This window comes from Patiria miniata, unplaced genomic scaffold (genome assembly GCF_015706575.1).
Source record: "Patiria miniata isolate m_02_andy unplaced genomic scaffold, ASM1570657v1 HiC_scaffold_25, whole genome shotgun sequence".
Taxonomy (NCBI): Eukaryota; Metazoa; Echinodermata; class Asteroidea; order Valvatida; family Asterinidae; genus Patiria; species Patiria miniata.
Window position 1 is genome coordinate 9,213,777 of NW_024037064.1, and position 220,837 is coordinate 9,434,613.

General features: G+C 40.1%; 11 protein-coding genes and 1 pseudogene across 12 annotated transcripts; 3 read left to right on the top strand and 9 right to left on the bottom strand.

The window, feature by feature from the left end:
• Nucleotides 1-1,562: 1,562 nt before the first annotated feature.
• On the bottom strand, nt 1,563-4,255 carry LOC119733250. The gene is made up of 2 exons (XM_038206837.1): nt 3,308-4,255; nt 1,563-2,497 (listed from the first exon to the last, which is right to left on the bottom strand). The coding sequence occupies exons 1-2, from the start codon at nt 4,088-4,090 to the stop codon at nt 1,952-1,954; spliced, it is 1,329 nt and encodes a 442-aa protein (XP_038062765.1). The 5' UTR covers nt 4,091-4,255; the 3' UTR covers nt 1,563-1,951.
• A 3,391-nt stretch (nt 4,256-7,646) lies between these two features.
• LOC119733251 lies at nt 7,647-28,183 on the bottom strand. 2 transcript variants are annotated; one of them, XM_038206839.1, is made up of 3 exons: nt 28,104-28,183; nt 8,611-9,297; nt 7,647-8,321 (listed from the first exon to the last, which is right to left on the bottom strand). In XM_038206839.1, exons 2-3 carry the CDS (start codon nt 9,142-9,144, stop codon nt 7,776-7,778), a joined length of 1,080 nt encoding a protein of 359 aa, XP_038062767.1. In that variant the 5' UTR covers nt 9,145-9,297; nt 28,104-28,183; the 3' UTR covers nt 7,647-7,775. The 2 variants fall into 2 exon arrangements, with proteins under 2 accessions (XP_038062767.1, XP_038062766.1); XM_038206838.1 differs by lacking the exon at nt 28,104-28,183 and having other exon boundaries at nt 8,611-9,451.
• Nucleotides 13,311-15,424, bottom strand: LOC119733003 (annotated as a pseudogene).
• On the top strand, nt 23,908-29,843 carry LOC119733253 (neurocan core protein-like). Its single transcript, XM_038206840.1, has 7 exons — nt 23,908-24,063; nt 25,047-25,210; nt 26,399-26,535; nt 26,848-26,975; nt 27,310-27,621; nt 28,134-28,241; nt 29,152-29,843. The coding sequence occupies exons 1-6, from the start codon at nt 24,018-24,020 to the stop codon at nt 28,238-28,240; spliced, it is 894 nt and encodes a 297-aa protein (XP_038062768.1). The 5' UTR covers nt 23,908-24,017; the 3' UTR covers nt 28,241; nt 29,152-29,843.
• A 12,365-nt stretch (nt 29,844-42,208) lies between these two features.
• LOC119732877 lies at nt 42,209-44,513 on the top strand. The gene is made up of 3 exons (XM_038206473.1): nt 42,209-42,750; nt 43,383-43,570; nt 43,729-44,513. The coding sequence occupies exons 1-3, from the start codon at nt 42,516-42,518 to the stop codon at nt 44,008-44,010; spliced, it is 705 nt and encodes a 234-aa protein (XP_038062401.1). The 5' UTR covers nt 42,209-42,515; the 3' UTR covers nt 44,011-44,513.
• A 6,411-nt stretch (nt 44,514-50,924) lies between these two features.
• Nucleotides 50,925-54,912, bottom strand: LOC119733004. Its single transcript, XM_038206585.1, has 2 exons — nt 54,885-54,912; nt 50,925-51,852 (listed from the first exon to the last, which is right to left on the bottom strand). The coding sequence occupies exons 1-2, from the start codon at nt 54,910-54,912 to the stop codon at nt 50,951-50,953; spliced, it is 930 nt and encodes a 309-aa protein (XP_038062513.1). The 3' UTR covers nt 50,925-50,950.
• Nucleotides 54,913-56,147: 1,235 nt separating this feature from the next.
• LOC119733379 (microfibril-associated glycoprotein 4-like) lies at nt 56,148-57,678 on the top strand. The gene has a single exon (XM_038206962.1). The coding sequence runs from the start codon at nt 56,419-56,421 to the stop codon at nt 57,421-57,423; it is 1,005 nt and encodes a 334-aa protein (XP_038062890.1). The 5' UTR covers nt 56,148-56,418; the 3' UTR covers nt 57,424-57,678.
• Nucleotides 57,679-60,436: 2,758 nt separating this feature from the next.
• On the bottom strand, nt 60,437-65,362 carry LOC119733332. Its single transcript, XM_038206921.1, has 4 exons — nt 65,263-65,362; nt 63,729-63,819; nt 62,890-62,976; nt 60,437-61,498 (listed from the first exon to the last, which is right to left on the bottom strand). The coding sequence occupies exons 1-4, from the start codon at nt 65,356-65,358 to the stop codon at nt 61,287-61,289; spliced, it is 486 nt and encodes a 161-aa protein (XP_038062849.1). The 5' UTR covers nt 65,359-65,362; the 3' UTR covers nt 60,437-61,286.
• Nucleotides 65,363-67,227: 1,865 nt separating this feature from the next.
• On the bottom strand, nt 67,228-114,917 carry LOC119733005 (hemicentin-1-like). The gene is made up of 33 exons (XM_038206586.1): nt 114,905-114,917; nt 114,449-114,772; nt 113,517-113,846; nt 112,808-113,137; nt 111,821-112,150; nt 110,690-111,019; nt 110,144-110,473; nt 109,485-109,805; nt 108,936-109,265; nt 108,151-108,456; nt 107,319-107,630; nt 106,782-107,066; nt 106,006-106,335; nt 105,544-105,840; nt 104,860-105,144; nt 104,143-104,472; nt 103,518-103,814; nt 103,059-103,370; nt 82,054-82,338; nt 81,487-81,816; nt 81,222-81,302; nt 80,741-80,821; nt 79,637-79,717; nt 79,476-79,556; nt 78,356-78,436; nt 74,578-74,652; nt 72,420-72,506; nt 72,214-72,288; nt 71,379-71,411; nt 70,785-70,910; nt 70,100-70,124; nt 69,897-69,961; nt 67,228-69,597 (listed from the first exon to the last, which is right to left on the bottom strand). Exons 1-33 carry the CDS (start codon nt 114,915-114,917, stop codon nt 69,527-69,529), a joined length of 6,969 nt encoding a protein of 2,322 aa, XP_038062514.1. The 3' UTR covers nt 67,228-69,526.
• A 74-nt stretch (nt 114,918-114,991) lies between these two features.
• On the bottom strand, nt 114,992-152,524 carry LOC119733006 (hemicentin-1-like). The gene is made up of 31 exons (XM_038206587.1): nt 152,457-152,524; nt 147,959-148,485; nt 147,273-147,596; nt 146,341-146,670; nt 145,631-145,960; nt 144,644-144,973; nt 143,513-143,842; nt 142,966-143,295; nt 142,302-142,622; nt 141,753-142,082; nt 140,968-141,273; nt 140,136-140,447; nt 139,599-139,883; nt 138,823-139,152; nt 138,361-138,657; nt 137,677-137,961; nt 136,960-137,289; nt 136,337-136,633; nt 135,878-136,189; nt 135,238-135,522; nt 134,671-135,000; nt 129,604-129,903; nt 129,060-129,146; nt 128,676-128,756; nt 127,803-127,889; nt 127,597-127,671; nt 126,767-126,799; nt 126,173-126,298; nt 125,488-125,512; nt 125,290-125,354; nt 114,992-115,611 (listed from the first exon to the last, which is right to left on the bottom strand). Exons 1-31 carry the CDS (start codon nt 152,522-152,524, stop codon nt 114,992-114,994), a joined length of 8,088 nt encoding a protein of 2,695 aa, XP_038062515.1.
• A 3,190-nt stretch (nt 152,525-155,714) lies between these two features.
• LOC119733007 (hemicentin-1-like) lies at nt 155,715-183,503 on the bottom strand. The gene is made up of 30 exons (XM_038206588.1): nt 183,491-183,503; nt 183,035-183,358; nt 182,028-182,357; nt 180,682-181,011; nt 179,648-179,977; nt 178,516-178,845; nt 177,969-178,298; nt 177,329-177,649; nt 176,780-177,109; nt 175,480-175,785; nt 174,648-174,959; nt 174,111-174,395; nt 173,335-173,664; nt 172,873-173,169; nt 172,189-172,473; nt 171,472-171,801; nt 170,847-171,143; nt 170,388-170,699; nt 169,748-170,032; nt 169,192-169,521; nt 163,630-163,929; nt 163,069-163,155; nt 162,844-162,936; nt 161,006-161,092; nt 160,800-160,874; nt 159,969-160,001; nt 159,384-159,509; nt 158,832-158,856; nt 158,617-158,681; nt 155,715-158,048 (listed from the first exon to the last, which is right to left on the bottom strand). The coding sequence occupies exons 1-30, from the start codon at nt 183,501-183,503 to the stop codon at nt 157,978-157,980; spliced, it is 6,969 nt and encodes a 2,322-aa protein (XP_038062516.1). The 3' UTR covers nt 155,715-157,977.
• A 7,473-nt stretch (nt 183,504-190,976) lies between these two features.
• On the bottom strand, nt 190,977-213,676 carry LOC119733008. Its single transcript, XM_038206589.1, has 25 exons — nt 213,616-213,676; nt 212,982-213,122; nt 209,559-209,882; nt 208,973-209,113; nt 207,288-207,494; nt 206,592-206,915; nt 206,394-206,498; nt 205,905-206,045; nt 205,630-205,785; nt 205,076-205,288; nt 203,851-204,180; nt 203,227-203,556; nt 200,126-200,431; nt 199,493-199,777; nt 197,513-197,662; nt 197,015-197,036; nt 196,424-196,488; nt 195,490-195,702; nt 194,802-194,912; nt 194,144-194,328; nt 193,645-193,767; nt 193,265-193,376; nt 192,214-192,310; nt 191,499-191,598; nt 190,977-191,057 (listed from the first exon to the last, which is right to left on the bottom strand). The coding sequence occupies exons 1-25, from the start codon at nt 213,674-213,676 to the stop codon at nt 190,977-190,979; spliced, it is 4,323 nt and encodes a 1,440-aa protein (XP_038062517.1).
• Nucleotides 213,677-220,837: the final 7,161 nt, after the last annotated feature.

Consider the following 220,837-nt stretch of genomic DNA (forward strand, 5'->3'; position numbering starts at 1 on the left):
CAAGAGAAAAAATGCTCTTGTTCGTGTAGCTGCGACTCAATATTGGGTGGAAAACTCTGTTGACTTAAACACGAATCATGGTTGTTTAAGTCCCGCATGGGTTTTCATTTTTATTATTCACTTCCAAATGTTCAACGGGACCTACTTTAAAAATGAATTGTTTTGATGCATGCGTTGTCGTTTACGCCCTCAGCGGTTCAACTGCGGAACAAAGTCGTCGATATAGGTCCATTTTAAAAAAAAACATTTAGGCCTATCAGCGGTTCAACTGCGGAACAAAGTCGTTGATATAGGTCCATTAAAAAACACACATTTAGGCCTATTTGGGTATTATTAAACAAGAAAAAGGTAATCTAAACTCCAGACTGGGGCCCGCTTCTCCTATCAGTCAAACATATAACGAAGGGACTGGAACCGGACCCAATTTAGTCAGCATCTTTTTTTTCCCCGGCAAACTTTCGATTTCAAAGTTTCCTTACTTTATAGATTAGGCCTATATACGTACTTAGCCTGTGGAGCCATCTGGAGTGCCTAAACCCTTTTGTACATTTTACTTGAACTTACCCATCTCAAATAGGGTCCTCTTTTTTTCTGTTTAAAAAGCACTTCGTCCTAGTAAGCGCTCATTTGAGCGTCAACACACGTTTTGCACGAAATCATTTTTGGTTGGAAAGCGCATTTAAAGGTAGAATATTTACATCCATACCATACTTTAAAAGTGGCCGTTTTTGTGTTATTTTTTGCGATAACGAATTTCGGAAGTTATTATAAAAAAATCCAGCTGTTTGGGTACTAATTGTAATTCCAGACTCGCTTTGATCGTACCCCCTGCCCTGCAAACAGGGCGCTGGGAAGGGCAGATGAGCTTCACAGAATATCGTAAAGGAAGTGGGGATGGCATTCTGGGTCATTTATCATGACCTATGTATAAAGCATCTGGGTGCAGCTTTTTACGGCCGCGGTTATAGCCAATGCGCGCAGATACTCTGCGTACGCGTCAGCGACTTTCATGCAATTGTGACGTCTACAGGACACTGTGGACCTTCACAATTTTCATGAATGATGAAAGCATACTCTCTGTATTCTGCAACTGGCGAAAAAAGTGTCATCATTTTGTACGGATATTAGAACCAAAAGTACTACTACATGTACTGTATGCATCACCTTGAATTCGTGTAAACCCTACATGTGTGTGGCAGTTCGTACACAAAAAAGAGACCCTATTGTTGACAACCATTCGTCCATGAAAACAATCCAACAATAAGAAGCATTTGCTACCTGTTGTCTAGTAAATGCTGAACAGTGAAGGACAACTTTTATTCATACGGAATCAAGCGTTTGCTTTTACTTAATGCTTATACCCCAAAGTAAATGCTTTTACTTTTTGCTTAATTTTCCTAGCATTTGCTAGTTTTTATACATACGATCCATTGTCTAGGCCTGCAATTGGATAGTGATTGATGTTTTTCCATTGTCAACCGCCACTAGTGGTTTTGTTCAATGTGAAACGCTTACGCCTAATATAGGCACGGACATGCAAAAATTCACCTTTACACAAGATATAGACTTCAAATTTTAAAACTGCCAGTTTTGTATTAATATAATTTTTGTCAAACAAAGACAATCAACATTCTTAAGAAATACCCTTCCAATAAAAAGTTACAAAAATTAAGGTAAAAAGTTCCAGTACAATACCTCTCACACTGCTACACGGCATGAACAAAACTGATATCATCGATTGAGTAAACAGAACATTTTCGCAAACTTATTAAAAGAAGAATGTATGTATAAAACAATGCCCGTATTGTTTTGCTGACTGTTTTATTGTTGATCTTACACGGTCAAATAGTTCTATTGTTATTCCAACAAGCCAGCCACGTATCCAGTTACTATTGATTTTGTACTGATTGATTTGAGATAGGAGAGTTTAAACTATGAAACTTTCATGCATCTAGTCCAATTGGAATATTTTTGGACATGTCATATTCTCCCGTCTTGCTACTTCCTCAACGGCAGTTATTCGTCTCAAATCCAGGTCATACCATCCCAGATTATAGTATTTCTTGACGTTCTGGTAATGCGCTTCGATGTATCGGATACACCTTTGGCGCCTTTTGCCCGAGCACCAGGTCCCGCGAATAAGATGTCCCTTTTGATCGTCAAACTCAAAAAGCTGAAAGTTGGTGACATTCTGAAATTGTAAGCAGCTTGTAGGAAGGGTACCAACATAGCGCTTGGCCACGCAATATCCCTGCAGTAATGGGTCGGGGGGCTTATTGTAGTAACGCTTATGAATGGCGACATGTACATCTGGTTTAGTCTCACTCCTCTGAATGTTTACACCTGGAGGTAGTTTTGCATTGTAGCCCTTCAAAGTCTGCTTGAAATCCAAGTGCCAGTCGTAACGGTCCTGCTCGAAGAAGTAGGCGTAATTCAGTATAATGTCGACGGGGCTTACATGGCGCAGCTGGCGAAAGGCGTCGTCAAAGTGGGTGACCTGCAATAAAACATTTAGCTCAATCTGTATAATGTTTACTAGCCTATTACATTTTTATTTAAACCTGCTAAATTGTAAAGCATTAGATTTGTATGAACTTTTTGAATGACGATCGAGGCATCATCACACAAAAAGAAGATATAAATATATATATATATATATATGCACTAAATTCAGAATATGAGTTAAACAAACTTTGGCATATCTCTCTTCTGGACAGACTGTTTCGTACCATAAGGCACTCATCAGCAGCCTTATGGTACGAAACAGTCTTTCCAGAAGAGAGATATGCCAAAGTTTGTTTAACTCATATTCTGAATTTATTGCATGTTTATAGCTCTACAGAGATGTATCGAGCACTGTGAATTGTGATAGAAGACGATTTTATTTGATATATATATATATGCCTATATATGTTTATATAAATAGACCTGCTGTTATCATTCATTACTCGCCAAGCAGCGAAATCTGGGCAATGAAAATTGTTGCCAATGGTTCCAAACTACATGTATTCCTCAATTTTAAGGGGACAACATTGTAAGGTTTGTGGACTGATTTGTCAGAATCAAGATTGTTCCTGATAAATACCCTAGCATATAGACTCCAACTGGGCTGCAATATGCGCCGCAGCACCTAGCAAAAAGGGTTTCATATGTTCATATACTTCATTTTACCCGTCTTTGGTTTCATTCTCCCCTAGCGCTTTGTATCATTTGGAAAATGCGCTATATAAATACGGATATTATTATTATTAAACAGAATGTTTAGAACCGGTCCAGCACACATTTATTCCCTTAATATTTGGCTTACGTTCATGTGCTTCATTATGTGGTTCCTGCAGTTGGTGATAGTGTCCCTCCAGTAGTAGGATGGAAAATACGCCTTGAAGTCAGAGGCCATAACCTTTCCGAGTGCCTGCAGTGTTGACTCCTGAAATTCTTCTCTGTGCCGCATTCGCCGTGTATCAGTGTAAGTTAACACTCGCAATCGACGCCCGTTGAAGATGTTTTCAGGGGTCACCGGTGTCGTGAACACCGCGTCCGTGTCAGTCAAACCAATGACCGAAGCATTGATGAAGAGATCCATGAAGAAACTGCTCCACAATTGACGTTGGTAGCCTTGGGGTTTCCAGCCCGAGGCAGTATCGGGGAGTGGCTCGTACACGAAATCAAACTTGAGGCCTACATCTTTCTCCTGTTGTTTCAGTTGACGTGCAAATCGATGATCTGTTTCTGATTCCTTGTCAAGAATCAGGCTGATTGGGCCCAGCTTGGGAGACCAGAATACGGTAGACGAACGGATGAATATGCAGTACAGACGCTGAACCAGTTTCGGTACGGCTGCCATGCGGATTGTTAGCGCCAGGGAAAAGCCGTGTGTTGCATCAAGGTCGGTTTCGGCTCCCACATCGGTGGTATTCGAAGAACTCAACAAACCCACTCGTTTGAAGGGTGACGGAATTTTGGTGGGTGACGGAATTCTGTGCCGATGCGCATAATTTTGAAAGTATCCAGGAAGCCAGGCCATGTTAACCAATAACGAAATGGTGAAACAGCAACACAATAATTTGAACCGACGCGAGTATTGTGCCATCGTTGAATCTGCAAAGTTCGTTCCATCACCTTTGAGTTGTATGGTCAGTACTTGTTGATTGCGAAGCACAACACAACGATAATGCCAATTCTACAGGTACGTTCCAGGCGGTGATTCTGATCTGACCTTTACAGAAGAGGACTGCATCGGCATACAACATTCTGCCTTTTTTCCCATGTACTCAGACACCTGTGCTCATGCATGTCGATATATTTTAATATGAATGAACATTGCCCTTGGCCTCTCTTTTGTTGGCCATTGTGTTCCCGGAATTATTTAGGGATATCTGGCACTAGTTCCGAGTGTGTGTAGGTTGAAGGAACTTTGGGGGCTACCCCTCTCTAAAATCGTGCACGGTATATGAATTAAGAATCCAAACAACGGTGAAAAACTGCATGATAGAACTAAGCGAATACAGGTTGTTTTCTAGATTTGTTCTTTCAACACATGACTAATATTCAAGTTTATACTGAGAACATTAGCTTGAATAACGTCTGTAAAAATTAGAAAGCTTTAAATTTACTTTAACTGAAAGGCATATTTCTATCATCACAATTTTGCACACCCCTTTTTTTGCGATGGAAGAGGCACACAGACCACCGTAGTACGCACTTGGCTCTCGCAATACCCCCATCTGTGCCCCCTACATTGTATTGTAGCAAAGGTATGGCATTTAGTGAGGACGCCCTCTTAAAGCTATAGTCCATCATTTGTAATTTGTGCATTTTGTTCGTTTGAAGCAACAAAAGGGTTCAAAATCTAATGAAGGATACTGAACAACTAACCTGATGAAGTTTCAGCTAAGCTTCAGCTGTACATTCCGAGAAAAACAGCATTCTAAGATCTCAATTTCAAATCAAAAGTTACTGAATCATGTTTTGAATTGTTTTGAATAGCAGCTATACGCGACGTAGCGCACTGATCCGACGAATTATAACAACCGCGCGCGCGTGTGCGTCGTTCCAATACTTGTGCGCGTTGCGCTGAATAACAAAACGAACTACTAATTTAAATTTTCCTACGGTGCTTCTTAAGAATCACCGTTGGAAATGCCTTCTTTCGTTGATTACTTCAAAATGACAGCTTCCCAGAAGGAATAATTTCACAGGGAGTTTAGTTCCCTTACTATCTTTCAACCAAGTTTGTTTTTCAACAATAATTACGCCAGTTACTTTTCGGATGGCTGCAAATGATGGACTATAGCTTTAAGTTGATCCAGTTACTAACGCTGTCTGTGTGGCTATCGGACGTCTTCAACTGTTGAAGACTCGGGGATGTTGCACGTCTCCCGTCTTCATCCAAAGGTTCAGTCCTAGTCCTTAAGCTTAAGTCGCAAGCTATTTCTCATCACGCTCTGTGCTTAGTGTTTAAACAGTTTTATGTACCTTAAATATATACATGTAGTTTTAATCTGTGTTTGTTTAAACAGGTGTTATAATAGTGATAAATATGTTTTGACTATGATGGTACTGACAGCTAGGCTTTCGTCATTTGCGTCAACATGCCACAGACATCCACAAATCTGAAGATGTAGATTCATACGTGGAAAGCTGGGTACAGTTAGGTGTTTCTTTACAGTGTAGTCGCTATTCTAATTCGGGTCGTATTAGTAGCTCAGTTCAGTTCGCCGTGTCCGTCCAGTCGTTTGACCAGTTCGCCTCTTCAGTCAGCAAAACCACACGGGCATGCGATGTGCACGTAGGCCGACATCGCATTCATATCGATTGAAAAAAATACCTTCATTCTCATCCTGTATCGTGTGAGGTTGATCCATTGATGGCATTCTATGAATGTAAACCTGCATGGTAGTCCGGTAAATTTAGAACAAAGCAATAGAACATATTGCAATAAAATTTATTTTAATGCTATCACGCCAAGGTAATATCACTATTGAAGAGGAAAAGTGTGTTATTTACTTTTTCGCGACTAACTTTTCATCATACGTAAGCAGCCGTATGGAGAGCGTCATGTTTTCTTTTCGCCCGTTACTAATCACCTTAGATGTTCAAAACCCGTTAACCTTAGACGTTCCATCAACTTAATAAAATCACTGAAGAGTTTCATCTGAGTGGAAATTTCATTGGCGAAAATGTTCTTTCACACAATAGGAAAGCTTTGCTTGCTGGTTCTACAATCTTCCTCAGAACGATGCCGGAAGTGTTGATGAATTTCTTGTCGTAGATGGGGCTATTATAGTAAGACGCTCATCAACAAGCACTCCATCAACTGGGAGAAAGCACCATCTTATCTCGTGACTCCACTAAATTTACCAGATGGATGAGGCAGGCAATTCATATACGCACCGATCAAGACAGAACTATTAATCGAAGCTCGGGTCAATACACTCTCTCTTCAACATACGATCCCATTCGCTCGTCCCCCCCCCCCCCCGCTCTGATACGCTGATGAGCTTCACAGAATCTTGTGAAGGAAGTGGCCTATGACCTGTGTATAAAGCATCTGGCTGCAGCTGTTCAAGACCGCAGTTAGACAATGTGCGCAAATGCTATCCGAAAACTTCCTATACAAATGCACACGTTCCATACCGGATGTGATTTCTGTTTCATTGCGGACCATGTGGACACAATTTTGAGCGTCGCATAATGCAATCTGACAGTTCGTGATTCGAAACGGAGCCTGAGCAAGTGACGGGAATTGCAAATTTCCAACACAGATAAATTGTACAGAATTTTCTACATTCTGACGATTTTCAACGAAAAAATCTCTAAACTGGAATAAAAGAGTAATGAATCAGTCTTAACGGCCATTTCAAACCTTGCAGAGTCATGATCGTGATAACGCGTAGGTCACAGGTCACGCAAAATCTAAGCAATCAGAGCGTGAATTCATCAGTGTTTAGCGTCATGTTTGCCGGGCGGGGATACGAGCGAAACGATCACATTCTCTCAGACCGTCGTACTATAATAGCGCCATTTACGAGGACAAATTCATTGACACTTCCGGCATCGGTCTGAGGAAGCTTGCCGAACCATCAAGGGAAAGCGTACCTACGACAGCTAAATATCACTTATTGTTTAAAAAGAACATTTTCGCACACGTGATAAAAGAAGAACGTATGTATAAAACAATGTACAAAGTAAATAATAATGAGAGCGGTAAAGTAGAAACAAACAAAGTAAACAAAATCAATTTCCTTGCAAATAGTTACTACACAATGATTTGAAAACAGTTAAAGACTTTGCTTGAAAAATTATGGTGGCAACTCGTTCCAGGGTTTGCAGCCTTGACAGCGAATGCTGTGTTAGAGAGCTTCTGTTGTCTTTACTTCAGCACATTTTAATCGTCCAATCGATATGAATACCATGTTGGCTTACGTGCAGATCGCATGCTTGTGTTGATGTTTTATTGTTTATCTTACGTGGTCAATACTTCTGTTGTTATTCCAACAAGCCAGCCAGGTGTCCAGTTACTATTGATTTTGTTCTGGTTGATTTGAGATAATAATAATATAATTACACATTTATACCGCGCAACATATCCAGAAACAGGACACCCAAGGCGCACATCAGGAAAAAAGAAATTGGAGGAATAAAGGTTCGAATCAATGAATGAAGTATTAATCAAATCACGAGAAGGATTTGGTGTATAAGAAAGTCTTTAAATTTGACTTAAAACACTGTAGGGATGAAGATAGGAGAGTTTGAACTATGAAACCATCATGCATCTAGTCCAATTGGAATATTTTTGGACATGTCATATTCTCCCGTCTTGCTACTTCCTCAACGGCAGTTATTCGTTTCAAATCCAGGTCATACCATCCCAGATTGTAGTATTTCTTGACGTTCTGGTAATGCGCTTCGATGTATCGGATACACCTTTGGCGCCCTTTGCCCGAGCACCAGGTCCCGGGAATAAGATGTCCATCGTTATTGTCAAACTCAAAAAGCTGAAAGTTGGTGACATTCTGAAATTGTAAGCAGCTTGTAGGAAGGGTACCAACATAGCGCTTGGCCACGCAATATCCCTGCAGTAATGGGTCGGGGGGCTTATTGTAGTAACGCTTATGAATGGTGACATGTACATCTGGTTTAGTCTCACTCCTCTTAATGTTTACACCTGGAGGTAGTTTTGCATTGTAGCCCTTCAAAGTCTGCTTGAAATCCAAGTGCCAGTCGTAACGATCATGTTCGAAGTGGTAGGCGTAATTCATGATGACGTTGACGGGGCTTATGGAGGAAAGTTTGCGAAAGGCGCTCTCAAAGTTGGAGACCTGGAAAAAGACATTTTGCTAAATTTATTTTAATTATACAGGGTGAGTAAAAGAGAATCATTCAAATCACTAACCTGATACTGAAGTTTAAAAACAAACCGGTACCACGTACTGTTTAAAAAAAATAATGACGTTTTCTTGCAGAAGCATGTCAAAATGGTTAAGTACAATGTTCTGAAGCAAAATAGTGAACAAAATCGAAATTCAAAAAAAAAAAATGGTAATTTTTTACTTATGTGGCTCTTCGTGAAAACGGTGACGAATTTTTCAGTTTGATTATTTAGCTTACGTTCATGTGCTTTAATATGTGATTCCTGCAGTTGGTGATAGTGTCCCTCCAGACGTAGGCAGGGAAGTAAGCCATGAAGTTAGAAACCATACCCTTGCCGATTAGCTCTAGTGTGGACCTGTTCCAGCCTATGCGATGCATCGTTCTCATGCCAGTGAAAGCTAACACTCGCAATCGACGCCCGTTGAAGATGTTTTCAGGGGTCACCGGTGTCGTGAACACCCCGTCCGTGTCAGTCACACCGATAACCGAAGCATTGATGAAGAGATCCATGAAGAAACTGCTCCACAATTGACGTTGGTAGCCTTGGGGTTTCCAGCCCGAGGCAGTATCGGGGAGTGGCTCGTACACGAAATCAAACTTGAGGCCCAAAACTTTCTCCTGTTGTTTCAGCTGACGTGCAAACCGATGATCTGTTTCTGATTCCTTGTCAAGAATCAGACTGATTGGGCCCAGCTTGGGAGACCAGAATACGGTAGACGAGCGGATGAATATGCAGTACAGACGCTGAACCAGTTTCGGTACGGCTGCCATGCGGATTGTTAGTGCCACGGAAAAGCCGTGTGTTGCATCAAGGTCGGTTTCAGCTCCTACATCGGTGGTAGTCGAAGAACTCGACAAACCCACTCGTTTGATAGGCGACGGAATTTCGATGGGTGACGGAATAGTCTGCCGAGGCGCATAATTCTGAAAGTATCCAGGAAGCCAAGCCATGTTAACCAATAATGAAATGGTGAAACAGCAAAACAATAATTTGAACCGAAGCTGGTATTGTGCCATCGTTGAATCTGCACAGTTCGTTCAATCGCCTTTGAGTTGTATGATCGGTACTTAGATTGCGAAGCACAATACAACAATAATGTCAAATGTCTACACGTACGTTCAATATGACTGAACACTGACCCTGACCTGCTTTTGTTGGCCATTGTGTTCCCGGAAAACTTCAGAACCGTGCAGCCAGACTCTTTCTCTGTGTAAGCCGCTATACTGAGGCCTCACGGCTCCTGCATCAATTACATTGGCTGCCGATTGGATCACGATCAAATGGCTCCATTTATATTATTGTATATAATTCTTTTGGAATATCTTGCAACAATGCTCCAGAGTGTGTATAGGGTGTAAGGACATCGGGGGCTACCCCTCTATCTGAAATCGTGCACGGTATATGAATTAAGAATCCAAGCAACGGTTAAAATTACTAAGCCATTGTTTTCGGGGGAGGGGGGGGGGGCCGGGGAATATAAGGTACGTTAAGGCAGTGAGGCCTGTTTGATTTCTGTTATGTACGACAAGTTATGCACGACGGCCGATTATGTCCGACCCATTGTGTCTGACTTCTGATTACGTCCGACCCATTATGTCCGACGGCCGATTATGTCCGACGCATTATGTCCGACGGCCGATTATGTCCGACGCATTATGTCCGACGGCCGATAATGTCCGACCCATAGTGTCCGACAGCCGATAAATGTTTAATCAATGTTGAAATATATAATAACTGTGGTTTTATGTATGAACCACATTCTTTCAGTTAATTTTTATCATTTTCAGTATTGAAAAGTACTGCACAAGACTTGCCTTACAGTGCCCAAACATTTTTGTGGAGACGGTTACAAATTAAACAATGGATGTTTGATAAATTTACCTCTTAATATTGTTTACAACGATTAAAATGCTGACTTTCTTCCCGAGAATTCCCGTTACGCCTACTACGTATACCCCTCCCCCCCTTAGATGTTCCATCAACCTAATAAAATCACTGAACAGTTTCATCTGAGTGGAAATTTCACTTGCCAAAATGTTCTTTTCACACAATCGGAAAGCTTCGCTTGCTAGTTCTACAATGAGAACGATGCCGGAAGAGTCGATGTACCTCTTGTCGTAGATGGCGCTATATTATTAGTTCGACGGTAATCAACAATCACTCCATCAACTGGGAGAAAGCACCATCTGATCTCGTGACTCCACTAAATTTACCAGATGGATAAGGGAGGCAATTCATATACGCACCGATCAAGACAGAACTATTCATCGAAGCTCGGGTCAATACACTCTCTCTTCAACATACGATCCCATTCGCTCGTCACCCCCCCCCCCCCCGCCCTGCAAACAGGACGCAGGGATACGCTGATGAGCTTCACAGAATCTTGTGAAGGAAGTGGCCTATGACCTGTGTATAAAGCATCCGGCTGCAGCTGTTCAAGACCGCAGTTAGACAATGTGCGCAAATGCTATCCGAAAACTTCCTATACAAATGCACACGTTCCATACTGGATGTGATTTATCAGTGTTTCATTGTGGACCATGTGGACACAATTTTGAGAGTCGCATAATGCAATCTGACAGTTCGTGCTTAGAAACGGAGCCTGAGCAAGTGACGGGAATTGTAAATTTACAACACAGAAAAGTTGTACAGAATTTCTTACATTCTGACGATTTTCAACGAAAAAAACCTCTGAACTGGAATAAAAGAGTAATGAATCAGTCTTAACGGCCATTTCAAACCTTGCAGAGTCATGGCCGTGATGACGCGTAGGTCACAGGTCACGCAAAATCTAAGCAATCAGAGCGTGAATTCATCAGTGTTTAGCGTCAAGCGCCATTTACGAGGACAAATTCATTGACACTTCCGGCATCGGTCTGAGGAAGCTTGCCGAACCATCAAGGGAAAGCGTACCTATGACAGCTAAATATCACTTATTGTTTAAAAAGAACATTTTCGCACACGTGATGAAAGAAGAATCTATATATATAAGAGAGTTTAACTCGGCCTCCGAGACGATGTTTGCTTATGAAAGGATCCGAGACCGCGGGCTCCCGCGGCGCCAAAATCGCTCCACGTCCGTGGAAAAATGCGGAAGGTGTCTTCCGCCGGGTCGGACACTTCGGGTCGTCCTGATTTTCCCGTACGGACCGGCGATCCGTTTCGTCGATTTTTCGTGACTGCGTTTTGCGCAGGAATTTGCCGTCGTGTGCGCTTTCACGTTGACTGCCTGTCCGCCCCCTGTGCTGGCTTTTCTGCGTGTCTAGACTGTGCGAGGTCAGCGGCTTCGACGTAAGGGTTCCGTATACGTGTTCTACTTGGCTGTTCTGCAAAAAAGTTCACCAAACGGTTTATGGGGTGACCTTGGTAAAATATTTTTTGTCCATGGTGCGTGGCCACCAAGTGTCCCTATTCTTTCATATGCTTTGCTTGCCGCCCCTGCGCTGAGTGCAACGAATACTCAGATTGACTACACATTAGTATGCCTTGCGCGGTCTGACCAATCGAAAGTCTACACTGTGTACTTCCGGGGTCTGCGTAAAACCGTCGATGGCAACGCGTACTGCAGCCTGCTCGACACCCTGGAAACGAGGTTGGGTCTACGGTGCTCGCTATGTTAAGTACAAGCGTGTGACGTGCGATAGAGTGCTGCTGCTTCCACCATGCATGGCTGAGTGTTGTGAGTTCGCTGCCCGCCACGTACATGTACATGTACATGTACATGTACATGTATAATTCAGTGTCGCGTTATAAATTCGGGGGCATGTTTTGGGATCAACAAAGGATCGATGCATTGCTTCAAATATCGCAATCTTTGAACTACGTTGGGTTGAAATAACGAAGGGTGCATAAATAATAATATCCATTGGCGGTTGTTGGCTGTTTGGCCTTGCTTTATTAATTAGTGTTGAACCAACTTGAGTTTAATCGACTTTTTCCTCGCAGGTCTTGCAAATTGTATATAAGAAGATCAAGTTTACGTCCAATAGTGACCTTCCTCCATGATTCAGACATTGTAATTGTATGGAAAACACTCAACATTTTCATTGCAAATGACACCTTCACGTTCTCATTGTTATGATTTAATGTCAAAACTGTATAATCAGCCTTCGCCTGTGTACTTTGGTAAGCCTTTCAAGTACGTTTTCTCACAAATGCCACTGCCTCACAAAATACCAATTTAACAGACCAACGGGAACATTTACAGACTGTTGCCATGGTACATAATTATCATGGGCGTCAATCGGCGGGGGACAAAGACCCCCCCCCCCCACATTTTAAAGCGGAGGACATTGTTTGGTCCCCCCACTTTTTCTTCCCCGAATAAAAATTGTAGCCTACTATAATGATTCTATTGCTAAGAATACATGTAGCTGATTCAATTACTCCAAACTCAAAACTTTACAAGATGATCTTTTGCTCAAATTGGTTTTAGTGGTCAGAAATTGCCTCAGATCACACCACAGAAATTGCTTTTCTATAACTGCATGTCTCCCCAACTATATCCCCCATTTACATTTAGCTCCCCACATTTTTATCCCCAACACTACGCCCTACCCGATCTATGATCGGGTAAATCAGCTTGTGTATGTATAAAACAATGTACAATGTAAATAATAATGAGAGCGGTAAAGTACTGAGAAACAAACAAAGTAAACAAAATTAATTTCCTTGAAAATAGTTACTACACAATGATTTGAAAACAGTTAAAGACATTGCTTGAAATATTATGGTGGCAACTCGTTCCAGGGTTTACAGCCTTGACAGCGAATGCTGTGTTAGAGAGCTTCTGTTGTCTTTACTTCAGCACATTTTAATCGCCCAATCGATATGAATACCATGTTGGCTTACCTGCAGATCGCATGCTTGTGTTAATGTTTTATTGTTTATCTTACGTGGTCAATACTTCTGTTGTCATTCCAACAAGTCAGCCAGGTGTCCAGTTACTATTGATTTTGTTCTGGTTGATTTGAGATATTAATAATATAATTACACATTTATACCGCGCAACATATCTGTCTAGAAACAGGACACCCAATGCGCACATCAGGAAAAAAGAAATTGGAGGAAAAAAGGTTGGAATCAATGAATGAAGTATTAATCAAATCACGAGAAGGTTTTAGTGTATAAGAAAGTCTTCAAATTTGACTTAAAACACTGCAGGGCTGAAGATAGGAGAGTTTGAACTATGAAACCATCATGCATCTAGTCCAGTTGGAATATTTTTTGGACATGTCATATTCTCCAATCTTGCTACTTCCTCAACGGCAGTTATTCGTCTCAAATCCAGGTCATACCATCCCAGATTGTAGTATTTCTTGACGTTCTGGTAATGCGCTTCGATGTGTCGGATACACCTTTGGCGCCTTTTGGGCGAGCACCAGGTCCCGGGAATAAGATGTCCATCGTTATTGTCAAACTCAAAAAGCTGAAAGTTGGTGACATTTTGAAATTGTAAGCAGCTTGTAGGAAGGGTACCAACATAGCGCTTGGCCACGCAATATCCCTGCAGTAATGGGTCGGGGGGCTTATTGTAGTAACGCTTATGAATGGCGACATGTACATCTGGTTTAGTCTCATTCTTCTTAATGTCTACACCTAGAGGTAGTTTCGCATTGTAGTCCTTCAAAGTCTGCTTGAAATCCAAGTGCCAGTCGTACCGGTCCTGCTCGAAGAAGTAGGCGTAATTCAGGATAATGTCAACGGGGCTTACATGGCGCAGCCGGCGAAAGGCGTCGTCAAAGTGGGTGACCTGCCAAAACAATTGTACAAATCTTCACTAGTTAGAAACCAAGAAAAGAATATACGTTTTGGTGGACTTAATAGAATGCAGCGTGTGGTAAGTGCCACTTTTTTGTATATATAAATAGACCTGCAGTTATTATTCATGATTCGCCAGGCAGCGAAATCTGGGCAATGAGAAATGTTGCCTACAGTTCCAAACCGTTCCTCAATTTTACGGGGACAACATTGTAATGTTTGTGGACTGATTTAAGTCAGAATCAAGATTGTTCCTGATAAATACCCTAGCATATAGACTCCAACTGGGCTGCAATATGCGCCGCAGCACCTAGCAAAAAAGTTCCAAATATTGGGTTTCATATATCTTCATATACTTCATTTACCTGTCTTTGGTTTCATTCCCTCCTAGCGCTTTGAATCATTTGAAAAAAGCGCTTTATAAATACGGCTGTTTTTATTATTAAACAGATTGTTTAAAACCGGCCAAGCACACATTTATTCCCGTAAGATTTGGCTTACGTTCATGTGCTTCATTATGTGGTTCCTGCATTTGGTGATAGTGTCCCTCCAGTAGTAGGATGGAAAATACGCCTTGAAGTCAGAAGCCATAACCTTTCCGAGTGCCTGCAGTGTTAACCACTGAAATTTTTCTTTGTGCCGCATTCGCCGTGTATCAGTGTAAGTTAACACTCGCAATCGACGCCCGTTGAAGATGTTTTCAGGGGTCACCGGTGTCGTGAACACTGCGTCCGTGTCAGTCAAACCAATGACCGAAGCATTGATGAAGAGATCCATGACGAAACTGCTCCACAATTGACGTTGGTAGCCTTGGGGTTTCCAGCCCGAGGCAGTATCGGGGAGTGGCTCGTACACGAAATCAAACTTGAGGCCTAAATCTTTCTCCTGTTGTTTCAGATGACGTGCAAACCGATGATCTGTTTCTGATTCCTTGTCAAGAATCAGGCTGATTGGGCCTAGCTTGGGAGACCAGAATAAGGTAGACGAGCGGATGAATATGCAGTACAGACGCTGAACCAGTTTCGGTACAGCTGCCATGCGGATTGTTAGCGCCAGAGAAAAGCCGTGTCTTGCATCAAGGTTGGTTTCGGCTCCTACATCGGTGGTAATCGAAGAACTCGACAATTGCAAACCCACTCGTTTGATGGGTGACGGAATTTCGGTGGATGCTAGAATTCTGTGCCGATGCGCATAATTTTGAAAGTATCCAGAAAGCCAGGCCACGTTAACCAATAACGAAATAGTGAAACAGCAACACAATAATTTGAACCGAAGTGGGTATTTTGCCATCTTTGAATCTGCAAAATCCGTTCAGTCACCTTTGAGTTGTATGGTCGGTACTTGTTGATTGCGAAGCATAACACAACGATAATGTCAAATTTCTACAGGTACGTTCCAGGCGGTGATTCTGACCTGACTTTTAGAGGACTACATTGGCATACAACATTTTGTCTTTTTCCCCTGTACTCCGGACACCTGTGCTCATCCACGTCGATATATTTTAATATGAATGAACATTGCACTTGGACTCTCTTTTGTCGGCCATTGTGTTCCCAGAATTATTTAGGGAAATCTGGCAACAAAGCTCCGAGTGTGTGTAGGTTGAAGGATTTATAAATTTTATAGAACGAAGCGAATACAGGTTGTTTTCTAGAATTGTTTTTTCAACACAGGACTAGTATTCAAGTTTGGTATAGAACAATAGCTTGAATAACGTCTGTGAAAATCAGAAAGCGTTAAATTTACTTTAACTGAAAGGCATATTTCTATCATCACAATTTTGCACACCCCTTTTTTCGAATGGAGGTGGCACACAGACTACCGTACGCACTTGACTCTCGTAACACCCCCATCCCTCCCCCTACATTGTAAAACCTTTCTGCGCTTGGTTGGCAAAATGTACATATTTGCCAACTGTACATATTTGCCAACCACGGCCTGCAAATCTATGGAAGGTCCAACACTGTAAAATAAAATGGCGAAACGAAATGGTGAGACAGCAACACAATAATTTGAACCGAAGCGGGTGATTTTGCCATCTTTGAATCCACAAAATCCGTTCAGTCACCTTTGAGTTGTATGGTCGGTACTTGTTGATTGCAAAGCATAACACAACGTTATTATGTCAAATTTCTACACGTACGTTCCAGGTGGTGATTCTGATCTGACCTTTATAGAAGAGGACTGTATTGGCATACAATATTTTGCATTTTCCCCTGTACTCGGGACACCTGTGCTCATGCACGTCGATATATTTTAATATGAATGAACATTGCCGTTGGCCTCTCTTTTGTTGGCCATTGTTTTCCCCTAATTATTTAGGGATATCTGTCAACAAAGCTCCGAGTGTGTGTAGCCTGAAGGAACTTTGGGGCTACCCCTCTAAGCAATCCAAGCAATGGTTTAAAACTGCATGATAGAACGAAGCAGAAAACAGGATGTTTTTCTACAACTGTTCTTTCGACTCAGGACTCATATTCAAGTTTGGTATTGAACAATAGCTAGAATAAAGTCCGTAAAAATCAGAAAGCGTTGAATTTACTTTAACTGAAAGGCATATTTCTATCATTGCAATTTTGCACATCCCTTTTTTCGAATGGAGGAGGCACAAAGACCACCGTACGCACTTGGCTCTTGCAACCACTGATCTCTATAATCTGGATAGCGGTTATACATACACCAGTCACACAGTAGACTTTGCATATTGACCAATTCGCCCCCGGTCCCACGAAGATGGCCGCGTATATTACAAACGTTCTTCGCGTATTATCGCGCGCGCCGTATGAAGAGTTGACGCGCATTTTGGTCACGCACACGTATTATGATGTTCTAAAAAGGACACATTTCTGCAGTGATTATTATTTCCAAAACGGTCAAAATATAAATCAAGTGAATCGCGATGTTACAAAAGTATTCATGATGTCTATAAAGACGGCAACTTGTCCTTTGTAGATCACCAGCCGCGGTCTCACCGGTCTCACCAATACAGTGTCAAATTCATTCATTGTGCAGCTCTCTATCCGCAACCTCGTGCCCCGTGGGTACGATCTTGTAGCGCCATGTTGTTTCCCATCATGCCTTGCGCGATCGTAACCCCTGGAATTGTGTTATTTAAATATACCAAAATACGGTATATCATAATTAGGGCTGCAGTTTATCTGTTTTACGTGCCGACGCCATCTTTAAAATGTTAAAAGTTGTGATTTTGAAGAATCAATCCTTTCAAACACAACGTTTGGACGTAGTGTTAATTAGCAAAGATTTGTATTAAATGTACGTACCCCTTTCGTGCCCTTACAATTACAGATACATGGTTTTTTTAGCGAAAAACGCGGCTGACATAATCCATATCGTACAGGCATCGCGACTTTTGAATCATAATTTTTTTTTCGTACGTGACGTTACGTTCAAAGCTAAGCACGCGAACGCGAGCGCATCATGGGCGCGCCCGGCGTGCAATCTTCGAAATGCCCGCGCAGTACGCTGTGAATAGCCATTCAGCGTCATTTACGTCATCATCACAGCCAGGGGTTAGTGTAAGGAACGAGCACGCGCCACTGGAGTCGAGGCTGCTCTATCCGCTATCCAGTCTCTATCCGGTTCGCTAGTAAAAACGTCATACACGCGCGCCCACCATTGGTGACTAGCGTACATTGGCTACAAACGCTCGAGTTGCGTTAACTTCCGGTTCCACTCATGCAGAAAGTGCTGGAGGTGACGTCACTCTAACGAACCGGATAGAGATCAGTGCTCGCAACACCCCCGTCCGTCCCGCTACATTGTATTGTAAAAAGTGAGGACGCCCTCTTGTAAGTTGATCAAGTTACTAACGCTGTCTGTGTGGCTATCGGTCGTCAACTGTTGAAGGCTCGGGGATGTTGCACGTCTCCCGTCTTCATGGCAGGGTTCAGTCCTAGTCCTTAAGCTAAAGTCGTAAGCTATTTCTCAGCACGCTTTGTGCTTAGCGTTTAAACACTTTTATGTGCCCTAAAGATATAGTTTAAAGCTGTGTTTGTAAATACAAAAAATACCAAAGTTTTAAGCATTCTTTCAGCCAATGAGAACGAGTCACATAATATTAGGGATGGGAGTGATATGCTTTCGTTTTGCTGAAAGAACGCACACCCTTTTTGTGATTTGCGGGCAAAACTGTTATTTTTAAAATTCCGTAACTTCAAAAAGTACATGAGTGATTTGAATGATTCTTGCACTAAAAGAAAGCTTATGAATTTAAGCCTTCATGTCGTAGGTTTGAAAGTGTCACATGCAGAAGTTTATTAAAACAATATTCACGACCCATGGGTTTCGGGTTTTTTTTTACTCACGCTGTATAAAGGGGACCTCACCATCCCAGACAACTACCGGGGAATCAGCCTCTCTCAAACTGCTGCCAAGGTATACAATCGTTTACTTCTGCATCGCATTCGTCCGGAAGTTGAGAAGATACCCCGTCCCAATCAAAGTGGCTTTCGGCCTCTACGTTCAACCTCATCTCAAATCCTTGCCCTCAGGCGCCTTATTGAGGAAATTCGTAACCACCAGAAGGAAGCTGCCATCATTTTCATCGATTTCCGTAAAGCATTTGACTCTGTTGACAGACCAACAATGTTTAAGATCCTGCATGCTTACGGTATCCCGGAGGAGACCATTAATGCCATCAAAATTATGTATGAAGTTACAAGTGCTGTTGTTCTCACTCCCGAAGGTGAATCAGATTCGTTCTCCGTCAACACTGGAGTTCTTCAAGGTGATCCTCTCGCCCCCTACCTATTCATCATAGTTCTGGATTTTGCCCTGCGGACAGCATTAAATGTAACCGATGGTCTCACCCTCTCACGCCGTAGGAGTAGTAGACACCCTGCCCAATACCTATCCGACCTAGATTATGCAGATGACATTAGTCTGCTTGCTGACACCCTCCTTGATGCCGAATCTCTCCTCCATAAAGTAGAAGCTTGATGCAAGTCCGTTGGTCTCTCTCTTAACGCAAAGAAGACTAAGTACATGGTTATCAACCCATCTACCTCTGATGACGTCACTGCACTAGATGGCAGTAAGCTCGATAAAGTTGATGACTTCAAGTATCTGGGCTCCTACACCAACACAGCTCATGACATCGAGTGTAGAAAAGCTCAAGCTTGGTCTGCTCTGTTCTCACTGACCAAAGTATGGAAATCCTCGATCTCCAAGACCACCAAACTTAAGATCTTCAAGACCTCAGTAGAATCCATCCTCTTCTACGGTTGCGAGTCCTGGACCCTGACCAAACAGATCTCTGCATCCATTGATGGCACCTATACACGGATGTTGCGGGCTGTACAGGACGTTTCTTGGCAACAACATCTCCCTAACTCTGTTTTGTATGGTGCCCTTCCCCCTATCTCCACCACCATCAGACAGCGTCGCCTTCGGCTAGCCGGTCACGTTTATCGACATAATGAGCCAGCTAGTCAAGTTCTCCTCTGGAATCCTGAAGCCCCTCGACGAAAAGGTCGTCCCAACATGACCCTGAAAACATCCATCGAGCTAGAAACTGGTCTGAGTGGTCCATCTCTTTCCAACACTATGCTCGACAGGGACAGTTGGGCCCAACTCATCAAGTCATCATGAAAATGAATGAAAGAAGAAGAAGAAGTATAATTATACTACCTAACTTAGCAAAATGTCTTCTTTCAGGTGTCCAACTTTGAGAGCGCCTGTCGCAATCTTTCCGCCATAAGCCCCGTCAACGACATCATGAATTACACCTACTACTTCGAGCATGATCGTTACGTTTGGCACTTGTATTTCAAGCAGACTTTGAAGGGCTACAATGCAAAACTACCTCTAGGTGTAAACATTAAGAGCGTTACTACAATAAGGGCCCCGACCCATTACTGCAGGGATATTGCGTAGCCAAGCACTATGTTGGTACCGGTACTCTTCTTAAAAGCTGCCAACAATTTGAAAATGTCACCAACTTTCAGCTGTTTGAGTTTGAGTATGTGTCTAAACGTAACACTAGGGTACATCTTACTTCCGGGTTCTGGTGCTCGCTCCAAAGGCGCCAAAGTTCTATCCGACACATCAAAGCGCACTTTAAAATACCAGAACGTCAAGAAATACTATAATCTGGGATGGTATGACCTGAATTTGAGACGAATAATTGCCGTTGAGAAAGTAGCAGAACAGGAGAATAACACGTCCAAAAATATTCCAACTGGACTAGATGCACGAAAGTTTCATAGTTTAAACTCTCCTATCTCAAATCAATCAGTACAAAATTAATAGTAACTGGATACCTGGCTGGCTTGTTGGAATGACAACAGAACTATTAACAAAAAAAGTCACAAAAACAAAGGGGCATACGATGTACAAGTAGGCCAACCGTTCATATCGATTGGGCGAATACAATGTACTGAAGTAAACACAGAAGAAGTAAGCTCTCCAACACACCATTCGCTATCAAGGCTGCAAACCCTGAAACGGGTTGCCATCTTTCATTTCGCAAGCAAAGTGATTATTTGCAAGGGGATTGATTTTGTGTTTTTTTGTTTATTACTACTTTACCATTCTAACCTTATTTGCATTGTACATTGTTTTATACATACATTCTTCTTTTGATTACGTTTGCAAAAATGTTCTTTTTAAGCAATAAGTGATTCTTAAGCTGTTTTATAGGTCGGCAAGCTTCCTCAGACCGATGCCGGAAGTGTCGATGAACTTCTCGTCGTAGATGGCGCTATTATAGTACGTTCCGGTCTGAGAGAAGGGTATCGTTTCGCTTGCCTACACTCCATTGCAATATAGAGCGCTTTAAGAGCCCCAATTTTATCCAAATTGAACGGAACTACATACCGACAGTTCTGTGCACGGCTTCAACCCATATTTTTTTTAAACAAACCCTCAAGTTTATGGCCCACAGCATGCTCAAATACTAAATATTTTTATGGCCTGCAAATCGTGATTTGGCCGGCGTAGGCAATTTCGGACCGATTTACTAGTCTGCAGCCATATGGTGGACTGTACTTCACCGGAACAGAGGGAGAGAGAGAGGGTCAGGTACATTGGTGGGCTACCCCTCCATCTCAAATCGTGCACGGTATAAGAAATAAGAATCCAAGCAACGGTCAGCATTACTACACCATCGTTTCGGGGGGGGGGGGGGGCGGAGGATGGGGTACGTTGCGCCTCTGTCACATATCGTGTTGGGCATATATACCTCCTTCTCCGTCCCTCCCTACATTGTATTGTAAAAAAAACCCCGATATTTGGTGAGGACGTTCTCTTGTGAGTTGATTTAGTTTATGGGCAATGGCATTATGTATGTGTGGCTATCATACGTCTTCCAGTGTTGAAGACTCTCGGTAATCGTGCACGTCTCCTGCCTTAGGCCCAGTGTTCAGTCCTAGTCCTTTAACCCTAAAGGGGCCGGGTTATTTTGACCAGCGGATTCCGCCCCCCCCCCCCCCAAGATCTCGGCCATCGAGTGACGAAAAATTTTGAAACTCGGCACATGCATAGAGCAACTTTTCCTAAACATACCCAAGAAATTTCATTTCGCGTAGCGCCGGCAAATTTTTCGCTACGTGGCAACCCGTGGTCCGATTGTTATGTTTTTGGTATCAAAAGATGCGCAAAGCTCGAGGCTAAAAAGTCATAACAGCTCCGGTCGCGAAAATTTTTTTTTTTAGAGGCAATCACGGAAAATGTTGAGGGGGGGGGGGCGGATACCCCCGGCCCCTTTAGGGTTAAGTGGGTAAGTTGTTTCTCATCACGCTCTAAAAATTTAGTTTAGAGTTTAACCATTTTGTATGTACCCCTTTTAGTATGTTTTATCTAAGAAATGTTTAGATTTTTTTTTGCACAGTATGAAACCCTGTTAATATCTGAAAAATAATTTAATTTGTAGTTTAAAGCCTATTTTTTTTTTTTTACTGAGACAGGGGATGAGTGATAAACTGCGTTGATACCAGCAGGCATTCGTCGTACAAGTTTCATTTTGATGTTGTTTGTTTAAGGATGTCAATAGAACAGAAAGCCGGAGTAAACAGTGTGCTCAAATTGACGCAATGAAGATGGCAGTTGCACCTGTCGCGATTATGAGCTATACTTTCATTTTTTAATCACGCTATAAACAACTTCATATGAATGAACATTTGACCTCACAAACATGTGGACTTTCAAATTCTATAGCCGACGGTCCGTGAACAATACATGTACCACAATTTGTCACAAAACTGTGCTAACACACAATATCAAGCGAAAACCTATAGTTAAGGCGACCATACACTGAAAAATTGCCTGGGTTATGTTTTACCCAAGCAAGGATGAAAACTGCAACTACCATACAAGACCAAATTTAATTTGGTCTTGTATGACCACAAGTTTTGGTTGAATTTAACATAAATTATAACCAAAACAATTGGGTAAAGCATAACCCAATTTTGGGTAGTTGCAGTTTTCAGCCTTGCTTGGGTAATATCAACCCAGACAATTTGTCAGTGTATGTTTCGCCTGATTATCTCGGTTTTTTTTGCTACGAAAAAATATTCTTTGTTGTGTGCATTTTGCAGCTCAAGTGAGATATTACGTCTGGATAAAGTGTCTACATTTCCATTATCTACACGTTTTTTTTTTTTTAACTTACGCTAGATTGAATTGAAGGGGCGTTTTATTATAGACTGGCCGAGGAGGCACATGATTTTTAGTGGGGGGGGGGGGGGGGTTGGGTAAATATGAATCGTAAATCGCCGTCTGGAATCAAGTCTAGCTTTCTTTTTGGCGATACGCGCTGACAGGTTGTTGGACATGTGCCAAGCTCCTCAGTCTGTGGAAGGCTCTTGCACAGCAAGGGTCTATGATATGCGACCAGATTCGGCGATTAATTATGCAAAACAAGTCCGCGTCTTGACCTTGAGATTCCGACCATTCAGCTGGCGTTCTATCGGGTCTTCCGTAACCCGTTGTTGTACAGTGTATAACAAAAACATGGCATCTAAATCGACCAATCCACAGCTTAGTCCACATTTCCGACCGATATGACGTCACAGCCTCTAAATACCACTTCGATTGGATAGTATACGCTCCTCTTCATTGTGTTCTGGCTCCCTTTTGTCTTCTCTGGAATTTCCATAGTTGGATTTCTTTTATGTTTGCGCCTGCATAACGTGCCATGGAATTAATATACTACTTGATTGGAAAAACCTATTTTAGATACGTGATAATAGTTCTAGCTGTGGAAGAATCCGAACAGTTGAGTAGTATGCCGCAGTTGTTATCAATACCTTGCCTGAGTGTTACGTGCTAATACATTGGAGAAACAAGGGTAGTATAATGTGTATCTTTTATAGATCAGTTGCCAATCTTATTGTCTATAGGCATATATCAATTATTCATTAATAAAAGTGAAAGGAAGAAAGCAGTGATGAAAAATGAGCAAATTAATTACAATTGAAACTCTCGGCACGACGAATAAATACACTTCGGTAATACATGTATATCAAACCCAATTAAGACGACAGGTGTACGACAGGTATAAGGGTACGGAAGTCTGGACCAGCTTTGCTTAGATTTTTAAGCTACGAATACTTGAGAAAAATTAAGACGCTTATACCGATACAAATAAAATGATAGCAGGTGACTTAACATTGATAGATATGGTGTTGCAAAGTGACGCAATCCACTTGATCTGGAAAGTGAAACCGAAACTTAATATTCGTCAATATTTCAACCGACAAAAATTTACTTTTGAGAAAATCTACAAAGTGAACGTTTTACCGGTATTTGCCTCAAATGTTTACCTTATGAAACATCTGGTATTTTGCTCAGTTTTCGACACGTATACTTTATTATTCCCGAGGCGATTTCACTTCATTTCAGTTTTCAACATACGATAGTAAGCATGGCTCTCTCATCTGCTCTGCTGTGTGCGATTACGTTCTATGCTGGTAAGATTAAAATCGTACTTCACCCCATACATTTAGCCAAGATAATAGACTTTTCGTCAGGATAGGCATAGCGCGCATGGCCACATAAATATGAAACGTATGGAAAATGTACTCATTAATTTTGCTTTGAAGAAAAGTAATTTTTTCAACTGTACTTTGGGTATGAAAGCATACTTGGTTATGCACACATGAAAATAACGTTTCTCCAAGACATTATTCCTCTAGAGGAAATCTTAAGATTCCTAAAATTCTCGAATATTTCCTCCCCCCCCCCAGGCTTAGCAGTGGAGCACATTAAAACGGGACTATAGTACCCGGTCCCCATTTAATGGGTTTTAATATGGGCTTAAGATTATTTATTGCGATGAAACTAAAGATAATAACTAATAATTCAGGGAATATCTGGTCACTTAGATAGTTTAGATTAAAAATGGAATTGTGTGCATATTGTCTTCGGGTGCACGTACATTGTATTTGTGTGCAATCCATAGTTTAGCTCAGGAGACGGAAATCGAACGAAAATAATTAAGTGCCCAAGCTGAGACCAAATCAGGTAGTATCCGTGAATTGGTCAGCATACTCAATTGGCCAAGTTCCCATTTTCTCAGGTGCTTTATTTTATATTTGTTTCAACATTCATTGCTCACTGGAAAATGACGAAATTATACGGATGCTCGGTAACATGGATGTCTTATGTAGGTTTCCTGGACACAAATTATCTTTTGAAATGTTTTTTTTTCTCATTTATTTTTTTGAAATGTCTTCGAAATGTGCTTTAGATGGGGCATCTGCTTCCTAATTTTGTTTCGTTTCTTCAGAATCTTCCCGAGGACGTTAGCATTTCCTGAAATTTCCTCCACATGAACAAATTTCCTCAAAAGTGAAAGCAGTGCCATATTCAGATGTACTGTATCACAGTGCTTGGAAAAAAAATGAGTTGGTGATAGCATTTGTTAAAAATGTCCTTCCATTCCCTTATATAGCTGCAGTGCAGTGTACAAAGGGCGAGGGTTGCGACGAAGGGTGGATACCATTTCGAGAGTTTTGTTTCTTCCCGGGTGCGGCGTCACTGTCTTGGTCCGACGCTCGACAGGACTGTCGACAGAGGGGCGGCGATCTAGCTGTCATTACCGACAAACCAACTAATGTAGGTGTAACAAGTATTTCATTTCTAACCAAGGCGCGCCCAAATTTCTCGGCTAAGACTGGCAGCAATATATCGTCAATTGCACCACGAACCGACGTATTGCATTTTTTTGTGTTTCGAGGAAAACCGATTTAAAGTTGGTCATTATTTTGTAGGTTTAAGAATTCAAGCTGTTTCGTTTTTGCTAGTAAATTATAGATTAAACTTTATTGTATGCAATCCGTGTGCATCTGAGGTGCTTAGTTTTTGAGAAATTCTGCTCCAAAGTTATTCGTCACTTCGTGAAACAGATTTTTATCATGTTTTTCCTATGTTATACAACGCGCGTAATAGTGGCCGTGTGCAGATACAGAGATACGGTCGGTTCGTGAAACGCTTAATTGTAATTGTTCATGTCGACGATGCTTTGTGACGTCATAGCACTATGGGAATTAGCGTGTAAAGCGGCGTATCGGGATACGCCACTTCGTGGTGCATTTTTTTTCATTTTTTTGAGATACGCCGCACAATCTAATTAGCGTTCTTAGTTAATTAGAACTCCGATCGGAATAAAACTTTCTGAGAATGAGCACTTCGATGAAATAATAACGTTAATGACAAAAACTCAATTTGGCAAAAAATCGAGATACGCCGGTTCGTGGTGCGACCGACGATATGTTTTTAAAGGAAGCGCATTCAACCATGTTTTTCATTGCTTATAATGTTTATTGTCGGCAAGCCAACTTGTTTTTTTTTCGGAAGTGGCGCTTCTGTTTTACCCTTAAGCGATTTCCACAAATATCAGTAGCGCTGCGGTGGTGGGAAAAGTAGACAACGAGGGAAGGTGTACGGAGGTATAACATACTTTTTTGTGTGTGGTGCTGTGGTGATTGTGGTAGTGGTTTGCTGCCCATAAGTGGTGGTGGTGGTTGTGTGGTGGTGATTGTGTGACGGATGTGGTCCCGTAGGTGGTTGTAGTGGTTGAGGTGGTTGTGGCGGTTGAGGTGGTTGAGGTGCTGTGGTGGTGGTGTTATATTGTGGAAGGGTTGTAGTGGTGGTTGCGGTGGTGTGGTAATGATGATTGTGGTGGTGGTTGTGATGGTAGTGGTGTTTGTTATTGTTGTTGTTGCTGCTATTGTGGCTGTAGCTGTCTGTTTAATAATGTCGGCTTTGTTTTAATTAAAATAATCTACTTTTGAAATAAACAAGGACTTTGTCAAGCAAAACCGAGCGAGTTCTGCCCACAACTGGATTGGCCTACACGACCCACGCCCGGATCTTGCTCCCACCGACGAGCGCCAATTTGTTTGGACTGACGGAAAATCGCCAGATTACTACGGTTTCAGGTAGATAATCAGGATTTGTTGTGGTGGAAGAGTTCAGAATGGCGTGGCAGTGATAATCAGAGCCGATCTTAATCTTTGTACTGAAATGAAAGGGAACATAATATAGACAATATTTTTGTGTGTGGCTTTATCGCTATTTAAATTATTGTAAGATTCTTGCATTCTTGCATACTAGAAACAACGACGGCTGCAATAACAAAGACGGCTACGCTTACCAACTGCGAGAGGTACCTTTGCTAAAGACGAGTATGAATAGTCATTATTTAATAGTCTTAGAGTTAATCCTTGCTTCCCTCGCTTTTTGTTGCGCAGCAAGTGGAAAACTGGCCAACCGAACAACGCTGATGGCAATGAAGACTGTGTGGTGTTCGTCCGAACTGGAGACTGGGTTGACAAGCCCTGCCACTTGCTAAAACTATACGTTTGTCAGCGTCTAGTTGGTGGGTATATATGTGGCTTGGACTTTGTCTGAACTGACCTATCGCGATAGAATTGCGTATATAATCGCGTCAACGCAGCTTGTGAAATGTTGTCCAATCACATGATTTACAAATAGACGCAGAACGCGCAAAATCTGAGACAAACAAAACTAAGAGTACACAAATTCCATAGGGTTATAAGGGGCGTGGCTTACTCGCAAACGGCGATAGGTCCATTACCACAGGCTTTTTGTTTGAAATTACGGCGCCTATGGAAGCGGCTGAAGGATTTCCACATAAACAGGTGTGCCTGAGGGCGTTTTCTAAAATTGATAACCATTTCTGTTTGCTGCAGACATGACAAGCACAGTCTCAACGGAGGAAACTTATGAGCGGACTGACGAACCAGGTACCACCTCCTCAGGCTACAACACCTACGTAACAGATGGTGATTACCGTGGTACCCAGCAAGCGACAAGAGCACCGGGCTATCACACCCACCCCCCTCCTCGGGGTACTGATGCCAATCGGTATACTACTTTCGCGCAGGCAGGATGCCGGTTGCCGCAAGTAGATTGCTATCACACAGGTGACTGCATCTCTGAGCTGCTATGGTGCAATGGCAGACGCGACTGTCCCAACGGGGAGGACGAGGCTAACTGTGCCGGTAAGTGCATTAGGAAGTACGATTCCCGTTAAGAGACAAGTGGAAAATAAAATATCATTTCATAAAAGATCAATCTGTTTAAATTATTATTTTTCACACTTATGCCTTGGGAAGGTAGCACCTGCCGAATGTTTACATATTTTTTTTCTTGACAGCTTAGGTCGCCAGTCTCCATTCAATGATACTAGTTGCACATGTCCACATACCACGAAATGACTCAGATAATAATTAACAATCCGCAGTCGCTTCTATTTTTAAACATGCCAGGCTAGCTAGCATGCCTACCATTGGTGTGGTCGTGTAACAGAGGAGGAAAACGTGCATAACAATAATTGATGGCTTGGATTCATTTCATCAATGATTTCTTTTCTTCAGAGGAATGAAAAAACATGCTCTTTATATACTTCAGTGTTGAATCATTTTGATTTCTGTTTAAGGAAAACAAATCATTAATCCAGGTGTTAACATACTTTTTGACTCACCCTGTATTCTTCCACTGATGTTCGTTACAGGCGATGAGACTTTCCAGTGTGCTGATGGCACCACTCATCCTCGTCGTAAGCTCTGTGATCGCTTCACGGACTGTCGCCATGCGGAAGACGAGTTGTACTGCGTCTAAGGTATTAAGATTCGAATTTTGTGAAAATGCATCTCGAAAACCTACCATTTTATTGATAACGACCACCAACAATGTCCTGGTGGGTGGTTTGCGGCTATGAAGGGAGATTGCTGTGTCAAGTTACAGGTGTTTGTATATGTTTCAATGGGACATGGCAGGAGCCCAGGTCGAAAGTTTGTTGACACGGCTTGGGTGTAGCCCTGGCTGCAAAGTTCACTGAACCAGCTGATTTGGCAAGGGTTGAATGAGGATTAGATGGGAGGTGACCGTCATTGGCCCTCAATTTGTTTTGTATTCAATAAATTGGGTCACCGCATGCTCAAACAGCATCAGGTCAAACCCTGTCACACCCATGTAGACATCATTGTAATAAATTAATAAATTCAGAAATAATCTGCAGAAATTTCACCGATGAGAATATTGTTGGTAAACAACCCCCCCCCCCCCCCCCCCCAAAAAAAAAAAATGACCATAATGTCGATTACCTCATGACTTTCCTGCGTGATGTAAAATTCAACAAGACAAATCGAAACCTCTTGGGAACTTTGCAATTTTTTTTGCAGGACTATGTCTAGACACCTCCTTAGAAAGAACAGGTGTAATTATGATCGAATTTCCCCTCGCCGTAGCATCATCGTTATTTGATTGCAGTAGTATTACATAATATTTTATAACCTCAAAATGTGTTGGTAAAAAAAAAAAAAAGGAAAAAGGGGGAAAAGAAATAAAAAGAGGCGCGAAGTTAGATTGCTGTCGATTTAAAGGGTTGGGGTCGAAAAATGATAAATCGAGAATATGTGGGAAAAGTACAGTGATTTCGGCAGGAAAGTGTGCTTTTCCCCCTCTAGAAAAAAATCCTGGCGATTCCCATGTTTAATTCACAATTTTTGTTTTATTCCAAACTTTTGCAGGAATCCAATTGGAGTTGCATCCTCGCAGTACAGCGATTTTGTCATCGGAATTAAGCGTAGCTGTAGATAAAGATATTTACATTTCTCCTAATTTTCCTCAATAATTACGTCCAAAACGATTAAGCACCAATTTTTATGAATTATGTTTGAAGTAATTACAATAATATACATTTTGATTATTCCCGTTTCAGAGCTTAAAGCCACTACATTTTCTGATTTACACAAAAGTTGTTATTGCTTTGTCAGTGAGGCGTTTGGCCCATGGGCATTAAATGCTCCACTATCAACCTCAATATATAAGGTCGATGCATTTGAGAGAAATCCTTGGAATTGAAAGAAACTTGTTTATTTTCCATTGTGAAACACTTTTCTGTAACATTGTGTAAAGAAAAGTCAAACTTAAAGCTTTGCATTTAGGTCACATGTAATCAACCAGAAAGAAATGTGGACATGCATACGGTGTACTCTTTTGATGAATATAATGCCACTTCGTTCACCCTACTTCCAGGCTTACTAAAATAGGCCTATCTGTAATTGAGTTTTGGAGAAAACAACAATTTAGAAAACTGTTCCTCGGCAGGTGATTTCAGGATCACACAGGGCCCAGAGAACTATGAATGTGTTGCCCAAATTCACATCATTATTTTGTTCTCTATAAACCTACTTGGTGAAAGATGCCTTTACGGTAAAAAGAAAAAAACCACAGAAATTCCTGATTTAAAAGAGATTCTTAAAAAAAAAAAAAAAATCCAGAAAAATCCTGACAGAACAAAAAAAAAATTAGGAAATCCTGACAATAAATTCTTGAAATTATTAAAGATTATAGTAAAAACAAAAAACTGACAAATCTCGTCTTGGAATATACACTGTTCAGGTGACAAGTTCTTTAGGTTAAGTAAATTGCTTAGAAATGATGACTAATTATAGGATCCGACATTTTCATTGTGATATTTCACAATGTACCATCGTACAAAACAACCCGAATAACCTAAAATAAGGATTACAAAATGCATTAACCAAGTTTTGCATCTCTCTCAATCCTCCCTGTAAAATCCAAATAACATAATGCATTATGATTAATTACATAAAATGGCAAACAAGGTTCAGTCGGTAATTGGTTACTAATAATGTACCGTTATAATAAACCGATATAATGGAAATAGGGAGAAAAATATTGTCCATTGTGTTTCATTATGTATTTCTTTAAAAAAACACCGCATATGAACGAGAACCCAGTAGAAAAGCCTATTTTGAAGTAAATAAAATGTAGTCAAGACCAAGACACGACAACAGAATACCCCGAGTATAAACGGTAAACTACAGAGCTCTCTTTTATAATAAAACATGCACGTTAGGATGCATTGGAGATTGTGCATGTTCTCCGTTTTGAACCCATAGTATTTCGAAATGGCTATCGTTACGGCAGCCGTTGTTTGTCGCCCTCTACGATACTTTTTTGATACGCACGCAGGTATATAATTATTTGTTTCCCCACGTCTTAGCGAGCAGTGCGACAGCTCAGTCGATAGAGGGTAGGATCAAAATCCGCGAGGTTGCGGGTTTCGCATCTCAGTTTTGCACTCGAACTTTTTTCCTTTTCTAACCTGAGGCTCTGGAGGATTCTTTTAAAAAGGGAAATAAAGTCCAAATTTCATAACGTTCAAATTCACTTTTTTTTCCTTCTAATTTTATAATTTCTTCTCATGTTTTTATAAAAGTTGCAGTACTACCGTAACGATAGAAAATGGGAAATGCGTTACGGCTGCCGTAACGATAGCCACTGCGTTAATATGTTCGATTCGAGCATAATATTATCATTCGAGCTTAATAAAACCTCACCATAAAATGTGGGGATGTTCATGTTTATCTAATTAGGTATGGTCAGATGACTGCAACGCAGTTTCCACAGTGGAGTCTCCGAAATGCTGTAAATCAGCGGTCAAAAACCTTCACGCGAGTCCCGAACACTGGTCCCGAGTTTCATGAGTTTAGACGATTGTCGGACACTTCGCCCCATTTCCACGTCGCCCCATGTCACTTCGCCCCTAACCACTTCGCCCCATCCCCACTTCGCCCCATTCCCACATCGCCCCATCCCCACTTCGCCCCATCCCCACATCGCCCCATTCCCACATCGCCCCATTCCCACTTCGCCCCATCACCACTTCGCCCCACCCCCACTTCGCCCCAGCCATTACATGTAAAAAAAATTCTCATCTAGTTTTTTGGCTTAAAAAAACAATTTCAACAGATTCACTAATTGCTAACCAACGGAAAGAATTAGCCCATCACCAAATGAACAATTCATAACCAACCTCTCAAGCTAGGCTCTCCCCTACCGAGAAAAAAGCTTGACTTTGAAAAGATCCAACTTTGTTCCCAACCTGGCTATACCAACCCGTCTCCCACTTATCTGAGAACGACAATACCTTTGACATCCTAATTTCATTCTTGGAGGAACCAATCTCATCTAAATGAAGTTGTAAGTGTCACATATCAGACAAATTTTGACGGAACATTTTCCTCAAGGCAGTGAGTTCCTTTTAACTCACTGACCCTTACGGATTCTGTTGAATCCAGCGGCTGATGATTTTATTCACAAGTCAATAGGAGAGGCGTCTCTGAATGGGATAGAGCCATCGTTTCTCTCATCTGTATCTCGAGCACCTCATCAGAGAGTTTGTATTTTTCCTAAGTTTCTAGAATTGGGAGCATTTATTATCTGGGGTCTTTTGGTAGTTTATTTGGTCTGCACCCCTAGCCTTCACCTTTTTCATACTACGTGGGGCGAAGCAGGGATGGGGCGAAGTGGGGATGGGGCGAAGCGGGGATGGGGCAAAGCGGGAATGGGGCGAAGTGGAGATGGGGCGATGTGGGGATGGGGCGAAGTGGGGATGGGGCGAAGTAGTTAGGGGCGAAGTGACATGGGGCGACGTGGAAATGGGGCGAAGCGTCCGACACCCGTTTAGACACGCAAACCGCGATGTTGTCGAAAAGGCCTCGTTGTCCACAAGTAGTCCCTTCCAGAACATTCTCGAAAAAAACTAGTAATACATATCGTTACGCCATGAGATTCGCTGCGGAAACCACTTTCCTATACCCGATATAATCTCCTTCACAATCATAACCCCTCCCAAATGTTGTACTGGTTATACATAAATAACGTTTTCGGTCTAAATATCTTGAAATTGTAAGTGTGTCATGTTTGTTTACATGGGGACTATACAGAGGTCGCGGACGTGGATCGCTGTTATTCGATCAGGTCACATGCAAATTAGTAAGGAATTTTATCACGGGATCCCCCTAGGACGTGACGCTACGTGCCGACGCGACCATAACACACATGAACACCGTAGCGGTGTTGTAGAAAACCGAACCTAGTACAAGGAGTACAAAAGCGATCTTATAGGAAAACGATTGTTGAAACCATCAAGTTTATCCACAAGAAAAGGAATGTTTGTCATACTCTCAATGTTCAAAGAATGATACTAAAGGGACTAGATGATGAAGATAGAACTATTTTAAGAAAGGAAAGAAAAAGAAAACCAATCAATTTAGTGGAAACTCCAGTGAATACTGAATCTATTCCATTGACTGAATTTCACTGAAGGTCTTGTCTCAAGAAGTGAAACTTGACCCCAATAGATAGAATTTCATTTTGGAAATAAGAGAGTTGGATTTTGTGATTCGAAGGAGATAAGTATTTCAATGTTTTGGTGTGATCCTTTTATTAGAATCGGAATAATATCGACAAAAACTCTCAAAAAAACCAAAAGAATTTAAACAAAAATATTAACTATTGATTTATGTTATTCTTATTTAGGCCTATACAAAAAAAATGCACAGTAGGAACCTCAAGGGATGAACTGGGCACTTTCTACAGGCGCCGCTACGAACAGAGCCATCCTTCTTATTTTCGGATATATTTTGTCAATGTCTTTGTTGAAAGGCAAGTAGTCTGAAGCATCATTTGTGTTCAATGACCATCTTTTGCATGGCAGCCACTTTGAAGAGATTGCTTCATGTTGCAAAGAGACCCACACACAAATAGACCCTTTGTGAATTCTTTCATGAGTTCAATTATCTGAAACACCTCAACGGCAGCTGCTAAATGCAACGTAGATAATCTGTTAATTTGTGAGAATATCACATTATTACCTTGTTTTCATAGTCTTTCACTCTTTGCTGAAACTTCAGCAGATGAGTTGAGGCTGCTCGTGATGGTTCGCACCGCGCACCAGTTTCTCTGCTGGACCAGCCGGGCACATCGAGGCAGAGCTCGGTGGGTTTCTCGGTATAGTATAGTCGACCGCTCACGTACGTGCCGGACGGTAAACCGTGATGATTAGCACCGCGCACCGGTTTCTCTGCTGGATCAACGGGGGACCCATCGGGGCAGAGATCGGTAAGTTTCTCGGTAGTCGACCGCTCATCTGTTACCGGGCGGTAACAGATGATCGCACCGCGCACTTGTTTCTCTGCTAGATCAGCGGGGGCACACCGCAAGCTGCGAGGCAGAGCTCGGTGGGTTTCTCGGTAGTCGACTGCTCACGCACGTACCGGACGGTAAGCCGTGATGATGATTCGCACCGCTCACTAGGTTTCTCTGCTTGATCGGCGAGGGCATACTGCGAGTCAGAGCTGGGTTGGTTTCTCAGTAGTCGACCGCTTACGTCGTATCCCGGACGGTAACCCGTGGATCGGGTTGCCCGCTGAAAACCTGACCGGTATCTGGAGCGAGTTGAAGGCTAGCAACCATCAAGTTTATCCAAAAGAAAATTACCAAAGAAGTGTTACTAGAGTTACTGGCCATGAATGTTGTGCTTTCTTCTCTTGTGATTTGTGAACGTAAGCCCACTTAGAATAACTCGTATTTTCATCTCGTGATAATCTGTTTAAAAGTGTTCCAGCTATTGCCAAACTCACAGTGCTCATTTCACAGCTGTAAACATGTTAAGGCTTATAGGTACTGAAATAATTAATGGTTTTCATACTCTCAATTTTTAATGCCACTAGGGACTTCGGGGACAATTTAGATTGAACTATTTTGAAAAAAAGAAAGAAAAGAAAAACAAATAAATTATCAATCAATCATTGGAAACTCCGGTGGATACTCAATTTATTCCTTTGACTGAATTTCACTCAAGGTCTTGATTCAAGAAGTGAAAGTTTAGTCCAAAAGATGGAATTTCACTGTGGACATTGGATTTTGTGATTCGAAGGAGATAGGTACATGTGTATTCTAATGTTTTGGTGTGATCATTTTACAAGAATCGGGATCATTGACCAAAAAACGCTCTTCAAAAAAAAGCGGGGTTTCTACTAACAAATTTAAACAAACGAACTATTGCTTATTTTTTCATTTAGGTCGTTACAAAAAATAAAACGCGGTAGAAATCCCTAGGGGTGAACTGGGCCCTTTTACAGGCGCTCTCTACGGTCAGAGCAATCCACGCTTATTTTCGGATATATTTGTCAATGTCTTTGTTAAAAGGCAAATAGTCTGAAGCATATTTGTGTTCAATTTTTTTTTTATTTAGGCCTGTACCAAAAAATAAAACGCGGTAGAAACCTCTAGGGGTGAACTTGGCACTTTCTACAGGCGCTCTACGGTCAGAGCCATCCACCCTTACTTTGGAATGTTTGTCAATGTCCTTGTTAAAAAAGGCAATAGTCTGAAGCATATTTGGGTTCAATGGCCGAATTACATCTTTTGCAATTTAGCCTGAAAGAGATTGCTTGATTTGCACGGAGAAACGCACGAATAGAGCCCTTTGTGAATTCAAGAGTTCAATAATCCAAAGCATCGTAGATAGTCTGTTAATTTGTGCGGATATCACAATATTGCTTTCGTTTTCATGGTTTTCCACTCTCAGCTGCCCTCGTTCTTTTTGCCTAAAAAAAGCATTCACCGCGTCCCGCTTGAAATTTCAGCAGATGGATTGAAGCTGCTCGACCGTGACAAATAGTGCCCGTGATGATTCGCATCGCGCACCGGTTTCTCTGCTCTATCAGCGGGGAACACATACGAGGCAGAGCTCGGTTGGTTTCTCAGTAGAGTCGACCGCTCACGCAGGTCTACCAGCAAGTTCATCCAAAAGAAAATTACCAAAGAAGTGTTACTAGTGTTACTGGCCATGAATGCCATGAATACTGGCAAATAGTCTGAAGCATATTTGTGTTCAATGGCCGGATTACATCTTTTGCAATTTAGCCTAAAAGAGATTGCTTAATTTGCACGGAGAAACGCACGAATAGACTCCTTTGTGCATTCAAGAGTTCAATAATCCAAAGCATCGTAGATAGTCTGTTAATTTGTGAGGATATCACAATATTGCTTTCGTTTTCATGGTCTTTCACTCTCAGCTGCCCTCGTTCTTTTTGCCTAAAAAAAGCATTCACCGCGTCCCGCTTGAAATTTCAGCAGATGGATTGAAGCTGCTCGACCGTGACAAATAGTGCCCGTGATGATTCGCATCGCGCACCGGTTTCTCTGCTGGATCAACGGGGGACGCGCCTGGGCAGAGCTCGGTTGGTTTCTCGGTAGCCGACCGTTCACGTAGGTCTTCATACCGGACGGTAACCCGCAAAGATTCGCATCGCGCACTGGTGTCTCTGCTCTATTAGCGGGGAACACATACGAGGCAGAGCTTGGTTGGTTTCTCAGTAGAGTCGACCGCTCACACAGGTCTACCAGCAAGTTCATCCAAAAGAAAAATACCAAAGAAGTGTTACTAGTGTTACTGGCCATGAATGCTGTGCTTTCTTCTATTGTGATTTGTGCACTTAAGTCCACTTAGAATAACTCGTATTTTCATCTTGTGATAATCTGTATTAAAAATGTTCCAGCTATTGCCGAACTCACAGTGCTCATTTCACAGCTGTAAACATGTTAAGGCTTATAGGCACTGAAATAATTAATGGTTGTCATACTCTCAATTTTTAATGACACTAGGGACTTCGGGGACAATTAAGATTGAACTATTTTGAAAAAAGAAAGAAAAGAAAAACAAATAAATTATCAATCAATCATTGGAAACTCCGGTGGATACTCAATTTATTCCTTTGACTGAATTTCACTCAAGGTCTTGATTCAAGAAGTGAAAGTTTAGTCCAAAAGATGGAATTTCACTGTGGACATTGGATTTTGTGATTCGAAGGAGATAGGTACATGTGTATTCTAATGTTTTGGTGTGATCATTTTACAAGAATCGGGATCATTGACCAAAAAACGCTCTTCAAAAAAAAGCGGGGTTTCTACTAACAAATTTAAACAAACGAACTATTGCTTATTTTTTCATTTAGGTCGTTACAAAAAATAAAACGCGGTAGAAATCCTTAGGGGTGAACTGGGCCCTTTTACAGGCGCTCTCTACGGTCAGAGCAATCCACGCTTATTTTCGGATATATTTGTCAATGTCTTTGTTAAAAGGCAAATAGTCTGAAGCATATTTGTGTTCAATGGCCGGATTACATCTTTTGCAATTTAGCCTCAAAAGAGATTGCTTAATTTGCACGGAGAAACGCACAAATAGACTCCTTTGTGCATTCAAGAGTTTAATAATCCAAAGCGTCGCAATTGCGACAGCTGAATGCAAGGTAGATAATCTGTTAATTTGTGACGATATCACATTATTGCTTTCGTTTTTATGGTCTTTCACTCTCCCCTGCCCTCGTTCTTTCACCTAAAAACGTTCACCGCGTCCCACTGAAATTTCAGCAGATGAGTTGAAACTGATCAACAGTGACGAAATAGTGCCCGAGATGATTCGCATCGCGCACCGGTTTCTCTGCTGGATCAACGGGGGGCACACCGAGGCAGATCCCGGTGGGTTTCTCAGTAGACGCCCGCTCACGTAACGTACCTGATCGGTAACCTGCTGAGATGATTCGCACCGCACTTTGGTTTCTCAGCTGGATCAGCGGGGGAAACGTACGGGGCAGCGCTCAGTTGGTTTCTCGGTAGAGTCAACCGCTCACGTAGGTCTACGTATCGGACGGTAACCTGCGATGATTCCCACCGCGCACGGGTTTCTCTGCTGGATCAGCGGGGGACACAACGGGCAGAGCTCGGTGGGTTTCTCGGTAGTCGACCGCTCACGTCGTACGGAACTGTAACCCCTGGATCGAGTTGCCGGCTGTAAACCTGACCGGGATCTGAAGCGTGTTGTAGGCTAGCTTCGCCTGGACGGGCAACGGCCTACAAAAGTACCGTTATACGGTGCACCGCTTCGGGGGAAGGCGGGGTTGGGAGCGACTCTTATGGCCATGGAAAACCAACGCGATTATAAGTGTAATCGGTAAGTTTGCTGTTACTGGTAACGAATGGAATAACGTTCATCTAACAATTCAGTTGAATGGAAAGCCATATCTGGCCCGAAGTTTTCCCTTCATTGACCTATCAGCTATCAGAAAACGATAATATTATGTCCTTAAAAGTCAAATTTAGCAGAAAAATATTGGAGTCTTATGCGGTTTGTGCACAGGGTGAAAAGTGATAGTCAGATATTGGAATCTTTCCGTTAGAATTATTCTGGAAAGGGCTGCAGGGTTTACCGAATTTTACCAACCAAAATCAGAACTTAAAAGTAAAATGTCACGCGGGGAGCTTCCTGAACCATCATGCGGCCCTAGTATGGGCATTTTACAGTGAGTTACCTTTTCTCTTGCTATCATTTTTGGAGGAAAAATTTCTAATTGTAACCACCAAAGAAACATTCGTGTTTGAATTTCATACTGGTATTCTTCAAGAAAAGATGGGAAAAGAAAAATCACTTGCAGATGGGAAAAGAAAAATCACTTGCAGATGGGAAAAAACCCGAATTGATCAGTTTCCATAGATTGATATACAGGTTACATTTTCTAAGAAACAGTAGTGGGGTGATATTTGGGATGAAAATCAAAATTTTGGAAAATGATTGCGCCCACTTCAGATTTGATGTATTGGGTCATTTGGGGGATATTTTGTATAGGAAGTGGGTATCTAGCATAAAAACCCCACCCCACCCAAAAACCTAAATCTGCACTGCACGCAGGGTGGACAGTGAGTATTATTGAGAAATAAATGTTTTTTCCCCCCATTTTAATCGCTTTGACATAGTTTATATTGAGCACACCACTGAAGACTTTCATAGATGAGCACATAACTGACAATTTAATATATTAAAGGGAAAATACAACATTTGCAAGCATCGAAAAATAAAACTACCTAGTTTTTACAAAATACCTTACTAGGATGCTGGTAAATGACAGTGTAAAGCATCCTGCAAAATTAGGGCACCTGGTGTGAAGTCATTTTCAAGAAAGTTGTATTTTTGTATACATTTCCAACGGTGGTCGGCCGACCACCGTTGGAAAAACCTAACTATTTTTCAACTACTGCTCCAAATTTACGATTTTTTTTATTCCAAATTTTGTTTGCTATTGGTTACATGTTTCAGAACGGGTGCAGGCCAGCTAGACTGGTTCCCTTACCTTACAATTTTCCGGCATCTATAAATTGATCCACTCCATCTTCAGTGGAGTCAGGGAACCAGACTACTTGAACATTTGTCTTTTTTCTTGGTTTTCCAGCATTTTCAAACACAAAACTTCACACACATGTCAGTGTAACAACATTTGATCTATTATACTAACCCCTCAAATAGTTCATTTCTGAAAATTACAGCAAAAGCCAATGATATACACTCCCTTTAAGAACATTATTTATGCACTAATATCACTAAATATCACAGTCAGTCGGGCATACATGTAGATAAGACATGGAGTCTTTCCACACAAACGGTAACAAAAGTGTGACATTTAGAGGGAACCAGACAGAAGTCGATTCATGAAGTACTCTGTCATGTTTTTTTTCCCTCTTTTTACATCTCATGTCCTTGTAAGAACATTGTCCACCAACATGTTTGATAGATTTCTCAGGATTCCAGAAATCACGAGGACTATCTCCAAGAGGTAGCGTTCCTAACATGGACAGACATTTCATTTTGAAGTGTTGGAAAGCAGTAAATGAAGTACATGAACGATCCCAGATTTGTTCCTAAAGTAAAGCTATCCATTGAGGGATTGCCACTGGCCTATCTTACATTAAACCTCTACCGGTAGGTATTTTTTATTCTACAGGGATATGTACATCTTCAAGACTTCATACATTTTCATAACGGGGACAGAAATTTATCACAAATTTGTGTCTTTGTTATGAACATGTAGTAAGTCGCATCTCAACTCCAATAGCCCTAACAGTCCTGAATCCTCCAATTTCAATATGACTTTGCACACCCATAGGGAGTTAGGGTTGTTTTAGTGTTGAATGATACCAATTCTACATTGAATTAGTAATGCGAAGCAAGAGCTGGATTAATCATAAGAATGAAAGCACTTATGATTCAAGAATGTCCATCCATGTCTGTCTTTTCATCTTAAAGATGGCATAGTAATTCCATACATATCCATTGAACCAGCCTACTTATTTATCAGGGCAATCACGAAGAAATACAGGAATGTTTATTAAAAAAAATCAAAAATAGCAAAAGACCTGCTTTGAAATCCACCTCCCATGTCTCACCAAGGGGGTCAATCGCTTCTCAAAATCGGTGGGACATACCTTGATCAGAATGTGATCGAAAAGCGCGAAGCCCTAACTGTGTGGGGTCCGTTAAACTTTTTGAATTCTAGACAAATTTTGACATTTAAACAATTTTTTTTGTGAGCAAAAGATCACCTTTTAAACATTATTTGTTCGAGTTTGATGTCATTGAATCAGCCTTTCTGAGCTTAATTTGGCTAAAATTTTTATACGAAGACGAACAAGTACAATGTGGGGGGGGGGGGGGAAACACATGATATGATATCCCCCAACCACTTTAAAAATTGTTAGGGGAGCTCTCTCCCCCCCCCCCCTTATCAGTTGTAAAATCCTTATCACTTTAAAGTCATGCCATTGTGACATCGGCTGTATGGGGGCACCTTCGAAAGAGTTTTAAGCATGTATCGCCCTGAAAAGCACTATACATCCGTTATACTAATGCGCATAATTTTCGGTCAGAACAGCACCCCCATCGACAGATGGTACCAGCCCCCCCCCCCCCCCCGCCTCAATTTGATTTTACGGAGGCCAAGTGTACTGAGAAATAAATGTGTCTGTATATACATTTCAGCCTGGATGTGCAAGTGCCCTTTTCAAGACATTGTTATCCCCCCTAATATGTAAATGCCCTTAATATGGTCCTGTTGCCTCTTTCAGGGGTTGAACTTTCAAGGCAGCACCTCAAGCTAAGCATCTTTCTGAGTTCTTTCCATATGCTATTGTGCCTGAATGTTTCCAATTTGAAATAAGTCTTTATTCATCATTACTACAACATGATTAATCAGGGTATGAACAGCAGAATACCCAAATAGCCAGAAAAAGGCCATTTAGGGGTTAATTTTGGATTGCAAGGGGGGTATTTAAGAGATACAGCATTAGTTTTGGTGTCTAAAGTTTTGTATTGATGGTGTTAACCATTTTTGTAGATGGGCGTCTTCAAATTTTGACATTGGACTTTACCACCCCCTACTAGAAAAAGGCCAAAAATAATTGTAGATTCTAGAATTTTTGCACAATAGATTTTCCTATGGCAAAGGTTCGGGAAGGGCGCAACCAGGCCAGGCGGGAATCTTCAGACTCTATGCAAATGAACTGTGATAAAAGCATTCCTTAACTTGTTACCTTTACCGAATGGAAATGTAAATTACTAATTGTGACTGGCTTCTTAATCATTGGTGTTGGCAGGATTGGACAAGGGGGCACTTGCCCCCTCCCCCCTCCGCCCAAAAAAGAAAAACAAAAGAGATGTGAAGTCATATTTGCTATTATTTTAACCCTAAAAGGGCCGGGGCGGAATCCGCCCCCCTCAACTCTTTCCGCGATAGCCTTTAAAAAAACTTTTCGCGACCAGAGCTTTTATGACTTTTTAGCCTCGAGCTTTGCGCATCTTTTGACACCAAAAAACATAAAAATCGGACGAGGGGTTGTCGCACAGTGAAATTTTTTCCGGCGCTAGGCGCCGTGAAAACTGAATTTTCATATATACGTCGTGTACACGGACAGAATTGCCATTCATACATCTTAGGGGAGGGGGCGGAATCCCCCCCCCCCCCGGGCTGAGAGATGGTCAAAATAACCCAGCCCTTTAAGGGTTAATACACATTCAACAAAACGGGGGTCTGCAGGTGTGTCAATGGGGTGGAGTGAGTAAGTGTCCCCGCCCACATTTTCCCCCAAACGACATATTAAGTAAATGGGGCGTTTGCTGGAGGTTTTGGACTTAAGTGCCCTAAAACATGATAAAAAATATATATATAAAAAAAATGAATTTGAACTTAAGTGTGCGTTTATGAGAAGACCATGCAAAATCTTGAAAAATCGACAAGGTGGGGGGTCGGCGAATTAAGTTCAAATCTTGGCCATTTGATCCCCACCTGAGACGATACCACTCGGTGGAGTAGCTCGATAAATAATCACACGGTGGCCGAGTACGGGGCACCGACAATTTTGAGCAAAAAAAGGTGACTTCCGGGGAGTAAATTTGTGTTGTTTCTGGTATAAAGTTATAGCCTCGTGTATTCCCTTAAACTAAATCGTTTACTGTCGACCTACATATCAAAAGAAAGGATTTAATCTCCTCTAAACGATGAAATATAAATCTTTGATATGCAATCATTCACTGCGGAGATATAGGCGTAAGAAAAACACGTATCAGCTCTATTACGAAATGAAGTCATTTACGTGGTAAACCATAACTTAATTAATGCAGGGCTGAGAGTCAACAAACTTGGAGGAAATATAGTTCAGATATCCGACTACAATAATAAAAAATAAAAAAACTGTCAGCTCTTCCGGTTTTTGTTTGCTCACGGTCAACAAAGTTGAAAAATTCCTATTTTTCAAGACCAAACCTACATAGCCCCCTAGACAGTTCCGAGTGCATTTGGTTCCCCTGAATTGACATTTTGCTGGAATTGTTGTAAGAGCGTAACAAAATCTACATTTTGCAGACTTCACCTATTGGTTGGGTGGGTGAGTGGGCTACCTTTGGTGGTGCGCACTGATCCGGTAGGAGGGGAACGTCCTGTTGCCGCCCACCCAGTTAGCGCACGGTATCGAAAGAGGGCGCCCTCGCATAACATCACCGTCAAAATGGCTGTCATGGACATGCTGTCTGTGCGGCAGCAATGTGATTTTAGTAATTTTGAGTATTGCAAAGCCATCAAATGTGGTGTAAATCCGTCTTATCCGCGCGAACTAAATACAGTGCAACTTAATCGATGCACAAAAAACATACGGAGCCATTTGCAGAAGTGGAAAGTCGCTGCATATGATGTGAATGTCGAGTGCATGGAAACTGATCCTCCTGCGATGTGGTTTGTTCGACGTCGATGCATACACTGATAAGACAATATGTCCAGCGCATAGATACAAGTTAGGGTTGAGTTGGACATCATCAAGGAAATGTTGTCATCTACTCCATAAAGTGAAAGGCAAACCATTCCGTGTTGGGAATAAAGCAACTAGCCGTGAGATGTTTGATCGATGGGGTATCCTGATCACAGTTGGAACAGGTAAGAAGACAGAAATAAAACAAACACACATTTCTGAAATGAATCAATCATGGTCATGGTCCATTTCTGATCAACTGATTTTGTTTCTGGGAAGGTTATATCAATTAAATCCCTTATCATGCAGTTGACTTGGGACCAGTGACATGTATTATTGTGTGAAAAATTAATACTGGTTGTCACAGCTCTGGACCACACACATGGTTTTCGGCAGTGGACACACATGGTGGATATTTTGATTTTTTTTTATATAAAGAAAGTTGGAGCTGCACTGAACATGCGCAGTTTGGGGAATAAAACAAATATTTATTTTGCACTTACATTCTTGTTTTGACCATTTACAAGAACAATTTCAGATTTGTTTTCCCTTTTATACAAATCCTCCAGCGCCAGCCACATCAGAAAATGAAAAAGTAATAATTGTAAATAAATACAGTCAATCTAAAATAATAAAAGAAGATTTTTTTTTTTTTTTTTTTGGGGGGGGGGAATTTATGACATTGGTTTTGTTCAAGGGATCTATTGCTCAATATTGTTGGCTACATACGCCCCGCTTTATATCTTTTAAGTTTAAAAATATTAAGCCTGCTGCGGCCTTTACACTTGGTAATTCTCACTGTTCATATGACTTTCAGGTATCTGTAGAGGTTGTATATCTAAGCACAAACAAGCAGTTACGCACCAGACAGCGGAACAATTACCACCTAGCGATGTGCTCTCTAAGGAACAAGAAGAGCAGCAGTGTACAATTAGTGATTTCACATCGCCGGCTGGTGTACCATCTCTCCAACCCACCGACACAGAATGCACTTCAGTTCATGAGGTAATGGGAGTGAACTAAGAATGGACCTTGACATATTGCATCTCATTTATCACAGATGAATTGTAAGTACTCTTCTTTGAGTACATACATTTGTATTTCAACCCTGCTATATGTAGCACGCATCTCACTGTTTTTATTTTCCTCATGATTATTTCTAGCATACATCTGAGTCATCATCAACTGATGGAGATATTACAAAGGATGTGCACTTGACTCTTCTTGGGCTCCAACCCCCCCGACCAAAGAATGTGGAGCTGCAATCCCTGAACACTTTCCTTACTCAGGGTGGAATGTCTGCTGTTGATGGGCAGCTTCGTCTGTCATTAGAAGAAGCATCTGATAGCACCATCCGTTATTATAGAAGGAAGGCAAAGGAAGCCTTTGGTTTAGTTCTTCATTGTTTAGCACCAGGTCAAGAAGATGGGCTCATGAAGAATTGAAGATTACCATCGGTGAAACAACTGCTGAATCATCACAAAGTAGTCAAGATTTTGATAGTAGTACCCGTTTTCATTTTTTTTATTGCATCCTTTTTTACCAACATTTTTGCATTAGTGGTTCCATGTTCTCTGCCTTTACGTATTTTGTGTTTAAACAAAGGGTTATCATGGCTTGTTATTGGAAGACAGTGACTGTTCTTGTTTTTTAATGTTAATTTAAGAAGGAAAACGATTTTCTTGATTTATATTCAATTGTTTTTTCGAGTTTGATCGTTAGGTTGTTCCATGTGTCATTCTATTTTGATACTGTGTTAGTTCAGTTTTCTTCTTTCAACTTCCATTTAAGTTTAAAGTTCAATTTAGTTTTGTACAGTTGACTCTCGTTACAGCAAGGTCGGTGAGACCGCCCAAACTACCTCTTTAAACAGAAATGTTGCTTTAAAAGGACAGCGAAACAAAGAAACACAAAGAGAACTAGAGATTTGAGACCTCAGAATTTGCTCTTTATAAGCAGAAGTAGGACGTCTTTATAAAAGTGCTCTTTATAACAAAAGTCGACTGTAGTACTACCATTTTACTTATTTGGTTGTGTGGATAACAGGTTTAAGGTTTGGGAAAAAGTTAATTTGGATCCTTTTTGATTATTGGTTTTTTTGAATGGTTTTCTTCAAATTTTGGTTGGTAAAATAAATCATCCTTTTTTTGTTGTCATTCTAAAAATGTGTTTGTCATTGTTTCTATTTATTCAAATTCCTCTCTATTTGTTCCTACCCCATCTAGGTCTATCTCATTTTTGACCGCGAGTACCCCAACATTTAGCGTTGTTCTCATTCAATTTATTATTTTCCAAGTTTATTAATTTTCCGGGTTACATAACAAGCCAAAAGATAACAGAATTGTCATCCAAGCCCCATCATTCCCACATTTGGTGCACGATATGTGGCAGGGTGTACCCCCCCCCCCACCCCACCCCCATTGTGTCTTCATTGTGTTCTGGTAATCTCAGGATTTTTTTAGATGATTATTGGGGGATACTTCTGTTAACAAAAAGACAAGTGTGTGTCGAGTATAGGAACATATGTGGGGACTCCCTCTGCCACAAATCGGGCAGGGTATACATTCCATCCTGGACTCTGAAAGGTGGCGGCCATATTGATTTAAGATGACCCCCCCCCCTAAAAATGGGATTAATTAAGGGATTATAGCGCCCCCAATGGCGTCTCCAGTATTAAAATAGGTTTTAATTTTATTGATCATGAAAAAATATACACGTTTGCCAATTTTCATAACATTCAAGCAAAAAAGTCAAAAATTATGTGAAAAATACATTTTTTTGACCAAAAAGGTGCCCAAAAAAACGCCCTCTATGAAAGATTTTTAAAAACATTTTTGACGTCATTATTTACAAATTGGAAAAATAATACTTGGTGGCAAATTTCATGAAAATTGGTTGTCGACTTTTGAAAATACAGAAAAGGGAGGGGGCACTGTATGCCCCTCCCCCGTCCCTTTACTACCGAAAATTGAGGTAATACAGGCTCCTGCCATTTCATACTAAAAACTGCTGACAATTTTTTTATTCTTGATACTTAAAGACCATGATAAGAACTCTCTTTCACCTGAGTGTCATTGTTCAAAGACCTGCACTAATGACGCTACGGCGACTTAAAGATCGCTATTTCTATGACTCAACTTTGGGGGTACCCTTAGTGCCGTTGCCTCCTAAGAGCAATTTTTTTCCTAAATTTTGAGTTCCTGGTTTAGGTCAGGATACAACCTCAAGACCATGCAAATTTCATTTCTCTGCTGCTTTCCCCTGTTGAGCAGCAAGCGTTTAAACTTTTGTACCCCAAAATCATAAAAATCACCATTTTTCACTAATAAAAACACATTTTTGGCTCTTTTTTTTGCTACGAAGGTCAGATTGGCCAAATATTTTGTACAACCTCAAGGCTACCTATGACCCACCTACCCCCCAAATTTTAACCAAATCCGCCGACCCCCACCTTGTCACGGTCTGCATGGTCCTCTCGTGGACACACTCTTAAATATAATGAAATTTCTCTTTTAAACACAATCCTCCTTAGCCGCGAATTGGAGCATAAAAACGGGAAAATGTGGTCTGGAAATCACACCCTCCAATTTTAAAACCATGTCATTACGCAGCTGAGCTCGACAGCAAACAGTGGTTCCAAACAGTGCGACCCTCATGTCGCAACTCTTTCTATAATTATACGGCTCTGATTCACACGCTGTTGTTTGGAAAAAAAATAATTTACTACCCGCAAACCCTCGACAAAATGATAAATTGGGAATATGCTAGAGAAAATACAAGGATTTGGGGGAAAATGTGCTATGTCACCCCCTAAAAAAATCTTGGCGATGCCCATGTTCTTAATACATAATTGTCTTGCCGTTTACGGTTTAATAATTTAAATGCTTCCATCCAACGTGCAGTTGTGTATGGGGTTTAATGACCAGTCTGCTTTTGGTATTCCACAAAACAGCTTTTATTTCCAACAAATGTTTTCAAAAAATAATTTGGTGAAACCTGATAGCACATTAAATGTGTGCGGGATAGAACTGAGATATGTAGGCTGGAACCAAGTCTAGCTGCTCTGGCCTCATCACAGCAGTATTCGGTCGCGCACATGATAGTTCCCAACTTGAGTACCTCGAACATGTAGTTTGGGTTGAAAAAAAGTTAATTAATCTGATTAGTTATTTAATTGTTAGCATTTAGTAGTTAATTACGGGTAATAATTTTGGGTAGGGTCTGCCATATGATCGTCAGTTGATATTGCAAGTGCATGCACTAATACTTCAGAGCAACAGCTTGTGATAAGGCTAGGCACGCGCTCAGAGTTTGCGTTTCACGTACGCTCGCGCTTACAAGTTGGCTGGCCGAAGCTCCAACTGAAAACCTTCAATTGACAGGGAACCGTGGGGATTTCCCAAAACATTGCAGGGCAAGGGCTTCCGTACTAGTCATAGACTGGTGAGTGTTGTCGCTCTTTCTTGTGTTGGCCATTATTCACATTGACAGCAACGTTTTTGTCTGTTTACAAATCTGGCCTTGCGACATTGTTTGATACAAACTCCGTGTACAGTATAGTACTAGTACTAGTAGTAGCATATAGCTTTACGTGTATTGTGTGCACGCGCCGCATGTACATGTATGTAGTGCGTGCGCTGTCTCATCTGTTATGCCTCGTGGGGCGACCTTTGACCTGTTCTGTTTGCTCACCAAATTAGTTTAGTCTCCACCGCAGTCGCCATGTGCGTTTTGAGCATAACTCATTTTAAATCATATTTTCTGAACTTCGTTAATTACTGAATATTTTCATTTCATTTCAGAAACATTTATTTCCACATGAATAAGCACTCTAGAAAACAAAACAATTGTTACATGAAAACTACTAAGTGGAGGCATTACACAAGAAGCCGAAGCTTATAAACGGAATGCCTTAAACACAACAAAAAATATATATATAAACAATACTGAAAAAGGAAGACTAAATTCCAAAGACAAAACACAACAAAACAAAACAATGAAACAGACACAGACAAACAAACGGAGTGGACATAAACTTAATAAACTTTACGACGGACATACGAAACATACTAGTGATACAACGACACAGTTTATAAAATGGATGATGCAAGCAAAAGAAAGCACAATTAAAGCGAACGGTATGAATGTAGAAAAACCAAAAAAAGACAAAGCAAACTATGCTATATACTGGGAGATAAGATGGTTCTTGAAAGTGGTTTTAAATCGGCCAACAGAGGACTGCGATTTCATAGACTGACTGAGTCCATTCCATAGACGAGGTCCATGAAAACGAAGGGTGTTCATTACGTATGATGTGCGTGCAAGAGGGATGTAGTAGTTATTATGTGATCTAGTATGGTATTGATGAATATCGTTAATTGAGGTGAAATATGAGGAGAAAGTGCGAGGAAGAAGGTTATTAGTATATTTGTACATTATTATACCAGTTTGAAGTTTATTAATGTCGGTGATTGTTAGTGTGTGTAATCTGGCAAACAAGGGTGCTGTGTGATCACGAGGACGGGACAGTGTGCAAATACGAATAGCCCTTTTCTGTACGGTAATAAGAGATTTAAGTTTGTTAGTGCTTGTGCGTGCCCACACAATATTGCAGTAGTTCAGATAGGGGAGAATGAGAGTATTGTAAAGAGAAAATAAAGTGGTAGATGGGAGAAAGGAGCGGAGCTTAGAAAGTACACCAGTGTTTCGGCTGATGACTTTGGAGACAGTAGTAATGTGGTTAGACCAGGAAAGTTTGTCGTCGATGGTAACACCCAAGAATTTTGTGGAATGGACTTTACTAATGGCAGTATCATTGATTTTAACTGTTCCATTACCACAAAAATTCTGAGACCTGGAGAAGACCATGTATTTAGTTTTGCTAGAGTTGAGAGAGAGTTTGTTGGCTTGAAACCAGGAAGAAACTTTAGTAAGCTCGGTATTGAGGTTACTGACCAAGGAATCAAAGTCTGTATGAGACGAAAGAATAGTAGTGTCATCAGCGAAAAGAATAAACGACAAAGTGTTAGAGGAGCAGTGAAGATCATTAACATATATAAGGAAAAGAAGAGGACCAAGAATAGAACCTTGAGGCACGCCATGATCAATTATTTTAAGAGAAGAAGAAGATTGTTTGATAGTGGTGAACTGTTTGCGGTTGTTAAGATAATCAGAAAACCACTGATGACAGATGCCTCTAATGCCGTAATGTTCAAGTTTAGAGAGAAGAATAGAGTGGTTGATAGTATCAAAGGCTTTAGAAAGATCGATAAAAACACCAATAGAAGATAGCTTATCAGAAAGAGAGTTGGACAGAGAATCAACAAGTTGGATCAGAGCCATATCAGTAGAGTAACTGGTTCGAAAACCGAACTGCCGGTCATAAAGAAGATGAAATTGGGAAAGGAATTTGAAAAGTCGCTTATAGATAAGCTTTTCTAAGATTTTTGAAAAACAGGGAAGAACAGAAATAGGACGATAGTTACATAAATCATGGCGATCGCCAGCTTTGAAAACAGGGGTTACCTGAGCAATCTTAAGATTAGAAGGTACAGATCCAGTTAGAAAAGAGAGATTAAAGATGTGAGCCAGTTGATAAGAGATAAAAGGAATAGAAGACTTGACAACAGAAGGGTGGATAGCATCAAACCCACAGCACGTATCACCTTTAAGATCTTGAACAATCTGAAAGATTTCATCAGAGTCGGTTGGTGTAAGGAAAAGAGAAGAATTGTTAGAGGTGTGCAAATAGTCTGTGAAGTGTACATTTGAAGGAGGGATTTTGTTAGCCAGTCTGGAACCAATATTAGAGAAGTAGTCATTAAAAGAGTCGGCAATATCTGGTAGGTTGGAAATAATCTGCTGGCCATTGATGAAGTTGTCTGGCAGATCATCCTTCTTGTTCTTGCCAAGGATATTGTTGATCTCACGCCAAGTGCTTTTGATGTTGTTTCTTTTAGCGGAGAAACTGCTGGCATAGTGATTCTGTTTGGCCATACGAATGACTTTGGTGAGACGATTACGAAAGGCTTTGTACCTTTGTTCATTGGCCTTTGTTGGGTTTTGCAGAAATCGTCGGAAAAGCCTTTGTTTGTAATTGCACGATTTCAATATGCCCCTAGACATCCATGGCTGGTTGTTCCTTGTTCTGCCTCTTTTCTTTGTAACAAGTGGAAAGTGGTGATTGTAAAGATCGGTGAAGTTAGTAAGGAAGGTGTTATAAGCGCTTTCAGCATCAGTACATTCATAGACTTGACTCCAGTCGTTGTACTGAACATCTGCATTGAAGGCTTGAAGTGTGGTGCTGTTGATGTCTCTGGTAGTATATGTGCTGGGAGGGGGGTTATAACGAGTGAAACAGTCAGGGGTGATCTGAAAGAGAGGAAGATGATCAGAAATATCAGCGTAAAGTATTCCAGCAGTGCAAGTGTTGGTATCGTTGTTAGTAAGAATGTTGTCTATGAGAGTAGCACTATGTGGAGAAATACGAGTGGGTTTGTCTATCAATGGACGCAGACCATATGAATAACAAGTATTCGCAAAATCCTCTGTTGGTCGATGAGTAGAACACTTGTTCAAGTCAAGGTTGAAGTCTCCCATTATATAGCACAGTTTTTTCTCAGAAGTGATTTTGTTTAGGCAGAAATCAAAGGAACTATTGAAATTATCAGTTGATGTACCAGGAGCTCTGTAAATATTACCAACAATAAGATTACAACCACTGTCACGTTTGATCTCAATAAAGACACATTCAAAGTCGACACACGAAATCATGAGATCATCTCTGGTGTTGAAATTAAGATGATCACTGATAAACATGGCAACTCCTCCTCCTGTTTTGTTACTACGTGAAGAGTGAACAAGATGGTAATTGTTCATGTGAACATAGGGAGGAGGAGTTTCATTAAACCAAGTTTCAGTGAAGCCGTATACAGAGAACGAATGATTCAGTGAGCAGAGGTAATCTTGGACGCCAAAGAAATTTTTACAGAGACTCCTGGCGTTTAAGTAGTAAATTGAAAAATCACGTAACGAAGAATTACTGTTCAAATTATTGAAGCTGTTGGTGTCAAAATAGGAGCAATTACAATCACCAAAAGAAAATAAGCCGTCATTGTCATTAGATGAACCGTTATCAATAAACATCACAGCATATAACGCACACAAGTTGAGAGAATTAAATTAGGAAATAACAAAACGTATAAATGAAATTATGAGGCAAAACTGGAAGTTTAGACAAAAAACAAACAAAAAACAGTCTCAAACAGATAATAGTATACATACTGAAACTTAAGGATATATTAGCAAAACAATTACTTGAACGTAATCAACAAGAAAATCAAGGAGAACAATAGGTCGTTATGTTTGATATTACAAACCATTTGTCTATGGACAAAGTTTGTTCAGTTCTTTGAGGGTGGTGATTGATGTCTTTGTCTTGTTCTTCAAGAGCAAGATGATCTTACCATCTCTGGTCCAGACGGCTTCAAATCCATCACATCGTCTGGCCTCTTGATAAGGCTCATGCCGCCTTTTTGTCAAGTTCTCGGTGATGTGCACAGAAGACCCTTTCAGATGGCGTTTGTTGGCAAATACCAGCGAGCGTGATCTATAGCTCGTGAACTTCACGATGACGGGGCGTGGCCGTTGGGGGGCACCAGAGGGGGTAGTCGATTTCCGGGGCTTGCCAAGGCGATGAGATCTATCTAGATCGTGCAAGTGGAGATCTAGCTTGAGTTTGTTGTTGAGTACCTCAAGGGAGATCTTGTCGGTATTTTCGTTGGGGGTCTCTGGAATACCGTGTATCAGTAGACAGTTCCGACGGCTGTATTGCTCAAGATCACCAATCTCCTGTTTCAATTGGTCGTTTTGATCGGATATTTTCCGATTTTGATTGTGCATCTTTTCCAGTTGATCTGAATGTTTGTTGATATCCGTTGAAGTGGCCTCGTAGACATTTTGTGCGATGGTTTCCTGCACAGCCGATGCTATGGAGTCTACAAAAAGCTTACTTGCAACTAGACTATCAGCAAGCTTACCCATCATGAGACCAGAGTCGATGATCTTGTCTGCGAGGAGTGTAGCGATGGGATCAACGATGGCTTTCAGGGTAGCTGGATCGTCGATGATAGATTTAGCAATCTGTTCCCGAAGTTCAGCATTTTGTTTGGGGTTGCTGTTGGCGTCAACTGGTACAGTCTTAGTTGTTGGTGTAGAAGAGATACCTTGTTGGGTCGTCCCTTTGTGTTGTGTTATGTCATCGTGTGAAGATGACAATTGTGCCTTTTCTAGGCATTAATTTTAATATTGAATTATACTATTGCTGTGCCACTGCAAGGTTTATATTATTTTGACATTATATTATTGTACTGAGTCAAGAATACAAAGTAGCCTATAATCTACACTACCGACCCAGGTGGTTGTTGGCTAAGCGAATCTTTGACTGTTACTCCTTGTAATTGTATTAATTACAATTGACTGCAATTATGTCTGATTGTAAAGCACTTTCAACGGCAATGACAACCAATATAGCTGAAAATGTTTTCGTTTTCTTTTCCTCTGCCTATTTTGAGCCAGACAAATAATGTTCGGGAAAGCAGATGTTTGTGTCTCTGGATTCAGGGTTTGCCTCCCTCCCCTCAGTTCCTTTTCTTTATATGCGCTGAGCAACCTCAGTGCACACCCATCATATTACTACATATGATAACCGTAGGAGTTTATGCAAGACTTTATTATTTTGTTTTGGCATTTTGTGTGTATTTATAAACGAAAATTTTGGTCAACCTCTCTGCCTTAGCCAACTAAGGCACATCCAAAGAACGAATCGAGTCAGCCGAGTGAGACGATCAACACATTTCCGTCAACTGATATCCACACAGTCCACAACATCTCCGCTGATTACCTCGAAAAATTAAGAAAGAACCAAAACCCATTCCACATACACTGTAATTACGTACTGTGACGCACTCTACAGATGAAGAAGGTGCTGTCAGTTAAAACGTTTGGCTGACTACCATCAGAAAAAAAGTACCGAAAGAGAGTCAGTTAATTAGGACCACTAACATTCATAATTAAACTTTGGAAAGCGCATGCTTAGCCAACTCATCCACAATTTGCCCGCTTACAATTTTTTTAATGGATTTAATCCAAGTAGGCCTAATCTTTTTTTTTTCGTACTAATTTTTTCCATTTTGAATTAATTATCTTCAGTTGTGCCTAATCCATTTCTATTTTTTAAAAGAAATATATTTCACATTCAGATTAATGGCTCCCCGGCCGGAATTCCATGAACGATGATTATATCAGGCAACAGACACCAATTAATTACTACCTAACCAGTGATGTGAACACAATTAATGACACTAGACGTTTTCCCAGACAAATCCAGACATATCTCTCAAGCTGAAACTTTTAATCAATAAACACAGCTGCCTCAAACTTTTTCTTTGTTATATGCCGACGACACATTCCGGTCTTGAAGCCCCAGAAAGCCTGTGACAGTTCCATTGTTGCAGTGACATTCCTCTGTGTTTACCAAGTCAAAACATAGACACTTGCACTTGCTCTCGGTTCTTTGGCAGAAGACTCATGTAGTCGGTGTTCCAGTAAAGTTCTGTACGCGACTTGAACAAACAAATGACAAGTTACTTTCCAAAACGCGATATATCCATTTGTAAAAAAGACATGACAAGTTTCCACAATTATAAAACTTCAATTAAAGTATAAAAACAGTATGACATTGACAGCTGTTTCTCAACTGTTTCGCTTTCTTAATTTATTAAATTACTATGTGTCCAATCGCTTAAAGTCAGTGTTTAATTGCCCAACACTATCCATTAATACTCTAAACAAGTTTAGTATCTTATAATTATTAAATTATGTTTACATAAAACTGTGAGCAGACAGGAAAGGTGGAATTCTAACGTTGATCGCATTTTGGACATAAACTCTTCAAACATTTATTCTGGTTCGAATTGATAAGATGATATGCTCTAACAATGTTTTTTTTTAATTGACTCTTTTTAAAGCGACCACGGACGGGCTACCTCTGCCTGTTCTGTCTGGCATCCTCATCAGGAAACTTACGAAAGGATCCAGAAATGCAGGTAAGTCCTTTTGGATAAATCTTTCCATATTAAGGTTTGGGTACACATAACCTTGCTATCACTTTGTAAACAACTTCCACTCGGGAGGTAACGCACTGTTTAAACGTCGGTGTAGGGCAACACCTAATATTGAACTTTGAAAACATGTTTAGAAGCTGAACATTATGCGTCCAGTTTCTTAACGTCAGTGTTCAAGCGTTAAACACTATATCCATCAATACTCTAAACATGTTTAGTACGTACAAATGTTTACAAACTGACAGCTAGAAAGTGTTTAGAATAGTGTTTAATCGTTAAACACAGAGTTTTGCAGTATACTAACCGGGTGTTTGCTCTGATTGCTATGTAAACAAAATCTCAATATTAAATTGTACGATGTAAATGTAAAATTGTCTGGCGATCGCACTGCGCGCTGGTGGGTACCCTTGTTGAATGTAAGGCAGGAAACAGTATTACTTCAAATTAATCGTTTTGAAGCGATAATTTTAGTATATATATTGTATTTAATATTATATTAGAAAGATTAACAACGAATTTGACTGGAGCAATGTTCAACCTATAACCTCCGGAATTCCGTACTGGTGCTCTAACCCCCTGAAGGCTCTTTGGGGGTCAAGAACCAAATACCACAGAATATTACATAATGTTGTGCACTCTTCCAAGTTCTTGTATGGACAGAAATGTATACAACAGGTTACTATACTCAGTAGTGTTTTGTAGCTTTAGGTGAGGTTAGGGTTAACTGATATAAATTTCCATACGTATCTTGGCGTTTCAGCATTTTGTCTTTCCATCTTTTTGTGGTAGCAAGTCAGAGGCCATTAATAACGCGCCATTAATATCCCTTAGTGATTATTTGAATAAATATGCAATATATGAAATATCATTTGCAGAGAAGAGAAAGATGAGTTTTGTACACACTTAAAGCCAACGAAATGTTTTTTTTACAATTCTTTATGTGACTGGGTATATGTAGTAAGTAATGTGGCGGACGGCGCCTTCACGTAAAACAGCCAATAGTATCTTCATGAAACAACCAATCATATGGTATCTCTGGTAAAATATTTGTCGCAATCTCTGCCTTTCTTGTTGCTCTTTGTATCTCATTGGTTGAGGAGTGTCAAACCTCCCCCACTCATAGCATTATTGCGAGGCTTCCTCAGGGTTCAGTATTGGTTCCTGTACTATGTTTCTATTGTACATCAATGACCCACCTGATTGCACCCTATCAAAGTTAGCCATCTATATTGACGATTCAACACATGGAATCACCCTAGACCCTTTCACTCTTTCTCTTAGACGTTCTGTTGCTTCTCTTAGCCTTTTCTATAGATACTATCATGGTATATGTGCTCAGAAGGTCTCTCCCTTCTTGTCCCCATATTAGCACCTTTACTCGCAGCCCACATTTTACAATCTCCTCTCACCCCTTCACTGTATCTGTTCCAAAGGCCAGTACTGTGTAATATTATTCTAGCTTTTTTTCTTGTACTGTTGCACTTTGGAACTCCTTAGCTGTATCCTGTTTTCCACTAACGTATATTCTATCACTGATCAAAATAAAGTGAATATCTTCTCACTGTAACTTTTTTCTCTATACTTTCCATTGTAGCCCCACTTTGAGTGGGCTTCTGGTCTTGTGATGGGCGATTCCCATTTAAAAAAAAATAATGGCTAATGGCTTTTCCACCTCTATTTTTACACTGATATCTTGGTGCTATTTACTGGGTTTCTACTCCCCAAAACAGACTGCCCTGAAATGACCTGAGTAGGATTAGAAAATTAACAATAGACATTGCAAACCACTACTTTCTGCCAATGGATTTCGAAGTAATATGAATAAAATGAATTGACATTGCCATAGTGTTTTTTTGTATTATACCAGTCTAGACAGCGGCAGCTATTTCATCAGGGATGCCTCATTCTCTAGGAGGCGCTGTTCCAACATGTCATTTTACCGTGGTAAATCTACATGCATACTGCACCGTGTTAAGTCGCACGAGTTAAGACTATTCAGAGTGTAGATTTGGGCCATTATTTTATACACATGAGACAAACACACAAGTTAATCATTTTAACAATTAGAGTAGATGTGTCAACCCCCTACACCCTACTCTCCCCCTTGACCCTCCCCCGGGTCAAACTCACCCCCTCCCCCTAAAAAAATTCGAAATTTACAGTTTGGATTGTTATTGTGTTTTTTTGTATCCCCATTACCAGGTAATCCTTTTAACAAACTGTTGTCTTGCCAATCTAGAAATATAGTTATATTTTGTTTCATAATTTATTTACCACTGCTCAGATATTCTGTGGCATCGATTCCATTGTAACCTTCCGCGATCTTTCAGACCAATGCGTTATCTTTTAAATTAAATATCTTCTTTGACCACGTTACCATTGCTACCAGCACCAAAGCCGTTATTACTTAAACATCACTATGACAACACATGGTTTACGGTATTAATAACTGATAATTTAAAGGGCATTTTATACCGAGGCTCATCTAGCTCTAAGCGTGCGGTTAATAGAAGCTCGCTCTTAGGAGACACTGGTAGATTGAATATTACAGCGAACCAGAGCGTTTAGTACCGACCTTCATCTGTGGAAAACTAGGGTTTACTCGGGTTTTCAGGTTTGCTGTAAACAACTGAAGAACATTAAGGCAGCCTCTTGCGAAGTTCTACTGTAATCGGAACCCATATCACCTGTTTATCGATTTGCGTGCAACATTAGAGCAATATTTCTTTCATGATGCGTTTAATCGAAGGCGCTGCACTTTTGATTTGTACGGTAACGTTGATTCAAGACAGTCGGAGCGAATGTCTGTCACGATATGAACGAAAATTTTACCCAGCCAATAATCGTGCACTACAGAATCACGTGTACCAGCGAAAGACAGGAGTTTCCCCCGTAGTCTGTGGTCGAGACTGCTCCATGGACGTAAAGTGTGCGTCATTCAACTACAACACCAGCAGCCAAACCTGCCAGCTGAACAAAGAATCCCAGTCGACAACATCACAAGATTTTATAACACGACCTCAAAGCCTTTATTTCGACGGTCATGAGAGCACTCTGACATTCTCGGCACATCAGGGCAGCTGCCAGGAGTTGTACGAAGATGGCTCCCTGGGCAATGGCATCTACACCATCTATCCTCCCGGTATGACTGACGGCGTGCAGGTCTACTGCGACATGGTCACCGAGGGAGGCGGATGGACTGTGATTCAGAGGCGTCAAGACGGCTCGGTCGACTTCTACCGCAACTGGACCGAATACCAGTCTGGCTTCGGTCAACTCAGCGGCGAGTTCTGGCTTGGGAATAATGCCCTTCGCGCCCTCACTGCGTCGTCAGCGAAGTGGCAACTGCGCGTGGATCTTGAAGACTGGGATGGTGACATGAGGTGGGCTGAATACGGTGAGTTTAGTGTTCAAGGGAAGAAGTACTCACTCCGGATCGGATATTACGATGATAATAGTACCCTTCCTGACTCATTGATTCGTCACAACGGCTATAATTTCTCCACGAAGGATCAAGACAACGACATACTAGCTAGTACTAGCTGTGCTGTGGATTTTGAAGGCGCCTGGTGGTACAGAAGTTGCCATACTTCAAATCTCAATGGGAAATATTACCACCAAGGTAATGTCCCATTTGGACAAGGAATACAATGGAAATTATGGAAAGGTTTTTACTACTCATTTAAGAAGTGTAGCATGAAAATAAGGGAAGTTCCCAAAGACGCAATGAACTGATTTAAAAAACGTGAGGTAGGTACAGACTTTTATTTCCCTTTGACATGTTAAGTCGGCGCGTTACGGTAACAATACAGAAAACAAAGAAATCTATAAAGATAACATCGATGATAATTATTAGTTGGAAGGAATGAGTGAAATGGGAAGAGTAGACAAACATGCTTCGCTGTCTTATCATCTAAAACGATAGTTCCCATTTTTAAAAATATCTTGATCGTGCCAACAAATGAAATTTCCACTTGTATTAAGAATCGATTTTCCGAAGGAAAGAAGAATTTTAAAGACCCGAAGTTATTCGGAATGGAAGAATATTGACAAGTGTTACGTATTATCATGGATTCAAAGAACACATTTTTGCAATCGAACATATATTTTTTTCTCAGTATTTTCATCCACGTTTAAAAAAAAACATTAAAAGTAGTTTGAAATTTATTTTGGGTTACTTCATTATGGTATAGAAATGGTTATAATCGATACTGTGTGGTTTGATAAGACTGTCCTGAAAAGAAATGTGTATTGCATGTATAACATAAATCGGTTGACAGATATGATGGATACATGTGTGTAAGATACTGTACAGTGGAACGCCGCTATAACGATCATCCTAGGATCCACAGAAAGTGTTCGTAATAACGATCGTTCGGTATAGCGATTTTGAACCGCCGGTTATGTCTTTTGACCAATAGTGATCACGAAGATCCACCGCACGAGGAGTTGTTACAAAACTTTAGCAACGGGTGGTTTTCCCTTTTATTCCTTGGGAAATTACAGCCATCTATCGTTCTTCAACATTCAAACACGATGTAACCATGGGTGGTTTGATGTTGGGGAATTTAAAGTGGCCCAAACAGTGTTCATGTTCAACCGGAAGGTGTTTTTATTTGATTATCTGTTGACTTTTTTCAACAACGATGTGCGGTACGTTTTATACATTAAAACCGGGAGCCAAGGATGATGTTTGGTATAGCCGGTTGTTCGATATAGCGGTGTTCGGTATAGCGGTGTTCCACTGTAATATTAATTAAATAATGGTACAGTACATGTACATATCTCTGTTGTGTTTAACTCGTTGATATTTCAAGCGTTCTCCCTGTGCAATTTTCAAATTACTATTTTAAAATTATTTTGTAAACTCCAGTTAAAAAAAACACGAATTGCACCTTTTTTGCATTTGGAGCGCCAAACAAATCTTAAATAGAAGAGAGTTGCTTTAAATGGAAGAGACGAGGGGTTTGTGTTCCTATACGATAAAACTTCTTTAACAGAATTGTTAAAGAGATAAGGAGAGCAAATTAAAAATGTCGTGAACATGATGACTCCACGATGATTACACGCCCCTCAAACAGTTCAATTGTAATGAGACTTGCTTTAAATTTTTATGCATATTAAAATTTACAACACGAATTGCACATTTGTTTTCAACCCACCATTAAAGTGTTCTTGGTATAATTTTGAACTCATTAATTTTATGGGCTTTTTACAGTGAAAGTATTATGTATAACGTAGTTATATGTAGTTTGAATACAGTTTTGTTATATGTTTCAATTTAGTTATGTTATGATTCGATTAGAGGTTTACACTTCACTGTGATTGAATGGTTCAAAGATATATTTGTTTGTGCAGTGCTGTGAAAAAAATTGTAATATTTTCAAATGAGACTATGTAATTCCTACTGCTAATGATTATTTAATTAGATAGATCACATACATTTGATTAACTGTGTGCCAGCTTGAATCCTCAATGTCGAATGGGCAATCAAACCCGTAAAGATGGATTTCATGCTTAGAGCATGCAATCAATCACCTCAGTACTTTTGAGGGAAGCACATTATCAACCACAATCTTAAAACGGTAACGAGCAAGTGAATGTCCAGTAATACTTGGACAACATGGCGACCAACCAGTAGGGGACCAATTCGTTTTTTTTCTGCATATAATTCGTTTTTTCTGCATATCCGGCTTCTGCTGCGGATCTTATTATCATCACTCCCATGTACAGAAAACTGTTCACTCAACGAAATTCGACATAGTTAACCTTACATATAATACTAATCAAACGAAATGTTTTCTTGCTAATCCGAGCGTAATTACTTCAGTAATAGATATGTTGGTGACTTGGTGCGTAGATAATCCTAGAAAATATCCATGTATTGTAGTTTGTAGGATTAACTGTATTCCAGATTGTCAGTGGAATGAATGACCCGGCTCGAGTTACTTGCAAAAGAGGGCATATGTATGCAAATACTTTTGTTAGACGGAAAATCCCTCACGAAGGGAATACTAAGTGTCCTTTTTAGATTTAGGGTTATATTCCTAAAAGTACCATAAGGGAGACACGTTATCGTAATTTCTTCGATAATAGGGAGACACCCGTCATTAGGGAGACATTTTCATGTCTCCCTGATGTCACAGCCCCCCCCCCTTAGAGGCACAACTTAATGTCGCAGTTAGGTTATATTTGTTGCTTGTGTTCTAATTAGTAAACTTACCGAAATTCGTGGAAAAAGGACAAGGGAATATTGGGTTAGGACACATTTAAGTTTGAAAAATTTTGTGCACAAGTCTATGGGAAAGTCTCCCTGATGACCCATTCCCGTAATTATTATTACCAATGGTATATTATACATCTGAATGAGAAGGTTGACAAATACCTTAAAATTAACAAACACCAATTCAACCTTAATATCAGAAACCTCATAAGAAATATTTGCAAGTACATGTACCCTTTTTCCAAACACGCCGAGGGCTTTATGTTGGTTGGTGCTCAAATTTGTATCCTTGTGGAGACACGCACACAATAGGGAACAAAACATTGTAAAGGTCTCCACAAGGCAATTTCTATAGATGAATAGGTCTCCACAAGGTTTTCACGAAATAGATATATGGATTTTACTCAAAAACAAGGAATTTCCAAGGTGGGTTGATCGGTTGCAAATGGAAGAGTTAGAGAAAAGGGATATTAAGTCCGAATTTCAGCCAAGGAAATTAATTCTGGTTAAAATAAAGGCATTTTCAAACTTCACTTTCAAAATTGAAAACTTTACTACACGAGAACAAAGAAATGTCTCCACAAGGATACCAATTTGAGAGTGGGTGTGGGTGGTTCGGTTGTTTTGTGGACCGTTCTATCCCGGTGTATTATACTGTTTCCATGCCACGCGTGTGTCACAACTTTGTCAGTGAGTTTCCATGAAATACCTGCAGTTTTGATGACACTGATGCGCATGCGTCTCATTTGCACATTAGATCACGCCCCATTGCATTGCAAAATTGGCGGTTGTACGGTTCGTGGAATCGCCGTGGTTTGTATCACTTGGTACTTGTTCTCTGATGACGTCTCTCATTACTCTGCGAAAGATACCTTTTTGGTCTTATCACTTTACAGCCCACGGTTCGATTAATAAAAATGCATTTTTTTACGACCGGCCTTTGCAATGAATAATGTATAGTTTTAATTATCATTGTACATGCAGAAGATATTACAAAAGCTTTTGTCTTGTACTACTGTTTTAGCCCTGTACTACTGTTGAATACGAAAAGTCCTAATGTTTTTCAAACATAATAATAAAAGAAAAAAATGTAACTAGAAACTCATCGTCTTATCTCCAATTGATCGGATTACGAGCAACACTGTCGTGGCTTCTTTTGAAGAGTTCTTTGTTTCATCTAAACAAATGAATAAATAACAAATCTGCCCTTTTATTTGTAACAAAAATACGGTTTTGCTGAGGCTGACTTTAAAGTTAGTGCCCAGTTTACAAGTGATGGAGTCAGCCAGTTCCATGTTAGGCCCTCTTGGATTAGCAAAACCCCTTTAATCGACCAGCTACCGAAGGGTTAACATTTAATTGAAGAGAACACATTTTAAGCCGCGCAGAGCAGGAGTTCGTGACCCCGAAGTCGATCGGGATTTCTTTCTGCCCGCAGTGACACCAGGGCGATCGGGCGAACGCAGTTGTTCGGTATGGTCGCTCCCCGTAAGGCGTTGTCCATGCAAATGTTGAGCTTCCAAACGGACATGTTGCTCCCTCCTACCACCATTTCTGTACAAACGCGGTAAGCATCACCTGGTTCCTCTGACAATATAAGAAAATAAAGATACGAACTACGACTTGAAGTTCGCCATGTGCAGGTGTTTATACATACAGGGTGAGTCAACAAAAGCGGAATCTAAACCCTTAAAATTATATTTCAGATTTAAAAATATGTAGCAACAAACATAATAATGACTGGAAAGCCAATTTCATAAGCCATTTTGAGATGAAAAAATACTGAAATTACTCAATTCGTTCAAAGTATATATCGCCATTAAAACGCAAAGCCTCTGTTAAGATTAAACCTCAGTTAAAATGTAAAAAAAAAAAATAAACAACGTCTTTTTGAAGGCCGGTCTTTTAAAAAAGTTGATTTTATAAATCATATTGTTTGACCTACCACGGTTGTCAATAAAGATATTCATTTAATTCATTTAACTTTTTATTGTAAATCACTGTGCAATTCAGCTGTTAAGCTGCTAAATGGTGATAATAAATCCAAATAATAATAATAATAAAAAAATAATATTATGTACAAAAGTTGTTGACAGTTGTTGAAACAAGTATTCTGGGTCATTTTCTTTGTTGTTTCAAACAGTCAGAACACACAGTATTTATTTTTCTGACGACACAGGTTTTAAGGTCATCGAGTTTAAATTGTAATATTCTTTAAACGGATTGTGCAATTTCAGTATTTCTGTTCATCTAGAAGTAGTTTATGAAATTGGCTTTCCAGTCATGATTATTATTGGTGCTACATATTTCTTTAATATGAAATATTTTTTTAGCGAAACCATAAAATGACAAAAGGCATTCCCAAAAAGTTTAAACCTTTCAGAAGATTAAACAAATACATGTATAAATCACTGATATGAAAACTAAGACGTTAGATTAATACCTTGCTGTGAACAATATTGATGAGTCTTATGCGATAAGGAAACCGGTTAAATTATTAAATTTACTGGATAAACAGGACTTTCCTTAAGTGTGCGACTGAGCTTCCTATGTGTGTTACAACACTCATATTGCTACTCTGAAGTGATCAGTCAACATGGCGTCGGTGCTTACATTTAAATCCTTTAAACAGGTTTATATATATTTCCCTTGGTTTTTGGATCCTGGAAAAGGACTGCAGCAACTGAATTGTTGTCACTTGAAGAAATTTGATACTTATGTTCTAACATCAAACCCACATAAAGTATTACGCATTTTTTATGTACTGTAATTTTCATATTCCTGTACCCAAATAGCATCAGATGTAAGATGCATTGCACGTATGGTGTCTAAACTGATGACAAGTTGTTAGCGCACATGCGTGAAGTAAACACAAAGCAAAGCTCACGCGCAATGACGTCACTCACAAATTCAAAAGCAAAGCGCATGCGTGATGACCTCACTCGCACATCAACATTGCTCAACATGTCCCCACTAACCTTGAAAAATGATGAATTTGTCGTCGAAATCTCCTAATTGAGTTGTGTACTCAAGCTTGTACGGTTCCATGGTGTATTCAATGACATCTGTAAACGACCCAAAAAAAAAAGGTTCTGGTAGGCGCCTTTGGTGTACATTTTAAATTAAAAAAGTAAAACAAAAATGAAAACATGAAATGAAACATGAAAGGAGAAGTTTGACAATTAAACCAAGTCAATCTTATTTACTACAAGTGTCCTGGCCTGTTTTCCGAACTTTAAAGGGTGAAATTTTGATTCGTTTAAAGACTGTAAAACTCACTCACTCTACCTGGAACTATACGGAGAAAGACGTTCGAGCAAAATTCATTCTTTTGAATGAATAATGTATTTGGTTATATATCCCTGGCTATTTTATGCTGGTGGTAAAGTGAAATTTCATGTTCGAGCAAAATTCATTTATTTGAATGAATAATGTATTTGAAAATAAAACATTCCCTAGCTATTTTATGCTGGTGGTACAGTGAAATTTCACTAGTTGGAAATTAAAGTGAACTGTATGGCAGACCTGTAGGATTTAAAAAGCAAATTTAGCAAGCAAAGGATTTACATATTTTTTTTTTATAACAATGAGCTTTTTGTTTTCAAGCTTCTTGTTCTTTAAAGTAGGGATTTTTGTGGATACTTATTACCTTTTCATATACTGAAGTATGTAATTTTGTACGTGTCTAAATATATGTGTATTGTTTTTATGTGCACATTTGGAAGAAGAATTTCACTTTTAAAGTCTTTTTGAATTGTGAACAAATAAAATATTGTATTGTATTGTATTTTGTTTTGATTTTGTGTATATTACTTACGCAAATGCGCTTCACCGTGTGAACGTGAGGTGAAGCAGGCCTGGCATACCGACCCAGCGTCGTCACACGTCATGTACATTGTGTGCAATCCCTGATCGTATCAAAAACAAATAAATAACTGTGTGTTTTTTGTGTTACTTTTTTAAGTAACAATGAATGCAAACAAGGTTTACACACACATATACCACTACATGTTTACGTTACATATCTAGTTTGGACATTCCTTTGTTTTCGTGTTGTGAAAAACCTGTGAAAAAAAATCATTTTACTCATACTTTGAAAACTCTTTCAACCCATTTGTTTTACTATGATTCCCTTGTCTGTTTCACTTTATTTTGCGACGGATAAACCTAAACCCAAAAGGCCAATAATCCTGTTTTCCAGAGGGGGAAAACTTGTGTGGACGTGGACAAGTCCACACAACGTATCTGAAACCTGGTTTATGCGGACATCTTTTTTTCAGAAGTCCACACAGTGAATGTAATGCTTGTACGTCTTTGTAAACGCCATCAATCGTGGACCCCATATATTGTCCCTAATTCCCTTGTTTATACTCATGGACTATCGGTCAATCGTGGACGTATTGTTTGTGCCCTAACCCTTTTGTCCTTTGGTCCACGATTGCCGGTATTTACACAAGCATACGTACCCATATCCAATAGAAATAAAACCAATGCCGTCTGAGTCCGCCTGAATGCATAAGGTCAAACCGGTTTTTGTTTGTCCCGAAAATGATTCAATAAAACTATTTTGTTCCCTCGATCGGATTTTTGAATACCCATCGTTTATAACCCTGTACAACGTACGACTTTTTGTATTGTTTTTTATAACATTAATAAGCATCCTTCTCTGCTAGCAAGAAAGGGATAATGTACCAAACGTTTGGCAAAAAAAGTTATTTATATAAAAATAAACAAGTTGTTATCAAAGGTCAATCTTTATTTCGCTTGTTTGTCTAGCTCCATTTTTCCCCTCCAAATTGTGGAATTGGATACGTATGGCAATATTCGAGTTTTGAAAGCGGGGTGAATAACTGTTGCTGGTTTTGGCCACGTGGAGTTATTATATGTTCCAAATTACGTCGATTACTTTAGATTTTTCTGTTTAAGCCTCTGAAGAAGAACTTGCTAAGTTCGTAACGTCAGGCCACATTAATTTTTAGATTTACTTTAGTAGTATATTAGGTTGATACACTGTAAAAAGTGACTCCACGTCATGCTCGTGAATCGCAGACTTTGATCCACGTGAAGTTTCAACATTGGGTTAAACACTTACACCCGAGCTTAAGCCGACGGTCACCCCGTGTGCTTCAAGTACACCATGTGATACATGACTGGCAACTTCCTAACACCTCATACACTTGAGCTTCACTTCTGGGTTGTTGAAAATATCACTTCACAACTGCCTCAGTTTCCTTTCAAAAGCCTCAAGTGTTCATGATTTAGGGACAAAAATGTGCTTGTGAACAGATGCATGAGGTGCAGTAAGTTTGTACAGTGTATCAATATAATATTTTCTAAAAACGTTTCCTTACCAGGTTCGAAAAACTTGAATCCTCAGATCCGTCAACCCAGATTGCCGATGTTTTGCCGATGAGCACAAGAAGCAGTAGCGTTACTAACAAACTCATGATGGCGAATTTTTTTAAACGATAAAAGGCCAAAAAAGAAAAAGGCCCCCGGTTTCTGGTATGCGCGCGCATCGCCGTAGCCATGCGCGTCGGCAAAATGAAATTTTATTTTTTTCAATGAAAGATGATGTCTCAAAACCGTCAAACTCACTGGTTTGACTGGAATCCTGCTGCTGCACAATTCTAACGTGTTTTTAGATTGGGTTATGGTCGAGAATAAGCTTTATATGGCCTCTCTGGACTCCCATATATTTGCACTAAGTTTAGTCGGGCACCATTTGCAAAAAAATCGTGTTAAAAAAAAAAAAGCCGCGGCGCCGCACCACTTTTTTGGCAAGCTCCATATCAGAAACCGGAGACTTTTTTTTGGCCTAATATTTGTTGTTTTTATACAAAACGTCCTATATAATATGAGGAATAAAAACTCTGTTGCTGGTTGATGCGCATGTGCTTACTGCAGTACCAATAGCCGGCTGACTGTCTCGTTTATGCCGACCGGATATAAGCTTTTATTGGCAATAATATGGAGTCGATGCATTATGCATGATAAAATTAATTTGATCTTAGTTTAACTGCATGTGTTTTTTCTTCCACATGACAGGGAAGGTCACGTATGAACAAGTTGTTTATAAAATGAAACCAGCCCCCCCCCCAAAAAAAAAGAAAACCAATATTCTATGTATGGTTCTGACATGGTTGTCAACGACAAGCACTTAAGCTGAAGGGCTTATCATATGGGCTATAAATATTCATATGTGTAAATTTGCATAAAGTTTGCAAGTCAATGATGTTCCAGTTTGCATTTGTGGTTAATTGCCAAGCATCATCGTTATCAACCTTCTGTTAAAATTTCAGTACACTTAAAGGGAATGCCTTGGAATTGGCCAGATGATCAGCCTAATTGCCTGTCTTTTTTGGCTCCGGATTTTGAAATTGGTGCTTAACTTGACGCTTGTATACCAGATAGGTGGCGTACGCCACCACATTTTATTGAGATTGAAAACCATTACCGGGTTATTGGCCGCTACCTGGCTTGATCTGCATCATCGTTTTATCGACGTGCACAGCATGAAGTGTTACCAAAAATATCAAGCCCAGGTTATATCTGCATCCAGTTGTCAGATCTTTCAGACTGCTGCAACTATGACATGTCAGTCATATAAATTACTATCCACTCTACCAAAAGTGACCTTGTGCACACGTTTACAGTTTTGTTGGAACCTGCATGACCTCCCTAAAAAGCCCTCTCATGTAGGTAATCGGCTCTTTTGCTTGTTAACGATGAAGTATAGATTTAAGAAGAGAGTAAACATTGCCACTTACTCAAGAATTCTTTTTAATTGAATTTTTGACCTTGAGTTTCTTCAATATTATACTACATGTACTTCATGTGTACGGATAACACCAACCCACAAATGCCTCTAACACTGTTTTTTTCCAGAAAGTGAAAATGTGTTCTCTTGTATGGCTTTGCAATCGAGGCGATACAAAGAGAGAACAAATGTCCTTTCAGTCCTCGAGCGTTTGGTCTTTTGTTGAAAACCGTCCTCGATCGTACCGTAAGGTGCTCACTGCTTAGTCTATGGGAAACCAAAGGGAAACACAAAGGATTGTCCTCGAGCGTATACAAATTCACGAATGTGAGTTTGTTTCTGCATTGAATAAGGGACGTTGAACAAAAGAGGACAATACGGGTCCCCAATTCCCGAAGGTCCCCAATTTGGCGATCATGTACCATAATGAAAAGTTGATATATGAAAACGGACATAAGCTCGAGTACGCAGGCCGCTGCAGGTGGTAATACTTTTCCTCATGTTAAAAAAAAAAACCGGGAAAAACACAGCACACATTCAAAGGCATTCAAAAATCTACACTTTGCAGCACACAAAAAGATTCTATTGATGCGCTATGTTTATTAATCTACAATGATTGATTCATAATCGCTAGATGAAAATTCGTTAACATGATTTTTGGCTAATTGGGTCATGCAAGATACACAAACATATCATTATATGATAATAGGGGGACATTCAAATAGACCTTTTCATATGCAAAACCTTCCAATAACCTCATCTGTAAATATCTCCTCGCCAAACTCTTTACTAACATTACTCTTTACATAAGGAATCGTTTTAAGCCACCTAAGACACTAGACAATTCTGGAAATAGTACGTAAGAATTAGTGAGAAATGTCTTAATAACCACCAGTATCTCCCTCATGTAAAATAATGTACTCAAAATGTATCATTTGTTTTATAATTCTGGACTCTGAAAAATAATGGGACGCTGACACAAGAGTCATATTCTTTGAAAGACAACTATTAACACAACAGGTGTCAGCAAGCTATTTTAAAGTCAGGAAGCCCGATCAGGGTTAGGATGTAGTTTTTGAAAGCATGAAACATCTACTATAGGCTCAGAGTGCATATATTAAGTAATTTTAGCATACATTCCGAGTGTAGTTTGATATTGCTATTCGGTGGTCAATTTCCATTATTGAAAATACTTCGAGAATCATTATGATAATTCAATACTAATCCCTACGCATTGTCCACACTAGCTTGAAAATCAGCCTCATAGTGATTAAGGGAATCTACAACATTTGCTTTTGCTGTAATTTCCAGAAGTGGATAGAATTTGGGGTTTAGCAAATGTTGATACACACGGACATGTTTACAGAAAACCAAGAAAAAAAAAGTGTTGTTCTTGTCGTCGGCCTTCTTGACCCTACTTCAGACGAAACAGAGCAGTTTATAGGTTGTCATGTCAGGGAACCAGACTAGAAGGCTAGCACCTATTCACGTATGTGTAACCGATTTCAAGCAAAATGCGAACTAACACAATTAAATTGGGAGACGGTATTAATCAAAAAGTCAGTGTTTCCCAACGATGATCAGCCGACCATCGTTGGAAATTGATACAAAACATTCACTTTTCTTGAAAATGACAGCGTACCAGGTGCCATGATTTCGCAGGATGCTTAAGACTATTATGAACTTACAGTGTAGTAAGGTATTTAATAATAATGTGTTACTTTTTTTTTTATGTTAGCAAATGTTGTATATTGCCTTTAAATGTTGCCAATACACTTATCTCTATATTAAACATTCAGAGTAATTACTCATTAATTCTTTTAACATGCATTCCGAGTACATACATTTTACTTAAATTATCAAAATAGTGTCTTGACTATCTATTTCTATGACTAAAGTACTTGTAGAATTAAAATAATAGTTCAATACTAAGCACTATAGATTAGGAAAAAGGGATTACAAGTTGATATAGAATATTCACGTTGCTTCGTTCTACCGGCTAAACCTCCCAATTTAATGAGTTCATATCTGCTCATAATGTCTCCAGTAGCTTGAAAATTCATCAATCTCTGTAAAACATACATAGTGTTATATGTTGCCATTTTTGGGCGAATAGACCCTGCAGTGAAATTAATACTAAAAAGATATTTCTTATTAGCGAACATTAATAATTCTAGATTTTGTAATGTATCGTTATAGTGATTACTGAGTAATTCCTTCATGCAGTCTGTGTAGATACTTTTACTTAAGATCTTATCAGATAAAATACAATTCATTTAATATTTCTACGATTAATACTAAATGTTAAATCAATTTAAATCACAACAGGTGAGGAAAAATATTGAAAGTTTTAAGTAAAAATCTATTGTCAAGTACTTTCTGCTGAAATTTTGTTTCAAATTATTATTATGTGCTCATTATATCTCCAGTAGCTTGAAATTTCATCAACTTCTATAAAGCATACATAGTATTATATGATACTACTTTTGTTTTGACAAAAGAGGCCATATGCAGCGATTTCATACAAAAAGATATTCTTAGACACTGTAGCCTATACGAACATTAATAACTCTAAATGTTACATATGCATAGAGTAATTTCAGCATGCATTCCGAATAAAATTATGCTTTTTAATTAAATCATCAAATCGGTGTCTGAACTATCATTTTCCTTTATCACAATTTTTGTTTTTGTGTAACGTGTAGGATATCTATTGTGACGTTCTGTCGGCTCAACCCATTTTCCAATGAATTTGTTCTTAGTTTGTTTGCTCATTAGTTCTCCAGTTGTTTAATTACCCTGGCCCTTTTGTCTATTTGTAAGTCGGTGCTCACGCAGCCAATTAGTGTATTGTTTCAGTTACTGGTAGATCCGTGTTCACGAGTTGCCTCTCCGGGGTCAGAAGTCAGAACCTGTAGCGGAATGTCTGCAACAAAAGTGGAATATGCGCGTGATCTTGCACATAAAAACTGAGGTCAAAGGCCACTGATGAGTGAAATAATAGCAAATCTAAAGCTACAAAAGAAGTTGTACTCTTCGTGCAATTCGTTTAGTTTGAAGCAAGAGCATTGCTCAAATTTTTAGAGTTTATAGAGTGCATAACAACTAAACCGAAGAAGCTCGTCTCGAAGGCATTAATTCTCTAATTTTGATCGGCAATTTCCAACAATATACATTTTTTTCATTCATCGACAGAGCGTGCAATAATATTCACTTACAGCTTACCTAGGTTTTCTGCCTTTTCCATCACGACGTCACTTTCCTCATCGTACTTGATGGAAGCGCGTGTGCTGTTAAAAAAATAAGTATTTCATTACATATTAAAAGTATACAAGTCTTTGAACTTAATTTTAATCGTAAAATTATCAATTAGCCTGTAGTTATTTCTTGACAGTGATTCGTATTATTTCAGTGAATGCATTACTTACAGCTTCGTCTTGTGGCCGGCAATTTCTGAAATAAAAAACCCAAATATTGATTAAAACTGTGTCTGTCTTACAACTGCAGGTTTTGGGGTTGATGTCATAATTACTCGTGATCAAATGATATCGAGAGATAATAAGAGCCTGATTTTAATGACGTTTGCAACGAAAGAATTTAAGAAATAATTCTGCTGAACTTATTGCACTGAATATACCACAGTGCAAATTTAACACCAATGGTATCTTTAAAGTACAAGTGGTGTAGTGGTTTCAAAGAATAATTAAACCAGCGGTCCTACATATTTCCCCAGTGTAATATTTACACTGTAGTTTTTGTAGTGTGATGACGAATGTTTGGTAGTACCTGATCTGGAGATTCGGTACGATCGTTCAAACTGTTTTCAGCTCTAACATTTTAAAGTCAATTGTAATCTCAAGAAAATCTCAGTACACAGTTGTTCCCCATTAGAACTTCTTGACTGAATGACAGCCACTTGTGATGATTAGATTGTAGACTGGTTAAGAGGGCCGGGCAGTGTTATCGTATATGATTACCCCGTAACGTTGATGAATCCGACCCTATTTGCAGACTAGGTGCATGCACGAGTTCAATCTGCTATGGACTAGCTAAGAAAAATCTTTGCCTTGTTTCGAGTTTTCTGAATTGAAACTATTTGTCCTGTAGGCTTACCTAGGCTGTTGGCGGTAGATCGTCGGTGATACACAAATCCAGCTACGATAACCACAATGCAGATAAATGCAACAATCGACACGACAATTATGCCTGCAACTAGCAGAGAATATCCTTTTTCAACAACTAGGGGAAACAAATATTGAAATTTGTTTGTTTAATTAACATCAGTTTACCTCTGAAGTAAATCAGGCGGAATATGTGTCAAAACGATTCACAATTTCGGTCCAATTAATAAGGTATATTGTAAGACCCGATATTATTTTAATGTCCATGCAAAGGGACACACGGACGTGTAACATAAACAAATAAATTAATTAATGTCAGTAAATAAAAATAAACGAATGCAAGAATGCAAGTAGACCCCAATACGGCTTCTGTTGCGTTAGCGTAATTGTCATTTATTGAGATAACTTTAAAATGATTATACCTTGTAAAAAAGAAACCTCTGTTTAGATAATAATTCACAAATCAGTGTCATGTTAAGGAGAAAACGTACATGCTTCCCTTATCAGAAACAATGAATTGTCTTTCTTATCCAACTTTCAATATAATAATCGTTTAAAATTTAAAATAGTATTCAAACGTACATACCCACATAAGCCCGCCTCTCAGCTTCGTGCTGGCCTTTCCATAAAAGAGAGAAACAAAGTAAACTAAGTAGGGCCTTTTTCATCCCTTATTTTATTTGTAAACCGGATAACCGAAAATGAACTACAGCTTTGTCTATATTTAAGCGAACACACGGTACAATAATAAGATTTCTTTGGTACTAATGATAGTTATACAAATTGTTGCTATTGATTTAAAAATACCTATGTAACAATGCCTCGTTCATTGCGTAATGAATACTGATCCACTTCTAGAACCTTCGCGAAGTGGATTACGTGACTAAACGAAGGCTTCTTTACAAGCACATGGCGGGTTGCTTTGCTGGCTGGCCTCTTAACTCTCGACAAAATAATTGTTGACCGCCATATTTGGGGCGACTGCTTATTCACAAACTTAGATTTATATTTTTTGCTTGCGTTCACTGAATTGTTTGTGATTCTTATGTGCAAAGGGACTTTCTGTGTGCATGTGTTCCTTCTCATGGAATGTTGTATTTTCACAGTACACGTGTCTTACAGCGGGCCAGAGGGGCCTTTCTTGTGACGACTGAGCGATTCTTCGAACGTTGGACTGATACTGAGGTGAGACTTTAGTTAGATAAATACTCAGATCAACTCGTTGATATGCTAAGGATCCAATTGTAAAAGGAATATTGGCTCCTTTTTTAAATTTTGTTACATCATGTACATGATGCGGTCTCGCCAAAATCCCCACAGGACAACAGTTACATAAAATCGGAATTGGAAATGTTCGCGAGGTTTACCTAGTGAAATCGGAAGTGACGGAATCTGTGCTCTCGTGTATACTAAGTACTTACCTTGAGACTTGCTCATGACGTCATAGTCGGCTGGGGTTTCATCGTTCGGCTCCGGCGTTGTGTTGTCAACTTCAGCTGAAGATAAACAAAAATCTTTAAAATCCTCAATTTTTTATTAAGAGTAAGTAGACGCATAATTTGGGAAACTTGTGGGTGTTCCTCTTAAAAAATCAGTGTGAAGTTAGATGCTGATTAAAGAAACTTACGTAGTGTCGTACTAGTTTCCTTGATGACGTCGCTAGTGGCACTTGTGATTTCAATCAAGGGTTGTGGAGTTGCGTTACCGAGCACAGCTTAAAAAATGGAACAATAATCTATTTTTATTCAAAAGTAACTGAGTGATGTTTAGTGTCAAAAAGTACTGACTGGATTGTGAAATACCTGTAAAACAAAACAATTAGAAAAAAAAAACATAACCAGTTTTTTTGTTTTCAGCTTAGTACTGTTGTAGATTTAGGTGCAGAAACTTTTCAGAAAGGAAAAAAAATAACCAATAAGCAATGTCGATACAACTATAATAAAAAATCACACAAATACATAAGGTAAATATGAGAATAAGATTAATTTTAGGGACAAAACGAAATAACAGATGCAAAACAGACTGTTTGGATTGTTTTACCATAATTAGTGAGTTCCTCTATCTTTAATTAAACAGGTAAAATAGGTTTTTCTATTTCAGTGTTTTTTTGTATTACATCATGTACATGATGCGGTCCAGCCGGGCTTATTGTAACTACAATCATCATGAGTTAAGGATCAGGAGAATCAAACTGCACTCTTTGACTTCCAGCCTCCCCCTTTAACTAGGGACGGACCCCCGCTCCGAGAATTCATGGGGTAGACCACCACATTATATGAAGACAGTCGTTTCGAGGGTGCTTACGGAAACGAAGTTTCAGTGTCTCTTATCAAAGATAGATAATGTTGAATTTAGCAAAACGTTTTTAATTTTGTGCAAAACTTTGCACCAGACAACAGTAACATTAAGACTCGAGTGCAAATGTTCGTGATTTGTACCTACTCAAATCGGAACGCACGGATTCCTCTGCCTCTGCTGTTTTGAATTATTGGTACGTGAACTTACCTTGAGACTTGCTCGTTCTCATGACGTCATAAGCGGCTGAGGTTTCAGCGTTCAGCTCCGGCGTTGTGTTGTCAACTTCAGCTGAAGAGAAATAAAATAATCAAAACCCCGAAGAGTTCCAATTAAGAGTAGGTTTTGAGTTATTGGAACGTGAACTTACCTTGAGACTTGCTCGTTATCATGACGTCATAGGCGACTGAGGTTTCAGCGTTCAGCTCCGGCGTTGTGTTGTCAACTTCGGCTGAAGAGAAATAAAATAATCAAAACCCCGAAGAGTTCCAATTCAGAGTAGTTTTTGAGTTATTGGAACGTGAACTTACCTTGAGACTTGCTCGTTCTCATGACGTCATAAGCGGCTGAGGTTTCAGCGTTCAGCTCCGGCGTTGTGTTGTCAACTTCAGCTGAAGAGAAATAAAATAATCAAAACCCCGAAGAGTTCCAATTCAGAGTAGTTTTTAAGTTATTGGAACGTGAACTTACCTTGAGCATTGCTCGTTCTCATGACGTCATAAGCGGCTGAGGTTTCAGCGTTCAGCTCCGGCGTTGTGTTGTCAACTTCAGCTGAAGAGAAATAAAATAATCAAAACCCCGAAGAGTTCCAATTCAGAGTAGGTTTTGAGTTATTAGAACGTGAACTTACCTTGAGACTTGCTCGTTATCATGACGTCATAGGCGACTGAGGTTTCAGCGTTCAGCTCCGGCGTTGTGTTGTCAACTTCAGCTGAAGAGAAATAAAATAATCAAAACCCCGAAGAGTTCCAATTCAGAGTAGTTTTTGAGTTATTGGAACGTGAACTTACCTTGAGACTTGCTCGTTATCATGACGTCATAAGCGGCTGAGGTTTCAGCGTTCAGCTCCGGCGTTGTGTTGTCAACTTCAGCTGAAGAGAAATAAAATAATCAAAACCCCGAAGAGTTTCAATTCAGAGTAGTTTTTAAGTTATTGGAACGTGAACTTACCTTGAGCATTGCTCGTTCTCATGACGTCATAAGCGGCTGAGGTTTCAGCGTTCAGCTCCGGCGTTGTGTTGTCAACTTCAGCTGAAGAGAAATAAAATAATCAAAACCCCGAAGAGTTCCAATTCAGAGTAGGTTTTGAGTTATTGGAACGTGAACTTACCTTGAGACTTGCTCGTTATCATGACGTCATAGGCGACTGAGGTTTCAGCGTTCAGCTCCGGCGTTGTGTTGTCAACTTCAGCTGAAGAGAAATAAAATAATCAAAACCCCGAAGAGTTCCAATTCAGAGTAGTTTTTGAGTTATTGGAACGTGAACTTACCTTGAGACTTGCTCGTTCTCATGACGTCATAAGCGGCTGAGGTTTCAGCGTTCAGCTCCGGCGTTGTGTTGTCAACTTCAGCAGAAGATAATTCAAATAATCAAAACCCCAAAGTTTCAAGTAAGAGTAGGTAGACTAATAATTTGGCAACCTTGTATGTGTTCCTACACGAAAAATATATGACATCAGTGTGAAGTAAGAGGCTAATTATTTTAGGAAACTTACCCAGTGCCGTACTTGTTTCCTTTGTGGCGTCACCAGTGCCACGTGTGATTCCATTCAAGGGTTCAGGAGTTGCATTATCGAGCTCAGCTTAAAAAAAAAAAAAACATTTAACAAGAATTTATTTCTACTCAAATGAACTTCACTGAGTGATGTTTAGTGTCAAAAAGGACTGAGTCGATTGTGAAATACATTTCAAAATTGATTTCAAATTAGTAGAGTAATTGTTGTAGAATTAGGGCAGAACACTTTATTTTGTTTTGAATTAAAATAAACATCAGCAATGTTGTCACCTCCAAAACAAATCTTACACAAACTCATTAGGTAAATCTAAGGATAAAACTAATTGTTGGGAAAAACTGCAATAAAATATGCAACACAGACTGATTTGATTTTCTACCACATAATTATGATATGCACATTCCTTTACACATACATGTATACGGATTATAACCTTTTCATTTGATGTTTTGTTACCGTTTTGAAGCCATTTTTATTTTGGGGGGGGGACGTTGAAAAAGAAATGAAAAGCAGCCGGATGAAAGACAATTCAAAATTACTTACGCAGAGTCTTTCCGATTATTGTCACGACATCACTCGCACCATTGGCGTTCTCAGCGTAAACCTCGACCTCGTACTCCGTGTCGGCCCGCAGACCGACCACTGTGTACTCGCTGACATCGTAGAGTCTGCCACTGCGCGTGCTGGGGCTGAAGCTCGTGGTGGTTACCAGCTCTCGGTAATTCACGAGAATCCATTGTTCTGGACCTACAACCTTCGTCCCAGGGATCCAGTTTACTGTTAGCGAGTAAGCAGTGATTCGACCCTGGTCGATTGAGATATTTGTAGGGAGGACAGGTTCAACTTTCAACAAAAGAGAAACAAAAGAAAACAAAACATCGTAAGATGATGTAACACGTTATATTGTTGTGTCTGAAGCAATAAGCAACTCAGTGTTTAGATATATGTGTTTGCATAATGTTGAGTAATCTAGGAGAGGACCACATTGCTACTTTGTGTAAACTTGACCTCATCATTTAAGTACACTCATCGATTTCAATTGAACGACACAAGTTGTAAGTAACTCAGTGTTTAGAAATATATGTTTGCATAATGCTGAATACCGCAAATCAGGCAGAATATGTGTCAAAACGATTCACAATTTCGGTCCAATTAAGGCCTATTGTAAGACCCGATATTATTTTAATGTCCACGCAAAGGGACACACGGACATGTAACATAAACAACTTTTTTAATTAATTAATGTAAATAAATAAATAAAAATAAACGAATGCAAGAATGCAAGTAGACCCCGATACGGCTTCTGTTGCATTAACGTAATTGTCATTTATTGAGATAATTTTAAAATGATTATACCTTGTAAAAAAGAAACGTCTGTTTAGATAATAATTCACAAATCAGTGTCATGTTAAGGAGAAAACCTACATGCTTCCCTTTTCAGAAAATAGTATTCAAACGTACATACCCACATAAGCCCCTCTCTCAGCATCGTGCTCGCCTTTCCATAAAAGAGAGAAACAAAGTAAACTAAGTAGGGCCTATTTCATCCCTTATTTTATTTGTAAACCAGATAACTGAAAATGACTTACAGCTTTGTCTATATTTAAGCGAACACGCGGTACAATAATAAGATTTCTTTGGTACTAATGATAGTTATACAAATTGTTTGCTATTGATTTAAAAATACCTTTAAAAAGTTTTAAACAATGCCTGGTTTATTGCGTAATGAATACTGATCCACTTCTAAAACCTTCGCGAAGTGGATTAAATCACTAAACGAAGGCTTCTTAACAAACACATGGCGGGTTGCTTTGCTGACTGGCCTCTTAACTCTCGACAAAATAATTGTTGACCGCCATATTTGGGGAGACTGCTTATTATTCACAAACTTAGATTTATATTTCTTGCTTGCGTTCACTGAATTTTTCGTGATTCTTATGTGCAAAGGGACTTTCTGCGTGCATGTGTTCCTTCTCATAGAATGTTGTATTTTCACAGTACACGTGTCCTACCAAGGGGCCAGAGGGAAGCCTTTCATTTGACGACAGAGCGATTCTTTGGAAGTTGGACTGATACTGAGGTGAGAGTTTAGTTGGATAAATACTCAGATCAACTCGTGGATATGCTAAGGATCCAATTATAAAGGGAATATTGGCTTCTTCTTTTTAAATTTTGTTACATCATGTACATGATGCGGTCTCGCCAAAATCCCCACAAGACAACAGTTCCATGAAATCGGAATTGGAAATGTTCGCGAGGTTTACCTACTAAAATCGGAAGTGACGGAATCTGTGCTCTCGTGAATTCAAAGTACTTACTTTGAGACTTGCTCATGACGTCATTGTCGGCGGGGGTTTCAGCGTTCGGCTCCGGCGTTGTGTTGTCAACTTCAGCTGAAGATAAACAAACATCTTTAAAATCCTGAAGTTTTAATTAAGAGTAGGTAGACGCATAATTTGGGAAACGTGTGGGTGTTCCTCTTGAAAAAAATCAGTGTGAAGTTAGATGCTGATTAGAGAAACTTACGTAGTGTCGTACTAGTTTCATTGGTGACGTCGCTAGTGGCACTTGTGATTTTAATCAATGGTTGTGGAGTTGCGTTACCGAGCACAGCTTAAAAAAATGGAACAATAATCTATTTTTATTTAAAAGTAACTGACTGGATTGTGAAATACCTGTAAAACAAAACAATTAGAAAAAAAACATAACCAGGTTTTCTTGTTTTCAGCTTAGTACTGTTGTAGATTTAGGTGCAGAAACTTTTCAGAAAGGAAAAAAAATAACCAATAAGCAATGTCGATACAACTAAATAAAAAATCACACAAATACATAAGGTAAATATGAGGATAAGATTAATTTTAGGGACAAAACGAAATAACAGATGCAAAACAGACTGTTTGGATTGTTTTACCATAATTAGTGAGTTCCTCTATCTTTAATTAAACAGGTAAAATAGGTTGTTATATTTCAGTGTTTTATTGTATTACATCATGTACATGATGCGGTCTAGCCGGGCTTATTGTAACTACAAACATCAAGAGTAAAGGATCAGGAGAATCAAACTGCACTCTTTGACTTCCAGCCTCCCCTTTAACTAGGGACGGACCCCCGCTCAGAGAATTCACGGGGTAGACCACCACATTATATGAAGACAGTCGTTTCGAGGGTGCTTACGGAAACGAAGTTTCAGTGTCTCTTATCAAAGATAGATAATGTTGAATTTAGCAAAACGTTTTTAATTTTGTGCAAAACTTTGCACCAGACAACAGTAACATTAAGACTCGAGTGCAAATGTTCGTGATTTGTACCTACTCAAATCGGAACGCACGGATTCCTCTGCCTCTGCTCTTTTGAATTATTGGTACGTGAACTTACCTTGAGACTTGCTCGTTCTCATGACGTCATAAGCGGCTGAGGTTTCAGCGTTCAGCTCCGGCGTTGTGTTGTCAACTTCAGCTGAAGAGAAATAAAATAATCAAAACCCCGAAGAGTTCCAATTAAGAGTAGGTTTTGAGTTATTGGAACGTGAACTTACCTTGAGACTTGCTCGTTATCATGACGACATAGGCGACTGAGGTTTCAGCGTTCAGCTCCGGCGTTGTGTTGTCAACTTCAGCTGAAGAGAAATAAAATAATCAAAACCCCGAAGAGTTCTAATTCAGAATAGTTTTTGAGTTATTGGAACGTGAACTTACCTTGAGACTTGCTCGTTCTCATGACGTCATAAGCGGCTGAGGTTTCAGCGTTCAGCTCCGGCGTTGTGTTGTCAACTTCAGCTGAAGAGAAATAAAATAATCAAAACCCCGAAGAGTTCCAATTAAGAGTAGGTTTTGAGTTATTGGAACGTGAACTTACCTTGAGACTTGCTCGTTCTCATGACGTCATAGGCGACTGAGGTTTCAGCGTTCAACTCCGGCGTTGTGTTGTCAACTTCAGCTGAAGAGAAATAAAATAATCAAAACCCCGAAGAGTTCCAATTAAGAGTAGGTTTTGAGTTATTGGAACGTGAACTTACCTTGAGACTTGCTCGTTCTCATGACGTCATAGGCGACTGAGGTTTCAGCGTTCAGCTCCGTCGTTGTGTTGTCAACTTCAGCTGAAGAGAAATAAAATAATCAAAACCCCGAAGAGTTCCAATTCAGAGTAGGTTTTGAGTTATTAGAACGTGAACTTACCTTGAGACTTGCTCGTTATCATGACGTCATAGGCGACTGAGGTTTCAGCGTTCAGCTCCGGCGTTGTGTTGTCAACTTCAGCTGAAGAGAAATAAAATAATCAAAACCCCGAAGAGTTCCAATTAAGAGTAGGTTTTGAGTTATTGGAACGTGAACTTACCTTGAGACTTGCTCGTTCTCATGACGTCATAGGCGACTGAGGTTTCAGCGTTCAGCTCCGGCGTTGTGTTGTCAACTTCAGCTGAAGAGAAATAAAATAATCAAAACCCCGAAGAGTTCCAATTCAGAGTAGTTTTTGAGTTATTGGAACGTGAACTTACCTTGAGACTTGCTCGTTCTCATGACGTCATAAGCGGCTGAGGTTTCAGCGTTCAGCTCCGGCGTTGTGTTGTCAACTTCAGCTGAAGAGAAATAAAATAATCAAAACCCCGAAGAGTTCCAATTCAGAGTAGTTTTTGAGTTATTGGAACGTGAACTTACCTTGAGACTTGCTCGTTCTCATGACGTCATAGGCGACTGAGGTTTCAGCGTTCAGCTCCGGCGTTGTGTTGTCAACTTCAGCTGAAGAGAAATAACAATAATCAAAACCCCGAAGAGTTCCAATTAAGAGTAGGTTTTGAGTTATTGGAACGTGAACTTACCTTGAGACTTGCTCGTTATCATGACGCCATAGGCGACTGAGGTTTCAGCGTTCAGCTCCGGCGTTGTGTTGTCAACTTCAGCTGAAGAGAAATAAAATAATCAGAACCCCGAAGAGTTCCAATTCAGAGTAGTTTTTGAGTTATTGGAACGTGAACTTACCTTGAGACTTGCTCGTTATCATGACGTCATAGGCGACTGAGGTTTCAGCGTTCAGCTCCGGCGTTGTGTTGTCAACTTCTGCTGAAGAGAAATAAAATAACTAAAACCCCGAAGAGTTCCAATTCAGAGTAGTTTTTGAGTTACCTTGAGACTTGCTCGTTATCATGACGTCATAGGCGACTGAGGTTTCAGCGTTCAGCTCCGGCGTTGTGTTGTCAACTTCAGCTGAAGAGAAATAAAATAATCAAAACCCCAAAGAGTTTTAATTCAGAGTAGTTTTTGAGTTATTGGAACGTGAACTTACCTTGAGACTTGCTCGTTCTCATGACGTCATAAGCGGCTGAGGTTTCAGCGTTCAGCTCCGGCGTTGTGTTGTCAACTTCAGCTGAAGAGAAATAAAATAATCAAAACCCCGAAGAGTTCCAATTAAGAGTAGGTTTTGAGTTATTGGAACGTGAACTTACCTTGAGACTTGCTCGTTCTCATGACGTCATAGGCGACTGAGGTTTCAGCGTTCAACTCCGGCGTTGTGTTGTCAACTTCAGCTGAAGAGAAATAAAATAATCAAAACCCCGAAGAGTTCCAATTAAGAGTAGGTTTTGAGTTATTGGAACGTGAACTTACCTTGAGACTTGCTCGTTATCATGACGTCATAGGCGACTGAGGTTTCAGCGTTCAGCTCCGGCGTTGTGTTGTCAACTTCAGCTGAAGAGAAATAAAATAATCAAAACCCCGAAGAGTTCTAATTCAGAGTAGTTTTTGAGTTATTGGAACGTGAACTTACCTTGAGACTTGCTCGTTCTCATGACGTCATAAGCGGCTGAGGTTTCAGCGTTCAGCTCCGGCGTTGTGTTGTCAACTTCAGCTGAAGAGAAATAAAATAATCAAAACCCCGAAGAGTTCCAATTAAGAGTAGGTTTTGAGTTATTGGAACGTGAACTTACCTTGAGACTTGCTCGTTCTCATGACGTAATAGGCGACTGAGGTTTCAGCGTTCAGCTCCGGCGTTGTGTTGTCAACTTCAGCTGAAGAGAAATAAAATAATCAAAACCCCGAAGAGTTCCAATTAAGAGTAGGTTTTGAGTTATTGGAACGTGAACTTACCTTGAGACTTGCTCGTTATCATGACGTCATAGGCGACTGAGGTTTCAGCGTTCAACTCCGGCGTTGTGTTGTCAACTTCAGCTGAAGAGAAATAAAATAATCAAAACCCCGAAGAGTTCCAATTCAGAGTAGTTTTTGAGTTATTGGAACGTGAACTTACCTTGAGACTTGCTCGTTCTCATGACGTCATAGGCGACTGAGGTTTCAGCGTTCAGCTCCGGCGTTGTGTTGTCAATTTCAGCTGAAGAGAAATAACAATAATCAAAACCCCGAAGAGTTCCAATTAAGAGTAGGTTTTGAGTTATTGGAACGTGAACTTACCTTGAGACTTGCTCGTTATCATGACGCCATAGGCGACTGAGGTTTCAGCGTTCAGCTCCGGCGTTGTGTTGTCAACTTCAGCTGAAGAGAAATAAAATAATCAAAACCCCGAAGAGTTCCAATTCAGAGTAGTTTTTGAGTTATTGGAACGTGAACTTATGTCACAAGTTGTAAGTAACTCAGTGTTTAGAAATATATGTTTGCATAATGCTGAATACCTAAGGTTGCCACCAAAATGTAATCGGTTTAAGAGTTTAAGGTTCACCTCTGCTATTCAGCAAAATTGTCAGGGTGTCCACCATTCCGATGCCGTTACCACAGTCACACACGTAATAGCCGTAGTCTTCTGCTCCAGACACTGTATTGATTTGCAAGGTGTTCGTCACTGTGTACCCCTCTACGCCACCTCTGCCGTGAATGGTCTCCACCAGTGTGATCCTTCCAGGATGGCTCTGGTTGGTTATTCTGGTGCCAGTCGGACCCAACCATGTCGTCATTGGGTAGGGGTTGCCTTCGGCCGTGCATACTAGAGTGGCTCTCTCCCCAACGTTGGCTTCGGCGTAGTTGTTTTCTGGGTTTGTTATGGTAACTCCAACTTTGAGAGATACACAAGTGGGAAACGGAAGACTTGAATTCATTAACAGTGTTCTAAACATTACGGGAACGCTTTGCATTGTCAATTGATGTTAAGGAGATGGCTTTACGAATATTCGGCAATGTTAGTTACAGACATGTTTAAAATAAAACTATCCGGTTAAAAACAGGTCAATGCTGTACTTTGAAATCCTTTAAATAAATGTTAACACAATCAATCGAAGGGCATGAAACTTACAATGCACGATGATGTCGACTGGCGTTGAAAATACAACGGGTGGTATACCGTTGTTTCCACGACACCTGTATGACCCAGTCTGCTCCTTTGTGATGCTCCTTAGTGTCAGAGTGCTCGTACCATCGCTGTAAACAGAGGCAAGGGAGTCAGGAGATCCGACCTTCTCCCACGTGATGAAATCAGCGGGCATGGGATTGGCGTCTGCGCTGCAGGACAGGATGACGTCATCTCCCTCCTCGACTGGACCGGGTGTGAGAACCATCGGCTCCGAAAAGAAGGGACGATCTTGAGGTTTGAAAAGTAAATTGGGGAAAGGAAACGATCTGCATGTTACATCTACGCACATTATTAGCGACGGTAAAGTGATTTCAGTTGTAGCTTTGTCTTCTTAAACAGTTCAACCTTTCAGGGAAAGAAGTGACGTGAACTTTAACGGAAGGTGCAGTAATTACAGCTGTGTGCTACATTATCTGAAAGCTTCAACAAGGAACTCACAACAGATCGCGTTCCATGAAGAACCACTTGAGTTTAAGGAGGGTTTGTCAATACATTTGTTATTTTCCCCTTAATATATTTTTTTCGTATTGCTACAAACATAAGGTCTATAGCTGTCCCTAGGCGTACCTCACGATACGTCAGACGATCAGACGATCCTCGTGGAGAAAGGGGGTTTAAACCGTTCGGAAAGTGCCTTTAAATGAGCTTGACGACCAGTTATAAAGATCCAATCATTGCCAAGCTCGGCACGAGGGGATACAAATGTTTACAGACACAAAGATGGCAACAAGTAAAACGAAGAACGAACGAAAATCTTTTTTGCCTGGAATTGAATTCTTTATTTTAGTTGAAGGTATTATATGATTATCAGAGCTATAAGTATAACTTCCATTAGAAGGATTTTTTTTATTTATTTATTTTTTTTTTTTTTTTTTTATATTATTATTTTGTTTTAATTTTTTAAAAGGAAATTGGGGAAGACTAATCAGCATGGCTAGGAGGATATTTTTTATAAGGAACATTGGGGAAAACTAACCAGCATGGCTAGGAGGATATTTTTTAAAAAGAAAAATGGGGAAGACTAACCAGCATGGCTAGGAGGATATTTTTTTTAGAAGGAAAATTGGGGAAGACTAACCAGCATGGCTAGGAGGATATTTTTTAGAAGGAAAATTGGGGAAGACTAACCAGCATGGTTAGGAGGATATTTTTTAGAAGGAAAAATGGGAAAGACTAACCAGCATGGCTAGGAGGATATTTTTTAGAAGGAAAATTGGGGAAGACTAACCAGCATGGCTAGGAGGATATTTTTTTAGAAGGAAAATTGGGGAAAACTAACCAGTATGGCTAGGAGAATATTTGTTAAAAAACAAAGTTGGGAAGACTAACCAGCATGGCTCGGAGGGTACTTTTTAGAAGGAAAATTGGCACAGCTAGTAGCCTAGCATGAATACTAAAGGAAGTTTACGTTAGGCCGTACAAACGCAGCGTGGAAATTTCAAGGATTGTAAGGAACGGATCATTAAAACATACACCGGAAAGTGAAGTAGTTTATAGGTTAGTATAAGTAGTAAGGAATGCCGGCATGTAAAAGCTCTTACCAGTCTGTTTTGGTAAATTTGACAAGAAACCAGAAATTTGTCTAAAAAGCGAGACTCATCAGGTACAGTTCGCTAGACCTTGGGTAGGTTTCGTCTCGAGACTGTACGACCTACCCCGTAAGAACTTTTACGTGTTGATGTTATATCATAATTTAAATTTCAAGGAAGGGGGTATTTAATTGGGTTGTAAGAGTATAATTTTCATTAGAGATCAACTCACCTAAAACGATAAGACGTCCGCTCATTAAAGCCGAGGATATGGTGTTAAGAGGTCACGTTCAAAGGTACAAGTACATGTAGTAAAGGAATTGCGTTGCAACGTCAGAAGAATACGTGTTGTTCTTATGGTAGCTGGGAGCAAAGTGTGACGTGACGCCGGCGCGACGCACGGTTTTTTGAAAACGTATAAGATACACGCGTATCATACGCGCGCGTAATAATGAATCGTTGTGCGTATCAATGAAATGAGTGGCACAATATCAGTGCGGGGTCGACGTAAGTAAAAAACGCAGCTCAGAGATTGTTATAGGTTAAATACAAATTTTTTAGTTAAGCATCTCGTTCATAAAATTTATTTGATAATTTAATAATTTTTAAAATCTTATTTACGTGTAAGAAATAAGATGTTCACAAAATAAGATAACGTTCGTGAAAAGAAAGAAGAAAGAGTTAAATAAGAATGGAAAATGCAGGGAGAAGAGAAAAAGGATTACAGGGAACGGCCCCGCAGACTCTCGAGAATTACGTAAGAACGCCAGTGCAAATCTGTCGACTTGTCTTTCAATTGTTTTCGTATTGCTACAAACATAAGGTCTATAGCTGTCCCTAGGCGTACCTCACGATACGTCAGACGATCAGACGATCCTCGTGGAGAAAGGGGGTTTAAACCGTTCGGAAAGTGCCTTTAAATGAGCTTGACGACCAGTTATAAAGATCCAATCATTGCCAAGCTCGGCACGAGGGGATACAAATGTTTACAGACACAAAGATGGCAACAAGTAAAACGAAGAACGAACGAAAATCTTTTTTGCCTGGAATTGAATTCTTTATTTTAGTTGAAGGTATTATATGATTATCAGAGCTATAAGTATAACTTCCATTAGAAGGATTTTTTTTATTTATTTATTTTTTTTTTTTTTTATATTATTATTTTGTTTTAATTTTTTAAAAGGAAATTGGGGAAGACTAATCAGCATGGCTAGGAGGATATTTTTTATAAGGAACATTGGGGAAAACTAACCAGCATGGCTAGGAGGATATTTTTTAAAAAGAAAAATGGGGAAGACTAACCAGCATGGCTAGGAGGATATTTTTTTTAGAAGGAAAATTGGGGAAGACTAACCAGCATGGCTAGGAGGATATTTTTTAGAAGGAAAATTGGGGAAGACTAACCAGCATGGTTAGGAGGATATTTTTTAGAAGGAAAAATGGGAAAGACTAACCAGCATGGCTAGGAGGATATTTTTTAGAAGGAAAATTGGGGAAGACTAACCAGCATGGCTAGGAGGATATTTTTTTAGAAGGAAAATTGGGGAAAACTAACCAGTATGGCTAGGAGAATATTTGTTAAAAAACAAAGTTGGGAAGACTAACCAGCATGGCTCGGAGGGTACTTTTTAGAAGGAAAATTGGCACAGCTAGTAGCCTAGCATGAATACTAAAGGAAGTTTACGTTAGGCCGTACAAACGCAGCGTGGAAATTTCAAGGATTGTAAGGAACGGATCATTAAAACATACACCGGAAAGTGAAGTAGTTTATAGGTTAGTATAAGTAGTAAGGAATGCCGGCATGTAAAAGCTCTTACCAGTCTGTTTTGGTAAATTTGACAAGAAACCAGAAATTTGTCTAAAAAGCGAGACTCATCAGGTACAGTTCGCTAGACCTTGGGTAGGTTTCGTCTCGAGACTGTACGACCTACCCCGTAAGAACTTTTACGTGTTGATGTTATATCATAATTTAAATTTCAAGGAAGGGGGTATTTAATTGGGTTGTAAGAGTATAATTTTCATTAGAGATCAACTCACCTAAAACGATAAGACGTCCGCTCATTAAAGCCGAGGATATGGTGTTAAGAGGTCACGTTCAAAGGTACAAGTACATGTAGTAAAGGAATTGCGTTGCAACGTCAGAAGAATACGTGTTGTTCTTATGGTAGCTGGGAGCAAAGTGTGACGTGACGCCGGCGCGACGCACGGTTTTTTGAAAACGTATAAGATACACGCGTATCATACGCGCGCGTAATAATGAATCGTTGTGCGTATCAATGAAATGAGTGGCACAATATCAGTGCGGGGTCGACGTAAGTAAAAAACGCAGCTCAGAGATTGTTATAGGTTAAATACAAATTTTTTAGTTAAGCATCTCGTTCATAAAATTTATTTGATAATTTAATAATTTTTAAAATCTTATTTACGTGTAAGAAATAAGATGTTCACAAAATAAGATAACGTTCGTGAAAAGAAAGAAGAAAGAGTTAAATAAGAATGGAAAATGCAGGGAGAAGAGAAAAAGGATTACAGGGAACGGCCCCGCAGACTCTCGAGAATTACGTAAGAACGCCAGTGCAAATCTGTCGACTTGTCTTTCAATTGTTTTCGTATTGCTACAAACATAAGGTCTATAGCTGTCCCTAGGCGTACCTCACGATACGTCAGACGATCAGACGATCCTCGTGGAGAAAGGGGGTTTAAACCGTTCGGAAAGTGCCTTTAAATGAGCTTGACGACCAGTTATAAAGATCCAATCATTGCCAAGCTCGGCACGAGGGGATACAAATGTTTACAGACACAAAGATGGCAACAAGTAAAACGAAGAACGAACGAAAATCTTTTTTGCCTGGAATTGAATTCTTTATTTTAGTTGAAGGTATTATATGATTATCAGAGCTATAAGTATAACTTCCATTAGAAGGATTTTTTTTATTTATTTATTTATTTTTTTTTTTTATATTATTATTTTGTTTTAATTTTTTAAAAGGAAATTGGGGAAGACTAATCAGCATGGCTAGGAGGATATTTTTTATAAGGAACATTGGGGAAAACTAACCAGCATGGCTAGGAGGATATTTTTTAAAAAGAAAAATGGGGAAGACTAACCAGCATGGCTAGGAGGATATTTTTTTTAGAAGGAAAATTGGGGAAGACTAACCAGCATGGCTAGGAGGATATTTTTTAGAAGGAAAATTGGGGAAGACTAACCAGCATGGTTAGGAGGATATTTTTTAGAAGGAAAAATGGGAAAGACTAACCAGCATGGCTAGGAGGATATTTTTTAGAAGGAAAATTGGGGAAGACTAACCAGCATGGCTAGGAGGATATTTTTTTAGAAGGAAAATTGGGGAAAACTAACCAGTATGGCTAGGAGAATATTTGTTAAAAAACAAAGTTGGGAAGACTAACCAGCATGGCTCGGAGGGTACTTTTTAGAAGGAAAATTGGCACAGCTAGTAGCCTAGCATGAATACTAAAGGAAGTTTACGTTAGGCCGTACAAACGCAGCGTGGAAATTTCAAGGATTGTAAGGAACGGATCATTAAAACATACACCGGAAAGTGAAGTAGTTTATAGGTTAGTATAAGTAGTAAGGAATGCCGGCATGTAAAAGCTCTTACCAGTCTGTTTTGGTAAATTTGACAAGAAACCAGAAATTTGTCTAAAAAGCGAGACTCATCAGGTACAGTTCGCTAGACCTTGGGTAGGTTTCGTCTCGAGACTGTACGACCTACCCCGTAAGAACTTTTACGTGTTGATGTTATATCATAATTTAAATTTCAAGGAAGGGGGTATTTAATTGGGTTGTAAGAGTATAATTTTCATTAGAGATCAACTCACCTAAAACGATAAGACGTCCGCTCATTAAAGCCGAGGATATGGTGTTAAGAGGTCACGTTCAAAGGTACAAGTACATGTAGTAAAGGAATTGCGTTGCAACGTCAGAAGAATACGTGTTGTTCTTATGGTAGCTGGGAGCAAAGTGTGACGTGACGCCGGCGCGACGCACGGTTTTTTGAAAACGTATAAGATACACGCGTATCATACGCGCGCGTAATAATAAATCGTTGTGCGTATCAATGAAATGAGTGGCACAATATCAGTGCGGGGTCGACGTAAGTAAAAAACGCAGCTCAGAGATTGTTATAGGTTAAATACAATTTTTTTAGTTAAGCATCTCGTTCATAAAATTTATTTGATAATTTAATAATTTTTAAAATCTTATTTACGTGTAAGAAATAAGATGTTCACAAAATAAGATAACGTTCGTGAAAAGAAAGAAGAAAGAGTTAAATAAGAATGGAAAATGCAGGGAGAAGAGAAAAAGGATTACAGGGAACGGCCCCGCAGACTCTCGAGAATTACGTAAGAACGCCAGTGCAAATCTGTCGACTTGTCTTTCAATTGTTTTCGTATTGCTACAAACATAAGGTCTATAGCTGTCCCTAGGCGTACCTCACGATACGTCAGACGATCAGACGATCCTCGTGGAGAAAGGGGGTTTAAACCGTTCGGAAAGTGCCTTTAAATGAGCTTGACGACCAGTTATAAAGATCCAATCATTGCCAAGCTCGGCACGAGGGGATACAAATGTTTACAGACACAAAGATGGCAACAAGTAAAACGAAGAACGAACGAAAATCTTTTTTGCCTGGAATTGAATTCTTTATTTTAGTTGAAGGTATTATATGATTATCAGAGCTATAAGTATAACTTCCATTAGAAGGATTTTTTTTATTTATTTATTTATTTTTTTTTTTTTTTTTTTTTTTTTTTTTTTATTTATTATTTTGTTTTAATTTTTTAAAAGGAAATTGGGGAAGACTAATCAGCATGGCTAGGAGGATATTTTTTATAAGGAACATTGGGGAAAACTAACCAGCATGGCTAGGAGGATATTTTTTAAAAAGAAAAATGGGGAAGACTAACCAGCATGGCTAGGAGGATATTTTTTTTAGAAGGAAAATTGGGGAAGACTAACCAGCATGGCTAGGAGGATATTTTTTAGAAGGAAAATTGGGGAAGACTAACCAGCATGGTTAGGAGGATATTTTTTAGAAGGAAAAATGGGAAAGACTAACCAGCATGGCTAGGAGGATATTTTTTAGAAGGAAAATTGGGGAAGACTAACCAGCATGGCTAGGAGGATATTTTTTTAGAAGGAAAATTGGGGAAAACTAACCAGTATGGCTAGGAGAATATTTGTTAAAAAACAAAGTTGGGAAGACTAACCAGCATGGCTCGGAGGGTACTTTTTAGAAGGAAAATTGGCACAGCTAGTAGCCTAGCATGAATACTAAAGGAAGTTTACGTTAGGCCGTACAAACGCAGCGTGGAAATTTCAAGGATTGTAAGGAACGGATCATTAAAACATACACCGGAAAGTGAAGTAGTTTATAGGTTAGTATAAGTAGTAAGGAATGCCGGCATGTAAAAGCTCTTACCAGTCTGTTTTGGTAAATTTGACAAGAAACCAGAAATTTGTCTAAAAAGCGAGACTCATCAGGTACAGTTCGCTAGACCTTGGGTAGGTTTCGTCTCGAGACTGTACGACCTACCCCGTAAGAACTTTTACGTGTTGATGTTATATCATAATTTAAATTTCAAGGAAGGGGGTATTTAATTGGGTTGTAAGAGTATAATTTTCATTAGAGATCAACTCACCTAAAACGATAAGACGTCCGCTCATTAAAGCCGAGGATATGGTGTTAAGAGGTCACGTTCAAAGGTACAAGTACATGTAGTAAAGGAATTGCGTTGCAACGTCAGAAGAATACGTGTTGTTCTTATGGTAGCTGGGAGCAAAGTGTGACGTGACGCCGGCGCGACGCACGGTTTTTTGAAAACGTATAAGATACACGCGTATCATACGCGCGCGTAATAATGAATCGTTGTGCGTATCAATGAAATGAGTGGCACAATATCAGTGCGGGGTCGACGTAAGTAAAAAACGCAGCTCAGAGATTGTTATAGGTTAAATACAAATTTTTTAGTTAAGCATCTCGTTCATAAAATTTATTTGATAATTTAATAATTTTTAAAATCTTATTTACGTGTAAGAAATAAGATGTTCACAAAATAAGATAACGTTCGTGAAAAGAAAGAAGAAAGAGTTAAATAAGAATGGAAAATGCAGGGAGAAGAGAAAAAGGATTACAGGGAACGGCCCCGCAGACTCTCGAGAATTACGTAAGAACGCCAGTGCAAATCTGTCGACTTGTCTTTCAATTGTTTTCGTATTGCTACAAACATAAGGTCTATAGCTGTCCCTAGGCGTACCTCACGATACGTCAGACGATCAGACGATCCTCGTGGAGAAAGGGGGTTTAAACCGTTCGGAAAGTGCCTTTAAATGAGCTTGACGACCAGTTATAAAGATCCAATCATTGCCAAGCTCGGCACGAGGGGATACAAATGTTTACAGACACAAAGATGGCAACAAGTAAAACGAAGAACGAACGAAAATCTTTTTTGCCTGGAATTGAATTCTTTATTTTAGTTGAAGGTATTATATGATTATCAGAGCTATAAGTATAACTTCCATTAGAAGGATTTTTTTTATTTATTTATTTTTTTTTTTTTTTATATTATTATTTTGTTTTAATTTTTTAAAAGGAAATTGGGGAAGACTAATCAGCATGGCTAGGAGGATATTTTTTATAAGGAACATTGGGGAAAACTAACCAGCATGGCTAGGAGGATATTTTTTAAAAAGAAAAATGGGGAAGACTAACCAGCATGGCTAGGAGGATATTTTTTTTAGAAGGAAAATTGGGGAAGACTAACCAGCATGGCTAGGAGGATATTTTTTAGAAGGAAAATTGGGGAAGACTAACCAGCATGGTTAGGAGGATATTTTTTAGAAGGAAAAATGGGAAAGACTAACCAGCATGGCTAGGAGGATATTTTTTAGAAGGAAAATTGGGGAAGACTAACCAGCATGGCTAGGAGGATATTTTTTTAGAAGGAAAATTGGGGAAAACTAACCAGTATGGCTAGGAGAATATTTGTTAAAAAACAAAGTTGGGAAGACTAACCAGCATGGCTCGGAGGGTACTTTTTAGAAGGAAAATTGGCACAGCTAGTAGCCTAGCATGAATACTAAAGGAAGTTTACGTTAGGCCGTACAAACGCAGCGTGGAAATTTCAAGGATTGTAAGGAACGGATCATTAAAACATACACCGGAAAGTGAAGTAGTTTATAGGTTAGTATAAGTAGTAAGGAATGCCGGCATGTAAAAGCTCTTACCAGTCTGTTTTGGTAAATTTGACAAGAAACCAGAAATTTGTCTAAAAAGCGAGACTCATCAGGTACAGTTCGCTAGACCTTGGGTAGGTTTCGTCTCGAGACTGTACGACCTACCCCGTAAGAACTTTTACGTGTTGATGTTATATCATAATTTAAATTTCAAGGAAGGGGGTATTTAATTGGGTTGTAAGAGTATAATTTTCATTAGAGATCAACTCACCTAAAACGATAAGACGTCCGCTCATTAAAGCCGAGGATATGGTGTTAAGAGGTCACGTTCAAAGGTACAAGTACATGTAGTAAAGGAATTGCGTTGCAACGTCAGAAGAATACGTGTTGTTCTTATGGTAGCTGGGAGCAAAGTGTGACGTGACGCCGGCGCGACGCACGGTTTTTTGAAAACGTATAAGATACACGCGTATCATACGCGCGCGTAATAATGAATCGTTGTGCGTATCAATGAAATGAGTGGCACAATATCAGTGCGGGGTCGACGTAAGTAAAAAACGCAGCTCAGAGATTGTTATAGGTTAAATACAAATTTTTTAGTTAAGCATCTCGTTCATAAAATTTATTTGATAATTTAATAATTTTTAAAATCTTATTTACGTGTAAGAAATAAGATGTTCACAAAATAAGATAACGTTCGTGAAAAGAAAGAAGAAAGAGTTAAATAAGAATGGAAAATGCAGGGAGAAGAGAAAAAGGATTACAGGGAACGGCCCCGCAGACTCTCGAGAATTACGTAAGAACGCCAGTGCAAATCTGTCGACTTGTCTTTCAATTGTTTTCGTATTGCTACAAACATAAGGTCTATAGCTGTCCCTAGGCGTACCTCACGATACGTCAGACGATCAGACGATCCTCGTGGAGAAAGGGGGTTTAAACCGTTCGGAAAGTGCCTTTAAATGAGCTTGACGACCAGTTATAAAGATCCAATCATTGCCAAGCTCGGCACGAGGGGATACAAATGTTTACAGACACAAAGATGGCAACAAGTAAAACGAAGAACGAACGAAAATCTTTTTTGCCTGGAATTGAATTCTTTATTTTAGTTGAAGGTATTATATGATTATCAGAGCTATAAGTATAACTTCCATTAGAAGGATTTTTTTTATTTATTTATTTTTTTTTTTTTTTTATATTATTATTTTGTTTTAATTTTTTAAAAGGAAATTGGGGAAGACTAATCAGCATGGCTAGGAGGATATTTTTTATAAGGAACATTGGGGAAAACTAACCAGCATGGCTAGGAGGATATTTTTTAAAAAGAAAAATGGGGAAGACTAACCAGCATGGCTAGGAGGATATTTTTTTTTAGAAGGAAAATTGGGGAAGACTAACCAGCATGGCTAGGAGGATATTTTTTAGAAGGAAAATTGGGGAAGACTAACCAGCATGGTTAGGAGGATATTTTTTAGAAGGAAAAATGGGAAAGACTAACCAGCATGGCTAGGAGGATATTTTTTAGAAGGAAAATTGGGGAAGACTAACCAGCATGGCTAGGAGGATATTTTTTTTAGAAGGAAAATTGGGGAAAACTAACCAGTATGGCTAGGAGAATATTTGTTAAAAAACAAAGTTGGGAAGACTAACCAGCATGGCTCGGAGGGTACTTTTTAGAAGGAAAATTGGCACAGCTAGTAGCCTAGCATGAATACTAAAGGAAGTTTACGTTAGGCCGTACAAACGCAGCGTGGAAATTTCAAGGATTGTAAGGAACGGATCATTAAAACATACACCGGAAAGTGAAGTAGTTTATAGGTTAGTATAAGTAGTAAGGAATGCCGGCATGTAAAAGCTCTTACCAGTCTGTTTTGGTAAATTTGACAAGAAACCAGAAATTTGTCTAAAAAGCGAGACTCATCAGGTACAGTTCGCTAGACCTTGGGTAGGTTTCGTCTCGAGACTGTACGACCTACCCCGTAAGAACTTTTACGTGTTGATGTTATATCATAATTTAAATTTCAAGGAAGGGGGTATTTAATTGGGTTGTAAGAGTATAATTTTCATTAGAGATCAACTCACCTAAAACGATAAGACGTCCGCTCATTAAAGCCGAGGATATGGTGTTAAGAGGTCACGTTCAAAGGTACAAGTACATGTAGTAAAGGAATTGCGTTGCAACGTCAGAAGAATACGTGTTGTTCTTATGGTAGCTGGGAGCAAAGTGTGACGTGACGCCGGCGCGACGCACGGTTTTTTGAAAACGTATAAGATACACGCGTATCATACGCGCGCGTAATAATGAATCGTTGTGCGTATCAATGAAATGAGTGGCACAATATCAGTGCGGGGTCGACGTAAGTAAAAAACGCAGCTCAGAGATTGTTATAGGTTAAATACAAATTTTTTAGTTAAGCATCTCGTTCATAAAATTTATTTGATAATTTAATAATTTTTAAAATCTTATTTACGTGTAAGAAATAAGATGTTCACAAAATAAGATAACGTTCGTGAAAAGAAAGAAGAAAGAGTTAAATAAGAATGGAAAATGCAGGGAGAAGAGAAAAAGGATTACAGGGAACGGCCCCGCAGACTCTCGAGAATTACGTAAGAACGCCAGTGCAAATCTGTCGACTTGTCTTTCAATTGTTTTCGTATTGCTACAAACATAAGGTCTATAGCTGTCCCTAGGCGTACCTCACGATACGTCAGACGATCAGACGATCCTCGTGGAGAAAGGGGGTTTAAACCGTTCGGAAAGTGCCTTTAAATGAGCTTGACGACCAGTTATAAAGATCCAATCATTGCCAAGCTCGGCACGAGGGGATACAAATGTTTACAGACACAAAGATGGCAACAAGTAAAACGAAGAACGAACGAAAATCTTTTTTGCCTGGAATTGAATTCTTTATTTTAGTTGAAGGTATTATATGATTATCAGAGCTATAAGTATAACTTCCATTAGAAGGATTTTTTTTATTTATTTATTTTTTTTTTTTTTTATATTATTATTTTGTTTTAATTTTTTAAAAGGAAATTGGGGAAGACTAATCAGCATGGCTAGGAGGATATTTTTTATAAGGAACATTGGGGAAAACTAACCAGCATGGCTAGGAGGATATTTTTTAAAAAGAAAAATGGGGAAGACTAACCAGCATGGCTAGGAGGATATTTTTTTTAGAAGGAAAATTGGGGAAGACTAACCAGCATGGCTAGGAGGATATTTTTTAGAAGGAAAATTGGGGAAGACTAACCAGCATGGTTAGGAGGATATTTTTTAGAAGGAAAAATGGGAAAGACTAACCAGCATGGCTAGGAGGATATTTTTTAGAAGGAAAATTGGGGAAGACTAACCAGCATGGCTAGGAGGATATTTTTTTAGAAGGAAAATTGGGGAAAACTAACCAGTATGGCTAGGAGAATATTTGTTAAAAAACAAAGTTGGGAAGACTAACCAGCATGGCTCGGAGGGTACTTTTTAGAAGGAAAATTGGCACAGCTAGTAGCCTAGCATGAATACTAAAGGAAGTTTACGTTAGGCCGTACAAACGCAGCGTGGAAATTTCAAGGATTGTAAGGAACGGATCATTAAAACATACACCGGAAAGTGAAGTAGTTTATAGGTTAGTATAAGTAGTAAGGAATGCCGGCATGTAAAAGCTCTTACCAGTCTGTTTTGGTAAATTTGACAAGAAACCAGAAATTTGTCTAAAAAGCGAGACTCATCAGGTACAGTTCGCTAGACCTTGGGTAGGTTTCGTCTCGAGACTGTACGACCTACCCCGTAAGAACTTTTACGTGTTGATGTTATATCATAATTTAAATTTCAAGGAAGGGGGTATTTAATTGGGTTGTAAGAGTATAATTTTCATTAGAGATCAACTCACCTAAAACGATAAGACGTCCGCTCATTAAAGCCGAGGATATGGTGTTAAGAGGTCACGTTCAAAGGTACAAGTACATGTAGTAAAGGAATTGCGTTGCAACGTCAGAAGAATACGTGTTGTTCTTATGGTAGCTGGGAGCAAAGTGTGACGTGACGCCGGCGCGACGCACGGTTTTTTGAAAACGTATAAGATACACGCGTATCATACGCGCGCGTAATAATGAATCGTTGTGCGTATCAATGAAATGAGTGGCACAATATCAGTGCGGGGTCGACGTAAGTAAAAAACGCAGCTCAGAGATTGTTATAGGTTAAATACAAATTTTTTAGTTAAGCATCTCGTTCATAAAATTTATTTGATAATTTAATAATTTTTAAAATCTTATTTACGTGTAAGAAATAAGATGTTCACAAAATAAGATAACGTTCGTGAAAAGAAAGAAGAAAGAGTTAAATAAGAATGGAAAATGCAGGGAGAAGAGAAAAAGGATTACAGGGAACGGCCCCGCAGACTCTCGAGAATTACGTAAGAACGCCAGTGCAAATCTGTCGACTTGTCTTTCAATTGTTTTCGTATTGCTACAAACATAAGGTCTATAGCTGTCCCTAGGCGTACCTCACGATACGTCAGACGATCAGACGATCCTCGTGGAGAAAGGGGGTTTAAACCGTTCGGAAAGTGCCTTTAAATGAGCTTGACGACCAGTTATAAAGATCCAATCATTGCCAAGCTCGGCACGAGGGGATACAAATGTTTACAGACACAAAGATGGCAACAAGTAAAACGAAGAACGAACGAAAATCTTTTTTGCCTGGAATTGAATTCTTTATTTTAGTTGAAGGTATTATATGATTATCAGAGCTATAAGTATAACTTCCATTAGAAGGATTTTTTTTATTTATTTATTTTTTTTTTTTTTATATTATTATTTTGTTTTAATTTTTTAAAAGGAAATTGGGGAAGACTAATCAGCATGGCTAGGAGGATATTTTTTATAAGGAACATTGGGGAAAACTAACCAGCATGGCTAGGAGGATATTTTTTAAAAAGAAAAATGGGGAAGACTAACCAGCATGGCTAGGAGGATATTTTTTTTAGAAGGAAAATTGGGGAAGACTAACCAGCATGGCTAGGAGGATATTTTTTAGAAGGAAAATTGGGGAAGACTAACCAGCATGGTTAGGAGGATATTTTTTAGAAGGAAAAATGGGAAAGACTAACCAGCATGGCTAGGAGGATATTTTTTAGAAGGAAAATTGGGGAAGACTAACCAGCATGGCTAGGAGGATATTTTTTTAGAAGGAAAATTGGGGAAAACTAACCAGTATGGCTAGGAGAATATTTGTTAAAAAACAAAGTTGGGAAGACTAACCAGCATGGCTCGGAGGGTACTTTTTAGAAGGAAAATTGGCACAGCTAGTAGCCTAGCATGAATACTAAAGGAAGTTTACGTTAGGCCGTACAAACGCAGCGTGGAAATTTCAAGGATTGTAAGGAACGGATCATTAAAACATACACCGGAAAGTGAAGTAGTTTATAGGTTAGTATAAGTAGTAAGGAATGCCGGCATGTAAAAGCTCTTACCAGTCTGTTTTGGTAAATTTGACAAGAAACCAGAAATTTGTCTAAAAAGCGAGACTCATCAGGTACAGTTCGCTAGACCTTGGGTAGGTTTCGTCTCGAGACTGTACGACCTACCCCGTAAGAACTTTTACGTGTTGATGTTATATCATAATTTAAATTTCAAGGAAGGGGGTATTTAATTGGGTTGTAAGAGTATAATTTTCATTAGAGATCAACTCACCTAAAACGATAAGACGTCCGCTCATTAAAGCCGAGGATATGGTGTTAAGAGGTCACGTTCAAAGGTACAAGTACATGTAGTAAAGGAATTGCGTTGCAACGTCAGAAGAATACGTGTTGTTCTTATGGTAGCTGGGAGCAAAGTGTGACGTGACGCCGGCGCGACGCACGGTTTTTTGAAAACGTATAAGATACACGCGTATCATACGCGCGCGTAACAATGAATCGTTGTGCGTATCAATGAAATGAGTGGCACAATATCAGTGCGGGGTCGACGTAAGTAAAAAACGCAGCTCAGAGATTGTTATAGGTTAAATACAAATTTTTTAGTTAAGCATCTCGTTCATAAAATTTATTTGATAATTTAATAATTTTTAAAATCTTATTTACGTGTAAGAAATAAGATGTTCACAAAATAAGATAACGTTCGTGAAAAGAAAGAAGAAAGAGTTAAATAAGAATGGAAAATGCAGGGAGAAGAGAAAAAGGATTACAGGGAACGGCCCCGCAGACTCTCGAGAATTACGTAAGAACGCCAGTGCAAATCTGTCGACTTGTCTTTCAATTGTTTTCGTATTGCTACAAACATAAGGTCTATAGCTGTCCCTAGGCGTACCTCACGATACGTCAGACGATCAGACGATCCTCGTGGAGAAAGGGGGTTTAAACCGTTCGGAAAGTGCCTTTAAATGAGCTTGACGACCAGTTATAAAGATCCAATCATTGCCAAGCTCGGCACGAGGGGATACAAATGTTTACAGACACAAAGATGGCAACAAGTAAAACGAAGAACGAACGAAAATCTTTTTTGCCTGGAATTGAATTCTTTATTTTAGTTGAAGGTATTATATGATTATCAGAGCTATAAGTATAACTTCCATTAGAAGGATTTTTTTTATTTATTTATTTTTTTTTTTTTATATTATTATTTTGTTTTAATTTTTTAAAAGGAAATTGGGGAAGACTAATCAGCATGGCTAGGAGGATATTTTTTATAAGGAACATTGGGGAAAACTAACCAGCATGGCTAGGAGGATATTTTTTAAAAAGAAAAATGGGGAAGACTAACCAGCATGGCTAGGAGGATATTTTTTTTAGAAGGAAAATTGGGGAAGACTAACCAGCATGGCTAGGAGGATATTTTTTAGAAGGAAAATTGGGGAAGACTAACCAGCATGGTTAGGAGGATATTTTTTAGAAGGAAAAATGGGAAAGACTAACCAGCATGGCTAGGAGGATATTTTTTAGAAGGAAAATTGGGGAAGACTAACCAGCATGGCTAGGAGGATATTTTTTTAGAAGGAAAATTGGGGAAAACTAACCAGTATGGCTAGGAGAATATTTGTTAAAAAACAAAGTTGGGAAGACTAACCAGCATGGCTCGGAGGGTACTTTTTAGAAGGAAAATTGGCACAGCTAGTAGCCTAGCATGAATACTAAAGGAAGTTTACGTTAGGCCGTACAAACGCAGCGTGGAAATTTCAAGGATTGTAAGGAACGGATCATTAAAACATACACCGGAAAGTGAAGTAGTTTATAGGTTAGTATAAGTAGTAAGGAATGCCGGCATGTAAAAGCTCTTACCAGTCTGTTTTGGTAAATTTGACAAGAAACCAGAAATTTGTCTAAAAAGCGAGACTCATCAGGTACAGTTCGCTAGACCTTGGGTAGGTTTCGTCTCGAGACTGTACGACCTACCCCGTAAGAACTTTTACGTGTTGATGTTATATCATAATTTAAATTTCAAGGAAGGGGGTATTTAATTGGGTTGTAAGAGTATAATTTTCATTAGAGATCAACTCACCTAAAACGATAAGACGTCCGCTCATTAAAGCCGAGGATATGGTGTTAAGAGGTCACGTTCAAAGGTACAAGTACATGTAGTAAAGGAATTGCGTTGCAACGTCAGAAGAATACGTGTTGTTCTTATGGTAGCTGGGAGCAAAGTGTGACGTGACGCCGGCGCGACGCACGGTTTTTTGAAAACGTATAAGATACACGCGTATCATACGCGCGCGTAATAATGAATCGTTGTGCGTATCAATGAAATGAGTGGCACAATATCAGTGCGGGGTCGACGTAAGTAAAAAACGCAGCTCAGAGATTGTTATAGGTTAAATACAAATTTTTTAGTTAAGCATCTCGTTCATAAAATTTATTTGATAATTTAATAATTTTTAAAATCTTATTTACGTGTAAGAAATAAGATGTTCACAAAATAAGATAACGTTCGTGAAAAGAAAGAAGAAAGAGTTAAATAAGAATGGAAAATGCAGGGAGAAGAGAAAAAGGATTACAGGGAACGGCCCCGCAGACTCTCGAGAATTACGTAAGAACGCCAGTGCAAATCTGTCGACTTGTCTTTCAATTGTTTTCGTATTGCTACAAACATAAGGTCTATAGCTGTCCCTAGGCGTACCTCACGATACGTCAGACGATCAGACGATCCTCGTGGAGAAAGGGGGTTTAAACCGTTCGGAAAGTGCCTTTAAATGAGCTTGACGACCAGTTATAAAGATCCAATCATTGCCAAGCTCGGCACGAGGGGATACAAATGTTTACAGACACAAAGATGGCAACAAGTAAAACGAAGAACGAACGAAAATCTTTTTTGCCTGGAATTGAATTCTTTATTTTAGTTGAAGGTATTATATGATTATCAGAGCTATAAGTATAACTTCCATTAGAAGGATTTTTTTTATTTATTTATTTTTTTTTTTTTTTTTTTATATTATTATTTTGTTTTAATTTTTTAAAAGGAAATTGGGGAAGACTAATCAGCATGGCTAGGAGGATATTTTTTATAAGGAACATTGGGGAAAACTAACCAGCATGGCTAGGAGGATATTTTTTAAAAAGAAAAATGGGGAAGACTAACCAGCATGGCTAGGAGGATATTTTTTTTAGAAGGAAAATTGGGGAAGACTAACCAGCATGGCTAGGAGGATATTTTTTAGAAGGAAAATTGGGGAAGACTAACCAGCATGGTTAGGAGGATATTTTTTAGAAGGAAAAATGGGAAAGACTAACCAGCATGGCTAGGAGGATATTTTTTAGAAGGAAAATTGGGGAAGACTAACCAGCATGGCTAGGAGGATATTTTTTTAGAAGGAAAATTGGGGAAAACTAACCAGTATGGCTAGGAGAATATTTGTTAAAAAACAAAGTTGGGAAGACTAACCAGCATGGCTCGGAGGGTACTTTTTAGAAGGAAAATTGGCACAGCTAGTAGCCTAGCATGAATACTAAAGGAAGTTTACGTTAGGCCGTACAAACGCAGCGTGGAAATTTCAAGGATTGTAAGGAACGGATCATTAAAACATACACCGGAAAGTGAAGTAGTTTATAGGTTAGTATAAGTAGTAAGGAATGCCGGCATGTAAAAGCTCTTACCAGTCTGTTTTGGTAAATTTGACAAGAAACCAGAAATTTGTCTAAAAAGCGAGACTCATCAGGTACAGTTCGCTAGACCTTGGGTAGGTTTCGTCTCGAGACTGTACGACCTACCCCGTAAGAACTTTTACGTGTTGATGTTATATCATAATTTAAATTTCAAGGAAGGGGGTATTTAATTGGGTTGTAAGAGTATAATTTTCATTAGAGATCAACTCACCTAAAACGATAAGACGTCCGCTCATTAAAGCCGAGGATATGGTGTTAAGAGGTCACGTTCAAAGGTACAAGTACATGTAGTAAAGGAATTGCGTTGCAACGTCAGAAGAATACGTGTTGTTCTTATGGTAGCTGGGAGCAAAGTGTGACGTGACGCCGGCGCGACGCACGGTTTTTTGAAAACGTATAAGATACACGCGTATCATACGCGCGCGTAATAATGAATCGTTGTGCGTATCAATGAAATGAGTGGCACAATATCAGTGCGGGGTCGACGTAAGTAAAAAACGCAGCTCAGAGATTGTTATAGGTTAAATACAAATTTTTTAGTTAAGCATCTCGTTCATAAAATTTATTTGATAATTTAATAATTTTTAAAATCTTATTTACGTGTAAGAAATAAGATGTTCACAAAATAAGATAACGTTCGTGAAAAGAAAGAAGAAAGAGTTAAATAAGAATGGAAAATGCAGGGAGAAGAGAAAAAGGATTACAGGGAACGGCCCCGCAGACTCTCGAGAATTACGTAAGAACGCCAGTGCAAATCTGTCGACTTGTCTTTCAATTGTTTTCGTATTGCTACAAACATAAGGTCTATAGCTGTCCCTAGGCGTACCTCACGATACGTCAGACGATCAGACGATCCTCGTGGAGAAAGGGGGTTTAAACCGTTCGGAAAGTGCCTTTAAATGAGCTTGACGACCAGTTATAAAGATCCAATCATTGCCAAGCTCGGCACGAGGGGATACAAATGTTTACAGACACAAAGATGGCAACAAGTAAAACGAAGAACGAACGAAAATCTTTTTTGCCTGGAATTGAATTCTTTATTTTAGTTGAAGGTATTATATGATTATCAGAGCTATAAGTATAACTTCCATTAGAAGGATTTTTTTTATTTATTTATTTTTTTTTTTTTTTTTTTTTTTTTTTTTATATTATTATTTTGTTTTAATTTTTTAAAAGGAAATTGGGGAAGACTAATCAGCATGGCTAGGAGGATATTTTTTATAAGGAACATTGGGGAAAACTAACCAGCATGGCTAGGAGGATATTTTTTAAAAAGAAAAATGGGGAAGACTAACCAGCATGGCTAGGAGGATATTTTTTTTAGAAGGAAAATTGGGGAAGACTAACCAGCATGGCTAGGAGGATATTTTTTAGAAGGAAAATTGGGGAAGACTAACCAGCATGGTTAGGAGGATATTTTTTAGAAGGAAAAATGGGAAAGACTAACCAGCATGGCTAGGAGGATATTTTTTAGAAGGAAAATTGGGGAAGACTAACCAGCATGGCTAGGAGGATATTTTTTTAGAAGGAAAATTGGGGAAAACTAACCAGTATGGCTAGGAGAATATTTGTTAAAAAACAAAGTTGGGAAGACTAACCAGCATGGCTCGGAGGGTACTTTTTAGAAGGAAAATTGGCACAGCTAGTAGCCTAGCATGAATACTAAAGGAAGTTTACGTTAGGCCGTACAAACGCAGCGTGGAAATTTCAAGGATTGTAAGGAACGGATCATTAAAACATACACCGGAAAGTGAAGTAGTTTATAGGTTAGTATAAGTAGTAAGGAATGCCGGCATGTAAAAGCTCTTACCAGTCTGTTTTGGTAAATTTGACAAGAAACCAGAAATTTGTCTAAAAAGCGAGACTCATCAGGTACAGTTCGCTAGACCTTGGGTAGGTTTCGTCTCGAGACTGTACGACCTACCCCGTAAGAACTTTTACGTGTTGATGTTATATCATAATTTAAATTTCAAGGAAGGGGGTATTTAATTGGGTTGTAAGAGTATAATTTTCATTAGAGATCAACTCACCTAAAACGATAAGACGTCCGCTCATTAAAGCCGAGGATATGGTGTTAAGAGGTCACGTTCAAAGGTACAAGTACATGTAGTAAAGGAATTGCGTTGCAACGTCAGAAGAATACGTGTTGTTCTTATGGTAGCTGGGAGCAAAGTGTGACGTGACGCCGGCGCGACGCACGGTTTTTTGAAAACGTATAAGATACACGCGTATCATACGCGCGCGTAATAATGAATCGTTGTGCGTATCAATGAAATGAGTGGCACAATATCAGTGCGGGGTCGACGTAAGTAAAAAACGCAGCTCAGAGATTGTTATAGGTTAAATACAAATTTTTTAGTTAAGCATCTCGTTCATAAAATTTATTTGATAATTTAATAATTTTTAAAATCTTATTTACGTGTAAGAAATAAGATGTTCACAAAATAAGATAACGTTCGTGAAAAGAAAGAAGAAAGAGTTAAATAAGAATGGAAAATGCAGGGAGAAGAGAAAAAGGATTACAGGGAACGGCCCCGCAGACTCTCGAGAATTACGTAAGAACGCCAGTGCAAATCTGTCGACTTGTCTTTCAATTGTTTTCGTATTGCTACAAACATAAGGTCTATAGCTGTCCCTAGGCGTACCTCACGATACGTCAGACGATCAGACGATCCTCGTGGAGAAAGGGGGTTTAAACCGTTCGGAAAGTGCCTTTAAATGAGCTTGACGACCAGTTATAAAGATCCAATCATTGCCAAGCTCGGCACGAGGGGATACAAATGTTTACAGACACAAAGATGGCAACAAGTAAAACGAAGAACGAACGAAAATCTTTTTTGCCTGGAATTGAATTCTTTATTTTAGTTGAAGGTATTATATGATTATCAGAGCTATAAGTATAACTTCCATTAGAAGGATTTTTTTTATTTATTTATTTATTTTTTTTTTTTTTTTTTTTTTTTTTTTTATATTATTATTTTGTTTTAGACCTTATGTTTGTAGCAATACGAAAACAACAGATCGCGTTCCATGAAGAACCACTTAAGTTTATTATTGTTGTACGCTTTCTATACTCTGTATAATAATGGTTATTTGTTCAGATGACAACGTGTTTCGAATTCAACTTACACTCAACATTCAGTGAACACGTGTCACACACATCTGCGGTGCAGACCGATGGTCTAACGGCACAGCACTTGTATTCACCCCCGTTGTCTGTTCTGGTGAGTGCGCCTGTCGTGAAGCCCAGTGTCGTCATTCGGCCACCGTAGTCGCCATCAGTAATCATTAGCCCTGGATGACCAGTTTGCTCAACATTGTCTCTCAGCCAAGTCAGATTGGTGGCCGGGTTCGTGCTCTCGGATACACAGCTCAAGGACACACTACCGCCTGATACGATTCTGTACGGGCAACCGGTGATGCTCACCATCCTTGTACATACTGAGAGAAAAGTAGTCGACTTATGATTATTAATGTGCCAAACGTGCGACTGTCATTGGCTAATTCCATAATACCAACGACACTTCTATTAGGTTGCAGCCAGCCATTTTGACATCACGTTCCTTCCGTACATATTTGTATACTTACGCGCAGTCGTGCCGATGATCGTCACAGCTTCACTCACGCCATTGCCATTTGCTGCATAAACCTCAACCTCGTACACGGAGTAAGGACGCAGTCCCATCAGAGTGAATGAAGTGACGCCATGGAGTCTGTCGCTGCGCGTGTTGGGATCGAAGTCGTCAGTCGTTGCAAGCTCTCTGTAATTGACATGGAACCAGATGTTTGGTGCAGCCTCGTTCCGAGGTGTCCATGACACTGTGATGGTCGTGGCCGTGTTCATAGCTTCTTCGATGGAGACGTTCATCGGTGCAGCTGGTAAAACTAATCCACCCAAAGGAGAATAATGTGAATTATGAACCTTGCCTTGTAAACAAACAGGATAAGGGAATTATAGTAGAACAGGTTACAGAGCAGAAAATTCTTATAGTCAAGCGATTCACAAATTCGCTGGGTTGCTCTTAATGCATATGGTGTTCCCAAATAGCCGTATTTAGCTCTAACAAAAAGCCCATACGGTGGCACTTCCAGACTCTCCTCTGCAGTCAGTCAGCAGTTCATCAGCCAGTGAGATACAAGGAGGACTGGCTCTCCCAAGGAACTGCAGTAATGTTAGATTAAACATGGTTTTATAAGGGCATACAATACTCACCTCTCGAAGTCAGCTGAATGGACAACGCGTCCACCCTCCCAACGCCATTTCCACAGGTACAGACGTAAAAGCCGTAGTCTCCAATACCGGTCACGTTTTTGATGTGCAAAGTGCTTGTCACCGTGTATCCATAGACAACATCCCCGCCGCTAATGGTATCGACCTGGGTTATCCTACCTGGCTCAGTATGATTAGTCATCCTAGTGCGGGTTGGACTCAACCATCTGATTAAAGGATGGGGGTTACCTTTGACCGTACAGGTCAGAATAGCGGCCTCACCGTCATCGGCTTCGACGCAGTTATCAGCTTGGCTTGTTATGGCGGCTTCATCTTCAAAAATAAATTTCAAGCACCAAACACGATAATTACAAAGATACATTTTGTGTGAAATTCCACTTCAAAGAAGCAAACTGTTAATGACGGAGTCTTTACACTTGAGATGTTTTTACAATATACGCAAACTTAGAATGTACAGTGAATTAAGAGGTGATCTACATGATGGAAATGGATGATTTTGCGTTAATAGTAAAGCTGTAACAACCCTATGCTATACGATATGACACTTTATTACATGGAGGTATTTACATATTAAAGTTTATGCAACCACTGATGACCATACAGCATTTGATAAAATGCTTAAAGTTAATTAGATACCAACCGGCTGGAAGTGATTTTCAATAAATGTTTGTGATTTGGAAAGACGAAATTAAGACTTACAGAGAACGATGACATCAATGGATCTTGAAAAGATAACAGGTGGTACACCATTATTTCCCCGGCACCTGTACGGCCCAGCCTGCTTCCTGTTGACGCTGCTTAGTGTCAGGTTGCTGGTTCCATCGCTGTAGACGGAGGGGAGGGAGTCAGGCGACCCGACCTTCTCCCACGTGATGAAGTCAGTGGGCATGGGATTGGCGTCGGCGCTGCAGGACAGTGTGATGTCATCTCCTTCATCCACGGGATTCGTCGTAAGTGACGTTGGGTCGGTAAATACAGGACAATCTGAAAATAAGAGTACATTACAGTTTATTAAAGAGATATGTGTCAACTTGTTAAAGTGTTCGAGAGCGGAGTTTAGATTTCTTTAATTCTTTCTTTCATAAATCTGATAAGAGTAAACATCAAACTCCTGGATGAAATTGTACCTTGCTAGTGCTTTACGTCTGGGGAAAAGCCTTTCCTGGCTTTCTTTTGCAAGGAAGAAGAGGAGTTTTACACCAAAAGGAAGACGTTCGTGCAATCAGGCATATACAAGTGCACCCTCATGATGCACCTCATTGACGAGGCTCGTATTTATTTGATTGCGTAGTAGTTTAGGTGTTTGCCTAATAGTATCACAAATTCGGTTTCACTGTCGACAAGTTTCTGAGTCCTTGTCAATAAACGTCATTGAAAACTCACGCAATGTCTTGACAACTGTCTTAACGGCCTCGCTTCTTCCATGGGCATTCTCAGCGTATACCTCAACCTCGTACATTGCGTAAGGACGCAAGCCCTCCACCGTGTACTCGTTGGATCCCTGTAGTCTCTGGCTTCTTGTGCTGGGGTCGAAGTCCGTTGCTTTTCCAAGCTCCCGGTAGTTGACGTAGAACCATTGAGGCGTCCCAACCTCGGCCCCAGGGCGCCACGTAATAGTGACCGAATCGGCGGTGATTCGTTCCTCGTCTATCGACACATCGTAGGGCGACGATGGCACCACTTGACAAATAAAAGAACCCACTTTTTAATTATAAACACTCGCAAAATGACACGAAATTTCTGTCTATCTTTCACTCTGATAGGGACACTGTCCTTGGATATTGTGTATGTCTTGACGTTGCATTTGAGACATATTTCACTTCTTTTAGACTTTGAAAACCATACCTTTAATGTTCAAATGGATATGCAACATGTCTACGCGTCCTACACCGTTTCCGCTGTAGCATGTGTAGTAACCATAGTCTCCTTCCGCAGTCACTCTTTTGATTTCCAGGATGCTCGTAACAGAGTAGCCATATATGTCATCTCCTCCATTGCTTGTGACGGCTTGAATGATTCTTCCTGCGTCTGTGTCATTGTTGATCTCTTCGTTAGTTGGGTCTAACCAGACGGTTAAAGGCAGTGGATTGCCCTTTGCTGTGCAAAGAAGAACGGCCCCCTCACCGTCCGCAGCCCCAACATAGGTGTCTGCCTTATTTGTGATGTTTACCTCATCTTTTGGAGGAAAAAGGCAAATAGTGAAGTTTTTAATAACAAAATGGTATCATTGTTTGTTCACGCTTCCATGAATAGTAGTGACTATCATTCATAATGTTAGCATCCATTGATTTATTACGTATTCAATTCGTGGCAGTCTGCTTTGGAGGTAACATGAAGATTACTGGGACACAAAAGGGTCTAGAAACGTTGTTCAAGGCCCTTTTCACATCAAGACATAATTTATATCATAGATCAAAACAAAACCACGATGATAATGAGAACAGATTAGTAATGGAAAGTTTGTAGTGTAGTGCCTCTTATATTAAACGAGAAGGCCGATTTCAAAAGAATTTACTCATTGACTCGGTCAGCTTAAGAACAAATTCGTTGAATATTGTCACCTTTTCGAAAGGGTTACTCAAATCGAAAATCGAAGAATTAAATTACAAATGGTGATTTACAGTAAACGGCAATGTCGATTGGATTCGAGAACACTACGGGTGGTACACCATTGTCTCCGCGGCATCTGTACGGCCCAGCCTGCTCCCTGCTGATGCTGCTTAGTGTCAGGTTGCTGGTACCATCGCTGTAGACGGAGGGGAGGGAGTCGGGAGACCCGACCTTCTCCCACGTGATGAAGCCAGGGGGCATGGGATTCGCGTCTGCGCCGCAGGACAGGATGACGTCACCGCCCTCTCTCACAGGACTGGGCGTGGTTGCCTTCGGCTCGGAAAAGTATGGTCGATCTGCAAAATATTACATTAATGTGAAGCAGACAAATACTTACTGTGCCGCCCTTTACCGGGCCAGGACAGTAATGCTTCATTGGAAAACTATACAATATAGAAAAATATAGTTGGGGTGCTTATGAGTTAAAGTTTCAGCCTAGGTGTATGTTACAGGACGGCAGAAGTTGGACAGAATGCATAATATATGTAGTGGAAATTAGAAAAAGGCATTATTATTGAGCGGTCAGATAAATATGACTTATTACTTACATTCAACATTGAGTGAACAGCTGTCGCACACGTCGGCGGGGCAGGCTGTCGTTTTAGCCGTGCAGCAAGTGAACAATGCCCCATTGTCCTCTTTGGTCAGCACAGCTGTTGTAAAGTCCTCCGTGGTCACGTGACCGCCATAGTCTCCTTTCGGGAGTGCTGGCGGAGCAGGGTTTGTTTTGCGCCGGCCGTTTCTCAACCAGGTCAGGTTTGTTATTGGGTTGCTGCTCTCGGACACGCACCTGAATGATACCATGCTGTCTGGTATGGCTTTGAGTGGACAGTTGGTGATGCTTACCCATCGCGGACAAACTAAATGGTAAAATTATTTCAACGATTTCAGATATTTGCTTTTCTTTCAAATATAAAAGAACAGCTGATTTAAAACATAAAACGTGTTTAGTATAACACTTCAACAGTTTTAATAATTGATTATCTAGTTTTGGTTGCAGAATTAAGATCCATGTTCAAGGACGGATTATTTCAATTGAACACATTCCATGTCGGAACACATTTCAACCTGTGGTTTGACTTTGGATAAGTTTCTAACTGACCGCCATGTTATCCAGGCGTGGAACAAGAAGGGGGCTTGGGGTTAGAACCCCCCTCCCCGCTCTGACACCAAACACCGACAATAAGTGCATCAGTAAGAATGTGCCGCATTACCTAATGCCTGCCTGTCCACAACAATCAGGCAAAACTGGAACAAATCTTACGGGCCTGAACCCTCTCCCCTGCGAAAATTCTGGTTCCGCCCATGTTATTCTTTAAGTGTTTTACTCCCTATATATTCCGCTATGTAAAATATTGAATTCTCCATCATGATACCTACAGTGTACATTGATAGGACCATACGTTGTGGTAGGATGAACTGTCCAAGAATCCTTCCGTGCAGTGCAGGTGATTGTCTTCCCGTTGTCATCTCTCGTTGGTGTGACGTTGAGGGCGCTAGTGAACATAAAGCGATCATCCGAAGCTGACGGTACAGTTGTGAGGTTGGCTATGTCGTACACGTCGCCGAATGACCAGTACAACAGCCAGTCGTCAGGAAAACCCATGTCGGCATAACACGTCAGAGTAGTTGTAACGCCTTCTGTCATTGTCGTGTTACCAATGATCCAAGGAAGATCGGGTGGACCTACAAAAACACAAACAACGTGGGTTTACTATTCATTCACTGCGAAGGACCATTACATTTTTTCCTATGTGATCATCTTTCATTGTCGTATTAGCAGCTATCCATAAACATTCTGTTTGACCTAGAAAAATACAGACAAGTGTGGTTTTACTATACATGTACTACCGCTAACCTATAGATTCCCTTCTTGACCTGTCGTCGTCGTGTTGCCAATGATCCAAGGAAAATACGGTAAACCTACAAAAACACAGTCGTTACGGTTTAAATATACATTTACCAACGAGCACCTGTGCATTTCCTTTCTTGACCTTTTGTCATTGTCGTATTACCGACGATCCAAAGGTCGATCTGATTGACCAAGAAAAACATGACACAAAACAACCGAGGACGTGTTCGGATCATTGGGATTATTTTCACATGTTTAAGTGATAACCTTAGGTCATTCATCGGCATCATTACTGCACGACGTCAATACTCACCATTGACCTCTAGGTTAAGTGCCTTGGATGGCAACGGTTCCTGTGACTCGGCGGTGCTAGCCACGCACCTCACCTCCTGGCCGTGATTGGCTCTGCTGGGCGTGAATGACCACGTGTCTGAGGTATTGACCAATCCAATGTCCTTCCCGAAATGTGGATCAGCTGTTCTTTGCAGGTTGCCATTCAAGAACCACCCAATGGCAACAGCTGGTCTGGTACCCTGTACTTCACATCGAAGACTGCTAGGCGATCCCTGGTCAACAACAAAAGTATTCACCAGACTGGTCCCACTGGCATCGTATAACGAGATAGAAGAAGATCGAGGTGGTACTGTGGAAAAGAAATAAAACATAGATAAAGGTTCTGAAGTCATTAAAGAAAAACAATTGAGTCAGTGTACTGATTTATACATGATTCATTATAAAGCTTCACCTCTCCTTTTTCCTGTTTAAATAAAGTTTGCAATTGAGGCCGTTTGTTTGGAATGCGACTTTGATAGGAGAGAGTGTAACATGATCAGGTAAGGTTTTCAATAGGCCTTTTTCATACCCTTTATGTCCAGCACCACGCCAGTGCTGATGCCCACATGACCTTCCCTGTTAGTGGCACGGCAAAGCAATTCCTGTCCATGGTCAGCCCATGAGGGCGCCATTCTGACGTGGCTGGCACTGGTGAGGAAACCGCTGTTGCTCGTGACTTCACTGCTGTTACTAAACTCTTGATTGGCCACAGTCCATGTGAACGATGCTCTTGGGTTGATGTCAGGCACCACGCAAGTGAACCGATGATCCACTCCTTCGATCAAGTACGCAGTGTCATTAGACGAGTAGGTTCCTCTTGAGTCAAACAAGAAAATCTCTTTTGGGAGAACTGAATTTAAAAAAGGAGAAGAAAATATCTCACTGACCTTCACTTTCAATTATAAGCTGTAACCCGACTAAAATAATCCATGTTAGTATCGAGGGCTTTCTTTAACTGCGCATGTGCATTGATCCATGGAATACGCTAGTTTCGGGGTCAAAAAGAATAATACAAGCACTATTATACCGAAAATATCTTTCAACCGTATCACAGATATTCAAACATCTTCTCATATCGCAAAGAACTGTTAACAGATACGAGGTATTTTTACCCGACGACAAAGAGGGAGAATGCTTGAACTAGCGAATGTTTAGTTCATGTCGACAACTATGCTGTTCCTGTCTTACCTTTAACATTGAGGGAAACGGTCACAAACGGGAATGGGCGAGATGCCTCTGCTGTACTAGCCGCACACATCACAACTTGCCGGTGGTGCTTTGTTTCCGGAGTCAACGTCCAGGTCCCAGTAGTGTTGACAAGGCCGTTGCTTCGGCCTTCTGCAGGGCTGACTGTACTCTCGAGGACCCCGTTCAGGAACCACTCAATAGTCGCTGCTGGTCTAGTGTCCTGTACCACGCACGTGAAAGTTTCTGGGCTGCCTTCATCGACATCCACTGAGGTTCCTAGTAGGAATCCATCAAGGTCCAGGAGAAAAACAGACGATTCTTGTGGAGGCACTATAAGAAGTAACACGATACGGAAAGTGATTAAAAAGGACAAAGGTGCAGTTTTTGGCAAATAAATAAGAGCCGGAACCAAACTGAAGCAAAAACAAATGGTTCTTGAAACATCTTCTAATAATAAACGAAGGTGAGGATTAAGCCTGAACTCCGATGCCAGATGAAGACACGGCGTAATAAACATCTGTGGGTGTAATGCGTTCTATGACCAACCTTTGACATCAAGGGTCACGCTGACGTTCAAACCAGGGTAGCCAGGCTTGTTGAAAGCATGACATTGCAGTATCTCTCCCTGGTTGTTCCAAGTAGGAGACACCGTGACGGTGCTGCTGCTGTTGGTCAGTCCGTCAGATCCCACGATGTCTTTGGTGACATTTGATGTGATGCCCTGACTCCCCAAGGTCCATGTCATAGATGCTGCTGGGTCGATGCCCGGAACCTCACATGTGAATTCATGCTCCACTCCAGCGATCAGATACGAGGTCCCGTTGACGAAGGAGGTGTTCCCAGCCCAGTCGTACAGAGATATAACCGTTGGTAGAACTAAGTATTCGATAACGAAAAGCTTTGGTAATCAACAATACTGTATGATTAACCGAGAATGCATTCAGTGAAAGAAGTTTCCCAGATCACGGTTTTTGACTAAGAGGATGGAGGACTAGGGTGATCGGACGAGTCCGTCTCAGCCTTGGCCGAGCCACTGAAATTGTGCAAACTGTCAACTTTAGTTCCTCGAAAAAGAGAGTGGATAGCAACAAATAAAGCAAGATGACCAGCTAGTTTGATTTCTTGTCATGTGACTGGTATCGAATGCTTTTATTGAAGTGTAATTTACTACCTGTTATTACGGACACTTGAGTGAATGTGAACCCCGTTCTCCCATGTTACTCTCTGTCAAAAAAATACCAAAGTCGATCGAGACATTTGAAACAAGATATACGCCTGAGGGGAACCCCAAACTCTCAGGGATTCTTTGCACGTTTCTCGGGAAATGAGTGAGGTGCAAATAGTCTAGAGTGTGTGTAGCGTGTAGGGACGCTAGGTTTTTCATCAAGTAACTGTTGACAGCAAGTTCTGGCTCAGGAAGCTTTGACTGGAGAGTTTCATGTACCGTATGCGTTAAGGCAGAGTTAGAGGGCAATCGCCAACTATCTCAACGCTTAGGAAGACTTAAGTAACTTACTCTGCATTCATTGGCGCTTAAATAAAATAACAAAACCCAGAATATGCAATACCTCCAACACAAACTTTTTTCCCCGAGATTCAAGAAGGACCGAGGTTCTCACATCTCTTTTAAGGCCAGGCCAAACCGGCCTTTTTTCCCCCATCCCTTAAATTACATACCGTTGACATTGAGTGCAGTGGTCACAAATGGCAGTGGCTCCTGCGACTCGGGTGTCCCTGCCATGCACCTCAACTGCTGACCGTGTATTGATCTGTTAGGAGCGAATGTCCAACTGTCTGAAGTATCCACTAAATCATCGCCTATACCGGAGGGAGGAATGAAGGTCCTTTGCAAAGCGTCACCAATGAACCACATGGTGGTTGCGGCCGGTCTGGTTCCCTGCACCTCGCAGGTGAAGTTATATGGTTTGCCTTGGTCAACAGCTGCGGTTTGGCCGAGTCTGGTTCCCTCGGGATCGTAGATTGACAGGGACGATTGCGTTGGCAGGACTTCAAAAAACATGATCATTAAAAATATATTTAAATGACACTCGCTTTTCTCTCATCAGCACAACACATATAAACCCTCATGTTTTTCTAACGTTTTTAAGGCATAACAGGGAATAATGTATATATTCTTTCGACAAGCATTGCACAGTTTGAGCAAGGCCGATTTCTGAAGAGTATTATAGTAGCATTAAGTTTCCAGAGAATTAAAGCCACATCTACAGAAGTCCATAACAAAGTCAATAACAAGTCAACCACAAGTCAATCATAAGTCAGCCACAGTTAGTCCAGACCAAGTCCAATTAAATTCCATTTCAGTGATCGATCATTCCTTTGTTATTTGTTACATCCTTTTACTTGCTGCCTGCTTGTGATATAATTATATTACGTTTTTGTTCAATCGTCTACATCGTCTTGTGTTTGGCTTCGCATCAGCGTCCAGAATCACAGAGAAGCCTATCCAACATAACATGGCAACATACAGCAACATTTGGCCACATCTTATACATTTTAAAGTGCATTGGAGGAGAGCATGTACCGTTAAGGGCAAGCAAAATGGGCATGAGTCCCTAAGGGCATGAATATCTCATAAGGTGGAGACTAAAGCGAAGTTTCTAAAACCTCCGTAATTTGTTTTGCATAGAAGCTGCTTCTACGTACCTTTTACATCTATGGTCGAGCTAACGCTAACACCGGGGAAACTTTCGTAGTTTGAGGCCAAGCACCGCAGGTTTTTCCCCTGGTAGGCCCAAGAAGGGGTAAGGGTAATAACACTGATGCTTGTAATGAGCCCGTCACCATCGGAAGTATCGTTGCTGCTGTCCTCTGTGAGATCCATGCCGCCAAGGGTCCAGTTGAAGTCTGCGCCTGGCTTGATGCCGGGAACCACGCAAGTGAACTGATGCTCTACTCCGGCCACCAAGTAATATGTTGTATTGTTGGTAGTTGAGTTCTCATTCGCATCCCACAGCTCAATGGTGCTTGGTAGTACTTGGTAAAACAAAAAAGAAGAAAATAAATAATTTTTACAGTTAACATTTGCAACTATGATTAAGCAGAGACCTCAACCCACATCCGTCGAGTTCATCCCCGAAAATTAATTGCAAAATTTGTTTTTTGAAACTTCCAATTGAAAGTCATTCCATTGATTCCATAAAGTTCTCCAATTTGAAATTTTCGCAAGAGATACTTATCATTACACCGTGAAGGCACGTGCCAATGCGATTTGGTTGTACAAAAGACGCAATGTGTTCTCTATGCGCACAAGCCAATGCATTTCTAAAATCTCTTTTTCTCCTCCCTAATGGGGCATTTTGTACACAGTCAATACCTTGCACAGAAAATGCATTTAGTTGAGAAAATGACGTACCATCGACGTCAAGCGTGGTCCTCACGTATGGATATGGTTCCTGTGACACCGTGTTGCTGGCAACGCACTTCACCTCTTGACCCTGATTGGCTCGGCTGGGTGTGAGTGTCCAAGTGTCACTGGTGTCCACCAAGCTGTACTCCCCTCTGCTGGGTGCGTAAGCAGTTTCACTCAGGGCGCCATCAAGGTACCAGCGGATTTTTGCCGCAGGACTGGTGTCCTGGACGTCACACGTGAACGTGAAGGGCGCCCCCTCCAGTACGGTGACCACACCCAACAGTCTGGTTCCACTTGAATCTCGCAGGGAAAGAGACGACGTCACTGGGGGTGCTAGACAACAATAGTTTTAAGATCATACAAGATATATGGAAATAATTGAAATCTATATCAAGGCAGCCACGGCAGTTCATACTCCCTCAATACTTAAAACAGTCATTTCTAATTACGAAAGACATCAAAACCAATGTTAAGCAAAACCTGGAATAAATGATTAACTTTTTAATATATTTGGTATCGCCTTCACTAACGATTGTGCGCTAATGAATTTTGACAGTCGATACAACTAGGTATCATTATTAACTCAAGGCAACTCAGCTGGGTGTGTTTTGAAAAGGAATGATTAAATGCAGAAAAAAACATATTTATATTTAATTTTTGTGTAAGAGAAAATTGTAACAGGTGACCAAGTGAAAAAACAAAGTCTCAAACGCTTACATTGTTTTAAAATCCACGAGAAACCCTGTAATTTGGTTCGTTTGAAAAATGGACGATGAAACAAATTGGTTGATTTCGTTTCTGTTTTCATCAGGTTGGAGTTGAGCACCGAGTGTACGTTCACTGATTCATGGCGTTAAGAATCCTCTTGTGCATTTTCCACAATGATCCGTCCATTGATCTGAGTGTAAGTAGAGTGAGACATGTGATTTTCATACTTGGTTTTGGGATGCTGCTAGCCCAGAGACTAAACCCTCTCTCTGTCACGCTGCCATCTGAGCTGAAGGATAGTTGAAGGTTGCTTCCTGTAGACACCACATCGCCTGGACGAGAAGACCCGCTGAAACTCCACTCTTGACTAGTTGAGGTGTCGACAATCCGCAGATGGTCGCAGCACGACTCGGTGTCGAAACTTGAGAAGCTGATGCGAATCCGCCGGCTGCTGGCCGTTGTAACAGTCCAGGTGCGGTACTCATTGTCCCCGTAGTGCCACAAGTAAACGTGTGTTCTCCCACCAGCGCCGATGTATGTACCGGTAGACACTGCATGGACATGGGAAACTTGAGTTACTCAGAACACAGCATCACTATTTCAGACTTGACCATTAAACATATCCGACTATTTGGGCCGATTTTATTCCTGCCTAACTTTATTAAGCATTTGGCTGTTCAGACTGACATAAAACATTTTAAATTCTGGATTCGTGTTTGGCTTTGGCAGGCTTTAGAAGTGCTAGAAGGAGTATAGTTAGGGTTAGGAGTTTAGAAAAAGTAGGAGGAGGAGTAGAAGCAGGAGATAGAAGTAGCAGCAGGAGATAGGAGGAGTAGCAGTAGGAGATAAGAGGAGTAGCAGCAGGAAATAGGAGGAGTAGCAGCAGGAGACAAGAGGAGTAGCAGCAGGAGACAGGAGTAGCAGCAGGAGATAGGAGTAGCAGCAGGAGACAGGATGAGTAGCAGCAGGAGATAGGAGTAGCAGTAGGAGATAGGAAGAGTATTAACAGCAGGAGACAGGAGGAGTAGCAGCAGAAGATATGAGGAGTTGCAGCAGGAGAAAGGAGGTGTTTCAGCAGGAGATAGGAGTAGCAGCAGCAGGAGATAGGAGGAGTAGCAGCAGAGGATTGGAGGAGTAGCAGCAGGAAATAGGAGTAGCAGCAGGAGATAGGAGGAGTAGTAGCAGGATATAGGAGCTGCAGCAAGAGATAGGAGGAGTAGCAGCAGGAGATATGAGGAGTTGCAGCAGGAGAAAGGAGGTGTTTCAGCAGGAGATAGGAGTAGCAGCAGCAGGAGATAGGAGGAGTAGCAGCAGAGGATTGGAGGAGTAGCAGCAGGAAATAGGAGGAGTAGCAGCAGGAGATAGGAGGAGTAGTAACAGGAGATAGGAGCTGCAGTAGGAGATAGGAGTAGCAGCAGGAGATAGGAGTATGGGTTGCTACACAAATTGGAATGGCAGCAGGAAGGTGTAATGGTTACAGCAGGAAGGGTGTAATGGTTACAGAAGGAAAAGCAGAAGCAGTTGGAGGAGTAGGAGTAATTGTTAGAGTGGAACAGAAAAAAACGGAAGATGTACAATGCTGTAGGAGTAGCAGCAGGAATGGGAAGTGTATCCGTTCGAAAATGTGCCGTAATGAACAGGGCCTCCTATTGTCCGAAAGTGACCATGATTGTCCGCTTTGAACAACGCCCCTAACTAGGAAGATGATGTTCGCCGACATTTTCAAGTTGATTTCGCTGAGGCCGGGTGACTGGGGAAAAATCCTCAAACCTTTTGGCATGAATGTTGTGTCGTCCAATTTGTTGGCAACACCCCCCCCCATTCAAAGTGGTCTAGCGACGCTACTGGTATCGGTAAGTCATACAGCTACTGGTCCTGCTACTTTCTACTTCCACTTCTGCAGCTGCTACTCCTTCCACTTAAAATCCTAATTCTACTTGTATTCGTGCTCCTTCACACCTACTCGTACGCGTTTTTATATTACTTTGTTACTCCAACTCCAACTTCAACTCCTACTGTATTACCATTTGTTCTCCTGGCCCTTCTCTTACTATCCCTATTCCTACACATCCTGCTTCACTACTTCTACATTTACCATTACGCCTTCTATACCCTACTACTCATATCACTTCTCTACTCCAATTACTAATATCACCCTGCGTCTTTACCCAGTCCTACTCGTACTTTAGTATAGTACTCCTCGTATTACTCCTTCTCTAACTTCTATCCCATCATTCTTTTACACCTACTTCTAATTCTACTCCTGTTTTTATTGCTATAATGTTTCTCATATTTCTATTATGCACGTCTTATACTTTTAAACTACTCATACTATAAGGCAAATGACAAGGGAGCAGTGTTCTAAAAGAATCGTACTATTATTGTTCAGTGTTTTTGTCAAGGTATTTGTTGCTGATTTATAAAAATACAAATATACGAAAAATCAAATTCATGTTATCTACACTCCGCCTAAGTTCTCTATCCGTTCAATGGACTGGTTTCATGTTTAAGATTAAAGGGAGGAAATTAAAAAATAGTGCTAGAGATACTTTGCGTTTGAAGCATAAGAAAAATACCACACGTTGGTTCGGCGATTGCAGTATACAGGGTGTATAAAACAAAGCAAAGCCAGATGTAAAAAATCTAGTAAGTATTTTCAAATAAGTTAAAGATCATGGGAAACACAAATGTGTCCTCATTCCAATCATACCTTCATTGTTTGTCTGTGGCCACGGATGACTTGGCATTCATTGTTACTCTGTCAAGGGTCAAAATCTTTACTGGGCCAAGTTTAAACTGGCTGAGACATCCTTTTCTTTAAAACAATTTATTCAATTTTTAAACAGTGATTTCAACCACTCTTTTTGTTGAAGTTAACCCCTCATGGCCCAGTACCTTCAACGTTGCCACCACCTCTTTCCACACAAAACTTTGCACGAAGTCTAGTCCATATCAACCTTTGCATAACAAACCAGCACGCAGATATTAGCCAGGTAAAACTTGGCCCAATACAGCTTCTGACCCCTGACAGAATAACAACGAATGTTCAGTCAGCCTTGGCCACAGATACACAGTCAAGGCATTATTGGAAAGAGGACACATTGGCGTTTCACATGATCTTTAACTTATTTTAAAATATTTATCACATTTTATAAATGTACATTTACATCTGGGTTTCCTATTTTTTGATACAACATAAGTGTACATGTATGTAGCGTAATAAAATATTACTATTGCTAAAACATACAAAAAATAACAGACGCCCAAAACAAAAAACAAACAAACAAACACCCCAACAAACAAAAACCTAACAAACAAACAACCCGATAAATACAAATCCCAAAACAAGCAAAAACTCAACAAAATCACAAAAGAAAGAATCAAACTCGTGCATCTTGTTTACGTGCAGTAGCAATGAATGCCAAAGAACTAGTACTCAAGCACATACCGTGATAGCACGTACGGCAACACATATTTTGCTGCACTGCAAACATTTTAAGTTCTGCTTTAGTTGTGGACAGTACATGGATCAACATTACAAAAACACATGTCACAGTTTATCTGTTCCCCTACAAACATATTATCAAGACTTGACTTGGGACCGTATGTAATTCATTACAATATGAAACGATGATTAAATTCTTACCTTCAGTCATACAAAGTAGCCACGCCACAATGCAGCAAAACTGACAGGCCGACCCCATGTTGTTATTTACCGTAGTCTGTAGAATATATGCTCAGTATGTTTTTTATATCAATATTTTCTTCCGGAACAGAAGCAGTAGTATATTTCCTTGGTAGGAAATGCCTGATCATTAAAGCACATGACCCTTACTGTAGTAGCTTACACTATACATTACCAACAATAGAGCATTGAACTTGACCTGATAAACCTTTTTTTGAATTCAGACCAGTAAGGAAGTGGAGAAAGATTGAAGTAAGTGAAGTCAAACGGAAGAGGAAAGTTTGTGGTTAGAAGTATCAGCTGAATGACAATTACGCTGAATGGAAATCAAGTCGAGAGTTAAATCTCAGAATCGGGAAAAACCGTCGGTATATTGAGAATGATGTTTTTCGATTTTGTAAAAACTAATACATTTTTTTGTAAAATACAGTTACTCTTTTCTGTACGAGGAATCAAAATATTTTAGCTTTCAATGTAATGTTTTGTTAAACATTCAGACAATAATACAATGCAGGCTTTGGTAATCAAGTGGGGTATGTGGCTGATTAGGAGTGCAAATTAATGGAAACCTGGGTAGGTAAAAACAAAAACGAAATGGTGAAAGGAGATTATAACACACTTGCAAGTTTGTATACATTACAGGAGAGGAACACCATGATCCATTCACCTCCATTGGAATCTACTGGAAAATACACAGTCTGATCTTTGGGTATCCATATATCTGTAGAAAAGGATGGGTATATTACGACACACTTCCTCGTCAGGGTTTTGGCCTTTACCCAGTTTCTGCTCATCTAGGCTGTTTGTTGCAAAACTTAACCTCGGCTGAAGTCCAGTCGATCAATTGTTAAATAGATGGACTGTCCGCGCTCATTCACCTACGCAATTTTTTATTTTGAATGTTTTGTTTCAAATGGAAAATTCGTTTTATTTTCTGTTTTGGGTTTCTGCAACCCTACAATAAAATAGTGTCTGTACCTCGAATGCACCCCCTAAAAGTAGACCTAAAGTTGTTCTTGGGCCATATTTATACCCTTAATTTAGAACTTGTTAAGTAAATAGCCCCAAAAATAAGTATAGGTGGCTACTTTTCGTATGGAATCTCAGTCAAATGTTTGCCAGAGCTCTAAAATAGCTTGGATTAATCTCCTACATCTTTGAAAGCCAACACAATTAGTCGGTGACTTGAAAATAGTGTGTGGTACCTAGACCCTCAGATAAACAATGCATGTAAATCACCGAGGCTTGCAGACTTGAATGCTGACCAACAAAGGACAGCTTCGATGCTATACAAAACCCCTAAACCTCCTCGTGGTATGCTTATCAAGGTAACACACGCAAAATATGTTCAGAAGTCGGTTCACCAGGAAGGAAAACAAGATCGGGGATTCTGATGAGGAAATAAGCTGTAAACTTGTATGCCATATCCTCATGACCCTTTCAAAAGAACGTGAAATTCAACAACAACAAAACCCACAAACAAGATAAATGGGTTGGCTTGACAATCTATCTGGCGGTAATTTATTCGCAGATACTTCTTTGTAGTTGGAATGAAGCTGATTTCAATCTGCAGTATAACAAGAAAATAGCGACTATATATCCATTTAGTTCCAGGGAACCACGAAACTGGTGTTTGAGCCTTTAGTCTTCTTTTTACCTGACTGACTGACTCACTCATTGTATGACTGTTGGTTTAAATGATAGGATTAAATAGGATTACCCCATAACGCCAATGAGGGGGTTAAACCGTCCCGTTGTATCAGCCACATCCTTCCACTGAATAGCCATTCTGAATCGATTAAGCAGCTTATGTGTGCTCTGGGACCGGAATTACTAGATCTCCCTTGACTTTTTGAACTCGTATTTTGAAAGAGCCTACTTTGACACACACAAAAAGCAGGTGGCATTTCTTTTTCTTATCTAAAACTTAAGCAGTGTACTGTTTGAAAAGATAATTAAACTCAAGAATCACAGCAGGAAGGGAATATGCAACACGAAACTTGACAACGGATATTCTGGATAAATGTGACACAGCGACGTGATAAAAATGATTCAATACAGGCATGCGAATTCAAGCCTGCTGACAAAATCCGGCTTTTACACTTTATGAAGCAAACAGCCTCAAAACAATGGCTAATTGGACGAGTTACAATATTTGCAAAATAAAAACACGTCGTGAATTCTCCGTCCAAGATAGCGAAACCGATCATAAGTTTGTTGCACAACTGTGCAACAAATTTGTTGCAAAAATCCTATGCATGACGTAATCTACACCCTGTTTCATAAAATCGGCCGATGCTCTTATTCCTACCTCTACTCACACTCCTCTACCTACTCCTCTTCTTACTTATTTTTCTACTCCCAATCCAACTCCTATTAAAAATTTGGTGTTTATATCACGCCTTAAACCTAGGGTTTCAAAGCGTTCACGTTATCCCCGTTCATCAGGAAAGAGACCATTTTTCTGTAGTAGCTCCAGATCAGCGCAATTTGGTCTCTACCTTCATATTTACCCATTTTTACTACTGGGTAGAGGGAGGTAATCCAGTGGCGCACCCGGAGGGGGGGGGGGGGAGCCTCGTGGGGCTTGAGCCCCCCACCCAGAGGTTGTAATTTTTTTTTTGGGGGGGGGGGGTAATTTTTTATTAATCCCACGATTTTACTTTAATGTCATGTATGTGGCCTATTTTCGAGTAGTATAATAAGGGTGTACAGTGGCACCACCGACGTCAAAATAGTCCGCCCCCCCAAAAAAATGAGCCCCCCCCAAAAAAAAAACCAAATCCTGTGTGCGCCACTGAGGCAATCGAGGTAAAGTGTCTTGCCCACGAATACAAGCACCATGTTCTTCGCCAGGGTTCGAACCCATGTACCACGGCACATGAATCCAACACCGTAACCAGTGAACGACAGGGCTCCACAATTCCTGTTCATATTCCTAATCATGCACCAGTATGTTCTTATTCTTACTCATATTCCTACTCCTATTCCTAATGTGTATACTCCTATTTCTAATGTGTATCATTTTTTATGTAATGCCCCCTCGAAGAGGCTGGTCCTGGAGAGAGCTCAATATAAACTTAATACATTTTTATTATTATTCCTACTCCTACCCCCACACCCATTTTCTTATTCTTACTTCTATTCATACCCCAACATAATCCTTCTCCTCTTCTCACTTATCAGCAATCATTTTAATTAGCACACCCTAGGGTTACTAACTTGTAATTTATGAAGATTAAATTTTTATTTAAAAATAGCTTGTGACCTTGGAAAAAAATAATGTGAAGTGTTTAGAAATACTAAAAAAATTTGTACACTCTTACCTTGAAGGAAACAAAGTAGCCATATCACAAAGCAGCACAACCGGGAGTCTGAGTCCATCCTGTTTCGCATACCGTAGGCTGCACGACTGCCCCTCGTGTTACCCAATATGCTTTTTATATATTTTATTTTCCTTCTGAACCAGAAACAGTTTATAGTGTATTGCCTCAGCAGGAAACACCCCACCATTAAAGCACGTGATCTAGTATTCTTTCCTTCATTTCCACAGGATAACATTGAACCTGACCTAATAAACTTTCTAAAGTCTCTAAAGAACAATAACATGCATGAAAACAGTCAAACGGAAAAAAAAAACAGTGACTGAAAAAAGTGACCGAAATAAATGTATGGTGTATGAGAATTTAGTCGGTCTGTGTAAAATCCTACATGTTGTGAAAAAGGTTTGCGGTTGGGATTGGAATCATTTGCCTGGCTATCAGTCATCATGGTAAGTCCTCAGTTGCATGACCAATGGCGAATTACAAACCACACCAGTCTTTTTTTTCACAACAGGCAACATTTTACACAGCTTACATAACACAACAATGAAATTGGTTAACTTGGTCACAGTGTACAAAACTATTTTTGTGATCAATTGACCATTGTGCAGTGATGCATGACTGAAATATAATGAAACTGAACATTTTCAAAGTTGACTTAATGGTTTTGTAGTTGTTTCTTAAATAGTCAGCTGGACACTTTTTCGGGTCATACTGTACAATTCAATTTTGCACTCGCCTAGGGAGTTAGAGCTGGTCCCAGAGGGGCCAGCCTTTAGTCCTCTTTGTACATGACTGACTCAATCACTCACTGTACGATTGTTGGTTAAGATGATATGATGAAACAGGAAATTACCCCATAACGTCAACGAATGAGTTAAACCGTCCCGTTGTATCAGCCACATCCTTCCACTGAATAGCCATTCTGAATCGATTGAGCAGCTTATGTGTGCTCTGAGACCGGAATTACTAGATCTCCCATGACTGTTTGAACACTTATTTTTGGAAGAGCCTACTCTGACACACACAAAAAGCAGGTGGCATTTCTTTTTCTTATCTAAAACTTAAGCAGTGTACTGTTTGAAAAGATAAACTAAACTCAAGAATCACAGCAGGAAGGGAATATGCAACACGAAACTTGGCAACGGATATTCTGGATAAATACGACACAGCGACGTGATAAAAATGATTCAATACAGGCATACGATTTCAAGATTGACTTACAAGATCCGGCTATTACACTTTATGAAGCAAACAGCCTCAAAACAATGGCTAATTGGACGAGTTACAATATTTGCAAAATAAAAACATGTAGTAAAAAAAAGATTTCTTCGTTGCGACATAAATACATGTGGTAAAAACCCCCAGATTTCTTCGTTGCTTGCATGTATAGCCCACACGGCAACACAAATCAATTTAAAACTGCATTACAGAGGAAAATTAATGTTCTAAAGGTTTTTTATGTTTTCAAAAATAAAAACTGTAAAAACAATTAGTGTTTACCGGAGATACAAGCCTGACAAGAAGTATTACCCGCTGGAGTAAGTTCCACAACAAACATCTGATTATGTCATTTCGGACCAAAATCTTCATTCTAACAGCTTTGTCTGCAAAATATAATGCTTGCTCGCATTAAAAAATCTACACTTTGCAGCACACAAGAAGATTCTATTGATGCGCTATGTTTATTAATCTACAATGACTAATACATAATCGCTAGATGAGCATTCATTAACATGATTGTTGGCGAATTGGGCCATGCAAGATACACAAAAATATCATTATATGATAACAGGGGGACATTCCAATAGACCTTTTCATATGCAAAACCTTCCAGTAACCTCAACTGTAAATGCCCCCCTCACCAAACCCTTTACTAATATTACTCTTTACATAAGGAATCGTTTTAAGCCACTTGATGAGACACTAGAACATTCTGGAAATAGTACGTAAGAATTTGTGAGAAATGTTGCAATAATCACGAGTATCTCCTTCATGTAAAATACTGTACTCAAAATGTTTCATTTGTTTGATAATTCTGGACTCTGAAAAATAATGGACGCTGACACAAGAGTCATATTCTTTGAAAGACAACTAATAGCCCTAACAGTCCTGAATCCTCCAATTTCAATACGATTTTGCACACCCCCTAGGGAGTTAGGGTCAACACAACAGGTGTCAGACAACAAGGTATTTTAAAGTCAGGAAGCCCGAATAGGGTTATTATGTAGTTTTTGAAGGCATGCTCAGGCACAGAGTGCATATATTAAGTAAATTTAGCATACATTCCGAGTGTAGTTTGATATTGCTATTTGGCGGTCAATTTCCATGACTGAAAATATTTGCAGAATCATGATGATTATTCAATACTAATCTCTACGCATTTTCCCACTAGCTTGGAAAAATATCAGCCTCTGATGAAAACAAATACATAGTGATAAAGGGGAATCTACAACATTTGCTGTTGCTGTAATTTCCAGAAATGGATGGATTTGGGGGCTTAGCAAATGATGAAAGACTGACCTGTTTATAGTTATGCGTTCATAAACGCTTGCAAAACCAAGAAAAAGAAGTGTCGTACTTGTCCTCTGCCTAAATTGGGAGACACTATTAACCAAAAAGTCAGTTTTTCCCAACGATGGTCAGCCGACCATCGTTGGAAATTGATACAAAACATTCACTTTTCTTGAAAATGACAGCGTACCAGGTGCCATGATTTCGCAGGCTGCTTAAGACTGTTAACTAACAACGTAGTAAGGTATTTCATAATAATGTGTTACTTTTGTTTTTTAATATTTGAAAATGTTGTATATTGCCTTTAAATGTTGCCAATACACTTATCACTATATTAATCATTCAGAGTAATTACTCATTAATTCTTTTAACATGCATTCCGAGTACATACTTTTTACTTTAATTATCAAATTAGTGTCTTGACTATCTCTTTCTATTACTAAAGTACTTGTAGAATTTAAATGATAGTTCAATACTAAGCACTACAGATTAGGAAAAAGGGATTACAAGTTGATATAGTGTATTCACATCGCCTCGTTTTGCCGGCTAAACCTCTCAATTTAATTTGTCCATATCTGCTCGTAATGTCTCCAGCAGCTTGGAAAATTCATCCATCTCTGTCAAACATACACAGTGTTATATGTTGCCATTTTTGCGCGAATAGACCCTGCAGTGAAATTTATACTCAAAAGATATTTCTTATTTGCGAACATTAATAACTCTAGATTTTTTAATGTATCCTTAGAGTGATTACTGAGTAATTCCATCATGCAGTGTGAGTATATAGTTAAAATCTTATCAGATGAAATACAATTTATTTAATATTTCTACGATTAATACTAAATGTTAAATCAATATAATAAACAGGTGAGGAAAACAATTATTGAAAGTGGTAAGTAAAAATCTATTGTCAAGTACTTTCTGCTGAACTTTTGTTTCAAATTATAATTATATGCTCATTATATCTCCACTAGCTTGAAATGTTATCAACTTCTATAAAGCATACATAGTAAATGTTACCATTTTGGTTTTGGCGAAAGAGGCCATATGCAGCAATTTCATACAAAAACATATTCTTAGACAGTAATTTCAGCATGCACTCCGAATATAATTATGCTTTTTAATTAAATCATCAAATTGGTGTCTTAACTATCATTTTCTGTTATCACATTTTTTTAAAGTATAAAATGTAGGATATCTATTGTGACGATCTGTCGACTTTTTCCAATGAATTTGTTGTTAGTTTGTTTGCTCATTAGTTCTCCAGTTGTTAAATTACCCTGGCCCTTTTGTCTATTTGTAAGTCTGTGCTCATGCAGCTAATAGGTGTATTGTTTCAATTACTGGTAGATCCGTGTTCACGAGTTGCCTCTCCGGAGTCGGAAGTCAGAACCTGTAGCGGAATGTCTGCAACAAAAGTGGAATATGCGCGTGATCTTGCACATAAAAACTGAGGTCAAAGGCCACTGATGAGTGAAATTTCCAACAATATGTATTTTTTTTAATTCATCGGTAGAGCGTGCAATAATATTCACCTACAGCTTACCTAGGTTTTCTGCCTTTTCCATCACGACGTCACTTTCTTCATCGTACTTGATGGAAGCGCGTGTGCTGTTAAAAAAAATAAGTATTTCATCACATATTAAAAGTATACAAGTATTTGAACTTAATTTTAATCGAGAAATTATCAATTAGCCTGTAGTTATTTCTTGACAGTGATTATTTCAGTGAATGCATTACTTACAGCTTCGTCTTGTGGCCGGCAATTTCTGAAATAAAAAAAAACAAATAATGATTAAAACTGTCTGTCTTACAACTGCAGGTTTTGGAGTTTGATAACATGAATACTCGTGATGAAATGATATCGAGAGATAATAAGAGTCTGATTTTAATGACGTTTGCATCGAAAGAATTTAAGAAATAATTCTGCCGAACTTATTGCACTGAATATACCACTGTGCAAATTTAACACCAATGAATCTATAAAGTACAAGTGGAGACAGGCGGATTCAAAGGATAATTAAACCAGCGGTCCTACATTTTCCCCGGTGTTATATTTACACTGTAGTTTTTGTAGTGTGATGACGAATGTTTGGTAGTACCTGATCTCGAGATTCGGTACGATCGTTAAAACTGTTTTCAGCTCTAACATTTTAAAGTCAATTGTAATCTCAAGAAAATCTCAGTACACAGTTGTTCCCCATTAGAACTGCTTGACTGAATGACAGCCACTTGTGATGATTAGATTGTAGACTGGTTAAGAGGGCCGGGCAGTGTTATCGTATATGATTACCCCGTAACGTCGATGAATCCGACCCTATTTGCAGACTAGGTGCATGCACGAGTTCAATCTGCTATGGACTAGCTAAGAAAAATCTTTGCCTTGTTTCGAGTTTTCTGAATTGAAACTATTTGTCCTGTAGGCTTACCTAGGCTGTTGGCGGTAGATCGTCGGTGATACACAAATCCAGCTACGATAACCACAATGCAGATAAATGCAACAATCGACACGACAATTATGCCTGCAACTAGCAGAGAATATCCTTTTTCAACAACTAGGGGAAACAAATATTGAAATGTGTTTGTTTAATTAACATCAGTTTACCTCTGAAGTAAATCAGGCGGAATATGTGTCAAAACGATTCACAATTTCGGTCCAATTAATAAGGTCTATTGTAAGACCCGATATTATTTTAATGTCCATGCAAAGGGACACACGGACGTGTAACATAAACAAATAAATTAATTAATGTCAGTAAATAAAAATAAACGAATGCAAGAATGCAAGTAGACCCCAATACGGCTTCTGTTGCGTTAGCGTAATTGTCATTTATTGAGATAACTTTAAAATGATTATACCTTGTAAAAAAGAAACCTCTGTTTAGATAATAATTCACAAATCAGTGTCATGTTAAGGAGAAAACGTACATGCTTCCCTTATCAGAAACAATGAATTGTCTTTCTTATCCAACTTTCAATATAATAATCGTTTAAAATTTAAAATAGTATTCAAACGTACATACCCACATAAGCCCGCCTCTCAGCTTCGTGCTGGCCTTTCCATAAAAGAGAGAAACAAAGTAAACTAAGTAGGGCCTTTTTCATCCCTTATTTTATTTGTAAACCGGATAACCGAAAATGAACTACAGCTTTGTCTATATTTAAGCGAACACACGGTACAATAATAAGATTTCTTTGGTACTAATGATAGTTATAAAAATTGTTTGCTATTGATTTAAAAATACCCTTTCCGTTCATTGCGTAATGAATACTGATCCACTTCTAAAGCCTTCGCGAAGTGGATTAAATCACTAAACGAAGGCTTCTTAACAAACACATGGCGGGTTGCTTTGCTGACTGGCCTCTTAACTCTTGACAAAATAATTGTTGACCGCCATATTTGGGGCGACTGCTTATTATTCACAAACTTAGATTTATATTTCTTTCTTGCGTTCACTGAATTTTTCGTGATTCTTATGTGCAAAGGGACTTTCTGCGTGCATGTGTTCCTTCTCATAGAATGTTGTATTTTCACAGTACACGTGTCCTACCAAGGGCCAGAGGGAAGCCTTTCTTGTGACGACTGAGCGATTCTTCGAACGTTGGACTGATACTGAGGTGAGACTTTAGTTAGATAAATACTCAGATCAACTCGTTGATATGCTAAGGATCCAATTGTAAAAGGAATATTGGCTTCTTTCTTAATTTTGTTACATCATGTACATGATGCGGTCTCGCCAAAATCCCCACAAGACAACAGTTACATAAAATCTGAATTGGAAATGTTCGCGAGGTTTACCTACTAAAATCGGAAGTGACGGAATCTGTGCTCACGTGAATTCTAAGTACTTACCTTGAGACTTGCTCATGACGTCATTGTCGGCTGGGGTTTCATCGTTCGGCTCCGGCGTTGTATTGTCAACTTCAGCTGATGATAAACAACAATCTTTAAAATCCTGAAGTTTTAATTAAGAGTAGGTAGACGCATAATTTGGGAAACTTGTGGGTGTTCCTCTTAAAAGATCAGTGTGAAGTTAGATGCTGATTAAAGAAACTTACGTAGTGTCGTACTAGTTTCCTTGATGACGTCGCTAGTGGCACTTGTGATTTCAATCAAGGGTTGTGGAGTTGCGTTACCGAGCACAGCTTAAAAAATGGAACAATAATCTATTTTTATTAAAAAGTAACTGAGTGATGTTTAGTGTCAAAAAGTACTGACTGGATTGTGAAATACCTGTAAAACAAAACAATTAGAAAAAAAACATAACCAGGTTTTTTTGTTTTCAGCTTAGTACTGTTGTAGATTTAGGTGCAGAAACTTTTCAGAAAGGAAAAAAAATAACCAATAAGCAATGTCGATACAACAATAATAAAAATTCACACAAATACATAAGGTAAATATGAGGATAAGATTAATTTTAGGGACAAAACGAAATAACAGATGCAAAACAGACTGTTTGGATTGTTTTACCATAATTAGTGAGTTCCTCTATCTTTAATTAAACAGGTAAAATAGGTTTTTCTATTTCAGTGTTTTTTGTATTACATCATGTACATGATGCGGTCTAGCCGGGCTTATTGTAAAGTTCATCAAGAATAAAGGATCAGGAGAATCAAACTGCACTCTTTGACTATCAGCCTCCCCCTTTAACTAGGGACGGACCCCCGCTCCGAGAATTCATGGGGTAGACCACCACATTATATGAAGACAGTCGTTTCGAGGGTGCTTACGGAAACGAAGTTTCAGTGTCTCTTATCAAAGATAGATAATGTTGAATTTAGCAAAACGTTTTTAATTTTGTGCAAAACTTTGCACCAGACAACAGTAACATTAAGACTCGAGTGCAAATGTTTGTGATTTGTACCTACTCAAATCGGAACGCACGGATTCCTCTGCCTCTGCTCTTTTGAATTATTGGTACGTGAACTTACCTTGAGACTTGCTCGTTCTCATGACGTCATAAGCGGCTGAGGTTTCAGCGTTCAGCTCCGGCGTTGTGTTGTCAACTTCAGCTGAAGAGAATAAAATAATCAAAACCCCGAAGAGTTCCAATTCAGAGTAGTTTTTGAGTTATTGGAACGTGAACTTACCTTGAGACTTGCTCGTTCTTATGACGTCATAAGCGGCTGAGGTTTCAGCGTTCAGCTCCGGCGTTGTGTTGTCAACTTCAGCAGAAGATAATTCAAATAATCAAAACCCCAAAGTTTCAATTAAGAGTAGGTAGACTAATAATTTGGCAACCTTGTATGTGTTCCTACACGAAAAATAAATGACATCAGTGTGAAGTAAGATGCTAATTATTTTGGGAAACTTACCCAGTGCCGTACTTGTTTCCTTTGTGGCGTCACCAGTGCCACGTGTGATTCCAATCAAGGGTTCTGGGGTTGCATTACCGACTTCAGCTTAAAAAAAAACATTTAACAAGAATTTATTTCTACTCAAATGAACTTCACTGAGTGATGTTTAGTGTCAGAAAGAACTGACTCGATTGTGAAATACATTTCAAAATTGATTTCAAATTAGTAGAGTAATTGTTGTAGAATTAGGGCAGAACACTTTATTTTGTTTGGAATTAAAATAAACATCAGCAATGTCGTCACCTCCAAAACAAATCTTACACAAACTCATTAGGTAAATCTAAGGATAAAACTTATTGTTGGGAAAAACTGCCAGAAAATATGCAAAACAGACTGTTTGGATTTTCTACCACATAATTATGATATGCACATTCCTTTACACAAATCCTGATTATAACCTTTTCACTTGTTTTGTTACCGATTTGAAACTATTTTTATTTGTGGGAAACGTTGAAAAATAAATGAATAGCAGCCGGTTGAATGACAATTTAAAATTACTTACGCAGAGTCTTTCCGATTATTGTCACGACATCACTCGCACCGTTGACGTTCTCAGCGTAAACCTCGACCTCGTACTCCGTGTCGGCCCGCAGACCGACCACTGTAAACTCGCTGACATCGTAGAGTCTGCCGCTGCGCGTGCTGGGGCTGAAGTTCGTGGTGGTTTCCAGCTCTCGGTAATTCACGAGAATCCATTGTTCTGGACCTACAACCTTCGTCCCAGGGATCCAGTTTACTGTTAGCGAGTAAGCAGTGATTCGACCCTGGTCGATTGAGATATTTGTAGGGGGGACAGGTTCAACTTTCAACAAAAGAGAAACAAAAGAAAACAAAACATCGTAAGATGATGTAACACGTTATATTGTTGTGTCTGAAGCAATAAGCAACTCAGTGTTTAGATATATGTGTTTGCATAATGTTGAGTAATCTATGAGAGGACCACATTGCTACTTTGTGTAAACTTGACCTCATCATTTAAGTACACTCATCGATTTCAGTTGAACGACACAAGTTGTAAGTAACTCAGTGTTTAGAAATATATGTTTGCATAATGCTGAATACCGCAAATCAGGCAGAATATGTGTCAAAACGATTCACAATTTCGGTCCAATTAAGGCCTATTGTAAGACCCGATATTATTTTAATGTCCACGCAAAGGGACACACGGACATGTAACATAAACAACTTAATTAATTAATGTAAATAAATAAATAAAAATAAACCAATGCAAGAATGCAAGTAGACCCCGATACGGCTTCTGTGGCATTAGCGTAATTGTCATTTATTGAGATAATTTTAAAATGATTATACCTTGTAAAAAAGAAACGTCTGTTTAGATAATAATTCACAAATCAGTGTCATGTTAAGGAGAAAACCTACATGCTTCCCTTTTCAGAAACAATGAATTGTATTTCTTATCCAACTTTCAATATAATAATCGGTTGAAATTTAAAATAGTATTCAAACGTACATACCCACATAAGCCCCTCTCTCAGCATCGTGCTCGCCTTTCCATAAAAGAGAGAAACAAAGTAAACTAAGTAGGGCCTATTTCATCCCTTATTTTATTTGTAAACCAGATAACTGAAAATGACTTACAGCTTTGTCTATATTTAAGCGAACACGCGGTACAATAATAAGATTTCTTTGGTACTAATGATAGTTATACAAATTGTTTGCTATTGATTTAAAAATACCTTTAAAAAGTTTTAAACAATGCTTGGTTTATTGCGTAATGAATACTGATCCACTTCTAAAACCTTCGCGAAGTGGATTAAATCACTAAACGAAGGCTTCTTAACAAACACATGGCGGGTTGCTTTGCTGACTGGCCTCTTAACTCTCGACAAAATAATTGTTGATCGCCATATTTGGGGTGACTGCTTATTATTCACAAACTTAGATTTATATTTCTTGCTTGCGTTCACTGAATTTTTCGTGATTCTTATGTGCAAAGGGACTTTCTGCGTGCATGTGTTCCTTTTCATAGAATGTTGTATTTTCACAGTACACGTGTCCTACCAAGGGGCCAGAGGGAAGCCTTTCATTTGACGACAGAGCGATTCTTTGGAAGTTGGACTGATACTGAGGTGAGAGTTTAGTTGGATAAATACTCAGATCAACTCGTGGATATGCTAAGGATCCAATTATAAAGGGAATATTGGCTTCTTCTTTTTAAATTTTGTTACATCATATACATGATGCGGTCTCGCCAAAATCCCCACAAGACAACAGTTCCATAAAATCGGAATTGGAAATGTTCGCGAGGTTTACCTACTAAAATCGGAAGTGACGGAATCTGTGCTCTCGTGAATTCAAAGTACTTACTTTGAGACTTGCTCATGACGTCATTGTCGGCGGGGGTTTCAGCGTTCGGCTCCGGCGTTGTGTTGTCAACTTCAGCTGAAGATAAACAAACATCTTTAAAATCCTGAAGTTTTAATTAAGAGTAGGTAGACGCATAATTTGGGAAACGTGTGGGTGTTCCTCTTGAAAAAAATCAGTGTGAAGTTAGATGCTGATTAGAGAAACTTACGTAGTGTCGTACTAGTTTCATTGATGACGTCGCTAGTGGCACTTGTGATTTCAATCAAGGGTTGTGGAGTTGCGTTACCGAGCACAGCTTAAAAAAATGGAACAATAATCTATTTTTATTCAAAAGTAACTGACTGGATTGTGAAATACCTGTAAAACAAAACAATTAGAAAAAAAAACATAACCAGGTTTTCTTGTTTTCAGCTTAGTACTGTTGTAGATTTAGGTGCAGAAACTTTTCAGAAAGGAAAAAAAATAACCAATAAGCAATGTCGATACAACTAAATAAAAAATCACACAAATACATAAGGTAAATATGAGGATAAGATTAATTTTAGGGACAAAACGAAATAACAGATGCAAAACAGACTGTTTGGATTGTTTTACCATAATTAGTGAGTTCCTCTATCTTTAATTAAACAGGTAAAATAGGTTGTTATATTTCAGTGTTTTTTTGTATTACATCATGTACATGATGCGGTCTAGCCGGGCTTATTGTAAAGTTCATCAAGAATAAAGGATCAGGAGAATCAAACTGCACTCTTTGACTATCAGCCTCCCCTTTAACTAGGGACGGACCCCCGCTCCGAGAATTCATGGGGTAGACCACCACATTATATGAAGACAGTCGTTTCGAGGGTGCTTACGGAAACGAAGTTTCAGTGTCTCTTATCAAAGATAGATAATGTTGAATTTAGCAAAACGTTTTTAATTTTGTGCAAAACTTTGCACCAGACAACAGTAACATTAAGACTCGAGTGCAAATGTTCGTGATTTGTACCTACTCAAATCGGAACGCACGGATTCCTCTGCCTCTGCTCTTTTGAATTATTGGTACGTGAACTTACCTTGAGACTTGCTCGTTCTCATGACGTCATAAGCGGCTGAGGTTTCAGCGTTCAGCTCCGGCGTTGTGTTGTCAACTTCAGCTGAAGAGAAATAAAATAATCAAAACCCCGAAGAGTTCCAATTAAGAGTAGGTTTTGAGTTATTGGAACGTGAACTTACCTTGAGACTTGCTCGTTATCATGACGACATAGGCGACTGAGGTTTCAGCGTTCAGCTCCGGCGTTGTGTTGTCAACTTCAGCTGAAGAGAAATAAAATAATCAAAACCCCGAAGAGTTCTAATTCAGAATAGTTTTTGAGTTATTGGAACGTGAACTTACCTTGAGACTTGCTCGTTCTCATGACGTCATAAGCGGCTGAGGTTTCAGCGTTCAGCTCCGGCGTTGTGTTGTCAACTTCAGCTGAAGAGAAATAAAATAATCAAAACCCCGAAGAGTTCCAATTAAGAGTAGGTTTTGAGTTATTGGAACGTGAACTTACCTTGAGACTTGCTCGTTCTCATGACGTCATAGGCGACTGAGGTTTCAGCGTTCAGCTCCGGCGTTGTGTTGTCAACTTCAGCTGAAGAGAAATAAAATAATCAAAACCCCGAAGAGTTCCAATTAAGAGTAGTTTTTGAGTTATTGGAACATGAACTTACCTTGAGACTTGCTCGTTCTCATGACGTCATAAGCGGCTGATGTTTCAGCGTTCAGCTCCGGCGTTGTGTTGTCAACTTCAGCTGAAGAGAAATAAAATAATCAAAACCCCGAAGAGTTCCAATTAAGAGTAGTTTTTGAGTTATTGGAACATGAACTTACCTTGAGACTTGCTCGTTCTCATGACGTCATAAGCGGCTGAGGTTTCAGCGTTCAGCTCCGGCGTTGTGTTGTCAACTTCAGCTGAAGAGAAATAAAATAATCAAAACCCCGAAGAGTTCCAATTAAGAGTAGTTTTTGAGTTATTGGAACGTGAACTTACCTTGAGACTTGCTCGTTCTCATGACGTCATAGGCGACTGAGGTTTCAGCGTTCAGCTCCGGCGTTGTGTTGTCAACTTCAGCTGAAGAGAAATAACAATAATCAAAACCCCGAAGAGTTCCAATTAAGAGTAGTTTTTGAGTTATTGGAACATGAACTTACCTTGAGACTTGCTCGTTCTCATGACGTCATAAGCGGCTGAGGTTTCAGCGTTCAGCTCCGGCGTTGTGTTGTCAACTTCAGCTGAAGAGAAATAAAATAATCAAAACCCCGAAGAGTTCCAATTCAGAGTAGTTTTTGAGTTATTGGAACGTGAACTTACCTTGAGACTTGCTCGTTCTCATGACGTCATAGGCGACTGAGGTTTCAGCGTTCAGCTCCGGCGTTGTGTTGTCAACTTCAGCTGAAGAGAAATAAAATAATCAAAACCCCAAAGAGTTCTAATTCAGAGTAGTTTTTGAGTTATTGGAACGTGAACTCACCTTGAGACTTGCTCGTTCTCATGACGTCATAAGCGGCTGAGGTTTCAGCGTTCAGCTCCGGCGTTGTGTTGTCAACTTCAGCTGAAGAGAAATAAAATAATCAAAACCCCGAAGAGTTCCAATTAAGAGTAGGATTTGAGTTATTGGAACGTGAACTTACCTTGAGACTTGCTCGTTATCATGACGTCATAGGCGACTGAGGTTTCAGCGTTCAGCTCCGGCGTTGTGTTGTCAACTTCAGCTGAAGAGAAATAAAATAATCAAAACCCCGAAGAGTTCTAATTCAGAGTAGTTTTTGAGTTATTGGAACGTGAACTTACCTTGAGACTTGCTCGTTCTCATGACGTCATAAGCGGCTGAGGTTTCAGCGTTCAGCTCCGGCGTTGTGTTGTCAACTTCAGCTGAAGAGAAATAAAATAATCAAAACCCCGAAGAGTTCCAATTAAGAGTAGGTTTTGAGTTATTGGAACGTGAACTTACCTTGAGACTTGCTCGTTATCATGACGCCATAGGCGACTGAGGTTTCAGCGTTCAGCTCCGGCGTTGTGTTGTCAACTTCAGCTGAAGAGAAATAAAATAATCAAAACCCCGAAGAGTTCCAATTCAGAGTAGTTTTTGAGTTATTGGAACGTGAACTTATGTCACAAGTTGTAAGTAACTCAGTGTTTAGAAATATATGTTTGCATAATGCTGAATACCTAAGGTTGCCACCAAAATGTAATCGGTTTAAGAGTTTAAGGTTCACCTCTGCTATTCAGCAAAATTGTCAGGGTGTCCACCATTCCGATGCCGTTACCACAGTCACACACGTAATAGCCGTAGTCTTCTGCTCCAGACACTGTATTGATTTGCAAGGTGTTCGTCACTGTGTACCCCTCTACGCCACCTCTGCCGTGAATGGTCTCCACCAGTGTGATCCTTCCAGGATGGCTCTGGTTGGTTATTCTGGTGCCAGTCGGACCCAACCATGTCGTCATTGGGTAGGGGTTGCCTTCGGCCGTGCATACTAGAGTGGCTCTCTCCCCAACGTTGGCTTCGGCGTAGTTGTTTTCTGGGTTTGTTATGGTAACTCCAACTTTGAGAGATACACAAGTGGGAAACGGAAGACTTGAATTCATTAACAGTGTTCTAAACATTACGGGAACGCTTTGCATTGTCAATTGATGTTAAGGAGATGGCTTTACGAATATTCGGCAAAGTTAGTTACAAACACGTTTAAAATGAAACTATCCGGTTAAAAACAGGTCAATGCTGTACTTTGAAATCCTTTAAATAAATGTTAACACAATCAATCGATGGGCATGAAACTTACAATGCACGATGATGTCGACTGGCGTTGAAAATACAACGGGTGGTATACCGTTGTTTCCACGACACCTGTATGACCCAGTCTGCTCCTTTGTGATGCTCCTTAGTGTCAGAGTGCTTGTACCATCGCTGTAAACAGAGGTAAGGGAGTCAGGAGATCCGACCTTCTCCCACGTGATGAAATCAGCGGGCATGGGATTGGCGTCTGCGCTGCAGGACAGGATGACGTCATCTCCCTCCTCGACTGGACCGGGTGTGAGAACCATCGGCTCCGAAAAGAAGGGACGATCTTGAGGTTTGAAAAGTAAATTGGGGAAAGGAAACGATCTGCATGTTACATCTACGCACATTATTAGCGACGGTAAAGTGATTTCAGTTGTAGCTTTGTCTTCTTAAACAGTTCAACCTTTCAGGGAAAGAAGTGACATGAACTTTAACGGAAGGTGCAGTAATTACAGCTGTGTGCTACATTATCTGAAAGCTTCAACAAGGAACTCACAACAGATCGCGTTCCATGAAGAACCACTTAAGTTTAAGGAGGGTTTGTCAACACATTTGTTATTTTCCCCTTAATATATTTACAACGCCTATTGTAAAATAATGTTTATTTGCTCTCATGACAACATGTTTGGAATAAAACTTACACTCAACATTCAGTGAACACGTGTCACACACGTCTGCGGTGCAGACCGATGGTCTGGCGGCGCAGCACTTGTATTCACCCCCGTTGTCTGTTCTGGTGAGTGCGCCTGTCGTGAAGCCCAGTGTCGTCATTCGGCCACCGTAGTCGCCATCAGTAATCATTAGCCCTGGATGACCAGTTTGCTCAACATTGTCTCTCAGCCAAGTCAGATTGGTGGCCGGGTTCGTGCTCTCGGATACACAGCTCAAGGACACACTACCGCCTGATACGATTCTGTACGGGCAACCGGTGATGCTCACCATCCTTGTACATACTGAGAGAAAAGTAGTCGACTTATGATTATTAATGTGCCAAACGTGCGACTGTCATTGGCTAATTCCATAATACCAACGACACTTCTATTAGGTTGCAGCCAGCCATTTTGACATCACGTTCCTTCCGTACATATTTGTATACTTACGCGCAGTCGTGCCGATGATCGTCACAGCTTCACTCACGCCATTGCCATTTGCTGCATAAACCTCAACCTCGTACACGGAGTAAGGACGCAGTCCCATCAGAGTGAATGAAGTGACGCCATGGAGTCTGTCGCTGCGCGTGTTGGGATCGAAGTCGTCAGTCGTTGCAAGCTCTCTGTAATTGACATGGAACCAGATGTTTGGTGCAGCCTCGTTCCGAGGTGTCCATGACACTGTGATGGTCGTGGCCGTGTTCATAGCTTCTTCGATGGAGACGTTCATCGGTGCAGCTGGTAAAACTAATCCACCCAAAGGAGAATAATGTGAATTATGTACCTTGCCTTGTAAACAAACAGGATAAGGGAATTATAGTAGAACAGGTTACAGAGCAGAAAATTCTTATAGTCAAGCGATTCACAAATTCGCTGGGTTGCTCTTAATGCATATGGTGTTCCCAAATAGCCGTATTTAGCTCTAACAAAAAGCCCGCGGTGGCACTTCCAGACTCTCCTCTGCAGTCAGTCAGCAGTTCATCAGCCAGTGAGATACAAGGAGGACTGGCTCTCCCAAGGAACTGCAGTAATGTTAGATTAAACATGGTTTTATAAAGGCATACAATACTCACCTCTCGAAGTCAGCTGAATGGACAACGCGTCCACCCTCCCAACGCCATTTCCACAGGTACAGACGTAAAAGCCGTAGTCTCCAATACCGGTCACGTTTTTGATGTGCAAAGTGCTTGTCACCGTGTATCCATAGACAACATCCCCGCCGCTAATGGTATCGACCTGGGTTATCCTACCTGGCTCAGTATGATTAGTCATCCTAGTGCGGGTTGGACTCAACCATCTGATTAAAGGATGGGGGTTACCTTTGACCGTACAGGTCAGAATAGCGGCCTCACCGTCATCGGCTTCGACGCAGTTATCAGCTTGGCTTGTTATGGCGGCTTCATCTTCAAAAATAAATTTCAAGCACCAAACACGATAATTACAAAGATACATTTTGTGTGAAATTCCACTTCAAAGAAGCAAACTGTTAACGACGGAGTCTTTACACTTGAGATGTTTTTACAATATACGCAAACTTAGAATGTACAGTGAATTAAGAGGTGATCTACATGATGGAAATGGATGATTTTGCGTTAATAGTAAAGCTGTAACAACCCTATGCTATACGATATGACACTTTATTACATGGAGGTATTTACATATTAAAGTTTATGCAACCACTGATGACCATACAGCATTTGATAAAATGCTTAAAGTTAATTAGATACCAACCGGCTGGAAGTGATTTTCAATAAATGTTTGTGATTTGGAAAGACGAAATTAAGACTTACAGAGAACGATGACATCAATGGATCTTGAAAAGATAACAGGTGGTACACCATTATTTCCCCGGCACCTGTACGAACCAGCCTGCTTCCTGTTGACGCTGCTTAGTGTCAGGTTGCTGGTTCCATCGCTGTAGACGGAGGGGAGGGAGTCAGGGGACCCGACCTTCTCCCACGTGATGAAGTCAGTGGGCATGGGATTGGCGTCGGCGCTGCAGGACAGTGTGATGTCATCTCCTTCATCCACGGGATTCGTCGTAAGTGACGTTGGGTCGGTAAATACAGGACAATCTGAAAATAAGAGTACATTACAGTTTATTAAAGAGATATGTGTCAACTTGTTAAAGTGTTCGAGAGCGGAGTTTAGATTTCTTTAATTCTTTCTTTCATAAATCTGATAAGAGTAAACATCAAACTCCTGGATGAAATTGTACCTTGCTAGTGCTTTACGTCTGGGGAAAAGCCTTTCCTGGCTTTCTTTTGCAAGAAAGAAGAGGAGTTTTACACCAAAAGGAAGAAGTTCGTGCAATCAGGCATATACAAGTGCACCCTCATGATGCACCTCATTGACGAGGCTCGTATTTATTTGATTGCGTAGTAGTTTAGGTGTTTGCCTAATAGTATCACAAATTCGGTTTCACTGTCGACAAGTTTCTGAGTCCTTGTCAATAAACGTCATTGAAAACTCACGCAATGTCTTGACAACTGTCTTAACGGCCTCGCTTCTTCCATGGGCATTCTCAGCGTATACCTCAACCTCGTACATTGCGTAAGGACGCAAGCCCTCCACCGTGTACTCGTTGGATCCCTGTAGTCTCTGGCTTCTTGTGCTGGGGTCGAAGTCCGTTGCTTTTCCAAGCTCCCGGTAGTTGACGTAGAACCATTGAGGCGTCCCAACCTCGGCCCCAGGGCGCCACGTAATAGTGACCGAATCGGCGGTGATTCGTTCCTCGTCTATCGACACATCGTAGGGCGACGATGGCACCACTTGACAAATAAAAGAACCCACTTTTTAATTATAAACACTCGCAAAATGACACGAAATTTCTGTCTATCTTTCACTCTGATAGGGACACTGTCCTTGGATATTGTGTATGTCTTGACGTTGCATTTGAGACATATTTCACTTCTTTTAGACTTTGAAAACCATACCTTTAATGTTCAAATGGATATGCAACATGTCTACGCGTCCTACACCGTTTCCGCTGTAGCATGTGTAGTAACCATAGTCTCCTTCCGCAGTCACTCTTTTGATTTCCAGGATGCTCGTAACAGAGTAGCCATATATGTCATCTCCTCCATTGCTTGTGACGGCTTGAATGATTCTTCCTGCGTCTGTGTCATTGTTGATCTCTTCGTTAGTTGGGTCTAACCAGACGGTTAAAGGCAGTGGATTGCCCTTTGCTGTGCAAAGAAGAACGGCCCCCTCACCGTCCGCAGCCCCAACATAGGTGTCTGCCTTATTTGTGATGTTTACCTCATCTTTTGGAGGAAAAAGGCAAATAGTGAAGTTTTTAATAACAAAATGGTATCATTGTTTGTTCACACTTCCATGAATAGTAGTGACTATCATTCATAATGTTAGCATCCATTGATTTATTACGTATTCAATTCGTGGCAGTCTGCTTTGGAGGTAACATGAAGATTACTGGGACACAAAAGGGTCTAGAAACGTTGTTCAAGGCCCTTTTCACATCAAGACATAATTTATATCATAGATCAAAACAAAACCACGATGATAATGAGAACAGATTAGTAATGAAAAGTTTGTAGTGTAGTGCCTCTTATATTAAACGAGAAGGCCGATTTCAAAAGAATTTACTCATTGACTCGGTCAGCTTAAGAACAAATTCGTTGAATATTGTCACCTTTTCGAAAGGGTTACTCAAATCGAAAATCGAAGAATTAAATTACAAATGGTGATTTACAGTAAACGGCAATGTCGATTGGATTCGAGAACACTACGGGTGGTACACCATTGTCTCCGCGGCATCTGTACGGCCCAGCCTGCTCCCTGCTGATGCTGCTTAGTGTCAGGTTGCTGGTACCATCGCTGTAGACGGAGGGGAGGGAGTCGGGAGACCCGACCTTCTCCCACGTGATGAAGTCAGGGGGCATGGGATTCGCGTCTGCGCCGCAGGACAGGATGACGTCACCGCCCTCTCTCACAGGACTGGGCGTGGTTGCCTTCGGCTCGGAAAAGTATGGTCGATCTGCAAAATATTACATTAATGTGAAGCAGACAAATACTTACTCTGCCGCCCTTTACCGGGCCAGGACAGTAATGCTTCATTGGAAAACTATACAATATAGAAAAATATAGTTGGGGTGCTTATGAGTTAAAGTTTCAGCCTAGGTGTATGTTACAGGACGGCAGAAGTTGGACAGAATGCATAATATATGTAGTGGAAATTAGAAAAAGGCATTATTATTGAGCGGTCAGATAAATATGACTTATTACTTACATTCAACATTGAGTGAACAGCTGTCGCACACGTCGGCGGGGCAGGCTGTCGTTTTAGCCGTGCAGCAAGTGAACAATGCCCCATTGTCCTCTTTGGTCAGCACAGCTGTTGTAAAGTCCTCCGTGGTCACGTGACCGCCATAGTCTCCTTTCGGGAGTGCTGGCGGAGCAGGGTTGGTTTTGCGCCGGCCATTTCTCAACCAGGTCAGGTTTGTTATTGGGTTGCTGCTCTCGGACACGCACCTGAATGATACCATGCTGTCTGGTATGGCTTTGAGTGGACAGTTGGTGATGCTTACCCATCGCGGACAAACTAAATGGTAAAATTATTTCAACGATTTCAGATATTTGCTTTTCTTTCAAATATAAAAGAACAGCTGATTTAAAACATAAAACGTGTTTAGTATAACACTTCAACAGTTTTAATAATTGTTTATCTAGTTTTGGTTGCAGAATTAAGATCCATGTTCAAGGACGGATTATTTCAATTGAACACATTCCATGTCGGAACACATTTCAACCTGTGGTTTGACTTTGGATAAGTTTTTAACTGACCGCCATGTTATCCAGGCGTGGAACAAGAAGGGGGCTTGGGGTTAGAACCCCCCTCCCCGCTCTGACACCAAACACCGACAATAAGTGCATCAGTAAGAATGTGCCGCATTACCTAATGCCTGCCTGTCCACAACAATCAGGCAAAACTGGAACAAATCTAACGGGCCTGAACCCTCTCCCCTGCGAAAATTCTGGTTCCGCCCATGTTATTCTTTAAGTGTTTTACTCCCTATATATTCCGCTATGTAAAAGATTGAATTCTCCATCATGATACCTACAGTGTACATTGATAGGACCATACGTTGTGGTAGGATGAACTGTCCAAGAATCCTTCCGTGCAGTGCAGGTGATTGTCTTCCCGTTGTCATCTCTCGTTGGTGTGACGTTGAGGGCGCTAGTGAACATAAAGCGATCATCCGAAGCTGACGGTACAGTTGTGAGGTTGGCTATGTCGTACACGTCGCCGAATGACCAGTACAACAGCCAGTCGTCAGGAAAACCCATGTCGGCATAACACGTCAGAGTAGTTGTAACGCCTTCTGTCATTGTCGTGTTACCAATGATCCAAGGAAGATCGGGTGGACCTACAAAAACACAGACAACGTGGGTTTACTATTCATTCACTGCGAAGGACCATTACATTTTTTCCTATGTGATCATCTTTCATTGTCGTATTAGCAGCTATCCATAAACATTCTGTTTGACCTAGAAAAATACAGACAAGTGTGGTTTTACTATACATGTACTACCGCTAACCTATAGATTCCCTTCTTGACCTGTCGTCGTCGTGTTGCCAATGATCCAAGGAAAATACGGTAAACCTACAAAAACACAGTCGTTACGGTTTAAATATACATTTACCAACGAGCACCTGTGCATTTCCTTTCTTGACCTTTTGTCATTGTCGTATTACCGACGATCCAAAGGTCGATCTGATTGACCAAGAAAAACATGACACAAAACAACCGAGGACGTGTTCGGATCATTGGGATTATTTTCACATGTTTAAGTGATAACCTTAGGTCATTCATCGGCATCATTACTGCACGACGTCAATACTCACCATTGACCTCTAGGTTAAGTGCCTTGGATGGCAACGGTTCCTGTGACTCGGCGGTGCTAGCCACGCACCTCACCTCCTGGCCGTGATTGGCTCTGCTGGGCGTGAATGACCACGTGTCTGAGGTATTGACCAATCCAATGTCCTTCCCGAAATGTGGATCAGCTGTTCTTTGCAGGTTGCCATTCAAGAACCACCCAATGGCAACAGCTGGTCTGGTACCCTGTACTTCACATCGAAGACTGCTAGGCGATCCCTGGTCAACAACAAAAGTATTCACCAGACTGGTCCCACTGGCATCGTATAACGAGATAGAAGAAGATCGAGGTGGTACTGTGGAAAAGAAATAAAACATAGATAAAGGTTCTGAAGTCATTAAAGAAAAACAATTGAGTCAGTGTACTGATTTATACATGATTCATTATAAAGCTTCACCTCTCCTTTTTCCTGTTTAAATAAAGTTTGCAATTGAGGCCGTTTGTTTGGAATGCGACTTTGATAGGAGAGAGTGTAACATGATCAGGTAAGGTTTTCAATAGGCCTTTTTCATACCCTTTATGTCCAGCACCACGCCAGTGCTGATGCCCACATGACCTTCCCTGTTAGTGGCACGGCAAAGCAATTCCTGTCCATGGTCAGCCCATGAGGGCGCCATTCTGACGTGGCTGGCACTGGTGAGGAAACCGCTGTTGCTCGTGACTTCACTGCTGTTACTAAACTCTTGATTGGCCACAGTCCATGTGAACGATGCTCTCGGGTTGATGTCAGGCACCACGCAAGTGAACCGATGATCCACTCCTTCGATCAAGTACGCAGTGTCATTAGACGAGTAGGTTCCACTTGAGTCAAACAAGAAAATCTCTTTTGGGAGGACTGAATTTAAAAAAAGAGAAAAAATATGTCACTGACGTTCACTTCCAATTATAAGCTGTAACCTGATGACTAAAATAATCCATGGTAGTATCGAGGACTTTCTAACTGCGCATGTGCATTGACCCATGGAATACGCTAGGGGTCAAAAAGAATAACACAAGCACTAAATAGATACCGAAAATATCTTTCAACCGTATCACAGATATTCAAATATCTTCTTATATCGTCTTGGCGCAAAGAACTGTTTACAGATACGAGGTATTTTACCCGACTACAAAGAGGGAGAATGCTCGAACTAGCGATTGTTTAGTTCATGTCGACAATCGTGCTCATTCTGGCTTACCTTGAACATTGAGGGAAACAGTCACAAACGGGAATGGGCGAGATGCCTCTGCTGTACTAGCCGCACACATGACTACTTGCCGGTGGTGCTTTGTTTCCGGAGTCAACGTCCAGGTCCCAGAAGTGTTGACAAGGCCGTTGCTTCGGCCTTCTGCAGGGCTGACTGTACTCTCGAGGACCCCGTTCAGGAACCACTCAATAGTCGCTGCTGGTCTAGTGTCCTGTACCACGCACGTGAAAGTGCCTGGGCTGCCTTCATCGACATCCACTGAGGTTCCTAGTAGGAATCCATCAAGGTCCAGGAGAAAAACAGACGATTCTTTTGGAGGCACTATAAGAAGTAACACGATACGGAAAGTGATTAAAAAGGACAAAGGTGCAGTTTTTGGCACATATATAAGAGCCGGTACCAAACTGAAGCAAAAACAAACACTTGGTTCTTGAAACATCTTCTAATAAACGAAGGTGAGGATTAAGCCTGAACTCCGATGCCAGATGAAGACACGGCGTAATAAACATCTGTGGGTGTAATGCGTTCTATGACCAACCTTTGACATCAAGCGTCACGCTGACGTTCAAACCAGGGTAGCCAGGCTTGTTGAAAGCATGACATTGCAGTAACTCTCCCTGGTTGTTCCAAGTAGGAGACACCGTGACGGTGCTGCTGCTGTTGGTCAGTCCGTCAGATCCCACGATGTCTTTGGTGACATTTGATGTGATGCCCTGACTCCCCAAGGTCCATGTCATAGATGCTGCTGGGTCGATGCCCGGAACCTCACATGTGAATTCATGCTCCACTCCAGCGATCAGATACGACGTCCCGTTGACGAAGGAGGTGTTCCCAGCCCAGTCGTACAGAGATATAACCGTTGGTAGAACTAAGTATTCGATAACGAAAAGCTTTGGTAATCAACAATACTGTATGATTAACCGAGAATGCATTCAGTGAAAGAAGTTTCCCAGATCACGGTTTTTGACTAAGAGGATGGAGGACTAGGGTGATCGGACGAGTCCGTCTCAGCCTTGGCCGAGCCACTGAAATTGTGCAAACTGTCAACTTTAGTTCCTCGAAAAAGAGAGTGGATAGCAACAAATAAAGCAAGATGACCAGCTAGTTTGATTTCTTGTCATGTGACTGGTATTGAATGCTTTTATTGAAGTGTCATTTACTACCTGTTATTACGGACAATTGAGTGAGTGTGAACCCCGTTCTCCCATGTTACTCTCTGTCAAAAAAATACCAAAGTCGATCGAGACATTTGAAACAAGATATACGGCTGAGGGGAACCCCAAACTCTCAGGGATTCTTTGCACGTTTCTCGGGAAATGAGTGAGGTGCAAATAGTCTAGAGTGTGCGTAGCGTGTAGGGACGCTAGGTTTTTCATCAAGTAACTGTTGACAGCACGTTCTGGCTCAGGAAGCTTTGACTGGAGAGTTTCATGTACCGTATGCGTTAAGGCAGAGTTAGAGGGCAATCGCCAACTATCTCAACGCTTAGGAAGACTTAAGTAACTTACTCTGCATTCATTGGCGCTTAAATAAAATAACAAAACTCAGAATATGCAATACCTCCAACACAAACGTTTTTCTCCGAGATTCAAGAAGGCCCGAGGTTCTCACATTTCTTTATAGGCCAGGCCAAACTGGCATTTTCTTTCCCATCCCTTAAATTACATACCGTTGACATTGAGTGCAGTGGTCACAGATGGCAGTGGCTCCTGCGACTCGGGTGTCCCTGCCATGCACCTCAACTGCTGACCGTGTATTGATCTGTTAGGAGCGAATGTCCAACTGTCTGAAGTATCCACTAAATCATCGCCTATACCGGAGGGAGGAATGAAGGTCCTTTGCAAAGCGTCACCAATGAACCACATGATGGTTGCGGCCGGTCTGGTTCCCTGCACCTCGCAGGTGAAGTTATATGATGTGCCTTGGTCAACAGCTGCGGTTTGGCCGAGTCTGGTTCCCTCGGGATCGTAGATTGACAGGGACGATTGCGTTGGCGGGACTTCAAAAAACATGATCATTAAAAATATATTTAAATGACACTCGCTTTTCTCTCATCAGCACAACACATATAAACCCTCATGTTTTTCTAACGTTTTTAAGGCATAACAGGGAATAATGTATATATTCTTTCGACAAGCATTGCACAGTTTGAGCAAGGCCGATTTCTGAAGAGTATTATAGTAGCATTAAGTTTCCAGAGAATTAAAGCCACATCTACAGAAGTCCATAACAAAGTCAATAACAAGTCAACCACAAGTCAATCATAAGTCAGCCACAGTTAGTCCAGACCAAGTCCAATTAAATTCCATTTCAGTGATCGATCATTCCTTTGTTATTTGTTACATCCTTTTACTTGCTGCCTGCTTGTGATATAATTATATTACGTTTTTGTTCAATCGTCTACATCGTCTTGTGTTTGGCTTCGCATCAGCGTCCAGAATCACAGAGAAGCCTATCCAACATAACATGGCAACATACAGCAACATTTGGCCACATCTTATACATTTTAAAGTGCATTGGAGGAGAGCATGTACCGTTAAGGGCAAGCAAAATGGGCATGAGTCCCTAAGGGCATGAATATCTCATAAGGTGGAGACTAAAGCGAAGTTTCTAAAACCTCCGTAATTTGTTTTGCATAGAAGCTGCTTCTACGTACCTTTTACATCTATGGTCGAGCTAACGCTAACACCGGGGAAACTTTCGTAGTTTGAGGCCAAGCACCGCAGGTTTTTCCCCTGGTAGGCCCAAGAAGGGGTAAGGGTAATAACACTGATGCTTGTAATGAGCCCGTCACCATCGGAAGTATCGTTGCTGCTGTCCTCTGTGAGATCCATGCCGCCAAGGGTCCAGTTGAAGTCTGCGCCTGGCTTGATGCCGGGAACCACGCAAGTGAACTGATGCTCTACTCCGGCCACCAAGTAATATGTTGTATTGTTGGTAGTTGAGTTCTCATTCGCATCCCACAGCTCAATGGTGCTTGGTAGTACTTGGTAAAACAAAAAAAGAAGAAAATAAATAATTTTTACAGTTAACATTTGCAACTATGATTAAGCAGAGACCTCAACCCACATCCGTCGAGTTCATCCCCGAAAATTAATTGCAAAATTTGTTTTTTGAAACTTCCAATTGAAAGTCATTCCATTGATTCCATAAAGTTCTCCAATTTGAAATTTTCGCAAGAGATACTTATCATTACACCGTGAAGGCACGTGCCAATGCGATTTGGTTGTACAAAAGACGCAATGTGTTCTCTATGCGCACAAGCCAATGCATTTCTAAAATCTCTTTTTCTCCTCCCTAATGGGGCATTTTGTACACAGTCAATACCTTGCACAGAAAATGCATTTAGTTGAGAAAATGACGTACCATCGACGTCAAGCGTGGTCCTCACGTATGGATATGGTTCCTGTGACACCGTGTTGCTGGCAACGCACTTCACCTCTTGACCCTGATTGGCTCGGCTGGGTGTGAGTGTCCAAGTGTCACTGGTGTCCACCAAGCTGTACTCCCCTCTGCTGGGTGCGTAAGCAGTTTCACTCAGGGCGCCATCAAGGTACCAGCGGATTTTTGCCGCAGGACTGGTGTCCTGGACGTCACACGTGAACGTGAAGGGCGCCCCCTCCAGTACGGTGACCACACCCAACAGTCTGGTTCCACTTGAATCTCGCAGGGAAAGAGACGACGTCACTGGGGGTGCTAGACAACAATAGTTTTAAGATCATACAAGATATATGGAAATAATTGAAATCTATATCAAGGCAGCCACGGCAGTTCATACTCCCTCAATACTTAAAACAGTCATTTCTAATTACGAAAGACATCAAAACCAATGTTAAGCAAAACCTGGAATAAATGATTAACTTTTTAATATATTTGGTATCGCCTTCACTAACGATTGTGCGCTAATGAATTTTGACAGTCGATACAACTAGGTATCATTATTAACTCAAGGCAACTCAGCTGGGTGTGTTTTGAAAAGGAATGATTAAATGCAGAAAAAAACATATTTATATTTAATTTTTGTGTAAGAGAAAATTGTAACAGGTGACCAAGTGAAAAAACAAAGTCTCAAACGCTTACATTGTTTTAAAATCCACGAGAAACCCTGTAATTTGGTTCGTTTGAAAAATGGACGATGAAACAAATTGGTTGATTTCGTTTCTGTTTTCATCAGGTTGGAGTTGAGCACCGAGTGTACGTTCACTGATTCATGGCGTTAAGAATCCTCTTGTGCATTTTCCACAATGATCCGTCCATTGATCTGAGTGTAAGTAGAGTGAGACATGTGATTTTCATACTTGGTTTTGGGATGCTGCTAGCCCAGAGACTAAACCCTCTCTCTGTCACGCTGCCATCTGAGCTGAAGGATAGTTGAAGGTTGCTTCCTGTAGACACCACATCGCCTGGACGAGAAGACCCGCTGAAACTCCACTCTTGACTAGTTGAGGTGTCGACAATCCGCAGATGGTCGCAGCACGACTCGGTGTCGAAACTTGAGAAGCTGATGCGAATCCGCCGGCTGCTGGCCGTTGTAACAGTCCAGGTGCGGTACTCATTGTCCCCGTAGTGCCACAAGTAAACGTGTGTTCTCCCACCAGCGCCGATGTATGTACCGGTAGACACTGCATGGACATGGGAAACTTGAGTTACTCAGAACACAGCATCACTATTTCAGACTTGACCATTAAACATATCCGACTATTTGGGCCGATTTTATTCCTGCCTAACTTTATTAAGCATTTGGCTGTTCAGACTGACATAAAACATTTTAAATTCTGGATTCGTGTTTGGCTTTGGCAGGCTTTAGAAGTGCTAGAAGGAGTATAGTTAGGGTTAGGAGTTTAGAAAAAGTAGGAGGAGGAGTAGAAGCAGGAGATAGAAGTAGCAGCAGGAGATAGGAGGAGTAGCAGTAGGAGATAAGAGGAGTAGCAGCAGGAAATAGGAGGAGTAGCAGCAGGAGACAAGAGGAGTAGCAGCAGGAGACAGGAGTAGCAGCAGGAGATAGGAGTAGCAGCAGGAGACAGGATGAGTAGCAGCAGGAGATAGGAGTAGCAGTAGGAGATAGGAAGAGTATTAACAGCAGGAGACAGGAGGAGTAGCAGCAGAAGATATGAGGAGTTGCAGCAGGAGAAAGGAGGTGTTTCAGCAGGAGATAGGAGTAGCAGCAGCAGGAGATAGGAGGAGTAGCAGCAGAGGATTGGAGGAGTAGCAGCAGGAAATAGGAGTAGCAGCAGGAGATAGGAGGAGTAGTAGCAGGATATAGGAGCTGCAGCAAGAGATAGGAGGAGTAGCAGCAGGAGATATGAGGAGTTGCAGCAGGAGAAAGGAGGTGTTTCAGCAGGAGATAGGAGTAGCAGCAGCAGGAGATAGGAGGAGTAGCAGCAGAGGATTGGAGGAGTAGCAGCAGGAAATAGGAGGAGTAGCAGCAGGAGATAGGAGGAGTAGTAACAGGAGATAGGAGCTGCAGTAGGAGATAGGAGGAGTAGCAGCAGGAGATAGGAGTATGGGTTGCTACACAAATTGGAATGGCAGCAGGAAGGTGTAATGGTTACAGCAGGAAGGGTGTAATGGTTACAGAAGGAAAAGCAGAAGCAGTTGGAGGAGTAGGAGTAATTGTTAGAGTGGAACAGAAAAAAACGGAAGATGTACAATGCTGTAGGAGTAGCAGCAGGAATGGGAAGTGTATCCGTTCGAAAATGTGCCGTAATGAACAGGGCCTCCTATTGTCCGAAAGTGACCATGATTGTCCGCTTTGAACAACGCCCCTAACTAGGAAGATGATGTTCGCCGACATTTTCAAGTTGATTTCGCTGAGGCCGGGTGACTGGGGAAAAATCCTCAAACCTTTTGGCATGAATGTTGTGTCGTCCAATTTGTTGGCAACACCCCCCCCCCCCATTCAAAGTGGTCTAGCGACGCTACTGGTATCGGTAAGTCATACAGCTACTGGTCCTGCTACTTTCTACTTCCACTTCTGCAGCTGCTACTCCTTCCACTTAAAATCCTAATTCTACTTGTATTCGTGCTCCTTCACACCTACTCGTACGCGTTTTTATATTACTTTGTTACTCCAACTCCAACTTCAACTCCTACTGTATTACCATTTGTTCTCCTGGCCCTTCTCTTACTATCCCTATTCCTACACATCCTGCTTCACTACTTCTACATTTACCATTACGCCTTCTATACCCTACTACTCATATCACTTCTCTACTCCAATTACTAATATCACCCTGCGTCTTTACCCAGTCCTACTCGTACTTTAGTATAGTACTCCTCGTATTACTCCTTCTCTAACTTCTATCCCATCATTCTTTTACACCTACTTCTAATTCTACTCCTGTTTTTATTGCTATAATGTTTCTCATATTTCTATTATGCACGTCTTATACTTTTAAACTACTCATACTATAAGGCAAATGACAAGGGAGCAGTGTTCTAAAAGAATCGTACTATTATTGTTCAGTGTTTTTGTCAAGGTATTTGTTGCTGATTTATAAAAATACAAATATACGAAAAATCAAATTCATGTTATCTACACTCCGCCTAAGTTCTCTATCCGTTCAATGGACTGGTTTCATGTTTAAGATTAAAGGGAGGAAATTAAAAAATAGTGCTAGAGATACTTTGCGTTTGAAGCATAAGAAAAATACCACACGTTGGTTCGGCGATTGCAGTATACAGGGTGTATAAAACAAAGCAAAGCCAGATGTAAAAAATCTAGTAAGTATTTTCAAATAAGTTAAAGATCATGGGAAACACAAATGTGTCCTCATTCCAATCATACCTTCATTGTTTGTCTGTGGCCACGGATGACTTGGCATTCATTGTTACTCTGTCAAGGGTCAAAATCTTTACTGGGCCAAGTTTAAACTGGCTGAGACATCCTTTTCTTTAAAACAATTTATTCAATTTTTAAACAGTGATTTCAACCACTCTTTTTGTTGAAGTTAACCCCTCATGGCCCAGTACCTTCAACGTTGCCACCACCTCTTTCCACACAAAACTTTGCACGAAGTCTAGTCCATATCAACCTTTGCATAACAAACCAGCACGCAGATATTAGCCAGGTAAAACCTGGCCCAATACAGCTTCTGACCCCTGACAGAATAACAACGAATGTTCAGTCAGCCTTGGCCACAGATACACAGTCAAGGCATTATTGGAAAGAGGACACATTGGCGTTTCACATGATCTTTAACTTATTTTAAAATATTTATCACATTTTATAAATGTACATTTACATCTGGGTTTCCTATTTTTTGATACAACATAAGTGTACATGTATGTAGCGTAATAAAATATTACTATTGCTAAAACATACAAAAAATAACAGACGCCCAAAACAAAAAACAAACAAACAAACACCCCAACAAACAAAAACCTAACAAACAAACAACCCGATAAATACAAATCCCAAAACAAGCAAAAACTCAACAAAATCACAAAAGAAAGAATCAAACTCGTGCATCTTGTTTACGTGCAGTAGCAATGAATGCCAAAGAACTAGTACTCAAGCACATACCGTGATAGCACGTACGGCAACACATATTTTGCTGCACTGCAAACATTTTAAGTTCTGCTTTAGTTGTGGACAGTACATGGATCAACATTACAAAAACACATGTCACAGTTTATCTGTTCCCCTACAAACATATTATCAAGACTTGACTTGGGACCGTATGTAATTCATTACAATATGAAACGATGATTAAATTCTTACCTTCAGTCATACAAAGTAGCCACGCCACAATGCAGCAAAACTGACAGGCCGACCCCATGTTGTTATTTACCGTAGTCTGTAGAATATATGCTCAGTATGTTTTTTATATCAATATTTTCTTCCGGAACAGAAGCAGTAGTATATTTCCTTGGTAGGAAATGCCTGATCATTAAAGCACATGACCCTTACTGTAGTAGCTTACACTATACATTACCAACAATAGAGCATTGAACTTGACCTGATAAACCTTTTTTTGAATTCAGACCAGTAAGGAAGTGGAGAAAGATTGAAGTAAGTGAAGTCCAACGGAAGAGGAAAGTTTGTGGTTAGAAGTATCAGCTGAATGACAATTACGCTGAATGGAAATCAAGTCGAGAGTTAAATCTCAGAATCGGGAAAAACCGTCGGTATATTGAGAATGATGTTTTTCGATTTTGTAAAAACTAATACATTTTTTTGTAAAATACAGTTACTCTTTTCTGTACGAGGAATCAAAATATTTTAGCTTTCAATGTAATGTTTTGTTAAACATTCAGACAATAATACAATGCAGGCTTTGGTAATCAAGTGGGGTATGTGGCTGATTAGGAGTGCAAATTAATGGAAACCTGGGTAGGTAAAAACAAAAACGAAATGGTGAAAGGAGATTATAACACACTTGCAAGTTTGTATACATTACAGGAGAGGAACACCATGATCCATTCACCTCCATTGGAATCTACTGGAAAATACACAGTCTGATCTTTGGGTATCCATATATCTGTAGAAAAGGATGGGTATATTACGACACACTTCCTCGTCAGGGTTTTGGCCTTTACCCAGTTTCTGCTCATCTAGGCTGTTTGTTGCAAAACTTAACCTCGGCTGAAGTCCAGTCGATCAATTGTTAAATAGATGGACTGTCCGCGCTCATTCACCTACGCAATTTTTTATTTTGAATGTTTTGTTTCAAATGGAAAATTCGTTTTATTTTCTGTTTTGGGTTTCTGCAACCCTACAATAAAATAGTGTCTGTACCTCGAATGCACCCCCTAAAAGTAGACCTAAAGTTGTTCTTGGGCCATATTTATACCCTTAATTTAGAACTTGTTAAGTAAATAGCCCCAAAAATAAGTATAGGTGGCTACTTTTCGTATGGAATCTCAGTCAAATGTTTGCCAGAGCTCTAAAATAGCTTGGATTAATCTCCTACATCTTTGAAAGCCAACACAATTAGTCGGTGACTTGAAAATAGTGTGTGGTACCTAGACCCTCAGATAAACAATGCATGTAAATCACCGAGGCTTGCAGACTTGAATGCTGACCAACAAAGGACAGCTTCGATGCTATACAAAACCCCTAAACCTCCTCGTGGTATGCTTATCAAGGTAACACCCGCAAAATATGTTCAGAAGTCGGTTCACCAGGAAGGAAAACAAGATCGGGGATTCTGATGAGGAAATAAGCTGTAAACTTGTATGCCATATCCTCATGACCCTTTCAAAAGAACGTGAAATTCAACAACAACAAAACCCACAAACAAGATAAATGGGTTGGCTTGACAATCTATCTGGCGGTAATTTATTCGCAGATACTTCTTTGTAGTTGGAATGAAGCTGATTTCAATCTGCAGTATAACAAGAAAATAGCGACTATATATCCATTTAGTTCCAGGGAACCACGAAACTGGTGTTTGAGCCTTTAGTCTTCTTTTTACCTGACTGACTGACTCACTCATTGTATGACTGTTGGTTTAAATGATAGGATTAAATAGGATTACCCCATAACGCCAATGAGGGGGTTAAACCGTCCCGTTGTATCAGCCACATCCTTCCACTGAATAGCCATTCTGAATCGATTAAGCAGCTTATGTGTGCTCTGGGACCGGAATTACTAGATCTCCCTTGACTTTTTGAACTCGTATTTTGAAAGAGCCTACTTTGACACACACAAAAAGCAGGTGGCATTTCTTTTTCTTATCTAAAACTTAAGCAGTGTACTGTTTGAAAAGATAATTAAACTCAAGAATCACAGCAGGAAGGGAATATGCAACACGAAACTTGACAACGGATATTCTGGATAAATGTGACACAGCGACGTGATAAAAATGATTCAATACAGGCATGCGAATTCAAGCCTGCTGACAAAATCCGGCTTTTACACTTTATGAAGCAAACAGCCTCAAAACAGTGGCTAATTGGACGAGTTACAATATTTGCAAAATAAAAACACGTCGTGAATTCTCCGTCCAAGATAGCGAAACCGATCATAAGTTTGTTGCACAACTGTGCAACAAATTTGTTGCAAAAATCCTATGCATGACGTAATCTACACCCTGTTTCATAAAATCGGCCGATGCTCTTATTCCTACCTCTACTCACACTCCTCTACCTACTCCTCTTCTTACTTATTTTTCTACTCCCAATCCAACTCCTATTACAAATTTGGTGTTTATATCACGCCTTAAACCTAGGGTTTCAAAGCGTTCACGTTATCCCCGTTCATCAGGAAAGAGACCATTTTTCTGTAGTAGCTCCAGATCAGCGCAATTTGGTCTCTACCTTCATATTTACCCATTTTTACTACTGGGTAGAGGGAGGTAATCCAGTGGCGCACCCGGAGGGGGGGGGGGAGCCTCGTGGGGCTTGAGCCCCCCACCCAGAGGTTGTAATTTTTTTTTTTTTTGGGGGGGGTAATTTTTTATTAATCCCACGATTTTACTTTAATGTCATGTATGTGGCCTATTTTCGAGTAGTATAATAAGGGTGTACAGTGGCACCACCGACGTCAAAATAGTCCGCCCCCCCCAAAAAAATGAGCCCCCCCCAAAAAAAAAACCAAATCCTGTGTGCGCCACTGAGGCAATCGAGGTAAAGTGTCTTGCCCACGAATACAAGCACCATGTTCTTCGCCAGGGTTCGAACCCATGTACCACGGCACATGAATCCAACACCGTAACCAGTGAACGACAGGGCTCCACAATTCCTGTTCATATTCCTAATCATGCACCAGTATGTTCTTATTCTTACTCATATTCCTACTCCTATTCCTAATGTGTATACTCCTATTTCTAATGTGTATCATTTTTTATGTAATGCCCCCTCGAAGAGGCTGGTCCTGGAGAGAGCTCAATATAAACTTAATACATTTTTATTATTATTCCTACTCCTACCCCCACACCCATTTTCTTATTCTTACTTCTATTCATACCCCAACATAATCCTTCTCCTCTTCTCACTTATCAGCAATCATTTTAATTAGCACACCCTAGGGTTACTAACTTGTAATTTATGAAGATTAAATTTTTATTTAAAAATAGCTTGTGACCTTGGAAAAAAATAATGTGAAGTGTTTAGAAATACTAAAAAAATGTGTACACTCTTACCTTGAAGGAAACAAAGTAGCCATATCACAAAGCAGCACAACCGGGAGTCTGAGTCCATCCTGTTTCGCATACCGTAGGCTGCACGACTGCCCCTCGTGTTACCCAATATGCTTTTTATATATTTTATTTTCCTTCTGAACCAGAAACAGTTTATAGTGTATTGCCTCAGCAGGAAACACCCCACCATTAAAGCACGTGATCTAGTATTCTTTCCTTCATTTCCACAGGATAACATTGAACCTGACCTAATAAACTTTCTAAAGTCTCTAAAGAACAATAACATGCATGAAAACAGTCAAACGGAAAAAAAAACAGTGACTGAAAAAAGTGACCGAAATAAATGTATGGTGTATGAGAATTTAGTCGGTCTGTGTAAAATCCTACATGTTGTGAAAAAGGTTTGCGGTTGGGATTGGAATCATTTGCCTGGCTATCAGTCATCATGGTAAGTCCTCAGTTGCATGACCAATGGCGAATTACAAACCACACCAGTCTTTTTTTTCACAACAGGCAACATTTTACACAGCTTACATAACACAACAATGAAATTGGTTAACTTGGTCACAGTGTACAAAACTATTTTTGTGATCAATTGACCATTGTGCAGTGATGCATGACTGAAATATAATGAAACTGAACATTTTCAAAGTTGACTTAATGGTTTTGTAGTTGTTTCTTAAATAGTCAGCTGGACACTTTTTCGGGTCATACTGTACAATTCAATTTTGCACTCGCCTAGGGAGTTAGAGCTGGTCCCAGAGGGGCCAGCCTTTAGTCCTCTTTGTACATGACTGACTCAATCACTCACTGTACGATTGTTGGTTAAGATGATATGATGAAACAGGAAATTACCCCATAACGTCAACGAATGAGTTAAACCGTCCCGTTGTATCAGCCACATCCTTCCACTGAATAGCCATTCTGAATCGATTGAGCAGCTTATGTGTGCTCTGAGACCGGAATTACTAGATCTCCCATGACTGTTTGAACACTTATTTTTGGAAGAGCCTACTCTGACACACACAAAAAGCAGGTGGCATTTCTTTTTCTTATCTAAAACTTAAGCAGTGTACTGTTTGAAAAGATAATTAAACTCAAGAATCACAGCAGGAAGCGAATATGCAACACGAAACTTGGCAACGGATATTCTGGATAAATATGACACAACCACATGAAAAAATGATTCAATACAGGCATGCAAATTCAAGCGTGCTGACAAAATCTGACCATGAAGCAAACAGCCTCAAAACAATGGCTAATTGGACGAGTTAAAATATTTGCAAAATAAAAACATGTAGTAAAAAAAAAAGATTTCTTCGTTGCGACATAAAAACATGTAGTTAAAACCCCCCAGATTTCTTCGTTGCTTGCATGTATAGCCCACACGGCAACACTATTCAATTTAAAACTGCATTACAGAAAGTAAATTAATGTTCTAAAGGTTTTTTATGTGTTTAAAAATAAAAACTTTAAAAACAATTTGTGTTTACCGGAGATACAAGCCTGACAAGAAGTATTACCCACTGGAGTAAGTTCCACAACAAACATCTGATTATGTCATTTCGGACCCAAATCTACATTCTAACAGCTTTGTCTGCAAAATATAATGCTGGCTCGCATTAAAAAATCTACACTTTGCAGCACACAAGAAGATTCTATTGATGCGCTATGTTTATTAATCTACAATGACTAATACATAATCGCTAGATGAGCATTCATTAACATGATTGTTGGCGAATTGGGCCATGCAAGATACACAAAAATATCATTATATGATAACAGGGGGACATTCCAATAGACCTTTTCATATGCAAAACCTTCCAGTAACCTCATCTGTAAATGCCCCCCCTCACCAAACCCTTTACTAATATTACTCTTTACATAAGGAATCGTTTTAAGCCACTTGATGAGACACTAGAAAATTATGGAAATAGTACGTAAGAATTTGTGAGAAATGTTGCAATAATCACGAGTATCTCCTTCATGTAAAATACGGTACTCAAAATGTATCATTTGTTTTATAAGTCTGGACTCTGAAGAATAATATGACGCTGACACAAGAGTCATATTCTCTGAAAGACAACTATTAACACAACAGGTGTCAGACAACAAGCTACTTTAAAGTCATGAGTCCCGAATTGGGTTAGGATGTAGGTTTTTGAAGAAAAATATCGACTGAAGGCCCATAGTACACATTAAGTAATTTTAGTGTACACCCCGAGTGTAGTTTGACATCTCTATTTGGCTGTCAATTTCCATTATTTAAAACACCTGTAGCATTACAATGATAATTCAATACTTATTAATACGCATTGTCCCCACTAGCTTGAAAAACCATCAACCTCCGATGAAAACATACATAGTGATAAAGGGGATCTACAACATTTTCTTTTGCTGTAATTTCCAGAAATGGATAGAATTGGGGGTTAAGCAAATGTTGATACACTGACCTGTTTACAGTTATGTGCTTATAAATGCTGGGAAAACCAAGAAAAAAAGTGTTGTTCTTGTCGTCTGCCTCCTTGACCCTACCTCAGACGAAATAGAGCAGTTTATAGGTTGTCAGGTCAGGGAACAAGACTAGAAGGCTAGCACCTATTCACGCATGTGTAACCGATTTCAAGCAAAATGTGAACTAACAAAATTAAATTGGGAGACAGTATTAACCAAAAAGTCAGTGTTTCCCAACGATGGTCAGCCGACCATCGTTGGAAATTGATACAAAACATTCACTTTTCTTGAAAATGAATGCGTACCAGGTGCCATGATTTCGCAGGATGCTTAAGACTATTATGATTATGAACTAACAGTGTAGTAAGGTATTTGATAATAATGTGTTACTTTTGCTTTTTTTGATGTTAGCAAATGTTGTATATTGCCTATAAATGTTGCCAATACACTTATCACTATATTAATCATTCAGAGTAATTACTCATTAATTCTTTTACCATGCATTCCGAGTACATACATTTTACTTAAATTATCAAAATAGTGTCTTGACTATCTATTTCTATGACTAAAGTACTTGTAGAATTAAAATAATAGTTCAATACTAAGCACTATAGATTAGGAAAAAGGGATTACAAGTTGATATAGAATATTCACGTTGCTTCGTTCTACCGGCTAAACCTCCCAATTTAATGAGTTCATATCTGCTCATAATGTCTCCAGCAGCTTGGAAAATTCATCCATCTCTGTCAAACATACACAGTGTTATATGTTGCCATTTTTGCGCGAATAGACCCTGCAGTGAAATTTATACTCAAAAGATATTTCTTATATGCGAACATTAATAACTCTTGATTTTTTAATGTATCGTTATAGTGATTACTGAGTAATTCCTTCATGCAGTGTGAGGATATAGTTTTACTTAAAATCTTATCAGATAAAATACGATTTATTTAATATTTCTAAGATTAATACTAAATGTTAAATCAATATAAATCACAACAGGTGAGGGAAAAAAATTATTGAAAGTTGTAAGTAAAAATCTATTGTCAAGTACTTTCTGCAGAAATTTTGTTTCAAATTATTATTATATGCTCATTATATCTCCAGTATTCTTAGACACTGTACCCTATACGAACATTAATAACTCTAAATATTATATATGCGTACAGTAATTTCAGCGTGCATTTCGAATATAATTATGCTTTTTAATTAAATCCTCAAATTGGTGTCTTAACTATCATTTTCTATTACCACAATTTTTTTTTAGTATAACGTGTACATATATTGTAACGTTCTGTCGGCTCGACCCTTTTCCCAATGAATTTGTTTTTAGTTTGTTCTCCAGCTGTTAAAAGATTTTGTTTAAAATCGTTTACAGATTATAAATCTATATCAATTGTTTTATTACCCTGGTCCTTTTGTCTATTTGTAAGTCTGTGCTCACACGGCCAAGAAATTTGTTGTTTCAGTTACTGGTAGATCCGTGTTCACGAGTTGCCTCTCCGGAGTCAGAGGTCAGAACCTGTAGCGGAATGTCTGCAAAAACAGTAGAATATGTGCGTGATCTTGAACCTAAAAACTGAGGTCAAAGGCCACTGATGAGTGAAATGATAGCAAATCTTAAACTACAAAAGAAGATGTACTCTTCGTCCAATTCGTTTCGCTTGAAGCAACACAATTGTTCAAATTTTGAAAGTGTTGGAACTTGTTGAAGTTTAGCTCATTGTCAACTACACATTTTGAGAAAACAAAACATATTCACCACTCTTATATGATTGTTTTCTTTTGTTCGAAACCATTTCTCACGGAGTACTATGACCGGAATTTTGGGACCAGTGCTTTCTTTACATTGATTAACTATTTTTTTTCTCATTGACTCGGTAGGTTTGTTTCATAGTAACTTCATTGTTGATACGTACATTTAATTAATTTTAGGCATATGCCATTTGTTGTTACTTGTGTAATAACTTACAAATCCACTGATGGCTGCAATGCTAAAGGGCATAAGCTTGTATGGAAAACATTTTATTATTTCATTGGTAAAATCCAACAATTTCCTTTTTTGATTTACATTTATTTGCCATGATTTTTACCGACAGCTTACCTAGGTTTTCTGCCTTTTCCATTACCACGTCACTTTCCTCATCGTACTTGATGGAAGCGCGTGTGCTGTTAAAAAAAAAGTATTTCATTTAATACATATTAAAAGTATACAAGTATTTAAACTTAATTCGAATCGTGAAATAATCAATTAGCCTGTGAATTTGGAAAGTTATTTATTGGCGGTGATTCATATTTTTAACCGAATGCTTTACTTACAGCTTCGTCTTGCGGGCGGTAATTTCTGAAAAAAAAAAAAGTATATTTTTGTTATAGTAATCTTGTTTGTGTCTTACCGCTAGCTGCAGATTTGTGGGTATCCAAACACAAATGGTTCTTAAGTGATGACCAGCGGTTTCCAACAATAATTACACCATGGGTCCGACATATAGATACCACAGCGTTAAATTTAAACTGTAGATTTTGTAGTGTGCTGGTGTATGCTTGGTACCGGATCTCGAGATCCGGTACGACAGTTAAACATGTTTTTCAGCTTTAATACATGTATTTTAAAGTCAATTGTAATCGGAAGAAAATCACTGAAAAAACTGCTTGACTGACGGACTGAATGACAGTCACTTGTGATGTGATTAGATTGTAGACTGGTTAAGAGGGCCGGGCAGTGTTATCGTATATGATTACCCCGTAACCTCTATCCATGCTGAATCATTTGAGTAGAACTTTGTTTTTTGCTCTGAGACTAGCTTAGAATATATTTCTTTGTCTTGTTTTGAGTTTTCTGAATTGAAACTATTTGTCCTGTAGGCTTACCTAGGTTGTTGGTGGTAGATCTTCGGTGATACACAAACACAGCTACAGCAACCATAATACTGATGAATGCAACAATGGACACGACGATTATGCCTGCAACTAGCAGAGAATATCCTTGTTCAACAACTAGGGGAAACAAATATTGAAATGTGTTTGTTTAATTAACATCAGTTTACCTCTGAAGCAAATCAGGCGGAATATGTGTCAAAACGATTCACAATTTCGGTCCAATTAAGGCCTATTGTAAGACCCGATATTATTTTAATTTCCACGCAAAGGGACACACGGACATGTAACATAAACAAATTAATTAATGTAAGTAAATAAAAATAAACGAATGCAAGTAGACCCCAATACGGCTTCTGTTGCGTTAGCGTAATTGTCATTTATTGAGATAATTTTAAAATGATTATACCTTGTAAAAAAGAAACCCCTGTTTAGATAATAATTCACAAATCAGTATCATGTTAAGGAGAAAACGTACATGCTTCCCTCATCAGAAACAATGAATTGTATTTCCATTATTATTATAACTTTCCATATAATAATCGTTTGAAATTTAAAATAGTATTAAAACGTACATACCCACATAAGCCCGTCTCTCAGCTTCGTGCTGGCCTTTCCATAAAAGAGAGAAACAAAGTAAACAAAGTAGGGCCTATTTCATCCCTTATTTTATTTGTAAACCAGATAACCGAAAATGAACTACAGCTTTGTCTATATTTAAGCGAACACACGGTACAATAATAAGATTTCTTTGGTAGTAATGATAGTTATAAAAATTGTTTGCTATTGATTTAAAAATACCTTTTCCGTTCATTGCGTAATGAATATTGATCCACTTCTAGAACCTTTGCGAAGTGGAATACATGACTAAACGAAGGCTTCTTAACAAACACATGGTGGGTTGTTTTGCTAGCTGGCCTCTTAACTCTCGACAAAATAATTGCTGACCGCCATATTTGGGGTGACTGCTTATTATTCACAAACTTAGATTTCTATTTTTTGCTTGCGTTCACTGAATTTTTCCTGATTCTTATGTGCAAAGGGACTTTCTGTGTGCATGTGTTCCTTCTCATAGAATATTGTATTTTCACAGTACACGTGTCCTACCGCGGGCCAGAGGGAAGCCTTTCTTGTGACGACTGAGCGATTCTTCGAACGTTGGACTGATACTGAGGTGAGACTTTAGTTAGATAAATACTCAGATCAACTCGTTGATATGCTAAGGATCCAATTGTAAAAGGAATATGGGCTTCTTTTTTTAATTTTGTTACATCATGTACATGATGCGGTCTCGCCAAAATCCCCACAGGACAACAGTTCAATAAAATCGGAATTGGAAATGTTCGCGAGGTTTACCTAGTGAAATCGGAAGTGACGGAATCTGTGCTCTCGTGTATACTAAGTACTTACCTTGAGACTTGCTCATGACGTCATAGTCGGCTGGGGTTTCATCGTTCGGCTCCGGCGTTGTGTTGTCAACTTCAGCTGAAGATAAACAAAAATCTTTAAAATCCTCAATTTATTATTAAGAGTAAGTAGACGCATAATTTGGGAAACTTGTGGGTGTTCCTCTTAAAAGATCAGTGTGAAGTTAGATGCTGATTAAAGAAACTTACGTAGTGTCGTACTAGTTTCCTTGATGACGTCGCTAGTGGCACTTGTGATTTCAATCAAGGGTTGTGGAGTTGCGTTACCGAGCACAGCTTAAAAAATGGAACAATAATCTATTTTTATTCAAAAGTAACTGAGTGATGTTTAGTGTCAAAAAGTACTGACTGGATTGTGAAATACCTGTAAAACAAAACAATTAGAAAAAAAAAACATAACCAGTTTTTTTGTTTTCAGCTTAGTACTGTTGTAGATTTAGGTGCAGAAACTTTTCAGAAAGGAAAAAAAATAACCAATAAGCAATGTCGATACAACTATAATAAAAAATCACACAAATACATAAGGTAAATATGAGAATAAGATTAATTTTAGGGACAAAACGAAATAACAGATGCAAAACAGACTGTTTGGATTGTTTTACCATAATTAGTGAGTTCCTCTATCTTTAATTAAACAGGTAAAATAGGTTTTTCTATTTCAGTGTTTTTTTGTATTACATCATGTACATGATGCGGTCCAGCCGGGCTTATTGTAACTACAATCATCATGAGTTAAGGATCAGGAGAATCAAACTGCACTCTTTGACTTCCAGCCTCCCCCTTTAACTAGGGACGGACCCCCGCTCCGAGAATTCATGGGGTAGACCACCACATTATATGAAGACAGTCGTTTCGAGGGTGCTTACGGAAACGAAGTTTCAGTGTCTCTTATCAAAGATAGATAATGTTGAATTTAGCAAAACGTTTTTAATTTTGTGCAAAACTTTGCACCAGACAACAGTAACATTAAGACTCGAGTGCAAATGTTCGTGATTTGTACCTACTCAAATCGGAACGCACGGATTCCTCTGCCTCTGCTCTTTTGAATTATTGGTACGTGAACTTACCTTGAGACTTGCTCGTTCTCATGACGTCATAAGCGGCTGAGGTTTCAGCGTTCAGCTCCGGCGTTGTGTTGTCAACTTCAGCTGAAGAGAAATAAAATAATCAAAACCCCGAAGAGTTCCAATTAAGAGTAGGTTTTGAGTTATTGGAACGTGAACTTACCTTGAGACTTGCTCGTTATCATGACGTCATAGGCGACTGAGGTTTCAGCGTTCAGCTCCGGCGTTGTGTTGTCAACTTCGGCTGAAGAGAAATAAAATAATCAAAACCCCGAAGAGTTCCAATTCAGAGTAGTTTTTGAGTTATTGGAACGTGAACTTACCTTGAGACTTGCTCGTTCTCATGACGTCATAAGCGGCTGAGGTTTCAGCGTTCAGCTCCGGCGTTGTGTTGTCAACTTCAGCTGAAGAGAAATAAAATAATCAAAACCCCGAAGAGTTCCAATTCAGAGTAGTTTTTAAGTTATTGGAACGTGAACTTACCTTGAGACTTGCTCGTTCTCATGACGTCATAAGCGGCTGAGGTTTCAGCGTTCAGCTCCGGCGTTGTGTTGTCAACTTCAGCTGAAGAGAAATAAAATAATCAAAACCCCGAAGAGTTCCAATTCAGAGTAGGTTTTGAGTTATTAGAACGTGAACTTACCTTGAGACTTGCTCGTTATCATGACGTCATAGGCGACTGAGGTTTCAGCGTTCAGCTCCGGCGTTGTGTTGTCAACTTCAGCTGAAGAGAAATAAAATAATCAAAACCCCGAAGAGTTCCAATTAAGAGTAGGTTTTGAGTTATTGGAACGTGAACTTACCTTGAGACTTGCTCGTTATCATGACGTCATAGGCGACTGAGGTTTCAGCGTTCAGCTCCGGCGTTGTGTTGTCAACTTCAGCTGAAGAGAAATAAAATAATCAAAACCCCGAAGAGTTCCAATTCAGAGTAGTTTTTGAGTTATTGGAACGTGAACTTACCTTGAGACTTGCTCGTTCTCATGACGTCATAAGCGGCTGAGGTTTCAGCGTTCAGCTCCGGCGTTGTGTTGTCAACTTCAGCAGAAGATAATTCAAATAATCAAAACCCCAAAGTTTCAAGTAAGAGTAGGTAGACTTATAATTTGGCAACCTTGTATGTGTTCCCACACGAAAAATATATGACATCAGTGTGAAGTAAGAGGCTAATTATTTTAGGAAACTTACCCAGTGCCGTACTTGTTTCCTTTGTGGCGTCACCAGTGCCACGTGTGATTCCAATCAAGGGTTCAGGAGTTGCATTATCGAGCTCAGCTTAAAAAAAAAAAACATTTAACAAGAATTTATTTCTACTCAAATGAACTTCACTGAGTGATGTTTAGTGTCAAAAAGGACTGAGTCGATTGTGAAATACATTTCAAAATTGATTTCAAATTAGTAGAGTAATTGTTGTAGAATTAGGGCAGAACACTTTATTTTGTTTTGAATTAAAATAAACATCAGCAATGTTGTCACCTCCAAAACAAATCTTACACAAACTCATTAGGTAAATCTAAGGATAAAACTAATTGTTGGGAAAAACTGCAATAAAATATGCAACACAGACTGATTTGATTTTCTACCACATAATTATGATATGCACATTCCTTTACACATACATGTATACGGATTATAACCTTTTCATTTGATGTTTTGTTACCGTTTTGAAGCCATTTTTATTTGGGGGGGGGGGGACGTTGAAAAAGAAATGAAAAGCAGCCGGATGAAAGACAATTCAAAATTACTTACGCAGAGTCTTTCCGATTATTGTCACGACATCACTCGCACCATTGGCGTTCTCAGCGTAAACCTCGACCTCGTACTCCGTGTCGGCCCGCAGACCGACCACTGTGTACTCGCTGACATCGTAGAGTCTGCCACTGCGTGTGCTGGGGCTGAAGCTCGTGGTGGTTACCAGCTCTCGGTAATTCACGAGAATCCATTGTTCTGGACCTACAACCTTCGTCCCAGGGATCCAGTTTACTGTTAGCGAGTAAGCAGTGATTCGACCCTGGTCGATTGAGATATTTGTAGGGGGGACAGGTTCAACTTTCAACAAAAGAGAAACAAAAGAAAACAAAACATCGTAAGATGATGTAACACGTTATATTGTTGTGTCTGAAGCAATAAGCAACTCAGTGTTTAGATATATGTGTTTGCATAATGTTGAGTAATCTATGAGAGGACCACATTGCTACTTTGTGTAAACTTGACCTCATCATTTAAGTACACTCATCGATTTCAGTTGAACGACACAAATTGTAAGTAACTCAGTGTTAAGAAATATATGTTTGCATAATGCTGAATACCGCAAATCAGGCAGAATATGTGTCAAAACGATTCACAATTTCGGTCCAATTAAGGCCTATTGTAAGACCCGATATTATTTTAATGTCCACGCAAAGGGACACACGGACATGTAACATAAACAACTTAATTAATTAATGTAAATAAATAAATAAAAATAAACGAATGCAAGAATGCAAGTAGACCCCGATACGGCTTCTGTGGCATTAGCGTAATTGTCATTTATTGAGATAATTTTAAAATGATTATACCTTGTAAAAAAGAAACGTCTGTTTAGATAATAATTCACAAATCAGTGTCATGTTAAGGAGAAAACCTACATGCTTCCCTTTTCAGAAACAATGAATTGTATTTCTTATCCAACTTTCAATATAATAATCGGTTGAAATTTAAAATAGTATTCAAACGTACATACCCACATAAGCCCCTCTCTCAGCATCGTGCTCGCCTTTCCATAAAAGAGAGAAACAAAGTAAACTAAGTAGGGCCTATTTCATCCCTTATTTTATTTGTAAACCAGATAACTGAAAATGACTTACAGCTTTGTCTATATTTAAGCGAACACGCGGTACAATAATAAGATTTCTTTGGTACTAATGATAGTTATACAAATTGTTTGCTATTGATTTAAAAATACCTTTAAAAAGTTTTAAACAATGCTTGGTTTATTGCGTAATGAATACTGATCCACTTCTAAAACCTTCGCGAAGTGGATTAAATCACTAAACGAAGGCTTCTTAACAAACACATGGCGGGTTGCTTTGCTGACTGGCCTCTTAACTCTCGACAAAATAATTGTTGACCGCCATATTTGGGGAGACTGCTTATTATTCACAAACTTAGATTTATATTTCTTGCTTGCGTTCACTGAATTTTTCGTGATTCTTATGTGCAAAGGGACTTTCTGCGTGCATGTGTTCCTTCTCATAGAATGTTGTATTTTCACAGTACACGTGTGACGTGTCCTACCAAGGGGCTAGAGGGAAGCCTTTCATTTGACGACAGAGCGATTCTTTGGAAGTTGGACTGATACTGAGGTGAGAGTTTAGTTGGATAAATACTCAGATCAACTCGTGGATATGCTAAGGATCCAATTATAAAGGGAATATTGGCTTCTTCTTTTTAAATTTTGTTACATCATGTACATGATACGGTCTCGCCAAAATCCCCACAAGACAACAGTTCAATAAAATCTGAATTGGAAATGTTCGCGAGGTTTACCTACTAAAATCGGAAGTGACGGAATCTGTGCTCTCGTGAATTCTAAGTACTTACTTTGAGACTTGCTCATGACGTCATTGTCGGTTGGGGTTTCAGCGTTCGGCTCCGGCGTTGTGTTGTCAACTTCAGCTGATGATAAACAAAAATCTTTAAAATCCTGAAGTTTTAATTAAGAGGAGGTAGACGCATAATTTCGGAAACGTGTGGGTGTTCCTCTTGAAAAAAAATCAGTGTGAAGTTAGATGCTGATTAAAGAAACTTACGTAGTGTCATACTAGTTTCCTTGATGACGTCGCTAGTGGCACTTGTGATTTCAATCAAGGGTTGTGGAGTTGCGTTACCGAGCACAGCTAAAAAAATGGAACAATAATCTAATTTTATTCAAAAGTAACTGAGTGATGTTTAGTGTCAAAGGGTACTGACTGGATTGTGGAATACCTGTTAAAACAATTAGAATAAACATAACCAGATACTTTCGTTTTCAGCTAAGTACTGTTGTAGATTTAGGTGCAGAAACTTTTCAGAAAGGAAAAAAATAACCAATAAGCAGTGTCATTACAACTAAATAAAAAATCACACAAATACATAAGGTAAATATGAGGATAAGATTAATTTTAGGGACAAAACGAAATAACAGATGCAAAACAGACTGTTTGGATTGTTTTACCATAATTAGTGAGTTCCTCTATCTTTAATTAAACAGGTAAAATAGGTTGTTATATTTCAGTGTTTTATTGTATTACATCATGTACATGATGCGGTCTAGCCGGGCTTATTGTAACTACAAACATCAAGAGTAAAGGATCAGGAGAATCAAACTGCACTCTTTGACTTCCAGCCTCCCCTTTAACTAGGGACGGACCCCCGCTCAGAGAATTCACGGGGTAGACCACCACATTATATGAAGACAGTCGTTTCGAGGGTGCTTACGGAAACGAAGTTTCAGTGTCTCTTATCAAAGATAGATAATGTTGAATTTAGCAAAACGTTTTTAATTTTGTGCAAAACTTTGCACCAGACAACAGTAACATTAAGACTCGAGTGCAAATGTTCGTGATTTGTACCTACTCAAATCGGAACGCACGGATTCCTCTGCCTCTGCTCTTTTGAATTATTGGTACGTGAACTTACCTTGAGACTTGCTCGTTCTCATGACGTCATAAGCGGCTGAGGTTTCAGCGTTCAGCTCCGGCGTTGTGTTGTCAACTTCAGCTGAAGAGAAATAAAATAATCAAAACCCCGAAGAGTTCCAATTAAGAGTAGGTTTTGAGTTATTGGAACGTGAACTTACCTTGAGACTTGCTCGTTATCATGACGACATAGGCGACTGAGGTTTCAGCGTTCAGCTCCGGCGTTGTGTTGTCAACTTCAGCTGAAGAGAAATAAAATAATCAAAACCCCGAAGAGTTCTAATTCAGAATAGTTTTTGAGTTATTGGAACGTGAACTTACCTTGAGACTTGCTCGTTCTCATGACGTCATAAGCGGCTGAGGTTTCAGCGTTCAGCTCCGGCGTTGTGTTGTCAACTTCAGCTGAAGAGAAATAAAATAATCAAAACCCCGAAGAGTTCCAATTAAGAGTAGGTTTTGAGTTATTGGAACGTGAACTTACCTTGAGACTTGCTCGTTCTCATGACGTCATAGGCGACTGAGGTTTCAGCGTTCAGCTCCGGCGTTGTGTTGTCAACTTCAGCTGAAGAGAAATAAAATAATCAAAACCCCGAAGAGTTCCAATTAAGAGTAGGTTTTGAGTTATTGGAACGTGAACTTACCTTGAGACTTGCTCGTTCTCATGACGTCATAGGCGACTGAGGTTTCAGCGTTCAGCTCCGTTGTTGTGTTGTCAACTTCAGCTGAAGAGAAATAAAATAATCAAAACCCCGAAGAGTTCTAATTCAGAGTAGTTTTTGAGTTATTGGAACGTGAACTTACCTTGAGACTTGCTCGTTCTCATGACGTCATAAGCAGCTGAGGTTTCAGCGTTCAGCTCCGGCGTTGTGTTGTCAACTTCAGCTGAAGAGAAATAAAATAATCAAAACCCCGAAGAGTTCCAATTCAGAGTAGTTTTTGAGTTATTGGAACGTGAACTTACCTTGAGACTTGCTCGTTCTCATGACGTCATAGGCGACTGAGGTTTCAGCGTTCAGCTCCGTCGTTGTGTTGTCAACTTCAGCTGAAGAGAAATAAAATAATCAAAACCCCGAAGAGTTCTAATTCAGAGTAGTTTTTGAGTTATTGGAACGTGAACTTACCTTGAGACTTGCTCGTTCTCATGACGTCATAAGCGGCTGAGGTTTCAGCGTTCAGCTCCGGCGTTGTGTTGTCAACTTCAGCTGAAGAGAAATAAAATAATCAAAACCCCGAAGAGTTCCAATTCAGAGTAGTTTTTGAGTTATTGGAACGTGAACTTACCTTGAGACTTGCTCGTTCTCATGACGTCATAGGCGACTGAGGTTTCAGCGTTCAGCTCCGGCGTTGTGTTGTCAACTTCAGCTGAAGAGAAATAACAATAATCCAAACCCCGAAGAGTTCCAATTAAGAGCAGTTTTTGAGTTACCTTGAGACTTGCTCGTTATCATGACGTCATAGGCGACTGAGGTTTCAGCGTTCAGCTCCGGCGTTGTGTTGTCAACTTCAGCTGAAGAGAAATAAAATAATCAAAACCCCAAAGAGTTCTAATTCAGAGTAGTTTTTGAGTTATTGGAACGTGAACTTACCTTGAGACTTGCTCGTTCTCATGACGTCATAAGCGGCTGAGGTTTCAGCGTTCAGCTCCGGCGTTGTGTTGTCAACTTCAGCTGAAGAGAAATAAAATAATCAAAACCCCGAAGAGTTCCAATTAAGAGTAGGTTTTGAGTTATTGGAACGTGAACTTACCTTGAGACTTGCTCGTTCTCATGACGTCATAGGCGACTGAGGTTTCAGCGTTCAACTCCGGCGTTGTGTTGTCAACTTCAGCTGAAGAGAAATAAAATAATCAAAACCCCGAAGAGTTCCAATTAAGAGTAGGTTTTGAGTTATTGGAACGTGAACTTACCTTGAGACTTGCTCGTTATCATGACGTCATAGGCGACTGAGGTTTCAGCGTTCAGCTCCGGCGTTGTGTTGTCAACTTCAGCTGAAGAGAAATAAAATAATCAAAACCCCGAAGAGTTCCAATTCAGAGTAGTTTTTGAGTTATTGGAACGTGAACTTACCTTGAGACTTGCTCGTTCTCATGACGTCATAGGCGACTGAGGTTTCAGCGTTCAGCTCCGGCGTTGTGTTGTCAACTTCAGCTGAAGAGAAATAACAATAATCAAAACCCCGAAGAGTTCCAATTCAGAGTAGGTTTTGAGCTATTGGAACGTGAACTTACCTTGAGACTTGCTCGTTATCATGACGCCATAGGCGACTGAGGTTTCAGCGTTCAGCTCCGGCGTTGTGTTGTCAACTTCAGCTGAAGAGAAATAACAATAATCAAAACCCCGAAGAGTTCCAATTAAGAGTAGGTTTTGAGTTATTGGAACGTGAACTTACCTTGAGACTTGCTCGTTATCATGACGCCATAGGCGACTGAGGTTTCAGCGTTCAGCTCCGGCGTTGTGTTGTCAACTTCAGCTGAAGAGAAATAAAATAATCAAAACCCCGAAGAGTTCCAATTCAGAGTAGTTTTTGAGTTATTGGAACGTGAACTTATGTCACAAGTTGTAAGTAACTCAGTGTTTAGAAATATATGTTTGCATAATGCTAAATACCTAAGGTTGCCACCAAAATGTAATCGGTTTAAGAGTTTAAGGTTCACCTCTGCTATTCAGCAAAATTGTCAGGGTGTCCACCATTCCGATGCCGTTACCACAGTCACACACGTAATAGCCGTAGTCTTCTGCTCCAGACACTGTATTGATTTGCAAGGTGTTCGTCACTGTGTACCCCTCTACGCCACCTCTGCCGTGAATGGTCTCCACCAGTGTGATCCTTCCAGGATGGCTCTGGTTGGTTATTCTGGTGCCAGTCGGACCCAACCATGTCGTCATTGGGTAGGGGTTGCCTTCGGCCGTGCATACTAGAGTGGCTCTCTCCCCAACGTTGGCTTCGGCGTAGTTGTTTTCTGGGTTTGTTATGGTAACTCCAACTTTGAGAGATACACAAGTGGGAAACGGAAGACTTGAATTCATTAAACATTACGGGAACGCTTTGCATTGTCAATTGATGTTAAGGAGATGGCTTTACGAATATTCGGCAATGTTAGTTACAGACATGTTTAACATAAAACTATCCGGTTAAAAACAGGTCAATGCTGTACTTTGAAATCCTTTAAATAAATGTTAACACAATCAATCGAAGGGCATGAAACTTACAATGCACGATGATGTCGACTGGCGTTGAAAATACAACGGGTGGTATACCGTTGTTTCCACGACACCTGTATGACCCAGTCTGCTCCTTTGTGATGCTCCTTAGTGTCAGAGTGCTCGTACCATCGCTGTAAACAGAGGCAAGGGAGTCAGGAGATCCGACCTTCTCCCACGTGATGAAATCAGCGGGCATGGGATTGGCGTCTGCGCTGCAGGACAGGATGACGTCATCTCCCTCCTCGACTGGACCGGGTGTGAGAACCATCGGCTCCGAAAAGAAGGGACGATCTTGAGGTTTGAAAAGTAAATTGGGGAAAGGAAACGATCTGCATGTTACATCTACGCACATTATTAGCGACGGTAAAGTGATTTCAGTTGTAGCCTTGTCTTCTTAAACAGTGCAACCTTTCAGGGAAAGAAGTGACGTGAACTTTAACGGAAGGTGCAGTAATTACAGCTGTGTGCTACATTATCTGAAAGCTTCAACAAGGAACTCACAACAGATCGCGTTCCATGAAGAACCACTTAAGTTTAAGGAGGGTTTGTCAACACATTTGTTATTTTCCCCTTAATATATTTACAACGCCTATTGTAAAATAATGTTTATTTGCTCTCATGACAACATGTTTGGAATAAAACTTACACTCAACATTCAGTGAACACGTGTCACACACGTCTGCGGTGCAGACCGATGGTCTGGCGGCGCAGCACTTGTATTCACCCCCGTTGTCTGTTCTGGTGAGTGCGCCTGTCGTGAAGTCCAGTGTCGTCATTCGGCCACCGTAGTCGCCATCAGTAATCATTAGCCCTGGATGACCAGTTTGCTCAACATTGTCTCTCAGCCAAGTCAGATTGGTGGCCGGGTTCGTGCTCTCGGATACACAGCTCAAGGACACACTACCGCCTGATACGATTCTGTACGGGCAACCGGTGATGCTCACCATCCTTGTACATACTGAGAGAAAAGTAGTCGACTTATTATTATTAATGTGCCAAACGTGCGACTGTCATTGGCTAATTCCATAATACCAACGACACTTCTATTAGGTTGCAGCCAGCCATTTTGACATCACGTTCCTTCCGTACATATTTGTATACTTACGCGCAGTCGTGCCGATGATCGTCACAGCTTCACTCACGCCATTGCCATTTGCTGCATAAACCTCAACCTCGTACACGGAGTAAGGACGCAGTCCCATCAGAGTGAATGAAGTGACGCCATGGAGTCTGTCGCTGCGCGTGTTGGGATCGAAGTCGTCAGTCGTTGCAAGCTCTCTGTAATTGACATGGAACCAGATGTTTGGTGCAGCCTCGTTCCGAGGTGTCCATGACACTGTGATGGTCGTGGCCGTGTTCATAGCTTCTTCGATGGAGACGTTCATCGGTGCAGCTGGTAAAACTAATCCACCCAAAGGAGAATAATGTGAATTATGTACCTTGCCTTGTAAACAAACAGGATAAGGGAATTATAGTAGAACAGGTTACAGAGCAGAAAATTCTTATAGTCAAGCGATTCACAAATTCGCTGGGTTGCTCTTAATGCATATGGTGTTCCCAAATAGCCGTATTTAGCTCTAACAAAAAGCCCATACGGTGGCACTTCCAGACTCTCCTCTGCAGTCAGTCAGCAGTTCATCAGCCAGTGAGATACAAGGAGGACTGGCTCTCCCAAGGAACTGCAGTAATGTTAGATTAAACATGGTTTTATAAAGGCATACAATACTCACCTCTCGAAGTCAGCTGAATGGACAACGCGTCCACCCTCCCAACGCCATTTCCACAGGTACAGACGTAAAAGCCGTAGTCTCCAATACCGGTCACGTTTTTGATGTGCAAAGTGCTTGTCACCGTGTATCCATAGACAACATCCCCGCCGCTAATGGTATCGACCTGGGTTATCCTACCTGGCTCAGTATGATTAGTCATCCTAGTGCGGGTTGGACTCAACCATCTAATTAAAGGATGGGGGTTACCTTTGACCGTACAGGTCAGAATAGCGGCCTCACCGTCATCGGCTTCGACGCAGTTATCAGCTTGGCTTGTTATGGCGGCTTCATCTTCAAAAATAAATTTCAAGCACCAAACACGATAATTACAAAGATACATTTTGTGTGAAATTCCACTTCAAAGAAGCAAACTGTTAATGACGGAGTCTTTACACTTGAGATGTTTTTACAATATACGCAAACTTAGAATGTACAGTGAATTAAGAAGTGATCTACATGATGGAAATGGATGATTTTGCGTTAATAGTAAAGCTGTAACAACCCTATGCTATACGATATGACACTTTATTACATGGAGGTATTTACATATTAAAGTTTATGCAACCACTGATGACCATACAGCATTTGATAAAATGCTTAAAGTTAATTAGATACCAACCGGCTGGAAGTGATTTTCAATAAATGTTTGTGATTTGGAAAGACGAAATTAAGACTTACAGAGAACGATGACATCAATGGATCTTGAAAAGATAACAGGTGGTACACCATTATTTCCCCGGCACCTGTACGGCCCAGCCTGCTTCCTGTTGACGCTGCTTAGTGTCAGGTTGCTGGTTCCATCGCTGTAGACGGAGGGGAGGGAGTCAGGCGACCCGACCTTCTCCCACGTGATGAAGTCAGTGGGCATGGGATTGGCGTCGGCGCTGCAGGACAGTGTGATGTCATCTCCTTCATCCACGGGATTCGTCGTAAGTGACGTTGGGTCGGTAAATACAGGACAATCTGAAAATAAGAGTACATTACAGTTTATTAAAGAGATATGTGTCAACTTGTTAAAGTGTTCGAGAGCGGAGTTTAGATTTCTTTAATTCTTTCTTTCATAAATCTGATAAGAGTAAACATCAAACTCCTGGATGAAATTGTACCTTGCTAGTGCTTTACGTCTGGGGAAAAGCCTTTCCTGGCTTTCTTTTGCAAGGAAGAAGAGGAGTTTTACACCAAAAGGAAGAAGTTCGTGCAATCAGGCATATACAAGTGCACCCTCATGATGCACCTCATTGACGAGGCTTGTATTTATTTGATTGCGTAGTAGTTTAGGTGTTTGCCTAATAGTATCACAAATTCGGTTTCACTGTCGACAAGTTTCTGAGTCCTTGTCAATAAACGTCATTGAAAACTCACGCAATGTCTTGACAACTGTCTTAACGGCCTCGCTTCTTCCATGGGCATTCTCAGCGTATACCTCAACCTCGTACATTGCGTAAGGACGCAAGCCCTCCACCGTGTACTCGTTGGATCCCTGTAGTCTCTGGCTTCTTGTGCTGGGGTCGAAGTCCGTTGCTTTTCCAAGCTCCCGGTAGTTGACGTAGAACCATTGAGGCGTCCCAACCTCGGCCCCAGGGCGCCACGTAATAGTGACCGAATCGGCGGTGATTCGTTCCTCGTCTATCGACACATCGTAGGGCGACGATGGCACCACTTGACAAATAAAAGAACCCACTTTTTAATTATAAACACTCGCAAAATGACACGAAATTTCTGTCTATCTTTCACTCTGATAGGGACACTGTCCTTGGATATTGTGTATGTCTTGACGTTGCATTTGAGACATATTTCACTTCTTTTAGACTTTGAAAACCATACCTTTAATGTTCAAATGGATATGCAACATGTCTACGCGTCCTACACCGTTTCCGCTGTAGCATGTGTAGTAACCATAGTCTCCTTCCGCAGTCACTCTTTTGATTTCCAGGATGCTCGTAACAGAGTAGCCATATATGTCATCTCCTCCATTGCTTGTGACGGCTTGAATGATTCTTCCTGCGTCTGTGTCATTGTTGATCTCTTCGTTAGTTGGGTCTAACCAGACGGTTAAAGGCAGTGGATTGCCTTTTGCTGTGCAAAGAAGAACGGCCCCCTCACCGTCCGCAGCCCCAACATAGGTGTCTGCCTTATTTGTGATGTTTACCTCATCTTTTGGAGGAAAAAGGCAAATAGTGAAGTTTTTAATAACAAAATGGTATCATTGTTTGTTCACGCTTCCATGAATAGTAGTGACTATCATTCATAATGTTAGCATCCATTGATTTATTACGTATTCAATTCGTGGCAGTCTGCTTTGGAGGTAACATGAAGATTACTGGGACACAAAAGGGTCTAGAAACGTTGTTCAAGGCCCTTTTCACATCAAGACATAATTTATATCATAGATCAAAACAAAACCACGATGATAATGAGAACAGATTAGTAATGGAAAGTTTGTAGTGTAGTGCCTCTTATATTAAACGAGAAGGCCGATTTCAAAAGAATTTACTCATTGACTCGGTCAGCTTAAGAACAAATTCGTTGAATATTGTCACCTTTTCGAAAGGTTTACTCAAATCGAAAATCGAAGAATTAAATTACAAATGGTGATTTACAGTAAACGGCAATGTCGATTGGATTCGAGAACACTACGGGTGGTACACCATTGTCTCCGCGGCATCTGTACGGCCCAGCCTGCTCCCTGCTGATGCTGCTTAGTGTCAGGTTGCTGGTACCATCGCTGTAGACGGAGGGGAGGGAGTCGGGAGACCCGACCTTCTCCCACGTGATGAAGCCAGGGGGCATGGGATTCGCGTCTGCGCCGCAGGACAGGATGACGTCACCGCCCTCTCTCACAGGACTGGGCGTGGTTGCCTTCGGCTCGGAAAAGTATGGTCGATCTGCAAAATATTACATTAATGTGAAGCAGACAAATACTTACTGTGCCGCCCTTTACCGGGCCAGGACAGTAATGCTTCATTGGAAAACTATACAATATAGAAAAATATAGTGGGGGTGCTTATGAGTTAAAGTTTCAGCCTAGGTGTATGTTACAGGACGGCAGAAGTTGGACAGAATGCATAATGTATGTAGTGGAAATTAGAAAAAGGCATTATTATTGAGCGGTCAGATAAATATGACTTATTACTTACATTCAACATTGAGTGAACAGCTGTCGCACACGTCGGCGGGGCAGGCTGTCGTTTTAGCCGTGCAGCAAGTGAACAATGCCCCATTGTCCTCTTTGGTCAGCACAGCTGTTGTAAAGTCCTCCGTGGTCACGTGACCGCCATAGTCTCCTTTCGGGAGTGCTGGCGGAGCAGGGTTGGTTTTGCGCCGGCCGTTTCTCAACCAGGTCAGGTTTGTTATTGGGTTGCTGCTCTCGGACACGCACCTGAATGATACCATGCTGTCTGGTATGGCTTTGAGTGGACAGTTGGTGATGCTTACCCATCGCGGACAAACTAAATGGTAAAATTATTTCAACGATTTCAGATATTTGCTTTTCTTTCAAATATAAAAGAACAGCTGATTTAAAACATAAAACGTGTTTAGTATAACACTTCAACAGTTTTAATAATTGATTATCTAGTTTTGGTTGCAGAATTAAGATCCATGTTCAAGGACGGATTATTTCAATTGAACACATTCCATGTCGGAACACATTTCAACCTGTGGTTTGACTTTGGATAAGTTTTTAACTGACCGCCATGTTATCCAGGCGTGGAACAAGAAGGGGGCTTGGGGTTAGAACCCCCCTCCCCGCTCTGACACCAAACACCGACAATAAGTGCATCAGTAAGAATGTGCCGCATTACCTAATGCCTGCCTGTCCACAACAATCAGGCAAAACTGGAACAAATCTTACGGGCCTGAACCCTCTCCCCTGCGAAAATTCTGGTTCCGCCCATGTTATTCTTTAAGTGTTTTACTCCCTATATATTCCGCTATGTAAAAGATTGAATTCTCCATCATGATACCTACAGTGTACATTGATAGGACCATACGTTGTGGTAGGATGAACTGTCCAAGAATCCTTCCGTGCAGTGCAGGTGATTGTCTTCCCGTTGTCATCTCTCGTTGGTGTGACGTTGAGGGCGCTAGTGAACATAAAGCGATCATCCGAAGCTGACGGTACAGTTGTGAGGTTGGCTATATCGTACACGTCGCCGAATGACCAGTACAACAGCCAGTCATCAGGAAAACCCATGTCAGCATAACACGTCAGAGTAGTTGTAACGCCTTCTGTCATTGTCGTGTTACCAACGATCCAGGGAAGATCGGGTGGACCTAGAAGAACACAGACAACGTGGGCTTACTATTCATTCACTGCGAAGGACCATTACATTTTTTCCTATGTGATCATCTTTCATTGTCGTATTAGCAGCTATCCATAAACATTCTGTTTGACCTAGAAAAATACAGACAAGTGTGGTTTTACTATACATGTACTACCGCTAACCTATAGATTCCCTTCTTGACCTGTCGTCGTCGTGTTGCCAATGATCCAAGGAAAATATGGTAAACCTACAAAAACACAGTCGTTACGGTTTAAATATACATTTACCAACGAGCACCTGTGCATTTCCTTTCTTGACCTTTTGTCATTGTCGTATTACCGACGATCCAAAGGTCGATCTGATTGACCAAGAAAAACATGACACAAAACAACCGAGGACGTGTTCGGATCATTGGGATTATTTTCACATGTTAAAGGTAGAGTCCATCATTTGTAATTTGTGCATTTTGTTCGTTTGAAGCAACAAAAGAGTTCAAAATCTAATGAAAGATACTGAGCAACTAACCTGATGAAGTTTCAGCTAAGCTTCAGCTGTACATTCCGAGAAAAACAGCATTCTAAGATCTCAATTTCAAATCAAAAGTTGCTGAATCATGTTTTGAATTGTTTTGAATTGCAACTATACGCGACGTCGCGCACTGATCCGACGAATTATAACAACCGCGCGCGCGTGTGCGTCGTTCGAATACTTGTGCGCGCTGCGCTGAATAACAAAACGAACTACTAATTTAAATTTTCCTACGGTGCTTCTTAAGAATCACCGTTGGAAATGCCTTCTTTCGTTGATTACTTCAAAATGACAGCTTCCCAGAAAGAATAATTTCGCAGGGAGTTTAGTCTCCTTACTATCTTTCAACCAAGTTAGTTTTTTAACAATAATTACGCCAGTTACTTTTCGGATGGCTGCAAATGATGGACTCTACCTTTAAAGTGATAACCTTAGGTCATTCATCGGCATCATTACTGCACGACGTCAATACTCACCATTGACCTCTAGGTTAAGTGCCTTGGATGGCAACGGTTCCTGTGACTCAGCGGTGCTAGCCACGCACCTCACCTCCTGGCCGTGATTGGCTCTGCTGGGCGTGAATGACCACGTGTCTGAGGTATTGACCAATCCAATGTCCTCCCCGAAATGTGGATCAGCTGTTCTTTGCAGGTTGCCATTCAAGAACCACCCAATGGCAACAGCTGGTCTGGTACCCTGTATTTCACATCGAAGACTGCTAGGCGATCCCTGGTCAACAACAAAAGTATTCACCAGACTGGTCCCACTGGCGTCGTATAACGAGATAGAAGAAGATCGAGGTGGTACTGTGGAAAAGAAATAAAACACTGATAAAGGTTCTGAAGTCATTAAAGGAAAACAATTGAGTCAGTGTACTGATTTATACATGATTCATTATATAGCTTCACCTCTCTTTTTTCCTGTTTAAATGAAGTTTGCAATTGAGGCCGTTTGTTTGGAATGCGACTTTGATAGGAGAGAGTGTAACATGATCAGGTAAGGTTTTCAATAGGCCTATTTCATACCCTTTATGTCCAGCACCACGCCAGTGCTGATGCCCACATGACCTTCCCTGTTAGTGGCACGGCAAAGCAATTCCTGTCCATGGTCAGCCCATGAGGGCGCCATTCTGACGTGGCTGGCACTGGTGAGGAAACCGCTGTTGCTCGTGACTTCACTGCTGTTACTAAACTCTTGATTGGCCACAGTCCATGTGAACGATGCTCTTGGGTTGATGTCAGGCACCACGCAAGTGAACCGATGATCCACTCCTTCGATCAAGTACGCAGTGTCATTAGACGAGTAGGTTCCTCTTGAGTCAAACAAGAAAATCTCTTTTGGGAGAACTGAATTTAAAAAAGGAGAAGAAAATATCTCACTGACCTTCACTTTCAATTATAAGCTGTAACCCGACTAAAATAATCCATGTTAGTATCGAGGGCTTTCTTTAACTGCGCATGTGCATTGATCCATGGAATACGCTAGTTTCGGGGTCAAAAAGAATAATACAAATCTTTCAACCGTATCACAGATATTCAAACATCTTCTCATATCGCAAAGAACTGTTAACAGATACGAGGTATTTTTAACCGACGACAAAGAGGGAGAATGCTTGAACTAGCGAATGTTTAGTTCATGTCGACAACTATGCTGTTCCTGTCTTACCTTTAACATTAAGGGAAACGGTCACAAACGGGAATGGGCGAGATGCCTCTGCTGTACAAGCCGCACACATCACAACTTGCCGGTGGTGCTTTGTTTCCGGAGTCAACGTCCAGGTCCCAGTAGTGTTGACAAGGCCGTTGCTTTGGCCTTCTGCGGGGCTGACTGTACTCTCGAGGACCCCGTTCAGGAACCACTCAATAGTCGCTGCTGGTCTAGTGTCCTGTACCACGCACGTGAAAGTTTCTGGGCTGCCTTCATCGACATCCACTGAGGTTCCTAGTAGGAATCCATCAAGGTCCAGGAGAAAAACAGACGATTCTTGTGGAGGCACTATAAGAAGTAACACGATACGGAAAGTGATTAAAAAGGACAAAGGTGCAGTTTTTGGCACATAAATAAGAGCCGGAACCAAACTGAAGCAAAAACAAACACTTGGTTCTTGAAACATCTTCTAATAAACGAAGGTGAGGATTAAGCCTGAACTCCGATGCCAGATGAAGACACGGCGTAATAAACATCTGTGGGTGTAATGCGTTCTATGACCAACCTTTGACATCAAGGGTCACGCTGACGTTCAAACCAGGGTAGCCAGGCTTGTTGAAAGCATGACATTGCAGTAACTCTCCCTGGTTGTTCCAAGTAGGAGACACCGTGACGGTGCTGCTGCTGTTGGTCAGTCCGTCAGATCCCACGATGTCTTTGGTGATATTTGATGTGATGCCTTGACTCCCCAAGGTCCATGTCATGGATGCTGCTGGGTCGATGCCTGGAACCTCACATGTGAATTCATGCTCCACTCCAGCGATCAGATACGAGGTCCCGTTGACGAAGGAGGTGTTCCCAGCCCAGTCGTACAGAGATATAACCGTTGGAAGAACTAAGTATTCGATAACGAAAAGCTTTGGTAATCAACAATACTGTATGATTAACCGAGAATGCATTCAGTGAAAGAAGTTTCCCAGATCACGGGTTTTGACTATAAGGATGGAGGACTAGGGTGATCGGACGAGTCCGTCTCAGCCTTGGCCGAGCCACTGAAATTGTGCAAACTGTCAACTTTAGTTCCTCGAAAAAGAGAGTGGATAGCAACAAATAAAGCAAGATGACCAGCTAGTTTGATTTCTTGTCATGTGACTGGTATTGAATGCTTTTATTGAAGTGTCATTTACTACCTGTTATTACGGACAATTGAGTGAGTGTGAACCCCGTTCTCCCATGTTACTCTCTGTCAAAAAAATACCAAAGTCGATCGAGACATTTGAAACAAGATATACGGCTGAGGGGAACCCCAAACTCTCAGGGATTCTTTGCACGTTTCTCGGGAAATGAGTGAGGTGCAAATAGTCTAGAGTGTGTGTAGCGTGTAGGGACGCTAGGTTTTCCATCAAGTAACTGTTGACAGCAAGTTCTGGCTCAGGAAGCTTTGACTGGAGAGTTTCATGTACCGTATGCGTTAAGGCAGAGTTAGAGGGCAATCGCCAACTATCTCAACGCTTAGGAAGACTTAAGTAACTTACTCTGCATTCATTGGCGCTTAAATAAAATAACAAAACTCAGAATATGCAATACCTCCAACACAAACTTTTTTCCCCGAGATTCAAGAAGGACCGAGGTTCTCACATCTCTTTTAAGGCCAGGCCAAACCGGCCTTTTTTTCCCCCATCCCTTAAATTACATACCGTTGACATTGAGTGCAGTGGTCACAAATGGCAGTGGCTCCTGCGACTCGGGTGTCCCTGCCATGCACCTCAACTGCTGACCGTGTATTGATCTGTTAGGAGCGAATGTCCAACTGTCTGAAGTATCCACTAAATCATCACCTATACCGGAGGGAGGAATGAAGGTCCTTTGCAAAGCGTCACCAATGAACCACATGGTGGTTGCGGCCGGTCTGGTTCCCTGCACCTCGCAGGTGAAGTTATATGGTTTGCCTTGGTCAACAGCTGCGGTTTGGCCGAGTCTGGTTCCCTCGGGATCGTAGATTGACAGGGACGATTGCGTGGGCGGGACTTGAGAAAGAAATGTGATCATTAAAACTATATTTAAATTACACTCTCTTTTCTCTCATTAGCACAGCACAAAAACCCTTATGTTTTCTGACGATTTGAACTCAAATTACAAATTGAAAGTCACAATTTTGCGAATTGTTATCAGTTTTTTCTACACGCATAAGGGGAAAATACACATGTATTATTATTTCCACATACATTGCACATTTGAGCAAAGCCGATTTCTGAAGAGTATTATAACAGCATTTAGTTTCCAGAGATTTAGCAGAATCTGCAAAAGTCAATAACAAGTCAACTATATGTTAGCCACTTAATCGTCCCTTTGTCAGCATATAATTTTATTTACCTGTTTTTGATAGATCTTTCATTACGTTTTTCTTCAAACGTGGAAATCGTCTCTTGTTCGGCTAATTCACCCCAGCTTTCAGAATCACAGAGAAGCCATTAATCTTCTCCAAAATTACATAGATACATTCACCAGCATTTTGCCACATCTTACACAGTTTAAAGTGTCTTTGAGGAGAGCATTGACCGTTATGGGCAAGAGCATGTGCTAGGGTCCCCATGCCAAAGGACACGAACATCTCTTTAAGCTGAAGACAAACCGAATTTTCTCAAAACCCCATAATTTGTGTTGCCTAATTAATCGCCGAACACTTGCTGTGCAATTTATAGATATTCCTATCTTTTGAGCTCCTTCGTACCTTTCACATCGATGGTCAAGCTGATGTTAACAGTAGGGAAGCCGTCGTAGTTTGAGGCGGAGCATCGCAGGTTTTTCCCGTGGTAGGCCCAGAAAGGGTTAAGGGTAATAACACTGATGCTTGTAATGAGCCCGTCACCATCGGAAGTATCGTTGCTGCTGTCCTCTGTGAGCACCATGCTGCCAAGGGTCCAGTTGAAGTCTGCGCCTGGATTGATGCTGGGAACCACGCAAGAGAACTGGTGCTCTACTCCGGCCACCAAGTAAAATGTGTCGTTGTTGGTAGTTGAGTTTTCATAAGAATCCCACAGCTCAATAGTGCTTGGAGGTACTGGCGTAAAGAATAAAAGACTTAAAATTTATATTGGGTCGTATGTATAAAAAGTAGCATTTGCTTTTACTACATATTTTTGAGCATTTACTTGCAATTGTATGAATAGAAATGCAGCAAATGCTTTTACTGTACAGTAAAGCATTTGCGGAAAGTTTAAAGTGTTTACTTTTTTATTATTAGCTTTTGCTAGATTAGAAGTAAGACAAGATAAGTTTGCGGTAGCACCATGTGAATAACTCTGTTTTGTGAGTATGTGTGGTTCTGAAAAGAACCGGGGGGACTCAACGTTTCGAACAGTATGCTCTGCCGGTGAAGCTCGAAACTGGTGAAGCTGAGAAGGATGAAAGTTGACCGAGGGTTGCCGGATGATCACCTTTACCTTTAAATGTAGACCCTACTTGTACTTTTTAGGAAGACCTGTTTAGTACACGATTGTCAATTGTGGACCTTTGGGAATTGTGGACCCTATTGTCCTCTACTATTTAACGCCCCCTTTTGAATGCAGAAACAACCTCACACACAGTCGTGGATTTCTATAGGACCAATGACAATGCTTTGTGTTTCCCTTTGTCCCTTTACTAATGAATATAACGCTCTCCCAAAGACTAAGCACATAACCGTGCGATCGAGGACTGTGTTCAACAAAAGACCCAAACGCTCGAGGATTGAATGGATCATTTTTTCTCTCATTGTGTGTCTGTCCTCCATCGTAAAACCATAAAATGGGACACACGCACACACATCTACACATTTTTTCCTTATTGAACGGATGCTAAGTGTCCAGAGAAAACCCTGTCTTCATTTCAGCACGGATGTGCGAGAGTCCTTTTTACGAAACGTTCTTAAATTCTAACTTGCAGCGGGATACATTGTACGATTTATGCGCTGCCTGGGATTTGGAAGTAGAAAAGAAGCACTCCCACAATCTCTTTCTCTCATCCTAAAGTAAGGTATTTTTTACACACATTCGATACAGCGCATGGCAAAAATATTCATTTCAGGCAGTGACGTACCGTAGACGTCGAGCGTAACATTCACGTATGGGAACGGTTCCTGTGACACCGTGTTGCTGGCAACGCACTTCACCTCTTGGCTTTGATTGACTCGGCTGGGTGTGAGTATCCAAGCGTCACTGGTGTCCACTAAGCTGTACTCTCCTCTGCTGGGTGCGTAAGCAGTTTTCTTTAGGGCGCCGTCAAGGTACCAGCGAATGGTTGCAGCGGGACTGGTGTCCTGGACGTCACACGTGAAGATGTAAGGCGCCCCCTCGAGCACGGTGACCTCACCCAATAGTCTGGTTCCACTTGCATCTCGCAGGGAAAGAGACGACGTCACTGGGGGCGCTAGACAACAATAGTTTACATATTTCATATTCAGCCACGGCGGTTTATACTCCCTCAATATATAAAACAGTCATTTTTAACAAAAGAGTGACACCAAAACCAATGTTAAGCCGAGCCTACAGTAATTGATAAACATTTAAATATATTCCGTATTCCCGTCAACGATTTTGGAGTTCTCATACTGTGCTCCAAGACCCAGCTTTCAAATAAACGTTACACTCTATTTTAAAGTTGATTGTGGCATGTCAAATATGTGCTCTATTTGACAGTCAGTACAACTAGGTTTTATTTAAACTGGAGGGCCCTTAGTTTTTAGGCAAAACAGCTGGCGTATTTTGAAAAGGTATGATTAAATGCGGAAAAAAAGTACTTATATATTTACTTTTATTTTATGAGGGAAGATTGTAGCAGGTAGTCAATTAAAAAAAATAAACAAAATTCGCAAATGCATACATATCTTTAAAATCCGCGAGCAAAGCTGTAGTTTGTTTCGTTGAACTACAGACAAATCAACCAATTGGTTGATTTTTTTTCTGTTTTCATCAAAAGGTGTATTATAAGTTTCGAATTGTGCACTGAGTGTACGTCCATGGCATTTAGCACCATATTGTACAGTTTTCTGCAATGATTTGCCCATTGAGTGCTAGTCGCGTAATTGTGGTATGTCATTAACATACTTGGTTTTGGGATGCTGCTAGCCCAGAGAGAAAACCCACTACTTGTCACGCTATAATCTGAGGTGAAGGTTAGTTGAAGATTGCTTCCTGTAGACACCACATCGCCTGGAAGTGAAGACCCGCTGAAAGTCCACTCTTGACCAGTTGAGGTGTCGACAATCCTCAGAACGTCGAGGTATCCCTCGGTGTCGAAACTTGAGAAGCTGATGCGAATCCGCCGGTTGCTGGCCGTTGTAACAGTCCAGGTGCGGTACTCATTGTCCCCGTAGTAATACAAGTAAACGTGTGTTCTCCCACCAGCGCCGATGTATGTACCGGTAGACACTGCATGGACATGGGAAACTTGAGTTACTCAGAACACAGCATCACTATTTCAGACTTGACCATTAAACATATCTGACTATTTGGGCCGATTTTATTCCTGCCTAACTTTATTAAGCATTTGGCTGTTCAGACTGACATCAAACATTTTAAATTCTGGATTCGTGTTTGGCTTTGGCAGGCTTTAGAAGTGCTAGAAGGAGTATAGTTAGGGTCAGGAGTTTAGAAAAAGTAGGAGGAGGAGTAGGAGCAGGAGATAGAAGTAGCAGCAGGAGATAGGAGGAGTAGCAGCAGGAGATAAGAGGAATAGCAGCAGGAGATAGGAGGAGTAGCAGCAGGAAATAAGAGGAGTAGCAGCAGGAGACAAGAGCAGTAGCAGCAGGAGACAGGAGGAGTAGCAGCAGGAAATAGGAGGAGTAGCAGCAGGAGATAGGAGTAGCAGCAGGAGACAGGAGGAGTAGCAGCAGGAGATAGGAGTAGCAGCAGGAGATAGGAAGAGTATTAACAGCAGGAGACAGGAGGAGTAGCAGCAGAAGATAGGAGGAGTAGCAGCAGGAGACAGGAGGAGTAGCAGAAGGAGATAGGAGTAGCAGCAGGAGATAGGAGTAGCAGCAGGAGACAGGAGGAGTAGCAGCAGGAGATAGGAGTAGCAGCAGGAGATAGGAAGAGTATTAACAGCAGGAGACAGGAGGAGTAGCAGCAGAAGATATGAGGAGTTGCAGCAGGAGAAAGGAGGTGTTTCAGCAGGATATAGGAGTAGCAGCAGCAGGAGATAGGAGGAGTAGCAGCAGGAGATAGGAGTATGGGTTGCTACACGAATTGGAATGGCAGCAGGAAGGTGTAATGGTTACAGAAGGAAAATCAGAAGCAGTTGGAGGAGTAGGAGTAATTGTTAGAGTGGAACAGAAAAAAACGGAAGATGTACAATGCTGTAGGAGTAGCAGCAGGAATGGGAAGTGTATCCGTTCGAAAATGTGCCGTAATGAACAGGGCCTCCTATTGTCCGAAAGTGACCATGATTGTCCGCTTTGAACAACGCCCCTAACTAGGAAGATGATGTTCGCCGACATTTTCAAGTTGATTTCGCTGAGGCCGGGTGACTGGGGAAAAATCCTCAAACCTTTTGGCATGAATGTTGTGTCGTCCAATTTGTTGGCACCCCCCCCCCATTCAAAGTGGTCTAGCGACGCCACTGGTATCGGTAAGTCATACAGCTACTGGTCCTGCTACTTTCTACTTCCACTTCTGCAGCTGCTACTCCTTCCACTTAAAATCCTAATTCTACGGGTATTCGTGCTCCTTCACACCTACTCGTACTCGTTTTTATATTACTTTGCTACTCCAACTCCAACTTCAACTCCTACTGTATTACCATTTGTTCTCCTGGCCCTTCTCTTACTATCCCTATTCCTACACATCCTGCTTCACTACTTCTACATTTACCATTACGCCTTCTATACCCTACTACTCATATCACTTCTCTACTCCAATTACTAATATCATCCTGCGTCTTTACCCAGTCCTACTCGTACTTTAGTATAGTACTCCTCGTATTACTACTACTCTAACTTCTATCCCACCATTCTTTTACACCTACTTCTAATTCTACTCCTGTTTTTATTGCTATAATGTTACTCATATTTCTATTATGCACGTCTTATACTTTTAAACTACTCATACTATAAGGCAAATGACAAGGGAGCAGTGTTCTAAAAGAATCGTACTATTATTGTTCAGTGTTTTTGTCAAGGTATTTGTTGCTGATTTATAAAAATACAAATATACGAAAAATCAAATTCATGTTATCTACACTCCGCCTAAGTTCTCTATCCGTTCAATGGACTGGTTTCATGTTTAAGATTAAAGGGAGGAAATTAAAAAATAGTGCTAGAGATACTTTGCGTTTGAAGCATAAGAAAAATACCACACGTTGGTTCGGCGATTGCAGTATACAGGGTGTATAAAACAAAGCAAGGCCAGATGTAAAAAAATCTAGTAAGTATTTTCAAATAAGTTAAAGATCATGGGAAACACAAATGTGTCCTCATTCCAATCATACCTTCATTGTTTGTCTGTGGCCACGGATGACTTGGCATTCATTGTTACTCTGTCAAGGGTCAAAATCTTTACTGGGCCAAGTTTAAACTGGCTGAGACATCCTTTTCTTTAAAACAATTTATTCAATTTTTAAACAGTGATTTCAACCACTCTTTTTGTTGACGTTAACCCCTCATGGCCCAGTACCTTCAACGTTGCCACCACCTCTTTCCACACAAAACTTTGCACGAAGTCTAGTCCATATCAACCTTTGCATAACAAACCAGCAAGCAGATATTAGCCAGGTAAAACTTTGCCCAATACAGGTTCTGACCCTTGACAGAATAACAACGAATGTTCAGTCAGCCTTGGCCACAGATACACAGTCAAGGCATTATTGGAAAAAGAACACATTGGCGTTTCACATGATCTTTAACTTATTTTAAAATATTTATCACATTTTATAAATGTACATTTACATCTGGGTTTCCTATTTTTGATACAACATAAGTGTACACTTGTATGTAGCGTAATAAAATATTGTTATTGCTAAAACACACAAAAAATAACAGCCGCCCGAAACAAAAAACCAAACAAACAAACAAACAAAAACCTAACAAACAAACGACCCGACAAATACAAATCCCAAAACAAGTACAAACTCAACAAAATCACAAAAGAAAGAATCGAACTCGTGCATCTTGTTTTAATACGTGCAGCAGCAATGAATGCCAAAGAACTAGTACTCAAGCACATAACGTGAGAGCACGTACGGCAACACATATTTTGCTGCACTGCAAACAATTTAAGTTCTGCTTTAGTTGTGAACAGTACAGGAATCAACATTACAAAAACACATGTCACAGTTTATCTGTCCCCCTACAAACATATTATCAAGACTTGACTTGGGACCGTATGTAATTCATTACAATATGAAACGATGATTAAATTCTTACCTTCAATCAAACAAAGTAGCCACGTCACAATTAAGCAAAACTGACAGACCGACTCCATGTTGTTATTTACCGTGGTCTGCAGAATATATGCTCAATATGTTTTTTATATTAATATTTCTTCCAGAACGGAAGCAGTAGTATATTTCCTTGGCAGGAAATGCCCGATCATTAAAGCACATGACCCTTACTGTAGTAGCTTACACTATACATTACCAAAAATAGAACATTGAACTTGACCTGATAAACCTTTTGTTGAATTCAGACAAGTAAGAAAGTGAAGAAAGATTAGAAAGATACAGTCAAAATGGAAGAGGAAATTTGAGGGTAGAAGTATTAACTGAAAGACAGTTATGCTAATTGAAAATCAAGTCAATGTCACATTTGGGAAAAACCGTCAGTATATTGAGAAATGATGTTTTACGATTTTTGTAAAAACTAATACATTTTTTTTTGTAAAATAAAGTTACTCTTTTCTGTACGAGGAATCAAAATATTTTAGCTTTCAATGTAATGTTTTGTTAAACATTCAGACAATGATACAATGCAGGCTTTGGTAATCAAGTGGGATATGTGGCTGATGAGGAGTGCAAATTAATGGAAACATGGGTAGGTAAAAACAAAAACGAAATGGTGAAAGGAGATTATAACACAATTGCAAGTTTGTATGCATTACAAGAGAGGAACACCATGACCCATTCGCCTCCATTGGAATCTACTGCAAAATACACAGTCTGATCTTTTGGTTTCCATATATCTGTAGAAAAGGATGGGTATATTACGACACACTTCCGCGTCAGGGTTTTGGCCTTCATCCAGTTTCTGCTCATCTAGGCTGTTTGTTGCAAAACTTAAAGAGGTTGTGGAATGCTCGAAGACGTTTCCGTCATTTTTCGGGTATATGTAGCCTAAGGTGTGATGAAATAAAAACGACTATTGTTTCTGTCATAAAATGAGTATAAAAGGTACTTTTGAGAGCTGTATTTCAAGTCCTGTCATGCCTGTTTCGACCCGAACGTGCAATTTGTGTAAAAGTCGTCGTTGCGGGCAGCAAACAAAACACAGTAAATCGTGACGTAATAAACAGGACTCCCGATGCAGAGTAGCATAAACGAGTCCTGTTTATTACGTCACGATTTACTGTGTTTTGTTTGCTGCCCGCAACGACGACTTTTACACAAATTGCACGTTCGGGTCGAAACAGGACCTGAAAAATAGCTCTCAAAAGTACCCTTTGTACACATTTCATGACAGAAACAAAAGTCGGTTTTATTTCATCACGCCTAAGGTTACATATACCCAAAAAATGACGGAAATGGCTTCGAGCATTCCACAACCTCTTTAACCTCGGCTGAAGTCCAGTCGATCAATGTTTTATATTTTGTATGTTTTGTTTCAAATGGAAAATTCGTTTTATTTTCTGTTTTGGGTTTCTGCAACCCTATAATAAAATAGTGTATGGGTGGATACTTTTCGTATCGAGTTTCACTCAAATGTTTGCCAGATCACGAAAAAAAGCTCGGATTGATCTCCTACATCTTTAAAGGCCAACACAATTAGTCGGTGACTTGAATATAGTGTGTGGTACCTAGACCCTCAGATAAACAATGCATGTAAATCACCGAGGCTTGCAGACTTGAGTGCTGACAAAAAAAGGACAGCTTCGATGCTATACAAAACCCCTAAACTTCCTTGTGATATGCTTATCGAGGTAACGCACTCAAAACATGTTCAGAAGTCGGTTCACCAGGAAGGAAAACGAGATCGGGGATTCTGATGAGGAATAAGCTGTAAACTTGTATGCCATATCCTCATGACCCTTTCAGAAGAGAGTGAAATTCAACAACAAATAAACCCACAAACAAGATAAATGGGTTGGCAGTTCAGAAGTCGGTTCACCAGGAAGGAAAACGAGATCGGGGATTCTGATGAGGAAATAAGCTGTAAACTTGTATGCCATATCCTCATGACCCTTTCAGAAGAGAGTGAAATTCAACGACAAATAAACCCACAAACAAGATAAATGGGTTGGCTTGCCAATCTATCTGGCGGTAATTTATTCGCAGATACTTCTTTGTAGTTGGAATGAAACTGATTTTGAAATTGCAGTATAAAAAGGAAATAGCGAATAGATATCCATTTAGTTCCAGGGAACCACGAAACTGGTGTTTTGAGCCTTTAGTCTTCTTTTTACCTGACTGACTGACTCACTCACTGTATATGTGACTGTTGTTTAAAATGATAGGATGAAACAGGATTACCCCGTAACGCCAATAAATGAGTTAAACCGTCTTGTTGTATGAGCCCCATCCTTCCACTGAATAGCCATTCTGAATCGATTGAGCAGCTTATGTGTGCTCTGAGACCGGAATTACTAGATCTCCCATGACTTTTTGAACTCTTATTTTGAAAGAGCCTACTCTGACACACACACACACAAGGCAGTTGGCAACTCCTTTTCTTAGCTAAAACCTAAGCAGTGTAGTGTTTGAAAAGATACCTAAACTAAAGATTCACAGTTGTAAGCGAATATGCAACACGAAACTTGGCGACGGATATTCAGGATAAATATGACACAACCACATGATAAAAATGATTAAATACAGGCATACGATTTCAAGCTTGACTTACAAGATCCGGCTATTACACTGTATGAAGCAAACAGTCTCAAACAATGGCTAATTGAGTTACAATTAGCAATATAAATCATAGTTGAAAGAAACAGAGTTTTATCGTTGCATTTATACATAGACCACACGGCAAAACAAATCAGTTTAAAATGCATTACAGAAAGTTATTTTTTTTTAAAAAGGTTATTTATGTGTTTAAAAAGCAAAACTGCAAACATTAGTAGTGTTTACCGGAGATACAAGCTTGATTAGAAGTATTACCCACTAGAGTGAATTCCACAGCAAATTGGAGTAAATTCCAAATTACGTTATTAACAATACAAAAGTACACTCTGTAATCTTTCTCTGAAAAATATAACTCAGGCTCGCTTTCCTGAAACACTATAAGTATCTCAAAGTATTACTATAAGTATCCAAAAGTATTACTATAAGTATCTCAAAGTATTACTATAAGTATCTAAAAGTATTACTATAAGTATCTAAAAGTATGATATACCGCAATTTATTTATGGCATACATGTAAATCATCGTTTCGTTTATTTCTGTGTATAAGGCTTGGCTTCAACAAGTCGGGGTCTATGGTGCACGCAGCACCCGTATACTGATATGTATTACTGATACGGATATAATTGTTAAGCGCCTAATTTGCATTTGCTAATACATGCTGAAAACAACGAGTCATGCCCTTAACCAGCTACAATTAAAACAAAACATAGCATTACAATTAAGAAATCACATACATTATAGTATCGTTTAGATTAAACAACCACGCGCGAATCTTTTAAGTGAGTTCTGTTCTCACATAATAAGTGCACATGAGACTGATGCCTCCTGAGTTACTACACAGAGGAATGAAGCGACACTTTGTATTACTAATTTCATTTATGAATCTCCAATACCATCCACTTGTTTTCCTTCACGAACTGATGTGTATAAATGTATGAACATCCCTTTATTGAATAAATATAGACCACTTAATGCAAACATATTATTTTCCAAAAAGCTAAAATTGTACCGTAATCGCGACACCAGAAGGATGAGGATGAATATTATATTATCTATACCATATAAGTATATAAAAAAGTTATTGAAACAAAATCATGCCTCCCGTGTTTGTTTACAATTGGACTCTTGCCACATAATCTTGAACTCGGCTTTGATTTCAGTTCCTCGATCCCAGAAGAAACAATTTGTTTGATGCCTAGAAAATGCCTACTTACTGTGATATATACATTTATATTTTTGCTAAGTTTGTAATCTGGTTTCTGAGTTACCTCGGATAGGCATGCAGGTAAATTAATAATTACATTTGTTAGATAGAAATGAGGAAACAGGAAAAATTATTACTAGTTGTATGCCTTTTTTTTCAAATTGTTTTTTTCATGCTCATGTGTAATTGGATTAATGGTGATCTGGTACACGGTACCCTGTGGAGACATGTGAGTAGTAGGGAACAAGAGATTGTATACGTCTCCATACTTGGGCAATATGTATAGGTGAATACGCCTCCACAAGGTTATCACGAAATAGATACATGGATTTTACTCACAAACTAGGCATTTCCAAGGTGTGTTGATTGGTTGCAAATTAAAGTCTTTTAAGTAAGGGATATTTAGTCCGAATTTCAGCTCAGGAAATTAATTCTGGTTTAAATAGGAGCATTTTTTGAACTACACTTTCAAACTCTAAAATGTTAGTACGAGAGAAAATAGAAATGACTCTACAAGGATACACATTGTGTTTCCCTGCATTTTCATGTAACAGCACGGCACAATCAATGTCATAATGATGCTCTTTATGGACTGTATTGAGCAATTTTTTCACGTCGCTGTCATGACTTAATCTTCTTTGCAAACATAAGGATATGTCGCTACTTTTTATTTGGTACTCATACGTCTCAGCAAAAAATACAATGACTAAATCTAATATCCCAAATTATCGTGATTTGTGAAATGGTCGAGAACTGATTGTGCTCATTGATTCACTCCAATGACTCTTCGCTTAGATCTTTTCAAAGTCTGATCCACCTGAGACCGACATTTTGTAGATGTTCTCCTGGCAGCTTTCCAACAATATGCATTCCTAAAATCAAAAAAAGAGAAGAGAACGCAATGTAGAGATTTAAAACTTCATCCACCAATTCCATGTTGTCTGATGGGTATGACTAATATTCTCCGTAAACATGTATAAACCTCTCTGCCATGAAATTGTAAAACGACGCTTGGAATTGACACTTTGCTGGCTTGAAATAACTCTCAATGTAAGTAGCCAATAAAAACCAACGAATTCAAACCTCACGTGGGTCACGCTCAAGATACCCAATTCTAAATATATCATTGATGGGTAAAGTCGAAGCAAAGAACAGACGGTAACAAATAATTGATATGAACAAAAATACTAAATCTGCGAATTCAAACCTGACGCTAGTCAACTTCACGTCACCCGTTCCTTAATTTATCCTTGATGATATCCAAACCTGGGCTATCTGGAAATAATATTGTTTTATATATTAGGCCTACTCACGTTAGCTTTTCCCAACAATCCTCCAAGTTTATCGGTGATCGTTGCAAATGTCGGTCGGACTGCCGGGTTCTTAGACCAGCAAGCACGCACTACCTGGTACCTAAGAAAACAAGTATGAAGAGTTCAGTGTTTAAGGACAATAAACTATGCCCTGGATAAAAAAAACTGGCATTCATGGATTAGTATTTTGCCCAATTTTGATCAACAAACCATCTCATTATTGGACAAAATCTTACTCAATATTTGTTCAACATTTACCCAAATTAACCAACAATGTCTTACCATGATTGGAAAAAACACAGAACAGCAGTGTTTCACCCATTTATTTTCACGGTGTAAACATGGAGAGATAAGGTCTGACACTCATATTTTCAATTTCCTTTTCATCCTGTCCGACAAACCGCCAAGATTTTCTCTTTTTTTTCGCTTTTGGTTTATTTTGTGCCATCAAATGTAAAGGTCGTATCCTTTGATTAGTTCCGCTCAGTTCCAGTCACAACATAAATTACATAATGGACATGATAAAGCATCAAGAAATAGCTACCGGTAATTTCGCTGTTTCCTTTGACCCTTTAAAAGGGTGATTAATATTAGAAAATCATTTTCAAAATAATTGGTGCAACCAATTATTGCGAGTTAAGGACATTATAACCAAAAGTGTTTCTGCTTGTTTTAAACTGATATCGTATTTGTTTTCTTAAGCAATGAAACTCACAATTGCAATCGACAGTGGTCGGGACGGGGCATCCGGTACCCTGACTTCACTTTGGAAACCACTTTCTTGGCACTCATGGTCGGGTAGGGGTGGCCACCTGTGAGGAAAATTGGAGTTGAAAAACGAGCTTTGTAATCCAGTCAATTCCAAGTCAATCCCACGTCAGATCACAAGGCAAGTCACAAGTCAAATAACAAGTCATATCACAAGCCAAATCACAAGTCAGATCATAAATTAAATCACAAGTCAAATCACACGCCAATCACAAGTCAAATCACAAGTCAATTACAAGTCAATCACAAGTCAAATCACACGCCAATCACAAGTCAATTACAAATCAATTACAAGTCAATCACAAGTCAAATCAAAAGTCAAATCACAAGTCAGAACACAAGTCGAATCACAAACCAGAAAACAAGTCTGATCACAAGAAAAATCACACGCCAAATCATAAGTCAGATCACATATCAAATCATAAGTTTGCCTCGAACAACCAAACATGATCTGTGACAAAGGCACTGTTTCAGTGTACCATGTTACATTTCTTTACAAATTGGATGTTGTGGTCACGGGAGGCCAACTTTCAGCAATGGTTCTCTTCTGCGCTGCATGTGTATCTCTTGAAATGTGATTGATGTAAACGTGGTGACAAACGTGGTGACAAACGTGGGTCAAAAAAAAAATGCAAAAGATGCTTAAGTGTTTGGGTTGCCTGTCATGTCCTATGGTATAACGTCACAGGGCAACATACTCTATAGCTTATGATTTGACTGGAATTGAAAGTGGTTGACGTGTGAGTGACTATTAACTCAGTCAATTGCAACTCTGTATACAATGTATAAGAAAATCAAATTACGATTTCGATCATTTTATTTGAATACCTTCTTTGCAAGACGAGGGAAGTTTAGTTTAAGATATTTAAAACAGGTTGATTCAAACGTGGATTGATACCATGCCCAGAACCATCTTCATATTAGCCTAAAGTACACGAGCGGCGCCCAGTGGTCAAAGACCTTTCCAGAGTTTTAAACATGGATATCATAGGTCTTACCCAGAGTAACTATTTCCCACAGCAGAACCCCAAAAGACCACACGTCACTCTCTGTTGTGTACACGTCATCAACAACGGACTCCAGTGCCATCCATCGCAGAGGGGAAAATCCCTGAACGTCAAAAGAAAAGAAAATGTTACCGATAAAACTGCGTAACAAACATCCTGATAGAATGCACGTTGAAGAACATTAAACGAAAAACACTAATCTCAATTGCATGATGTATTATCACTTTGGAAATAAACCCTGATTGTTAATTTGTGTTAAAATTATTGTCGTTGCTGTTTTTGATTATGTATCTTGTAGTTGTAATTGGAGAGCCTCTCGCTATTTTTTTATGTCAAATATTGTTTGTTTCTGAATGAGTAAAGATCTTTACCGTGCGTTTGCGTTGGTATGTTCTCATTTCGGCGACGTCACTGGCGAATCCAAAATCGGATATCTTGCTCACCATATCCTCGCTAACGAGGACGTTGCGGGCGGCAAGGTCTTGATGAAGACACTGGTGCAAATAAAACGAAAGGGGCAAACCTACTAAAGCTGACCTCGCAGTGCACACATTTCTATCCAATTCATCCAGAATGGCCATTAACTTAACCATATTTTTAATTACGTGTATACACAATCGGTCGGATTTATCCCATTCATTGGGGTTAATGAGTAATCATACACGATAGCACTGCCCGGCTCACAAGTGACATTCTGTTCTTCAGTCAGCCAGTCAGTGAGACAGAAATTGAGGCACAAAGTAGTCTTGTGACCCCTTGATGGCATCGACTAGATTTCCATGTGTTTCTGACCACAATCTTCTCCCAACTATAAGGACTTCCCAAACTATAGTTAGCGCCATTGCAATAGTCGGAGCATTACAGACTCACCCCTTGTGAAGCCAAGTAAGCCATGCCTTCGGCCACGCCCCTGGCCAGACTTAGCAGAGTCTTGGGTGTGAGGGATGCACACACAGCCCCTCGTAGGTTGTCATACACGTGTTCGGATCGGCTATCAGTAAGAATATCCTTCAGGTTCCCATTCGCCATGTGCTCCATGATGACATAGATCGGGTCTGTGCATACGATTGCCAAAGTATCAACAGTTGAACAATTGCCCAATAAGCAATTGCCCAATTCTATCTTTCCGTACGCGCATCATTATTACTTTAAGGTTTTTAAGGCAATTATTTGAAAATAATGTCTGAAAAAATGTGCCAACATAATTGAAAACAACTTTTGGACTTAATGAAAAAATAATATATAAATGCAGATTGGAGATTCGATTCCCATACTGCCAGAGATCTTGTGTACATTTTAGCTGGTGTGTTTATCACCAAATTAAAAATCGTCAAATCAATTAGTGCGCAAGCAGTGGGAAAACCGCACAGTGGCTTACTGATTGATGATTTCAAGACGTTTGCTTTAAAAAGGGCTATTTTTTTTGGGAAAGGACTTTACTAATAAATGTAGTTTCTGATTTAAGGCCAACAGTTGATAATCAACTTTCCCACGATTAAGCCGAATTATCACGCCCGTATAGTGTTACCTTCGTTGATGCAGTATCCAAGGAGCTTAACGATATTCGCGTGACCACTGAGAGGTTTCATCGAATTCAACTCTCGAATCAGGTTCTCTTTCTCCTTCGGGTCGCTTTCATCTGCATGATATGTAAATTTTAGCAAGAACATTAGGGACTTCTTTTCTCAATACTTCTAGGGTGATGAAATGTATACAAGCTCTTTGCATGAACAGTACACGGCACTTTGTAACTACTCACATGGACAGAGATCGCGCGCGAACGGGTGAAGAATACACAGCCATTATTATTAGGAGACTCAAATAGGCACCAACCGATGCATACGAGCGTAGCAACACATGCGCCTCTAGCTAGCGTCTGTCACTTATGGGTAAATAATGTGTATTTATAAAGCGCAAATATCCATCAGTATCTGTGCTACAACATAATATCGATGCTGATTTTTGCCAATGGAACATTCAAAATACAATCTCGGCCCCCTGGGGAGTAAACAGCTCGATGCTGCCAGCTCGGCGCAAGGCAGCTAAAATCAATCACATCTCTGCCCCCACATGTGCCCGATTTACTCCTGGGTGAGGAGAAGCAATGAATGACAAAGTGCCTTGCCCAAGGGCATACGCACCATATCCCCAGGCTCGACTCGCTCGGCACTCCACTAACGCACGGATTCCTAACAGAGTATTGACGGGCCTCTCACCTTTTACAGTTTTGACAGCCACGCGGGTGACGAGACCTGGCTGCTTGATGTCTAAGGCTCTCGCAAGTAGCACCTTCCCAAAGGTGCCCTGAGTGAGTTCTTGCAGGAAGGTCAGCTGATCTCGCGAGATCGCTGCGCGGCAGTCCGGGATGTCAGCATAGGTGGACTCAACCGGCTTACTTTCAACTGCTCGAATGGTCTGCATAGGGATCCCTGCAAAGAAGCATTCATACGACACGCTTTCTTCAGAAGCACTCCTAGAAATATATCCAAATAAATAAGTCAGATTCGTTCTGAAATTTCTTTCATGTGACTTGCATTTGACACGCAACGCCAGTACATCGCGAGTACTTTGTCGAGTGTGTAAGTAATTTATCGAGGGTCCTCCAACCAGTGTCCATTCATTTCGGGCCGCACTGTACCGTTTGTAGAGGTCTGCCGCACTTGCAACTTATCAGAGTTACACACTGCAAGCATTTAACTGAATGTATCTTTAAACGTCTGAGAAAATGGAAAACGCCTGCCCTCATACATATTCACAAAGGGCATCATTCATCCTACCAAGTATCCTTAACAAGTATCATTAGTAAAGTATGGACAGCACTTTAAAGACTAACTTCCAATTAAAAGTCTGGCATAAGCTTTCGTGGCCACTGCTACTCTATTAGATGTAGTCACTGCAGTGACTGGTGAAGTAGCTATTGTATCTAGCAGCAGACTAACACGGCTGTATACAACATTCTTAACAAGTACCGAGGCTGGTTCTTCGGGTAGTTTATGTTACGCTTTTAATGAGAGGTCATCTAGGAGGACAATTTACCATTCCAGAAAATTTTACAAAATTCAAACCTTTTCTACCTCAAGGTTAGGTTTTTTTTATGACACCAATTGAGGTTGGGTTTATTTTCCACAATGTGTTTCTTAGATTACTTACCAACGTTTTCGTAGCATTCTGTATCTTCAACGACTCGGACTGGTCCTCCGGTCCCATCTTCACTGCTGGTTACAAGCAATTTAGATCGGGGTTTTAAATGTTCAAAAAATTGGGGCTGGGGTCAAGCCTCGCCCTGCAGGTTACTGACTAAAACTCGTCCGGCCCTTTAGAATTGGCTAAAACATGTTTTGTCTGCAGATTAGTACACCATGTATAAGTTTGAAAATACATCGTGTGTTTAGCCTTATTCAAAATGTAGAGTGTCATTTGGAGTAAAAATTATTTTGAAGCCAATTTGGATGCTATAAAGACTTTTTAAATGCTAACACTCGGGAACATGCGTGGCTATTCTTTGCAATGTTTTAAATTTCAATTTGAGGTTATATTGCTAAATTGCTTCAATAAACGTGATAGCTGTATCGTTTGAATTAAGAGTAAATTGCTTTGTTACAATCTAGCCAATTCCATTGTGCGTTCTTTTCTTTATTCCATATCAAGGCACACACTTGATGTAATGCAGGCTTTATTAATAAGTTTCAAGAAGGCCTAACTTAAACAATATTTTGTTTTTAAGCAGTCAATAATACTTACCTTTGGGAAACATTTTGTTGTTCTGTTGAGAAAGTAGAAATGTTGAATACGTTTAACGACGACACGATAAACATGTAATGCAATAGGCGGATTCGATGTTTTGTACGCAACAGTTTTATCTAATTTTAAATACATTTTTTAGGTGAGGTTAGATTTAGTACAAATATTTGAAGCTCTACTTTTCAACATAATATTGATTGCAGCATTATCAGAACTGATTATGATTTCTTAAGATAATACAAATATGAGACATGTATGATGACTGTGGTTTAAATGTTCAGAATTGTTTTTTAAAGATCTGGGAATTGTCGAGTAATCTCTCATCAGAAAAAAAATATGTTTTTAGGTGGAGGCAGAAAAAAGCCCGCGTGCTCAAGAAAATTAATCCATGTGTACCACATGATGCACAACTACTCAAGAGTTTTTGGTGCACAAGGCATTAACAAATATGAAAGCTTTATCCATTGTTTCGAAAAATGAGCATAGCAAAGGTCTTACCCTTCTTTTGCGGTGGCCTCTTTCGCTTACGGTAAAAATAGCCGGCCGCCTGTATTGCGATACTGATGAGCAAAAGTATTCCCAGTACACTGATGGCAGTTAGATACGGCCAGCTTATCAGTATGCCGATGACTGAGGGAGCAACGGGTGCTAATAAAAACAAATCAAAATATCGGAAGTATCGTTTCAATGTAAATCATAAACTGTGAGTGTATCTTTGACACTTTTTTTGTCCAGTCTAAGTATAAAGAGGGTCTGATCTTAAAGGCAAACATTTGGCTTAAAAAGAGAAAAATCCTTTATACAAGTATGTAAGCGCATAAAACCACCAAATTATAGTTGGCCTGAGACATAATGCCGACACAGTTTACTACATCTACACTTTTTTACAAACATTATGCATGGCAGCCATCTTAGAAAACAATAATTTTGTTTTGCTGGGATATGCATAAATGAACTTCAATGCTTTCATTGCTACTGACAAAAGATGCCCTCTAAAATGGCTGCGACGCTAAAGATATTGTGGAGCTTGGTGGCTTTCCTCCAAACCGGTTATTTCTCCCTCAAGAATATCAGAGCGTGACAAAACAAAAATAGGCTTAGTAAACAATCCAAAACATAACATTTCGGGGTTTTTCAGGACCCAGTGCCCCATTATTATGCTAATGAAAACCTATTTGTTTTTTTACTCTTAGCGGCTCAAAACTATGGATTTGAGCGAAGGCACCCTCTTTTCTCGTGACGGTGCCATTTGTTTGTTAATGCTAAACGATGGCAACAAACTCAGACTGCGAGAGGGTCAATATCTTATTTTCCTAATAAATTGCCTTCTAAGAACACGAACTAGACGTTTCAAGACGGAACGGGAATTGTTTTTTTTTTGTTTCGCACAAGTTTTTGTTTTTATTTTGCCACCCCGAGAAAATTATGAGTCATATTTTGCTTTTGGCAAGCGGTTGTAGGCCTTTTAACAATAGCTCTGATGCTTTGTGCATCAGACATTCTGTGCGTGGCTTATCCCATGCATTGTGAACTTTAAATGTCTACATTGTATCAACAGGCATTAGATAATGGTTCAGTTTCGTGTTGTGCATAACGGTATGGCACAGATAATGGGTGCTCTAGGCCATGTGCATTGTGAAATGATATTTACAGGAGCACAACGCAATTGCAATACATAGGCTTTGCGTGCAGCTTGGTGAAGGTATGTGGTATTTGTATCTCGTTCCAGGGCACTGTTCTGTTATGGTCGATGTTGGACAATGGTGGACGGAGTGCGTGAGTTGACCTGACCTAGCAAAGAGGCAGGTGAGTTTGGATTAAATTTTAAGATATATTATGAGATCAGAATGAAATTAAACTGAATACCGTTAAACACTAGCCGCATTTTTGTTATTTTGTTGTCATTTAATCAAAAACTGTTATGTTTTGTCTTTGTTTTTTTCTCATATCGTGGAATCAAAATAGCGCCTGTGATTTATCATTGAATTCTAACAAATTGTTTCTTCTGCAATTTGTTAGCTTCTCAAAACTCGGATTGGGGCACAGAACACCCCGTAGTCGTATGAATTAGTAGACCACGTGATTTTTGTCTTAAAACCCCAATGTAAGCAACCATACTAGGTATTTTGTTTTCAAGATTATATAGCAAGTGTTCCTGTTTTGTTGGCATTGTAAGCAATTACATCAACCTAACATGTATTATATGGAGTCTTGTCATTACCACATGGCAACTTTAGGTTGCTTGTTCGCCTTATAGGGCGTATTACCCAATAGCAATCCTCTGCCTTGTCAGTGGAGTTATTGGCAATAATGAAAAACGATCGGAAACGTTATTAGAAAATAATCTACTTTAGACGAATAGGTAATATACATATCGCACACCGGATCATTTATATTAAGTACTAAATATACGAGCCCGTCGCAAGACTCGAATATTCGGACAATTTTAATTGATGGCTAGATATTGCAAGTTCTTACAACGCACGATGACATCAACCAGGCTGGAATACACCACCGGTGGTACACCGTTGTCTCCGCGGCACCTGTACGTCCCAGCCTGCTCCCTACTGATGTTGATTAGCAACAGTGTGCTTGTTCCATTGCTGTAGAGAGAGGGTAGGGAGCCTGGAGATTCGACCCTCTCCCACGTGATGAAATCAGGGGGCATGGGATTGGCGTCTGCGCTGCAGGAAAAGATCACGTTATCTTCCTCCTCAAAAGTCCTAGATGTGATTTCAGGTGGCGCAGAAAATTCTGGACAGTCTAGAACAATATATAACACAACACTTACACGATACATAATGTTAAGAACTTGAGATTTCTAATCATCACTTCAAAATGCATCCCTCCAAAAACACCTGAAAACAAAACTAGGCAAGCCATGTAAAGTTTGTACAAGAGGGCACACATTTCAATTCAGTTGAATCGCAATGGCTATTCATTTTAAGATCATATTATTGGAAGCCGATGAATCCTATACAATGGCACTAGCCGGCACACTAGTGACAGTAAGTGGGTCGGTAGGAACGTCAGACGTCAAGAGAGGTAGACCTTATAAAATTTAATGACCACTAGGATCAGCAAATGAAAAACAAACAAACATAATCTTACACTGTACGTCGATTGGACCCAGCGATCCTATTGGGTCTTGATCCCAAGATCCTCGTTTGGTAGAGCATGTGATCATGTTCCCATTATCTTCTCTGGTTGGCGTGAAGTTTAACGTGCTGCTGAACCTGTAGCGGTTGCCCGATGTTAACATGGCGGTGGTATGAGTGCCGGCAAGAGGTAGGCCCCCATTAGTCCAAGCCAGCTCCCAGTCGTCAGGGTATCCGTGGCTGGCCTGGCATGTTACTTGAACGGTCTCATTTGCAGTCATCGACAGATTGCCTGATACAGCTGGAGTATCCGGGGGACCTGCACATCATGCCATGCAGAGGCACAGTCATATACGATAAAAAAAGACTAAACCAAGAAGATACACATTCTTCTAGTAGATTCTGTATGATATGGTTCGAGTGATTAATGGTATTTGAGTTTTGTAGAGATAACAGCTAGGATAATTCTCTCCAGATACACTATGTGAGATCATGATCTATTGTGCATTTCGGTATATTTGTCCTGAATATGCTCTCCCATCACATTGCTTCTAAGGTTTGGACACATACCAAACCATTTCCCATTCCCTGGAGCTCAAATGAGGACACGCCCCACTTTCAGTTTCATGAGGTCATACGCAGTCTAGTTGCATAATTAATCGCCGAATATGTTTACGTATAATAGACCATGGTTGGCTTTGCCAGGGCCAGGGTATATTATATAGACTACTTTCTCCTGGGCTTTTCATAGCGAATGTGACAAAAATACCGATCATTGACGCCGCCTATTCCGACCTACTCCAACACTCTAAAAGGTCTCGGGTCTGATCTGACACGGAGTACAGTTTTTTTTTTCTCATGACACTTCGAGGGTCAAAATAACCCAAAGAATGAGTCAGAACACAGAACCTTACCAGTAACTTCCACTGTGACCGTCGCAAACGGTAGAGGGAGCTGCAACTCCGCTGTACTAGCCACACACTTAACCATCTGCCTGTGATTGGTTCTGCTCGGGACGAACGTCCAGCTGCTCGTGGTGTCCACCAACCCACCACTTTCTCCAGAAGGAGGATCAACAGTTCTTTGCAAAGCGTCATTCAGGAACCATTGTATGGTAGCGGCTGGCCTTGTCTGACGCACCAAGCAAAAGACAGAGTGGGGTGTCCCTTCCATGACGCTTGCCCTTCCACTAGTCACGTTCCCGCTGGAATCATAAAGGGACAAACTGGATCCCTTTGGAGGAACTGAAAAGAGGAAACGACAAATACAAAAAAGTGTGTTCTGAAAACAAAACTAGGCACGCCTAGTTAAGCTGGTCCAAGGGAATAGAACTTTCTACACAATTGAATCACGATAGCAGTTTATTTGAAGCCGGCATAGATGTAGTCAGATCCATCCCAAAACCATCCCTACCACATAGGCAATTCTGTGACAGTCAGATGGTCGGTCGGTCGAGGATCAGATTTGTACAAAGAAACTGTTTGACCAGCAAATGCCAAAACAATTCGTACCCCAGACGTCGATTGGACCCATCGATGCTATCGGGACTTGGGTCCAGGATCCTCTTCTGGCAGAGCATGTTATCATGTTCCCATTATCTTCGCTGGTTGGCGTGAAGTTTAGAATGCTTTTGAACGTGTAACTGTTGCTTGATGTTAAAGTAGCGTTGGTATGAGCGCTGGCACTGGCAAGAGGTAGGCCTCCATTAGTCCAGATCAGCTCCCAGTCATCAGGATATCCGTTGCTGGCTCGGCATGTTAGTTGGACGGTCTCATTTGTAGTCATCGATGGGTTGCCTGTTATAACAGGAGTGTCCGGCGGACCTGAAAATGGGATAAGGCAGGTTACTATAGAGGCACCATCATCCGAAGAGTAGCTTCTTTCCACATTTTCGGTTTGCGTGCTGCGGTCTTTTCTTTTTTTTTAATACCAAATCAACCAAGTGATGATGAGCGCAATATACCAAAACATTTTTCAAACTTTTTTGGCTAGACTAAGACACACAATTCACTTGTTAAAGCCAGAGTCCATCATTCGCAGCTATCCAAAAAGTAACTGGCATAATTATTGTTGAAAAACATACTTGGTTGAAAAATAGTAAAGGGACTAAATTCCCTGTGAAATTGTTTTAATGGCAAGCTGTCATTTTGAAGAAATCAACAAAAGAAGGCATTTCCAAGCACCGTATGAAATTCAAATTGGTATGTTATTCGGCAAAGCACGCGCAAGCATTGGCACGACGCATACGCGCGCGTGGTTGCTATAATTCGTCGGGTCAGTGCAAGATCAGTGGACAGAACTTTCTATACCATTGAATCACGATGGCAGCCCATTAGAAGCCGGCATGGATGTAGTGTAGTCATATCCACCACAAATCCATCCCTATCACATATGCTAACATGTGACAGTCACGCAGTTGGTTGGTCGAGGGTCAGATACGTACAAAGAAATTCTGGGACCAGCAAATGCAAAACAAAAAACTTACTCCGGACGTCGATTGGACCCATCCATCCTGTCTGGTCTCGGATCCAGGATCCTCTTCTGGCAGAGCATGTTATCATGTTCCCATTATCTTCTCTGGTTGGCGTGAAGTTTAACGTGCTGCTGAACCTGTAACGGTTGCCCGATGTTGACACGGTGGTTTGAGTGCCATCAAGAGGTAGGCCTCGATAAGTCCAAACCAGCTCCCAGTCGTCAGGGTATCCGTGGCTGGCTCGGCAAGTTAGTTGGACGGTCTCATTTGCAGTCATTGATGGGTTGCCTGTTATAAATGGAGTGTCCGGAGGACCTGAAAATGGGATAAAACAGGTTACTAGAGGCACATGCTGCGGTCTTCTCCATTTTATTCATACCAAATCAGCCAAGTGATAAGCGCAATATACCAAAACATTTTCCAACCCTTTTCGCTAGTCTAAGAGACACACTTTACTTGTTAATTGCGTCATAGCGTACAGATATTGCATTAGTCCATGTAGGTAAACAGGCGTACTACGAAGCCGATACACACTTGGCAAGCCATTGTACTCTGAGCTTCCCTCAACGATTTTGATACAATACAAACCAATGGCAGGATGCCCATTCTGATGTCATTAACTCGAATACACATAACTTTACCTGTGACATCCACTGTGACCATCACAAACGGTAGAGGGAGCTCCGACTCCGCTGTACTAGCCACACACTTCACCCTCTGCCCGTGATTGGCTCTGCTAGGGACGAACGTCCAGTTGCTCGTGGTGTCCACTAAACCATCGCTTTCTCCAGAAGGAGGGTCAACAGTTCTTTGCAAAGCGTCATTCAGGAACCATTGTATGGTAGCGGCTGGCCTTGTCTGACTCACCGAGCACAGGAAAGAGTGGGGAGCCCCTTCCACAACACCAGTACTCGCACCAGTTAGGTTCCCACCGGAATCATACAGAGATAAACTGGATTCCGCAGGTGGAACTGCAAACGGGTATGAATTGTATTCAAATTATCCCCAAACTTTTGTATTCGAATAGTAAGTACATGCTAGAACAGCAGATGTCCCCGTGTGGCGTAACCCAAACAGAAAGTAAACCAAAAAAGCGGGGGTGCGTGAACCATTGATGAAGATTAAGAATAATAAACACAGGAAACAAAGGAGTATATGACTAGAATAGACAGTGCTTAGAACTAGGACGGTGATTTATAAAATTTACGTTTGCCATATCTGGAAAGGAAAGTCGAAAGGGAAAAGATTTACTGGACGCATGTTACCTTGCACATGAACAGTAACGAATATATTAACAACGGGATGTGTCTCTGCAACGAACGCAACGCATTCAAGTAGCTCCCCGTGGTCGCTCTCTGAAATGGGTATTGTTACAGTACTGGTGCTTGTGGTGAAACCGTCGCTATCTGTGACATTGTTGTAACTGTCGGGAGAAACCTCAAGTCCCCCGAACGTCCACGAGAGCGAGACGGGTGCTCTGATATCAGGCACTCTGCAAGTGAATCGATTGAAGACTCGTCCAATCGCATACACAGTGTCTCCCATGTAAAAGTTATCTCCCAACCAGTCAAATATAATGATAGATGTCCTGGGCACTGAAAAAAAAATCCAAAGATATAGGCAAAATTGGACATCTTGTCTAGATGTATGAGTTACTCTCACATTGATTTTTTTAAATCGGTCTCTGCACCACCAAATACTACAATTTAGACGTCTGGTATGTCGAAATGTAGAACCCTGTCTCATGTAAGTTAATTTTATTATCGTTTTATTTATTTATTGCAGTCCAGCACTTAACAATCATGATGGAATTTATATAAACGTTTCTCCCGTGGGACGAACGGGGAGTGCAAGCTTTGCTGATAACTATTCGTTCCATGGCTTCTGAACCACGGTCTTATAATCCGTCCTTGATTTCATGAGAATTTGTTATTATTTCACTACAAGATAGATTAATAGGTGAGAGGTTTGCGATAACACAATGTGGAAATATCTCTTTTGTGAGTATGTGTGGTTCTGAAGTGAACCTGTTGGGTTAACTCGACGTTTCGAACAGTAGGCTCTGTTCGTCATCAGGAGAAACAAGATATATTGCTCAAAAATCATGAGGGCTTATAATTCATGGGGCGGCCACCCCACAGAAAAAAAAAATTGTTCCACAAGTATTCCCTCCAATACAAGTAAAAAAGTCATTTTATGTGCCGTGTTCAAAACTGACGTAAAATATAACAATTTATCTTGGTAATGCCGGTTTATTCAAGAACTTGCCATTCAAATAAGGTGTCACAAAGTAAAACAGATACTGTTTGTAATCCTAATGATAATATGATGTTGTCAGTTCAGTCTTTTGATGTGAAATGTTTTGCAATAGCAATCTCTTGAACAAAAATAACCGGGTTGACTTCACTCGTATTCGTGGAAGCTGAGTCATTGTACTTAATGTTACGGGCATTGGATAATAATTCCACGATAACATTCTATAAAGGTTACCTTGAGATTCCACGTCATCGATGGCGATATCTGAATGTGAGCCGTTCCCACGAATCCCTTCAAACGCTATGAAAAAGCTTGACGATAAATTCGTGACACAGATCTCCTCCTCCAGCCAAGTTGTTCGGTTGGTTTGCTCACCGCTTCTTGAAAACAGAACTTCACCTTCAGTGACTGATTCGCCAATAGCTACACGAGATGCGTTTAGAGTACCTAAAAAGTACAATTCATTTACAAGTCCTTACAAAGCTTACGCTCACGAAATATAAACATGATTTTTTTCAACTCTCAAAATAAGCCTTATATGAAGGAATTTTGTAATACATGTACATTTGAAAAACTGCTCTGTGTTCAAATATTTTACAATTTCAGTTTATGTGTTTTCATAGTGTCTCTTTCTGAAACGGTTTATATATACATGTTATGTAATAATTATAATAACATCTATTTCTGAATTTTTTTAAACATTCATAAGTCAAAAAGGTTCCTATTGCAGTGTTTTCTTTTACAGTGAAGTGATTTTGTACCTTAGGTGATATCACTGTAATACGTACCCATATTGCTCCCGTACATGTTGTACCAGAAACTAAAGCACCACGCGTGGTTGGCGATCTGTTCTTTGCTGGGAACAACTGCAGGGCTGATAAGCACAGCGTTGGTGCCCTCAGACGAGTGGTATTGATGAAAGTAGGCATAACGGCCTCTGTAATCTTAACAAGTATGAGTTGTGATAAATCAGCTAATAGTTCATCAGATGAAGCTTTGGTAATAAAAAGTTAAGAATGGACTTTTATGTTCATTCCAAGAATATTCAGCAACATCCACATACCTCCTACAGTCTTGTCATGGGCAGGGCCAGTAGAAGAAGGATGTGTGGATCCCATCTTGAGTGACCAGTCTGTACGGTCTTCCTTTGACTGCCTCCAACCACACCACCCTTCTTCAAAGGTACAGTTGAAACCTACTGTCGCTAAAATATAGAACACATAATCTCCAAATCAGCATTCATGCGATCATCTAGTTATGGTGAGTATGAAGTGCCCTGGGTATGAAGTGCCCTGTATATTTCAATTTAGTAAATACTTACAATTGACAACCAGTCTGACTACAAGAGATGCCTGGACGTCGAATGGCTCTTCAATACTTGCCACGCACCGCAGCTCCAAACCATTGCTGTCTAAGGTCGCAGTGTATGCCCATCTGCTTCTAGTGGTGACTAGCACATCACCTCTTCTAAAAGAAGGTTTATATATTTGTTTCCTGTTGTCGCCAAGGTACCATTGAATCGTAGCTGAAGGCCATGTATCATTTGTCTCACAAGCAAAGGTGTTTGCTATACCAGTTGCAACGTTCGCTGTGCCCCCAGGTCGAAGTCTGTTTCCACTGGGACCAGTCAGGGACATTAATGATGACTTTGGTGATACTATAAAAAGAAAGGAAAACATAAATGCTAAAAAGTGGATAGACGATTGCCATTAAGTTTGACCCAAAAAAAATATTTGAAATTGGATCTCACCTCTTACAGCGATTGACACAGTCATACTGTCGATCGGCTCACTGTCTGCGTCGATCGCTTCGCACTGTAGTGTTTTCCCAAGGATGTCTCTGTTTGGTGACACAACGATACTACTGCTAACGCTCAATCCGTCGATGGTGTCGACGCTTCTGTTAATGACTTGTTTAACTCGCTGGCCAGCCAAGGTCCAGACAAATTCTACTTCGTGATTTGTGTCAGGTACCATGCAGGTAAATGCATGATCTTCTCCTTCCACAAGGACTGCTATTCCAGCATTTGAAGGAAAGTCTTCAGTTGAATCAAAGAGGAACATTCGAGGGATTACTGGGGGAAAAGAAACAAATAACTGAACCAATTAGGGAGGAACAGCACAACGAGGACATTCATATAACAGGGAATACAATGTATTAGTTTTCATTATCAATTTATATGTTTATTTTATGGAACTGATTATTTTTTTTTCAAGAATGTCACACACATGCAGCCTAGTTTCATCGAAAGGGGTCTAATTAAATCATAGCAGTAAAATTCTTCTGGTTAACCAGAAGAATCATAAGCCGTTCATGTTTTACATGGTTCGACCCTGTCAATGTGGAAATCATATGAAGGGTGGGACATTTTCGGCTCAATTTATCAGACCGCGGTAGTGTTAATTTGATGTAGATTTGGAAAAAAAGAGAAGAAATCAAATTATACCGGTATTTATGTCATCAATTGCAATATCTGAGTCGAAGTAACCACGAACTGCCTCCAGGGCAATTTGAAATTCCGAAGTAGCATTTCTCACACAACTCCTGGCCTTTAACCAGAATGTTCCGTTCGTGTATTGACCGCTTCTCGTAAAGATGATTTCACCATCACTGAGTGTCTGATTAACTGGAAGCTGATACACATTGAGAGTCCCTGTGAAAGCAAAAAAAACCAAATTACGACGAAATTAATTGATTACTTTCTACCAAGCTCACGAAGAGATTCCAGTCCACGCCGAGACGGTTGCCCTGATTGTTACTTTACCCAATCATCTGCTCTGATAACCGAGCAGGCTCACTTTATGTGTGAATTTGTCAAGCCGGTGCATTACCACCATTCAACTCCACTACGCATTTAGCAATACAACTGTGCAGATGCTTTGAAATGATATAAAATGGATCTTGAAAAGTTCCCCTTAATGCCAACACAACTCAATGTCTTTGTCATAAAACAATTAAATCACTATGTAGCCTCCGGATGTGACACCTCTCATATCTTGTAGACTTCAGCTGAGTTTTGTTTGGGACTCAGGTGAGGCTCACCGAGCTGAAATATACCGCTTGTGGGGCGCTCACCAGCCGCTTTAGCCGGTCTCGACAACAGTTTCCAAAACAGCCTTTGTTTCATTAAAAAAACATATTTTGGCTGTTTTGGCATACTGCCAAACAAACTTTGTTTTTCTTTTGATTTGTCGCTTTTACGGCAAACTGCTCTTCTGTTCTTCTTCTATCCCCTATTCCATAGACTTTCTACATTTTTCATCGTCTACAGCTCCTCTGTCATAGCATATTTTTTAAGATTTCACATAGATGAAGACGTCATCTTGACGTTATTTTAAAGGTGCATATTTTAAAGTCATATATGTGAATAACTACTGGTCTGATTGGGTTGAAAGTTGGTATGTATATACCATGGATGATGACGTCATCGTGTGATTTTTAATAGATTTTTGGTGGTTTTTTTTTACCTAAAAAGCCGTATCCCACGAACAGAACATTGTAGTAGGTTTTTTAAGTAATATTATTTGCACAAAAAAATCTGACGAGTGTGGGATGTCATACCGAAAACAGCCCTGTGTTTGTCCAGAAACACTAGTCTGGTTATAAAAACATGAATTCATGGACCATGCATCATAAAACAGCTGTTGCAAACATATCATTAGAACGGTTTATAATACTAACCCATTTCGTTTCCAAACATGTTGTACCAGAAACTGAAGCACCACTGTTCTCTTCTTGGCGAAATTACAGGGCTGATAAGCAGAGCCTCACTGACTGAAATCGCTTCTAAATAGATGTAGTGCCCACTGGCATCTGCACAGAGTGGTTGGCATAGAGCAAACAAAACCGTAAACTTTCGAGGAGATTGTGCGTTGTTGATGTCGGCATATTTTCATAATATGAGCTGCCTTGTTGTCTTTGATGCAGAGTGGTTAAGTCAATGTCAAGATGAGGCGAAATAAAATCCTGGGATTTTTGCAATCGGCTCTGGTCCAGTTTTACAAACGTAATAAAACATTATGTTAAAAGAAAAAAAAATGGCTTCCAGGGTCGACTTTAAATTGTCAAGAAATTAATTTTGAGACCCAAAACCGTAGAGATTTAAAAACATTGTCTGATCCCATTACGTACTGCCTAACGTCCTGTCGAACTGTGGCCCGGATGAATATATAGGAGTTCGCCCCTGCTGCAGCAGCCATTTATACCTGTCGTCGTTGGATTGTCTCCAGCCACAAAACCCTTCCTCGAAGGTGCAGTTGAAGTCTGTGGTTGCTATAGCAGAAACAAAACGTACCAGCTGACAATCTCAATTGAAACCAGTTCAAATGTACACTGATTTCAACCCCTTACATAGGGAATTAACTGGTCTAAACTAGTGCCTTTTGGGTTCAACTGTCATCAACTTCTTGAGTCAACAAATCTCAGTTAACAACTAGTTGACAAAATTAGTTACCTAAATCTATATGTGCATAAGAATTATTCTGGCGAACTTGTAGTCTGCATGTATCAGTTACTAACTGGAGGTGAATACAAACTCAACGGCTACCACTTTCAAATTTGAGAAATCAGGTAGGCCCTGGTATTAGTGGAAATGGGGCAATAAAATAAGTTTAGAACATCCATGCAAGGAAATATTTATTCATTTCCTTCACTCATTTTATATTTATTTTATTTAACATTAGTATTCATCGCGATTTGAAAGTATTATGCATCTCACCCTTTACAGCGATTGAGACAGTCATATTGTCGATCAGCTCACCGTCTGCGTCGAACGCTTCGCATTGTAGTGTCTTTCTATGGTTGTCTCTGTTAGGTGACACAACGACACTACTACTAACATCCCATCCGTCGATGGTGACGACGCTTCTGTTACTGACTTGTTTTACTCCCTGGCCAGCCAAGGTCCAGACAAGTTCTACTTCGTGCTTTATGTCTGGTATCAAGCATGTAAATACATGATCTTCTCCTTCCACAAGGACTGCTATTCCACCATCAGAAGGAAAATCGTCAGTTGAATCGAAGAGAAACATTCTAGGTATAACTGGGGAGATATGAATGAACCCAATCAATGAAGGACAATGAAACAATGAAAACAATTTTGTTTACCATGGCCTAACTCAGTTGTAAGTATACTTATGAATAAAAAAATCTTTTTTCGTATTTAGGCATTTATTTATTGAGACAAATTCATTCAGGGAACCATATATATTTCGGGTCACGTTTTATGTACACGTTATTTCTGGTTTGATGCGTCAAGAGTTTCAATTGTGCATAACGAGTGTTGATTTATTTTAGACGGGTTATGCTGCACAAAGTAAACTACTTTTTTCAGGAAATACGAAAATATCACGAACGTATAAGTGTGCGTATTGACTTTGATGACGTCACAATATAATGAAACTGACATTATTTTTGCAACAATGATCCCCATAGGTACAGAAGGACTTATTATTTTAAGTTTAAAATACAAAACATTGATCATTTACAAAGTCTGTCTTACAATAACGTCCGGTTTTATGACGTCATAATTATAAAACTCGAAGTAATGTGTTGTCTAACCAATGTTTGTGGGCAATTTAATAAAATTTCGACATACGGTTTTTAAATTTCAAATAATTGTCTTCGACTTGCCGCTGAAGGCATCCTTTCGAAGGATGACGTCATAATATCCATTCTGACTGAAACACTTTCTCAGTTAGTATTACTGTAGTAAATATGCGTCCTTATTCAAGTTGTATCGATTAATCTTTGTACTTCATGGTTATTGGTGAAGTTCAAGCGGTTTTTGGACAAATATATATTGTTCAAGACAATATCTTCCACCTAAGTAAAAATTAACACACATGTTAGTTCAAGACTAAATTTTGAAAGTATGATGTCAGATTTTGACCTTAATTCGCCCCTAATTTGTTGTGTGATGACGTCATGACGACGTCACAACTGTTGTCACACACGGATGAATGTTTGTACAGGTTTTCAGTGTCATCCCTTGAACCGTTAGGAAGACATGAAGATGATTCTTTGTTCTGTTTATGATTATGATTTAAACAAAAGGGTCACTTCTGAACTAAAATCGCTTGTAATTTGATAACTTAAGTTATGTCGTCAACATAATGTCATACTTTTGTGCACACCACTGTATCAGGGTTGATGTTGATGTTCACGGAGAATTATTGTCATTAAAAGGCACACTCAAAAAGAAGAACAAAAAACAACTTGGGTTCACCCTCTCACCCTATAAATATAAAGAGGAATGCGGGTTTATATACCCATTATATTTTTTATGGATGAAAATGTATCTCTTTTCAACAGATGCCACATCCAAATGATTCCATTTCCTGGTTTTATCGAAATGGGAAAACTAGGCGTCAATCAGAATAATGTTCAATCATAAAGGTAGATCTTAGTTAAATATAACAAAAAGTGATAATCTTTTGATGTTTACAAGTTTGACAATGTCATTGTGTCATTCAGGGTATGAGTGGGGAAAGTTTTGGCATAGTTTACTCCGATTGGGAGGAACGGTAATTTTTGTTAAAATAAAACTTCATACCAGTTTTGATGTCATCAATTGCAACGTACGACCGCCAACTGTAACCATGGACTGCCTCAAGAGCAACTTGAAATTCTGAAGTAGCATTTTTCACGCAGCTCCTGGCTTTTAACCAAACCATTGTATTCGCATATTGACCGCTTGTAGTAAAGATGATTTCACCCTCGCTGATTGTCTGATTTACTGGAAGCTGGTACACATTGAGAGTCCCTGTGAAAGCAATTATAAAAGCAAAATCACGAAAAGAACGATTTTTTTCAATTTTTTGTTTTCTCACGTAAAATCATTTCAACGTTACTTTGTACAAACACGGTGTATTTGTTTTAAAGAGTACTTCTTTCTCGCATGATATGCTTTTTAATGGGTAATGAAGGTAATGATTGTATCAATTTTTGTGATCAAAAACAAGTATTTTATGCATATTATCCTAACATCTTTATTTAATTGCTTTCGCATTTGACACAGATATATTTTGATCAATATTCACACAATACAATCCTTTGGCATCCTACATCACTACCTTAGCTCATTGTACCCACTTGGGGGTGGGAACATTGCAGAGGTAACATTTGTTTTCCTTTTTTACCCCAAAATGTGAAATGCCCAAACAAAATCAACACGTATGACGTAGTTCTGGCAACATTATGAATGCTTTGCCTTATTTTAAGCTTTACTCTAACTGATCCTAAACGTTCGCCTTATGTCAGAATTTACAATTATTCAAAATACAGCCCATACGTTGATGAAAACCTTCTCGTTAACCTGAACGACAGCACAATGTTGTTAATGCCGACTACCAAATAGTGCAAAAACAGCAGCAACTTATTATAATCCACACATTCGCGTCTAGGTATTACCTAAACTGGATAGTTTAGTTTTTGAATATGATATGATGACATCAAAGTTTGCGCAGAAATATTGAAATTAGCATTTGCAAAAACCAAACACCCTTTTAAGATTCAATACGTGGATTAAAAAAATGAAAATGGACACGCAGATGCAGAATTATATATCTCCGTCAGGCTTTTCATAAAAAAGCAAATGTTTTAAACAATTGTAAAAATGGTTTGGCGATCTTACCCACGTCGCGTCCATACATGTTGTACCAGAAACTAAAACACCACTTGTTTGGGGGAAGTTCCATACTTGGCGAAACTACAGGGCTGACAAGTATGGCGTTTCTGCCTTTCCTTCCATATGAGTTTCTATAAGCGATGCTGTGGCCACTCGAGTCTGTACAGGACAGGTTTTTTTTTTAGGGTAAACAATTAACCGATGATGTTGGAAGAAATATTGCGCCGATGATGGAAATAATTTAGCAGATGAATATTTAGCAGAAATACAGGTTAGCTAGTCCATGCGGGTTAGTTTGGTTAAGTCAAAGCCAACTACATTATAGCTTAATGTCTATAGTGTGAAACCTGGTGCAGTAATTTGAAACATACATGTACAACACATTTATATTTCACTTCACGTAAAAAAGGCATGCACTTTCGGTTTTGTCATTTAGGAAAAACGTTACCTTAAATTTAAGACACAACTGAAAAATATAGTTTTGCAAAATTCTTTGTGTTCAAAAAAACTCACCTCCTACTGTTACGTCAAAATTGGGCCGAGTGTGAGAATAAGGAAGACGCCCCTGATACAGATGCCAGTTATACGTGTCTCCACCGGATTGTCTCCAGTCACAAAGCCCTTCCTCGAAGGTGCAGTTGAAGCTTGCGCTTGCTGTGACAAATAACAATAGTACGCATACTCGTTAACTGACAACCGTTAACTGATTTTTTTTTTTTTTTTTTACAAAGGATGACCTTGCAGTAAGAAAAGGACATTACTTCCACCAACTGTCAAAACGACAAATCAATGTTATCCGTCCTTTCCGGTGGTCTTGAGTTTACGATTCGCGTTGTATGGAAGTTGCTTGTGAAAAGTGCCTATTGTGACTTTGCTCAAAACCCAATGAGAAACACAAACTGAGAACATGCATTGCGTCCCTATATGGATGTGAGAGTTCGCCATAAAAGACGATTTACGATATACGTTCTGCTGCATCAACACTTTCATAGTGGATCAGAGATCGTTTCAATTAGGGGCAGTTTAAGTACGTGGCCAATGAAGTACAACAAAAGTGAAATTCGGTAGATAAGAAGACGAAAGGCAGACAGGAGAGCGAGGGGCGCTCAGTCATCAAACCACACGGAGAGCAAATTCTCTGACTTACCTGTTCGAAATATTGCCAGCCATACCATGAAGAGAATAGGGTGTAGGGCCGCCACTATCATCTTTGTCTGTAGTTGTCCGCACAATAGTCAGACTGAATTCCACTAAAATTTGCAATCACCTTCTTTAAAATCCTTTAAGAAAAACGCAAAAAAATGTATAGGAGTCATGAAAGGAATTTGAACTTCAGTTCTATACAAGTAATTGTTCATGTTTGAAGCTATCATTACAGTTTCGACTTATTACCTAACGGCGGATAACACCATAGAACGTCCTCGTTGGTTTAGGCCCAAAAAAAAAATATTTGGTCTCTGGTCAGACCAAAGTTTCGGAATTGACGCGGTCACGCGGCTTTTTTTTTTTTTTTTTGCTTTTTTTTTTTCTTCAAGCTTGGATTGTACAGACAAGGTAGGTACTATTTTGCTTTTTTGGTGTCCTCATGTACACTGGTGTCCTCCATAATTTGCCTTGGTGCTTTCGATCATTTGCTTTGGTGCAATTTCCCTTTCCTTGGTGCTCTTTGGTAAAAAAAAAAGATTAGGTGCGGAAATAGAGGGCGCTGTTGGAGCTACCGCGGAACATTTTGGAAAAAAAAAAGATTGACGCGCATGATTAAAATCGACGCGCGCGCTGACCAGAGACCGACTTATTATTTTTTTTGGCCTTAGATTGGATAACACAGAGGACCTTGTGGGATACGATAATTCAGGGTGGCTACAAGAATACTGTTGCGGAGTTATTAATATGAGGAGCAAATAGCAAGAACAACTATGATGTTCATGGCTGCTATTGCAATCGATCGAAGTTATACCCCTGTACTAAATTTGCACATACGTAGTGTATCCAAAAAGTTGAATTCGGCTTGATAAAATATGAGACAAAATCACACCTCCCCTCCACGAAAAAGGTCATATATTGGGCTTCTATAAATATAGCGACACTATTGAATGTCATGTATCATTTCAATTTGATGTGTAGGTTTATATAATGGTCGTGAATTATTCACGGTGAATATACCAGTTAGCACTTGCTTTTAATACTGTTTGTTAAGCACTAACTCGTATCTGTAGGAACACGTTGTGAACCCTTTGATACTTTTTTCTAACATTTGCTTAAAACTGAAAGTACCGACTTCAAACGTGTTTAGCTTTCATATGAATAAAAAGAAGTGTTTTGAAATATTTAATTTCCTTTTTTTTTCATGGTTGGATAGGGGATACTTTGAAAACACAATCTCTCGGTTTATTATGACCTGTTTAATTTTTTTGCACAATTTGATATCAAGAACAATATGATAGATTCTGGTATGATTTTACCAGTTGGAACATGTTTTTGCATAGTTAAATTAATAATGTAGGCAACTCTGACTTCGTTTGCAGGTCAACAAATGTGAACTACTTGATTACAACCCAGATTTACGGCAATCAGTCTTGGATATTAACGTGATCGGCTCACAGCGTACAGAAATATAGAAATTAAACTTTATGTAGTCTGAGCCTTGGGTACATTCTACATGGATTATTACCCGCAGCGTGCTATGCTACCAGGCCTACAAGGTAAGCTATTTGTATTATATAGTAACCAGATTAGGCTACAAGTTCCACGTTGTGCCTTCTGCAACTGGCGCAAAGTTTCTTCATCATGTGAGCTAGATTTAACAATCATTGCACTGAATGCCTCAGCTTGATGATTTTGACTCTATGTTGACAACCATTCTTTCGCATGCAGGCGTACATTTTTCACCCAGCTTTGCCCGAGTTGGTAGTGTATTTTAGTACAGAGTGAAACAATGGCACGCCAATGTCGTGTCCATTTCAGTGTGCCTTTTGCTTTTGTTTTTGGGTTGTGCACTTCTTGGTAAACTGTTTACTCGAAGATTTCTCTCATACTGCAATCTCATTATTAAAACTAAACTCAGGAAACATCTGGGATTTTAAGTAATCTGCATAACAGTTACTTGTGTTTTTGCCTGACGTGCGCAAAGAGTAGTGTTACTCTTCACAGATGTTAAATTACGGTGTCTAAGGCAAATAAAATGTAATGCCAAATGTATGTGAAAACAGTGCTTGTATTAATGGAACCGGTCTTGGACTCGAATCGCACGCGGCTTTTGGACGGACATTGAATCGGGCACTATGGGTAATCGAAACCCCGTTCTCGATCGACCTGCGCACAGTGATCTGCTTACGAAAAAGATAATTTCAATGCACATTTAAAAATCGTCAAAGACAAGCCCACTCTGTGACAACATGTAATTCTTGTCATCATTTCTGCTCATGCGCTGAATGAGTGCTTAAAAAATATTCGGGACCTAAGTCCGCCATCTTTGTTTTTGAAGTTTTCATCTTCTCCTTCATATGAGTGGGGAGTGAAAATACAATTACATTACAATGGTTACTGATAATATCAATTATCCTTTTTTGTAGAAGCTCAGATTAATTTCTTTATTGCATATCGTTTCCTGTATGGACATTTTTGTACCCCAGAAAAGGAAATTGTACCCCTATGAATAGCAGTACGAACTTCCCAGTTGGTATTTAGGGTCAAACAGAATAAAAGGCCCGTATAATAGACACAAGCTTGTTTGCCCTGAGAGTAGCCACAGGGAATCTGCTGTTGATTAAAATGGGGAAGTAACACCGATACAAATTATTGTGTAGGGCAAAAACAATTGAACTTGGAATTATACGAACATAATGAGAAATGTATTGTATTTAAGTTCAATTGTTTTAAGTGACATTTCTCCTATTTTCCCAAGTCTTCTTTATTCATAGTACCATGAACATGAAAGAAAATCACCTTTTTTACGAGGAGATGGCTTTAACTTTAAGGTTTAACGACATAGTTATTTCCACCAGTCATAAATGTTCAATATTTTCCCCCATTTGGACAAAGCCTGACATTCGGCAATGTACGTGTGGTAAAAGTGTGCAAATACAAGCACATATCGGGTTTATAGTCTCACAAGTTATCTATATAGGCATAGTTGTGCTTGTGCAATTCTTCATACGATTCTATGTGGACAGGAAACTCAATTCTTTGTTCAGCCTTCGTTCAGCCTCAACTAGGGCTGGCAGAACGCTTTTTAAAAGGGGGAGGGCAACACCAAAGTGGCACTTGGAATATAGTCCCGTTCCTTTCGCTATAAACCTATGACAAAGAACAAATAATGAATACATTGTCCATCTTGCTCTTTGTGATTGTTTAGACTGTTATGTAGAGAGACCATTTTTATCGCAAGAAGGGCACTGTTGCTTTTGATGGACAGTTCAACCCCCCCCCCCCCACAGTTCAGTCACCATTTTATTCGCGTGAAGAGCACTGTTATTTTTTTTAAGGACCAGTTTTCCATCATAAGAGGCGGCACAATTTTAATGTTGCAAGCAGGCACTAAATGTGCTTTCGAGGGGCAGTTTTCCATCTCGAAAAATTATCGCGAGAGGAGCACTATTGTTTACGGAGGCCAATAATCCATGTCGTTAGGGGCACAATTTTTTTTTATTGCGAGAGAGGTATTTGTGCTTTCGGGGGGAGGGGTTAGTTTTCGATCTCGAGAAGGTGCACATTATCTTGTTAATGCGAGAGGGGTACGGTGCGTTGGATAGGCAGTTTTGTTTTCATCTAGGGGATGCATTTACAACCGTACTTTTGTTGGCCAGGGAAAGTGGGGGGGGGGGCAGGGGAGAAAGTACTTTACATCAACAATACTCTTCAAATTCTAGTTTTAACAGACTTCGGACAATTTTTGTATTAGCGCGTTTATGAACATTTACGGAATATATGCATAAGTTTGCCCCCCCCCCAAAAAAAAAACCCCCAAACCTATATATGATCTTCACTCTTAATTTATTGATTTAACCCTCCGACGCAGAAACTAGCCCTTTTGGGGACCCAATTTGGTTAATTACCTTAATAAAAAAAAAAATTCAAACCAACTCTGGTGATCTTCCATCTAATCCTAGCCAGAGGCACCCACTACGGATATATGCAGTCACCTTTAGTGTGTGACCCCGGGTGAGGCATATCTGAGCCTGACAACCTGGGCTGCCCATATACACGTGCACAAAACAAAGTCACTTGCGGGTAGCCAGTGCACGACTTGACCACAGACTATGTATTCAACATCTGTTTCCTGTCAATGACCTCCTTATTTATAGTCTACAGACATGTCGAGATTGTATACATATAGATACAGTGTTGTGTAGCCTCAAACCAAGGCGTTAAATGTCTGGGTCCCCGGAGGGACCCCTTACTGTAAGTGTGTTAGTCAATGGGCCGTCTGCGTCGGAGGGTTAAGACATGCTCCTGTATATGGTATTAGGCAAGGGCGGATTTAAGAAAACTGTTGGGTCATTTTTGATATGCGTGGGACGAAAATCACAAAATCCCAGCTGAGAAAATGTTAGCAAATAAACAGCAATCGGCAATGATACTCTAAATTTCAAAAGAAAAGTAAATATTGTACCTACCTCGTACAAAGAAAGCCAGTCGCACCACCGTTGTGGCCATAAAGGTGAGAGACGTCATTGTCCAATGGATGCTTCTCAGTGTAGTGGCCCAAAGATGTTTAAGTTAGTGAGTATGAGACGGAAACTTTTTTACAAACGGCTTAACATAAAAAAAGGTTCGCGAAGATAAATGTTACAACTTCCTTTACAGTTTGTTTAATGCTTTCGTAATTGGGTTGATAAAGGGGGAAACCCTACAACTAAACTAAGCAACCAAATCCAGCGCAACGCATGCATGTGACTTTCACTCATAAATAGTTAAATTTACTTCCCTTTGTGTCGTTTATAGAACAAAAACACCCACAGTGGTTTCATGTCAATGAACAGGAAAAGACGGAAACAAACTAAGCAAGGACAGAATATCAAAAGATTATGAAAGAGCCACTATTGCTTTGCGGTTAATTAAAATGGGGAAGTAAGTTTGTAAAAAAAAAAAAATGCCGCCCGTTGCTCCAGTTTTGTTGAACTGTTTTCCTCAAAGAAAAATCACGACTCAAGTTCGTGAAAGTTAAGGGGACTTTGCCTGTTTTCGAATTAAGAGATTTTCTTTTGCTAAGATCGAAAACCCGAAACACATGCGTTTTAGAATGGCGTTCCAGAGTCCGCGCCGATAGGAGGATCTCAGCCGCAGTCGTCCGAATCCCCATAGATCTTGATGTTTGATCGTGAAAGAGCCTACTCAGGCAAGGAATTAATGTTTGGCTGGGGGTGGGGGGGGGGGGGGGGGGCGGGGGGCAGGGAGGGGGGGCAGGGCTTGGATCAGGTTGAATACACGCCCCTGGCTGGTAGGGGAGAATCTTGAAATGCCAGTGCGATTCAGCCACCGCAGTGTTGTAGGGCTCTTTGGTGTTATTCACAAGAATGTGTAATATAGACAATGGGGGTCACATAACTGGATATCAGTGCTTTGACTATGTTGTTGGACTGGCTGTGAAACATTGATGACATTATAGGGCACTTGAGGGAGGGATTTTTAGCTATTGAGAATCCCAGAGTTGCTGCTGGTTCAACATTTCCCGATACATTTACTACTGATTACCAAAAACACGACAAAATCATACCCCAAACTATCCGATACCCCAACTTTCTGAGAAAATCGAGTTGAAAAGGTGCTGTGCTCCCATTCCCAAATTTAGAATCACATAAGGATGACACTTTGACTCATGAAATTCAAGAATAATTGAAATAATAGTGTGCATCTTTAATTTAAAGGTATAGCTTCTACTTGTAGCTATGTACATTTTTATGCAGACGACCTTTTACCGTGTATCTCTACTTTGCAGGACGTTATGTGAATTCGAGAAGGGCAAATATGTAAAATTAAACGTAGCAAACGACAATATGGATTATTATTTCAAAATTAACGAGTTATTTTGCTGTAGGATTTCAAACTTTACTTATAAGACGTGATTAATATATTTTTACATGTAAACACAATCTTCAAACAACGGGCTATAAGCAGCCGATCAATAACCTGTCTCTGGGAATTAATTGCCCGTCCGATTTTTGTACTCATGACACAACATACTTAGTTTTCTTCGTGGCCTAATTATACCGCACACTGTTATCAATCTTAATTCTAATAATAATGTAGCACAATTTTGAAAAGGAGTGTGTGTTTGTGTTTTACAGCTAAGTCAAGCTATAAACTTCAGAAGTCTCTTACTGGGGAAATTGGCTATACAGAACAATCACGCTATTACTATAAATTCACAGAGCCCCGCGCCTTTCAACAACTGAAACTACTGTTCAGATAAATCGTCCCTGGACAGTTGTTTGGTACAATAGCTAGCACAATGCCTTCGCCATTAAAGGGGGCCTCGGTGAATGTGCACATAGGCAATGATAGCGTGCTCTGATTAGCCTATATAAGAGATGCCGTGCCCACTGGAGTAATCAATTCCACAACAAACAACTCAATACATCACACATAATTATGTACACTCTGAAAGCTTTCCCTGCCATGTATACTTTGGCTCGCTATCCTGGAAGAGTAAGACTCTACTTTGAGAACGTGTATTAACTTACCGCTTTCCGATCATGACATGTGGTAAATAATTGTATTTTTTGGTGAAGTTCTGTTTATAGCACCTGACTCACTATCAGGCGGAAGGAAGGCAATCGCGAATGCAATACGTATCTACGAATGTACATTACTTTGAAGCTCGTCTGTAAACTTACTAAGTTTGTAATTTAAATCTGTGCGTACTTGACAAAATGGGTCTTTGTGATCTAAAAAAAAATATTTACGATGATATAATAAACTAAGAAGTACAAATCATTACTTTTGGAACAGCATAACTTCGATACTTCTAATAAACAACTGGAAAACGTGTATTATGTGGATGCTGTCTTGGCAGGCCCCCCAAGAAAATAATGTCTTCCTGTACTCTTTATTTCGTTTACGAAAACAAAACTAATATAAAATCATTTCCTCGTGTAAACTTTGGAGTATAATTAAATCCAGCTATATCCGTTAACCTGACACGACCAGGATATAATTGAAAATGCATATGGTGTAAAATCTGGCATTTGATTTTTGATCATAACATTTGACTCCTGTCATAGCATCCTGAACTCAACTTTGATATCAGTGCCTCGACCCAGCAAAAATAGTATATACATGATCATTAGAAAACGCTTACTAGCTGTGGTGTGAAAGTGAATTTTGTCAATTCTGCAGTCTGGTTTCGAGGATAGTAATTTTTGAATAAT

Bases quoted from the DNA above. Each gene is read 5' to 3' on its own strand.
- LOC119733250 (XM_038206837.1), bottom strand. From the start codon at position 4,090: ATGGCACAATACTCGCGTCGGTTCAAATTATTGTGTTGCTGTTTCACC. The intron at 2,498-3,307 runs GTAAGCCAAATA...GTTTTATTGCAG, and splicing joins ACATAATGAAGCACATGAAC to GTCACCCACTTTGACGACGC.
- LOC119733251 (XM_038206838.1), bottom strand. From the start codon at position 9,390: ATGGCACAATACCAGCTTCGGTTCAAATTATTGTTTTGCTGTTTCACC. The intron at 8,322-8,610 runs GTAAGCTAAATA...GTCTTTTTCCAG, and splicing joins ACATATTAAAGCACATGAAC to GTCTCCAACTTTGAGAGCGC.
- LOC119733253 (XM_038206840.1), top strand. From the start codon at position 24,018: ATGGCTCTCTCATCTGCTCTGCTGTGTGCGATTACGTTCTATGCTG. The intron at 24,064-25,046 runs GTAAGATTAAAA...TCCCTTATATAG, and splicing joins TGCGATTACGTTCTATGCTG to CTGCAGTGCAGTGTACAAAG. The intron at 27,622-28,133 runs GTAAGTGCATTA...TGTTCGTTACAG, and splicing joins GGACGAGGCTAACTGTGCCG to GCGATGAGACTTTCCAGTGT.
- LOC119732877 (XM_038206473.1), top strand. From the start codon at position 42,516: ATGTCGAGTGCATGGAAACTGATCCTCCTGCGATGTGGTTTGTTCGAC. The intron at 42,751-43,382 runs GTAAGAAGACAG...TATGACTTTCAG, and splicing joins CCTGATCACAGTTGGAACAG to GTATCTGTAGAGGTTGTATA. The intron at 43,571-43,728 runs GTAATGGGAGTG...GATTATTTCTAG, and splicing joins AATGCACTTCAGTTCATGAG to CATACATCTGAGTCATCATC.
- LOC119733004 (XM_038206585.1), bottom strand. From the start codon at position 54,912: ATGGCTAACTTTGATAGGGTGCAATCAG. The intron at 51,853-54,884 runs GTGGGTCATTGA...ATTAATGCCTAG, and splicing joins CTTTGATAGGGTGCAATCAG to AAAAGGCACAATTGTCATCT.
- LOC119733379 (XM_038206962.1), top strand. From the start codon at position 56,419: ATGATGCGTTTAATCGAAGGCGCTGCACTTTTGATTTGTACGGTAACG.
- LOC119733332 (XM_038206921.1), bottom strand. From the start codon at position 65,358: ATGAGTTTGTTAGTAACGCTACTGCTTCTTGTGCTCATCGGCAAAACA. The intron at 62,977-63,728 runs GTAAGTAATATA...GGTCGTTTACAG, and splicing joins ACACGGTGAAGCGCATTTGC to ATGTCATTGAATACACCATG. The intron at 61,499-62,889 runs GTTAGTGGGGAC...TTATATTGTCAG, and splicing joins CAAATTCATCATTTTTCAAG to AGGAACCAGGTGATGCTTAC.
- LOC119733005 (XM_038206586.1), bottom strand. The intron at 107,631-108,150 runs GTAGGTATCATG...TTTACCATTTAG, and splicing joins TGGTCCTATCAATGTACACT to TTTGTCCGCGATGGGTAAGC. The intron at 104,473-104,859 runs GTAAGTCTTAAT...TTATTTTTGAAG, and splicing joins CATTGATGTCATCGTTCTCT to ATGAAGCCGCCATAACAAGC.
- LOC119733006 (XM_038206587.1), bottom strand. From the start codon at position 152,524: ATGGCTATTCAGTGGAAGGATGTGGCTGATACAACGGGACGGTTTAAC. The intron at 127,890-128,675 runs GTAAGTTCACGT...CCATTTTTTAAG, and splicing joins GAGAACGAGCAAGTCTCAAG to CTGTGCTCGGTAACGCAACT. The intron at 126,299-126,766 runs GTATGTACGTTT...TGTTTCCCCTAG, and splicing joins TGAGAGGCGGGCTTATGTGG to TTGTTGAAAAAGGATATTCT.
- LOC119733007 (XM_038206588.1), bottom strand. The intron at 179,978-180,681 runs GTACGAAGGAGC...TTCTTTCTCAAG, and splicing joins CTTGACCATCGATGTGAAAG to TCCCGCCCACGCAATCGTCC. The intron at 173,665-174,110 runs GTAAATCACCAT...TTCCTCCAAAAG, and splicing joins AATCGACATTGCCGTTTACT to ATGAGGTAAACATCACAAAT.
- LOC119733008 (XM_038206589.1), bottom strand. From the start codon at position 213,676: ATGATAGTGGCGGCCCTACACCCTATTCTCTTCATGGTATGGCTGGCA. The intron at 209,883-212,981 runs GTGAGTTTTTTT...ATATCTCCCCAG, and splicing joins TTTTGACGTAACAGTAGGAG to TTATACCTAGAATGTTTCTC. The intron at 191,058-191,498 runs GTGAGTAGGCCT...TTTTGATTTTAG, and splicing joins GATTGTTGGGAAAAGCTAAC to GAATGCATATTGTTGGAAAG.